Genomic DNA, 283,302 nt, shown 5'->3' with positions numbered 1-283,302 from the left:
TGAAGGATTCACCACATTCAGTCGTTTCCTCAAAGAACGCTGTTCTTTCAACAAGGAAAAAAGCCATAGTTAACATTCTAGAACTCTTTATGAGCTTACGGTGTCTGAAATAGTGCTCACTTGGCCGTGACGATAGATGCATTTTAATTTGAAGGGCTGTTTTACAGCACAATGCAGCTCACTAGCTTTTGTATTTTAGCTCCTTTACATATTAAAACTTACATTGGCACTTAATGAAGTATACATTTTTACACATACAAGTTAGCGCAATTCAAACTTCTCTCATGCTTTCCTCCCCTAGTAAACTAATCGTGACAAAGGCACACAACTTCTGACTTTTTTTCTGTTCTGCGGCTACTGTGATGCTTCCTCTTGTTCGATGCATTACTATATTCACGCAGACAAAAGTCACTTCATGTTTTTATAATACTTTTAGGCCCCGACTGAGCAGATGATTTATGGAGAAAAGTGCCAAAATGACTACAAAAGGAACTGTGGAAGTATTACCGCTGCTTCTGGACATAATGTAGCTACTACTTTTTACATTTATTATCTTTAAATCGTTATTTATGTTAGCACTTTTTATTTCTTGTAAAAAAAAAAAAAATCCATGAATAAAAGATTGCGGAAAACAGCATTTGAGCTCCATCACGCTTGCTTCTGCTTTCAGTTTCACCGTTTGTACCTCCACAGTTTCTTTTTTTGAACTAGTTCTGCAGTATTTTGTGAAGCAGGAAGTCACGTGTTAGTGGGCGTGGAGTGAAATTCTGATTATCAGTCATGCAGCATCTGTGTTTTTGCTGTGTTTTATTCAGTTGTTGATGTAACCATGTAGCTCTGTTCTCCGTAGTGTTCGTTTCAGTTTAACTCATCTGTTACTATAAGTGTTCATTTTTTCGGTGTGATTTCTACGGAAGGAGGAAGCGAGAGAAGGGGAGGAGGTTATGTGAGAAGACCGCAGCATATAAGTCTTTTGGAGGGTCTCTTTTTTATTATTATTTTTGTGAAAACACAGCACACAGGACTGAAGACTCCCCAGGAAACGTTCAATATTTGTCACTATATGAAGTTCAAACTGTCTTAGTTTCTTCCACTTTCTATTCTACCCACACACAAAACAAGATAGTTTGTATAGCTGTATCGTGTTTGAAAGATTGAAATTAATAAAGATAAACTATTATGCAAAAATTTGGTTACTGAGCTAAATAGCCGTAGCTGTACATAAGCAAAACATAAACTACCTTAAAGAAATAAAAACAAAAGTCTGAAAGTTCTAGGATTGTCAGCGGTGTGTTTCACAGCTCTAATGTTTGAAGTTACTGGAGAAAGTTATCTACCTCAAGTTGTTACTGAGGCTTGGATGAAGGTTTTAAAACACAGGACATCTCTCATTCAGGACTGATGTTACATTTGGAATAAAATAAAGCCTCTGCTATATGAGAGGACCAGCTGTGTGTGTGTGTGTAGCATTATCAGAAAGGGTGGTCCGCACACCATGCTATAGGGACCTGGCTGGTCCTCACAACTATGACAAAACACACATTATGTGTGAGTGTGCGTGTTCCTGTGTATACCATTGTGTTGTCCTCGCAGGATGGAACAGGAAGTCGCTTGTGGGCGCACATAGAGAAGCTATAGCCCTGTTAATTGTATGTGTGCCTCTGAGTAATTATTAAAAGTGCTGAAATAAAGCAAACATGTCTGTGTCGTGACAGTTACCACTGGTTGAAACCTTTTCTTTCTTTCTTTTTTGGATGGATGGATGTTGTGCACCACATACATTTTAGATGTTTTCTTTCTATCTAATGTGCAAATGTTGGTCAGATACCACTTTAAAGCAGCAGTTTATTGATATATATTTTATGATCACGGGTGGTTAGGGTGGACATATATGTAAATATTCATGAACGCAATAATTAACCTGTCCTCATCATTTTACAAAGAAATCGGTGAAGTAATGAATCAACAAAACCAAAAGGCAGTGGATGTGTTGCTATTTTATCCAACGCGTTGCTATTTTGAGGAAAATTTTGAAAAAAACAAAGCAACATTCCACTAATTTAAGAAGAACACTCTATAGCTCCACATACTGTGAACCATGCATTATTTTCATTACCTCTCATGCGCTGGAGTTTAGAGTTTTTGAATATTTAAGCAATTGTCCTGTATTTTTGAAATACTCATCAGACAACATAGATACATTTAATTGATCTTAGTGCTGCATTTGACACCATTGATCATGATATATATTCTACTGCAGAGACTGGAGCAGACTCTTGGGATCACAGGTACTGCCCTCTGCTTTCATTGTTATTCAACTTCAGGAATGTCTCAGAGACATTAAAGGGATACTTCACCGATTTGAATGTGGCTTTGTATTGCTAGAATAGCAGTAGTATTTTTTAGAAAATGTACTTCCCTCCCTCAGTTTTTACCTGATTTGTAAAAAAATCTGTTTTCCCTTATCCAAATTTGCCCTACTGTGAGTCAAATGACGCGTTTCGCACCACAGTAGGGCACATTCTGAAAATAGAAAACAGATTTTTTTAACAACTCAGTTAAAAACTGAGGGAGGAAAGCATAATTTTAAAAATACAATACATAATCTAGTGATACAAAGCCACATGCAAATCGGTGAAGTATCCCTTTAAGTCCTGGATGACCTGTAACTTTCTACCTTTAAACTCAGAAAAAACTGAGGTCATCATACTCGGCCCTAAACAGGAACCTTGCAGTTATTTGTGACTAGGACATGTCATTTGATTCACACACAAAACTAATTACCAGAACAGCCTTTTTCTACCTGTGGAACATTCTGTCCTTAGGACGCGGAAAAACTAGTTCATGCCTTTGTCACTATCTAGACTAGATTATTGTCACTCCTTATTATCAGGATGTTCCAACAAGTCTATTCGAAACCTTCAGTTAATTTAAAATGCTGCAGCACGAGTTCTGACAGGAAGTAGAAAGTGAGACCATATAACTCCAGCGCTAGCTTCTCTACACTGTCTCCCCCTATAGTTTAGAACACAATTTAAAATCCTCCTCCTCACGTACAAAGAACTTAATGTTCAGGCCCCTTCATACCTGAAAGACCTAGTCTTACATTATCACCCTAACAGATCACTTCAGTCCCAAAACTCAGGCTTACTTGTGGTTCCCAGAGTGTGTAAGAGCAGAATGGGAGGCAGAGCCTTCAGTTATCAGGCTCCTCTCCTGTGGAACCAGCTCCCAATGACAGTTCCGGAGATGGACACTCTCTCTGTATTTAAAGGTAGACTTAAAACTTTCCTTTTTGATAAAGCGCTAGATAATGGATGGATGTTTTGGGTAACATCTACTGCACGTCTGTCCGTGCAGGTAGTGGATCCCTCAGTCACCTGTGGTTCTCCCTAAGGTTTCTACCTCTTTCTTTTTCCCTGTTATAAGGTTTTTTTCCCTGGTAGTTTTTCCTTACCCTGGTCGAGGGTCTAAGGACAGAGGATGTTACCAACCCTTTGGAGCCACGTGAGACAAACTGTGTTTTGTAATTGTAACCCTCACCTAACACTCATTGTTTGCAGTGGTAATGGGAAAAAGTCGGGTGTATAAATGAAAAAAAACACCTAACCCTTAAACAATTCTAACAAAATGTTTCTCAGCTGTTTTTTTTTTATATAGTATTAGGTGTCCTTAATAACGTACTAAAAGTTTACCAAAGTTTGAAAGGTGTCATTTACAAGATGGTGTCCAAGATGAGCAGAAAGCCCCTAAAATAGCCCAACTCTTTCAGTATTTGTTCTAACCAAACAATAGAAGATCATTTAAAACAGGGGTCTCAAAGTCAATTTGCCTGGGGGCCGCATGAGTTAGAGTCTGGGTGAGGCTGGACATCAAGTAATTGCAGTAAGTATTGCAAGTAAATCTGCATATCCAACCCAGAATGGATCATTTCTCTATGTGCAGTTATATCTCCACATCCATACATGACACACACATAATGATCTTTATGACGAGGATCGAGTGCAGTCGTGATGAAATACAGGGGATCAGAGTAGATCTTAATAAAACGTGTTGACAGATTCTTAAGAGCCCACTTTTCATTGTTTTTACTCCATGGTCTCATTCTTTCTGTAGAAATGCTTTAGCGCTGTAATTAAGGGAATAACAGATGCATCAGATGAGTTGATCTCTTTAGTTAACTGCTCAAAGGGAGAGAGAAGAGAGTTCTGTCGCGGGGAGTTCATAATCTGCGCTGCAGCCGAGTTTCGCTTTTGCACAAAGAGACTTTCCAGCATTTAATAGGTGCGGTTCCACCGTGTACTCACATCTTGTTGCAATCGTTTTATTGGTGTTCCAAACTGATCTTGCACAGACTCTAAGCGGGTATAGACAGGCGCATGCTGGCCGCAGTTTTTGCGTCATAACATCGTTTCTGTGGTTACCAGGGGAAACGGGAGGAAATAATAGTAATTTAAATAAAAAAATAGTAATAAAAGCCTTAAAGTAGGGCGTATACTTTCTTATTATTTTATTGCAGCGGATTTTGACTGATATCTTCTCCCTGGCACCTGCGCAGCTCTACGGGTGTGGTGGGCCAGTGCAGCCGCTGAGGACGCACGTACAGTTAGGACCATAAATATTTGGACATCGACACAGTTCTCTTTATTTTGGCTCTATACACCACTAATGAATTGAAATGAAACGAACAAGATGTGCTCTAACGGTACACTTTCAGCTTTAATTTGAGGGTATTTACATCCAAATCAAGTGAACGGTGTAGGAATTACAACACTTTCTATATGTGCCTCCCACTTTTTAGGGGACCAAAAGTAATTAGACAAACTAAACAATCATAAATCAAACTTTCATTGTTTAATACTTGGTTACAAATCCTTTGCAGTCAATTACAGCCTGAAGTCTGGAAGACATAGACATCACCAGACACTGGGTTTCATCCCTGGTGATGCTCTGTGAGGCCTTTACTGACACGGTCTTCAGTTTCTGCTTGTTCTTGAGGCATTTTCCCTTCAGTTTGGTCTTCAACAAGTGAAATGCATGCTCAATCAGATTCAGGTCAGGTGATTGACTGATAGCATTCCATATTTGCCTTAAAAAAACTCTTTGGTTGCTTTTGCAGTTTGCTTTGGGTCATTGTCCATGTGCACTGTGAAGCTCCGTCCAATGAGTTCTGAAGCATTTGGCTGAATATGAGCAGATAATATTGCTGGAAACACTTCAGAATTCATCCTGCTGCTTTTGTCAGCAGTTACATCATCAATAAATACAAGGGAACCAGTTCCATTGGCAGCCATACATGCTCACACCATGACACTACCACCATCATGCTTCACTGATGAGGTGGTATGTTGTGGATCATGAGCAGTTCCTTTCCTTCTCCACACTCTTCTCTTCCCATCACTGTGGTACAAGTTGATCTTGGTCTCATCTGTCCAGAGGATGTTCTTCCAGAATTGTAACAGCTTTTTTAGGTGTTGTTTGGCAAATTCCAATCTTGTCTTCCTGTTTTTGAGGCTCACCAATGGTTTGCATCTTGTGGTGAACCCTCTATATTCACTCTGGTGAAGTCTTCTTTTGATTGTTGACTTTGAAACACTTACACCTGCCTCCTGGAGAGTGTTTTTGATCTGGACAACTGTTGTGAAGGGCTTTTTCTTCACCAGAGAAATAATTCTTCTGTCGTCCACCACAGTGGTTTTCTGTGGTCTTCTAGGTCCTTTGGTGTTGCTGAGCTCACCGGTGAATTATTTCTTTTTAAGAATATTCCAAACAGTTGATTTGGCCACACCTAATGTTTTTGCTATTTCTCTGATGGGTTTGTTTTGATTTTTCAGCCCTAATGATGGCTTGCTTCACTGACAGTGACAGCTCCTTGGATCTCATATAGAAAGTTAACAGCAACAGATTCCAAATGCAAATGTCACTCCTGGAATCAACTCCAGAACTTTTACCTGTGTCATTGAAGATGAAATAATGAGTGAATAGCCCACAATTGTCCATGAAATAGCTTTTCAGTCAATTGTCCAATTACTTTTGGTCCCCTAAAAAGTGGGAGGCACATATAGAAAGTGTTGTAATTCCTACACCGTTCACTTGATGTAAATACCCTCAAATTAAAGCTGAAAGTGTGCAGTTAAAGCACATCTTGTTCGTTTCATTTCAAATCCATTGTAGTGGTGTATAGAGCCAAAATAAAGAGAACTGAGACTGAGACTACTGATTTAAAACCAATGGTTTATTTGTAGTGGTGCTGTTTTTACAGTGTATGATACAGTAATCTGCATTCACTCCTCATCAGTGATGAAGTCAAACAGCTGATGAAAGGTCATCATGTGAGGCGGTCAGCTCTAGTCTGTGATCACATGATCGCCAGCAGCTCGTGGCTCGTCTGATTGGCCGACTTCTGTGTGACAGGCTTCATGTCCAATCATGAAGCCTGTCGCTATTCTGCTCTCACAGCTGCACTGAGGAAACACTGGGATCTTTGCTCTGACTGTGATTAGTACAACACTGATCAAAGTGAACACTCTACTCCCTTCAGAGTCTCCAGTCTGTAGTCTGGGTTCTGCACGAGATCAGTCAGCGGCTTCAGTATTGAATCTGGAAATTCGTAGGTCTCACTCCGGCCCAGACACAGTTTTCTCAGGTGGGAGGGGTTGGACTTCAGAGCTGAGACCAGAGAAGAACAGCTGATCTCTGACAAATGGCAGAACCTCAACCTGATTAAAGCACAATAAAACACAAAGATAAAGTGTTTTGTTCAGCAGGTGAACTTAAATGTATGAGTCAAATATCAGCTGTGATGAAAATGTATTTTAACATCTAACACTGGACATTTTCTACAGTGTATTTAGAAAGCATTAGTCATGTGACTGTGAGAAACACAAGTGTGTGAACGTTGACTTCAAATAAAGACGTTTGCACATCAACAATGACGCAAAGAAACATCAGCAAAATGACAAATAAGTCACAGGTGAATTTCAACACAGCCTCATTTTTCACTTCACGTTCAACTCAATGAAATGAATAAATGATAAGAAGCAGAAAAATAATGACATCACATGAAGAAACAGGTGGAGTCAGTGTTCAGTGATCATCCTAAACTCCAGCAGGCTGAAACTGAGAGGTTAAATACTGCCCTCTACAGTTCAAAATTCTGAATCACAGTTCTTCTGCCCCTCAAAGTCTGAACATCTTTAGAATTATGTATATGTAATTATATTATAATCACATCTTGTTCTTCTATTGTTATTATTGTTGTTATTTATTTGTGTTTAGTAAAGCAGCTGAAGACATTGTGAGACATTGAATCCACACTTGGAGGATCCAGCCTTATGAATTGAGACACTGCTGTTTGGAAGATCAGAGGAAGCTCCTGTTTGTTTGTAAACAGTCACAGATGTGACATCATCAACAACACTCATTCTGATTGGCTACACGTGAACGTGTCAGAGAAGACTTCAGTCAGAAAAAAGTCAAAGCTGCTCAGTGAAATTCAGTGACTGATGTGAAAACTACAGCTTTGATACGGATTTGAAAACTAATGAATGAATGAATGATTTGTTTATTTCGGGCATGACAGTTAATCAACATCTGCACACATCAACATTTAAATTCATACACATGACCGAAAGGGAAAGAGGGAGAAGCTATTCCAAAGCTGTTGAACAATTATTGGAATGTGTGACAATTGAAATTTGTGTGACAAAAGGCAAAAAGTATTGTGGTAAGCTGTGTTTACAGAGCACCAGACTCAAAAATAGAAGATTTCAATGAGTATATGGGAAAAAGTTATCTTAGCCAAAAGAGGGTTTAATAGAATTAACGTGAAAATAAATGTGGTGAAAAAAGACGTCAGGTGTGAAAAAATCGGTTCAACTCCTCTATGAACATTAATGACGTTCAGTTGTGGATTAAACATCTGAGATTTACAACACTAACAGAGAGTCAGTGAACTCACTTCAGAATCTCCAGTCTACAGTGTGGACTCTCCAGTCCAGAACACAGCTGCTTCACTCCTGCATCAGTCAGCCCGTTCTCACTCAGGTCCAGTTTTCTCAGGAGGGAGGGGTTGGACTTCAGAACTGAGGCCAAGAACAGCTTTTCGCTCCCAAACTGCTGTAAGACAACCTGAATAAAGAATAAAAGATGAGACTTCAGACAACTGTGTGTGTGTGTGTGTGTGTGTGTGTGTGTGTGTGTGTGTGTGTGTGCGTGCGTGCGTGCGTGCGTGCGTGCGTGCGTGCGTGCGTGCGTGCGTGCGTGTGTGTGTGTGTCCCAGATAAAAGTCAATGTTGCTGCTAATACTTCAGTACTTGAGATTACTGAGATCAGCCAAGTTACATCTAATTTGAAAATAAACTTTTTTTATTATTATTAGACACTTTCACTGTAACAGTGGGAGGTCCCCTATTTGATAGGTAGACGTCGCTCAAGGATCTCAGTCCCCTCTTTGCTATTTCTTCAAAAAAAATTGTGTGTGTGTGTGCGTGTGTGATCAGTGAATGAAATGAGTTTAATGTTAACAAAATGAAAGTTTAAAAAAACAGTAGCAGCTTCAGTCAGTGAACTCACCACAGAGACTCCAGTCTACAGTGTGGACTCTCCAGTCCAGAACACAGCAGCTTCACTCCTGTATCCTGCAGATAGCTGCAGTCCAGGTCCAGTTCTCTCAGGTGGGAGGGGTTGGACTTAAGAACTGAGGCCAGATAAGAACAGCTGATCTTTGACAAACTGTTGTAAGACAGGTGCATGCGTGATCAGTGAATGAAATGAGTTTAATGTTAACAAAAGGAAAGTTTAAAAAAAACAACAGCAGCTTCAGTCAGTGAACTCACCACAGAGACTCCAGTCTACAGTGTGGACTCTCCAGTCCAGAACACAGCAGCTTCACTCCTGCATCAGTCAGCCTGTTTATACTCAGGTCCAGTTTTCTCAGGTGGGAGGGGTTGGACTTCAGAACTGAGGCCAGATAAGAACAGCTGAGCTCTGTCAAATCACAGTCAGTCAACCTGAATAAAGAATTAAACATGAGACTTGAGATGACAAAGTTGCTGCTTGAAACCAATCTTTTAAGCTAAAAACGGTTGATTTGGGAATAAATACAAATGAAAATGGTGTTCTTTGCAGGATCACATGATGATAATGTGAATGTCTTTCACTTCCTTATATGGTATTGACATGTTTTGAAATGCATTAGCCATGAATAGAGTGAGACGTCAGACAACACAAGTAATGGAGAGCAACACAGATGTTTTTTTGTTTGTTTTTTTTGATAAATGTTTTTATTTATTTTCTTACCATCATTATTTACCTCTTTACAACCGGAGACAAAAAAAAACAAAAAAACCATTGGGCTAATTACAGCGTCATTGAAAATATAGCAGAGGCTCAATGAGGTGTTGCATATTCTGATGCCTGCTTCCCCTCTTCACCCCATATCCTCCCTCCAACCCTCACAACCCATCCCCACCATCCAACCCCTAACATGATTCACTCAAGATGATGAGCAATTAACAACACAAAAAAATCTACAAAAAAATACAACACACACACACACACACACACACACACACACACACACACAACACTCAACTCTTTCCCCTTGCCACCCCGGAATCTCCTGTCCGATGTAATCAAGAGAAATGTTAAGTTCTACCACTATGATATCCATTGAGATCTGCACAACATTACAGACCTAAAACTGGATGCTAGACATTAAGTACATTAAATAAATATCTTCCATACATGATAGTATTGAATAAGAGCTGATTTCCTTCATTATTCTAATATCCACAGAGATCCACATAACATCACAAAACACAAAGCTGGACATTGGACATTGTGTATATTAAATGAATATTTCATACTCTCTCATACCTGATTTCACAAAAAAAAACTGGGTGGCATATATGTAAAACATAAATCACATGTAAACAATAGTAGAGAGAAAGAGTCTGACCTTATTTACATCATTTCATTTCATTTCTGCTTTGACCAGCAATCAATATTAGACGTTTTGGCATAATGGACACGTGCTGTAGAGAGCTCTAGCTGAGCAATATCCCGGTAAGAAGAAAGCCATTCCCTCATTGACAGTGCATGCGGTGGTTTCCAACGACAGGCTATCATTCTTTTGGCAGCTGTCAGACCAGCCAGAAGAAGACGCCTACTGTTTATGGTTAGCTTTAGGGACGGTGTGTCATTGAGTAGAAACAAATATGGTGAAAGAGGGATGGGTCCTTTGATAATACTAGACATGATAGATGAAACACTATGCCAAAATCTATTGACCTCTGGACACTGCCAAACCATATGATAACAAGTAGCAATGGTATCGTCTGGACAGAAGTCACAGTATGGGTTGTCTCTGAGTTTCATTTGTTGTAATCTTCGTGGAGTTAAGTAAGACCTATGGATTAATCTGAAATGTATCATTTGATGGTCAGGGTTTTCTAGACGATTGAGATATATTTGACCATATAGCACGCCAGTCTGGGTCCTGGGAGGTGTTAATATCTGTCTTCCAGAGTCTGTTGAGTGATAAGGGTTTATATGAGGCTTTAGTTATAGACTTGTATACATCTGAGACAATACCATTGATTTTACCTTTGGTGCCAAAGAATACATGAAGTGGGTGGTTACCCAACTCAGTACCCCAAGGAACGCCCTGAGCGCGCATTGCCGAACGCAACTGTAAATAAAAATAAACAGTGCCCGGTAAATTATAGGATCTCTCTAGGTCATGGAATGCACGAAGGCCCTCTCCCCCTATAATGTCCTTGAGGACACAGACCCCTCTATTGCTCCATTGAGGAAACAGAATTGGTTTCTTCTCAATTAAGAGAGAATAATTATTGAAGATAGGGGATTGAGCAAAGAATGTGTTAGGGATTTTGGCAAATCGGTGGACTTTATGCCACACTGTGAAAAAATATGAAATTATTGGCCCAAAAACGCATTGACTGTACTATAGGGTATATTAGAATATACCAGATTAGACTGGATTGACACCAAAATCTCTGGATTCAGCCATGCAATAAGAGGACGCAAAACAAAGCACCAAGAATACCACTCAAACACGTCCTGATGATTTATGCCTTTGTAGAGTAGATGCTTTGATTCTGGGGGGTTTTCTGTTCCATAAATAAGAGCTGATGATTGAGTGTAGCTTCTTCCAGTAACCACTTGGTGGAGCTAGGGGGATCATACTGCTCACAAAATAAATGCGAGGCAGTATGTTCATTTTGATGACTGAAAGTCTGGACTGGTAAGAGGTGGGTAGCATGCCCCATCTATTCAGGTCGGTATCCACATTTTTTAGAACTTTATTATAGTTGTCAACAGTTAGTAAGTTAAAGTGGACCTAGACCGGAAGTTCCTATTAACGCTGTTTTTTAGTGTGTATCTGCGTCATTACCTTGTTTATGAAGCCCTGAAGTTTAAAACAAACAGTTCAGCCACTGCTGAGATTGCTGTGTTTTATTGTAATCTCGGGGCTCAACGAGATCTCTGAAAATCCCGTAATAGTTACGTAAACAGCGGTTCTCCTGAACAGCAGATCGTCCTGCTCCGGGCACTAGTCCGGGCACATTCGGTTGCGTACATTGAACCGCAGAAGTAGAATAATGTCTGTTGTGGAGGTGTTTCACGAGCAACAGTGTCTTCTGACTCTGGGTCTGACTCCGGGTCAAAGTCATAAAAGGGACTGCGGCGGGGAGTCGTGAAGAAGCTATTTTTAAACACTGTTAAAACAATGTTTTGATAATGAGGAGCAGTGCATCCACCGTTCCAGAGGGGGGAGCTGTGCTTCTGAGAGCGGATGTGCTGGATAGTACTGGCCAATCACAAGACTCTGTCTTCTGGGGGTGAGAGTTCACTCTGACACATCGCGGCTGACGAACAGCGTCAGAAAAGAGGATTTCTATCGGCTCGTTTACAGCAACTAGGAGGTTTTTGACCATAAAAACAAGTTAATGAATGTAAGTAGACCTCCATAACTAACATATGTGCAACAGGACCACTCTATGTGAGCTTTAAGGGAGGGATGGATGGACACTCCTAGGTATTTAAAAATGCTAACAACTGGAATATTGAGAAGAGGTATCTGATCATCCAGTCCCCCCATTAACATTAAAGTCGATTTTGTCCAGTTTATTTTATAACCTGAAATACTGCTGAAGTTCTCAAAGATGTGGGAGGGATTTAGAGAGATTTTTTATAAAAATTAGGATGTCATCTGCATACAGAGAGATTTAACGTGGTGAGTCATGAATAATGATGTTAAAGAATGTTTGAGTCAAATTGAATGTGCTGCTCCAACGATGGACCACAGCGTCATTATTATATTTAGATCGATGGATACCTGAGCCAGGTCAGGTTCAGTCACGTCAGAGTTTACTAATTATGAGTGAACACAACACACTGAGTATTAAGGTGGTCTGTGGTAGATGGTCATCCTTTTCAAGGTTAAGACCTGGTTTTAGAATTATGTTTAGGTTAAAGTTACTGTTAGGTACTAGTTTAGTTTAGTTTAGTTTGGTTTTCTGATGTAACTGGCAACCCGTGGTTGCTCGGCAGCTGAGACTCTACTGACTGCAATGCTTGGTAGACGGCGGTAGGTGGTGCCACATGCCAAAACATGATTTCAAAACATAAACATGATTTGCAGTCTGCAAAAGATTTTTTTTAATGCAAATATTTTGTCTGTACTGTTGTTGTTGGTGAGTTCAGTTTGTTATATGAACATTATTCCTGAGTCTCTGTGACATATTAGGAGGATTTATTGCATAATCGAAGGTCTAAGGACAGAGGATGTTACCAACCCTGTGAAGTCCCGTGAGACAAACTGTGTTTTGTAAATTGTGGGCTATACAAACAAAGATTGATTGATTGATTGATTGATTGATTGATTGATAATGCACCAAGTGTAAGGAGCTAGTGTGCGTGTAGGAGTTAATTTTTTTTTTTATTAGTCATCAGTGCAGAAAATTAGTTTAATGTGAATGAAATGAAAGTTTAAAAAAACAACAGGAGCTTCAGTCGGTGAACTCACTTCAGAATCTCCAGTCTACAGTGTGGACTCTTCAGTCTAGAACACAGCAGCTTCACTCCTGAATCCTGCACATAGCTGCTCTGCAGGTACAGTTCTCTCGGGTGGAAGGGGCTGATCTCTGACGAACTGCAGCTCCTCAACTTGAATAAAGAATAAAAGATGAGTGTTTGATCATGTGATCAGAGCTGAGAGCACGACTTCACACTGAGTCTCTCAAACATAAAGTCTGTGATTATAGAAAATATCAAATGTGACTCACAGAAAAACATTTCCATCAACATCTTCTCTTGTTGTGTTTGACATGAAACATCTTGGTTGGACTTTGATGTTCTACATGAACATGGAGTCACAGTGTCTCAGTCTGAGTGTGTGGAACACACCTGAGACCTGGACTCATGTTGGTCTGACCCGGCCAAGAGACACAGACCCGATCAGCACTGACTTCACAGCTGATGGTTATTAACAAACTGACATCACTTTAAAGAGCCCATATTATACCCTATTACCCCAAGTTAAACTAGTTCCTGATGCCCTAATGAACATGTCTGTGTCATGCTTTAGTCAAAATATCATAAGGATGAAGCACAATAGCAGTTCAATAACTCTGCCAAAACAGCCCTTTTCAGAACACTCGGTTTTGTGCCTGGTCATTTACATGTGAATGAGACCCAGGTAAACACACGTCCACTGCTTCCAGGGGAGTGTTGATCTAACTTACTATCCACAGCCATACTGTCGCCACTTATCACCTATTGTCATGCACCGTCGTCACAACCCCCGCTCCATATACCCCATTGTAATGTCCGTTTACCCGTTGCTTCTGCGTTTCACCGTAATGCATAGAGTGACCACGATTTTGGCTTCTCGCGATCATAAAAACATTAGAATCGAAGAAAAACGATTAATGCGCCGTGTGGCGTGTATGTAAATTCCTATGCTAGAAAAACACCTTGAATGCAACAGCTGCAAGTGACGTGTGTGGATCAATAATGAGGAGAGAACGTGGAAACACGACAGAAAGGTTGCCTTTGGTTAAGAAGAAATGTAGGACAACATCTACATCTTTCTGCAGTGCTTTCAAACGCGTGCTCTTCATATAATGGATCCACACATGTCACTCGCTAACTGGTGCGTTCAAGGTGTTTTTCTAGCATAGAAATTTACATACAAGATCAACAACAAAGGGCTTGTGAAGCTTGTGAACATTTTTTCATAAATAAGATATATCCACTGGTCACACAAGTCCTCTGAGGCTAGAAGTTTGTGTAAAACACTGTGCTCCGCTGTGCAGCCACTCTTCCTCCCTCGCCTGCACTCTCGTATTTCACAGGGACAAGGGGGAGCTACGGTGGAGCCGTGAAGTACTCTGCCTGGCGGGGTGCCAACAATTACGGTGAAATGCTTGCTATGTCGTCATTCCGAGGGAGGTTTAAACATCGCGTGTTTTATCACCTATACTTACACAAAGTGGAACCACTAAAACATGACTGAGTCTTGTTTTTTCACATTTTGGGGACTGGTATGGCCCCCTGAGTCCCAAATATCAGTACTAAAATGATTAAAAAGTTGATTTTGCACAATATGGGCCCTTTAATGTTTGTCAGACTTGGGTCAGTTTTGGTCACTTTGGTTGACTTTAGTGAAACAAAGAGTAAAATATGGTGATTTTAAATTACTTTAGTGAAAAAACTGTGTATTAATGTCATAAATAGATGTAAAACATGTAAAAATCTGTGAAAACTGGTGAATAATTGACCTAGTTTTTTTGGTTTAGAACAAGGGTTTTACACTTCACGATCAGGTCAATGAACAGAACACACAAGAGTATTAAGGTGGTCCATGGTGGAAGTTTATCCTTTCCCTACACAACAACTTAACATTTATTTGTTTGTTTCTTTGGAAAACTTTATTTACAACTACACGAGAACGGGCTTGGTGGAGCCTGGATAATTATCAACCAAACACAAGAATAAATCAATCAAATAAAGTCTCAAACAATAACAATACAACAAGAAGATATCATGATATAATGAGATATCATTTTGAAGCTTTTTATCATTTAATATTAACAGGGACTTACTGGATCATTTCCACTCATTATTATTTCAACGAAGTTTATTTCTGAAGAATTTACATTTGTGGACTAGAGAAGAGTTAAGAATTTAAAGTTTATTCGACCTTTGACCTGGTCAAAGCTGTGTTTGTCCTAATGCTGCATGCTGTGAAGTTGAATAGTTGACTTACATACTATATGATGTTGTTGTCCATGTTGGTCTCTCAGTCTGAGACACGTCACACACCAGCGTCATCTCCATTTACTCCAGTAATAACATAAAATAAAAAGGGAGCACTTTTATGGTACGCTCACATTACCCCTAGGCCCGGATGTAGGGGTAACCTGAGCGTATTGGAGGCTCGTCAAGGATTTCTTAGTCACTCTGGTTTTTGTATACCTGTTTTGTTGGATTCCACATTATAATTAGAGGTTAGAGGTGCAAGCAATGCACCTGAGGGTGATGAGTGCATGGGAGCTACAGTAGAACCCCAGCCCAGTGCCACCAGTCAGTCTCAGTCCAGTAAGCATACACCAGTTGCCAAATGAAATAAAAATTAAATAAAACTCACGTCAATGATTTAAGTATTTATTCAGGCTATTTATTTAAAGAGAGAGAGAGAGGGTGCTGTTTTCATAATATTAAAAACTTAAAAACTCAAATTTGGGCAAAAGCAGCCTGCCTTAACAAAAGTAGCCCAATCTAGCAAGCTAATTAGCTTGTCCTTGCTTCATCTAACGATAGATATTTGTCATATATATATTAGAGCAGCCTTTGTTAATTTGGAGGCTTTGAAAGGCCTTAGCCGGGATTGTAATATATTCGGGTTTGTCTCTAAGTTTACTCGTGTAGTGAGGGACACGGGACACCAGCGTGGATGTTACTCGGATACTTTATTAACAACACACGTACAAAACAACGTAGGTAAAGTACGTAACCTTTGCGTGCTTCCGTAAACACACGCACATAATATGACGACATAACCTTGTCAGAACTCCCTGCAGTATAATAAGTGGTAAACCCACAACTCAGTAATAATATATATCAATATATTACAGGGATGACCTTAGGGATCTTTTTGCTGGCCCTGAAAACTTTCTCACAAGAAAGAAACTTTGGGATTTCATCAGTCAAAATGTAAATACAAATTGGTATAAGTAATAATTATTGATTGTACCATATTCTTAATGGTCCTAATGCATTTGGTCTTCATCCTACATAATCCTAATAGTGTGAAAATACCGTGGATTAAAACACCAGCACTTAAGTAGTGGAAGCGAGATCATGCCCTCAACTAGTGCCATGCCACCAACCACAACTGCAAAGGATGATGTTGCTGAGCCTACATCAGCACACCTCTCAGCCTGTTATCCATGATCATGGCTTAAGGAGTGGCAAATCAGAGTCTAAACCGTTGGAGATTCAATCGAAATTGTTTAGCAATTATTTCCTAAGATTGTAGATGTCGATGAACACACTTTTTTCCAGACACAAATCAATCAACTCACATTTTTCATTGTAGTGGCGAGCGTACACTTAATTCCAAGGCCACTGAACGTCGTTAGCTGTAGGCAGGTTCCTATGGGCTTAGGAATCACAGAGGCAGAAAGAGTCATGTGAAAGTATTGCACATTTATTTCCACATATTTCCAGTACATATCTCCTAGCCCCTTTATCTATCATAGCCGTCAAAGAAATCAAGGTGTCCAACGTACCTTTGATCTAAAATCAAAGGTCCACAAAGCCACGTTCCTCTCCTTGCAGTTTTTCATCAAAGGCAATAGATCTAAAGCAACTGGCCATAAAATCCTCCTAATATGTCACAGAGACTCAGGAATAATGTTCATATAACAAACTGAACTCGCCAACAACAACAGTACAGCAAAAATATTTGCATTAAAAAATATATTTTGCAGACTGCAAATCATGTTTATGTTTTGAAATCATGTTTTGGCATGTGGCGCCACCTACCACCGTCTACCAATCATTGCAGTCAGTAGAGTCTCAGCTGCCGAGCAACCACGGGTTGTCAGTTACATCAGAAAACAGAACCTAAAAGACATCGGTATTTTGAATTTGAATGTATGGCCACATTCTTACATATGGCACCTTATACTTTAACTGTCCACAAATTACGTTGTAACAAGTAATCCTGCATTAATCTAATAATTTAAAGTAGACATATAATACCCTATTTCTACAAGTTAACCTTGTTCCCATGTGTCTGATGTGGCTGATGCTGCACCTCTGGCTGTGACGTCACTCTGGGAAATAAGATGTTATTGGGATTTTTATGGCCTTTAGGAAGGTTTTACAAATATGAAACTCCATGAATTAAAAATATAGAATATAAAGATATATAAGCCTATGTCAGTGTCTCAACACTTTTACAGGCGTCTCTTTTACTATTGTGGTCAATGGCAAAATTGCTTTTTGGGCCTCATGAGTATTTTTAACTGTAAAAACAGTCTTCAGGGCAGAGGGGGTGGAGCTCTATCCAGTTCTTATAATACATCCATGGTTTCTATTGGGAATCTGTGGATTAACACATTTCCTGAAACAATGTATTGTTTACAGAAAACCTTTTTAAAATAACAAAGAAAAAGATCCTTTATATTTTTGTTGGATTTCTGTGTGGATTGGGCTTTACAATACATTTAAAGGCTATTGTGGCAATAATGCCACAAACCTCTTCCTACTGTATCTTAAATCTGTGTCTTTTTCCAATAAAATCCTGTAGTTGCCTACTTATGTGGAAGAATTAGGTGTTAGAAACAATTCAGAGAGGAAATCAGCTTTTGTTTGTCCATGAATGTACCTACAACATACTACATGGCAAGAGGTCACAGCTTAATATCACAGGGTCACAAGATAAATGGTTGTTTTAAAGAAAAAGAAATGAAACCTTGAAGAAAAGTTGAAGGTATAGCATTCAGCCCCTAGAGGGCGACCTTGTATTCTCCATGTTTCACATGCTTGATGGCAGATGTTCAGTTAGAGAGGATTTCAGAACCAAATCTCACAGTAACATGATTACTGGCCTGCACTCTTCCACCCACATCATCATCCCTCCCATCACAGCCAGGCTGTCAGGTTATCATCCTGCTCCATCTGCACTGCCCCCAACTGAACATTAAACTATCCTGCACCAACATGCCTGGCCCCCACTGGTCACATGGTAACTGTCTCACACAAACAAACCATACCAACCAATTACAGGGGGGAAGAGGGGAAGACTGCTTTTGAGTGTGTGAATAGTCACTGATTCTTGTTTTTCTTTCAGCCTGTCACTGTAACTTCAGGAGGAAATGATAACCATCTTCTTGGGGGGAAATGAGAAAATTCAGTATTTCAGTTTGAGGAGAATTCACGGAGCTTGGGCCATAAATGACCTTACAGTGACAGACCAAAGCAAGCACAGTGTGCCAGTCCAAAGTGCTGTTTACTGTGTACATTGTTGACCAAATCAATAGGAGAGGCTTGACGTTCACACTGTGAAATACATGACAGTTTTATAATAGTGTAACATGAGTATGCCTGCATACATATATATATATATATTTATATGTATATATCTCAATGATATATCAATGATATATATATATATATATATATATATATATATATATATATGTTCATTAATGGCTGCAAACAGGAAGCGTTTGTAGCTATGGAGGAGATGACACTTAACAAACATTATAGATCAGGGATAACCCAAACAACCCTCTCCTCTACACCTTTGCAAACGTCTATCTATCTATCTATCTATCTATCTATCTATCTATCTATCTATCTATCTATCTATCTATCTATCTATCTATCTATCTATCTATCTATCTATCTATCTATCTATCTATCCATCCATCCATCCATCCATCCATCCATCCATCCATCCATCCATCCATCCATCCATCCATCCATCCATCCATCCATCCATCCATCCATGGCTGCTTTATCCTGTACAGTTGTGTGTGTGTGCGTGTGTGTGTGTTGGGGGGGGGGGATGTCCACTGAGGAGAAACCGGAAATCGTCAAGGGTTCATAGTATAAGATGTGACATCATACATACAACTATTGACAAAATGTTTTAAAATGGATAAGCTTTTACGTCTCTTATTATTTATTTAAGTACACACTTTTTTTTTTTTACTACGGACACGGCTACGTATAAGCAATGCTTTTGTTTTGAAAGCCTCATGCTGCCAGTGCCGTTTCCGGTGGCGGTGTTAAACTTGACGAAACGTCGAACTGCCGCTGGTGGTAATGGATAACCCCGGGGAGCAGGCGGGACGCAGCGGCGGTGTTTTTCGTGTCAGCCTGCCGACACACGAAGCTCGTCTGTGGATGTAGTTTGTTCGGCTCTTTGTGAGAATATATATATACAGAGGAATATAAATACAGTGGAGGAGGAGGAGGGGGTGGTGACATGCGCTTCATTGCTTGGCGCAATCGCTGCGCTGACCACTGTCACACTTGCGTCGACCGGTACGGTGCATTTCAATTTCTATTTTTAATGCTGTTACGGTTTCCCGTCTATTTGTGGATTATATTCAGCGGAGGAAAACAACAATAAATGACCGTTGCTGGAGTCAGAGCGACGGGAGAATGCAGCAGCGCTGCGGGTGTTTGGCTGCAGGTGAATGGCCAACCTGACGTTTCCCAGCTGCCGCTTCACCGCTACCGCCGCTGCAGTAGCTCTGGCTTCACCATACCGACTGATTACGAGCAGAAACACTGAGAATCCCGAGTCATGCTTCCCGGGGTCGGTGTCTTCGGCACGAGCCTGACTGCCAGAGTCATCATACCGCTGCTGAAGAACGAGGGCTTCGCCGTCAAAGCTCTATGGGGCCGCACGCAGGAGGAGGCGGAGGAACTGGCCAAGGAAATGAACGTTCCCTTCTACACCAACCGCATCGACGACGTGCTGCTGCATCAGGACGTGGATCTGGTCTGCATCAACCTGCCGCCGCCGCTTACCAGACAGATCGCTGTCAAAACACTGGGTGAGTGAGTGAGTGAGAGTGAGTTCAGGATGGATGGATGATTGGAGCAGGGATGACAAGTGTAGGGGCTTATTGTCCTGAGAGAAGCACGTGATCACGGTGTGTAGCTGGATGAGGATGAAGGCCAGAAGCACCGTGTTATCAGAGGCGATTCTAGAGTCTGTGGGGGCCCTAAGCAAACATTCCCAGGGGGCCCTTCCAACCAAACTAGTGTCCATCACCATTACAAATAATCTGACACAAACGAAAAATGTATGAGTTCAAAATATATATTTTTTTCAAAATGAATGAAATAACATGGAAAAAGCTTGTAATTAAAATGTATGTGAACATATAAATGTAAAGAACAATAAAATACTTTAAATAGCTTTTTAAAAACTATAATAACTTTGTAAAAAAAAAAAAAATACATTACACTGTAAAGAACCCACATTATAAAACAATATAAATATATAGAACAATAAAATACTGTAAATAACTGAAACAAACATATAAACTGAGTAAAAAAAGATATGCATTACACTGTAAATAATCCTCTTAATTTTCCAACTTGCAGAAGATAAGTTCACAGAGGTTAAAGTGAGGTGGGGCCCCTTTTTTAATACTGAGATATTGCAAATCGCCCATTGTTGTTTAAGGGGGACAGGGAGGCGGCTGGTCACTGCACATTTCAGTAAAAACAGCCCTCAGGCTCCGAGTGTCGGGGGCCCCCTATCGGCCCCAAGCAGTTGCCTGCCTTGCCTGTTCACAAGCTGCGCCTCTGTGTGTTATACACTCACCCGCCACTTTATTACTTACGCCTAGAACTACTGCTTGTTAACGCAAATTATTCAATCAGCCAATCATATAGCAGCAACTCAAACATGGTGAATATGACCTGCTGAAGGTCAGGTAAGGTAGTTTAAGGAAATATGAACGTGGTGTGGTTGGAAGCTGTTTACAGTCAATGGTCTGAACTAGTGATGTAAGATAACAGAGGGCATGTATGTTAATTTATTTTTTCATACTCATGTCACAGCAAATGTTTGTCATTGTGCAAAATAAATAAACACACAACACAATGAAAGTTGGTGAGGACACAAGAAGTCAAGGTTTTAGTCTTATTGGGGGTTTGTGGTGTGTTCGCAGATATCCTATAATACTTTTTCAATGTTGAGTATTCCTAGTCTGGAAAACAGAACATATCCAGTGAATAGCAGTTCTCTGGGCAAAAATGATTTGCGTTTATACCAGAGGTCAGAAAATAACGACCTGACTGGTTCTGAAATGACTGACAAAGCAGCAGTAATTCAAATACTCACTCTTTTGTCTGTCACCTTGACACAGATGGACTACAGCAGTAGAATACTGGGTTCCATTGCTGCCACTCATAATAAATCCATTTCTCACTTCTCCATATCTGTCTTGTCATCATCCCTCTGACATTGATGCAGCCTCCCTCTTGTTTCACTGATAAGAGTCTTTTTCTGCCTCTGAGCTGGAGTCAGGTGCTCTCTAACAGGGTGTATACATTGGTTCATGAGCATGGATTGTGAAAGTTGACCTTATGATCTTACCTGACAGCATATATTATCACTGGCGTCATACATTAAAGTCATAGTTCAGTCTGGTTGTATGAGGTTAAGGCTGGGGGATATGGCCTCAAACCATTATTTTGATATGTTCAGGTTATATCAAGGTATTGTGTATTATGTAACCTACAAGAATCACAAAAGTCTCCTGTACATCACTATATAAATGTTAACTTCAACTCTGCGGGGCAGTGACCCTTCTATTTGATTTTCTCCATAATATGCATTCAGAAATGGGAAAATCACAATCAGATTAAATCAAGCAAGCTCTTTATTTTAAAGCAAGCGTAACCATTAAGCTTTCAACAAATGGAAATAAATACCTGCATGGTAGACCTTCCCACTGTGCCATAGCTCCAGGTTGTGTCTGAAAACTATTCTGAACAATAATTAAAATCAGAATCAGAATTGGAATGCACCAACCGGGCCTAGGCAGCCATCCAGCCATGGTGCCATCTTGATAGCGCTTGATAGGGACGTTACATCACAGGAGGACTGGGAACACATGTGCATGTCTTTCAGCTGGAAGGTTGTGGGTTTGATTCCTGGCACTGCTAGTCTACATGCCGATGTGTTCTTGGGCAAGACACTTAAAGCCACATTGCTCCTGACTAGTGATGTCACGATCGTGATTGCAAATTGAATATTGATCGAAACAACGTCACAGTCTCGACTGCTGCCAACTTATAGTAACTGTGAATCACTTTGATATTCTATAATATGGAATATCAAAGTGATATATGTGAAAGGTGCTAAAACTTACTTATTTACACTAAAGTGATAACTAACGCTTTGGTGGGGGAAAACCCTGGCTTTAAGCATTTAATTAGCGTACTGGAACCACGCTACGACATGCCAAGCGGACCGTAAAAAATTGAGAATCTAATTGAATTGTGACCTTAAATTCTAAAATTTGCATAATTGAATAATTTAACATTTAGTTATGTTATAAACAAAAATTGTTTTATAAGTATTCTACAGGTTTCACACATTCTACAACCGGAACCAGCCCATTTAACCAAATATTTCTAGAGCAATGTATGCTTCACATATCATATCATATTCTTAATAAATGTTAATAAAACACACTACAATATTACATACAATGTTACTACAATATTAGATGTGGGGGCATCAGGGTCATCAAGAATAAAATATGCTTTCACAATAGTTTTTATTATTTTGAATAAAATGACCAGCCATGCCTGCCATTGATTTGCGTTCACTCTGCTAACTCATACTCGATCTCAAATGAGATTTACTGTAGCTAACTGGTGGAGGCACCAGTTGATCAACAACTATCCTGTGTGCTGTGATGTAAAATCACCTATATACATGGCAAAATGTGCACTGATATTGGTATTATATGCAGCCTCACGTCATAATACTTGAACTACAAGTCATAAGATATCATGTGAAAGCTCTATTTTCTCTTTAAGCACTATATGCTCTGGATGTTTCCTCTTTACACAATTTTCATGCACTGGCTGTCAGGCCTGATAGTCACATGTTACATGTGCTGGATGTGGGTTAGATGTAATTTGTAAAGACTCTCCCTCTAACAAACAACAATCTTGACCTGTGTCAAGGAAATTCATAGGAGCCAGAGAGGATAGAAGAGCATAGAATGCAGACAAAGATAGACAAAAGGAAGGTTGTTCGAGTTTGAAATCTGGAGCAGTGTGGCTTTTTTCGGCGATCGCATTTGGGAGGTGTGGAGCTGCTGTGAAAGAACAGTGGTGAGAGGGACCGCTGAGCTCTACTCCACACAGGCTTTATTTACACCACAGTCTGGCAGCAGAACTCAGCTGGCACTGAGCTCTAATAGGTCAGGACTGTGACTACAAAACTGAAGACACTAAACAAAAGCACCAGGAAGTAAATGGCTTTTATCTCGAACCACATATTTCAGCTTAGTTCCAAAACTTTAGGTAGTATGACTACAGAGGAATTGTGATTAGATTTAGATTTCTTTTACAACGTAGGAGAACAGCGCACCAACAACTTCCATGGTCACACCGTAAAAATCAGATTAAAGCTCACATAGAGTGGTCCTGTTGCACATATATGTTAGTTATGGAGGTCTACTTACATACATTAACTTGTTTTTATGGTCAAAAACCTCCTAGTTGCTGTAAACGAGCCGATAGAAATCCTATTTTCTGATGCTGTTCCCCAGCCGTGATATTTCAGACTGAAATCTCACCCCCAGAAGACAGAGTGTGTTGTGATTGGCCAGCCAGCGTAGAGCCTTCCCAACTGTCTTGTGATTGGCCAATACCCGGAAGTGACATATTCAGCACACCAACTCTCAGAAGCGCAGCTCCCCTCTCTGGAACGGTGGATGCACTGCTACTCATTATCAAAACATTGTATTAACAATGTTTAAAAATAGCTTTGTCACGACTCCCCGCACGACTACAGTCCCTTTTATGACTTTTTTTATGACTCCACAACGGACGTTATTCTTCTTCTGCGGTTCAATGTACGCAACCGGATGTGACCGGACTAGTGCCCGGAGCAGGAGGATCTGCTGTTCAGGAGAACTGGTGTTTACGTAACCAGACCGGGTTTTTTCAGAGATCTCGCTGAGCCTGAGATTACAATAAAACATAGCGTTCTCAGCAATGGCTGAACTGTTTGTTTCGAAACTTCTGGGCAAAACAAAGGTAAACAAGGTAATGATGCAGATACACACTAAACAACAGCGTTAATTGGAACTTCCGGTCTAGGGCCTCTTTAAATTTTATTTACTATATAGGAAAGGAAATGATCACAAGATATGCTGGACCACTGACCATGTTGTATAATTTCTTGGTATATGACTTGGATGATTAATCAGTAATCAGCATTTATTCAGCATGTAGAGAAGATTTATTATTCTGTCATCTGAGTAATAAGAATCTGCACGCCTAATGTCAGCACAAGAAAAGAGAACTGTTTAGGTATGTGTCTGGTTCAGTGATTTTCACGATTCTCATTTATTGCCTGTGTAAACAGCCACACGGTGCATTCTGGTAGTGAAGTGTTGTGTTTTGAGGTGCGGGGCGTCCCGTTGGCTTCTACTTCTTTCCTACAATTTGAAGCCTCTGCAGTGACTTGTTGCCTCTGATTTCTAATCAAGAATCTATTCAGAAATACAGTTCACTGAACCAAAGGCTTTGATGAGGAACTTAGGGCGTGTTCACACCAGGATAGTCCGGGGGACTCGGTTTGATTGGGGCGGGGAACTGTGAAAAATTTCACACCTTCATTTGGTTTGGCTCATCTTCACACTACACTTTTGTAAGCGGACCAAACCACCTGTACAGCGCCACACAGTTACAACAGCTGCTCGTTTTGTACAATCACCATGAAGTTTAAGAAACATGAGAATGAAGAACACCTGGCTCAACAATTGGCCAGGACCTAAAACAGAAATCCATTACCCAGCTTGTACAAATCTAATTAGTTTTAGATTGCCCAGTATGAGCAGCAGAAGAGGCAGCAAGCTATCCTCACTTCCTCCCTTTTGCTCACTTCCTCTCTTTAGTTCACTGGATAGTAGGGATGCACCGGAATGAACATTTTGCCCGAAACCGAAAAACGATAATCAGGAAACACTTGACCGAAAACTGAACAAAGAAATAAATTGTTATGCCAATTCTGTACCATTGTTTTTTTGTGTTTTTTTTTTAAATCTAATTGTGTTGTTATAGCTGGGACTGCGTGTATTTACCTCACTAAAGTCAAGGCATTGCAATTGTATGCATTCATATTCAGGCTTCAAAGAATAAATAAATTAAAGGTCCCATATTATGCAAAATCAGCTTTTTAATCATTTTAATCCTTATATTTGGGACTCTGGAGGTCCTACCAGTCGCCAAAGTGTGAAAAAAGATGACTCACTCATGTTTTTGTGGTTCTCCTAAGTCTAAGTACAGAAGATAAAACACGCGATGTTGACTTCCGCGCTCATTGGTACATTCCGCTTTGTCCTTAAAACACAGGATTGGATACATGCTATATATGACGGCAATGTGCCTGCTAGAGCCTGCGAATGATCACTTTTCCAAATGCTAACTGCTGTTAACTCCCAGTAGCCTCTGTCGCTAATGTCATTTCCTGTCCCTTAAGTTTCGTTTTACTTTTTATTAAGGTGGACCTTAAAGGTGGACCTAAAGAGAAACCACTAAACGGCGCGTTCTGAACAGGGCTGTTTTGGCAGGGTGATTGAACTGCTGTGGTGCTTCATCCTTATGGTATTTTGACCAAAGCATGTTCATTAAGACACCAGGGAACTAGGTTAACTTGGAGAAATAGGATATAATATGGGACCTTTAAGAAACAATTGAACTATTTAGGAGGATCTCATTGAACATATCAGACAACAAGGGTGCAGACAGATGGGCCTTTTTTTCCTGTGCGCTTCTCCGTATCCAACGCAGCCTGGATAATTTCTCTACGTGCTGCTTTATCCCCACATCCAAGTAATGATCTTTATGACAAGGAACGAGTACAGTAGCGATGAAGTGCAGGGGATCCGAGTAGATCTTGGTTAAACGTGTTCACAGACCTTTAAGAAGGCACTTTTCATTGTTTTCACTCCGTAGTCTCAACCTTTGTGTAGAAGACGCTTTAGTGCTAGAAGCTCATGGGCGAGAAGATAGAGAAAGAAAATGTACTCTGGTGTGAAATGAATGTCGCGGGGAGCTCATAATCTGCGCTGTATGCAGGCAAGTTTTGCGTTTGTTTTCCAGCATTTAATAGCTCACATCTTGTTGGAACGTTTTATTGGTGTTCCAAACTGATTGGACAGACACCAAACGGGAACAGACAGGTGCGTGAAAATGCCTTTTTTTGGCTGAAATGTTTAGGTGGGCGAATTTTCTCTACTGGATAATCCATATGCATTTCCCACTGTAAGTGAACCGCACCAGGGTGCACTTGCAACTGAACCGAGACCCTCGTTTTCAGGCGGAGTTCACTTGTTTGGTCCAAACCAGAGTTTGGATGAGCTTTCACACCTGCCCAAATGCAGTGGACTATTCAAGAAAACAAAGAACCCTTAGACACAACTGCAAAAATGAGGAAGACTTCCAGATGAGAGTTGGAAAAGCTTCAAGAATCTCAAGCAAATATGTGAAGCACTGGTTAACGACCTGGTTAAAGATGATTAAATAACTAAAACATTTTCAATAACTTAATAATCAGGTTATTGTTCAGGCTGTCTTTACTGTGACACCAGCATAGCCATTTCTTATCCATGTGCGTGTGTATTTGGTAATAGAAAAGGAAAGGAAACACACATGGACCCTGTTCAGACCTGGTCTTAACATCCGTCCTGAGTGAGCCGATCACATTTGTTCACCTCTAACAAGATTTGTGAACAATGCACTGGGACATTGACGCCCTCAGATGTGATCACGAAAAAAAACATTTGGAGGTGGTTTGAGGACACGTGGGCACATTCCTGAGCATGTGTGGATGCAAACAGAAAATGCTCACAATTAATACTGATTGATCTGGAGTGATTGGAAATTCGAGGCAAACTCATACAGAAGAGGAAAGATGATTAGATTACAATTCAGGGACCACGATTTGATTATGAAACGGTTAGCGATACATCTTATATTGCCCATTTTTAACAACAGTGCATTTGTAATGAGAGACAAGAGTTTAATTCTAAATAAAACTAAATAAAATTTGCAAACTGGAAAGTTACAACTGCATTGTAAAGAAGTAACAGAGCTTCACCCAAACAATGCGTGGAAGTAAGCCATTCATCATCATTGGCCAACAGATCTTACTGGTCCCTGAAAATTCTCTTCTTCCAAAAGGCTTCCATTGGCCACATCCTCTAGCAGTGCCAAATAAGCCATTTTGCATCATTATGCATTGTGATTACATTTCCTTTTTATACCCTCCCCATGTGATTGAATTATCTTCACCATCAGGTGTGGCAGTTAAACCGACAGGCACAATAATAATGATACTACAATTATAATATATTGCATTTGCACTCCAACCTTCTCAGCTGAAGCACAATAATGTGGATCAGTGCATACCATAAAAGTACTGTTTAATAATTACAGCATATATTTTAAAAGGTTATGTTTTAGTAACAGATATTTGGTATTTATTTTCAGTGCTTTTTTTTGGTGTGTATACAGGTAGGTGCACATTTCAGGGAGTATCAAGCTGTGAGGGCACTCAAACTTCTGGCTCTGTGAGAATCAACTAACTGCAATCAGGTGTGTGAGGCACTGATTGGTGTCGGTGTGGGGAGTGTTCATATACCCTGAGTCTCCAGTGCTCTGCTGACTCATTGTCTCACCTTCAGAGGCAGTGAGAGGTTCTCCCTGTGACTTGTTGTCGGTCTATCTATAAACTTCTGCCTTTTGGGTTATCAAAGGTCTCCCAGGCAGCCTTTGCCTTTTCGTCCAGGGTCTCCTGGACAATTCTGTTTTTGTTTTAACGCATTAATGGTGGTTGAAGGTGTTAATGGCGTCAACGTTAATGCATGACGTTCCTATGATGACTGACTGGAAAAAGACCTGTGTGATGTCATGTTTACGTGCCACGGCACTGGACTCCAGGCACCGTTTACCAGTTAGCTCCTTTCGCGCCGTTCGTGCGCCCACAGTCGAAACTGGAATGGTCTGTTTATTAAACGAAAAGAGCAGCGTTACAAATAATCAGCGTACCTGTGTACTGCGTATGTGTGCCTCTGTTTTTAAGGTTTAGCGTTACTTAGAGACTCATTTTAACGATTGGGAGTCATAAAAACATGATGCTTTGTGAGTGGGCGTGTGCACTGCATGTAAAATGTTTCATTAATGTGTTTCAATCACTGAATGAAGCCTGTCATATTTGGGACAAGAGTCGGGACCTTAAATTACTTGCAGAAAACTTATGATCAGCATTCATTGTTTGTTGTTCATTTAAACCTGTGTGCGTAGAGAGCGCGGGCGGGCGGGAGAGAGAGAGAGTGAGCGAGTATGGTCTGCGGTCTTGGTCATTAGTTAATTTACTTATTTACTGGAAAAGACACGCATTAAAGCGTCATGCACTATTTAAAACACATCCCGGCTGTTTGTACAAGCAAAGTCTTGTGAGCAGTGATAATTTGAATTAACCAACCCTAACCCCTAAACAATTTCTCGTAATTTGTCCTCCTGCCATCGAAATTGCAGTTTCTTCCAGCTCCCATATATGCACATACTCATGCATTCAAGTTTTCACATAAGACCGTCCCTTCAAGTTTTGTTTTTATAAATAACACATTTTGCATAGTGGCGTATACTCTGTGAAAATGCAAGCTTTATAAGTGTCTACATTAACACCAATAATCAGACAAAGGTAGAGGATGAATTGCGTGTGTGTTCATGCATGTGTGCATGGAACTCATTGGTGTGGACCTTATATGGATGACATTATTTCACAGGTGTGATTGTCACATTCTATTTGACCATTTCACATGGAGCATGTGATGCTTTTGATCCATATAGGTGAATCAGTTTGGAATTATCAGGGTCACATGCCATGTGCATGTTGGTAATGACCGTGGTGAAATGGGCATAAGGTGGCTCTGTGACTCCATTTACACAGAGAGATAAAGCCTCTGTGATTCCATTCGTTCTCACGCTGCTCTGTTTGCTCTTTGGCTTCATAAACTCTGAGGTCCCTGAGGTAACAAGAGGGACAGACATGAAGTTCCAAGACTGTGTTTTTTTACACATCACAATAAAGTTACTGTCCATTCACAAGTGCAATCACAGGCTACACTGACATGTACACAAACAACCATTGACTAATGTCCACACTTGGACATGGAGCAATATTTTGTCCACAAGAAACTGTGTAAAAGGAGGTTGCACAAGCCAACTGATCTCAAGCCAGCTTCGCTGATTGTGATCCAGTAAGCCTGACTCAACCGGTGTGACTGCCACTGCAAACATCTCAGCAGCCATTCTTCCTCTCTTTCCTCTTGGCTCATTTCCTCACAGTGTCATTGTGTGAGTGAGTGAGCGTGAGCCGCCTGTTCCTTCCCACTCACCCCTCTTCCTCAGCCAAAGTCTCGGCCCAGGTCTGTCTGTTTGCATGCTGCAGGATGACAAACATAAAACAATACTTGCATAATAATTGAACTCAATAATTAGATAAAGCCCTAATATGTTTATTTTATTTTTTAGATTCACTGTTTGTCCATTTATATACTGCATAATATACACCAAGGCTATTCAACTTAAGGCCCGCGGGCCAGAACCGACCCTTCGAGCAATTTGGACTGGCCTGTGGCCCATTAACCCATAAAACCGTAGCTTCACCTATTTCTGGCACTTTGCTGCACTTTGCTGCACTTTGTTAAACTTTGCGTCCCTTTTCGGCAAATTCTAGTACAGCTGTAATTGTAGGCAGCCTATGTACTGTATGTACCAGGATAGTATATTCAAATATGTGTTTTTTGAGAGGGAATATATAAATATAATTTTTTAGCAATTTTGACAGCCCAAGTAAGCATGTCTTGGAATATCAAGAATGCATGACGTTAGGGTCGGCACCCTCCACATCAGCAGGTAACACGGGGAATTTTTATAAAAGATGTTGATTTGCACAGTAAAAGTTCTGTATTTTGACTGCAATTGTCTTTGCATTCCGATTTCTCACTTCATTAGAATCATGAGTAGCTGTTCTTTGTAAACAGCATCATTTACGGGGCCATGTGAACCTGTACTAGTGTGGAGTTATAGTTATAGTAAAATAGACCATCCTAAGTTAATCTACTGCAGTAATTCTGTTCTCAACCAGTAGAAAATGCTCGATTATGCATGAAAAAAAAAATACCGTCCTATACCGTGAAATGGATAGAATCTTGAAATATACAGTATATATCACTATATGTAATATAGTGATATATACTATATGTAATATAGTGATATATATATTTTAGGTCATACCGCTCAGCACTATACCAGAATATTTTGCACTATATGCCAACTGTAGCTCTATCTGTATCCTGTTGGAACTGTAAATTTTATTGTTTGAGCCAACTGTGGCAATTGTACATGAATATTATTGTACTGTTACTTATATTTCTGCAAAAGTAGTCTATTGTGACCATTGCACCTTAATGTTGTTTATCTTGTTACTTTTAATTTTGTGAGAGCCAATTGTGATGCACGACTCCTTTCAGGAAATCCATTCCACAGTTTACAGCCAGCTAGCAGGCGAGCATGATTGACCAGGAGTTAACCAGGTAGTTCAGCTCCGCAACCGGCAGCCGAGCCGACATAATCCCAGCCGTCACCGTTTCAAACGCCTGCTCGCTGAGGAGAACAGCTCTGACATCGGCATAAAAACAATGAAAATCACACTCCTCCAAGCCAGGGTTCACGTTAGCCGGTATATATGCCGTTGTCACATGAATTTAGCAGCCGAAAAAAATCCCCAGCCAAAATGTCCGGTGAAATCAATGATTAACACGGAGACGCTATTTATTTATTTAAAACGGCGGCATCGCGTTGTGTTTGGAGATTGAACATTCACGGCTTGTCTGTGACTCCGTTTATGTGTGTGTCTGTTACTACGTTTGTGTGTGCGCTGCTATGCGTTCGTGTGTGTGTGTGTGTGTGTGTGTGGGGGGGGGGGGGGGGGGGGGGGTGGGTGGGGAATATGTGTGAGTGTCGCCAGGGGTCTGTAAAGTCGCTGTAAACGTTGTAAAAGTGGTACATATCACACTTGGCTGTATAAAGGAGTTTATTAAAGCCTTATAATCAAAATGATGACAAAAACAATGATAATAATATTAAAGCAAACAAAGCATCCATATCGGAATAGTATCGGAGTATCGGCAGTTATCTAAAATCAGATATCGGGATCGGATCGGAAGTGAAAAAAGGTGGATCGGTGTATCCCTAATTGTGACTGTTATACCCAAATGTTGGTGGTACTGTAACTGTAACCGTTTTGCACTATAAGCAAATTGTACCTGAATGATGGTGGTTTTTTACCTTTGTTGCACAAAACTGGCAGCCATTTCAATAAATAAGTGCTAAATAGTAGTACAGGGGTTGACTGGCCCACTGGCTGGACAGCCTTCCGAAAAGCTGGCCCTCCGGAAATGTTATTTGTATAGCCCTGATACACATTCATACGTACATGTACTTAGATGTGAAGATGTCCAGGTCAGTTGAATAAAACCCACAGTGATAACTAGTTTGTACAATGGCAACGTCATTCACTGAGGTGGTTTAATGTCCACCTTCTGCCAGGATATATGTAAACTTTCATGTATAGAAAACAAACCTGTGCTTAGTAAAATTGATACACCACAATAACATCTAATGAACTATGCATTTAATTTTTAATTCCCATTTTTCGTCTACATGGTGTCATGAGGGATCTAATGTCCCAATGTACCACATTGGGGCTTTATCATCACATTTGTCAATTTATATATGAATATGAATGTAAAAATTACCAGTAAATGCTTCAAACTATGGTTTTCCACCATCGAATGATGTTGCATCAACCATTCATTGATAAGCTTTTTATCAATGAATGTCACTAAACACAGGCACCATTTATTATTGCCAATCTGCAAAACAAAGTCCCTGAACCTGATTAGATAAAAAATGGAAAAACACTGTTACAAGTGAACAAAACACATCACGTGTCGTTCAGGTTTGACTCGAGTAAGCTCGTCCCCTCCAGTCCATCACACTCACTCTCATTACAATAAACCAGTCGGTCTTGTTAAGCAGCCTCTCTCTGTTCATGAGAATGTCACTTTCTTCTCTCCTCCTTTCTCTTTCTTACTACCATGACATTCCTGAGGCATCTGATGTCGCGCAGGCTTTGTGGAGGCTGTGGCAAACTCATACAGGGAAACATGAACACAGCCAGCTGCATTCAAAGACAGATGTGTGAACCAGAAGTATTTCTTTGGCCACCAGCGTGTTAAAGTGCAATTTCTTAGGCTGAAGCTTCTTTTATTTATTTTTTCCAGATCCAATTAAATACATTTGCATTTCTAATATACTGCAGCCTGAGGTATTCACACTAGCTATGTGTTTGTGTGTGAGACAGATGTGAAATACAGCACATAATATGCTGGTTTCTTAGTAAGAAACTGTAAACAGAGATGCAGTTTCTTCCTGACATAAAGGAGTACATATGAAAAAGAAGGCTGGTGCCCTCGTTTATTTTTCAGCCTATAAGTTTACAGTATTGTTCTACTTTTGGGGAGTTCAAATGGCAGGGAAAATGAGTCTCAAGTGTCAAAGACAAGAAAATGTATTCAGTGTCAGAACACGAGAAGCAATAACTGCATTAGATTTGAGCTGTTTGAAACGGCAGCTTGATAAATAAAGGACTCAATTCATTTATTAGGTTAAAAAAACATTTCAGATAGTGAAGAGAAGGGTGTATTTTGAGTGGTCAAACTATCCTGCTGGATGTCAGGAGGTACTTTCCAGGACCCTTACCATAAGTAATAGGTAAATAAGTAAGTAACTAAGTAATATTAAACATACATCAATTCAACATTTGATCAAGTAAAATACTGGAATTTGTAGCACAAGACATGATACTCATTTGGTTGAATTCATTGATTTGTTCAACTAACTCTCCCTATATACACACATATATATATATATATATATATATATATATATACACACACCTATATATGTATGTATGTATATATATGTATATATATATATGTGTGTGCGTATATATACCACAGCCCCATGTGATCCATACACGTCTCTGATGAGCAACAGGCGTGGAAGTTGAATGTGCAGGTGGTAAAGTCACCCTTCACACTTTGTTCCCACAACATAAATTCAGTTTTTACGCAGAGTAACGATTTAACACAGGCCTTTATGGGATTTGAAAACTGCAGTGACAACTCAACCCACAAGACTGTGTCGTCCTGCATCAACATTATCACTCATGTTGATCTAATTACACACAAACACACACTGAGTCAAAGGGCCATCAAAGTCAAATCAAAGTAGCTGTTGAAACGGTTTCTCGGGCCCTTTTTAAAGGAGAGATCAGAAATAAATCTAATAACTGCCTCTGGTCCGTGATAGAGACAGATCAGATGTCAGCCGCGCAGTCAGACGCTTGCTCATCCCTGCAGACTGGACCAGACTGTGCTTGTCTAATAATAGCCTCTAATTCTCATCATACACCAGTCATGTTGGGAAGCAAAGAAGATAGGCAGTCTGGATGATTAGTCATTGCCCATTGCTTGTTTTTCCACATATACTTTAAAAGCTGCACTAGCTGTAGTTGTTTGTTATATTTAAAATTGTCAGTCTTACTGTGATGAATGTCTAAAAAGTACCTGGCTAGGGATGTGAGTGTATAGTGCTGTGAAGCAATTTGTCGGAAACGCACGATGTTGAAAACGCGAGAGTGCTGGCGAGAGCAACGGCCCACGAAAAGTTCTATTCTTGGCTCCACAGTGCAGCACAGAGTCCTACACAAACTTAACAGCCCCAGAGGATTTAGCTATCCAGTGGATACATGACGGCAATGTTCCTGCTAGAGCCTGCAAATGATCACTTTTCCAAATGCTAACTGCTGTTAGCTCCCAGTAGCCTCTGTAGCTGATACTACTAAACCGAGCGTTCTGAACAGGCCTGTTTTGGCAGGGTGATTGAACTGTTATGGTGATTCATTCTTATGGTATTTTGACCAAAGCATGTCACAGACATGTTCATTAGGACACCAGGGAATTAGTTTACCTTGGACAAATAGGGTAGTCTACTTTAAGTTGTAATGCCAAGTAGGTACAAAAGCTCAGATTGTGTTGAATTAATTTATAAATAAATAAAGAGAAACATATAAAAATAAAATAAGGAAATAATAGTATTTTGTGGCCTTTGCGATTTGCTTATTGCCTTGTTTCATATTGGAGTTTGAAAATGATTAACTGTTACCAAGCCTTACCAAGCGGCGAGCAGGGTGATTTAGTCAACCTGTCAAAACCATTTGACAGGTTTTAAACCATTTGTTGGTGATTTATTAAGCTTTCATGTCATCCACCTACAGCTTATCACAGTAACAGTAAACAGCATGACATCTAAATCAGACTTTTTTTTTTTAATTATTGTTATTGATGTCCACAAAACAGTTTTTCAGCACAGTTTGTCACACACCTGCTGTGAATGGCCACCCAAAGGTAATGTGCTATTTATAACCTGCCTGCAAAGGGCAAGCAGGCAACATCATAAATACATGTTCCCACCACTGATGCTGTTACACAATACTCCGGCCTGTGATGAGCTCTTTGGCGTCCAACTCGACTTTTATTAAGGGCTAAGCTACAGCTACAGATGAGAACATTACCATGTCGTCAGATGTTTTGTTTTTTTCAGTAAATGTTAGAATGTAAAATAAGGAATTTGAACAGATGTAGCAACAGCTAAGTGTGTAACTTTTAAATATAAATAAGTGTTTGTCACATTCAAATTGGCAGATGAGTTCACGCAATGATTAAGTCCATCAGCTCCACAGCTCTCTGTGTTTCTCAGTGTAGTATTAATGTGAAGATAGATGAAAAAGTTGTAAAAACACAACAGTTAATCTTGTCTTTAATGACATTTCAAAAACAAATGGACACACTATATACATTTCAGCCTGAAGTATTAGGGTCTTCAGAGAATGCTTCAGGCAGAGATATGTGCTGCTATTCCCAGGCCTTTCTTTCCCAGTGTCTGCTTGTTTTTTATCATTTTCACCAGTTTCTCACTAGTTTACATTCAAGTTCTCCTGCCCCTCCATTGACATGCTAATGAGCGTGTGTGTGAATGAACATTGCAGACGGAGACATGGCAGAGAGCAGTGTGTAAGAATGGCTAAGAGAATGCTTGTCTTCCTGTGAAATTGCTTTTGTGTGTGATGAATGGCTGGATGGCGACGTCCTAAGCAGCCCAATGCTATGCTGCACTGACAAGTGAGCATTCCAGAGGAAAACAGGAAAGTAGAATTCCTCCTTATCCCCGGCTTCTTGAAGTTCTCTTTTTCTTCTCTTAAGACCAATAAGGAACCTTTGTGTGATGGTGTAGGCTTGGATTAGGAGCCACATTTGTATTATGAGATCCAATCGCTGGAGAGAGGGCAAGATTTGTGTTTATTTTGTTATTAATGAAGAAAAAATATTATTATTATTTTCTTTTTTTTCTAGCACCATGTTTTATATCAGAGCTAACAATATTTGGAAAGGACAACAGTCTGATGATGAAAAATGAAGAAGTTTTGGCAGAGCATCATGATGGCATCATGTTTTTTACTCCTTTTGACAGGAGCATTTTACCATGTAAATCACACTAATATGTCATGCATATACTGTACATACAGCCTGAGAGATCAAAAGGGAACTCCTTTGTGGCAAAAGGAGCTGGTTGAGGTGGTTTGGCCATCTCTACAGGATACCTCCTGGGCTCATGGGGGCAGACTCCTGGAGAGAAATCACTGCTCCTGAAATGGAATGGCACAGTGAATACACGTGTTGAATGCTGCACTGATGCTGCACTGATGCAGACGCTGATTTCGAGGCACATATTTTACAAGCACAAATGTGTCAAAAACAGAATCTGGAGAGTATGTATGACGTGTCAATCCAAACTGTGTGGAGATGCCACAATAATAGACCCAGAACTTGTTGGAAGGGTTGCATTTTCCATCTGGCCTGCTGGGAACACCTCCCAAGCTGGTTCTCCCGCTGAAACACCTAGAACAACCTGTTGTATCACTATGACCTGCCCTTAAATGAGCAGAAATGGCTGGATTTAATGTTCCTCATTAGACATGATACTGCTGAACACGTATGTATTCACGAATGACCTATTATACTAATTTCAGTCAAGCTTGTCAGTGTAAAACATTGTTCCAGTAGTGGTCTTTGTGGGTGTCGTTGCTGTTTTTCGTCAGTGTAGCCATTACATTCACATGTTATTACATGTTGGAATATTGTCTTATGTAATTAAAGAATTTCCACCCTCAAATACCTCAAAAATACACACCCATCTGATGTTTGTCTGTCTCTTTCTGTGTGTCTGAGTGTGCTAACTGTGGCATGCTAAAACAAAGATACCTGTGTCGTCAGCTGGGTTGTTGGGAAATCACTGGTGCAATCGTTTCATCTTGCACAAACACATAACCAGTGCCCAAAACACATGCTTGTCTTTTCCTTCACGGACACACGTTGCATGGCCCTCTGTAATGGTTTTCAGATTGCTGCATTGCCTCCCGCTTATCGTGTTTATTACCAAGGTGATGCCGTTTCTTTATAGGTGCTGTGTTTGGTGGTCATCAGGGACTGAGGACAAGAGGCAGATACTGAACACAGTCAGTGACTGGAGTTGACTCTGTCACTGCAACATGTTTTGGGGCTTGATTTTAAGGTATTTGTGCCGTTTCAGGTTAGATTTAAAGGGGACATTATGCTAAATAAACTTTTTATTATTAAAATCCTTATATTTGGGACTCTGGAGGTCCTACCAGTAGCCAAAGTGTGAAAAAAGATGACTCACTCATGTTTTTGTGGTCCTCCTCAGTCTAAGTACAGGAGATAAAACACGCGATGTTGACTGCCGCACTCATTGGGACGTCACAATGCGCTAAATTCCTGGAATTGTTATCTCGTGAAGCTCCGCTTTGTCCGTAAAATAACATGAGAGTACTGGCGAGGGCAAGTCTGCGAATAGTTCTATTCTTGGCTGCACAGTGCAGCACAGAGTCCTACACAAACTTAACAGCCTCAGAGGATTTATCTATCCAGTGGAAACATGACGGCAATGTGCTTGCTAGAGCCTGCAAATTATCACTTTTCGAAATGCTAACTGTTGTTAGCTCCCAATAGCCTCTGTGCCTGATGTCATTTCCTGTCCATTAAGTTTTGAAAACTTTTTTTTTTTTTTTTTTTTTTTTTAAGGTGGACCTTAAAGCGGACCTAGAGTGGTCCTGTTGCACATAACTGTTAGTTATGGAGGTCTACTTACATACATTAACTTGTTTTTTATGCTCAAAAACCTCCTAGTTGCTGTAAACGAGCTGAAATCGCTGTTCCTGAGTCGCGATATTTCAGAGTGAACTCTCACCCCCAGAAGACAGACAGAAGAGTCTTGTGATTGGCCAATACTGTTCAGCACATCTGCTCTCAGAAGCACAGCTCCCCCCTCTGGAACGGTGGATGCACTGCTACTCATTATCAAAACATTGTTTTAACAATGTTTAAAAATAGCTTCTTCACGACTCCCCGCCGCAGTCCCTTTTATGACTTTGACCCGGAGTCAGACCCAGAGTCAGAAGACACTGTCGCTCGTGAAACACCTCCACAACGGACGTTATTCTTCTTCTGTGGTTCAATGTACGCAACCGGGTGTGCCCGGACTAGTGCCCGGACCAGGACAATCTGCTGATCCGGAGAACCGGTGTTTACGTAACCGGACCAGGTTTTTTCAGAGATCTCACTGAGCCCGAGATTACAATAAAACTCAGCGTTCTCAGCAGTGGCTGAAATGTTTGTTTAGAACCCACCAGGGCTTCTTAAACAAGGTAATGACGCAGATACACACTAAAAAACAGCGTTAATTGGAACTTCCGGTCTAGGTCCGCTTTAAGAGATACTATTAAACAGAGCGTTCCGAACAGGGCTGTTTTGGCAAGGTGATTGAACTGCTGTGATGCTTCATCCTTATGGTATTTTGACCAAAGCATGTCACCGACCTGTTCATTAGGACACCAGGGAACGAGGTTAACTTGGAGAAATAGGGTATAATATGATTCCTTTAAATATAAATGTAGTGTTCACTGACAGCCTCTCAAACGACAGATGCACATGCAGCTTTATAGTGGAGTAGCTGCAACAGGAAGTGATATTTTGGTATACCACATTCTTGCTTCCTGTTGTGTGTTGGGTAGGTGGAAATAGTGAGAATGCTTCTTTATCATTAATCTTCTTTAATCCATTTCCATTATCGTTTTGTCTGAGCTTCACATGAGCGATATAATGTAATGTCCCATCAAGGATGGAAATTTAGAGTAATGTAAAGAGAGCTACACCCTTCTAAATAGCATCTTTCCATTTTTATAATGTTTAACAGACCTGCATGTAAAATAATGACTCAGACTCATGCTACTAATTGTTTTCCTTTTTCATTGTCATTTTTTTTTCACAAATTCTATCACATGTCCCAATTATCCTAATCAAAATATTTGCAATTTACAACTCTACTGTGATAATGGTAAAAATCTACTCTAAACGTAAAATGACCCTACTTTACCTTTCATCTTTTAAGAAACAAATATTTATTTTGCATTGCAAATAGGATAAATGTACATTAGTGAACAGCGTATATTAAAAAGAGAAAAATAACACTCAAAAAAACTATTATCATGAGATCCTTCAATGATTAGAAAGATTTAGGCTCCCCCTTGTGGTACTGAGCATTTTCAGGTCATGCACATGATTTTCCCAATTTACTATTATCCTGATCTTGGAAATTCACCACAATTTACTTATAGTGAGGCCCAAGTTATTAATGACAAACTCAAGGATAAGGGAAAATATGTGCTGTAACTCTTTTTGTTAGACACTACCAGAGTAGTGTATAATAATAAAAGTATCTGAGTATCTTCAATAGTTTCTCAAATGAAGGTCCACAGGTCTGGCTTACTAAATTGTGCACTCTACAGTAGTCCTGCAACAACTAATCAATTAAAACAGTTGCCAACTAATTTAATGATCGATTAGTTAGGTCTACTTTATTACGCGTACAGTTGCTACCCCCTAATGTGGGTCAGTAAATCAACCAAAGCCGTGGCAGTTGTACTGTTTTGGACATGGGTGGATGACAACATTTGGGTCACATGGACCTCAGTGCAGTGGTGGAAGTGCTGTGCCATTGACCCTCAGCTGAGTTCTGTTAAAATTATGTTCTCACCAAACTGCATCCCAAAAAAACAACTGCCCAGAATGACTGATAATCAATTGTAGTTCCAGCAGAATTGTATTACTTAGTCTTCCTGTGTAAATACCATTTAATACAAATAGAAAATATTTACTAGTGATGGCTTGGCACTACTTTGTTTATGTCCCATACCAATACTGACATCACAATGTTTGAATATCTACCAATATCAGTCTGAGATAGTCTTTGTATCCCTTTAAAACAAAACAACTTAGCTTTGTTCCATTTCTGCTGATTCATTTATCACTTTTCCATGACCAGCCATTTAGGGCGCTTTCACACCTATAGTGGAAATTCGTATTTCTTCTCATTTTACCCATAATGCATTAAACTAGACCATTTTTGTCCAATTTTTTTGTGGTTGCATTCACACCAGAGGAACCGTACCAAAGTAGGTCAGATAAAGTGGTCTGAGACCACTACTTCAGGCAGGTCTCGGACCAGTTGATTTGATGCGCACCAAAGTATCGAGATTACATTCACACCTACGCAAACAAACCAAACCAAAGGACCAAACATGTTTGGTGCGCACCAAATGCTATTAGCTCTCCTCACATGCAGGGTATTTCCAAAATAAAATTTTTACTCTATGTGCTCATCCATGTCCACACAGGCCACACTGGGTTTGTAAAGAGGACTCCATGTCTGTGAAGAGATCTCAGTGTTTTCTCCAAACTGTCACACCTCTCTGATGCTCACTGCATACTTACTGGCTGTTTTATTTCCCTGGTACGTTCGTTTGGTTGCACAGTCATTGCAACAACAACAACAACAACTCACTTATCTTGCGCTGCAGAAGAGCTGCACATACATTAATCAGTTAGAAAGAATGTCAGTAATTCATACTCTGCTGTCGAGAGCGTGAAGGGCAGTTTGTTGACTTGTCTCACCGTCTCAAAGGGCAGGAATGTGTCAATTGTTGATGTTGGACTCACGTCAGTGACTGAGGGCATCAGACTGCTGTATCACCAGACTATTACGTGTCATAACTCTCATATCTCGCAGTCACATGGTAATCGGGAGATGTATTCAGCAAAACATCAACCATATAGTGGTACGAAGCACCCTTAGCTATGATATCAATGACCACAAAGAAGACAAGCCAATTCTACAGGTTCATTGCAAGTTTCAACTGATGTTTACTGAGTGCACATTAAGACAAACAAAACATATACATCAGAATAAAAGCAGGCAAAATGACCAAATTCATTACACCATTGTCTTTCACTATTCAGTCACTAAATTCTGCTTTCCTTTTCTTTTTTTCTCTTGACCTTGGTAACACACAGAGGGCAAGGGAGGGCTGTCAGGAGAAGATCATTGTCATTACAACAGTCCAGATTTACTCAAGCACGACTCACTTTTCTCTCCTCCTCTCCTCACTGAACTGGAGTAAGCTGTTCATCTGTTGTGGCACTGAGCGATAATAGCAGAGCCTCCGCAGCACACAGCTGTTCACGAGGAGCATCTTCACCCTGTGGTGAATCGCTGATCTCCAATCCATCCATTAGTTTGTGTCTGAAGTCTTTCTGCTCCCTGTGTGCCTCAGGGCATTCATTTTTATTAATGAGCATTTGCTGTCTATTTTTCCACAATGACACAGTGAAAGTAACACTTACCTCGAAATAGCAGTGTAAAACCATGCATTTAATTCCTCTATTTTTGATTGTTTTGTGTTCTACGGCAAAAGAAAAAGCTGTAACTATGTTCGAAACAATTTGTATCTTTTGTTTTTTTTCCTTGCATTACAGACAGTAAAGACTTAAAGGGACACTGTGTAGTATTTATGGGTTTATATAACCCAAAATCCACTTTTGTATACATATTATGTGCTCCTGCATTGTCTAGTAGCTGTATAATATTCTTTGTTTCATTTTAGTAGTGTTTCAAAAAGTCATGTAAAATAACATGGTCGCGGGCCGCTACTGCATTGCCACGACGCCATGTTTCTACGGGAGCCTGTAAAGACAAACGCGAGAGAACAAATCAAGCGTCGCTTTACTTGTAGCAGAAGTCCCGCCTCCTCTCTCTCCGCTTCGTCTGCTACGGCCGTGGTAGCTCGCCCTCTCCCTCGCCTCACAAACCTCATATGCTGACAAGGAGAAAGACAACGAGGACGACATTTGACCCGCTGAGGATACCGTAGCGCTCAGGGAAGGGAGGGGGTGAGCAGAGGAGCAGTTCTTTGTTGTAAATTTCAGCCTCTCCTCTAGATGGCACTATAATCTACTTACTTCACCTTTAAGGTAGACGTCTTGTGGTAATGATCATGTTTTTAGTTTATTGCACAGTGAATATTGAATTGAAGTTTAACTTTAAATGTAATATTGCTAATTTAATTGCAATATCTGTCATGAAAATGACAATTAGCTATTTTCCCCAAATTGAAGATCTCTAACATTTTCTGAAACTCAATTTGTCTTATGCATTTCAAACAGTGGAATTTATCTTGATTCCTCTCCTTCATGTTGTCTATGCCAGCAGCACACAGTATGGAGTTAATAAGCTTAAGAGTCTACTGAATAATGATCACATGCCATGAGTCATGTGCTCCTTACAAAAGCAACGTGCTTACTGATGTGTATTAGTGCACATAGCTGTGTTGTTGTTTGTTACCTCTTTAGGACATTTTCTGACATAAAGACTAACCTTGTCACGACCAGTAGTTGTCATAGAGACCAAAACATGTCCTTATTTCATGACCTTATAGGAACTGGTTAAGAGACGGGCTTAGAATTGTGGTTAGGATAAGGATAAGCATTAACTGTTTAATGTTAGGTATAGAGTTGTCACGATACCAAAATTAGTAACCACGGTACGATACCAGACAAAGTATCACGGTTCCGGGTAGTATCGCGATACTATGGCCTTTTTTATTATTATTATTTTTATGAACTGCAATGTATTTGTACAAGTTATAAATACTTATTAATTCTTTATAATATTATTTGGTGAATGATAAACATAATACTGGTGAAGTAAGAATTAGACTGAATGGTTGTAGTTCATAACTGGGTCAACAAGAGAACATAAAAAAAGCATATAAGCAATAAAAACAAATAAATGAAGTTACTGTGTAACTTTAGCTAATTAAATAATCATTCAGTTTCCTTTGCACATTAATGTATCTTTAACTAATATAAATAATCAACTTAGGATAACAAATCCACTATGTTTAAAAAAAAATAAAAAAATCTATTTGACAATAATACGTCTTCTCCAACATAATAAACCAGAGAGGACAAAATACAACAAACAGGAACTGATTCCCTGTCTGTCTGTGCCTTGTTTAAAGCCAAAGTAGTTCCAAATGTGTCTTTTTTGGAGTTTGGTTTTTATAGCAAAGTTAGCGGAGCCACTGATGACGCTGTCGCCGAGTTAGACTCGCCGCTCGGGCCCGGTGCTTCTGCCATGGTGAGTGTGTTGTAAACCGTGCGCGCCTGAGGTTTCTGTCCAGAGTTGGATTATTTCTTAATTGGACTCACCAACCTCTTTGGAGTGGCTGTAGTTCTGGATGCTGAGCTGGTCATCTTATAATGAAAAGGTTGGCTGTTCAGTCCCTGCTCCTCTGGTCTGTGTGCGGACAGCTGTGTCATTATGGAACACATTGAGCTTTAAAATTCACCCAGCAGTTTGTGAATAACATTTGTTTGGTATGGAAAAATTGTAAAGTGTAAAGCACTTTCAGTGAGTAAGGTAAATACAGACTACTTTTTTTCTCCAGAAACATACAAATAATCACTAAATAATTATAATAATAATAAATTCATCAATTGGAGGTTCATCTCATTAAATGTGGATCTATTTTTTTCCTCCTCGTCAGTGACCTGAACATTCTGTATTTGGCTCGTGGACAACACATTTGAGGACATTGTTATTTTTATGATTCAGGAAACACCATTTCATTTACTGAACACATTGTTGTTACCCATTAGTTGTCGCCCGAGATATAACATACTCATAACTGCTAGTGGTACTATAATAACCAGCCTCCCACATTGTTGTGGCCATGGTCTATCACCATTTCCGTGGATAATGAAAAAGTTAACTTCAATATTATTGAAGATCTCTGGCAGTTGGTATTCTGCTCTGAGAACAGAGAGCGATCGTGTGGTGAATTGCTCATTATTCATTTTCTCCTCTGTGAAGCAGACGATAATTGTGCCACATTCATTATCAAATGCTGATGTCATTAATGAACACGTACAGTACACAGGAGTGATTCTGTGTAATGTTTGTTCCAGAGCAACACGAGCCCATCCCAAACATAAATTAGTATGTAAACAAACTAAAGGCTGTCTAAATTACTTGACCTACACCTTACAAATGCCAGTGGAATCAGTGCTCATAGTAAAATGCAAATTACATTAACACATTAACCTCTTCTTCTTTGATGGCCCGGTACCGGGTCCCTCATCGCACACAGCAACAAACATGTTATAAAGCCATGTCTAACTTTAATAAACACATACATGCTACATGCTGCAGTGCCAAACTGTGCCACACTAGAGGACGTTGAGGCATCGCTTTACTAAAACCTCTGTAATTTTACTTTGCTTCACTTCAGCAGCATCAGACTGTCCACAAGACTTTTTTGAGTTTTTAAGCTACTACTGAACGTTTTAAAGGCTTTAAAATTCAATATTTATTATAAATCCTTTATTTATGCTGGGTTCCATCTGCATTTACTCTAACACAGTGACATCTACAGTGAAACTTACACTTCTGGCGGAATCTCACAAGTGTTATCTTTACTCTGATATCATGATCATTCACATTGAGTTTGTAATCCCAGAGATGTACTTTATTTAGTTTGGCCATGTCATATGAGTCTTTGTGAGGTGGCAGACAGCAGCTCTGTCTGTGGTCACCAAGTTTCATTTGTCTCTGTGTTTGTTAGACTACGGGGTCTGTGAGTGAGGGGGAAGTGTGTTGACTGGGATGCTCCATGCATGCATGTGTGTCAGTGTGATTAGAAGGGAGGGGCGGCAGTGCAACCCAGCAGCCAATTCGACTCTAAGGACCACAGAGGGGTGCAGGTGGAGGACAGATCAAACACACGTGTGCACATTTGCCTTTGCATGAGATGACTTTAATATCAGCAGGTGTGTTGTGGTTATTTTAATTTTAGAAAAGCTATCACCAGGGATTAAGGCTCCGTCCCAATACCTCCCCCTTAAAATTTCCATTTGGTTTTGAGTGCCCTCAACCGTAAATTCCCCTCGTTGAGGGAAGTGGTATTGGGACACTACTACATGCAAATTAGCGTAGTGAATGCAACAAACGTGCTAACCTATGTCACATGTTGACAATTCTACTGGTGGAGCGTGCTACTATTTGCATTCAGGAAAAATGCTGGCGGATCCAGCTGTTGTGTTGCCTGTTGCGTTGGCTGTGTTTGTTTTTCTCCATCCTCGTAAACGAATGTGATTGAAATCTGAAGTCTAGGGTATTCGTGTTCAAGTGAACGCCGTTACACACATCCAAAACACTGACAAAACTACCCAGATGTAGCAGAGTTAGCTAGCTGCTTTCATAAATCGTCAGTTATTTTCTGACATTAGTGTTCAACGATCAACGGTCCTTTGGATGTATATCAACTATTCCAACACATATCGATGTTGTAACTTAGCTTATTTGCGAAAATATATTTCAACGAAACAGTTCCTCGGCAGATGTGGCCGCCATCTTGATTGAAAAATATCAGCCGGCTCACTGAATTCTCAAAGCATCATCTAAATTTAAAAGTAATTTCATCTTTCACTTCGTTTTAAGCCTGCATCAGAGCTCACTACATTTTAAGGGTTGATTATAAGGGGAAAAATCGCACTTTGTTTGCTCCCCCCCTACACGTGAACACACAAAATTTAGGGTTAGTGAATACCTCAGCTGGGAAGCATGGAGCATTCAGTTTACTTGATCAGAAACAGACAGGGGTCAAAAATAACAAAGCAAACAAATCCAAATAACGGCAGGCAAGAATCCAGAGGTCGAAAAGCAAACAGGTCAGATCAGGTACACCACAAAACTAGAAATGCGGAATAAACATAAGGCAATAAATACAGGTGAACTAGGAGCTGCAGGTGAGGGGAATGAGCTGATTGGAGGGTAGGATCTGAAATGACAGTAGAGTAAGTATTGTGAACTGTTACAACCAACATATCTTAGTCTTTCAAACCCTTTTTTTCCCACAAATCCAATCTGCATTCCTGGACTGTTCTTTTTTTGATCATTTAAAGAATCTGGAATATTGTGTATTACAGGGAGGAAAAGGAGGAAATGTATTTGTGAATGATTGTGGTGAACTGGCCCATGAAAGACTAGCATGTCAATAACAATGTCGCTAATAATAGAAGACTCAGTGAGTTCATGTCCAGGAAGATGCACCATGGATAAAACTGATCACTTACTAAACTCTCATCTTTTTCTGCAGCTGACGAAAATGTTTAGCATGTCCTTGCTGGTGTAGGAGCCTTTTAAGCCCATGTCCACCATTAACATGTACTGTCAGTGCATGCATCAGGAACCTTGTGGCCAGAAGCCACTCCTTTGGCTACTCCTCACTGACAGCAGCCAGTGGCTCTGGTGCAGGGGGGTTAATGGCAGCACTTTAACACATTTAGGAATGCTCAAATCCTTAGAAGTGAGGGGCATTAGCTTAATAGTTGTGCTGTGCACTAATGGACCAGCTCCACTACACACACACTAAAATGCAACCTGCTAGTGTTTTATCACTCTCATCAGAATGCATGATGTTATCCAGCTGGTAGCTAGCAACACTCTTTGTACATCAGTGTCAGTATTTGAGATTTTAATTGTGCATTATATACTTTAAGCATACATTGAAAAAACATTGAAAGCTAGGAATAATTTTTGTTGAAAGCCAGTTCGCGTCCTAATGGCATTTACGCCTTAATTATCCAAAGGGCAGTTAAAATATGCAGCTTTTCATGAAACAATGACGTATTACTTCGATAAAAGAAAAAAAAACATGAGGGAGCGGAATGTCGGGCTAAACAGTTGATTTTTCTGTATCAAAATAATTTGAAACAGCACTTTTGCAAATCGAAACGGCTGCAATGTCATTGTTCCACACATGTAACCAATCCTAGCTTTAAAGATATACACAGATGATGGAATGCTCTCGTTCCTATCTTACAATGTTTTCCTAATGGCCTGACCCGACTTCTGCTAGCATTAATGACTCTATAGGCAGTTCCTTTTCTCGTCTCACAAAGATATAATTAATTCATCAGCATCAGCAGATAAGGTCAGCCTTTATCACACCTTACGTTACCGCACTTAAAACTGTCGATGATGTCAAATAAAAGCAACATGTTGTCGAAATAGAACATTCTCCCAATCGTTAAAGGTGCATTATGTAATAAATCTAAAGCAACTGGCCATAAAATCCTCCTAATATGTCACAGAGACTCAGGAATAATGTTCATATAACAAACTGAACTCACCAACAACAACAGCCAAAATATTTGCATTGAAAGAAATATTTTGTAGACTGCAAATCATGTTTATGTTTTGAAATCATGTTTTGGCATGTGGCGCCACCTACCGCCGTCTAGCAATCTTTGCAGTCAGTAGAGTCTCAGCTGCTGAGTGACCACGGGTTGCCAGTTACGTCAGAAAACGAAACCTAAAATACCTCGGTATTTTGAATTTGAATGTAGTAACCGTTTTTGGCCACATTCTTACATATGGCACCTTTAAGTTTGACTTCCGTGACAGACTTACAGTAGCGAGGTTGTCTTGATTCCGAAAAGATTTCCGAGATAGTTCACATTGATGCAAAATCAAATGATCCGATTGTGGTGTCTAATTCTCTGGAAGAAATGTGCAGCCATCAGCCTCAACTGGCTGAGGTGAAAGGAAAAATGGGGGACAGAGGAGACCTGGCGGGAGAAAATTGGATTTTTAGAGACCACCCTCTCCTTATGACAACTGTGTCAATGTGGCAGTGGATCGTGGCTACAAGTGTCTTGGGTCATCAGGTCTGCAGCATCACAGCAACACTGGACCTCTGTAGTTGTGGATGTAGCTGGACATTTTCTTCTCCAACTCTGTGACACGACAACCATCAGATCTCTTGTTGAAGTACCTTTGGTGTCCTGAACAGAAATGTCATTTTTATTAGGGTACTATTCACAGACGTTCAAACAAACTTTTTCAGGTAAGCAAACAGTTTGTTTAGTGCAGTCAAACCTTTATTGCCTGTTTATTTGATGGTGGTAACATTCCCCTTGCTAAAACAGCTTCTAACGTACAGTAACATAGTCATGAAATTAGTTAAAACAAATATTCAGAATATTCTGATAATATATCATATCAATCATGTGCTGCACTCAGAAAGTCTTTACCAAAACCCAAGTTAGGCTTTCTTGCATAAACCAAACCAGAGCGCCATATCGACCAGGCTCAATTCTGATGGCCAGCTCTGATACCAGGAGGAAGAAGCCAAAATCTGTGACTGTCTTGACGTCATCGACTGAAAACCTTCCCAAAGTTAACTCTTATTTTGTCTGTTGTTCGATCAGACTCTCTATTTCTGCCGAAGGCATCCTTGTTTACATGCTGTGTGCCGCAAAACGTTGGACCTAGGGCAGGACGATATGGCCTCAAATCAATATCACGATTTATTGAGCAGCTCACCTCGATAATGGTAAATGAACGATAAGTTGGAAGTTGCTAAATGACGCATCGCCTAATTTGCCTGATATAAGTGTCCGAGTGTCTTAAAGGGACATGAACATACAGGTAGCCTGCCTACCTAAACACGCAGCTAAAAACAACTTTTTTTTTTTTTTTTTTTTTTAAATTATCGAATGTATTGATAACGGCAAAATGACGTCGATTATTGTAGGAAATTTCGATAATGATAAATTTTCGATATATCGCCCAGCCCTAGTTGGACCCATGGTCCGTCCCGGATTAGCGGCTGAAGAACCAGCTGAAGGAGGAGAAATGCTTACATTGTGGGAATTATAGAGTTAATATAACAGTAAAATAATTGTGATGGATTTTTGTAAAGGGTAAAAATGTTGCCGTGTTACATTAAGATTATAATAAAACAAATAATACAAAAAAAAAAAAGTAATTTACCTGTAACTGATTATTTTCTGTGTTTCTGGTCATTTCTCAGATTCAATTTGGGGATGTCCAGAGATATTATATTATTGTGTTAAAGATATAACGTTTGACATTAAAAATACTTTAAAAATACTTTTCTAACACTTAAACATTTAAATCTATGGAAATCCCTAATTCTAACCAGTCCATTGTTTGGGCTCAATGTGAAGATATGTCCTGTGTGTTCCTACAATATTATACTCACAAAAACTTTCAATCTATCTGTTGATCAGTAGAAGAAATAATTATATTCTAGATTCCGTAATTGTCCTCACATTTGAAAGCAAGAATATCAGTTTATTAAAACTTTGCTCTCTGTAAGTGTATTTTAAGACAATATAAAGCTTGATACTGCTATAGGTTCTATAAATGATGTTCATCAGTATGTGGAAAAGTAAAAAGCTGATCTTCGGCTGCAGGAGCAGAGACACGGCACAGTGTGACAGATGGCTGCCACCCCTGACTGGTTTCCTCGGCTTTTCTATTTCAGGATCCTCACATGGTGAACCTTTTGTCTTGACTGCCCCACTGAAAGTGTTTAGCATCCTGCTTAATCCACACGCATTTCAAATGTGGTGGCTTCCAGCTGTTGCCAGTGCCACTGGGCTACGTTTAAGATTGATTTCTACATGGAAACATGCGGACTTATATAGAGCTGTGAATATATGCAATTTGTTTCCCAAAGAGAAAAAGAGCATAAGAGAAGTCTTCATGTACTGGTACAGGTACTTGTCATGAATGTGTACTTTTACACGTCAAATGAAATACATCACACACCATGGCATGTTTCCATCCAAGTTTAAAAATGTACAATAAGTAATTATACAATAGTGGCTACAATCTAGGCTACACTCATACTGCTCCAGTTTTATTTAAAAGTGCATAAATTCTGCAATACACCTGCCATACACATTACCCTGGGATTTTAAAGCACCCAGAATGGAGAAGTTTAAAAACGCCGTCTCTGTCTTCACTTGCCCACACTCTGGGGCTGTGTGTCTAGTCTGGACAGTCAAAAACAAAAGACCTTTGGAACGATTTCGCCTTCCGTTACTCGCCTTTACTATCTGAGTGGTTCTTATCAGCCTTGACTTGACGATCGACTGTAAAAGAAAAGCTCAGTAAAGACAGTACTTTCAGTTTCAGTTCCACCGTGTCATCATCTTGATAAAAGAAATCCATGTTTTCCTTCTTTTTTTTTTTCATTAGATATTAAATATTAACTTTGGTTGTTTCTGAAACTAACTGCAGATGCACATAATATACGTTTTTAGATGAGATCAGATCACTTTTGTCTGTAAATGAAAGCATTATTATTTGTTACGCACAAATCTCCAGCGCTGACAGTGTTTCCTTCAAGAAAAAAATGCACATAAAGGCATGTGTGCGTGAATTGCAGTGAATATCAGTGCTCAGTAGAACGTACAGGAAACATGCAGAGAGACGCAGATCATGTGGAAGTGAGCCAAGGAGAGAAAGCTTGTTCACACTTGAAATGGAACAGCAGCTTTCTCTTCTGGTCTGTGTGTGTCACTGCATGTCTCTTGTTTTCATATATATATGTATGACATATATGATCACAAGTAAGAGTCTTAAGGGAAGTGCAAGGAGTATTAATTCGCCGATGCATTCTTTATGCATGGCCAAAAATGTTTTCTGTGATGTCACCTTGACTTTTGATCTTTAACCACCAAAGTTGAATACATTCATTTTAGTATTTTTCTTTTCTGTTTCTGTAAATATACGTGTAGTATATGTGAGTGGCTGAGAGTGTAAATAGTGTATGAGAATTTTCCATAACTTGGAAACTGTAACAGTATCAGTGCAACACAAGACATAGACATTCATGGTTTAATGTCTAAGGAAGTCAGTAACATTATCATGTAAAATGATGGAAAAAATGTGTCAGTGTTTGGTCTGTGAAGGACAGGATGTGATTTCAGTCTGTGAGTGGAGCTGAGCCGCTCTGACAGGATGTCTGTCCTCTGCATTTGGATGACACCTGAAGGCGAACTGGCTGCTGAGGGAACCCCCTCTTTACTCGAGAAAAATGTGACACACAACTCGTTCTTTAAAGCCAAAATAGACAATTGTTTGGCTTCAACTTGACATTATGATGTTCGAACTACTTTGCACAGGGTAATTGTGATAGAAAAATACCATCATCCACATTTACACTGATCCCTTTTAAGCCTTGCTTCTTATTTTCTTGGCTATTTAGGTGAGGGCTTTGGGGTCGAAACAAAGAAGAAAACAACACAACAAATGCCCCCAAAACAGTGAAAAAAACTACCTGTGGCTTTACTGTTGCTGCTTCTTTATTACAATGACCAACCAGGAACCATTAGGATACAAACAATGTCTGTTGCCTCAACATGATGTCTAAAGGCCACAGTATACTTCTCCGACTGCGTAATGATAAAAAAGGCAATAGATGAAAAAGGCCAATAGAGAAAAGGAAAACTATTCAAAACCACATGAATCCAGTCAACTGTAGAATAACTATAAAAAGAAAAGCAATAGTCATCCTTGAATTATCATACATGGCAGACAACACCTTTGCAGTACGATGTGACCTGCTTGGCTTTGTTGTGGAAATGCATTATCCGACTGCGTAACCGCGGTGACCCCTCGAGCCTTCATAGTTCATTGCAATTTTCCGCCTGATCAGCAGGGGTCGGTTGCGATTGTTGGTTGTTTGTGCTTCTTGCTACAGTGAGCAATGGTGTCCGAGAGAGAAAGACTGTCTCACATGAAATAAATATTTTCTGTGTCCCGGAACGCAGTTTTAAGATCATTTGAGGCAAGAAATTGGCCATTTAGAGTCTAAACATGTGGTTTGTGTATTAAGATATGACGTATTTGTAGTTTGGCAGCGACGTTTTCGGCGGTGATCAGCTCCGCCTCTGTGGACGCGCGGTGCACACTGTGAGCCGGCACAGAGCAGCGTTATCTCAGCCTGTCCTGAGGACCAATCTCAGCCTTTTCCGTCTCCGTTGTCCCTTGACGGAGTGACAGACACTTATTTTGTGCAGCCGGAGACGACGCAGAGGCTCTCCGACAGGCTCTCCGGCGTAGAGCACTTTACGCAGATGTATACATTGGGCTTTACTCCTCTGCAGTCAGGGAAATGCTTGAAAAGTTTGAAAATCAAGGACAAAACAAGATTTTTTTTACCACCTTTGCACTCTCCATCTCTGGTGGTTTGCATTCTCTTGAGTGCTTAAATTAAAGTAAGAATTTAATAGCATGTGTTGACCCACTTGGTGCAGAATTTCCCTCTTTTAACCTATGAAATCAGCTGTGGTACTTGATAGTAAATGATTCATGACTGTCTTCTCTCTCTCTCTCTAAAGTCCCCTGGTTAGAGATTAGATATGTCCTGGACATGAATTATTCATGTTGAGGGATTGAGCTGCACTGCTGGAAATCTTTTCTGCTCCGTTGCTGCTCTCCCAGTGGGCCTGCAACTTTACCTGTGAGATGAGACTCAGCCATCACTGTAGCTGTGTCACGAAGCCAAGGCCCTATTGTGTACAGCACAGATAAAGCTATACACTGTAAGTGTAAACACTGGTCTGAATAACATGTGCTGTACTACTATAGTTGTTGTATGTCAAGTTATGCTTTTGTCTTGTTTATCAGTGTTGTCAGCGATCTGGGACTTTCCCTGTATCTCCATACACACACAAACACACAGTTTTGCACAGGACATTGCAATTTCACTCATTTGGGATATTATTATAACTTGGTAATGCTTAACCTTAACCGAATCACAATTCAAATCTTACCCCTAATGTAACCAGTTCTTCAGAATTGAGGACTACTTGTCCTGACAACGTCTGTATTTATGCCAGAAAAAGTCTAAAAAATACAAGCACACTCACCCACACACAGTCTCTCTGTTGCACAGCATTTCCCAAGTGTAAACATATTGATATGTTCTTGCTTGTTTGCCTCACAATGCCTGGTGACCTTCTTTCCATTCTTGTGAACACCATATCTCACTTTAAGGGAATTTCTTCAAATTTTGTAAAAAAAAAAAAAGAGGATTATTAAAAAAAAGGATTAATGGTTCTCAGACATAGACTGTATATAAAAATAGACGTATTCTTCCAGTTGTAAAACCTGTGGAATCCTCATGGTTTGGATTTGACCAGCAACTTGTCGGTTTTTGCAGTTCACAGATATCACCTGCATGTATTTAAAATACAGATCACAACTGACAAAATAATATTTTGTCATTTGTGACATGTAATCTGTTGAGATTATGAAAATGCCTTCATGTTTTGTATCAAAATACCTCAGTTTTGTATATTTTTGTATTTTTAAAATACTCTAAAATACTTTCTTTTAAACAACATGATGACATCATAAGAACAGCAAATGCAACGTGATGCTGCTACTTTAATTTGCCTATACTTGTGAAGATCGCTCGTGTTAACACACTGACTTTGTTATTATTACTATTATTGTTGGCGTTATACTAATTAATATTTTCTAGACTTTGCATTTGTGTATTTTCTCATTCCTTTCAAAAGGTATTGTGCTATGCTGTGAACAATTTTTGACAAGGTCACTTCCTTCCTTAAAGTGTTTCTTGCACATTTAAAATTAGAACTTACTGATCGTGTCACAATTATTGGCTTCTAAGTAGCTTAAATGATGAGGAAAGTATTGTATTGGATGGTAAAAAAGATGGTAGATTTAACTATGAGGTATGAAATATGAGCGTTTCAGCTGTAGAATAAGTAACGTAATTGTGATGAAACACACCATTATGATTTAGAAAGTAAATAAAGATAGGAAGAGTTCCTTGCACCTGTACTTGCCTTAACTTTTATATGATGGATTATGTATGTTGCATTCAGACATTGTCCTATAGTCAGGCAGTGATGGGATAGATGAAAAAGGCCAATAGAGAAAAGAAAAACCATTCAAAACCACATGAATCCAGTCATCTGTAGACTAACTATAAAAAGAAAAGCAATAATCATCCTTGAATTATCATACATGGAAGGCAACACCTTTGCAGTATGATGCACCTGCTTGGCATTGTTGTGGAAATGGAAGGAAGGACCTGGTATTCTGTGTTTGGCAGGTATGGGGTGATGGGCAGTTCTAGCTCTGAGACCAAGAAATTTAATTTACCATTACAGCATTTTGTAGAGTGGGTCCAGCACACTATGTTTAAATGCTTAAATCCAGGGTTTTCCACCACTGAATAAGATCGCATGTCTGATGCTACAAAGAGTGGCCTGTGTTAACGGATTTGTTTTCATAGTTACATCTACATCCTTATGATGCATGTGTAGATGTCCTGTGCTTTGCTACAGGCTCATAACATGTTCTTACACACCTTGGTTTTCTTGTCAGCAACATAAACTTGCGGGGAACGCAAAGTATTTCCACACCGGTTATTTCAGAGAAGTGGGAGGGGGTTCAAGTTGGGTCAGTGTGTCACCCCAAATCAGTTATCAGCTAAATAAATCTTAGTTGGTCAAGAGCATTTAGCATTTACCCACAAGGGTTGACTCATGGCTATGCATCTCTCAGTATCTGTATAGGGAGTTCACTGTGATGGCTTGGCTTTGAGTGTCTGGAAGGAGGTTAGATTGTGAGTGGGGATTACTGACCACAGTCCTTCTCAGAATTAGGTCAGAGGGATTCATTTCCTAGTCTGGTCAATTGAAGCTAATGCCACTTCCAAAATGGTCGCTTCTACCCAAAAAACACTCAACCAGGACTAGAAGAGAAGCCACATACTGTTTTTCACACTCAGGGGCTCCTGAGAAATGTACATGTGTGTAGTGTGATGCCCCTATAATCTGTCTACATACATTTTCTGACCTTCTCTTAGATGATGATGTGTGACCATAGAGGACATTATGAGCTAAATCTAGCAGATTTGGCCACAAAAACATGTCAATGCTAAATGGGCTTGATATAAAATTGCATCTGGATCACAAGTCTTTCATATCCATTCATACATTTTATGATTGTGAATAATAATGACCAGACTGTGTATTTTAGAAACCTTTATTAAAAAACCTTTATTAAAATGTATATACAGAGTATGTGTGTGAGAGAGAAAGAGATAGATTAGGTTAGGTTAGGTCGGTCACTGCCTCTGATGGGAGGAGATTAGCAGAGAGGGTTCTCTTGCTGCTGGGAGCTTGTTCAGCTCTGTACTGAAGGATCTTCAGTTGAAGAGCTGGTGTCTGTGTCCTCCAGTGAGATGGAGAAGAGAGTGATCAGGCGGCAAGGAAACCTAGTTTTTTAATTGTTGTGACACACGGGGTCACGTGTCAATGACCACTGAGGTGGGTTTTCAGGCTGTTATGTGAAAGATAAAGGATCTTTAGAGACTTATGGCCCTCTTTGTCTTTGAACAAACGGCCATGTGGTCTTCATTGAAGACGCATGTGACTCCATCTTGAATGAGCTGATCCCCAACAACAACCATCCTCCTCTTCTTATCAGCTTGCAGTCATACCAGTGCTCTCCAAGCTTTGCATTCAGTGTTACACCATACACTTATCTCACTACTTATCTCAGATCTTATATCTGCCAAAATGAATGCTCCTCTAATTTACATTCACAGACTCAGGATTGGCAACAAATAGGGTTAGGGTTAGGGTTCCAGTTGGGGTTAGGGTTAGGGCATGAGACAAAACAATCTGGATTATAGATCAGATAGTTTAGGAATTTGTGACTCAGCTATTGTGGGAGTTGCCACAATTTGCAAAACTGCATTGTTTGTTGAGGGGATGTTTCAGGGGAGCTCCAGAGGATATTATGTCTCCATGTGTTGCTCAGGCTGACCACACTACGTCTTTCTCTCTTTCTCCTCTCCTGTTCCCTATTTGCTTTCTTTATGTTACCTTTGACATGAGAGAAGGACATTTCTGTCAACACAATGACATTCTCCAGCTGTTTGGTGAAGTTCATGTGGCTCATTCTCAACTGTCCATTCCTTCTCTCCTAAGGTATTGGAAAGAATGTCATATGTGACAGAACCGCCACACCTCTGGATGCCTTCCGGATGATGTCAGCAGCCCAGTACTACCCCAAGTTGCTGAGCATTATGGGAAATGTGCTACGTTTTTTACCGGCCTTTGTTCGAATGAAGGAGCTGTTAGAGGAAGGGTACATCGGGGAGCTTCTGGTCTGCGAGGCCCAGGTGAGACAAAAATGATCAAACGTTACTTTAATGTGAGACTGTGGGAGCAGGTTTAAGTCACGGTTTGGGATGTACCTCGATATTGAGAAGTTTAAATGACTATAAAGACTCAACTGTAAGCACAACAGTGGCTAATTGCCCATAATAACAGAACAGAATAGAGTCATCCAAATTCTTAATAAAGACTGCTTAATTGTCAGGTCTATTTGCATTTGCACAGATTTGCACGGTTCCTTGTACCTGCGGATAATTCAATTTAGATGACGCCGCTTCAAATGAGTTATCATGTTCACGTATTAGTGGTATGACCAGATTTAGCTGAACAGTGACATTTTAACTTGCCTTTCTCCGTTACTGCTGTAGTTCACTGGGAAACCATAGTTTGCCCAAAGAACCGACCTAAAGGAGCTCAGTGGTTCCTCCCTTTACGCCAGTTCCACTATGCTATAGCGTGGCTACCACTGGACATATTTTGAAGATATATATATATTTATGTGTACTGAAAGTTTTTTTGGTACACGTACCGTTCCACCCCTATTAGGTCCTAAAATAATCCAACAATTTCTATTCTCCTCCCTGAAGGTCCACAGTGGAAGTCTCCTGGGGAAGAAATACAACTGGAGCTGTGATGATCTGATGGGAGGCGGGGGCCTGCACTCAGTTGGAAGTTACATCATTGACCTGCTTACATTTCTGACGGGACAGCGTGCAGCAAAGGTCCATGGGTTCTTGAAGACCTTTGTCAAGCAGACGGACCACATCCGGGGCATCCGTCAGATCACCAGTGATGACTTTTGCACATTCCAGATGGTACTGGAGGGAGGGGCTTGCTGCACAGTGACGCTCAACTTCAATGTTCCTGGAGAGTTTCGTCAGGAGGTAATCGTTGTGGGGACTGTTGGGCGGTTAATGGTCACAGGGACGGACCTGTACGGACAGAAGAACAGTGGGGGTGGAGGAAGCGGTGGTGGCCCTGAATTGCTGCTCAAAGACACCACACCTCTTGAGAAGGCGTCTTTACCAGAGAAGGCCTTCAGTGACATTCCGGCCCCTTATCTCACTGGGACGATCCGCATGATCCAAGCCGTGCGGCAGGCCTTTCAGGACCAAGATGACCGGCGGACTTGGGATGGGAGGCCTCTGACAATGGCTGCCACCTTTGAGGACTGCCTCTATGCTCTCTGTGTGGTGGACACCATCAAGAAATCCAACCAGTGTGGAGAATGGCAGAACATTGTGGTGATGACAGAGGAACCAGAGGTCAGCCCGGCATATTTAATCAGTGAGGCCATGCGGCGGAGTAGGATGTCCCTTTACTGTTAGCATTTGGCTGATGTGCTAATCTCAATACAGTGGATGAGTTCCATGTAAAACTGCAGGTGCTGCTGAAAAAGCCTCAGTATGGTTGGATCTTTCTTCCTTTTTTTGTTCATACCGCGACAGAGTTCAATTCTTGAATTAATCACTGGTTTATTTTGAGACTGTCAAGTCTATATTGTTACAGTTTACTTTATGAGTTCTGGTTTCTTGTCACCCTGGAAGAAGCAGTGTGGGTAATAATAAAACCATTATTTATGAGGAAGTCCTTCCCCTTTTTTTCCCCTCTTTGACAGAAGACTCGAGCCGTTCTGAGGAGACACATTTGTAAAGGAAACTGATACTTGCAGATTTTTGAAAGACAAGACACAGTCCTTCAGCGGAGTCAGATGTGGGAGAGTAGAATGAATGTGTCGGTATTGTTTTCACCTCTGCTCCTCCTGTTCATGACTGGGTCTGGAAGTCAACACCTTACACTGTGGGTCCAAACAAGGACAGCCAAGGAAGAACGATAGTACTCTCTTAACTGTGCCGCTTTATTGTTGCTATAATCTGAAATACTTGCTAGGATTACCAAGTGAATGTTTAAAAAAGAAAATCAGTGTGCTTGATCGCTTCTGCTCTGTGTGCTTCTTTTGTTTGTGTGAAACAAGGGACAGAAAAAAATCCATTGTTTGGCTGGTGCGATGTTGCAGAGGTTTACCCTCTGCTTTATGTATGCAATATAACCAGACTGTTGTACAAGTCTGCAGAACAGATTTTGTGATTAATCTTCCATGCCAGGAGTCCAGGGTAAAATTCCCATTCAGAACTGGTATTAACATCCATCCTAAGTGATCAAATCACATCCAGATCACGCTAAGTGATCACAGTTTTTTTTTACACTAATTAGTCATACTTTGCTTTATCTGCATCCATGGCCACAATATTAACACTTTTATTCTAATACTTAAGACTTTCATGTTATTGCAGCGTGAGAAGTTCTTTGACTCACTCATCTCCTTCAGTCGAACGCACAGATAATTTGGTACAGTCAGACATCCTAAAAACTTCATTCTATCATTATTCTTTCATATTTGAATAAAGGGAAGGAACACCATGTATGAATTCATGTGGTCACAGGAGGCACATCCAGGACACATTTAAATGCCAGGTGTGAACAGTTCCACTTAAGGCTATCTACATTATCAGATCACAATAGAGGACAGATGTTAATGCGTTAACCAGGTCTGAACTATGCCTATAGCATGTGTGCACTGTGTTGTGTCATGTCTTTATGCAGTTACAGCAGACTGTGAATCAGTTAGTGATGCATCTGTTTGAGTGTGTCATGCTTTGGATAACTTCTACAAGTAAATACTAAAACACATGGCAGTTTGATCCTCATATTGCAATACAGCAGTGTGCTGCTGCTGGAAGCTGGTATCATTTAGTGTGTGGCATGCATTCTAAATACACTTAAACATGCAAAGTGACATGCAGACGTATCAATGTGTAGTGCATGTGAGTTCTGCCTGGGCACAGGCAGTAACACTGGAGATTTGCAGCCAATTAACAGTGGTTGTTAAAGGAATGGTTAAACATTTCTTTTGCTCACAGACACAGGTGGTAAGTGTTGTAGCTGGTGTAATTCTTAATATCATAAAATCCTGTTAAAAGTAAACTAATGTTTCCCAGGACTTTCTGACTTTAATCAAAGTTTAATATGAGTGTTTTCACTGCCACGACTGTGCAGAATGCCCTTATTTTCATTATACATGCAGTGCGTTTGCAGCCTTCTAGGATTCTGGTACACAAGCGTGGGTTTTAGGACAGTGTAGAATTTATTCAAACAGTACAGATTAATGGCATACATTATGAGCCTGCAACACACTTCCTCGATAAATGTATTAGTAATGTGCTACTAAATGAGTCTCTGAGTTTTTATTTAAACAACTTCTGTGTTTTCAGCTTCTTAAATGTTATTTAGTTTAGTAAATTGAGTATGTTTGTTTCGTGTGGACAAAACACAATGTTTAAGGAGATTTTAAGACATTTTCTGGTTCGACAAACACAGATTTAGTTTTTTTACCCACCTACATATATGCATGTATATATATGTATATATGTATATATATATATATACATATATACATATATATATGTATATACGTATATATATACACGTATATATATATATATATATACACTTATATATATATATATATGGATATATATGTATATATATATATTTATATACATATATATATATATATTAATATATATACACGTAAATATACATATATATATATATATACATATATATATATATCTTACCAAACACATAATAGGTCAATTAAAATATAATTGATTATTAAAAAATATAATAATTTTAAGCTGCCACACTAATAAATGTATATCAGCTTTTGGCTTCATAGAGAGTACTACTGACTGTAGTTTCAATAGTTTTTTTTGGTTTTGTCTTTTCATGGGATTTTATTTTTGCATCCAACAAAAAGAAAAATATGGAAAATCACCAGCCTTCTCATTGAAGGCTTCATTCGCATGTGTCCTGAGTGAAGCTGTACACAACAGACAGCATTCATCAAGAAGAGAGAAGGAAGAGAAGCAATGCAATGACAAATATGGGTGTTATTTTTTGAACTATGATGAAGAGTGTAGTAATACATCTGCTGTCGTAATCTATCGTATTAGATGGCTGAAACACACTCACTACCACCAGAAGTATTTTAAAGATAGTTTGACTGAAGGTTTGGTATTACTCTAATGATGCAGGTAAAATAACACACCACCTACAAGCCAAAAAATATTTTTTGGTTTTTTAAAAATGCATCTCTGTCCCTCTGTGTGCTGTCAAGCTCTGAAGCTGTGCTGAAAATAACTATCTACCTGTATGTAATGACTACTAAAAATGAACCTGTGAAAATACTATAAGACAATATGTGTGTGTCTAAAGAAATAAACAAGTAATGTATTGTATTTTATTGTGAAACACCAAGGAACTGGTCAATGTTTTTGATACGCTTAAAGGTATTTATTATTATTTGTTGGGTTTTGTTTTGCTGTTGAGGTTTTGTGAGTGTATTTTAATTTAGAGAGATTAAGAGCAGGCTGAGGCTTTGGTGCATGCAGCTACTTAAAGTGCCATCATTTCTGAAATATTTACCAAAAATATTCTTTGAATTTTAGTGAATTTTGGAAAAAACTTGAACTTTGACCTGGACATCAGTGAGGTGTCATAAATCTTCATAATTCAATGATGGGATGCCATTCAGGCTCGATGTAGAGTAGAGGTCTTATGACAGATTTCTGGGTGTCTTACCAGGAAATGACAATGGGGGCTGTATGCAAAATCAAGTCTATAAAGCATGTTGAGTCCAAAGTCACATTTTCATGGTTTTTGGGTTTTGATAGATCTTTACATATACTGTACAGACATGCTTTTTGTTTTGTGGCTTACAGCAAAGTTACAAAATAAAAATATTAAAACAAGTTACGCAGCGAAAAACGGGAGGATGAGGATTTTCAAGCGGAATAAACAGGAAGGATTATAAGATGTGCTTGCTCCGCAATGCATTTAGGCCTGAACTCTAGTTCTACTAGCGTTGAGGCCCTAAATGCATGCGGTGCAGGCGCCTAATAATAAATACTGATATTTAAAGGTGCATTATGTAATAAATCTAAAGCAACTGGCCATAAAATCCTCCTAATATGTCACAGAGACTCAGGAATAATGTTCATATAACAAACTGAACTCACCAACAACAACAGTACAGCCAAAGCATTTGCATTAAAAAAAATATTTTGCAGATTGCAAATCATGTTTATGTTTTGAAATCATGTTTTGGCATGTGGCGCCACCTGCCGCCATCTACCAATCATTGCAGTCAGTAGAGTCTCAGCTCCCCACGTCAGAAAACGAAACCTAAAAGACCTCGGTATTTTGAATTTGAATGTAGTAACCGTTTTTGGCCACATTCTTACATATGGCACCTTTAAAATTAACAATACAGTAATAAGAAACGGCTGCATAGAGGTGGAGCACAGGTAACACCTTAAGAATACTGAGCCTGCCCATGCACACTGCAAAGATACCAAACCCTCCCTCCGACGCCAATCCAACTTCTGCTATGGGAGCAGACTTTATGCTAGCGTATTAGCATAAAAGTTAGTCGCAAACTTTCTCCAGACCTTATATACAACAAACGGATGGATTATTTAGTGGCCGAAAGATAGCAGAACATAAGAATAAGTGGACACTTTGAGGCGAACAGACACAGTAGTTACTTCTGAGATGATGACATGATGCCAACTAAACCGCTTATTAACCTCTTATTAACCTCTTCTTATGGGGTGAGTTTTCATTAATGTTGTCAAACTATGTTACATTAGTGTTCATTTGAAGTCACATACAGGGATTTAAAAAATATATATATTTTAATAATCCACTGTGCGTTTCGGAACGTTATGTGGCTACATTGTTATTAGCTAGCTCCAGGGCAGGCACAAACTTTTATGGGGCCCTAAGCTGTAACGGGAGCATGTGAGCATCTGCTATTAATATGAATAACAAACCAACATGATGTGTTTGAATAATGTGTGAATGACACAGCTTTGTGTATGACTGTGATGCTAATGATTTAGCAACTAGCTAAGAGTTAGCACATCATCATCATTCAGCTCATTCAGTAACAGACTGATCCATCCACACTACACCACAGAGCCACTTAAATGTATTTAAGTGGTTCTCAAGTTTTGAAATCAGTTCAGAGTGAGATTTAGAAGAGGAGGAGGTTGTGCTATATGCAAATGTTATAAATCTGTCTCTTGGCTCCCAGAAGGTGTAAATATTTGAGGCTAAAATTCTCACTAAAGCAGTTTGAGGAGCGCCTACATTCAAATGGCCACATCTCCTTCAAATAATAATAATTTCAGATTCTGTAACTCAAAATGTCCCTCGGGAGACTTGTTCCTTTAATTTTCCATGGCTGGTCACATATATTTTACAGTAAATAGTGCTGTATCTGACCGCGCAATGAAAGCAGCACATTATTTGAACATCTGCTGACCCCTGCCTGCTTTTGAACATACTGCATTCAAATACTTTTCCATTTTCAAAATCTATTTTGGATTACAGCAATTTGACAAGCTTTTGACCCAGACTAAATAATGTTTTGTATCCTCAGGGTTCATGTGATGTTCTTTGCTCATCCTCAACCAACTGATAATGCTCTGGTAAATTTATTGTCATCTGCCTTATATAAAGAACATAACAAGAGGGTTTGATATTCCAACCAGAGCAGGTGCTTGGCAAAAACATTTCATCAGAAAATCATCAGGAATTTCATTTTATCAAGGTTACTTTCGAAACTGCTTTTCACAGCAGATGTTCAGATCAACCCAGGGTCAGCCCAAGGGGTGCAGACGGCAATAAAACCACAGACAAAGGCCTGCATAATATTAATAATTTAAATGGTAATAAATGGTAATAATCATAAAATGTTGATATGGTAGGCCTCCATATTATTATTTACCCTTCAGGTAGATCTCGGTCTCAAAAAGGTTGGTGACCCCTGCCCTACACCACAATGTATGTGCAGGTGTGCATAGCCATATAGCATGCATGTAACCGTCTGCTGTGTTTTCGTTGCAGTTTGAGCAGATGTTAGATTGTGAGAACCCCATTGGGATCATCCTTTGTCCTGTGTAGTGTATTCTGTGTACGAGTTTGTATTGTATTAATTGTAGATCTGGATTTTTGATTAGATTTGATTATTAGATATATATATTTGTAATTAGAATTTTTCATCAGGGCTGATAAATAGTGTTACTGTTGGTGCCATTATTGTTCCATCAAGTTCTGAAATGGAATGAATTTGTTATCTTGGATAATTTGTTCCAGGTGCCTTATTCCTTTTTCTTGCCATGATGTTAGTTTTAACATTGTTTTATTCTGCAGGATCTCTGGATTATTCCAGATTGGGGTTTGGTTGACATGATGATATATGAGGACACGGTGAGTTTAATAAATTCCATCAGAATGGGCGTTTTAAAATAATTTGTATATTGATTTAATTATACAATTGGTTCAGAGTAATTCACTAGAAAAGATGTTGTTAAATCATAATAAATTCAAGAGACGTGCTTAAATAAGTATTTCAGATCCATGATCAGAAAGGCTGAGGCGCGTAGCGTAACAAGAAGGCAGCACCTGTCACGGATCAGTCCGTGATTTAACCAATCATCACATTCATGAACCGAAGGATCAGACGTAACAATGGTGCTCAAACACTTTGTATGAGCTCCACATCTCAGTGAGTGACGGTGACTAAACTTCATAAATATCATCAAACACGCGCTATATTTAGTGACGTCAAACGCAAGTAAAACTACACAACTAAACCAAATAACCACACTTTCAGAATGTGTTCGTTTAAGTGAAACAGTAACGCAGTTTGAAATTCCGTTCAGAAGGAAAGAGGTGCATCATGGGAGTGTCTGCTGTGAACACAAAGGAAACGAGACCATCTGGTGGTCCGGAGGGGAACTGCACTACTACCGCCAGTGTTTGACAACCAAAGCAAAACAAAGGGGGGAATAATAACAATGAGAATTTGATTACGGAGAAATCGTTTTGATTTATTGAGAGGAGATAGATCTGTTTTTGTGTGTGCTTAATAGAGCCAGGGGGTTAAATACAGATATTGCAATATACCCTGTTACCACTAGATGGCACTAAATCCTACATGATCAACATTTTAAATCATTAATTTTATGGAAGGCCTGATGGAATTCGCCAGCTTCTGATTCGCTGTTGTATTTTGTGAAACTCTTATTTTATTTGTGAAAATGCTAAAAGGGCGATTTCACCATTTTTGTTTTGTACCTAGACCTCATTAGACTGGGTCAAAACCTCGAGTTCTCAAATCTGGATTAGATTATCCTACAGAGGCTAAACAGTCATTCAGACACAGTTTTTGATTTGTGAAACCTTTACTCTATTTGGGAAAATGCAATAAAGGCACATTTCAAAGTTTTTTTCCCAGCATATAGACCACTTTGGACCTGGTTCTGATCCAAAACCACTGTACCTAGACTTCTCAAATCTGGACTGGATTAATCTACAGTTCTGAAGATTCATAAAAACACAGTCTCTGATCTGTGAAACCACAATCCTATTTGTGAAAATGCAATAAAGGCACATTTCACTGTTTTTTTCCAGCATATCGACCACTTTGGACCAGGTCCTGATCTAAAACCACTGTACCTAGACTTCTCAAATCTGGACTAGATTATCCTACAGTCTCTGAAGATTGATAAAAACATTTTTTTGATTGACAGCCCTAATGTTCAGCCTATGATAAGCACAAACATAAACATGAATAGTGATGCACCATTTATTTTTCAGTCATTAAAGCCAAATAGATATGGAGAATAACGGAACCTACAACACATTCAGGCATTAAAGGTGCCATATGTAAGAATGTGGCCAAAAACGGTTACTACATTCAAATTCAAAATACCGACGTCTTTGAGGTTTTCGTTTTCTGACATAACTGGCAACCCGTGGTTGCTCGGCAGCTGAGACTCTACTGACTGCAATGATTGGTAGATCATAAATATATTTTGCAAAATATTTTTTTTAATGCAAATATTTTGTCTGTACTGTTGTTGTTGTTGGTGAGTTCAGTTTGTTATATGAACATTATTCCTGAGTCTCTGTGACAACATGAAATCAGTGACTGGTTTCAAAGTTACAGCTGATCATTAACTAAACGATCATAAGATTACAACCTGACTACAGTATAAATAGTCCCGATTTCTTCAGCAGATTCTATCAGTGTGATCAGACAAAGGAATCATGTGCTGCATGTCCTTTCCTTTTACAGACACTAAAACCAGTGTTTCTCTCTGGGCCAAGTCATTCCTCGCTATAATTCACCAGTATATTATTGTAGCCTGTAAACGTGACTGTTCCGCTGTCTATTACACAGTGTAAGTAAATGATCGAACACTGTTATAGATATGTATCGGTGTGAGTTCCTTTTGAGAACTTAACTGTAAAGAGCAGCAGCATCAGTGTGAGTGAGTGAGTGAGGGGCGCGTCCTGCCTGTGGCTGCTGCCTGTTCCACTCTGTGTGACTGCAGTGCTCCATCCATTACGCGGCTGCGGAGATGGCGGACCCGGCGTCGGAGTGTAGCATCAAGGTGGTGTGTCGTTTCAGGCCGCTTAACAGCTCGGAGGTGACCCGAGGAGACAAGTACATCCCGAAGTTTAATGGGCATGACTGTGTTCACATCGCGGTGAGTGTGTGGCGCCTGCCAACAGGTAGCCTATTAGAGGACAGGGGTATGCGTAGCGGCCCACTCACAGCACTTGTTATTTGGTGAATGCTACAACGCGTATGTGTACTTTTCTTTCTGAATTATTATGGATATTTGTGGATTTAAATACTGTTGTATGCAGAAAAGCCACTGTCAGACTTCATGCAGAGTTTTGTTGGCGGTTTCTCATCAACTTTTTTTTTTTTTTTCAAAATAAGGTTGCGTTAAAAATGTAAAATTGTGCGCAAAAGTGGTGAAGAGGCGCACTCCTTCTCCTCTCCCTCTCCTGTGTATTATTCTGTACTGGTAAATCTTCATTGAGCTGTAGCTCATGATACTGATGTCTTTTGGGGGTTGGTAAAACCGTGCGTAATGAAGCTTGTCAATTTTACGCACCGATTTCTTTTGTCAAGTCAAATAAATTGTATTAATATAGCCCAACATCACAAACACGATTTGCCTCTTAGGGCTTTACAGACTGCACAGCACGTGACACCATCTGTCCTTAGACTCCAAAAACGAAATGCTCCTTACAGTAGGTGTCACGTGCACAGAAACAAGTTCAGCAGATTACAAACAAATGAGGAAACAGCAGACAATAGAGACAATGAGTATTTCAAAAACATTTTTGTGCTCTGGAATGTTAGCAGCATCTTGGTGTCCATTAAAGCACAAGCAAGTATGAGCTTAGACAATAACGGCGTTGGTTTGTTACATCTGTTCCATGCGTAATCCAATGAAGGCAGATTAAAATGGCACAGCAGATATTTTGACATGTCAAAGATGGCAATGGCAGATATTAATAATAAAATGGATGATGGCTGCGTCCTTAGTTTCAGGGTGTAGACTGGGCTTCTCATGGCCTAGTCGAAAGGGAACATGGCTGGTTGCTGGTTTGAATCATAAGGTGCCCAATCCGATAGTGCCAGTCCCAAGCCTAGATGAATGTGAGGTTTGGGTCAAACTCTTTGTCAAATCAAATATGCGGTGACCCCAAAAGAGACAATAGGCAATATGTCACATTGTATTCTGTTCTTATTGCATCATAGTTTGACTCTTACCTGTATGATGTGGCCCTGGAAAGCAAGACACATTCAATCATTGTTTTGTTTTCACCAAGACGGTCCAACACCAGCTGATCACACTGATGTTGAACTAGACAGAAATATCATCGAGATATAATATATATATGTGTGTGTATATATATATATAATATATAATAATAAATTAGTGAGCATAATAATAAGTGATTTTTTTTTCAGATTTCTCAGGATAAATTAGGCCATGTTCTATAAGACAGTAAGGGTCTCATTTTACATGTTGCATAACGATCTGTTTTCATGTTGCAAAATCCATCAAAATGCACAAACAGCTTCAAATATTTTATTTATTTTTATTTCTTTAAAAAGGAGATGTGATCGACTATGCTTTTGGTGGTGATAGGCCCACTGTTTCACCAGGGACACTCCAGCTAGAGAGCTGCACGACTGAGAACAGCCCCGTGGACTAAAATAAAAAGGAGGATGCTCCTGACCTATAAACTCTTGAGGAACATTTTGTATAGAAGGGTCTGATGGGACTGGCTCTGCTTACTAAAATAATGACTGAGAAGCTTGTGGAAGAAGTGCTAATCAAGAGAGAAAGAAATACAGGAGAGCTTATCACTTCAGTATTTATCTTTAAAGAAAATTCTAAATCACCAGTCTTTCCCAGAAAATTGTATATGAATGAGGTCACTCAGGCCTTCTTATAGGACATAAGGGACATTATGATATGCATTTCCTTGGTGATAATAGGATTATGGATACAGCTGAAGATAAGTGGAGACATCTAAGTCTTGGGAAACTAAAACCTCTGATGTTTGTGACCATTGAAAATGAGGAGGATGAAAGGCTGCGTTGTTAAAGCCACTGAGTCCAAATCATGATGTTCAGTTGCTTCACATGTATTAATGTGACCTGATCTCTGCTGTGCCAGTGCAAATCAGATCTAATACAGCACTAGATTGAGATCACGCAATAATGTAAGTCAATGAACATCATATGTATTTTGGTAGTTAAAACTTGAGTTGTTCATTAGTTAGTTGATGAAATGTTTGTGCTTTGCTCCGTTGTCATACAGACACCATGTGATTCAGATGTAGGGAAAGAGAGCTCAGAATATATTTATATATAAAGAGAGTGATCTACAGACCACTGACCGCTATGGCTGACAGCAGGAGTTGGAGAAACATTTGGTATTAAGTAGCCTAATAAAAAAGTCAATAGATATACAGTAATTAAGGGGGGCAACTGTTCATTCTAAAAAGTATATAAAAGGTAATAATGATGATCACACAGCTGACAACTCTCATGTGTGGTTCCACATGTATCGCAGTAGAAGCCAGATGTCAGAGAGTACTTCAGTGTACTGTGCATGTAAATCTTGCGTATGATTAACCTTTTGTTCTCATTAACCTGTCATGTTGCCATGCCGAAATGAGAACACCAAGTGGAGTTTTGTTTGTTGCAGGATAGAAATTCTTATTTTTGCTTCATCTATGTCCACAGGGTAAACCTTACTACTTTGATCACGTGTTCCAGTCCAACACGACTCAGGTTGAATTCTATGAAGCTGTGGCTCAGAAAATTGTCAGAGGTAAGTTTTTTAGAATGGAATATATGGCTTAAGGGCCTATTTTAGAGCAGGCACCAACTATTACTCAGCTGTCATTTTACCAGCCAGCCACACAAATGTTGTTTAAATTGCACTTGCTCTCATCTGAGTGTGTTTTTCTGGCAGGTTTCACATTTCGAGTCAAAGGCACCTTTCTCTCTTCCATTTTGCAGAGGAACATGTGTCACTTTTAATTTTTCAGTAAAACAAACTCTTTAAAAAAGCAGCAAATATTGCACGTTACATACCAAAAAGAGGGATTTGACTGAAAGATATATATATTTTTTAACATCTTTGACACCTCTACACTTCGTTAGAGGCTTGTATGCAATGATAACTGTCTCATATGCAGTGTATCACGGATGTAGTGCCTTTAAGAGATGGGTTTACTGGAACTTAAGTATCTATAGGCTGTCTTTAGGGATAGCAGAAAAAGAAACCGTAAGATTATGGACCCAATCATTTACCTGCATACATCGAAGGTAAAATGCTCAGAAGATCATATTTAAACTGGAGCTGATCAAATGAAACTTATGCTAAAATCATTAAATAACACAATGTCAAGTGGAGTATTAGGGCCACATTGAGGAAAAAAATTACTTCACATACTTCAACAATAAAGTCTTAATTTATGAGAATAAAGTTGCACTGTACTTGCTTGCCTGACCTCTACTCCTTCTGGATCAAAAATCTTAATTATCAGTCGGATTGTTTCTTGAGAAACCACAAAAGCCCTCTGAATGGCTCACTGATGCATCCACTGATAACCCTGCAGTCTACCAGTTCCAGCTATTTGCCCCTCCACAAAAGCAGCAATTTCCTCCAAGTTTGCCTAGTACTTTCTGGGGAAAAGCTGCATTTTCTTGCATATTCTTTTTAAAGTCCTGATACTTATGACAATGTGATGCTGATGTGCCAAAAGATTCAGTATCTCCTTGTTTGTACAATTCCACGAAAATCTCCCACAGCCCTCATTTGAACAACTCTCCTCTTCAAAAACAACAGGTTAGAATATTACGTAACCGTACAACTTTATTCTCGAAGTCTGTGATGTGGCCCCAATACTCCGTTTGCCCCACCAAAAAAATGTAAATACTTTGAAGTCAGTGGTTCATTTACTTTAACAGCTCATGGGTGCACATCTCCATGCTAAAAGGTGTGATAGAAGAAAAGCACTGCACATAGTAGCACTTTAGTAATGTGTGAGTGAAAGGGCAAACATTTGAACCCAACAGTTCAGGTGTCAGTATTAGTATCACAATGTCATTTATATTAGCATTGACTGCAGAACCACTGGGAGCTGGTTCTGCAGGAGAGGAGGAGCCTGGTAACTGAAGGTTCTGCATCCCATTCTGTGAACCACAAGTAAACCTGAATTTTGGGACCAAAGCAATCGGTAAAAGGTAAAACATATTCTTTAAGGTATGATGGAGCCTGATCATTAAGTGCTTTGTATGTGAGGAGGATTGCTTACACTTTCACAGTGAAGCTTTCAAACATAATTCTCAATCCACTTAGCTGTTGAACACCTGGCTTTAGACGACACCCAGATTAGCTAAGATAGTACAACCCCTTGAGCCATGTACAGTAGCTGCTGCTGTAAGGTTTTTCCCACTTAAAGGCGACATATTATGCTAAATCAACTTTTTAATATTTAATAATTTGAATCCTTATATTTGGAACTCTGGAGGTCCTATGAGTAGGCAAAGTGTGAAAAAGTTGACTCACTCATGTTTTTGTCTAAGTACAGGAGATAAAACACACGATGTTGACCTCTGCACTCATAAGTGATCCTGGAATTTTTGTGCGGACCCTAACCTTTGTCCCTAAAAAAACGTGAGAGTGCAGGCGAGGGCAATAGTATCCAGAAGAGTGGTTCTATTCTTGGCTGCACAGTGCAGCACAGAGTTCTACACAAACTTCCAGCTTCAGAGGATTTACTTGTCCAGTGGAAACCTTTTATATATGACAGCAATGTGTCAGCTAGAGTCTGCAAATGATGACTTTTCCAAATGCTAACTGCTGTTAGCTGCCGGAGCTCCAGTGACGCTGACGTAGTTTCCTGTGTCTCATTTGCATTTAAAGAGACAGGCACTCAAAAGTGAGCGTTCTGAACAGGGCAGTTTGCCACAGACATGTTCATTAGGACACCAGGGAACTAGATTAACTTGGAGAAATAGGATATGATATGAGTCCTTTAACTGACAAAATAGGTTTGGATATGCTCTTAATGCATAGGACCATGCTTTACCGTGCTTTAGAGCATACAGAACCTGTCAGAAGTGGGTAGAGCCTGTAGTCTCTTCTGCTAACACTCTAAAACCCTGCAGCTACTGCAAATACTGGATTTGTCTTGATCTCTACAGATGTTCTGGAAGGATACAATGGGACAATATTTGCCTATGGGCAGACATCTTCAGGAAAAACACACACAATGGAGGTAACATAGACGTGTTTACCACTATTAAAATACCCAGTACTTCAGATTCGTTGTCGTTCTATCTGTAAGTTTTTTCTCGAAATTGCCTCCTACAGGGCAAACTCCATGACCCAGACATGATGGGAATCATTCCCAGAATTGTTGAAGACATTTTCAACCACATTTATTCCATGGATGAGAACCTGGAGTTTCATATCAAGGTATGTTTTTCTTTCTGGCACTCAGATGCTTTGGTGAGACAACAAATGTTGGTTAAGTCTCATTAGGGGCTTTTGCTTTACAGGTTTCATATTTTGAAATTTATCTCGACAAAATACGGGACCTATTGGATGGTATGTAAACATTTATTTTATTATTCAGATCCCCAATACGAGCGTGATTGATTGCAGTAATTATGCTTTTCTTTTTGCCCACAGTAAAAAAGACCAACCTCTCTGTACATGAGGATAAAAACCGAGTGCCGTTTGTCAAGGTCAGGCATGTGGAGATCTACTGTTCAAAAGTTTGGGGTCACCTATACATTTTTTTGGTGTTTTCCATTAAAAGTCACACTTTTATCCATCAAAAGAGTTGCAAAATAAATAGAAAATATAGTCAAGACATTGACGAGATTAGAAATAATGATTTTTATTCCAAATAATCATTTTGCCCTTCAAACTTTGCTTTCGTCAAAGAACCAGCACAACTGTTTTCAGCTGTGCTAACATCATTGCACAAGGGTTTTCAAGGGTTTTCTAATCATCCAATAGCCTTCTAACGTGATTAGCAAACACAATGTACTATTATTGTTATTACATGTATTAGAACACCGGAAATGGGCCTCTATACACCTATGTACATATTCCATTAAAAACCAGACATTTGCAGGTAGAATAGTCGTTTACCACATTAACAATGTTAAGAGTGTATTTCTGTTATATTCATTGAAAAAAAGTGTTTTTCCTTCGAAAATAAGGACATTTCTAAGTTACCCCAAACTTGTGAATGGTAGTGTAGGTGCAACATTGTTTTGGTTCCATGGTACCACGGTCACAGGCTAGTCCCTGCTGCGTGTTATGCGTTAGCTATGGATGACATCAGGGAGGACACATCTGTGATCTGTGGGATGAGATGAAAGTGCACAGTCCTTATCTGTCTCTGTGTTACAGCCCCCTCAGTCCAAACTGTATAATAAAATAAAATAAACAATAATGAGAGCATCCCACTTTTCCTCTGATAAAGTATGTCAAGTCTCCTCTTTTAATAACTCCTCTGTGAAGCCATCCGCCCGCCGGCCCCCGTTTAACACAACGTTTCCTTGTGATGTGTCCTCAGGGGTGTACTGAGCGCTTTGTGTGCAGTCCTGAGGAGGTCATGGATGCCATAGATGAAGGCAAAAACAACAGACACGTGGCTGTCACAAGTGAGTTCACACACTGAGTGCCTTCAGTGCCGCCGCCCCTCATGGGTTCAGTCCCGCTGTGTCTCCTGACTGCAACCAGAGATAACTGTGCTCAACACATAACCAGATATGAGATTAAATGCAAGTGAAATCAGGCACAGTATATACATTTTCATTTTATTGATTTCAATACCTTTAGCACTAATTATTGGACTCAAAATTGGTTTGGTAACCGCCAATTGTAAGTGTTTCTCCTCTTTGCATCTTCTCTTAAGAGTGGCAACATGGGAGCCTCAAAACAACTCTCAAATGACCTGGAAACAATAATTGTTCAACATCATGGTTTAGGGGAAGAATACAGAAAGCTATCTCAGAGATTTAAGCTCTCAGTTTTAACTGTGAGGAACAATGTGAGGAATGTGAAGACCACAGGCACAGTTCTAGTTAAGTGGCAGACCAAGACAAATCTCAAATAAGCAGAGGGTAAGGATGGTGAGAACAGTCACAGTCAACCGACAGACCAGCTCCAAAGACCTACAACATCATCTTGCTGCAGATGGTGTCACTGTGCATCGTTCAACTATTCAGTGCACTTTACACAACGAGATGCTGTATGGAAGAGTAATGCAGAAAAAGCCTTTTCTCTGCACCTGCCACAAACAGAGTCACTTGAGGTATGCTAAAGCGCATTTGGACAAGCCAGCTTCATTTTGGAATAAGGTGCTGTGGACTGGTGAAAGTAAAATAGAGTTATTTGGGCAAAATAAGGGGCGTTATGCATGGTGGAAAAAGAACACAGCATCCAAGAAAAACACTTGCTACCTACAGTAAAATTTGGTGGAGGATCCATCATGCTGTGGGGCTGTGTGGCCAGTGCAGGGACTGGAAATCTTGTTAAAGTTGAGGGTCGCATGGATTCCACTCAATATCAGCAGATTTTTGAGAACAATGTCCAGGAATCAGTGACAAAGATCTTTCAACAAGACAACGACCCTAAACAGTGCTCAAAATCTATTACGGCATTCATGCAGAGGAACAAATACAATGTTCTTGAATGGCCATCTCAGTCCCCAGACCTGAATATTATTGAAAATTTGTGGCGTGATTTAAAGTGGACTGTCCATGCTCGGAAACCATCAAACCTGACTGAACTGGAGATGTTTTGTAAAGAAAAATGGTCCAAATACCTTCAGCCAGAATCCAGACTCTAATTATAATATTATACTAATAATACTAATAATTTTTAACTGAAATATCTTATGCAAACAATAAATGATTTATAAAGGAAAATCATGAACATTTACAGGGATGCCCAAACTTTTGCATACCACTAACAACTACCTGGGTATCAAGGCACAATTTATCGAGAATGACTGGAAGTTGCGACCCTTTGCGTTGACTGTCAAAAAAAACCAGATGCGCGACTAGTTGCTGAGACCTGAGCAGAGGAATTTCTCGACTCTGCTGCTGTATTTCAGTCCAGTGACCGTGACGGTATCTGAGACAAGACTCTGTCACACAGACTGAGTCTGTGCTCCGGTCATGCAGGAAGTACTGAACTAATCTTTTTAATTAACTGATTCCAATGATTCAGTTACACTGAAAACAACTGCTTTACAAGTCACTAGTCACCAGAGTATTCCATTACTACATTGTAATGGAAACACAGCCAAACTGCCGTGTAGAGGCGAGCCAAGTCTGGGAGCTTGGACCATGTAGGCTATAGTTCTATATGTAGTTCTGTGAACGAAACAATGGTGTCTGAAATGCACTCATTAATCTGAATACTCATTAATTTAGTCATTAGAAGAAAAGCAAACTTTTTAAATCTATTGACAGCCCTAATATATACTGTATGTATATGTGTATATATTAAATATACATATACACATATACATACTGTATAATAATAATAATAATAAGTATGTGATTAAAAAACAGAAAGACACAATAAAAAAATTAAATACAGGTGATAAAAATACAGATATCAAAGCAAAAACGTTGAGAACTTGAAACAATAAGAAAGGCAACATAGAAAGGGTGGGGGGTCATGGGAGAAGGAAGTTCTAAAAGGGTGTGACTTAAGTCTGGATTTGATGGTGTGGAGAGAGTCAATATTGGCGATGTCATGTGGGAGAGAGTTCCAGAGGCGGGGGCAGAGTGGCTGAAAGCCCTGGACCCAATGGTGAATGGGAGGGCAGCTGATAATCTGAGGGAAAGAGAGGGAGTGTGGGGATGAAGGAGGTCACAAAGGACAGGAGTGATGTGTTCTATGGAGCAGGTTCTACTGATGATGCGGGCTGCTGCGTTTTGGGCCGGTTGGAGCTTTCGGAGGGATTTGTGTGGGAGACCAAAGAGGAGGGAGTTGCATATACTTTATATACATATACGTTTATACATACTGTATATATCACCTTCCTCTACAAAGCATTTAGAAAAAGTGATGACAAAGCTAAAACATAAAATAAAAACCCCAAATAAACATGAAACGTAAAATATCAACAAACTGACTTCTCATCAAACTTCTCATCTCCCAGCCGTTCTCTAAATCAGTGTTTTTCAACCAGTGTGCCGTGAGAGATCGTCAGGTGTGCTGTTGGAAATCATTCAATTTCACCTAATTGGTCTAAAAAAATTTTTTGAAAACAAATAATTAATTATCTGCAAATAATATGCCATTGTTGAGTGTCTGCGCTGTAGTAGTGACTGGCAGCGTTATCATGTTATACTATTGAAGTTTTCTACTACCTTTAACACCACATGTTCAAGCTGTATTTTTAAGTGGACATGTTAAGTGCACTTTTTGTTTGAAAGAAGATATATAAAAGATGATTAATTATTTTTTTCTTTCTATTTATTTGATTCATATTCAAGACACTTCGATAAGAATGACTAAATTGTTAATATAGGCTACAGGGTATCATTTTTGAAACATTTTTGTTTTGGTGGTGGTTGCCTTGTGATTTTTTCAATGAAAAAAATGTACCTTGGCTCAAAAAAGGTTGAAAAACACTGCTGTAAATAACTGGCTCCTTTATGTTTCATATGTGAACAGCCAACCCTGTCCTTCTGCATCATCTAGACAAAATACTTCTTTAGTTTTAGTTTAGAAGCTCACGTCATCTTAGATGTGTCACACTGCACAATTTACAGAAAAAAAGATGAATTTAAAACAAATTTTGGTAACGCTTTCTTTTACAGTCCCCTAATTACCAGGTATTTACCTGGTAAATTCATGGTAACACCAAAGTGTTACTAGGTAATTACCAATGGTAATAAGAAAGTAAATACAGTGAAACTGTTGCCAAAATACTGGGCATTTACCTGGTAACTATATAGTTAATTATAGCGTGTTATTACTGCTGTTAATAAGAAGGTATGTACAGCTAAACTATGGCAAAACTATGGTAAATGTAAGTGTATTATTGGGTTATAAACTGGTAATAAGCAGGTACCTAATTACTAGCTATTTACCCAAGGGGTAATCTAACAAACCTAACCCTAAAAATGTGTGTAATTACATGGAAACAAGCTTGGCTTTCTTTTACAGTACAGTTTTACTTTACTTACCGAGTACATTACCGTGCATTACCTAGTATTTTGGCAACGGTTTCACTGTATTTACTTATCTTATTACCCTTGGTAATTACCTAGCAACACTTTAGTGTTACCATGAATTTACCAGCTAAATACCAGGTAATTAGGGGACTGTAAAAGAAAGCGTTACCCAAATTTTTTCCCCACACCATTTAACAGCATAGTGGACAAATTTAGTTGTCATCATGGAGCTAAAATAGATTTGAGAATTAAGAATGATTTTCATTTGTTCAGCAGTTAGATCAAAAGAGTTTGCATATTAATTAATTGATCTTATACCTAAAAGCCATCTGGAATTTGTAACATATGTAATATATTATACATACTCAAAGAGGCATATCCTACATCCTATATTCACATCACACAATAGTGTCATAATACTCGGTTATTAAAACACAATTATTAATGCACAAGTAAAATGTGTGTGTGTTTTGTGTGTCCATTTGTGTATCGCAGACATGAATGAGCACAGTTCCAGGAGTCACAGCATCTTCCTCATCAACATCAAGCAGGAAAACACTCAAACTGAGCAGAAAATGACTGGAAAACTCTACCTGGTCGATCTGGCTGGCAGTGAAAAAGTATGTCTCTCAGTTGTATTAGTTGTACAATAATCCTGTGATTGTCTGGTTCCAGCAATTATTATGAAATCTGGGCCCCTTACCTTGTGTTTGTGTTTTCAAAGGTGGGTAAAACCGGAGCAGAAGGCTCAGTGCTGGAGGAAGCGAAGATGATAAACAAGTCTCTGTCCTCACTGGGAATCGTCATCTCAGCTCTGGCAGAGGGTTTGGTGAGACAGTCATCACCTCCTGGGCAATGTTATCTGTATTTTCCAATGTTTAATGGATCATGGATCATGAAAACAAACTAAAAAATAGTTTTAATTTCTTAAACCAGAAAAGACTACACATAGGAAATGATTAATCATCAAGCAAGATAGCTGCAAACAGGTTGTAGTATGTTCGAAAACACAAAGAAGTGCCCACAAAACGTAAATTAAACTGCTCAAAACACTTGGAGGTTCAGTTGTTTGACATGATACATGCTTTTTGCCCCACCCGCCCCTGCCCTGCACTGCTTGCGTATTATGCGTGTGCAATAAGAAAAAGGACAAAAATGAATATATATTCAAGGCTGTAAACACAATGTGGTTCCTTTGTTTTCTCTGTCAGTCTCATATACCGTACAGAGACAGTAAAATGACCAGGATCCTGCAGGACTCGTTAGGAGGGAACTGTCGGACCACCATGGTCATCTGCTGCTCACCTTCCTCCTTCAACGATGCAGAGACCAAGTCTACGCTTCAGTTTGGACAAAGGTTCACACACACACACACACACACACACACACACACACACACACACACACACATTCTTGTACTTGCCACATACTGAGGACCAGCATTTCCACTTTATAAATCAACACAATTACAAATATCTACTTCATGAATGACATCGATAAAGAATTACTGGGTGCAGTACCATAAAAATGTCTGCAGGTGGAGCCAGGTTTTTGTACCAAATTGAGGAAAAAAAAGTATAGCATTTACAATCTAAGGAAGTGATTTCAATGAAAAGAAAGTGAAGACCGGCCAAAATGTCCTCACTTCGTAAAAACGGCCTCACTTTGTTGGTTAAAAACCTTCACTGGTCCTCAGTATGGTGCAAGTACAAACACACACACACACACACACATTGGCTGGGGTTTGGGGACAAAAATCTGATTGGTGCATTTTCCTCACTTATCTGTGTCATCAGGGCAAAGACCATAAAGAACACAGTGACTCTGAACGTGGAGCTGACTGCAGAGCAGTGGAAGAACAAGTGGTCGAGAGAGAAGGAGAAGAACAAGACGCTGAGATGCACCGTCACCTTGCTGGAAAATGAGCTCAACCGCTGGAGGAACGGTGATGACGAGGCACTCACCGCAGTTTAGCTGCAGCACATAATGTCTACAACCTGATAGATGCTTACTGAGACTGTGTGTATAATTAGCATAACTGGAGATAATATGACCTATTAATATATAGCTTTTTTTCTGCCCCAGTTTCCTCCAAACAGGGCAGAAAAATGTCCTGAAATTCAGATTTTTTTATTGAAAATAATGTAGGGACCTCCAATATGTTAATGTATATTAATAACCTTTAACACAGAGCGTATCACATACAAAACATTCAAAAGCACTTTGCATTAAACGCAATTACGCAATGGTTTGAGCTATCGGAAATATTCCAGCAGTTTCTGAAGGCTGAGCAGTTGCACAGCAAAGCCATCATGTGGTTATTACGGTAATTTCACTCAGGAAGCCAGCGATTCAGCGTCTTTGTCGCCAGAGAGGGAAAAGGTGGGAAAAAAAACAACTGCACATAGTTACCATTTTTTGGCCAGTTTTTAAACAGACACAAAACATGTTTTATATTGTTAAAATTTCAAATTTAACATGCAATGTTCGTGCACAACTACACTGGTTTTTGTTTGTTTTTTTTATTTTCATTTTAAATTGTTAATACACTTTTTTAGCATAAAGTAAATTGACAATAACTGCCAGATATTGAAAGTTATTCTGAAAAAAATGGGCAAAAGCACTTACTCAAAGGACATGTTCCAGCAATTTTATGGTTAAAACAAGCAAAAAACATTTTGAAGCTTAGGTCTTAAAGGGTTAAGAGGGTATGAATAGATTCGATTATATTAAATTGAGCACATGATCATGCCTGCATTAGACATATTCATTAACATGGTTATTTTTTATGGGGATTATATAAAGAGTTGGCCTACAGACATTAATCAAATCACCTTTATTTGTATTGCTCCAAGTCACCACATACATTATCTCAAGGTTCTTTACATGGTAAGCCTGATAACACTCAAACTCAACAGTTCACACAATCATCAGACACTTAAGAACGGGCAGAGAAGGAGGGGTTATCTTCTCTTTTTTCGTGCCACCCCTCACAGGAGACAGTGTGCCAGCAGAGGAGCAGTTTGATAAGGAGAAGGCCAAAGCAGAGGTGCAGGCTTTGGAGAGTGTACTCAACAATGACAAGACAGCAGCTACAGCAGCCCCCAGCAGTCTGCCCGGGGTCAAACTCACAGATGCTGAGAAAGGGAAGTGTGCAGGAGAAATGGCCAAACTGTACAAAGAAATGGATGACAAGGTGAGGAAGTGCATGTTGGTAAATGCACGTCATGTTTGCCTGTGGCCGTGTACAGACACGTTGATGTTCGCTGTGTCGTTTAGTTGCTCAGATAGTGTCGGTGATCTCAGGTGACAGGAAATAATTAAAAAGGAAAATGAAAGTCGGTTTAGTTGACGATACATTACTACATATTACAGTATGTATCGTAAATATAATACAATATTAAATAATATGTTTCACATTTACAATTCAGGGCAACGGTGTGAGAATATTGCACATGAAATACATTGATCCACTTCTTTCTCTTATGCGTGAACATAGCAGTACATTTGAATAAATTGAATAGACATACTAATAATAATAATATTGATGATGATGATGATGGTGATGATGATGATGAAAAAAACAAGTATTATTTGCCCACTCCATCATCCTGTATATATACAGTACAATATATACTGAATAACTGAAGTTGTGGCACTGTATCTGACAATATAACATAACACACTTATAACAATTTAGTATACTATAGTGTATAATATATCAAAAAGGTGTGTGGCTCTTCCTGCTGTTTTTCTTTCAGCCAGCAGATGGCATCAGTGCGCGTTGGTTGCAGTAACAGTATTTGTCTTTCCCTCTCTCCTCCCCCCCTCCAGGATGATGAGATCAACCAGCAGTCTCAGTTGCTGGAGGAGCTGAAGCAGCAGATGTTGGACCAGGAGGAGGTGACACTGCACTTCCTCTCTACTTTCCTCTTCCCTTCCCTCCCCTGCCAACTCTCCCTATGTGGCTCAGCTCTGAATCCATCCATGCTACCATAGATCCCAGGCTAACTGCTGAAAATGGACCGTTAGTAGCCCTACAGGAGAGGTCAGACTATAACTCACCCACAGCAAGCACAGGAACCATAACATTTAATACATTTAGAAAAAACGTTTGGATATTTAAAAAAGGGGGAAAGGATTTGTATGATGCTCTTATCACAAATTTCAGCATCGGCCTTTTATTTAATAAACTAAACTGAACATGACTTATCTTGGTTCTGACCCACAGCTCTTAAATTCCTCCCAGCGTGACCATGGCACCCTTCAGACAGAGCTAAACAGGCTTCTAGCAGAGAATGAAGCTTCCAAGGAGGAGGTGAAGATGGTGCTGCAGGCCCTGGAGGAGCTGGCCGTCAACTACGATCAGAAAAGTCAAGAAGTAGAGGACAAAACCAAAGAGTTTGAAGCCCTCAGTGAAGAGCTGAACCAGAAATCGGTAACCATTGAAGTCATCTGAACACAGTGAAAGTGATTACACTTAACACACATAGTCACTCTGTAAAGTTTCTGTTACCCCCCAACAACAGAGCTCCTTGGCCTCCATTGACTCGGAACTGCAGAAGCTGAAGGAAATGACCAACCACCAGAAGAAGAGGGTCACTGAGATGATGTCATCGTTACTCAAAGACCTGGCAGAGATCGGCATCGCAGTTGGAAGCAACGACATTAAGGTTAGCGGTCTTGAGATGGATTTCACTCTATGATTCCGGCTTTTTTGCCAAAGTAGTTAAAACACCTGCATGTCTTTTCACTTCACTGTGGTTTGTGTCATGGTCCAAAACTCTTACATCCTTTGGTCTGGTTATTTGTTATCTGAAGTTTTTTATTCTGGCCCATTGTTGAACATTTTATTAGAACATTGAGGATATATATTATACCTCAGTCTCTTTATTCTTTATTTTCTTAATGACAATGTGAACAACACGTCATCTTGACTTTTTAAATTTTGATTCGGGCCACTTTCCAACATAACTCTAATCCGAAATGAGAGATTAGATTCTACGTGACTTGTGCTGTTCACGGTAATAAAAAAACAAGACACATTTGAATTCAATTCATATAGTGCCAAATCATAACATACATCATCTCAAGGCTCTGTACATAGAGCAGAGCAGAGAAACCCAACAATTCCCACAATGAGCAAACACTAAGCATCAGTGGAGAAAAAAAAACTAAATTTTAACAGAAGAAGAAATCTGTGACAGAACCAGACTCAAAGATGTGCAGCCATCTGCCTCGACCGGTTGGGGTGAAAGAAAAAATGGGGGACAGAGGAGAGGAGGGGGAGAGAGAGGGAGATGAGGTAGAGACAGAAGAAAGAGACCAGGAGCAGATATACAATTGTTTCATGTTATAAATGTATACAGGACAGTTAGAGTCAGTCATGACATGTTTATAGAACTACAGTCATTTATATAATCAGCAGCAGAGATTGTTGATAACGGTTATACTGATACTGACTTTTAATTATAGCATAATAATAATGGTGATGATATGTATGATAATAATAATAATAATAACCTCGAAACTGGATCTGGAGCCTGCAACCTGGAAGATGAGGACACAGGGAGAGAGAGAGAGGTAAAAGAAATCAGATGTGGCCGTTTGGAGGCATAGAGCTCAGATATTGACTGCTTTCGCATTACCAGCGAGCTTCATTATTCAATTCCTATTCAGTGTATCTGACTTTCATGTGAACGTGACTGTTTTAACTCATGTTGCATGGCCATGTATCAGATATTTATCCTATCTAATGCTATATGTGGTCAAAGAGTTTAGCGTCTAGGGCCTAGCAAGTGTGTTTTTCTCACCCCTCAGCACCAAGATAGCGGTGGTCTTATTGATGAAGAGTTCACTGTGGCCCGGCTCTACATCAGTAAGATGAAGTCTGAGGTGAAGGCGATGGTGAAGCGCAGCAAACACCTGGAGAGTTCCCAGACCGAGAGCATCCAGAAGATGACTGAGACAGAGAGGGAGCTGGCAGCTTGCAGACTCCGCATCTCCCAGGTAACGGCTGCCCACTGCTGCCTCTGCCAACATCGATACTGTCACCATGGTGACAAATGTGGCATTTCACTGAAGTATTAATTCACTTGTTAACAAGCTGTCTGGTTTCTGCAGGTGCAACAGTTTTCACTGTGGGTTTAAAACGAAGCGTGAGTTCTGTGTTCTCAATGATTATTTTGACAGCTTTTCTCTTTCACATGTTGGTGTCCAGCATGAAGCCAAAATCAAGTCCCTGACTGACTGTGTCCTGAATGTGGAGCAGAAGAAAAGACAGCTGGAAGAAAACGTGGACTCTCTCAGTGATGAAATAGTCAGGATCAAAGCCCAAGGTGAGCCCAGCTCACTGTGGTTTATATATCATATCATATCCATCTGCTACAGTTATACATGTATAACTGTGGAACCTGAGTATGAATTGCCTGTTCTTTACTTGAATAGTTGTCATTTATTGCATATGCACAATATGTATATTATGCCGTTAATAATGATCCACTTTTACTTGTGGTAAAGTAATTTCACACATGATTTTTTACACAAAGTAAACTTACAGGAATTTATAAAAATAACTGTGCATCTGTCAACCCCCTGTTCGCTGAGGAACAAGAAGCACAGGTGCAAACATTTACATGTTTTTAATGTCCTATACATATTGCTTTTCCTGGAGTTTCCTTATCATCAGTTGCAAAAGAGCCAGATGCCAGATGTGGTATTTGTGTCTGCAAAAACTCTGTCAGAGGAGATGTCTGGTGTATCACAGTGGCTCAAAAACAATCATTTGACTTTAAATCATAAAAAAAAGAAGGTGTCAACGTCAATGTGCTTTTCAAGTAAAGAGTATAAGTAAAGATGGATGAGATAGAGAGAGATCAAGTAGACACGTTCACATTTTTAGGTGTTATTTTAGATTCTCAGCTCAAATTTAATAGACATGTTAATGTATTTTTTGTAACTTTTTCATCATTAGAGTTCCAATTTTCAAACTGGATATTGTGTTTGTCTTCTTACAGAGAAAGTAAACACAATGGAGAAGGAGAATGAGGTTGAGTCTACCAATGAAGTCAAGGTACATCTAAGCTGAAAAGGTGTGGAAGTGGAAGTTAGTATCTAGTTGATAGGGCCCCTTTCCATGAAGAATGTAAAACTGGTTGAAGATGTGTGGGGGGAAAGTCTGAAGTGTTTTTAACCAAGGCTCTTGCTGTTTGTTACTAAGCAACCGACACCTGGGAGTAGCAGAAATGCTGCAGCCTTATTGAATTAACGTGTTTAACTAGATTACCAGCACTGGAATAAGAGCTCCGACATTCAGAGGAAGCTCAAAGTTGAGCCACTGCCCCTTTGCTTTAAAACGACCCAGGTAAGGTGCTTCAGGAATCTGATTTAGTTGCCTCCTGTAGGGAGACCACGAGATATAACCAGAACCTGCTGAGGGAATTTTAAATCCCATGTGTCCTTGGAAAACCTCAGGATCCCTCATCCCTGACTGGGGGATATGAACACTTGGGATACCCTGCTTAGTTCCTCCATAACCTGATCCAAGATGAGCAGAGACATTTGGCTGGATCATAGGGTTAGGGTTAAAGTGTGTTTTCAAATGCAAACTCATACTTGTAATTAATTATGTGCTAATGTTTCTTCAGGAAGCTGTGGAGAAGCAGATCCAGTCCCAGAGAGAGACTCATCAGCGGCAGCTCAGCAGCCTGAGAGATGAGCTCGACAACAAGGAGAAAGTGATCACAGAGCTGCAGGAGTAAGACACCACATATAAGACACACATAGCTGCGCTGTATGAAAGGGTGAGTGAGTCGGTGTGAATGGGTGAATGGCAAAACTGTAGTGTAAAGCAGCTTTGAGTGGTCATCAAGAGTTAGAAAAGTGCAATATAACCATTTAACTTAGGGTGTAACTTTGTGCAGTCTGAACCAGGAGATCATGTTGGAGCAGGAGAGGCTGAGAGTGGAGCACGAGAAGCTCAAAGCTGCCGACCAGGACAAGAACCGGCAGCTGCAGGAGCTCACGTAATACCTCGAAACTAAATTTATGTAAAAAGAAAATTTGTTTACCTCATTATATTCTGCATGAAGTAACATCTTGTACCATCTGTGCTGCAGGATGTTAGTGGACAAACAGGAGCAGGCCAGACAGGACCTGAAGGGACTAGAGGAGACTTTGGTCAGTTATTTGCATTTTCATTTATAAGTGAAAGGGAAAATTTACACACGAAAAGAGAAAGAAAGTACGTTAATGGAATATAAATGGAATAAGTAAATTTACATTTTCCAATGTGTAATATTTATTTCAGTATACAGGACTAAGCAGCACAATGTTACAGTGTTCACCCTGACAGGTGAAAAAGTAAAGTGCCCTATGTATCACACGTTGTCACAGCTGGAAAAATAAAAAAAACAGGGGCGTAGGACATTCGTATAACATACATAATGCATGTCCTACTGGATAGTCCCTTGGGTTGAACCATCTCATCTTAGAGGGGGTCCAACACTAAAACACACAATGCTTCAATTGCTTCTTACTCATAACATTAACTTTAACAATGAGAACTAAATGCCTAACCCAGCCCTAAACTGAAGTTAATTCTAACTCAGTTCTAAAACTGTTCCAATGATGATTAATACCAACTTACAATGAGCCACTTACTACGGCTCATTGTGCAATTAAAAAGTACAGAATAACTGTAGGAACTCTAGGATTATAGATGATTTCATTCTTTTTTATTATTATTATTTGTGGACTACATAAGAGCATTGCCAGTGAAATGTTATTCATCACCATTGTGGCTTTATTTTTCCACACAGACTCGGGAGCTGCAGACACTCCACAACCTGAGGAGGCTTTTTGTCCACGACTTATCTACTAGAGTCAAAAAGGTCCTCAAAGCTTTGCCCTCAATGTCTAGAAGTTACCATGACACATGATGAATGCGGTCATCAGCCTTTGTTCTGTCACATTTAATCTGTTATATCACATGTGCTTTGTTTGCTCCAGTCACAACTTTTACCTAGAATGAGACTAGGCCCATATTTCATTTGCACATTATGAATTTTTAATGAATCCAGGGAACACAACAGAAAGTGACAGCAATAAGTAGGCCATCTGATTTTTCAAAGGTAGCTGCTGTAAATTAGGGACCTGGATCCCTGGAGTGGTACATTAATCCAGTCCTCGGGCTGAAGCTTGATGAGATGATCAAACGCCCAGATTTTACTGGAAGGCAGATAATGTTTTGTTGTGTTTTCAAATCCAAAATCTACAGCCTCGCTCTCATTTACACATAAATGAGGTTCATAGGGTTCAGGGCTTTTTGGTAACTTTCTTTTTAGACACTGTGCTGCCTTTATTAGCAGTTGCAATATTCAAACTCCTATTTATTATTCAAATATCTATGTTTTATTTTGTATCGTTTTCATTCCATGTGATCTACAAAGTGAAAAAATGCTAAAGACAAAGTTTTTCGTTCTATTTGATCAGAAGAGAGATTCAGAAGAATTGGAGATTACCACTGCCCAGAAACAGAAGATATGTTTCCTGGAGAACAACCTCCAGCAGCTAACTAAAGTCCACAAGCAGGTGAACATGTGTGCAAGCACAGAGTTAAACACAGAGTCGATTAGTTTCATGCTCATCCTGAGGTCTTCCCTCTCACTCTGAAGCTGGTGCAGGACAACGCTGACCTTCGCTGTGAGATTCCAAAGATGGAGAAACGTCTGCGGGCCACCGCTGAACGGGTCAAAGCCCTGGAGGCTGCTCTGAAGGAGGCCAAAGAGAACGCAGCCCGTGAGCAAAAACGCTACCAACAGGAGGTAGAGCGCATTAAGGACACTGTCAAGCCCAAAAACATGGGCAGGAGAGGCTCAGCACTGATAGGTTAGTCCACACACACACACATAAAATGGTTTTATATAATAGTGAGGACACATCATTGACGTAATGCCTTACCCTAAACCTAAAACTAGTTCTTCACCCTGAAAAAGCACTTTAAAGAGAGGTTTTTACATTTTTGTACACAAACAGTCTGGTTTCCATGACATTACACTGACATACTTTAATCTCCTGGAGACTTACTCTAACCTCCACCATAACCACTACTGGCCTAACCCTAATCTTAAAGGTGCCATAAGAATGTGGCCAAAAACGGTTACTACATTCAAATTCAAAATACCGAGGTCTTTAAAGTTTTGTTTTTCTGACGTAACTGGCAACCCGTGGTTGCTCGGCAGTTGAGACTCTACTGATGATTGGTAGACGGTAGAAGGTGGCGCCACATGCCAAAACATGATTTCAAAACATAAACATAAACATGATTTGCAGTCTGAAAAAGATTTTTTGTTGTTGCAGTCTGTCAACTGTTGTTGTTGGTGAGTTCAGTTTGTTATATGAACATTATTCCTGAGTCTCTGTGACATATTAGGAGGATTTTATGGCCAGTTCCTTTAGATGTATTACATAATGCACCTTTAACCTGTCTTCATCCTAACCATGCAATATGTCTTCACCTTAAAATATAATCATTTGCAACACTAGTGCAGTGCACGTGCAAAATCTGTTCAGTGACAGTTAGCAGCCCGCTCACCCTCTCAGGTAGCCCACAGTGCTGTGTGAGTGAGAGGGGGAGTGGCTACAGTAGAGCGGCGAAAGCCAATGTGAGCTTCTTTTACCGATATATTTAACGATATCTTTTGCATTACTTACTCGTGCCCGTAGCAAGACACCTGTCAAGTTTGAAATCAGTTGGACCATCGGGTCCGTGTAATGTGCTTAATTACATTCTTGCCGAGAAAGAAGCAATTTCTGCACGATTTCTCTAACCTGTATAATCTTTACATGGCAGTTTGTGTTTTCACAGTGACTGATGTCAGCCAGTGTAAACATTGCAAAAATACTTTCCACGGTCAACATTATAGTTAAGTCAATTTGTTACCCTGTCTACCCTTATGCAGCTGTTGTCATGGTGGCTAATTGTTTTCTCACTGCTCACTCCAAAAAATAGAAAAACAATTGCAAGGTAACTAAAAAAAATATATATATATTTTTTTTTTTTTTCAATGAAGCCAACATTCTAAAAGAGAGATTAAAACTGTACCTTGTAACATTTAAATATAAACAAACAGCCATTGTCAAATGACTTCTGTGAGCTTCACATGCCTCTCTCTGTGTTAGTACAGCAGTGTTGCCTGGCAACATTCCCACGCAGGCAGTCATTTGTTTTTGGTCAAGACAGATGGAGGCGACAGAGACATTGTAAGACTGTAAAACACATGGACGTGCCCATAGAAAGTGTCAGAAGCTTACATACACAGCACTGATAGTATTGCTTGACAGGGCCTGTTGTCAATTGAGTATAACAGAGGTACTATTTGGAACATCAATAAACCCCACATAAATAATCCTGAAAAAAATAAACATTTAATACAAAAAAACATGTTTGTGTGACCAGAATACTTTTTCTCTTTCCCCTGTTTCTGACACAGCCAAGCCCATCAGACCAGGCCAGCTGCCGGGTGCTCCACTCATCCCCAGTGTCAATAGGTCCAACTTCAACAGGTTCAACTCATACATCATGTTCCACAATCAATTGTTTCTTATCACAGATCTATGAGAGTTGTCATTTTCCTCAGACGACGTCTTTAACTGTCTGCATACGTCATACAAACATCTCCTTCTGTTTTCCCTGCAGCTCCTGAGAAAGTTGAAGAGTCAGAATACTGCCATTCTGGACGGATAACGTACGCTCCTGCTGGAAAGCATGGGCGTTATAAGGGTCACTTATTTTCAGTCTGTCATGTTCTGCGATATAATGCGCAATCTTCATGTATTAAAAGTGCGTAAGGAACCCTGACAGCTTGAAACCGGAAATTAATTGTTTACCAAGGCTTTTCCTGCTGACATGGCAGTCTAAACAAAGTGAGTCAGGTGACGTTTGGAGCTCTCTGTTTTCTCTGGGATTCTGTTTTTTTTTAGCACAGCTGCAGATGAACAAGTATCTCTTAGTGACACTGTTCTGCCTAAGCATCGTTCTTATTATGCACACACCATTTCCACCAGTAATAGTATTATAAGTCACATTTTGGTGCTGTACAGTACACCTGCAGATCAAAAACAAGCTTTTTTCATTATACAGCATTCTCTGCATTAATTCTGCCCCGTCTTGTTTTTACCATTTCAAAAAGCCACAGCTCGTCAGCTTTTAGCAGAGTAACAGCACTCACAGAGCAGGTCGATACATTATGTCATTTTTGCCCGATGGCCACAAGCAACAGTTATTATGTTGACTTTGTAAACATATTACAAATAAACATTTTACAAATCACAATTTGTAATATGAGTGATTTTGCCCTTTAACAGTGAAAAACTGAAAAAGGTATTTCTCGACTCAAATTCTACCCCTGTTCTAGTAATACAAAATGATTTCCTTTATTTATTTTGTTTATTTAATTTATGTTTGTTGTAAATGGGATGGTTAGTTTTTGTTTGAAGCACAGTTACATGTGTTGTGCTGAGTCACTGAGGCTCACTCTCATCTGAAAACACACAGAGAATAAACTATTTTAGTGACTAAACAACAGGCTCACCTAATGTCTACAGTATCTTGAGGGTCTATCCACCACATATTCATGTATTGCTGTTAGTTAGCTGAAGCTTCAGGCTGATCATTAGCACTGGGGGTACAGCCAGTGTATAACCACACTTCCTGAACCCAAACAATCAATTTAACGTTTTGCATTGGCTTAAAATACTTTTAATTAGCAAATAAATACTTTTCTGTTGAATAGAAATGAATGAACTCTAAAGATTCCTATTGAAAATAATCAAAATACACTCAATATATGGAAGCATAAGTAATGAGCAGAGTGGGGGTGTTGATTTAGCATTTTCACTTTCCAAAACATTGAATAAAAACAAGACTGAAAGTCCTGGAACTCATGAGTGCTCACGTCTGTCACTTCCCTCCTCACACCAGCAGGGTGCGCACTTTTACGCAGACATTCTGGTCCAGTGATCTCATTCAACTGCAGTACAGAAATCACACATTGCTTTGATATAATGTAAACATGTAGCCTTATTGCTTGGCACAACTGTCGGTGTCTCTTATATGGTATGAGCTGTCCTGCTGTGCTCCTGGATAATCCGAGTACTAAATCATGCATGATGCTGTTAGGATGGAGGGGGACTCCCTACGGTAGGAGTCCCCTTGGCAGAGGAGAGGAGGATGATTACCCTGCAGATTATTATTATTTTTTTGTTTTGAAATCAAACTACATATATAAGTATATAATATATATATATATATAAATAAAAGTATATATTATAATATAATATAATATATACAAATATAATAATATATATATATATATATATATATATATATGTAAATAAATAATATTATAAAAATATGATATGGTATGACAACATGAAAATATTTTTTTTTTATCCTGTCAAATAATGAGAAATGATGGCATACTATGTAATAAAGAATATGTAATCAAGGTCTTTCCAGGTGATTCCCTGAACTCCCCCCAAGAACCCAGTGTGTTCGGCTCAGACTGCGGCTCAGGACAAAGCCTACAAGAGGGAATGCTGCGTCCTTTCTCACTGGGTTGACTCAGTGCGACAAGCTGAACGGAAACACGACGCGTAATCGGAAAAGAGTATAGTTTTTCTTTCAAAATAAGAGTATAGACAGAGATAGCGATATGTGTAATTTAAAGGAATCGATACACATTCTTTAAAACTGTACATGAATTAAAATAAATTAATCGCAAAAATAATGACAATAAAGAGTGCCTAGAGATTTTTATTTAGGTAAAGTTTAGTTAGAAACATTATTATATATAATCTATCTATCTATCTATCTATCTATCTATCTATCTATCTATCTATCTATCTATCTATCTATCTATCTATCTATCTATCTATCTATCTATCTATGGGCAAACCTGTGGCAGGTTTGTGGCATGCTTTTACTTTGAAAGTCATGAGCGAGAAGTGCCTCATGTTACCGCTACAGTGGACTTGACAGCGCTCAGAGAGGAGGACAGGCAGCAGGTCTGCTGCTGCTGCTGCTGCTACTGCAGACCCTGAAACACAGAGACAAAGTTGTCGTCCTCCTCATCCTTCTCTCTGCTCTGTCTGTGGTCACAGAAGACAGCGACGCGCAGTTCCTTCCCAGGTGGGTGTGTTTCATTTCAGCGCGGTGCTTTTCTGTCTCGTGCCCGCTCACAGAGACACTATTGGCTTGTGTCGGAGTTACTTTGTTGCTAGGCACGCTGTTGCAGATATAGGACGGTTCGTATCCGAGTGAACCTGCAGGGTGTTTTTGTGTCTCACTCCTCTGGAAATGTGTCTGTATACATTTGTTAGAAAAAACAACAACAACATGTATGTGTTTTAATAGTCTTACCACTTTGAGACATGTTAACAGTTGGTTAATTAGACATTCCACGTGATAGCATCAGATTTGTGGGGGCTCATTTGCGCCCCACGTCGCCGTTCGGAGGAGGTCTTCCCGGGCCTGCCCTTCCCACGCTCCCTGGATGTTGCTGGAGTCCGAGCAGCTTTGAATGCATATGGATTTAAGTCCTTTGTGTTCTCTCTCTATTTGTGTGTGTGTGTGTGTGGGGGGGGGGGGGCTTGACGGGACCCTGCCCCCCACCTATGCCCTCCCTCTCACCGCCGCAACCCTGCCCCAGGCATGCTGTCTTTGGCCAGACACACACACACCACAATTTGTGCACTTAAGCTGCTTGTTTTGGGGGCTTTCACACTGCGCTTCTTCTTTTATGTCAAAATCAAAATGAGTCCATGCTGCAGCTCGTCCGTCCGCACATGCAGCAGCAGAAGCAGCAGCAGCACATGTTGGAGGGGCTGCTGCTGCTGCTGCTGCTGCTGCTTCTGCTCAGATGGCCACATCTGTTTTGAATGTAGCAGCAGGGACAAAGGCAGCCCTGGTCCTCCTCTGCAGATGTGCACACGGACAGAAAGCACAGGTCGTGATGTGTGTGGATCTTGGTTTTCACCAGGTTGAGTCATGAGTGCTATAGTGTACATCCTTTTGCCATAATGCCTGTTATACAGGTATGCATTTTCTACCTTTATGGCATTGATTCTACATGTTGCAGCCTGCTGGTGGTGCAACAGCAGCATTCCTCTTCTGACGTTCTCAAATTCATTCTCAGCCAAAGAGCTCCTACAGGACGAACAAATCCAGGGTTGTCCTTCTTTATTTCCTTTGAGATCATTTTAAGAGAAAGGGAAACTTGATGAAGGATTATTAGTGGGTGCTTAATCTAATGCTTGTTGAATTCTGCTTCGCAGTGATAGGAAGAGTTAACAATGCAGTAAAACATCGAAGAAGAATTTGACTACAAATTGTTTGATGAGAAAATAATCAAGGCACACTTTCACATTAGAGGCACTGTCACTTAGTTTTAAAGAAATATCTTGTATCATGATAAAGCCATGTTATTATTATTGCAATATTCATTTTAGACCATGTTGCTCAGCCTTAGTTTTTTTGAGCTGTTAGGAAAATACCCCCCTTTTTTGGCACTACATAGGAACTCGGAATTCCCATAGTTCTAGGACATCTGTCATACGGAACATTTAACTCCTACTGAAAAGTAGCTTGTTAGGAACCACAAATGGACATTGATTGTATAAACACATAAGCATTGTTTTATATAAAAAAAATGGATCTCACTTTGAGAACCACTGATCCATTCACAGAAAAGCAAATGATCAGTTTCATTCTACATGGTCACAGACATATCATTTGTTGTTTAGTCACTACTGAGCTGAGCTTTTATTGAGCTCAGATTGTAGTCTGACTAAGACAGGCCATGTGATAACTTGCAGAGCTTGAGTATACATGAGGAGGAGAACATTTATTTATTGGTACGTCCGACTCTGCCTCCGTAGGTGGAGCTGTATCTCGCCATGAGCTAGTGCCTGTTGTATCAGCTTCCTGTTTGACATTTACGTCACAGAAAAACAAATAGCAAATGGCGAGATTGGACCGTGCTGTAGTTCTGCATGTTTTGTACCTGCTGTACATGTTAATTGTGATATCAATGAGATCAATAGATTTTGGTGCATGCTCACTATCTGCAGATAGTGAGTCCTCATTAGCTGTGTTTCCATTATGGTACAGTTTGGTGTGGTACAGTATGGTACGGTTTAGAAAGGTAAAGATAGGGTTGGGTATCGTTCATAATTATCGTACCGTTATTGGTATCTGGAATTCGGTACCGGTACCAAACAGTAAATATTTTTCAGCTGTAAAACAAAGTTTCTCAGTTTCAATTTTGTATCAACTTTTAGGACCAACAACAACAACAAGACCTCTCGCTTCCACAACCAAGGCTTTTTCTTTTTCTTTCACAAAACAAGTGTTTACACAATCAGCTGTGGCTGGAAGCTAGCCACACAGCTAACGCTAGCCACAGACTGCAGGCTAACGAAAAGCAAATACGCGAGGAGTCGCGAGTCAGAGGCTGACCCTGTTGGACTAGAACGCAACATGTACACGGCTCTCTCCACGACTACACGGGGCAACAGAAAAAAGACACGCAAATGTTGGTAGCATCAGCTACCAACACTAGCAGTGCTTGGGTTAGGGTTAGTGTAGTAGTAGTAGTAGCACCGCTAGTGTTGGTAGCTGATGCAGCAGTCGTCATTTTCCATCAGTCAAAAAACGGTTATTCATTCTCTCTGTCTGATGGCCATGTCTGCGGGATACTTAGCATGATGTTGTACCTGTGCGCCAACAATGAATATGACACAACAACACAACGGACAACAGCGGAGGACTTCCAGCAGCTCGTTTTTCCCTTTGCTAGGTTTGTGGCCGTTTGTCTCAACAAGATGTCAAACTTCATGTGAGGATAGACTGCAGGCGTTGAAGAAACACTGGTCATAAGCGAGTGAAACTTTTCGGTAGCCCGATCAGCTGACGATCGTGCGTGTAGTTCCACTCGTACCATATCATACATTACTCTGGTACGTACATGCTGGAAACACGCCAGAAACAGAGAGGCTTTTCATTCATAAAGGCTGGTACATGTGCTTTGTTGACATCATGGCGGACACTCGTCCTGGGACAGGACCAGACTGGGATGTCATCACCCATCAGACACAAACAACACACACTGCCATGATGTGTGTGTGTGTGTGTGCGTGCTTCATGGTGATGGAGGAAAAAACAGAAACAATTGAAGCTCATTCTGAACCTGCAGCCCATCTCTTATGTGGGCTTCCACTTTAGCACAGACGGCTCTCACTACCGTAAATCTATTCTGAGCGTGTAGCTGCCAGTCTGAGCTTCACTCTTTGTGTGTGCGTATGTGTGTGTGTGTGTGTGTGTGCGTGTGTACATATTCCTTTACATAAGCATGGCCTGCTTATAGATTGAGATGCTGTCATGCCTCACTGAGAGCACCTGCTTCTACCGCGTGCACTTCCAAGATGTAATTCCATGGTGGCTGCTATTTCAGGGAGGGAGGGAGGAGGAGAATTTGATATGAAGGAAGTCACGGCTCTGTAGCAGCCCCTCTGCTGTGAGATTTAACCTGGTATTTATTTAGGTTAACCCATAAAGGGATTCTCTCCGTCAGATAGATCAATGACTCATGCCTCATCCCAAAACAAACCCTGCACTATGGGGAGGGGCTCAGCTGTTGTGCGACTCAAACTCTAACCCTGTGTTTTTAAACCATTTTAGACTGTGTCTCATTATTGCATCAATGTGCAATGATCTCAAACAGCCAAACTGGGTTCTATGAAACAACAGACACGTTATTTTTGGATGCAGTCTGTGAAGGGGTGATAGCTTTGAGGAGTCATTGTAGCCACTGGATCACATGGTGGATCAACGTGTGGGGTCATGTTGTCATCACCTTTAGCTCAGCAGAGTGTCATCAGGTTACCAGGCTGGATATCCTTAGCAATGGTGGTGTAGGCTTTCAGAACAATCAGTGTTGACTGCAGTATGTGTTGTGGTTTTCATGTTGTTCAGAGGCAGGACTTGCCCTGTGGTGTTCTTCAGCTGATTCACTGATCGAGTATGTCTGTAGGATCGTGTCATAATGTGTGCGTGTTTAACAGCAGGAGCACTCTGCGGTTGTGTTAATTGGATGAGAAATAAGGTTGAGGTGTGACAGGCTGAGAGGTTTGGGAGCTGTTTGATGGGTGTATGTGCATGTTGGAGTTTAGATCAGGCCCAAAAAAACAGCCTGACCTGAGCCCATGCATGATGTGTCAGAGACCGGGCCATTAACTGTAATTATGAGCCAGAGCCTGATTTAAACCTGTGGGCTGTTGCAAGGGCTTAGGTTTGTGTATGGATGTGGTCCCCACCAATTAGGGATGGACCGATTATCAGCGCCGATATTCAGCCTTTTTTTTTTTAATCCGACAGCCAATAAGAGATCAATTTATTAATTTAATTAATTAAAATGTCAGTTAACTTCATAAGAGATGCTGCTTACCCTGGGAACTCCATTCACGTTTAGTTTTAACTTGAACTAAACAAAGTGAAAGTGAAAGATAAAATAACATTTCAGTTATATTGAAATTTAAGAAAACTTTATTTACTGTAGAAAACTTTAGCGAGCTATTTATTTCTTTAAGTTTTCATTTAACTTTATAAGACATGCTGCTGAGCCTGGGAACTTCCTGCACCTTTTGTTAGAATTTTAAAACAAAGAAGTTTATTGTCTAAGATAAAAAATCTGAAAAGCTGTTTAAGAATATGTGTAAAGGCATTTAAACAAAGTTAAGTGTTGTTGTGGTGTATGTTTTATTAAAAATCTTGACGCCAATATTTTCACTTTTACTGCAAATGAATATCGGCTACAAATTTATCGGGTTATCTGCCTCCTTGACTGCTAATAATCGGTATCGGCCCTGAAGAAACCATATCGGTCTATCTCTACCACCAATAACCAGATTGTCCCTACCAATATAATACCAATATGGAAGAAACCCCTACAGCCGCACTCTACTCTGCCAAATTTATTTCAGATGAAGTTCATAGCCTATTCGGACTGGGCTCAAAAAATAACATTGGGGTTTCCTTGTGGCACTGGATATGTGCCCATTTTCAGTGGTCGAGAATGAGGGGTTCAAGTATTTGCTTAGTGTGCTCAAGCCCCGACAGCCATCTGTTCCTAGTGAGAGCGTTTTTTTCCACTGCACAGGACATTGTCACAGCACAGAGAGCAAGCCTCTCACCAGACAATGTGGACATGATGGTGTGTCTGAAGAAGAATGTTCTGCTTGTTATTTTTTAAACAGTATGTTGTTAGAAATAGGACAAATGTTTCTTTTCATTTTTTTACAACACGGACACAAATTTTGTGGTTTACAATCATGCATGTAATTGACTTTGTTACAGAATAACATAAATTTATTCCCCTTATATTTTTATATATTCATTTTTTCTCTGTTCATATTCATGTCAGTGCTCATTTAAATGCATCTGATTGGCTGTAACTGTTCAATTAGTTGATTATGAATTAAATTGCTAAATGAATGTTAACGTTGATACAATGGAAATAGGTTCTCTGATTTCAGCTAAATTTTATAGTACAAACAACTCAATTGAGAAAATAACAGACAGATTAATCAAAAATGAAAATAATAATTAACTGCAGCCCTGAATCTTGCACCTTGTTCTGTGTGTTAAAAGTTGTTATCTTTATTGTTGTGTTTTGAGGGAAATTTTACACACTAACAATATCATTGTTAAGAAATTGAATTGCCAGCAATAACACAATATGGTAGCATTTTTATGACCCTGCCAAGAAATTCTAACGCACCCACTGGTCTTGTCTCCTGCAGCCCGGCAGACATGAGGAGCTCTCCAGGCCTGCGTCGCTGAGCAGTTGAATTCAGAGTTCAATTCTGACCGCCATGGCTGACAGAGAGGGACTGCCTATCCCCCCAGGCCAGGTCTACATTGAGGTGGAGTATGACTATGAGTACAAGGTCAAAGACAAGATGGTGGCTATCCACCAGGGAGAGTGTTACCTGCTGGTGAAGAAGACGAATGAGGACTGGTGGCAGGTGAAACGGGAAGAGGGCACAAAGGCCTTTTATGTGCCGGCACAGTACGTCAGGGAGGTACGCCGGGCACTCATGCCACCTCAGAAGCCCACGTTACGGGCCAAACCCACTGTTTTGGATATTTGCCGGGCATCCGATGAAAACCTCAACAGGCCTCTGCTGGAAATGTCCAGCTTTGGTCGTCCATCGCCTTCCTCTACCCCGTCGCCGTCCTATGATCGTGTCACACCACCAGTTCTACCAAAGGACGGTAACCAGAACATGGGGAGTCCCCATCACTGCAAAGTGGTAGCTGAGCTGGTGCTGCTTCACAACAACAACAATCACCACCATGCCAACCACGCCACACTCCCACAAACACGGGCAGATTCCCCTCCCCTCAAAGTGGGGAACAATCATAACAGAAGTCCAGACAGTGACAAGACCCCATCACCATGTGATCCATCAGGAGACGGTGGATCACATGAACTCAACAAACTCCGCAATGATTCAGAGTCTGGGGACGAGCTGAGCAGCAGCTCGACAGAACACATACAGGTAAGATGCCACTTTACTCTGTTTCAAAATGGTGTCATTCCAGATCGGGTGTATTTGATACCTTTTTTTCCCCATGGAGTGGGAGTGAAGTATTGTTTTTTTCGTGGCTCTGTCTGTTTGTGCTTCCACGCTTGCATTTTCCAATATGACCAATAGAGGCTGACAGAGGCTTGTTTCTTGAATGGGGTGAAGTCTGCCATCTCTGATTGCCTCTTTTGCTCTTCTTTAATAGTTTAGAAGATCGCAAAAATTAGTAATGTCTGAGTTTTTAAGGGCAAAATATAAGCAAGGTAGCTCCTGTGCTTCTGTTGAATTACTGACTCTCATCAGCACCTCTAGCTTTGTCCTTCTGTGTAATCTCCATTGTGATTGTGGTTCCCTTTTACCTTTCTTTCATCATCCCCAGTTTATTTTCCACCCTCCTCTCATTCAGCTCTTTTCTCGTGGGCCAGGTGCTGATTACTGCTTGCCCATGTCCCAGTCAGATTCTGGTGTGTAGGGTTTTCAGAGACTGCATGTTCTTCACTCACACTTTCTCGCAGATCTCAATCCATTCATCAGCTGCTACGGATATCTGCTTCCAACAATTTTGCGCCTCATTTGCCAGAGTTGACAAATGCAGCAGCAGTGTCAGGTGCTTATTAAAATCTTCTTCTCTTGCCTTCAAAGTATAATTTGTCTGCCTTGTACGGATGTGCAGTTTTTTGGGAGGTCAGCTGTTGCTGTTGGGTCATTAAAGACTAAATGGTCTGTTCGCAGCTCCATCATTAAAGAGTCTTCAGGTACTTTTAGTATAAGGAAATGTCAAACACATCTGCTTGATTGTTTGGGTATGTATGTTTTGGGTCACTTGTCTTTTTTTTAAACTTGCTGGTGGTCTTGTACTTCAGCAATTGTGTAGAGGCTGTTCTACAGGATTCAACTGACCTCGTCGTCCTGTTGTCATCTCGGTCAAACTTTAAAATCCCTCCTTTATTTAACACGGCAGTTGCATCAAATCCATGCATTATCAACACAAAGTAGCCCAAATTTGTACTATATGTATAAACAAGGTGACACAATGATAAACTGATCAAGATCATATAATGTTAGGACAGTGTGTGGTCTCTGCAGGACCCTGGAGCATTTATTTAAAGTGTCTTAAACTCAAAGTTATGTCAGTCTGAGTGACAAAAGTTGTTGAGTGAGTATAAATCAGGCTTTAGCTGTTACATGCATACACGGTGCCATGTTGCTGAAGCGTAGTGATTCAGGTTTTGTCTCAACAGCGTTGCTAAGAGTGGTACAGCCATAGATCTGTTATTTCATATGCTAAAATGAAATTGACGATGCCCCTCTGTCAAACACAGTAAAATTGTCTTTAAGTGCCATTCTAACAGCCATTTATAATGCTTGGAGACAGATTATACCATTGTTATTTGTATAAAGGAATGGACCCCACAAAGGGTTATAGATTCCTGATTTAGTGATCTGAATTTCCTTATACTTCCTTTGTCACCTGATCCTTTTTTTGCCCAGACTGATAAATCATACCCCTCTCTCTTCCTTGATGTTTGTCTCAGACTAAAAGAGAGAGTGAAGAGAATGGGTCAAGACTGCATGATCTGTGAATTATCCATCCTCATCTGCAGTGCAGTTAGTTCAAAGTAGAAATGGACAGTTTACTGGCAGTCAGAGTCCAAGTAGCTTTTCCTCAATGAGCCATTTTTAGGGTGGATATACTCAATCCACCCTAAAAGAGGCAGGGTCTCCTGTGGAACTCTTTGTTCCACAGGCTGCAACAGCCTCCTCCACTGTGGAGTGAACAAAGAGAGATGGGCTTGAATAGAAACTAGGTCATATCTGCTGAGGATAAGACTGCAGCCCCCATTTGGCCCACTGTGGGGACCACTGTGTCTGAGAGTGTGCACAAGTGTGATTCTATGTGTGATGCACCATGAGAAAGAGAACGGGAGTGAGAATGAAAGCTAACACACTTTACAATTTCAGCTTCACACATGTATGACCAAATGGTTTTTGGGTCAGAACTGCCATACCCTAAAAGGCTGCATTTAGTAAGAGCTGATGTGTTGCTTTCACTCTCATTTGCATGGGACACTCTTTGGAGTGCTGCTTTTTTGTCAGGCTACAGTAGCACTGACAGGGCGGATGAAGAACAGACAGTGGACAGGATTCAGCCAAGACTCCCTGGGAAGTTCAGTGCTCAGTCTGTGGTCACTGGGGCAGGTGGAACACACTCCCTCACTTTTTTTCCGTCTTTGTGGTGTGCTTGTTGGCCTGTTGCCAGGCGAGTGAATGACCCTGCAGGAAAACCCAATTCTTTCAACCCCCTGCTTCCGCTGTTTCCTGTCATTGCTTGTGTGCAGGCAAACTTGGTCTGTGAGAGAGAGAGGATTACTTTTCTGACAATTCTGCAGTGAGTTAAAGAAAAGTTTAAAAAAAAAAAAAAACGATAAATTTGATAAATTTTGTAAGATAAGTTTTGAAAGAGTTGTGACATATTAGACCATATACAGTATAAAATTATATGAATATGAAAAATTACAAGAAATGTCAACAAAGGACAACTTAAAGCAGGGGTGTCAAACATGCGGCCCGTGGGCCAGAACTGGCCAACCAGAGGTTCCAATCAGGCCCACAGGATGAGTTTGTGAAAATTTCACATTATGATTAGAATCTAATTATAATGAGAAAATACTAAATTTTTCTGTCCCAGATACCTGTGACTAGGCCTGTCGCGATATTCAATAAATCAATTAATCGCACGATAATTAAAATTAGCTCGCTCATTTTTCTGGCCGCGATAAATGCCATTTGCATGCTTTTTAGTTTTCCCCGTCTCCCTCTCTCTCCCTCTCTCTCCCGGGTCCTAAAGTGTGTGAAATTTAATGTAGTATGCATGCCAGGTGGCTAGGTGGCGCTGTGAAGCACTGCCATACAACAACACCAGGAGCGCGTGCATGCGCTGAAACTTCCTTCTACTTCTCTCTAGTAGCGCCGAGTAGCCCACAGTCGAAAACCAAAACATTGACTCGGCGTAATTGCTGAAATGACTCCTGGATAGGTATAAGAGCAGCTAAAGGCGACTTGAATGTGCGACTGATGGATTCTAATCCACATGTTTGTTGTTGTTTGTCTGTACTGCACATGGCAGCGTACAGGAGGATAGCCAGCGTGACGACGCTGAAGTTGGCACCACATTCGCCAACTAATTTATTGTGTTCTACTGTTAAATATTCTTTAAAATAAAAGTTTATTTCTCTTTGAAAAGGTGTACCTGCATTATTATACCATTATCATTGTATTAGATGAAAATTATCTCAGAACAACAATATTATCGATTATCGCAATAATTTCTGATACAATTTATCGTCCAGCAAAATTTGTTATCGTGACAGGCCTACCTGTGACTACGTGTATTTTCCCTTTGTAGATCCAATGTGATCTGTAAGTTGTAATGCACATCTGTATGCGGTAAACTTATGTGTAATACTGTTAAAATTGCACTTTTTTGTCAATTTTCTCAAGGAATTTCAAGTTGTTCATAATGTTTTGTAAAAAGAAACTTCATAGAATGTAAAACAAAGGAAACAATTTGGTGTCCTTGTTGTTTACAGGGTATTATGCTAATATTTTACTGTATGGCCCACTTGAGATCAAATTTCCCTGTATGTGGCCCCTGAACTAAAATGAGTTTGACACCCCGACTTAAAGAGTAACTAAACCCCTAAACCATGGCTTGGCATGGCTCAACTCTACTCTTGTTTTGCTTTTCCATTAGCGATACTACCTGGTACTTTTTTATTACCTGTTCTGGAGAGGCTCCAAGTGAGTTGAGCAATACTAAGGGTGAATTACAATTCCTTGCTTAACCCTCAATCTCAAAAATGCACGCTCCCTCTAGTGCAAGTGCTGTCCCGATTCTCAGAAAAAATTAAGTTGAGAGGCAAGTTTAAGGGCTGTATCGCCCTCAATATTGAGATTTTCCGAGACCACACTTGGGAGCAAGGGCTACCCAGAATGCATTACGTGTTTTCACATAAGAAAGATGGCGTCGAAAGCAGCGAAGCGAGTGCGATACAAATTAAGTATTTTCTCTGTTAATACAGATATAAAAATGATGAAAACCATTGTATTATCTTAGTTTAGACCCATATTATGGATTACTGACGTCATTGTTGCCTAACATTTATTTTTATTTTACGAGCCGGCCGGTGCGCACACGCGATCGTTTGCTATGGTTTACCCTTCAATAAGCCTTGGTGTGTGGTAACTGTCAGCTGAATATGTCCGTGGTTGTGGTATTTGTATGAGTATCATCTTATAACTAACTGACAACCTAATAACTTGACTGAAATAAAATAATAAATAAATAATCGTGACGTAAATGTATCCTTCTTCTCATGTTATTCTGCCCCCCACAGTCTGAAGACGTATCTGCATTTAAGGGGTGTCCCATTTCTAAGTGACAAAATAACCCTCAACACTTGGTTTTGAGGGCCAGTTAAGATAAGGGTTGAGCTTGAGGGTTAAGATTGAGGGTTAAGATAGGAATTGGAATTGGCCCTAAATGCTGCAGACTGCCGGCCACAGATTGAGTGTAATCTGTGGAAGATTCAGGAGTGTGGTGTCGACTCAGGAATGAAACTGAACCATGCTGAACTGTAGATCAGTTAAAGAGACTGAAAAATACCAGATTAACACGTTTATCTCCAAAATGTAGTAAGGGAAAGGGAATATCAATAATCTTAATATTTAACAGAGGAGTGTGGTGTATTTAGTGACAGCACTGCCGAATTCAGTGACTGTGTCAGATGGAGTCTGTGCTCTCGTCATGCAGGAAGTACCGAACTAATCTTTTTAATGTATGTAATTTTTTTGTAGTATATAAAAGCACTACTTGAACATAATTTTGATGATGTGAATGGAAAGAAAACTTCAGTATGTTGTGAAGGTCTTTCTACAAGTTATGTGGTGTAATTATTGTGACCCTATAGAATAATTCATGTGCAACTTGAGTGCGTCAGCTTGCTTCAGGATTGGACACCAGGGGAGTGATTTTGAATGACAGCCTTGACAGTGTCGTTTGATTGGCCGAACCTAATGAGAGAGTAGCTCCAGGTTGCCACTGCTACTAACCCCAACTCTCTGGTGCCCAGCTTCTCATGCTACATACACCCACTCAAGTGCACCTCTCCCTCGCCTTCTTGACCACACACTCAAAGTGGTCCCTAAAGCCCAATGTATACTTCTGCATAAAGTGCTCTACGTAGGTTACGACGACCACTCTACATCGCCGGAGAGGCTGTCGGAGAGTCTCTCCATTGTCTCCGGGTGCACAAAATATATTTTAAGTGTCCGTCACTCCGTTAAGGGACAACCGAGACGGCAAGGGCTGCGATTGGTCCTCAGGACAGGCCGAGATAACGCTGCTCTGTGCCGGCCACTGTGCGAACCGAGCGTCCACAGATAAATATGTCATATCTTAATACACAAACCACATGTTTAAACTCTAAATGGCTAATTTCTTGCCTCAAATGATCTTAAAGCTGTGTTCCGGGACACAGAAAAGTGAGAAACGGCCACTGTTTTAATGTTATTCAGCTGCAACAACAACAATAGTCTTTCTCTCTCGGACGCAATGTTCACTGTAGCCAACCTTGCGTAGCTACCCCTATTGATAGGGCGGGGAATTGCAGTGTGTATCCAGTACCACGACGGAGAACTATGAAGGCTCGAGTGGTCTCCGTGGTTACGCAGTTGGATAACGCATTATGCAGTCGTAGAAGTATAATGTGGCCTTTAGTCAGAACTGAAGCAACAAGTCGGCCCAGCACAAATCGAGTAAACAAAGAAAATCTTTAAAAAAGGCTTAGGGTTTTCATTTACGTTGTTAATCTAGGTTACGTTAGTGCTCATTTAAAGTCCCATATATGGGAGCATCTGAGCATCTGCTATTAATATGAATAACAAACCAACCTGATGTGCTTGAATCATGTGTGAATGATACAGCTTTGTGTATGAAGTATTGACTGTGATGCTAATGGTTTAGCAATTAGCTGAGAGCACATCATCAGCTCGTTCAGCAACAGACTGAACCATCGGCACTACACCACAGAGCCACTTAAATGTATTTGGTTGTATTTGATACTAGAAATATGTATTTATATTTGATCCTTCTAACTCTTAAGTATAATACCTTTCTTATTTTTCATTGTTATGAAATGCATATTCATATTCCATTTTATTTTTCTCTGGGAACCGCCTGGGACCTCTTCAAAGAACCCTTGGGTTCCCTAGACCTGTTATTGATAATCGTTGTTCAAACAACTACAATAGTTTCTGTCCTGTGGGCTAACAGATATCAGAACACAGAACACGTTAAACACGGACATGCATGCTCATGCTCACTGGTTTTACTTCTAATACAGAGCTGAAAATGTTGTTTTCAAATGAAAACTAACTAATAATTTTCAATAAAAGATTGCAAAGGCTGCATTTTAATCATTCTAATTTTTATAGTTCTACGCTCTGGCATAGATCAGTAGAAATAAATAAATTAGAAAATGTAATACTTAGATGATGAAAACGGTTCATATCTTAAAGTATTATATTACTATTTTGATGGTATTGTGGTAAAGAACACAGTACATATTCAACTGAAGATTGACTTCACAGTTCTGTGCTTCCATGCTCTGTTGGTATTCGAGACATAAACCTATTTTCCTCACGTCTCAAGAAGTTTGAAAATGTTGTTTATTTTGATTTAGAAGAATGTGGCAAACCATTTGATCCAGAGCCTGCTTCTTGCGTAAACATATCAGGTTTCTTCAAGGCTGCATTGCCTGTTTTAAAATGTGAAAAAAAAAACATGACCACACAGTCTTTATTGCCACAAAGAAAGTTATTTTGAGTTGGTTTATTCTGGAATCCTTTTACTCATATCTCTTCAGAATAGTTGTTTGTTGAGACTAATCTGTTTGATGGGAAGCTGCTCTTTTCTTTTTTTTTTTGGCCGAAGCACAGTGACTTAATGAGTGAATGAACTCTGCTCTGTGGGTTGTGTGTGAGGCCAGATTGCTGTTTTTCTTCTTTGAGATGTGTCAGTGAGGGGGAAGATGTAATGGCCTAGGAGGTGTTTGTGTCTGTGGCTTTGTATTTTGGAACCAGCGCGATGCTGAGAGCCCCACCCCCTCCGTAACCCAGCCTTTATTTATTTCACACTATCGCACTGCAAAAACAAGGTATTAGCCATGGCTGAACTCTCTCTTCGTGCATTTTTGTCACATTCAGCTGTCAAGTAGTTCCTGGTACTTTGGTACTAACATAGGCTCCCTCTTTACCTGGCATTATAATGTGCTTTCTGTGATCAGAAAGCAATCGGATAGCGCTAGGGCTGAAGGATGAATCAAAATATATCGAAATCACAATACGGCCTACTGCAATTTTCAAATCGCAGGAGGAACGATATTTGTCCAAGCCAAACTATAATTTTGGATTAATTATTGCCTTGATCTAAACACTGACTGAAGAGAACATGTTTGTTTCTTACAGATCCACACAAATATCACACATGTTTTTTTGAATGAAAATGAGTAAAAAAAAAATCACCATTCCCTCGGATATCGCAAATCATATCGCAATCGCGATTCCTGTCGCTCAGCCTTAGATATCGCTTCACCACATGCATTTACACTGGGTATTATGTGTTGGCGGTGTCCACATTGAGATCCGATTTGCTATCCGATCCCAGTCATCCCCCTTACATCAACTGTGCCATATCAACATTAGCTGAATGTGAATTCACGCTACTCTATGGAAGCCTCTTTGCTTTTCGAAGCGGGGGAAGACAAACGCCTTTTGACAAACGGAAAACCCACAAAAGCAGAAGAGACTGTGCAGTTTTGTTGCTGCTGTCATTTTAGCATGTTCTCTGAGCCACATAGTTGTTGAGGCTAATGCAGATTTACACTTCCGTTTAAGCCGGTCATCTAGTTTTTGCAGATCGGATAACAATCCGTCCTGGGTTGTAGTTACACCTGCACTTACAAGTGGTCAGGCGTTATCCAATCGTAATCCGATCACGGAAAATGCATTTTAATGCCAGCTGTAAAGGAGTGGATTGGTCTCTGCTTAAATAAACCATCTTCAAACATCACAGAAATGTCCTGAAATCCCTACTTCAAGTTTTCATATTTAACCGGTTGACATAACCGGCACGTAAATGTATCTGGACAGATTCTTAAGGGTTTAATAACAAAAGGAAGCAGCCGAGTCCAGGCCTGTCTGCCTTCAACCTGTTGTGTGGTCCTCCCACTAGCTGTCAGTGACTGAAGATGGAAAGGGGGGAAGGAGAGAGGATGGGGGAGGTGTGGACAAAGTACCAGGGACATGGCCTCTTATGGAGCCGGCCTGTGGGACAACGGCCATGTGGCTGGACAGATGTGTTTTCATGTTTGGGTGAATTTTTTTAGATTGGTTGTAGCCTGTGAGCTGTGAACCTCAGAGCGGTTGCCACGGCGAGGTGATTGATTTGAAAGAGTCACAAAGTCACCATTAAAGATGGAGAAGAGCATTAAAACTGGGTGTCATGAATGTCTACCAAGCATCTACCAAGAGGTGAATGGATAGTGGCTGTTGTTTTCCTTCCCCTCTGTGAAGCCTCTGGCTTGGCTCTGTTGATTTGATTTCTTGGTTTGCTGACTTGTGTAACAGAGCAAATGCTGTAAATGTGTATTACTGGCTATATTTAAATTGACTGCTGTGTGGGGGAGGCTGGGAATCCCATATGCATTTTGAAATAGTGTCTGGTAGTAGCCTGGTAGTTTGAAGCCAGTGAATTAGATCATTACTTTCCAGTGACGTGAGTTTAATCCCACGTGGAGCATAATGTGTGTATTGTTCATTTATGATACAGCCCAGTGGCTGGTGAGGAAGCCGGTCCGTCCCACTTGAGGGTCCTAGGACGTTCTCCAGTTAAAGTGATCATTTCTGTTTTCTGAAGTGTGGTTGTGTGTGGTACTGACACTTGATCAACTCTGACTGTAAAGTTTGTAAACTGGTCACTCGCACACGCATCTAAGTCCATTGAGAAAATCAGAGTTTTGCCTGCTGTGATGCACACGTTTTAGACACTGAAGTAAATCAAAATGAAGGATTTTAAACACTGAAGTCACAGAATAAAACATTTGAACTTCACGAAGGCAGCAGTGGAGTACGGGAGTGCACTGCATTCATTTGAAAAAAAAAAAAAAAACCCACAGCTTTAATATATTTTTTTCCCCATTTTTCGGAGTAAATTTATTTCTGAATTATAGAGATACTTTGAACTCTCACGAGAACCTCCAACCTGCAAGTGACTCCCATGGACCTAGGGTGACTCTGCTGCGTAAAGTCGACAAACTAATGGTTACACCGTCTATGTGACTTAAAGACAGGACTATCTCCCGGTGTCTTAAACCCAGGTCAAAGTAAAACTTGATTAAACGAAACAAGCCATCCATGACCATTAAATCAAGCTCTCAATAAAGGAATGAATGCGTTTATTTTTTCAAATGCTTTCTAAACTCAGAAACTCTCTGTGAACTTTGGTGCGGGGAATGAGCAGGTTACAACAATTCACTTTCCAGCTTTAAAAGGCTCTCAAAGGCTGTGAGATGTGGATATATTCTCAACATATCATAGTTAAGCATGCATACTGTATATCTTATGAAGTGAGCATTTTGTTGCTGTGATTACAATATTTTATTTCATGCGTCTCTTTTGCAATGACACCTATGACCTAAAACCTTGTCGTACAGAAACAACCTGCTTTCCCTAAAATTCACAAAACACGTGTGCAAACAATTCTTTGAAGATTCTGCATCAGAGTCCTCTTTACAGGCGTTTTTTCTGTTCTTTCCATTTTCTTGGAACTGCATGGTTGTATTACATAATGGCACACGAGTGCAGCCAGTGCTGTTGAAGTGTAGCCATCTCCTGTATGTTGTGCCCTGTAATCTGTTGCTATGCCTCTGCTAAGAGTCTTACTCCAAAACCAGCTGCAAAAGAGGCCCCTGCTTGTTTTCCAGTGCATACTTGACATTCCTGCCACAGTGCCTACACACACTCATCGAGTCAGGCAACAGGCAAAGTCCAAAAATGTCTGCTTAACCCTCTTAAAAGTCAGTGTTTTCAGTTATCTAATAATAACCATGAGCTAATGTCTAATATGAAACATGAGATAATAAAACAAGGTAAACAAAAGGCTCAGCCTTTTGTCCCCACTGGCAGCCATGTTTTGATTTAGAGCAAGCCTCCGTGTCCATGCTGGTTCCCATCTCCAGACGCTGAGGGCATGCACGGGTGACTAAATCACAGATGCCAGTGCACATAAATAAAAACCGTTTAACTTACCCTTTGATTTACAATAACACAGATAATAACACAGCACCCATGTTTGGATGTTTCCCTACAGATCTGAGTTTTGCACATTTAAACAGGAGTCCTTAGTAATTAGTAATTTGTGCAAAAAGATAAGTTAAAAGACGGGCTGAAAATGTGCTATATGCTATGGATGTGACAGGTGAAGCCTCTGTGAAGCCAGTGTCGGTCTTGATTTAGGTTTGAAAAACAATCTATTACGAGCAGTCATTCCTGTAAGTGATTTGAATGAAACCACAAAAGCTGCATCAACATTTCTGAAAATAAAGAATGCTGCTGAAAAGTCATTTCTCTCTGTGTCTGCCATGTGGGCTATAGTTATCTCTGGTCCAGCATCTGTGAGGTGTCTGAACTTGTGCAGGAGTGCAGGGTTTATCAACATCTTGGATGACAGGTCTTCTTCTCCCCTCTTAACTGCTCACTGCTTTATTCCGTCTATCCCATGTCATTCACTAGTGTCCCTCTGTTTCTCTCTTTGTCTGGGCCCGGCTCACTGCTGTAGCTTGGTGGACTGGGACAGCATGTATCCAGAAGAACACAGAGCTCTTATGCTTTTGAAAGCACAGTGATTTATTTTATTGTCCTTCCTCTCTCTGCTTTTCCCTCCAACGCCTGGCTAGAACATTTTTTTCTTTCCAGTGTTCCCGTGTCTCTTTTGCCTTGAAAACATTAAGACTGATAGTACTAAACACCATTATGTGTTTGATAAGGTGTAGGGCACATGTGGGTGCTCTTGTGTGGGATTTATTTTCAAGTAACTTGACTGCCCCCCCTGCTGTGTTATCCACATAGGTCTGCGTTTGCATACACGTAATGATGCTCATTGCATGGTTACATAACTGATGCTGGTTGTGTCTAGAGCCTTTGAAACAGCTGCTAGTCATTTTCCCTGCAGCGGCCTCTTGCTTTGGTGAAATGGACAGGTCAGGCTCAATCCTAGGAGAACAACAGACACCAGCCTGGGGCACAATATCCGTTTGTATCGTTTACACAATGTGTGTGTTAGATTTACAGTACGTGGAAATTGGCATGATGATGTTATAGTAAATAGATTACAGTGTCTGTGTATAAATGTTTTTTTTCCAGCCCATATCGATCAGGCAGTTTTCTTTGTCCAGATGAACTTAGATGTGATTCATAGATGGGTTTCATAGTCAGCAGAGCATTGCAATGGATTACCACAGCTCTCCACAGTAGTCCACATGTATTTTGACTGCATAGGGTCCTGAAAGATAAGGCCATTTGTATATTTCAAGGTTAAAGGAATACTTCACCGATTTGCATTTAGCTTTTTATCACTAGAATAGGGGAAGTATTTTTGAAAAATTGTGCTTCCCAACCTCAGTTTCACCTGAGTCGAGAAATATCTTAATTCTTTGTTTTGTTATGTGCCATCCAGTGACACTTGGTCCCTTGGTCCTAGCCTAGGTCCAAGGCTTGAAACTGCAACGCTAAATCCACACTTTTTAGACCCACCCATAGGGGGACAGGACCTCATTCCCAGAATGTAAACCGTGTCCGCCGTCTTTGCTAACAGTTATGCTAACAGGACCAAGTGTCACACAAGTATTCCGGTCACCGAGCTGATCGCTGCCACTCTAATCAATGTGAACATTTCCACCGGGAATGCCGCGGCTTCTTGTGGATTATGGTTGGCTCGCAAGGCTGCGCAGCGCCAGCTGTAACGCGCTCGGTGGGGATTGAAGCTGGGCAGAGAATGGCGCAAAACTGTGACGCTGACGTTTTGAGGCACTGAAGTGCCCGGTGGAAGTCCGGGGTTATCTCGTATCTCATACCCATAATGCATTAAACTATCCATCAAAAAACCTTGGAAACCCCCTCATAAGAATGATAAAAAAAAGCATGTCTGTATTGTTACAGGTTATTGAATAATTTATTGCAAACAGCAGTTATAGTATGAAATTCAAGAAATAGAACGTCCAACCCTTAGGGAGATTCAAAAGAGAGTCAAAAGAATACATTTACCCATTACAATTAATGTAACATAGCCAAACGGTAACAATGACAGGATTATATTTTAGAGTACTTGGAAGACCAAAACAACTTGTGTTTTCACTCTGAGCTGTGAATAGCGCTAGAAGCAGCCACACTTCTCTTCGTTTCAACACCGACGGCTGCTGGCGCCGGTGTTTACCAAAACCAAAGATTTAATTTTCTTGCCTAAACCAAACCACATCGCTTTATCAACCGGGCGGAATTCTGATGTCAGCTTTGATGCAATATCGGCTAGTAAAGTAAGTTAGCATGTACTTACAGGAAGGAGGCAAGCAGGAAGAAGCCAAACCGGGTGTCTATTTTGCAGCACATGCCGCCATCGACTGACAACCTTCCCAACATTAAATCTTGTTTTGTTTCTTGCTCGATCAGACTCTCTTTTTGGCGTCTTGGCCTCCTCTGAAAGTGTCTGCTTTGATTTCGTTGGCTCTGCCATGATCTCCGCCTTAAGCGCCCTTTACATGCTGTGTACCATATGCACTTGGACCTAGTGCTCTGTCCTGGATGAGAGGCATTCTAAAAATAAAATAATTATGATAGATTTTTGGTAAGGTAAAAATGTTGCCTTGTGTTACTTTAAACCAAGAAAGTGGTCAAATAAATCCATATTTGCTCCAGGACTGGGTTATCAGAACTCAAATTTGACCCAGAATCATTTAGAATGTGAACCACTAGAAGTGGAGGTAAGTGGATAAACCTAGTGAATAAAGTGTGACATTATTAGTCTGGTTTTGTGCATTATTTATGGAGTAGTTGAAGATGTGGTGCTCCTAGAGTCCAAGAACAGCACTATCCTTTTCACTGAATTGACTTTCCAGAAAGTCTGTTTTTGTCCTCAGAACTTTCCACCAGCAGCTGTCACTGAACAGAGATGCTACACAAAAACAAACGGGGCACAAAGAGAGAATCCACTGTCCCACTGTGGATCAGTCTGGATTCCTCTGCCAGCTTTACAGCTCTGTACCCAAACAGTCAGTTCAATTTTAACACAGCGCCAGCAGGCATCCTATAATTGCACTCAGATGGGTCACTTGCCTTTTGGGGATAGAGTACATGCCTCTTTACATTTCTGCAAAGCTGACCAGAAATAGCACCCCAGTATAACAGAGACAGCAGGAGGCTGATCAGTGTTCTTCCAAGACCAGCAGCCTTTCACTGTCCTTGTGTCTGAGAAGGGCACTCCCAGTGTCTATTAATGAAATGGATATGGCAGCCGTGTTAATGATCTGGTGCCTCTGTAACCTCATTGGCTGGTCGATCACCGATATATATGTATATACACTGTGTGAAAGACAATTTTTTAAATTGGACCTTGAGCTGGTCAGCGTTATCTAGACCAAAAAGAAGCAAAACAAACGTTTGTTTGGGATTGTCAGTGTTGCCCTTCAGCCTTGTGCACGACTGTTAATTCAACTCACTCCTCGAGAACCACAAATGTCACAGAAATATGAATTGGAAATCTTTCATTTATATTATTATTATTGTTATTATTTATCTGTCATTACTATATGATAGTTTTATATGTAATATTTCAATTTGTAAGTTATTTGCTTAAGTTTCCTTTTATTGTCCATCAAAATGAATTGAATTCATGAAATAATTTTTAATTTAACAGTTATCACTGTTACACTTCCCCCACTTTGTGATCGTGATTAAATGATATTGTTTTACTTGTCCTGCTCTGTTTTGTCTTTGTTGGAGACCAGACACTGCGGAGGTTGCACAAACTAAATGTGTTCTGTATGTTTTCACAATAAAGGCATATTTGACCCCAGTCCTATAAACCATCAGCTCAGACAGTCTGTACTCATTCCACTGTCAACATGCAGATTAATCTGGTCAGAAATGTTACTTTTAAAATGTTATGTCTATTATATATATTATTTCCTAGTTATAGATAAAACAAAAAGTTTAATGCAATTGTTTATTTTGACCTTTATCAATGATAAAGTTTCCTCCTGTTTAACTTTTTGTATGAGAGTCTATTGGTCCAATTGGTATGGTTCGCTTAAAGTGTGCATCTGCCATCAAAGGGCCATGACAAGAACATTGTTAAGGGTGGATTTACTTCATAGACAAATCAGGCCAGCGTACGATTATCATTTAAAAAGTGTTAAAGGCTCCACTGGATAAGCTTCATGCACAAGCAACTATGGGATAGAGGGGCTTTGCAGTCAGACCGGGCATGAACAGACTGCAACCCCCAACCTCCACACACTACTAGAATTCAATCGTCTTACTTTCTATATTATGGGGTTGCATAGAGTACATTTCTGCATTAAACCCCATCAACACTCAGGTTCATCCAACACCAACAACTCCCAATATTTTTCACATTGAACTATGAGCCAAGTCTTTACTGTTGTTCAGCACCAACCCTCTGCCATTTGGGAGGGATCGAGGAGCATTTTCTGTTTAGCTTCTTGCATAATTCACATAGTTATTTCTACTTTTTTTTGTCTCAGAGCCTGTGGTGGTAATTGAAAGGCGAGTAATCTGTCTTTTTAAGAGATTCAGGGTTAGATAGCTGCTCTGTGGCCCTGGTTAGGACCCCCTTCCAGGAGTTAGTGGACATGGTTGTTATTGATCTGCCAGCCAGTCCCCCAGCCTCTTTAGCCACTATTGTGTAGGCATTTGAAACCATGGTGACATATCCTAACTAGACTGCAGCCACTAATGGGTAGAGGTGCTTCAAATGTCAAATGTTCTACTCTCTCATAAAGGAAGAAAAAAACAGCCTACAACATAACTCAGTCTCTCTTACACACAGACTGTGTACTTCGTGAAGCATCACGTCATTTACAATTTACAGATCATATTGTTTTTATTCATTTCTTTTTCAATATCAGATTCAGTGTTTTTGAGCATTATCAGACCAGTATTCATACTGATAATCTTTTAGCCTCTTGCCTAATATTTATGGAGAAAATAAGCAGATCATTAAGTGAAATGATGACTGAGCTCATTAACTGGTTATAGATCTTTGTCCTGAATGTTTCATGGGATCACTTCTCATTCCTCTCCCCTCAACTGTGTCCATGGCCATTTGGACACTGACCCAATGTCACTTTGTTACCCCAATATTTTGGATGTTTTGTATATTACGGTGTGTGTTTTAGTGCCAGTCTTCAGATTTCTTCTTAAAGTCTTCACTTTCAACTCACTGGCGGGGTTTTGGCATAGAGAGAAGGGTTTGAGGGGCTGCCCGCTGTTATTTGTTGTTCTGCTTACCCTATTAAAGGAATACTTCTACTTTGCATTTAGCTTTGTATTACTAGAATAGAGGAAGTATTTTTGAAAAATTGTGCTTCCCAACTCGGTTTCCCCTGAGTCATTAAATATCTTCATTCTTCTTTTGTCGTGTGCCCACCAGTGGCACTTGGTCCGAGCTTTGGTCCAAGGTTTGAAACCGCAACGTAATTCCGTACTTCTGAGCGGGACCTCATTCCCTGAATGTAAACCATGTCCGCCATCTTTGCAAACAGTTACGCTAACAGGACCAAGTGTCACTGGTGGGCATGTAGCAAAAAAAAATAAGATTGAAGATATTTCTCAATTAAGGGGAAACTGAGGTTGGGAAGCACAATTTTTCAAAAATACTAACCCTATTTTAGGATTACAAAGCGAAATGCAATTCGGTGAAGTTTTCCTTTAATGATGGATGCAAGTTCACCTGTCTCTGGAACAAGCGCTAATGTTAGCTAAGCTAAGCTAATAAGGAAGGGGGTCCTCCATCACCTTGCAGGTTATTGCACGACGACTTGATAAAGAAATGTGTAATTTCACACAAAACATTTATTAAAAACTATTGTACTGGACTTGGTCCCATGGATTAACTGCAGTCATCCTCCTCATCGGAACAGTCTGCCAATAAGTTGAAACTGAAAACCAAGAAACTGAAAACCAGTAACCCTGATTAAAAAAACAAAAATAAAACATGTAAAAACACTGTCACTGAAAAAGATGGACATGAAGAAGACATCTGAAGACTGACACTGACATTTTTTTATTTTTCAATGCCAATAGCTGTCAATACAACTTTTTCTACCAAAGCCAAATTTTATTTACAATGCCAAGACTAAATGTCATTGTTCCGTCTCCATACTTGGCACCATTGCTTCAGATGGCTGTGTTAGAGGATCACTTTGCAGGAGAGGCCTACCTCATGGCCCAAGGTTGCCGAGTATCCTGTGTTACTGTTCTGTGTGATTCTGTCCGCTATACATTCTAGCACTGGACAGTGGACGATTTGGCAGACGTGAGTTGCCGGTTCGTGCCATCACTGGCTCGACAAAACAAAGGCGCTATTCTTACAAATGTGACAAGTCGAGCCCAGTGGAAATTGAATTGCTTTCTACAGAAGCAGCTCTGTGACAATCAATTACCCAAGACTCTTTTATGGGTCATCCAGAGGACGGAAGAGAAAAAGGCTTTCCACTTGGTGATACTACAGCCCGGGAAAGTGCATCTGCAGTTGACAGTTGGTTTGGTGACATGCCTACCTGGATCTTTTATTATTGTTAATAATTAATCCATTTTACTTTGTCATGCCATGAGAGGTGGCTGGCAGTTATGAGTTCAATATGTGGGAATGTTTTCAGTGTGCCATACAGACCAGGGGCCAGCTGATGATGCAGTTCAGTTCAAGCATGTGACAGTGACAGTATAGATGACGAGGCTGGGGACTGAACAATGGGTTTACAGTGGTGGTTCTGTTGCTGGCACTTTTCTGTGGGTGAATACTGTAGTAAAAGATGGGTCACAGAGAAGGACTGGCCCTGCTGGCTATGGATAGTAGGACAAGTGAACCATTACTCCCATGAACAGGACAGTGCATTTTTCTGTCACTTTCCACCCTCAACAAGCACACAGGCATGGCCTGATTCATGGCCTGTGAACCAATAGGAACATTTTGACTGGATATTTAATGTGTATGTATGTGTGGAGGGGCCCAGCTATTAAACTCAGTAGTTCCACTTTTAGATCCATTGTGCGATTCGGGTGAAATACTACTTTAAGCACCTCGATAATCACTTTCCAAAATGTACTGGATTTGATTCAAGTCCAGAATATATGGGTATGGTCGCCAATTGTGTACTGCATTTTCTCCAGTATAGGTTGGAGCATGTGGGCTCATCTTGGCCATTATTACAGGGGTCCGGAAAATTATCATACTACTGAGGGTTTTAGCTGTGCTGCCCAGAAATAATATTTCATATTTGGAAGTTTTAGGTCTGTGTGTGTTTTAGAAAGCTGTAGTGTTTTCATTCTGATTGTTGGTCTACCTTGCCATATCTAATTTGTCAAATGTAGATTTAGAGATCTCAACAGGAAGCATGTGTATATTCATACGACCACTTTCGTTACAGCTGTGTAAAGACAGGGGTAGTGCTAACCAAGTCCCTGGTGATATTTTGGATTATGTTTTTGTAATTTGCATCACATAGTTTAACGAATGATGTAGGGATTTGGATGCCGAGATATTTGATGGGTTAGGGTTAGGGTTATCTTTTGGCCATTTAAACCCACTCTGTAGTTTGAGCGTATGTGGACTTTTAAGACCTTCTTTCATCTCCATTAGAGAAGTTGTGAGATTGTTATGGGGTCAGCCAAGTACAGGAGTGTGTCAACATTTGTAAAAGGTATTACCATGATACTCGACATTATCATTGTTTCCTCCTCTTTCACTTTTGGATGAAACATTAAATTTAGTAGTCTTCTGACATTGTCTCCATAATATCTACTTGTGATGACCCACTCTGAATGGAATGGATTATATTTGTAATGCGTTTTTTCTCGTCTTGCTAAGATGGCTGTCAATATTTAGATATGTGAGCCATTGTGATATAGGTCTGTGTGATTGACAGTGGTGTCTTTGCCTTCTTTATGTATCATGACTATTGTTGCCTCCTTCCAAGTAAGTGGGTGCCTTGTTCCAGACTGTAAACACATTGTGTTACACCCTTAAGAGTAGAGATGATATGTTATCCTTAAACTCGACAAAATTCATTTAATTTAAGATTGGCATGAATCAAAATATGTAATGTACATATTTTGATTCTATTCAGGCTTTTATTCTGATTATTTGTCTCCACATAAGCATAGCTACTGACTCACACCTCAGATTTCCATTCTGGTCCTTATTTTGTAACTGTACTTTAAGCTGAAATGGCATTGCAAGATAAAAACACTCCTTGCTGAGTGTTTGATTTTCAATTAACCTGATTCACTGGGGTTAATTCCCTGTTGTGTAGTGTAGAGTGCTCGGAGGCTCCAAGGTGCTGCAGCTCTGTTATTACGGGTAATAAATCATCATCCATATGAGCACAAACAAGGGGTGCAAAACCAAACTGTAAAATACTGAACCATTCAATACACAAGTACCATTGGGGGATGGGACACCCCCTAATATAATGGTAGGGGAAACGCTGTTGTGCTATTTATGTAGCATATACTTATTACGCATATAGGAATGACAACTGGGAAGCTGCACATCTGGTTGCAATCTTTTTTTCACAATATGAAGTGATCAAGCAGAATCCATCGTCCGTGGGTTCCCATCATGCCTTCTTCTACCCTTGCTTTGAGGGTGTTTGATAGCAGTGATCCACCACTGCCATCGTCTGTATTCTATTGTATTAAGGTAAAGTGCTCTCCCATTAGCCCATCCCTGAGAGGTTTGGCATTCTGGTACCTCACTTGGTTAAGAGTTGAGTTGCCTGACATATTGTCTGATATATATGCTGTAGCTTATATACGTCTATGGATGTGAACAGCTCAGTTTCCTGCCAAAATGGCTTTCGTTTCGTGTCTGTATTTATGTGTGTGTGTGTTGGCATTGTTTTTTTGCCACATTAGACAGAACACACTTTCACCTTTCTCATCACAACAAAAGTGAGCCACCAATCTGCCATCTGGCTAACGAGGTAGATAATGCCTCTAATCTATTACCATGCTCATCTCTTTTGGCTGACCTTTGTGTTGACAGACTTGGATGAAGCATTGCCAGTGGGCACCAAGAGCAGCTGTGATCACCATGCTTTTGCTTCCAGCTGGTCACAGATTTAACAGAAACTCCAAAATCTAATCTAGATAATCTTCTTCCGATACGAGCAAAATACTGTGGATTTTGGCAATTTGATGATTGAGGCTTGTTGTGTAAAACAACTTTTTAAATGGATTTTTTTGTCTGTGTTGCTCACACACTGCTAGGGATCAGGCCGTCACCGTTGTTTGCGTCTTACTTCTCGGCTTCACTGATACAGTTCTCAGTGCAGGTTTCACTGCTCGGTGTAACTGGAGCGTGTGAACCACAGTCTGTATAACCCTGGGATCATGAACTCTGACTTTTTATGGCACCATGGGTGAATTTTGGCCATGTCCACCCATCAGGCAATCCACTCCGTCTCTTTCTCATTTGCATGCCTTCCCTCTCCTTCATTTGGCTCTGTATTTTCTGTCGCTCTCCTCCCTCCATCTCTCTCTTCCTCTCCCTGTGTTTGTGAGAGGCTCAGGTCATTCAGCTAATGAGTGCTCCTATTTAAGGAGAGCACTATGGCTCAAAATAGATCTCTTAAGATGCTTTAATCAACCGCTGAGGCCTCTGCTCTTCTGTTTGACGACAGTCTGGATGCAGTGAGGCTTTTACTGTTGCCACCATTGTTACCACATCCACATAGCTGCTCAAGACCCGATCCCTCTCAGCCCCAGCCAGATTCATCTTTAGATTTCGGACCATGTTTTCATACCTGAGGAGCCCACATTACATTGTAAGTAGCTGTCTTTCTGCTCTGTCCAAAGGTGGACTTTGTGAATATGGACGTGTTGAGACTTTGCTGAGGGGAAAAGTGGAACAGGTGTTAATAGATCGTGGATCTTGTATTCATCTCCAGTCACGAATACAGTCTGGACTTGGAGGCAGTTTTAAAATTATGTTTAAAAGCAACATTTATGCTCATCCATGCTTATATTTTATGACTGTTTAGAGGGATATTTAAGTTTTACACCATTGTTTGTATTGAACAGTTGCATTTTAGATATGCCTTCTATAAACTTAATAAAATACTAAAACAGTAAATAACTATTCACATTAAATTGCACTGTTGTTGGGCTTATTTATATTTGCACTATTATATTTGTACTAGCTCTAAATAGTATACACTGTACTTTGCCTATATGCAGTCTAAATACAGTAGTTTCTGTTCTAAAATGTTCATAGCATGACCAGTCAAACAAAATGGTTCTGAATTTTGGGCGTGTTTTTGACCATAAATTCTACAGTGGTGTATATATAGATAGAGAATACTTTTAGATAAATGATCTATAAATATTTCTACTGTCCAGGAGTTGTAAACGTTATACAATTAATAATGCTGGTCTGTTGAGTTTGACTACTGTGTTATTTTAAGTAGTCCTGGTTGTGTAAACTGCTTGCAGTGCTGCTGTTAAGGTTTTGTGTTGCGTAAGAAAAAAGAGGTTGATGATTGTTTTCAGTGTCCTCTTTCAGCATCAAAAGGAGTCTGTAACTGATTCAGAGTGAGAGTAGAAAGAGGGATGTGACCTTCACTTAACTGCAGGGCACATTCACTTGAACCTGAATGGCCTGGCCTGAATAGGTTGTGTTTGTGAACAGAGAGCTTTGGCGGCGATTTCATGTTGCGTGTTTGTATCCTCATGTCTGTGCAAACTGGTGACTGTGACTTTGTGATTGAACCTTTCTTCTACATTGAATAGTTTTTTTTCTTTTGCAGTTATGTCACCTGTCTTTCAGAGCAGACCCCCCCCCCCCCCCACCACCACCACCACCACCTCTCCACAGTAACCACAGCTGTGAAGTCTACCTACATTGTACTCTATTGTCCTGTATGTCTCCCTGTGTCACAGTGTTCCTCCTTACTCCCTCCTTGAGGAGCTAAAGCCCTGTGACACATATCACACCTCTCTTAAACCTGCCATCCCTTCCTTTCTTCCTCCTCCTCCTCTCTTGTTCCATAGACAGCTGCACTGCTGTATTGATTGATGCCTGACTGACCATTGTTTTACTCTGTACCAAGAGCCCCAGTGTCTCCGCATTTTATATGGCACTATTGCAGTGCCTGTGCAAAATCAGTTTTTTGTGTGTGTTTTTAGTAATTGTTGGTTTGGGGTGTTTTGAGTGCTCTGCTCACAGTGCTGTGTGAGTGACAGGGGGAGTGGCTACAGTAGAATGGTGAAAGCAGATGTGTGCTTACCGATGTATTTAACGATATCTTTTGCATTACTTATCCAAACAACATCAAACTTGGTGAAATCAATCGGACCAATCAGTTTGAGAGATATGCAAATATCAGACAGAGGGAGACACAGACATACATTCGTTGAATTTAAGGATAGATAACATCATTAACATCAGGCCTGCCATCACTGACCCTGTGGTTCTGTCCAGTCATGACCATCAAACCCCCCTCAGTCTGCAGGCCAGAATGGGATGATTAAAAATGTTGAAGGGTTTAAAGAATTATTATGGGGATAATTGTGAATGGAGACATTGTTTAACACAAAGGCAGCCTGCATCTTTCTATGTGTCATTCCAGCACCATGCCTTTAAAATAGTAATGGCTTTCATTAAGTACATACAACTGACTCACTTTCAGTCTCAAACACCTACAGTATCAAGAGATAAGGTGTATTGTTTTTATTGATAACTGCAATATCTTAGCTTTAAAAAGTCAAGGAATTAGCATGAAATAACATCAATAAAGGATAACATTTTTGGCCTAGTTTCGTAAGTGGCTGTGGTCACCGAGTTTGAACCCAATTGTTTTCTAATCACTTGAATTTTCAATCATAGACCAAGCACTGTTTCTATGCAGAAAATGCAGAAACACTGGACATTGAAATATTTTTAAAATACCAAACTCCCAATAAACATATTGGATGTGATTATTTTAGTCTTGCTGATAATAAAAAAAATACCAGCAGATGGTGCTCTGTGCAATACTGTGCAATTATACTATATACTGTATAATAGTATCATTGACGTAAGCGGTGCTGTTAACGGTATTAGACACATTAGACATAATCAGATTGTGTGTAACGGATGTTCCCTGAGGAAATAAATGCACTTAGATGTTGGCCATCTTTGTAGTTCTTTCCCATATAGTTTGCCTCTGGCAAAACACTGTGGCAACATCTAGGTCTGTTTGACATGATTTTTGCATATGTGGTAAATGCTGAGAGGTCAATGGTTTTGAGGGTCTTATGGTGAGCAGTCTGGTTATTTTCTAAGATAGACCTACTAGACCTAAAAAGGTCTATTACGACAGGTTTACGTGAGACAAGCTTGAGCATTACATGTTGCATAACTCATTGAAAGCTTGCTAGTGTATAATAACAACTTTCAGTTGCACTTGCTGGACCGATTAGCAACAGAAAAACAGATATTGGTCAACTTTTATTTCTTTCATAATAATGTTTGTTTGATTTAGTTAAGTATGCAACAAAATATTCACAATGTACATCACAGTTTCTCAGGTCAAAACAGTGAATCAGTTTTCTTTTCTTTCACACCATTTTCCATCAACACGCTACAGGTCTTTTTTTCTCTGCCCCGCCCCCTCCAACCACCTTTGCAAGACACAGGAAAGGGAGCTTGTGTAATTTGCTCGAACCAATCACGCTGAAGGTATTAAAGCAGGATTAGTCATTAGCTGGGGGGGTTTAGCTGTCAGCTGCCAGCCACAGAAGAATTCTGCTAAGTCTCTGCATCAGCTCTCAGTGCACCATGTCTCCAAGAAACCTACACTATGCTGCAATATGCAATCATGAATAATCCTGTAGGGTATTTGTTTTTGATTATCTTTTGATTAATTAACAGAAAAACTACAGTGGCTACAGTAGAGCGGCGAAAGCCAATGTGTGCTTCTTTTACCGATCTCTTTAAAGATATCGTTTTCATTACTTATCCAAATAACGTCAAACACTGCACTGCACTTACTCGTGCCTGTAGCAAGACACCTGTCAAGTTTGAAATCAATCGGACCATCGGTTCGAAAGATATGCGAATAACAGACAGACACAGATGTTCCTGGAATTGATAGATAGATACATAGATATACATTTAGTATAAAGTATATACATTTAAATTTGCAAATTGGACAGCCCTTTGTTATAGGGATATCCTGGTGTAGACATGTAAATCAGTAACGTAATTTTCTTCCGTAAAGGTGAGCTCATGTGTTGTCTGTGATTTGCAGAAACTTAAAAAGCTAACATGTATGATCCTATCATCTGGGTTGGTCTGCAATGGTACCATGTTTTTATCATCCCAGGTATAAGAATGTAATCATTACAGAACAGACCCCATATTTGTTTTGGCTGTACAGTTGGAGAAAAGAGAAAACCCTCACCCTGTATTAACAGAAAAACTCTTTGTATGACAATGACTTGTGTCCATAACTAGTAGGAGATCGATTTAGCACCCATGTCCTATGAATCATCATTTTCTGATGAAGAGTCATCTGTATTTTCTTCCTTTCAAACCTGTCAGCAACTGAACAAAACAAATCCATGCTGTCAGAGCGCTGGCAGGTCATTTGACATTTAGAGCCAGATTTCATTTATTGGGCACCTTCCATCTCTGTATTCTGTCGGAGGATTGTGCACACAAAATCCATCACATCCTGTTCTGCCTTGTTATTGGATGGTTGTGTTGGTAACAGATTGCAGCGTCGCTCTGTCATCCTCATCCCACTGGCTCGACTGTCGTCTCACACTTTGATCGTGGAACACAGAAGCAGGCTGTCGGCAGTGCAGGCTACAGAGAAAGTTGTGTATCTGAGTCCAGTTTTGGCACCGAATGAAAGGGTGGAGGAGAGGGAGAGGGGTGGGAACACAGTGCCCAGGCTGGACACACTGTTAGGGGGTGGGGAGTCTCTCAATTTGGATCTTTGGCCTTTGACCAGAGGGGAAGCAAATGAGTTTTCTGGGGGGGGGGTTTTCTTTCACATACAATCTCATTTACCCTCAGGCTACATCCATACTATTCTGCATCCATGCTAAAGACCTGAAGATGTATCACATGACCATTTATGTACAATGGGAATGCATGTGTTAGTGTAATCAGGAAGCTATTTCCTTAGTTGCAGCAAATACTACTAACAATAGTGAAGCACCGTGAGCATGTTTCTGTTTTGAGACAGACAGAGTGAAAGTGAAAGTTAGTGTTGACAGGAGCTTTTTATTCACAGCTGAAAATAAGTATTCAGGAAGGAAGTACGGGTAATTGCATCATCATTTTCTTTATCAAGGTGTTTGTTTCTAACTTTACACACTAAAATGCAAAATTCATCCAGGAGACTATAGCTAAAATTTGTTTTTATTTCTTGACTTAATTGTTATTATGTAATAAAAGTTATACATATATATATATATATATATATTTCAACAACAAAAAAATATGTATATGGTTGGTATCTGGGCTGTCATTTTCAGAGGAAACAAGCATTTTTCACATGTTCACACCCTGAAATTGTGTCCCACTAGCAAGTTAGCAGTCACTACGAGCATGATCACCAAGCTTCTGCAGTCAGCTTTTTTCCCAGAGTATAAGCTTTGTGAGGACACAAAGTGCTGGACACACCTGATGGAGAATAATGACAAAGTGAAGGAGCATAGCCCAGGCAGCAGGTGCTGCAGGGATGCAGATGGTGGTCACCACAAACAGCATACCAGGCATGCAACAGCATATGCAGAAACACTATCTTCAATTTCCGATTCCTGATATTTGAGACACACACACTCTTAAACACTAAAGGAATGTGTCCATAGACTTTGAAGAGATGAACCTGGTCACCTATAAAACAAAACATGAGCATGTCCCAGATATGAACCGTGTGATTCCCTCACTCTAGTTGGGCTCACTTTCTGGAACACTTGCAATGCAGACACTGTTGTTGACCAACAGCATCATCTGTTCTCAAATCCCTCCCTCTGTATCTCGCTCATGAACATAACGAGCAAAATCTGATTGAGGAGGAGGCATTGTATGACAAGGTGACAACCGGCTGTGAAGTGCCATGTTATGTTGAGGTTTTGCAACTGGACGTTCACAGATGTGACCTGCACCTATTGGATGATAATAGCTGTCAATCACACTGGTGTCCACCCATGTGTAGTACTTTATTGTGTATTTTCCTCTAAATGGGAACATTCAGTACAGTTGATACATGTTGTATGAGTTCAAGTCATTTTGTTCATTATAAGACCAAATTTCAGTAAAAAATTACATTTTCTGATATCAATAAGATCGCTATATTCAGTTGTTTTTTTCATTGCCATTGCATTTACAGACCCTTGTAACTCTCTGAAACTACATAATTAATGCACTAATTTGCTTGTAGACCCATAGAAACACCACTGTGGACGTACAGTTCTCATGTGTCTGTGAAGGTTGCTTGTGGACCCTGCTCGATGTGACAGCTTAATCTTGCAAAATTTGCGTTCTGCTTTTCCCCCCAGTTAATATTTTACCACGGTACCAGCAGTTTATCAGAAACAGGGTTGTATTTCCACAGACACAAGCTGACATTTTAGCTCAGCACTATCAGCTCAGGACCAAAAGGTTAATTGCTTGGGCCTCGTTCAGGTTTGTGAGCCTTTCCAAATCCTCTAATCCATGAAATGAAAGTAGCTGTTGTCATCCCAGTGCAGTGAGTAAAAAAGATGCTGACTCACTATTCATTGCAAGGTTTCCAGGGTTTGTGCTTCCCCTAAAAGTCTTTTTTACTGACTCATGTATGTGCCTGCATCTGCATGTAATGTTGGGGAAGTCAGTGTTTTGTCATTTTTCTACCCACATTTACTGTTTGGTCCCTATATTTCCATTTTTACGATGATGCTTATGTGAACTGCAGTGTAAGGTTGGTGCTTGTTGCTAAGGGAAAGTGAGGAGCAGTGTGTGTGTGTGTGTGTGTGTGTGTGTGTGTGTGTGTGTGTGTGTGTGTGTGTGTGTGTGTGTGTGTGTGTGTGTGTGTGTGTGTGTGTGTGTGTGTGTGTGTGTGTGTGTGTGTGTGTGTGTGTGTGTGTGTGTGTGTGTGTGTGTGTGTGTGTGTGTGTGTGTGTGTGTGTGTGTGTGTGTGTGTGTGTGTGTGTGTGTGTGTGTGTGTGTGTGTGTGTGTGTGTGTGTGTGAAATGTTTTCTGCTATGTGTCAGTCTCTGCAGAGAGTGGGCGGTGTTTGGCTTGTGAAAATGCCTCAAATGTGATAATGGGGGAGTGGGCAAAATGCTGTCTGATTGACACCCAGCGGGGTGGAAATGTAGCCTAATCTGATCGTATGGATGCAACCACTATTAGCATCATACTTTCAGGAGTAGACAGAGTGGGTGATGGAAGGGGGTAGAGGGGTTTTGGCTGAAGGACAGGAAGGAAGGACAGTAGACTGGCTCAGCACATGAGTATTGGATGCAGTGGAGGAAAAGGGCAGGGTGTGTGTGAGTTTGTTCAGAAAACAGAGAGTTGGTGTGGGGAAACAGAGATGAAGGAGGACTTGCGACAAAAGAACAGAGAGGGCAGCAGCGGATTCTTTTGGAAATGCCCCTCCCCTGCAACCTAAATGCTTCTGTACATGACCACCTGATTGGCTGAGTGTCACCATGGTCACAGATGCGGCTCCCTCCATCAGTCAACATGCCTCCTCTTTCCCCCCCGCCATCACCACCACACTTTGTTTTTTAATTAAATTTCATAATCACATTATGTGATGTTGTTAGTTCCAGGTGAAAAGCACACTGGTGTTTGACACTGATGCAGTCACCAGCTGCGATGGATGATCCATGGACCATTTCAACTGAACACTGAATAAATAGTGTTCCCAGAGCAGTCAACCATTTCTCCCCAATTTTATTTATTCATGTTTGTAACCTTTAACTAGGGATGGGAATCGGTACCAGTCAGCATCGGGCCGATATTGGTCAAAATGACTGTATCGGATATCGGACAGTGCTCCAGAGCAGCTGTGGCTACAGACGTAGCTTACCACCACCAGTGAAAATGTGTGTTATGAATAATGGGTATAATATTTAATGGGAATAATAACAATAATAATAATAATAGTAATAAAAATGTAAAATCCGATACAATCCAAAAATCCTATATGGCATGCTTCACAATGCACAGACTGTAAAAATGTAAATAAAAAAAGAGCAAAAGCATTTACAGCTGAGTCATGTTTATTCCTTCTTTTTGTTACACAATTGGAGAATGATGTTTTTGAAATTACTCAGCACAAATGTGTCGTTATAGTTCATAAATGTCTAAAATGACTGTATCGGAATAATATCGGTATCGGTAGGTACTCGAGTTTGTGATATTGGTATCGGACACAAAAAAATGTTATCGGGACATACCTCCCTTTAACATCAAATGTTTCTCCTCTAGATTAGTTCTTTAGATGAAACTCAAGTGTTAATAGTCAACTGATAAAAATAAATAGTAACATTTAATTCATTTAAAGTAGACCTATTAATCTGTCAGGTGGATCAACCATGTGGATTTTTGCCATGATTTTAAGGTCCCATATTATGCAAAATCAACTTTTTAATAATTTTAATATGTATATTTGGTACTCTGGAGGCTCTACCAGTGTTGTTGACAAAATGTTTTTGTGGTCCTCCTCAGTCTAAGTATAGATGATAAAACACAATGTTGACTTCTGCACTCATTGGGACGTCACAATGTGCTAAATTCCTGGAATTGTTGTCTCGTGGAGCTCCGCTTTGTCCATAAAACACGAAAACCGTACGTCTGTGAAAAGTTCTATTCTTGGCTCCACAGTGCAGCACAGAGTCCTACACAAACTTCCAGCCTCAGAGGATTTATCTGTCCAGTGGATACATGTTATATATGACAGCAATGTGCCTGCAAGAGCCTGCAAATGATCACTTTTCCAAATGCTAACTGCTGCTAGCTCCCAGTAGCCTCTGTGGCTGGTGTCATTTCCTGTCCCTTAAGTTTTAAGAGATACTAATAAATCGAGCACTCTAAACAGGGCTGTTTTGGCAGGGTGATGGAACTGCTGTGATGCTTCATCCTTATGGTATTTTGACCAAAGCATGTCACAGACATGTTCATTGGGACACCAGGGAACTAGGTTACCTTGGAGATATAGGATATAATATGGGACCTTTACATAATCAGCATCAGCTGGTTATTGTTTAATGAAGTGGTGGTCTAACCTATTTATGTAAATGTACAAATGTATCTTTTCAAAATTTGCATCACATATCAGCCATTGTCTGCATTGATTTCTAAAGATCAACTATAGAAAATCAGGTTCTCTGGCAAGGGTGGCAGTGGCACAGAGGTTCAATTAAATGTCTGCGGCCACATTTGGGCACATGGAATGTTTCTGGACTTCAGTGTATGTCTGGAAGCTTATTCAAATCACTGTGTTGGCTGTGTTTAGAGCTGTAATTCCAGCATTGGAATCATGAACCACATTTCCAGTCATATTATTTGTGCATTAGGTTTCCAGGTTGTTGGAAGTGTGTCAGTTGACAGGGTTTACACTCTTGCTCAGACTCCTCTCAGTCTCTTTCCATGTGAGAATGTGTGTGCACTGTGCACCACCATTAACTCCTTCAGGGAGAGACCTACAGGTAAATTCCTATTTTAACATGTCTATTTTAACATATCTATCTGTGTGTCTTTGTGCTTAGTTAAGTTTGGATAAAAAGAAAGTGAATTTTCTGACAGTACGATCATGATTTGATTTATGATATAACTTTTGATGTCAAGCAGCTATGTGTTATAGATTTAGAACACAATGTGATGTATTCAATGATACACCGGTAGTGTAAGGTCTGAAATACTGAGGTAATGTGCTCATCCAGCACACAGCAGCACCTGCAAAGTCGTTGTGAATCATCTGCAGTTTCTCAGCGAGCTGCTGCAAGGTGACTGTGCTCCAGCTCTGAGTGAGATAACACCAAACTAATGACGTATTTGAGCTGCTCCTGTGTGGACTCATGCTGACCAGACACTGGTAATGTGTTCAAATGCAGCATGGAGAGATGCTGCAGAGTGTGTTGCCATGTGTGCACCAGCTGCAACCCCTCCCCCCCTCACACTACTTTCCTCATGGTGAGATGCATTCAATGGAGACTCCCACCCACTCACCAGCACCCCCTGTCCATGATTCCTCCCTCCCAGTCCAAAGGGGACACCTAGTGGATTTAGAGCCAAACTACAGTCCCCCTCTACTTTTGCTGCCCTCACCCTGACCTGCACTTCTTTACAGAAGCAGAATAATGTATGGTTTAATTTACAGCAAGGCACAGGTATAGAGGGGGGTAGAGGGATGGTGTTCCATTCCCAAGCTGATAAATGCAAGGGCTGCAGTACTGCAGTAGAACTGTGCTCCATGTAGCAGAGCATATTCACACTGGGCTCCATGAGCAAGCCACTTGCCATCAATTCCATTGCTTCTTGCTTCTTTCATTGCCTTCATTGTCTGCCTGACATTCTCCATAAAACCAGTGAGATTAATTCATCTCTCATTTCTAAGCCGGCCGACCCCGCCTTGCACAGTGTTGTTGCTGCATCATGCGCTGTGTGTTCTACTGGCCTGCACTCTCTGAAAGTCATTTATCATGGTAGTGCAGAAAGGCTGCTGGTGATGCTGCTGCAGCACTGTGGCTGTCCGTTTGTCCATCACCTACTGTGTACTGTTGGAGACTCTATGAGTGATAGCTCCCACCCCCTCAGGTTTTTTTTGTATTTTTAATTACCTGTTGGAGACCACTAGTTCTGGATGCCCAGCCCCCAACCCTTGGTCACATTTCATTACATTCACACTAGCCAGGAATCAGCCCTTGAGTCCCAATATCAAGTTTGTGATTTTTTTTTACAAATATTGCATTATGATCTTGTGCTGTGTTCAATTGCTGTTATTGCGACCCTCAAATTTAACAAGATTCCCAGTCCCTGCACTGGCCACACAGCCCCACAGCATGATGGAAACGCCACCAAATTTTACTGTAGGTAGCAAGTGTTTTTCTTGGAATGCTGTGTTCTTTTTCCACCATGCATAACGCCCCTTGTTTTGCCCAAATAACTCTATTTTAGTTTCACCAGTCCACAGCACCTTATTCCAAAATGAAGCTGGCTTGTCCAAATTTGCTTTAGCATAGCTCAAGCGATTCTGTTTGTGGCGGGTGCAGAGAAAAGGCTTTTTCTGCATTACTCTTCCATACAGCATCTCCTTGTGTAAAGTGCGCTGAATAGTTGAACGATGCACAGTGACACCATCTGCAGCAAGATGATGTTGTAGGTCTTTGGAGCTGGTCTGTGGGTTGACTGTGACTGTTCTCACCATCCTTACCCTCTGCTTATCTGAGATTTGTCTTGGTCTGCCACTTCAGGTCTTAAGTAGAACTGTGTCTGTGGTCTTCACATTCCTCACAATGTTCCTCACAGTTGAAACTGAGAGTTTAAATCTCGGAGATAGCTTTCTGTATCCTTCCTCTAAACCATGATGTTGAACAATCATTGTTTTCAGGTCATTCGAGAGTTGTTTTGAGGCTCCCATGTTGCCACTCTTCAGAGAAGATGCAAAGAGGAGAAACACTTAAATACACTTTCTCATGATTGGATTCACCTGTGTATGGAGGTCAAGGGTCACTGAGGTTACCAAACCAATTTTGAGTTCTAATAATTAGTGCTAAAGGTATTGAAATCAATAAAATGACTTATGCACATGCCTAATTTTGCTTAAATAAGTCTTGCACACTTTCTGTAAATCATATAAACTGTATTTCACTTCTCAAATATCACTGTGTTTGTCTCCTATATGATATATTTAACTGAAATTTCTTATCCAAACAACCAATGATTTATAAAGGAAAATTTACAGGGGTGCCCAAACCTTTGCATACCACTGTAATATAGTCACTCCTTTATCTGGATATCACAATGATTGACAGTAGTTCAGTGGTAGATCGAGTCATCCTTCAGCTTGTAGGTTTTGAGTTTAATTCCCGGCTCCCCTAGTCTATATGCCAATGCACTTAGCCCCATTTTGTTCCTGATGGTTTAACCTAAAATATATACCAATGTCAGACTTAGAAAGGCATAAACTATTCAGAAATGCCTTGGGCAACATACAAAGGCTTCTATTTGCAAAACTGTCTCTAAAACGTCTTAGACTTTTGCTCCTCATTGAACATTCTTGGGCAAACAGATCGGGATCATTGAGGAAAATAATACAATCATATTGACATAATAATTGTGGTTAAAATATTGCACATCACTACTTCCCCTTGGTGAATATAGTTGGTTTTCAAAACCCAGACCGTGTTGAAAGATGAATTAGATTACAACAATTGTTCCAGGAAGTAGGTGATGTAAAAATATGTAACTCACATCAGTAGTTTTAAAATTCTGTGGTAGTTGAGGGTTAGTTTTTTTTTTGTTGTTTTTCTATTCCACCACATCTCTTCTTCCCTTTTTCCTGCAGCTCAGGGTTGTTGAATTTTCTTTGTCCAACTTAAATGGCAACTGTCCTCATTGCTCATTTGCTCAGGTGAAAGAAGAGTGCAGAATGGGGCAGTTGCACATCAGTGATCAGTGGTATCATCTTTCCTGGACACACTGAGTTAAACTTGCATGTGGTGAAACAGCCCGAGCTGCTGCTTTGTCTGTTAATGTCTGTCAATATGTGAATTGCTTCTCAAACACACACCAACAGAGGAAGCTGGCTGCTTTTTTAACATTTCCTATTGTGTCATATGTGTGTGTGTGTGTGTGTGTGTGTGTGTGTGTGTGTGTGTGTGTGTGTGTGTGTGATTGTGAGGTAGAAATATCCTGTTCCCCCTTGCCTCTGTCTCACATTACTTCCTACCGTCAACTGGACTGTTACACGCCACTAAGGTCAGAGAGAGAAAAGGGAGTTAATGTGTGTGTGTGTGTGTTTTGGAAGTGAATAGTGTCCTGTCACACTGGATGGTCGCGGTGCATCGTCATGCATCGTAGATTCAGCATATTCAGAGGTTACAGGAGACCCGGGGAGGATGATAACGAGGTGTTTGTGTGCAGCCATGGAAACAAGGTGACACACGCACACAACAGATAGGGAGCTGAAATGAAACGGGATGAATCTGAAAATATGTGGCTCTCTTTGCCCCTTCTATGCTTTGCCAACACAGATGGATTTCATGTCCTGTAACTGTTCTTTTCCCTCAACAGACCATTTTTAGCTATGAGAACCTGTGAGCTGCAGCCATCGGTAGCTTTGGCCTCTCCAATCTGTTCAATTAGATTCCAGATAGCACAAGTAAAGTCCAAACAAAAGAAACCTGCTATTTCAGGCATGTGTTAGTAAAGTCTTGCTTCTCTATGTATGGTGCACACACACACACACACATATGCTGGTTTTGCATTCTTTGTGCAGACACTCATAGACATAATGCATTCCCTAGCTCTTTATCCTAACCTTAACCATCACATGTAAATGCCTAACACTTACACCAACACACGCACACAAACTGTCACTTCTCTTAATGTCACTTCTGTTCCGAGTTGTTTGCTTAGTTAATAGGAGCAGTAAGTGTTTTCCTCTTTTTTCTCTTCTGAAAACAGTTTTTTGTTTCTGTATAATGGTTAGGGCTGCAACTACAAATGCCATTTTTAACAATCTGTTGATTAATTTCTCATTTTGAATGAAATTGAATTGTTTCGGCGATACAATGTCAGAATAAAGAAAAAACAAAAACTTTTGTTTACCAAACCTCAAAATGACTCTGTCCACAGATTTCCTGTTTTGTCTTTTCTATTTTAAAGCCAAGTAATGAAAAACATCGACATTTAAGAAGCTGATATCAAAGAACTTGTTTTCATAAAAAAAAAAAAAACTCAAACGGACTAATTGATCATCAAATATTCAATTAAAAATATATGAAACAATTAATTGGTGCAGCCCTAATAGTAGTAGAGCCAACCTGGTCACTGATTTGTCATTATTATACAATTTGTTTCACTAAAATGTCAAATTTTATCATAGTTTCCCAACAGAGGATCACAGGTGTGATACATCAGTTTGTCACTTCACAAAGGCAGGAAGAAGTGATTTGTAAAATGGCTGCTGATCTTGACAGAGTTATAAAGACAAATGTAAGAGAGAGAGAAGGGGGAAGTAATGCAACATTGCCAAATTAATTCAGTTCAATGTTATTTGTATACAGTGCCACATCACAATGAGCAAACACTAGGCATCAGTGAAGAGAAAACACTCCCTTTTAACAGAAGAAGAAATCTCTGACAGAACCAGACTCAAAGATGTGCAGCCATCTGCCTCGACCGGTTGGGGTGAAAGGAAAAATGGGGGAGAGAGGAGAGGAGGGGGAGATAAATTGAAAGAGGGATGCAAGTTAGAGACAGAAGAGAGAGACCAGGAGCAGATATACAACAGTTGTGTCAGGTTATAGGTCATATTCATACCCTGAGTGTGAGAGAGTGAGTCAGTGTGCTCCACAGGAATTCCCCCAGCAGTCTAGGTCTATAGCAGCATAACTAAGAGATGGTCCAACAATAAGTCTTAAAACTTTAAAATCCTCCTCACGTTCAAAGCACTTAAAGGGACACTGTGTAGTATTTATGGGTTTATATAACCCAAAATCCACTTTTTTATACATATTATGTGCTCCTGCATTGTCTAGTCGCTGTATAATGTTTTTGTTTCATTTTCGTAGTGTTTCAAAAAGTCATGTAAAATAACATGGTCACAGGCCGCGGTTGCATAGCCACTGTTAGCAGTGAGACGCCATGTTTCTACCGGAGCCTGTATAGACAAACGCGAGAGAACAAAACAAGCGTCTCTTTACTTGTAGCAGAAGTCCCGCCTCCTCTCTCTCCACTTCGTCTGCTAAGGCCGCGGTAGCTCGCCCTCTCCCTCGCCTCACGAACCTCATCTGCTGACACGGAGAAAGACGACAAGGACGACATTTGACCGGCTGAGGATACCGTAGCGCTCAGGGAAGGGAGGGGGTGAGCAGAGGAGCAGTTCTTTGTTGTAAATTTCAGCCTCTCCTCTAGATGGCACTATTAACTACTTACTTCACCTTTAATGATCAGGCCCCTTCATACTTTGAGGACCTGGTTTTATCATTCCAACACATCACTTCGGTCCCAAAACTCAGGCTTACTTGTGGTTCCCAGTTTCTGAAAGTGCAGAATGGGAGGCAGAGCCTTCAGTAACCAGGCTCCAGTTCAGAATGCAGACGCCCTCTCTGTATTTAAATTGAATTCTAAACTGTACGGGGAGCCAGTGTAGAGAAGCTAACACTGGAGGGATATGGTCCCTCTTTCTAGTTCCTGTCAGAACTCATGCTGCTGCATCTGAAGTGTTTTAACAGACTTATTGGAACATCATGATAATAAGGAGTTAAAGAGATCTAATCTAGGGATAACAAAAGCATGAACTAGTTTTTCAGCATCCTTTAAAGACAAAATGTCTCTAATTTTCATTAGGTCCCCTGTACCTCTGATCGTAATGGATATACTGAATTTTGTTTTATTATGGGGGCTGTACTGGCTCAGGCATTTGGGCCTTGATCTGAAAAGCTGTCCCCTGTCGTCTTAAGAGTGGTACGACTTAAAATACATGACATCATATCACATGCACTATAAAGCAATGGTTAAATGATTGCTATGTCCTGTTCGTGAGTGATGAATTCAAACTCAAGTTCAGCAAACCGTTGTCTGTCAGTGGTTCCACTCAGTGAAAATAAGTGGAAAGAGCAGCTGGATCTTTTCTAAAAAGCAGTCAGGACAGTGTTAAATGCTTTTCAGCCGTAGTCGTGGAAACAACTTTCTGGCTTTTGTGAAGTGACCTTCAAATACTGCCAATTTTATTTTTTATTTTTTTTAAGAAATGGACATATTTGCACTGTAGGGACACATTTAAGATTAATGCACTGACTGTGTTACTTTTTATTAAGAAAATGACATCAGTGAGTGAGTATATTAAGAAATTAACACATTGACATTATGCTGAGTGATTATGAACACTTGACATTTTGTCCTTTGCTTTACTTTTAGGTTTGCTCTGCATCTTTCATATCGTTTTTACTTCTCTCTTTGTTCCATCTTGTTTCACTTACCAAACCTTTTTTTTAATGTGTATGACAACATAGTTGCTAATGAAACGGCTTCAGTCCATATACTGTACATGCATTTTGTCCTTGATATTTGTCGTCTCTGTATCACTATGTTGTGATTGGTCCCAGTTTATTATTATTAATGCCAAGCGATGTACTCCTGTTAGCAGCAGGATTACGCAAAATCTGTTGGATTAGGATTGACACTGAAATATTCTTCTACACTATTTGATATAATTTTCTTTAATTTCCTCAAAATAATACAGAAATCATTGGGGGAAAATAGGCACATATAGTTCCATCTGACTGCTCCATCTGGTTTCAGGATGTCAATAGAATATTTGATTCCAAGCCACATGGCTATCTGATTTAACGACAAGCAGACCACGGAACCTTTATCACGCTCAGGAGAAGTCTGCTTTATGTTTTTCCAGCTGACTATACATGTTTGTGATTTGTGTGTGTGTTGTAACAACAGCAGCTCAGCCTGTTTCAGTCCACAGTAACTGGATATCTCCGAGTGTGAGATGTTTTTCTGGCTCCTTCTGGATCTTGTATTCCACTAATATCTTGGAAAAAATGCCAGGATTGTTGGCTTAAAAAAAAAATCAAATAAATATTATGGCCACGTTAATCTGTCTTAATAAAATCTTTAAAAGATTGAATAATATCATCAGAGTTGCTAATCTGACCACCTCTCTCCCGCTCTCTCCTCCTCCTCCTCCTCCTCCTCCTCCTCCAGACAACATCGCCTTCAGGTCAGGGCCGGTCCGATTCACCAGTCTACACAAACCTCCAAGAGCTGAAAATCTCACAGTCCAGTCTACCGCCCGTCCCTTCCGGCTCGCCGCTCCACATCCTGGGTGACTGGGAGACCCACAAAGACCTGAGCGGCAGACATTTCTACTACAACCGCGCCACTGGAGAACGCACCTGGAAACCGCCGCGCACCAGGGACGCCAGTGGTAGCACCAGCAGTTTCAGAGGAGACAGTCAGACTACAGTGGAGAACGAGGTGAGGGATGTTATTTATCTCTGAGGTCTTTCTGCAGGTAATGAATAAGAAGTTTGGTATTTAGATGTTTAGTGAGGAATAGTTTGAGTGAAAATTCCACTTCCTAAAGACGTAAAGAACTTCGACATGAACTCTGGCTGTCAGTGTTCAATAACTATGAAGACTATGGTGAATGTGTGGTGTTGTGGTTAATGAACGTCAAATCAGAGGAATTAATTTCCTTTGATATGGGGAAGTTCTTTACTGTCAGCTTGTCATTTCCTATCTAACGATCCAACACTGCCCCCGTGTGGTGGTTTAGCTTGTTGCAGTGTCACATGCTCAAAAAAATATAAATCAATCTATCAATCATTTCAATCCTGTTGTTGCACTGGATGGATTCAGCACAGTTATGTAATTATAATTTCCCTGGTGATGTGTAGTATACTAATACACAATAACGACTTATGAATATTCAATTATAAAGGCATAAATTATCACTTAAATTCAGTAGTTGTTATTTAAATTTTTGTGCATGTATATATGTCTATATATGTATATGTCTATATATGTCTATATATATATATATATATATCTATATATATATAGATATATATATATATCTATATATATAACATCACAAGAAATACAACAAAAGGCAGTGTTCAGAACAATGAAAGTAAAAATATGAAAATCTACCTGAGATCAAATCAGACCACGACATTATCACAAATACAGAATAATTATATGTAAATATAAAATATATATATATATATATATATATATATATATATATATATATATATATATATATATATATATATATATATATACATATATTAGTTTGAAAAATGAATGAAGGATTTTAAAACCATTTATTTACATAATAAGCAATGGTATAGGTATTCAGTATTCAGATAGGTATTCAGATGTTTAATATTGACTAAGTATGGAATTTTAAAAATGGAAAATGTGTAGGAACTCTGTTTCAACCTTCTGTCTCTGCTCCTTGTCCCCGTCTGTCCTCCACAGCTGCTGTCCTCGGAGGAAAATTGTCACAGCACACACTCCAGTCAGTCTGACAGCCAATACGGGTCGCCCCCTAGAGGCTGGTCTGAGGAGCTGGATGAACATGGACACACCCTCTACGTATCTGAACACACACAGGAGAAGGTGCGAAAGATTTTGACGGTACTTTTGAGAGTGAGTGCTGATTACAGTCTCTATAGCTCCATGTTATGCTGACTTGTATTAATGTTTGCAGTGGATAAAGCATCTGGACGAACAGGGCCGGCCTTACTACTACAGTGCTGATGGGTCTAGGTCAGAATGGGAACTGCCCAAGGTAAGATTGAGCTATGAAAACTACCTGCTAACTTAAATTATCCTTATGTGTAAAATCGCCTGTAAAGTAGGCTTCTCTTTTCATATTACATCACCTATAACCCCAACACCTAATAGCACATTTAAATGGCTCCTCCTCCTCTTGTCCCCGGTGTATTGTACAACTTTGATCCTGCAAAGTGAATGATCTGAGGAGCTTACACAGCAGCCAACTTTTACTTTCTACAGTAATCTTTAACAACCACATTGAGAGAGGGTGTGCTGACTTACAACAGCTATATCAGTTTATATTTATCTTATAATGTATTGGGATGTATGTGTGTGTGTGTGTGTGTCTGTGACCTCTAAACTCTCCTCTCTTCCTCTGCAGTACAATATCTCTCCTCAGTCCGGCGAGGTTCCTAAGAGTCGCAGTCTGGAGAGGAAGCAGCAGGAGCCCATTGTCCTTACTAAGTGGAGACACAGCACTTATGTGTTAGACCTCAATGACAAGGTAAGATACCACGATGAGCTCCTCCTATTGTACATGTTATTGAAGAAGTTAAATGGTGAACACACTTTTGGGGTACGAGGGTTCTGGAAAGAGGGGCTTGTGTTCTGCATGTTGTTGTTTTTTTTTTATAAAAGAGTTTAAACCCTGAGCCCTGATTTAAGATCAACAAAGGGAAATCTTATGTTTAACTCTGCCTTTTTTTCAAAGTTTTATTATGGCATCACTGACAGCAGTGACAATCTCTGTGCTATTTCTGTGCTGTTTCTTTACAAATGTAGGCAGATTTAAAAAAAAAAAAAAAAAATAGACATGTGCAACTTGTAAATATATATACCCACACATAATGTGACTGTGTGACTGTGAGGCAGTTCCTTTCTCAACACGGGCGTCTCGCTTGCTGAATAAAGCAAAAGAAAATGTAACATCACACGATCCATTCTTTCAATTCGCGACCCCCCGCCTTTCACCCTGTGTCAGCTGGGATTGGCTCCAGCTCCCCATGACCCTCATGTGGAGGATAAAGCATTAGACAATGAATGAATGAACAGGTTCAGGATGGTTTGAATGTAATGACAGTGCTGAACGATGAATGGACCTGTGCAATACAATGTGGAAGTAATCCAATATTCAGAATATTTTACTCAGATTGAGTAATCTAAAAGGAAATAATTACACTCGGTCATATACTCAGTATTCTATAGTGGAATACATTTAAAAAGTAAAAGTAACACAGCACTCACATGTACACATGTACATGCTTGACACTTGTCACTGGACGTAGCTACCAGAGGTTAGCAGAGCAGTGTCTATCATTAGCAGGAGTTGCTAATGTTGCTACACTCTAAGTATAACCATATAAGGTTCTTCGGCTTGTCCTCATAGGAGAACCCTTTTTGGCTCCAGGTATATCCAGCTGGAACCCTTTCTGAGGGTCCCCCCAAGAACCCTTTTAAAACCATTTATTCAGGAAAGGTGTTGTGAAAGAAATTTCATTGGAGTCATCGGTGTTGGTTAAATCGTGTCTTTACTTCATGCATGAAGGAGAGAATCTGTCACCAAAGCTGGTCTTAATGTTCTCTGAAGTTGCTTCAGAAAGCTCAAACATATATACAGTCACATCAAAGCAAGTTACAACAAGACAACCCACTTTCTTTATGACCCACACATGTCATCCTGTGCCCCTCATGCCGACCCCTGCTTTTACAATCCATCATTTGTTCACAGCTTGACTTTTGGTTAATTGTTATCTTTAACAACATGGAGAAAGCCTTACACTAAAACCATCCACGAGAACAGGAACACAATTTATTTCCCACATTCCTCTCTTTTGACACACAGTGTCAACATCATTTAGTTGGGAAATCACATGGTTTTATCAACTAATTATGTACTGCAAACATATTGGTATAAGTTAACTTTTTTCCAAGTCTGAGAATACAGAATACAAGAAAAGCAAAATAAAAAAAAACAACATAAAAACAAAACATTTCTTCCAATCAGTTTGTTCAAAAAGTTGTGTCTTTTTCTGACAAATTTCTCTGTGAATTGTTTATCCACGCCTTCTGGGATCTCCTGGTCCTGCATGAGTGACACACCCATACCACTTCTGTGTCTTTGTTCTCCCTCAATGTTAACAGTCTTTCTTCATTCCTCGGTGGAGGAATAGGTGTCAAAGTATCAGTTGAGCAGTCTGAAGTGTTTGTGTTTGTTTAGAGTCCAAATCTATCTGATTTCGTTCAGCGTGCAGAACATGTGTCCAGACATTCGCTATGGTCCCAGTTTCCCATCTGACACATGTAACCATGACACGAACGAGCAGGTCATCATATGCCTCATTGTCTGCGTCAATGTCAGAATGAGCTGCGAAAACAGAGTCCGTTATGTGTACAGTAGTCAGCTGCTAACTCACCCTCCTGTTGTATTGTGTTGTGGATCTCAGCCAACACACTCTTAAGGTGAAAACATCAAACACAGCTTCAGCCAGGCTGGCCACCATGTTGTTGAACCGCACTGATCCAACAGCTGGGGATGTCGACCAGTTGGCTGGTCAGATGTTGGCCCATCTGAGTTTGAAACACCTACAACACACAGCTTCTACCTCCTGTAGAGTTGGATTGTCATTTAGCTGTAGGTGTCCAGCTGTGTGTGTCTCTGAGGGAGGAGGGGGTGCAGTGCAGACTTGGGGACAGCACATGGAGGAGGCAGATTCAAACCTAAACACACTTTGGATAACTTTCAGCACAAACACATGGTCTTCAAGACACTCTTCAAATTACTCACACAGACACTCAAAGTTATTTTTTCAGAATTGTTTCCTTGTTCGTCAGTCAGGTCTGTTAGTGGAGTCAGTGATTGGATCAGGGTCGTCAGTCACCTAGATTATGTGTTCAGATGTTTCTTCACACAGTTAACTTCACTTATTCTAGATTACCTTATTTTTAATTAATTATTTTAACCCTATAGTGACTGGAATATATTTCAGATTTATATGTTAGTTTATAACCATTTGAATAATGTTCACATCACAACAACATCCTTCAGCACACTTCCTTTCTTATAATGAGACAAAACCATTTGTTTTTACACAAAATCATGTCACATTCATCTTAAAAATTAATATTATCATTTATCAACTGGGCCTCTCAAAGCACTCTTGAACAGCTTCAAGTCTCCCATTCACCCATTCACATTCATGCTCTACATATCACACTCTCATCAGGAGCTGTTAATGACTCAGTGTCTTGATCAGGGACACTTCGTCATAAACAATTATCCTTTCATTAATCATCACATGCATCATTTAAAACACAGGAACAAATTAAGCTGAGCTAACTCAGCCCCAGCCACACATCATCATCTTCATGGTGACAAGAAATATATAGTTCTTATAACAAAATACAGAGTTCCTATCATTTATTTATTTAATTAATTAATTTATTGTTACTGTTGTTTTTATTGTTTATTTTTTAAATATATATATATTTCAAACATTTTAAACAAACCTCAATTTCAACACATTTCCCTTTTTACTACTTTCCTCAAACTTTCATTACCTTACTTTTCTTATTCTGAAACCCCCCTTCTTTCTGTCTCTCTGTCACTGAGTCCAGCCTGTAGACTCTCCTCACAGAAGCAGCTCTTCTTGTTCAGCACAAGAAATCAGCACTTAGAAACAGTTCATTCACCATTTTACTTCAACACCATCAACTTCTATCATTTAATACCAGTCTTTTCAACATACAAAAACCTTCAAAACACTTGATTACCATCCTCAATCCAAAACAAACTAACATCTCCTTTACTCCTGTAACTTCACACACCTTCACACTTATCCTATCTGCCCTTTTTTTTTTTTTTTTTTTTTTTTTTTTTAAACATATCATCTGCCTGCAGCAGATCAAACATTGATTAAACTAATGCTCTTGACATGGTCTATCTTTTTGTTATAGAGGCATTTCCTCTCTCTTTTTCCCCAAACAGTTTACAGTCATTCTGGCTCCACAGCCTGCAATGACCCCATGCAAAAAACACAACTTGACTTTTCACACAAGCTCTGCAGACTGAGCTCAGGTCAACACAAAACAACACAAGCCAGCCACAGACATGAAAACATCATAGAACAAAACAGAACAAACACAAAACAACACAAAACAACACTTAGGGCAAATTTGAAATGGTTTCCAATCTCAATTAAAAAATTTTTTTTTTTTTAAAGTCGACTTCCAAAAACAATATACCTGCTCGGCCTTGAAGCCAAACGAGGTGGTATTTTGCAACCCCCCAAAACTAATTCTCCGATGATTCGGCCCTCACGAGACAGTCATTGCCTTCAGTTAATTTAGGATTGATCCATTTATATACCCTTTTGTTTTCTACTAAATTTATTATTTCTTTTTTTTTTTTCCTTCAGAGCTTCAAAACTACAAAGCAATTATAGAATATCTTGACAGCAACCACACAGGAATTACCACTGTCTACCTAGGTTTCACTCATGTGCACGAGTCTCCAACACCACACAGGAATTACATGAGACGGTCCCGATTACCACAAAGGAATTACACCGGACCAAATATTCATACCACAAAGGAATTATAGAATATATCGACATTCAAACCACAAAGGAATTATAGAATATCGGGACAGCTACCACAAAGGAATTACAACTGTCCACCTATAGGTTTTATCCAAGATTTAAAAAACACCGTACTCACTTTTAAATAGATGGAGCGTCCACTGGTCAGTACCTGTTTCTGACGTCAGGCGGAATTCCTCCTCCTTGGTGGAGTGGAAATTTTCCTTACCGGTAATAACCTTCAGTCAGAACTCAGAACCTGAGCAGTGGAACGTCCATCCCATCCTCGTCGCCAAAATGTGAAAGAAATTTCATTGGAGTCATCGGTGTTGGTTAAATCGTGTCTTTACTTCATGCATGAAGGAGAGAATCTGTCACCAAAGCTGGTCTAAATGTTCTCTGAAGTTGCTTCAGAAAGCTCAAACATATATACAGTCACATCAAAGCAAGTTACAACAAGACAACCCACTTTCTTTATGACCCACACATGTCATCCTGTGCCCCTCATGCCGACCCCTGCTTTTACAATCCATCATTTGTTCACAGCTTGACTTTTGGTTAATTGTTATCTTTAACAACATGGAGAAAGCCTTACACTAAAACCATCCACGAGAACAGGAACACAATTTATTTCCCACAGTGTTTTAAAGGATTCTCTGAAAATGGTTCTTACTGGAACCATTAGTGTTATCAAGAACCCTTTAAAAACCCTTTCTTTGGGAAAGGTTTCAGAAGCAAATGGTTCCAGGTAGAACCTCAGCCCTTGTAGAAGGACAATTTTGGAACCCTTATTTCTAAGAGAGTAGAGTTGGTGATGTGACGCCCACTATATCTGCTGCTGTTGTGTCTACTTATGTCAAGTTACGCCTAGTTATATGTCAAGACAACACTTTATATACAGTTTATAATATTCACATTGTCCTGAATCCTAACACTACTAATATGACATTATGATGCTCTTTGCATGAGGAGATTGTCTCTATCTCATTCTCTCCTAATTTTAATTGGATTTCTTTGATATCTATCAAAGAATACAGTGGAGGTTAACTGTGCGCTGGTTTTGTTGCAGTTCTCATTCAAACTGAGGCGGATCTCCTCCAATTCGCACAAGAGGAGATTTCGTCTCTCTTTTTACCGAGATAAAGTTGGTAACAACAGTCTTCAGCCACTTTTCCAATCAGCAGACAATCCATGTTGATTCATTGTCAGCATGTTTTAAGCTTCACTTGGTTAAAATGTCAAACCGATCTATTGACCCAATCACAGATGTGTGATTTGTTTGTGTTGTGGATGGATTGTGTTTACTGATAACCTGCAGATAAACAGGAAGAACGCAGCATCTTTGGATGAATCTCTTTCACTAAATTAACCATTTTCTCTCAGAAGATCAAAAGCATGTTGTAACTCTACAAATCTTTGCCTGACCTGAATTAACATCATGATCTGTGTGACTGTCTTTGTGTGTCTAGTTGTTAGCTGGTAGCGTTGGGCAACTCTTCATGTTGTGTCTCTTATTAATAGGAGTGTTCTCCAGTGCCCAGGATGAGCTCTCCAGATTCTGACTCCTGCCCCTCATCTCCTAAGCACCCCTTGACCGTTAGTATCCCAGCATGCACTGCACTTACCATCAACATGCATCCTCCTGCATCCAAATACAGCTTTAAGATTTCATATTTCATCTTCTTAACCTTCCCCTGCTCCTAACTGCATCACATCTAACTCCTCTGAAGCTACACAATCTTTCACCCAGCACAAGCCCAACAATGTCTCTGCTGCAGGTGAAGAGCACCCTCTGCTGACATAAACTCAATCTGCACCTGCAAAGCCTCAGCCTCCAACAATGCCCATTAGCTTCTCAAGCATTAGCATGTGTGGCTGTATGTGTGTGTGTTTTGATTCAAGCTACTATGTTTTATCAGCTTCTGTATTTTTCCTCCTCAGCCTTCAGAGAAGTGTGGAGTCCTCAATGTGACCAAAATCACTGAAAATGGAAAGAAAGTCAGGTAGGAATGAGCTTTTTCAAGGCTGCACTGACGGTAAAGATGATGTATAACCTGAGACTCAATGTTTGTTTTTTATTGTGATCGACAGGAAGAATTGGACCTCGTCATGGACAGTGCTGCAGGGTTCCTCTCTGCTCTTTGCCAAGGGTCAGGGAGCCAGCACCAGCTGGGTAGGTGTCCCATCAGCCCCCGGAAATGCTTTTCTTTTTTTCAGCATTCCATTCATCTGTTATTTCTCCCTTCCATTGTGCTGTTAAGATTATCACCCTGTTTTTTATTTTTATTTTCTACCTGTCCTCTCCTTCTTTCATTCCTGAAGTCTTACTACCACAGTGGCTCCATCCCAGAGCTGCTCCTCACTCTTCTTAGCAACTGGAAGCTCTCAGTCAAGCCCCGTCCTGCTGTCTCCTTTGTGAACTGTAGGCCTGTGCAGGCTGCTGCTGTATGTCCCCTTTTCTCTGCATGTGTTGCTGCTCCTGCCTGACTCAGACACTGATGTGTTTTTGTGCGTTTGTTACACTGATCCCACTGGAAAAAAAGAACCCTAATGCTGCACTAATCAATATTTTGGAAGTGTTAAAATATGCAAAACTATGTCCAGTTGCACCTAAAACAAAGATAATACAGACAGATAATATAAGTTTTCAGTAAGCTTCAATGCAGTATTCACTGTGTAGAGATTTTCCCAACAAAATATGAATGACTCTATATGTTCATCCTTGCAATACAACACAAATCTCTTATGAATATCAATTATCATTTATAGTACAGCACATATGGTTGAGATATGCTGCATAACATGCATTCTAAATTGGAGCCTTTGGAGTTTGCTAACTGCTTTGTTTCAAATTGCGATTTCCATTTGAAAATGATGAACTGTTCGGATGGATGGTGAGAGATCAGCGACAAGACAACAGACTGTAACTGGTGTATCCACCAACGATGTACGAGAGAGAGAGGGAGTGAAATCTGAACTTTGGATAAAGCTCAATTACTTCCTGGTCTGGGAAAAAAATATCCACGCATCATCATTTGTCTTCAGCTTCTTCTCCACTTTCAGCTGTGACCTATGAGTGAGGTCTTTTAGGTTCACAGCTATGCATTTCCCAAACATGAAATGCAAATTTTAATTGTGAATATACTAGTTGTACATCGTTAATCAGTGAAATCAGCATTACATTTGAACATATTTCCCTAATTTGTGATGACGACATCTTATTACTTAATAATTATTGCATAATGTATCTTTAATTAGCCATGTATAACACACAGCAGACCAGAAATTGACTAAAATTTAACAAAAAGAGAGTGATTATAGAATACTTAAAGGAAGGAGCACTGCTCTGCTAAGAAATGATCATTAAACCATTTAAATGCCCAGGAAACGAGGAGGTTCACAGTAGACCAACTGTTAGTGGTTAATCTACATGAGGGAGATAATCATTGAATATTCGAAATTTATTAACTTGCACGTGACAATAACAACCAGAACTAACTGTATTTTGTAACACAGTAAAGATGAGTTTGTTGCTGTAGATTCAACGTGTGTGCGTGTGTGCATTGTAATTTCAATAACTTTTAATTACAGATGGGTTTGAGATTAAACTTTTAATAATTTATGAAAACGTGTTCTTGTCATATCAAGTCAGTGTCAGAAGCAGAACCTCATACTGTTTGATTTCAGAAGTTCGGCAGCAACCAATCGAAGCCCGAGTTCACGGTGGATCTACGAGGAGGATCTGTGGATTGGGCATCCAAGGACAAGTCCAGCAAGAAACATGTCATTGAGGTATCTGCTCTCAGGAGACTTCACTAGAGACTTTTAGAAGTGACCTTTTTCAGCATCAATGGTAAAGTAAATGTTCCTCGTGCAGCTGAAGACGCGCCAGGGAACAGAGCTGCTGATCCAGTCAGAGATCGACAGCGTGATACACGACTGGTACCGGGCTCTTACAGAGACCATCAACACGCATGTGAGGAGACGTCGTCATATTCATTTATTTAAATGTTTCTATCCAGACATGAGACAACAACAGTTATGTTACAGTCCATGTATTGAATACCCAACACACTGAGCCTAAATTTTAGTATACATAACTCTCTGCATACATGGATCATGTTAAGGGCCAATTCCAATTCTTATCTTAACCCTCTATCTTAACCCTCAAGCTCAACCCTTTTCTTAACTGGCCCTCAAAACCAAGTGTTGAGGGTTATTTTGTCACTTAGAAATGGGACACCCCTTAAATGCAGATACGTCTTCAGACTGCGGGGGGCAGAATAACGGGAAAGCTGCGTCCAGTCTGTCAACTCCAAAAAAGAAGAAGAAGAATACATTTACATCACGATTATTTATTTATTATTTTTTTTCAGTCAAGTTATTAGGTTGTCAGTTAGTTATAAGATGATACTCATACAAATACTCATACTCATACAAAAACCACGGACATATTCAGCACACACACCACGGCTTATTGAAGGGTAAACGATAGCAAACCATCGCTTGTCCGCACGGGCCGGCTATTGACAAAAGATCGTAAAATAAAAATAAATGTTACGCGACAATGACATCAGTAATCCATAATATGGGCCTAAACTAAGATAATACAATGGTTTTCATAATTTTTATATCATTATTAACAAAGAAAATACTTAATTTGTATCGCACTCGCTTCGCTGCTTTGGACGCCATCTTTCTTATGTGAAAACACGCAATGCATTCTGGGTAGCCTGCGCTCCCAAGGGTGGTTTGGGAGATTGAGGGTTAAGCAAGGAATTGGAATTCACCCTTTGTATGGCATGGCCATTAAGTGTCACTTTCTGTACTTTTCATCTTGTCCTGTTCAGGTCTGGGAGTCAGATGAGGCCATTGAAGAGGACATGCCTGAGTCTCCTGGGACTGAGAAACAAGACAAGGAGAAAGAACACAGGGACTCCAAGAAGAACAGAGGTGTGATGATCTGACACTGAAGAATGTGAAAACAATTTCCGAATGACAAACTCTAATTGCTTGGACCCAATTTTCCACCATTTAACATTAAATGTCTGAAAACAGCATGTGTCATAATGCTTTTGCTCATAATCTGCCTGTCCTGTTCTCCAGTGATGAAGACATCTCTGAGCATGGACTCATCTGACCAGAAGAAAACCAGGCTGAAACTCAAGAAGTTCCTCACACGTAGACCCACGTATCAGGCCGTCAGAGATAAAGGCTACATCAAAGGTATTTGGACTGAACACTTTTCTACGCCATCATTTTTCATCACTGGTGGAATATTTAACAGAAGTGATTTTTTTTTTTTTGTCGATTCACAGATCAAGTGTTCGGGTGCAGTCTCACCAGTCTGTGCCAGCGGGAAAACACATGGGTGCCTAACTTCGTCAAAATGTGTATCGATCATGTGGAGAATACAGGTGAGAACCTCGTTGTCACTTCAAACTCTGTGAATGATGATCATATGATGATCATATGATGATGATGATGATGATGAATTTTAACATAATACTATGGAATATATCAATTTGAATTCACAAACATAATGACTGTAGCTTATAGTGTTTAGCTCCACAAAGCCATTTCTAAAATATAACTTAATGTCATGGTATTAATGTAGCATCATCTCCTTATTACCACACTGTGACTGTTGTTATTACCAAGCTGGTGATAGCTCGAGAAATCTTAAAGGGATAGTTCGGATTTTTGGACACAATACTTACACTTACTGACACTTTTTGAATCTTGTACTTGACAAAAGTCTATATTTCAAAAAAACTAGACTAAAACCCTGACACACACGGCCTCTTGCTGTGGCCAGTATCGTGTTGTTTCAAACCTGTTTGACATGCACAAAATGTGTCATCACCTGCTGATGTTGCCAGATCTACTGGAGTAAGATGACCCCAGGTAAACCGACTGGGGCTGATCAGACCCCTTGTATCCAGACAGTAGCCAAGCTACCATCACTCCATGATTCCTGTCTTTCCAACTGTAGCCATCTTGAGGCCCTCTCTGCTGCTTTGGTTGAACTGTGGAAGGCTCTCCTCCTTCTCTTTCCTTCTCCCTCAATGCCCAGCTTACTTTGGGCTCTTGTCAGAGACTGCGCTACAAAGCCCCTACATCCCACCTCCACTGGGAGACACCCTGCTCTCCATCCTGCCTTCTGGCATCTGCTGGCCAGCTCTGAGTACTTTCCAAGCTTTCTTTCATATGCCTCTTCCAGGCAGTCTTCACATGGTACTGTCAGCTCATGCAGCACCACCAACTTCAGGGACTCAGAGACTACACTAGAACTAGAACACTAGAACCGCTCTATGTCTGGACACAAGGTGGTAGCGGCGATGTGGGTGGGGAATTTCAATTGCAGAGGTCAAAATGCCTGTTTTTGGCTCAGTTTTGGCTGTCCTCTTGCCTTTAATCATTTTCATACTTATATTTGGGACTCTGGAGGCCCTATGAGTAGGCAAAGTGTGAAAAAAGATGACTCACTCGTGTTTTTGTGGTCGGCCTGAGTCTAAGTATAGGAGATAGAATATGCGATGTTGACTTCCGCACTCATTGTTACGTCACATTGAGACATTCCTGGAATTATTGTCTCGCAGAGCTCTGCTTTGTCCATAAAAAAACTTGAGATTGCTGGCGAGGGCAATAGTATCCGGAAGATCGGGAGTCCGTGAAGTGTTCTATTCTTGGCTCCACAGTGCAGCACAGAGTTCTACACAAACTTCCAGCCTCAGATGATTTACGTGTCCAGTGGATACATTTTATATATGACAGTAATGTGCCTGCTAGAGTCTGCAAATGATCACTTTTCCAAATGCTAACTGCTGTTAGCTGCCAGAGCCTCAGTGACACTGACGTAGTTTCCTGTGTCTCATTTGCATTTAAAGAGACAGACGCTCATAACCGACCGTTCTGAACAGGGCTGTTTTGGCAGGGTGAGTGAACTGCTGTGGTGGTGCTTCACCATGGTGCTTTGACTGAAGCATGTCACAGACATGTTCATTTGGACACCAGGGAACTAGGCTAACTTGGAGAAATGGGGTATAATATGAGTCCTTTGATCTTCTGCCTGGACAGACTGACACCCTCCCTGATGGCTTCAGCGATGGCCTTGAGAACTCGGTCGTGCCTCCAGCGGTACTGCCCCTCACTGAGTGCCTTTGAGCAGCTGCTCTGAACTGGTGTCTCTGCTATACCCCATGTGTGCAGGTTTGATGGGGTTGGCAGCACATCATACGCTGCCTTGAAAGATCAAGAAACTGGATGCGCTGTCAGTCTGCTCTTCATAGATCATCCCAGGTCCTTAGTTTCAAGACAGCTGGCCAGGGACACTTCTTCCAGTTTATTTTGAATGTTGAAAAAAAGAACAGCCCGGGTGTGCGTGGGTTTCTTCCCACAGTCCAAAAACATGCAGATTTGGGGATTCGGCAAATTGGGCACTCCTCCGCAATTGACTGTAGGTGTGAGTGTGAGAGTGGATGGTTGTCTGTCTGTGTGGCCCTGTGATGGACTGGTGTACCCAGGGCCGTTTGAAGGAATTTGGGGGCCCCAAGCAAAATGGACATGTTGGTTTGCCTGCCTTGTTGCAATGGGCCTCGGTGTACCCACATCCCTCATGTGGAGGATAAAGCGGTAGAAATGAGTGTATTACTTCTCTGTCTCTCTCTCTCTGATGAAGTTCCTCGTATGTGTAATCTGGTTCATAAACATATCTCATTGGGTCTTCTCTAAACGGTTCCTCTTTATCCGTTTCATAGTCAGACCTGGTTGTTTGTTCATTTCCTTCACATGCTCTGATTAACACAGGTGACGTTGCGCACAACCTGTGACTTGCGCGACTGCCCGGCATAGTGATAAATTGATAACGTGTTCTTCTGACAGACACGGTTTTATTATTCAAATGTGTTACCATAACATATGAATGCTTCTTTGTGGTGCAAAATGTGTTAGTTTTGTGACACTGGCTCTCTCAGAGTACTACTTTTCCACTTGGGACCAGGGCGAGATCTCCCCTCTACGACTGGTGTCTATGTCATGTTGACATAGACAAAATATATCCCTTTAAACAGATTTGTTGTGGTTTTGTGCTCTCTCTAATTGTATACAACGTATTTTGCAGTGTTTAAGATAAATTAGCTCATGTTAGCATTTATCAGTGGCTTTTTTAGTTATTCACCCTGTTAAATAACAGCAAAGACGGTTAAATGTATCCTTGTAGTCAGTGATTTACTGAGATTTTTCCTTTGTTTTGATTAAATTTCTACAGTTTTGAGCTATACAGTATATTTAGTTTATAAACTGTGCTGAGGTCAACCAATTAATTGGTGTGGTTGATTAATTGGGACAGTTTTTGACATTGCATCGGCTGATTATGACTGATTCATCTAAGTTTTCACATGTTTTCTATCAGCACATAAATAGCAAGAAATGCTATGTTGTGTGATCAAGCGCAAACTTTTTATCAAACGGCATGAGGTGATGCAGAATCTTTGATCAGTCAGCCTTTGTCGGTGCTGTTTCTTTCACCAGATTGATGTTTTCCTCTCATTCAAGCATCCGTCTTTTCTTTCTCGTCCTGCAGGTCTCAGTGTTGACGGTTTGTACAGAGTGAGTGGGAACCTGGCGGTGATACAGAAGCTCCGCTTCGCTGTGAATCATGGTAAAGAATTGTCATACAGTACAATGTGGTGCAACGGATCGCAGTTGCTTTAATGATGTGAAAAGATAATGAGAAGCGTGCTCCAGAGCCACAGAACTCTACGTGACCATCACTGTTCACTTCATAAAAGCAGAGTGGGAAATGGCGAGTGCAAGAAAGTTTAATTTTAAGTTTGATTTTAGCTGATTCCGATTTCAATGTTAAACCACTTTACAGCATACAGAAAGATATATATTTTAGCATATTTTCTTTAATAGAACATTTTAACATAGAAATACAATCAGTTCACATCCAATATCCAACTAAAAATACAAAAACGAATCACTACATGTATGTGTAGTTTATTTAAGTATAAACATATTTCAGAACATATTACCTACACACAAATAAGTAAATGAACTAAAGACCAAGAGCTCAGAGCTCACTCTCTCTCGCTCTGTCTCTCTCTCTCTCTCTCTCCCGCCCCGTGCCAACAATGCCTCTCTCTCTCTGCTCACACAGGTTTAAATGACAAACAAACAAATGCTGATCAAAAGTTTTGTGCAAGTGATTTAAGGTCCTGACTCTTGTCTTAAATATGACAGGCTTCGTTCAGTGATTGAAACAAATATATAAACATTAATGAAACGTTTACATGCAGAGCGCTCACTCGCTAAGCAGACAGCAGCGCCGGGGCTGCACGGATGTTGTGTAATCAAATACACCGGTATGGCGGTATATTAAAAATTCATATCATATGGAAAAAAAACGGCATTCGGTGTGAACCAGTATACCGCCCAGCCCTAACACTCTACTACATGTGCGTGTAGTCGCGTGCACGTGTGTTGCTGATGCTGCGTGATGCGGGTGCATTTTGATCGGCTTATTAAAATCGGAATATTTTTGTCTGACCGGCCGGTCGCCGATTGCGGCCGATCACGAGAAAATCGGCCGGTTCTGATCACTGGCCGATTAATCGGTGCATCCCTAGTTTTAACAATGTTTGAAAATAGCTTCTTCACGACTCCCCGCCGCAGTCCCTTTTGTGACTTTGACCCGGAGTCAGACCCAGAGTAAGAAGACACTGTCGCTAGTGAAACACCTCCACAACGGACGTTATTCTTCTTCTGCGGTTCAATGTACGCAACCGGATGTGCCCGGACTAGTGCCTGGAGCAGGAGGATCTGCTGTTCAGGAGAAATGTTGTTTACCAGACCGGGTTTTTTCAGAGATCTTGCTGAGCCTGAGATTACAATACAACACAGTGTTCTCAGCAGTGGCTGAACTGTTTGTTAAACAAGGTAATGATGCAGATACACACTAAAAAACAGAGTTAATTGGTACATCCGTTCTATGGGAGCTTTAAACTGACATGATACGGACACAGTGGGCAAAAGTTCTATAATTGTTGACTAAATAAGTCGAAAAAGCAAGTTTTTCTTGATACTATCTTTGACTCAAAAACCATTATCTGATCCAAACCATGAGTTATGTGATCCGTTGCACCACTAATGAGAAGTAAAACCTGTCAGGAGTTGAATTTGATGAAAACTAAACTATAAAATGACCTCCCTCTAACAGATGAGAAGGTGGATCTGAATGACAGTAAGTGGGAGGACATCCATGTCACCACTGGAGCTCTGAAGATGTTTTTCAGAGAACTTCCTGAGCCTCTCTTTACATACGGATCCTTCAATGACTTTGTCAACGCCATCAGTGAGTAACCTCTCTTTTCTCATACACTGTGATAAAGCTATGATATATCATGATAGAAATAAAATGTTGAACTCTCAAGAAGTTCAAATCTGTTTTCTCATGGTTTGTGATGTTTGGCCACAAGATGGTGCTGTGAACTTGTGCGATCACTGACTTGCCCTGTGTGTGTGCGTGCGTGTGTGTGTGTGTATTGCCGCTGCCTCAGAATGCTCTGACTACAAGCAGCGAGTAAATTCAATCAAAGACCTGATCAAGAAGTTGCCAAAACCCAACCACGACACAATGCAGAGCCTATTCAACCACCTGCGCAGGTAAGACTACACTACACACACATATATGTACCTCAAAGAGTGACCTGACATGATTGTGCCCCAGTTCATTAATAGCCAAATCATCTGATACCTTTTTTTAGAGGTGTTTTGTTTTTTATTTACCAAAAAACAGAATTATCTGAAGTTTGTTAATTTCTTATCCTAAATTAAATATTTAAAAAATTAAAAAGAAACTTGTCCACTACCTTGAGATACGATACCAGGAGCATATGAAAGGGAATCTATGCAGCTCAAACTTAGTTATCTCTAATGCACTCATTAATAACATGCCACAGCAAGAATGGGTCATCCCATAATCATGGGGGTGTAAACAGTGAACCTTACCTAACAATGAACACTACTCATTAAATAAGAACAAATTATCACACTATTTACCTACTCTTATTGAATCAACGCATTCAATAAGAAAGGCAGTACTTGTCGTTGTATGGGCTTTCCCAACTTGCTGATTTTCATATATTTTTTTAAATATGTATTTTTCCTGTTCAGCCCATTTTAAAAAGCTGTACAGTCAAGCAAATAATTAGTAATGATTTAAAATCAAACTGCCTGAACAATAGCAAAACTTAACACCGTGACGGCCTGCGCCTGTACAAACATTTATCTTATTTTATCCTCAGGAAAAAAAAGACTCCGGGAGCTAACACTAGCCACTGTTGACGTAACATTTTAAAATGACAAATTTAATTGATGTAGATTTAGATGTAGATGTTACACTTAAAGATGACACAAGACCTGTGCTTTCAGGCCTTTATATATATATATATATATATATATATATATGTGTGTATATATATGTATTGTATATGTATGTGTGTGTGTATATATATATGTGTGTACATTAATTTGTATGTGTATATATGTATATATATGTGTATATATGTATATATATATGTATACACACACAATAAAATAAGGGAGTTCAGATTTTTTTCCAACCTTTTAAAATGCATGTATCTAATTGTATCTCTTGGAAATGGTTCTTTTTGCTCTTGTCACGCTGTATATTGGTGAATTGGTGCAGCAGTGGTTTTTCAAAGTGGGTTTTGCTTTCCATGATTGTAACAAACAACTGTTTGGTCTCAAACTAGAAGAGAAAGGACTGGATTTATCTCTCAGTTGTGAGAGCGAGAGCTCCTCAGGCTGAAATGGTATCCCCCACGAGTGCTATGATACGATGAGCTGCACATTAAATGTGTTCTGCTGCAGCCTGATCGTCTTTAGTATCAATGTCTGATTGCTGAGATAAAGTCTTTTACCTTGACAGTGACTTAAATGATCTTTTCCTGCTTGCATCATAAACATCGGTGAGGATTTTCGTCATCCTGCTCTTTGACTCTCACGCACTCACACAGTCTTTCCTTTCAGTGTTTACCCTTTTCCACAGAGTGGATCGGCCTGTGGGCAAACATAAAGCCGGGTTTTAATAATGTGCCTTCTTAGCTCTGTGGAGTCATATGTTCACAATGACATTTCTCTAGGTTTCCAATTTGCATTTATATGGCGCTGTGTTTGTTGTAATTCAGCGCCTAAGAAGTGGTGTTTCTCGAGAGAATTTATAGCATGACATTCAGCGTATGGAAGTGTACGTACACCAGCAGGCGGATTTAATCTTCTTTTGCCCCCCTCCATTCTATGAGTATGTTGTTGTTTTTTTGCATCTACATGCAAGGGATGTAGATTCTATTTAAAAAGGCTATTATGCCTTTGGCTGCGTAGTGTTTGTGTTGTGCGGCTCGCCTCTGTAAAAAAAACAACATAATGTTGTTTTGTTTGTTTGCTACACTCACACAAATACACTAGAAACAGATCTAATCCAAATTTTAATCTCCTCTTGTGTTCACACAGGGTGATCGACCACGGCGAGGCCAACCGCATGACCACTCAGAGCGTGGCCATCGTGTTCGGACCTACGCTGCTGCGACCTGAGACCGAGACGGGCAACATCGCGGTCCACATGGTCTACCAGAACCAGATAGTGGAAGTTATACTGCTCGAGTATGAGAGCATCTTCGGGAGGTAGAGGCTCACAGGACGATGCATTATTGACTTCTTCTCCTTTAAATCCATTCTTTTCTTTGGCTTAATTGAGCGACGTCGTGGACCAAGCAGTGTTGGACAAAAACGAAGTCAGATTTACACTCAGTGATGGGACAGTTTATGCAGGTGTTGCACTTACAGAAGTTTTGAAGATAGTTTAAAAAGAAAAAGAAAGAAAAAAAAAAGATGTACAGATTTCTCTTGCTTTTTGCAGTCACAGACCGGAGCAGCTTGGATGGTGGACAATGTCTTCTAGTGATGCTGTGATCAATTGTTCACACTGGATTCCTGTGGCCAGTAAAGTTAAACTCCGAAGTGGAACCAGTGGTGCTCTTTTTGTCCAGGCGGAACTGGTCGGCAGGTTGTGACGACAACACGCTGCTTTCTTTGGCTTCGACTTCCTCACCTCTCTGGAGAAACGATGGGAATATGAGCTGGATGCGTTTCGTGTGTCTTTGTGGATATTTTGTCTGTGATGTTTCTGCCCTTTGTGATTTTGAATCAGGCAGAAAAGAAAATAATCAGTGTTAAGTCATCGGACTGTCTTTTGGTACTTGGATGAACTGGAACTGCAGATCTCGACCGCACAATCCCATTTATTTAAGTGACACCACCTCACCTCACTCACCTCTACTTCCCCTACTGAACCAGTGTTCACCATTAACCCTGTGACACGAGTGTCCCATGACTTGAATGATGGGAAGACAGAGCCTCTGTTTGTTTGTGTGTGTGACTGAATTATCCCAAATGGAATAAAACCTTGAGCAGAAGCATCCTCGTCTCGCCACTTTGTACAAACTCTGTGTTGTTTCGTCTTCACGTGCTTTGGTTTCAGCTGAACTGCTGGAGGTGATCTTCATCGTCTGTTGTTCTGAACCTCAGTCTTTAAAGTGTCTGTAGTAACAGGAAGTGTAACATAACTCAGTGTTACAGACAAACAAGTGCTATGTTAGCATTTCACATGAATTGTGTCTGATGACTCCCTCAGGCTGGGCATTGGTTTAATATTGTGATATGGTAAATATTTGTTTACACATTAAGATAAAATGCTTCTCAATAAATTTGTCACTTAATATCTTATCAAGATACTATAAATGTGAATATTTTCTTTGTTTCTTCGCTCCACGTAACAAAGAAATCATTAAAACCGAATCATTTTGGTTTGTGAACAAATCAAAGTCATTCGAGAACATCGTCATTTACAGGTTTGACAAACACTGAAGTGGTTTTTTTAACGTTTTCTCTCATTTTATGGACCAAGCAAATAATCGAGATTAATCAATTAAGAAAATAATTGTTAGTTGCAGCTCTAGTGAAAAGGTCTTTTAGTTTGTTAGGTTCGTTGGAGCCTGGATAATTGTAAACCAAACACACACAAAAATATAAAAAAATCTACTATTAGTTCTACAACTATTTTTGAAAAATGAAATATATTTAAGATATATGTATTCAAATATATTCAAATATATCTTATGTTTAGGATGTTTTGCTGATCAAGGTTAACAGTTCCTCTTCTCACATCAGCAATGAGCGCCATCTCTGGTCGTAATTTTTTTCTGATTTACTGAATAATATTTTTCTCAGTTTTGAGACCATTTGTACGACAGCGTATTAGGGGAGGGGGTTTAGATTAAAAGTAGCAACTCTACAAGCAAAAAGTAGCATACTACTTTTAATCTCATCAATCTGCAACTTTATTTTCTCAGAGATTTGCTGCTTTTAATCTCATAAATCTGCAAATTTTTCTCATAGATTTTCTACATTTAATCTCATAAATTTGCTACTTTGTTTTCTCATAATTTGCCACTTTAAATTTCATAAATCTGCAACTTTTTTATTGTAGATTTGCTACATTTACGCTCATAAATCTACATTTTTTTCTTGTAGATTTGCTACTTTTAATCTCATAAATCTGCAACTTTTTTCTTGAAATATTGCCCCCTCCCTCGGGTCTGTAATTTATTTATTTTTTCATACGCTCTAATACGCTGTCGTACATTTGAAACAATAAAGCCATTCATTCTCCTAGTGAGAGCTCGATTTAATGATAACAACATGGACGGCTTGTTTAGTTTAATAAAGTTTTACTTTGATCTGGGTTTAAGACACTGTCTTTAAGTATTACAATTTGTTTATCGACTTTACGCAGCGTCCAAAAAATAAATAAAACTGAGTTGTTTTTTTTCTCTTTTTGAAAAGAAAGTGCAATGCGCTTCTGTATTTGTGAAGGTCAGCTGCACATCCTGAATATAATTTTCAGGCTAACTGCTATTTGTGAAATTGCCACATCTAATAATAATTTTTAAAAAAGGACAAACTAAATGTTCTCAGCGTGGATGGAGGCGACACGTTTAACCTTCAATCTGCTGAAAAGCCTCCCCTCTGCTTCAGCTTTAATTACATAATTGAATGAATCTACTCAACACTGATGTCCCACTCATTGAGTTGAGTGATCAAGCTTTCACAGCTCACTCAATTATATTCCTACCTGTTAACTGCACTAATTAATTGCAGTATATTTTGGGCGATTTTTCTCAAATGTGGCACAACCTCTGCTGCTCTCCACTTCCATTAATGTGATGCCTTGTTCTTCGAAGGCGTGACCACACACAGGTCAAACGTGGCTGCAGACCTGCAGGCTGTGGATTCATTGATGTGTAATTAGGTAATTGCCACACTGTCAGTTTGACTGTATATATATATATATATATATGTATATAAAATCACAAATGCAAAAGTTAAAAATGAAAAGACATTTTTATATTGAGTCATGTTTCATGTTGTATTTTTTGATTTTTGCATTTTAAGTGTCATAACTGATTTACCAAATTTGTTCACACTTTACAACAAGGGTCCCTTATTTATCATTAGTTAGCACATTATTAAGCATTCATTAACTTTTTAATAATATATTAACAACCATTATGATGTATTGCTTAGCATTAGTCAATGCGTTATTAATACATTAATGAGGAGTTAATTAATATTTACTACACAAAGTTAGTTAATAAACTCTTAAAGGGACACTGTGTAGTATTTATGGGTTTATATAACCCAAAATCCACTTTTTTATACATATAATGTGCTCCTGCATTATCTAGTCGCTGTGTAATAGTTTTTGTTTCATTTCCGTAGTGTTTCAAAAAGTCATGTAAAATAACATGGTCGCGGGCCGCGGTTGCATAGCCACTGTTAGCATCAAGACGCCATGTTTCTACCGGAGCCTGTAAGGACAAACGCGAGAGAACAAATCAAGCGTCTCTTTACTTGTAGCTGAAGTCCCGCCTCCTCTCTCTCCGCTTCGTCTGCTACGACCGCGGTAACTCGCCCTCTCTCTCACCTCACGAACCTCATCTGCTGACACGGAGAAAGACGACGAGGACGACATTTGACCAGCTGCGGATACCGTAGCGCTCAGGGAAGGGAGGGGGTGAGCAGAGCAGCAGTTCTTTGTTGTAAATTTCAGCCTCTCCTCTAGATGGCACTATAAACTACTTACTTCACCTTTAAGCATTAATACAAATTTAATATTGTAATTGGTTATCATTATGTATGCGTTACTCAGCATTACTTTACGAATTATATAATATATTTGTAAGCCTTTAATAATGTCTCTAGTAATCATTTACTAATGGTGTTTATTTGGAGTGAATAAGCATTAAATAACAGCTAAAATAATGAATCTACTAATCATTTATATAATATACATGTTACCTGGATGAGCATTAATAAACAATTAATTTAGGTCTTAAAGCTCACATAGAGTGGTCCTGTTGCACATATATGTTAGTTATGGAGGTCTACTTACATACATTAACTTGTTTTTATGCTCAAAAACCTCCTAGTTGCCGTAAACGAGCCGATAGAAATCCTCTTTTCTGACGCTGTTCCTCAGTCGTGATATTTCAGACATAAATCTCACACCCAGAAGACAGAGTCTTGTGATTGGCCAGCCAGCGTAAAGGCTTCCCAACTGTATTGTGATTGGCCAATACCCGGATGTGACATATTCAGCACACCCGCTCTGGGTGCTGACCCGGAGTCAGACCCAGAGTCATAAGACACTGTCGCTCGTGAAACACCTCCACAACGGACGTTATTCTTCTTCTGCGGTTCAATGTACGCAACCGGATGTGCCCGGACTAGTGCCCGGAGCAGGACGATCTGCTGTTCAGGAGAACCGGTGTTTACGTAACCGGACCGGATTTTTTCCCGAGATTACAATAAAACACAGCGTTCTCAGCAGTGGCTGAACTGTTTGTTTAGAACCTTCAGGGCTTCATAAACAAGGTGATGATGCAGATACACACTAAAAAAACAGCGTTAATTGGAACTTCCGGTCTAGGTCCGCTTTAATTAATCATTTACTAATGCTGTGCTGTGTATGTCATCAGGTAGCCCTTACCTAACCTTAGTAAGGTTTTACTTAACATTAGTGCCTCATAAGCATGAATTACCCATAGTTAACCATTACTGAATGCTTTTTGGACCTTTATTGTAAAGTGTAAACATGAATCACCTTTAGTTGAAATGTAGCTGAAGAAATCACATAGAGCATTTTACACATTTTATTTAAAACACATTAAAGCAGATATTGACAGATAACATCTCAACTTGCACAGAGGAGAACTTTGAGCAAACATGAACTGATCTCTTATTTAGTTAAAGGTGAAGTAAGTAGTTTATAGTGCCATCTAGAGGAGAGGCTGAAATTTACAACAAAGACCTGCTCCTCTGCTCACCCCCTCCCTTCCCTGAGCGCTACGGTATCCGCAGCCGGTCAAATGTCGTCCTCGTCGTCTTTCTCCGTGTCAGCAGATGAGGTTTGTGAGGAGAGGGAGAGGGCGAGCTACCGCGGCCGTAGCAGACGAAGCGGAGAGAGAGGAGGCGGGACTTCCGCTACAAGTAAAGAGACGCTTGATTTGTTCTCTCGCGTTTGTCCTTACAGGCTACGGTAGAAACATGGCGTCTCGCTGCTAACAGTGGCTATGCAACCGCGGCCCGCGACCATGTTATTTTACATGACTTTTTGAAACACTACGAAAATGAAACAAAAACCATTATACATCGACTAGACAATGCAGGAGCACATAATATGTATAAAAAAGTGGATTTTGGGTTATATAAACCCATAAATACTACATATTGTCCCTTTAAGAACATGGAACAAAAACAACAATACAGTGAGGGGGCCTCTATCTACCCAGTCTGTGATTGGAGCATTTCCACTAGTAGTCCAGGCTCGCCTTGGCACGGCACAGCTCAGCATGATTTAGGTTGCATTCCCACTACAATTAATGCTTAATAACGTACTAACTCAGGTTAATGAAGGGACCGTTATTGTAAAGTGTCACCAAATGTTTCTCTGTTGAACAAACCGTTGGCGTTTTCTGTTCATAAATAACCACAGTTTACTGGTGTCCTCAACTCTCACTCAGGAGCAAAAATCAATCATTAATTATGTATTCCCATTTCTCGCTCATCTGTCCATGAACACTTAGAAGACGTCATCTAAATCCTGACTTACTGTATCATACTCTGGCGTAGTCATGTTTCACGATCACACGCTGTTTTCCTTGTATGTTTTTTTTAGTAGAATATCAGAGACGCCCAGATGGGATTTAATGACCTTTTCTAATCATAACTGCTGCTCTTTGAGGTCCAGCTGAACCCCCTCCTGTTGTGCCTACTTAATATTTTACTGCAACAGGTTTGACTTATACCTCTGCTCTGTCTGTGTTTTGATTGGACGGACCACCTACGATTCAACAAATGTGTTGGAGGTAGGTAGCACTGAATCACAAGCCCTGTTGGAAACCACAGGCCGTTAAAAGTGAGACGCTGAGGGGAGGGCCCCCAGAATTTCCAAATGAGAAAACAATTAGATCATTTCTATAATTCATAGGTGCAACCACAGCTCAGGGCCGGCGAGGCTCTGAGTGTTTGAAGTGCTCCATATGCTCACAGTTCTTTTCAGGCCTGATCTGCTCCACGCTGGCCTGGGCTGTTCCGTGGAGACTGAGGTGTGGGCAGGTAATGTGAACGAGCCATTATGGAACATAAAAGATTAATGGATCTTCTGTGCTTCTCCCACACACACACACACACTTCGTTTGCAGGTGGGCTGTCAGCAAAGTGGCTGGAACAAAATGGCGGCGAGGTTTTTTTGCCACAAACCACTGCTTTTTACTCGTAGTTCAGTGAGCAAATGGATGATAAGCCAAAGATTATTAGCGCTGGTTTGACATTATCGAACAGAGTTGATGGCAGCAGTGTGAGTGCATCGTTTCCATTTTATGCATCTTGCAACATTCGCCTCACTCTTACACCACAATATACTTCATGTTTAGCAACCAGCTTTGTAGTGAACATATTTGACCAAATAATGTTAATACATGTACATGTACTTTGACAATGACGCAGTTTTTGTATTTTTGCAGTGTGACATTGCTAGCAATGTGGCCCACAGCTTAAACTCACGTTATCATGAAAACATGACCCAGACCCTCCTCTATTTTAGTAACAATTAGATAGAATTATTTGGTTGTTATTTTACATGAAGCATTATAAAATGCATTACATTCAACACAAAGTATATATATATATATGTGTGTGTGTGTATTATATGTGTCAGCGTTATTATTTACATCATTTTAGATTTATTTCTCTGTTTTTGGCAGTGATATATTTATTTTGCATCATAAATATGCTTTTATTTTGAAAGCGCACGTCAGTCCATATCAAAATAAGCACTTCCATGAAATATCATGCAGAAATACTGTGATCATTTTAACCTCATATTGCCAAACCGACTATGAAACAGTCGTTTTTCGTTGGCCCAGGTCATTTGAGTTTGACACCCCTGCTCTAAAGTAAGTGAAACCAAGCTGCTGGAAGTAAAAAATGTCTTCTCCTGCTTCTCTAACCCTTTTTCTAACCCTGAAAAGGCACTTTAAAGTTGTGAGGATTGACCAAAACACACACACACACACACAGAGTGAGAGAGAGAGAGAGAGAGTTAGGATTATGAGGATTAGTTTCAGCCAAGGACGTGGGCAGTGACATCAAACTTTCCTCCTTCCTCAGGTGAGTTTGCAGAGCTTTCTGTTGTACTTTCACTTTACCTCCATCAGTCATGAAGGGAAATGCATCTCTGTGTGTGTGCAGAGCACAAATCTCACCACAGACACTAAGACAAAACACAGAGAGTTATTGATCAGTATTGTGTGAATTCATTCGGTTTGGTTCAATGGCTTCAACGGTTTGAATGTGACATACTTTTATTTACATGAATCATTTAGGAATTCCAACAGTTTCTCAAATCAAAGAAAACGGCATGTTCTTCAGTGGAGAAACCAGTCACATGATCTCAACCCAACACTGTTACTGAAGAAAGAAAGAAAGCCACCACAGTATCTCGCAAAACATCTCTTGGGATGAAACCCATGTGATGATTTCCATGGGTTCAAGACTTCAAGAACAGTTATTGACTGCAAAGGATTCAAATATTCTCCCATTCATCTTAAATGGTGCAATAATTCTGTTAAACTTTTTGAATTCAACCTGAAAGTCTATATTTTGATCACATATTAATGGCTCTCTAATAAATCTGTTGTGGCTGTGAATGGAAAATAATTTGTCACCATGAAAACATGACATTTCTGGGGGGTTTTCTCCACACCTTTCACAAATGCACTTGGACATTTTACCTTCAATATGAATATATTACATAATCTGAATCAAATTTAACATGGTTTGATTATGAACAAGAGGGTTTACATGATGATACTAGACTGCATGCAGGTGTTAAAACAAGGCAATAAAAACTAATTAGGCCATAAGATTAAATGAGAAAACCCAGGCAAAATGCAGACAACATACAAGGATCCAAAACACTTCAAAAGACACAAGTACTGTGTAAACAGGTGGGTCCTCTGTTGAAGCTTCTGTGCCACTGCCTTAAAACCATAAACCTGATTAAACAATGGGATATAAATATGAGGAATGTATGGTTTCACATTGGGTAATTATACAGCGCTTTGTAAGTAGTGGTGAGTATTTTAAATGGATTAAACATTTTGTCATGGATATAAGGGTAACTTCAAAAACTGAGGGAACTGCCCCTTTAAATTTGCCTAAAAAGCAGCTGAATGATGCAGATTCCTGCTCTGTCTGCGTGATCAAAGACTTGAGCACTTACAAGACATCATCGCGTAAGAAGAAGAAGAAGAAAACAAACTGGTTCCTGTTGCAGAAACTATACCCATTTACCCCCTCGTGTTCTAATCCAAAGCCATCCCTTTTCCAAATGTGCTGTCATAGCTGCAGTGCATGGCTGACGGCGCTGTGTTCTCACACGCGTGGCGATGCTAACTAAGCGTGTAAGTATTCAGAATGTCAGCGCAGCTCGCCGTTGTTATTAATGAGCTTCAGGCAGCGGGAGTGGATCATTTTCCATGGAAATTCAATGCATTTTAAATAGCAGTGGATCAACATTCCAGGCAAGGATTTACATAAGGTAATTGCAGGATGCTGAAATACCTTCTAGCTGGCAATGGATTTTCTCCCTCTTTACCTTCAGCAATACAATCAAGTCCATTAAGTAGGCAATAAATACAAGGCAAGACTGTATCAGCACTCCATGACAGGTAGAGGCCTCTCTCCAGAGGAGCTATGGCTCACGGAGCGATCCATTTAAGGACTCTCACTCACTTCATTCATTTACATTTAGCCAGAGCATCATCCAAGACCAGAGAATGCCTAACTGTTACTGTAAAGTCACGGTTTTTATGCCAAAAAGTCTTCTTTAAGAAGAAACACATACAAGAACATGTACACACCTCTCTTGTCGGACTCTCCCCCTACACTTCACTTACTACATGAGAATTGACAACCTCACGCTGTATTTCCTGAGGCTGTGATTGAGTGCTGAAAGGAGCTGGCATTTGGAGAGGCAGGAGTGAGTGTGCTGCACCTCTCCGAGGTCTACCTGCAGCAGCTGTGATGGCGGTCTGGGGAAATTAAGTTCAGATAGAAGAGTGAGAACACCAAGACAATAGCACTGTGCTGTATGTATGCAGAGGTGCAGGGAGACTTCAATCACCTGCAAACCCCTGTTCTGTTGCTTGAAGAAATAAATAAAAGAAATAAAAAAAAATTAAAAAAAACAGAAACTTCTCTGGCTTTGTTAACTGTATTGAATGTAACATCTTCTCCTTGGTCGAAATATTAACTCCAAATAAATTGCCTTCTCCATGGAGTGTGGTGACACAGTATATACGTATGGGCATTAGGTGGTACAGCAGTGTTTCTCTGTAGGGCCCTGACTTGGCCTCTCCAGCAGCTCATTAGATAAATGGGCTGAGCTGGCTGACGGCCCCTCCTTCCTTCCTTCCTTCCTTCCTCTGCACTCACACACCTTTCCTCCAGAGACACTGCAATCATGTCATAGTGGCTCATGTGGACTTTTGGGGCCATTAAGTGATGATTACACTGAGGAAGTGAAGTGAGACAAAGCAAAAAGACACAATCCTTAAGCAGCAGGGAAGGGATTAGGGAGAATATATAATATGACCATGCATCATTATAACGTGTTTAGAAATCGGGAAAATTGGGAATGGAGACATAAATGCCGTGTATTATGAGGCGCCGTTTGTAACGTGGCTCAAGCTAACATCAACATTTTGCCACATTTAGCTCCAAATAATGATTAATAAAGTGTTTTTTTAACGTTCACTTTTTCCACATTTACACCAATAAAGGGCTCATATTATGCAACAATCAACTATTTAATCATTTAAATACTTAAAGTTGGGACTCTATGAGTCGGCAAAGTGTGAAAAAAGATGACTCACTCATGCTTTTGTGGTACGCCTCAGTCTAAGTACAGGAGATAAATGTGATGTTGACTTCCGTGCTCATTGCTACGTCACAATGACACATTCCTGGAATTGTTGTCTCACAGCGCTCTGCATTGTCCCTAAGAAACGCGAGAGTGCAGACAAGGGCAATAGTATCCGGAAGAGCGGTTCTATTCTTGGCTGCACAGTGCAGCGCAGAGTTCTACACAAACTTCCAGCCTCAGAGGATTTACGTGTCTAGTGGATACATTTTATATATAAAGTATATAGAGTCGGCAAATGATGACTTTTCCAAATGCTAACTGTTAGCTGCCGGAGCCTCAGAGAAGCTGACACAATGTCCTGTGTCTCATTTGCATTTAAAGAGACAGGCACTCAAAAGTTTGCAGGGCAATAGACTGGCAACCTGCAGAAAACCCACGCACATGGTGAGAACAATCAACTCCATGAAGAAAGACCCTTGGACTTGTGTCCACCTCATGTTATAATTATTATATGTAGTTTTTCTCTTCATAATGTTTACAGCACATATCTCTAATAACATGTTTTAGTAACTGTAACATTTTTGGTTACATAAGTTTATATTTATATCATGTTTTTTTTTTGTTTTTTTAGCAGCATGTGTTTGTAACATTGTGGCATTTGTAACAATCTTTGGTAATCTTTCATAAGTAGTGCTTTTGTAGATTTAGTAACATGGTTTTGTAACTTTATAATCATGCTTTTATAAAATTGCAGCTTTTTAACGATTTTTTTATTAAAAAAAGAAAAAGAAAGAAAAAATGCAATGTTTCTGGAATTTTACTAACATGGTTTTCCAATATCAGCAACATGTTTTTAGTAATTATATCCGCGAGAAATGCGGATATTATGGAATCGATCTCGCGCGTCCGCGTCCGCAGATTTTAGCCGTTAACGCGATAACTGGAAAGCGATTGAGATTAAATTTTCTTATTTTTTTTATGGGTCACATACCCCCTGTAGATGATCCCTATTGATTTTGAGCTGTCTACCATTATTATTCATTAGTTAATTAATTAATGATATAAAAACCATATTTTCGCCTGTATCTTCCAAAGTATTGCAGGTATTGGCTTCAAATTTTGCATGGGCATCACATACCACCTGAGAATTATCCCTATCTTTGTAGCTTTATTATTAATTAGCAAATTCATTAATTTATTATGCTAAGAACACATTTTCGGCTTTATCTTCCAGACTGATGGAGATATTGCCTTCAAATTTTGTACAATGATTCATGTAACAACTATCTACAAGTACAATCATTATTACTTTGGCTATGATTGGTAATAGTTACATAATAAGTTAACTGGTTAACTTATTAGTGAACACAGAAAAAATAATTAAGGCATTTTTTCTTTATTATTGAGCTCATTTGGACACATTGAGGATATCATGGGTTTATTTAGCACTTATTCATAATATTTATTACATTATAATATAAATTTATTAATTATCATATAAAAAATAGTTAAGCCTCCATTTCTTTATTAATGCATTGAATGGAAAGTTTGAACATATTGTATGCTTTTTCATGAAATTAAATAAACATAGTGTATGCTTTTTCATGACATTTGGACACTTTGAAGATATGGCAGGTGTGGTAAGCATTATAATATTCATAATATTTAACAAGGTATAATAGGTTTATTAAAAACTAGAGAGAAATTTATGAGTTCAGGTATTCTGTGTTCAATATCAACTTTATATGGATACTTTGAACATGTATAAAGTGTAGTCAGCATTATATCATAATATTTAACAGTTATTTTGTTGAATTTATTAATAATTAATTAAAACAGTTAGTGACAGGTGCGAGTGCGTATACTTATATTATATATAAGTATACTGGAAAGTTGAGGATTGGACAAGTTTGCGGATATACCCCTTGCTGTCGGCCCCCGACAGCGTAGGCTAGTTGTATTATTGGTAACATAAGTCATTTTTTTTTATCATTTTAATTCACAGTTTTATGAACACACACACACACACACACACACACACACACACACACACACACGCATGAACATGTTTTTGTGACACAATATTTTAAACACTTTTTTGGAATGTTATCAACATGTTTCTAATGCTTCTGTAACCTTAATATGTTTTTATTACATGATTCTTGGTGAACATCAGTTATGTCTTTGAAGTATTGCTAACATTAGTTTATCTGTTTGTTTGTATCATTTGTCATAAAATCATGAATAGTACTATATTTTTTACAGTTAGCACAAAAATATTTTGGTCAGACCTAGAAAGGATCTTTCATCCTGCATGGAGATATAAGGATGAGGTTGGCCATGATGAGAACTGACAGTGAGACGGGAGGAACTAGGTCTGATTAATCAGAAAAAAAGGGGGGGGGGTGTCTGTTTTTCTCTCCCTGTCTCATTAACACCGTTGGCTTCTGTTTCTGTTAGCTGACAGTGCATGTATTCCCCCGGTGAAGTCTTTCTCCACTGAGGCTGTAATTAGGACATTTCATCCACCGCCTTTTCACAGCTGTCTGATTGGGGGAAAAGACCTCGCGTAATTACAGAAGCCCTGGGCCCGGTGTTGCCCGGGGAGGGACTCTAAACAAATCACAAATAAGAATTTAATTAAAGGATCAACAAGCCTCACATGTGGAAGTCTACATTTGATCAGGAAAAACTCTTGATCATGAGCGCTGCTGTGTCTGATGTGAAAAGAAGCTGAAGTTTTCTTCCTTGTGGCGCAGGTGAACTGTGGAGGGAGGGAGGGGGGGCCACGCTGCTCTGCCAGCTCTCTCATAAGCTCATTTGATTTGCTCCCGTGCCAACGTCTTACTTAATTAGCCTGCACATTTTTACGGGCATAAATCGCTTTTACATCAATGCCAAAGGAGCACACCGCAAAGTGGGTCGATCATATATTATGTTGATCCTCCTTGGCGCAGTTAAAGCCATACATTACATTTGAATTTGTCGAAGAGCCGAGGGCCCCTGGCATAACTCTTCTTTGTTGTGCTGTCAGCGCTAATCTCTCCCCAGGGGCCTCGGCATCAGCTCGCACTTTCTCTCTTGTTGCTGCCCCCGGATTGGATGAGTAAAGGGACGCAGGAAACGGAGCTGAACCAGGAGGGCACCCACACAGCTCTCAATCATGCCACTGTCCCTCCCCAACATGTAAACCTGCCTCCCACCTTCTTCATCAGTGAGCTCAAGGCCTCAACACAGTGTTTGTGATGCACTGTCACAATACAAATTCACTTCATGTGACTAAAAGTGGCTGCACAGTTGCTCTAGCGGTTAGCACTCTGCAGCAAGAAGACCCAGGTTTACAACAGGGTGCATGTTCTCTCTGTGTGTGGAACGTTCATGTTCCAGGGTATATGCACGAATCCTGAGGTTGATTTCAATACATTTTTAAGACTTTTTCAAGACCTTTCCAAAAGGGTCCTTCTACAAGGGCTGAGGTTCTACCTGGAACCATTTGCTTCTGAAAAACGGTTCTTGGTAACACTAATAGTTCCAGTAAGAACCATTTTGATCCAGAGAACCCTTTTAAAACCCCTTTCCTGAATAAATGGTTTTAAAAGGGTTTTTGGTGGAACCTTTATAAAAAGGTTCTACCTGGAAAAGCCAAAAAGGGTTCTCCTATGAGTGACACTTTGACTCAAGTATTCACAATTTTGGAGTTTATTTCGTGCTATTTCGGATATAATTTTATGCCAGGAGAAGCACATTCGCTGTAGCAAGATGCACAACGCCACGTGTACGCGCGCAGCCGATCTTGCAGGGCGAGCGTGCCTGTGCGTCTGTGTTTTTAACAAACGTGAGGAGGAAACTAAATGCATTCACGCATACTTTTTGCGTTCAAACTCTATGGACAAAATTGAATACCTCACGATATCGCGATTAAGACTTTTTAATTCATTGTGTTCGTTTAGGGATGAGGCAAACTGGGCACTCTAAAATTTACCATAGCTGTGAGAGTGAATAATTGTTTGTCTCGAGTGACCTATCCACGTTTTTGTTTTTTTTTAAATCCATGTCAGCTGGAATTGGCACCAGCCCCCCCCCCCCCCCCCCCCACGATAAAGCGGTAGACAATGAATGAATGTGGCTCAAAGCATCAATTCTCAATAAAAATTGTATTAAAGGCCAACAATTGCATTCTACTTGCAATTTCTGTAGTCCAGTAATTGTACAAAAGAACATGTAGAGCAGGGCTATTAAAGCAACTGTACATGTGGATGATTCACAGTGAGCGAGTATCCTGTGTGTTAAAGCTATGTTTTACACCCAGGAAAACTCCACTGCACTGTAAACTATAAACTATAAACAATAAACTATAAACTATAAACTATAAACTATAAACTATAAACTATAAACTATGCATACTAAATACATGCTCATGTCATTCTTGATGGATGTCATCAATACAATGTACAGTAAGACTTGATTATCTAAGACTAAGATTATCTAAGGTACACATTATTTACATTATATTCTTTGCTATACTATGACATTATGCAAGTATGTATTATGAAGTACATTATAAATACTTCACTTTCATTTGCCTGGAGCTGGGTTTCATGTTTTTTGGTTTTTTTTGGTCATTGCATCACAATTAGAGCTGAACGATTTTGAATATTTTATTTAGACAGGAAATGGGATTGCGATATGATTCGTGATATCAGAGGGCGTGGCCATTTTTACATCATTATTCTCATTTTCATTAAAAAAAAACACATTTATAAGGATTATTGTGTGACAGCTCTGTGAGAAACAAAGATATTCTCTTCATAAGACGTGCATAGACACATTTTGGCTTGGAACAAATTTTGCGCCTCCTGTGATTTGAAAATTGCAAACTGTAAACTGTATTGCGATTTCGATGAATTGTTCAGCCCTATAATTAAAATAAAAACAAAGTTCAGTCTCCACACCACATGGGTGAACCTTAGATCTGCCGTTAGGGTAAGAGGACTCATCTTTTCTCTTGGATTCTGAATTTCTCTCACTCATCTTCTACCGCTTTATCCTCCACATGAGGGTCATGGTATGTCCTGGAGAGATTGCCAGTCCATCACAGGGACACATAAAGAGACAAACCCACACACACACACACACACACACACACACACACACACACACACACACACACACACACACACACACACACACACACACACACACACACACACACACACACACACACACACACACACACACACACACACACACACACTATTGATGGTATACAGCAGTTTCTCTCTGTAGGCTCTTTAGTCATTAGTATAGTATTACAGGGATTTATATTATTTATATTATTCAGTAAAGTTACTCCTGGTTAGATAACAAAGCAAATCCTGTCCAAAAATCAGCACGAGCCTCTGTCCATCCTTCTCTGTGCACTGTCTCGTCACTCCCACTAGGGTGTAGTGAAGAACATGAATTCCACATCTCAGCTGCGACCTAGATGCATATACCTGCTCCAGGCTGTACTGTTTATCCTCCTTCGAGTAGTTTTTGCCAAAAAAGTCCACCCTGCCTCCTCCTCTTCCTCCTGCTCTCTCTCTCTTTCTCACACACACACATGCACACGATCAACCTTTTCCTCTCCTCCTCAGAGGACCCCTCTGCATTTGCATGGAAGTCATCCATATTGATGTTAGGTGATTCATGTGCTGCCAGTCACTTTGTTTTTGTGTCTCTTTGCCCTCTTTACCCAAACGAAGCTTTCTGGGGATCAGCGTGGTGATTAAGGCGAGGAAAGACGGAGGAGTGGTCGATAGAGGACCCCTGGGTGGTGGGGGTGGAAGCGGCTCAGTTTGTTGCCCCAGTTCACCCCCGGTGATGAGGTGGGGCCTAATTGATTTGTCAATGTGGAGCCATCTGGCACAGAAAAATGAGCCTCCAACCTGTTCTCCCTGGGATGGAGAGAGGGAGGAAGCATCAGGAGAGACTCATTTGACTCCACAAGGAAAAACATAGTTTAGCCACTTTAGCCACAAAAGGCTCACCTAATAAAACAAGCTCATTTAAGCCAACAATATCCTTAGAATATGTTTACGACCACGTTATCGCACTGAATTGGTTTGGACCGAGGGAGTTTGCAGTTTACAAACTTCAGTTTCCAAACAAACAATGAGATAAAGTGGTCGTGAACATATTCTTATAGGACACTGTGTAGTATTTATCGGTTTATATGACCCCAAATCCACTTTTTTATACATATTATGTGCTCCTGCATTGTCTAGTCGCTGTATAAGAGTTTTTGTTTCATTTTCTTAGTGTTTCAAAAAGTCATGTAAAATAACATGGTCATTGCATTTCCACTGTTAGCACCGAGACGCCATGTTTCTACCGGAGCCTGTAAGGACAAACCCGAGAGAACAAATCAAGCGTCGCTTTACTTGTAGCGGAAGTCCCGCCTCCACTGACGGAGCAGATACGATATACAAAAGACACACGTATACATCTGAATAAATATTAGAACCTCATCTGCTGACACGGAGAAAGACGACGAGGACGACATTTGACCGGCTGAGGATACCGTAGCGCTCAGGGAAGGGAGGGGGTGAGCAGAGGAGCAGTTCTTTGTTGTAAATTTCAGCCTCTCCTCTAGATGGCACTATAAACTACTTACTTCACCTTTAATATAGCATCGACTTAAATAAGTGTAAAGAAGTATTCTTATGGTGATGCAACAATGTGTTATTTCTAACCTTAACCATGAGCCTCAACTTTACCAATTTTGAACCAGTGTTGTAATGTAAAAAGTAAAAATACTTGGTTACTGTACTTAAGTAGAATTTTCATATATCTGTACTTTACGTCGTTATTCATATTTCTGACAACTTTTACTTTTACTCCACTATACATTTCCTACATAAAATGTGTACTTTTACTCCGATACATTTCCCTTAACCATCTTCGTTACCTGTTACTACAAAATAAAAGTTGAGTTGGTGATGTAATGTCTGTTTGTGGTCACTAATTGTTTTTAGCGGCACCAGCTGTTAGCCGCTCAGCTGTTAGCCGCAGATTTCGGCTAGCTGAGCGGCCAACCAATACATTTACTCCTAATACTTAACTACATTTTATATCAGAAAATTACTTTTGATACTTAAGTACGGTAAATGTCAGGTACTTTAAGACTTTTAAAAGGGGATTTTAACGTCTACCAAAGTCATTTTCTGTTAAGATACTCGCTTTAAACAAGACTGTTTCTAACAAATGAGGTCCTGCCTTATTATGACCAGGTTTTGGTCCCCAGTTCTTATGTCAGAAAAGGTCCTAAAGAGGAAACAAATACAAGCGCACACACACACACATCTCAGTGGTCACATAGGTTAGAGGTCCTGATGGACACCAGGAGGCCTCCAGTGTCTTAATGAAAAGAGCTTGAGGAAATGGCGGCAGACAGAGACAGAGGGAGGGGATGGATGCTGCCTGCCCGTGCTGATTAGGATCCTTCCTCATCATCGAGCTTTATTCTCTCCCCTCCTCCTCCCCTACATTTCCCTCTAACACCCCCTCTTCTTACTGGATGCCTCATTTCAAGGGTCATTTTAAAGGTTATGATAAGCAAAATGAAAGTGTGTCTGCATGATTGATAATGGGAATTAGCATCAATGGAGTTTCAACATAAAGACTTGTTAGAGACTGAGCATATCTCCACTGACATAATTGTCACTTTTTCACCTCGGCTTCAGGAACAAATGTGAGACAAGTGACTTTGGCAGCCCTGCAGCGAAAAAGAGGATATCTCCAAGAAAGACGAAAGCATTTTAGGATGTACTGCATCACCAGAAATCTAATTTTTTTTCAATTTTATTTATATATCGCCCAACATCACAAACAAAAAAAAAGCTCTCTCAGCACGGACAGATGTGCAGTAGATGTCACATGTACAGACACAAGTTCAGCAGATTACAGACAAAACATCATCTTTACAAAGAGAGGAAAGAGAAGAAAAACAGAGACCAAGAGCATTTCTTATGAACATTAAAGCTCCCATAGACCAGATTTTCCTAATAACGCTGTTTTTTTGGTGTGTATCTGCGCCATTACCTCGTTTATGAAGCCCTAAAGTTTTGACACAAACAGTTCAGCCACTGCTGAGAACACTGGGATTTATTGTATTCTCGGGCTCTGCAAGTGCTCTAGAAAAAACCTGGAATCATTACGTAAGGATCACTTCTCCTGAACAGCAGATCCTCCTGCTCCAGGCACATCCGGTTGCATACATTGAACTGCAGAAGAAGAAGAAGAAGAACATCCGTTGTGAAGTTGTTTCACTGTGACAGTGTCTTCTGACTCTGGGCCCATTTATAAACTGTTCCAGAGGGGGGAGCTGTGCTTCTGAGAGCTGACGTGCTAAATACGTCACCTCCAGATATTGGCCAATCACAAGCCAGTTGAGAAAGCTCTCGTAGGCTGGCCAATCACCACACAGTCTGTCTTCTGGGGTTGAGATTTCAGTCTGAAACAGCACGGCTGACGAGAGCTTCAGTGAGGAGAGATTTAGATCGGCTCATTTACAGCAACTAGGAGGTTTTTGACCATAAAAACAAGTTAATGTATGTAAGTAGACCTCCATAACTAACATATATGTGCAACAGGACCACTCTATGTGAGCTTTAATAACAATTATCATCATCACTATTAGTTTCATCTCATCCAGGGAGTGACAAGCGGTATCGCCATCTGTGATTGGTGGCAGCTCCTTTTTTCTTGTGACCCTCCATTTTCCATTTTTTCGGAACGCTCTCTTTGGGTGGTAAGGAATAATTGAAGTCTATGTCTTTGAGATGTGACGGAGCCTGATCACTAAGTGCTTTATATGTGAGTAGGAGGATTTAAAATTGTATTCTATTTTACAGGGAGCCAGTATAAAGAGCTCAGCACTGGAGTGATGTGATCCCTTTTCCTGGTTCCCATCAGTACCCACGCTGCTGCATTCTGAACCAACTGAAGAAGCCTCAGAGACTTTTTAGACCATCCTGATAATAATGACTTACAGTAATCTAGTCTCGATGTAATAAAGGCATGGACAAGCTTTCAAATCTGGGTCAATTCCAATTCCAAGAATGCCTTGGTGATGTCATCCAGGGTGATTAGGTGTTTGGGTCAGGCTTTCCTGGGCCGAGGATAAAAAAAACTGTAATGTTTATCAAGTAAAAGGAAAGGTGTCAAATTGCCCAAGAGAAGGAGAGAAACTTAAGATTATGTTAAAACTGATTCCAGGGTTGTGTCATTGTGTTCCACTGTGACAGGGTTATCCCGTGTTATTCCATATCTGAAACAATGAAGAGAATACTGGTCACATATCTATTGTGCTGATGCAGAAATGGTTATTATGACAGATCGGCGAAGAGGAAAAGTGTCCGTGTTTTTACATCCTGCTGCTAAGTCTTTACAACTGTGAGCAAACAGATGGCAATGGTGTTAGGCCTCTTTGGGCCTGTCCACACAGAAGCAAGTGTAGGTAAATCCACATTTACATACATACAGTTTTTCATTTGCGTTTCATCCACATGGAAACATTGTTTTAGGAGCCCTACAACAGTTATTTTTTGATAATGGGAAAATGTCATTGTATTTTTGTGTATAGGCAACACATATGCTGCTCTGGGAAAACAATGATGTCATAGTCCCACCTCTCGCTCTGGCATAGCTTCATCATTGTTGTCATCATCTCTCTCTTTGTGTTTGGAGTTTGACTGTGTCGTCAACTACTTTCAATGACAAGTAATTAAAAGCAGCCTGAAAAGGCACTTGATATCACTAGGATACGTCCTGTCCTCATAGAGTTCAGACACGGGAGTGAAGAAATAATTGATTAACAGGGAAACTCAGTTGTTAAATAAGGGGAGGAGAAAACAAAATCTATTTCTATAGACACTATTTGTATTTGAATTAACAATACAGGGTTTCTCTCTCTCTCTCTCTCTCAGCAGTCTACAGTCAGATCAGCTCTCTGCTCATAACTACAGACAGGCACAGAAACAACAAAACTAGATGAAGTCTGGGTCTGAAAAGTCTCAAAAAATAGCAACAAAGTCACTTAATAAGCAGCAGTGTTGTTTGGTCTGTTTATGTTATGATAACTTTGATTTTCTTTCTTGTATTTCCCTTCTCCTGGCTTGGTTCAGTGTGTCTCTGTTTCTGTGATTGTATACCTCGTACAATGTCTCAGAGTTTGGTGTAGGTGGAGACATTTTCACTGACGTGGGTAAAGGGGAGAACTTTTTTTTCAGGCCATCATGTGGTGATGTCCTGTCTCAAAGCTCTGTCATTAAATCCATGAGAAACTGTTCCAATATCCCACAACACTGAACCTATTCAGGAGCCAGAACTCCAGAAAAAGGTGATCCTCTGCTCAAGCGGTGGGAGGAAAAATCGATTCACATTGGAATCATCCACGATTCTGAATCGATTCATAAACTTCAAAAATCGATTTTTGAAAAAAAAAAAAAAAAAAAAAAAAAGTGATTTATTTTAACTATTTTGAAAAACCACACAAAACACCAGTTTGTGTTATTTGTGTACAGTTTATTTTTGTAACTTCTGGGAGAAAAAGGCAGCTCGCCTAAGCTTTTATTTATGCAAGTTAATTTTTGTACAGTAAGTAAGTTTTTATTTGTTTTGAATGAATAAATGTTAATGTTTGTCTTAAGTTTGCCTTTGTGTGATCACATTATCACATTATCTTATACAAACTCTATTGTTTTGATATCATTTGCCACACTATGCATTGTATACATTTTAGAATTGAGAATCAATTTTGAATCGAATTGTCACCCTAAGAATTGAATGAGGCACTCATTAGAGAAATGAACTTAAGTGTTTAGGTTGAGGCCTATTATTAAAAATGAAGTTGAAGCTTAAGCTCACTTTCATTAGGAAGTTTGGGTTTAAAGGAAACAGAATCAGTTAACCTTGCAAACACATATTTTTGTCTTTTCTGGAGACTTTCTTTCCCGTCTCATTTTATTACCTCATGTAAAACACTCCAGAGCCTCTGGAGCTTGTGTGAATCGGTCGTTTATTGCTGTATTCAAAACAACAGGTGCAGTCTGAACCTCTCAGGAGCAAAAACAGCGAAACCATGTATCTGTGGGTGTGAGACACGAGGAATGAGGATGTGAGGGAGTGATCTGTGTGTTTGAGAGCAGGTAAACAGAGGAGAGACAGGTAGTGCAGGGAGGGAGGTACCGTGATCAAAGTCGCTGAGCACCTCCTTTAACCTCGCGTTCACTCGTTCCTGAAACACGTATGCGTACACCGCGACATCTCCCACTGGAGTCCAACAAAGGCCAAGGTTGAAGGTCACCTCCAGTGAGACATGTACGGGTCGGAGCCAAAGGTTGAGTATGAGGATGAAGTGGAGAACAGACAGACACAAAGGAAACCTGAACACGAGGAGCCTCAGCAGTGGTTTTATCACAGTTCAGCTATCAAGTGCAGAATGATTCACAGATCTGTTCCACGTCCATTATGTTTGCTCTGGGACTTCTTTTTCCCTCCTGCTACAACAACAGAACACCTACAGTCAATCTACAGACACACAGTGACCAGGATTTTACAAACACAGAGCGTTTACATGACCTTAGAGGAAATGGAATTATTGTGTTTGAAAATACATTTAACATGTAAGTCTGACTGAAATGGTACTAAATGGAATTCTCAATGTTGGACAGTTCATACATGTAGGAGCTGAATTACTATTATATGTATTATGTTAAACTGATCTGACTGAGGTGCTGCCCAGGGGCTTTGACCCAGGAATAAAAGAAGAACCTGGTACAAAGAAGAAGAAAACAGCAGGAAAAGCATGGCAAAATCCACACGGTTGCATTTATGGACTGAGAAATTTGTAGTTAATTCATGTTTTGAAGTTAATGGATGGTAGAAAGACACAGAATGGTGTTTGACATGCTAATGACTAGTGCCAGCTGAAGTTATGTAATAGGTTAATGGGGAAATGCCTAATATACTTAAAGGTTGAATAAAATCGATTCCCTGCTCGACCTTGTATCGCGGGACAAGCACAGTAGTCCAATTAAATGGCAACGTATGGAAACACACATGGACTGACATTCTATGATTTCCATTTATTCTTATCGTGTCCTGGTTTACACCTTGGTTTGTGTTATCTTATGCTGTATAATTAGATTTCCAAGCGTGTTCTCGTTCTCTTATTAGAGGACGCGGTGGTTAGAATCTGTGCCTTCCTTGGTTCAAATTTTTTGCCGTTTTCAGACGTGACGTCGGGATCACCGCGGCTGTTATGGACAAATGGAAATTGTCTTGGTGAGATGCTCTTAAAACTGCAGGAGAACGGACACTGGACCATTCACTCACTGTGGATTCTCCTGCTACAACCTCAAATGAGCTCACTTGGCCCAATTCAGGAGATTAGACTAAGGAACAGGCAATAAAGGTCGGGTTAATTGGAGACTGTATGTGTGAGTGATTGTTTGTCTCTGGATTGTGACTCTGTGGTAGTTTGGTGAGGTATTCACTGTGAATCCTTGCCTCCCAGGCCAAGGATTGGCTCCATCTTACCCCACAGCCCTGAAAAGATAAGTAGTGGAGAGTATATTAATAATTAAGCATTTCATAATGCATGTGTCTTTTCAATAGTGAATATATTTAGTTTGAATGAAGGTGGTGGACCAAGCAATGCAGCACTGAGAGCCTTTCTAGAGTCGTTCTACTGATTTGTTGCTAGACACTTTAAAAAAAAAAAAGAAAAGAAAAGAAAAAGGCTGGTTTGTACTCGCTCGCTGTACTATACTCTAAATATATCGAAGTCGCTAAGTTGACAGCACTGCAATGCTTTTCTGCATTCACCACGCCCACTTCAAATGTCTGACCAATCACACAATAGTAGACCAATCACCACAACGAGAACAAAGTTGCGAGAGCTCCCAAACCTGGGCTGAGAGTAAAGAATGATGTCATTCTATTCTCGCAACCCTGGGAGAGAGAGAGAGAGAACTCATTTGTGTGTTCCTGCAGAGCACGTACAGGCCTTTAAGGGGTGGAAAGACATGTCGCACCTTTTCATGCGCTAATCCACTGACCTCGAGCAGCCAATCTGGGGGCTACTCTGAGCACAGGACAATGGGATTACACAACACACACACATTCTTGCTCAGCATTCTCAGTGAGAACACTCCCATAGACCCTTACCCTAACCTTAACCACTACAACTAAATGGTCACCCTGAACTCTGAACCTAAACCCAATTTCAACCTCACCCTCAACACTCAAAAACCCTCTAAAGTTGTGCAGACCAGTCAAAATGTCCTCACAAACTAGGTTTTGCCCTCACAGCCTACTACAGACATGTAGAGACACACACACACACACATGCACAGGGGAGAGAGAAGAAATTGATATTTGCATGAGTGTGTGTTTCACGCATGCTTTCTTGTGTGTGTGTGGGAGGACCAAAAGCACACAAGAGTGAGTAGTTGGGTGGAGGTGTGTGTTACTTACAGCAGCCTTTGTGTGTGTGTGTCTCTCTATGTGTGTGTGTGTGTGTGTGTGTGTGTGTAGGCAGGTGGGCGGTAGTTTTCCAAAGAGCAGACCATTTAATTGAATTCTGTGCAGCTCCTTGTTATTCTAGTCATGACTGAGAGCTGCTCCATATTGTCCCAACAGTGTGGGAGGCCATACCTGCAAACACAGGCTAGTTGGCGCTGGGTGTGTGTGTGTGTGTGTGTGTGTGTGTGTGTGTGTGTGTGTGTGTGTGTGTGTGTGTGTGTGTGTGTGTGTGTGTGTGTGTGTGTGTGTGTGTGTGTGTGTGTGTGTAAAGGCTGTGCTAGGTTGTGAAGTTATTGTGGTTGTGCTGGTGTTTTTGTAGCACAACTGGAGTCCTGATGTGGTAACAAGGAGGGGAAGTGGTGAAAGTCAGCCTCGAACCTCACCCTGAAAAGAAAGCATGTAACTGCCAGAACACTAATACTAAATATATGTGAGCGTGTGTGTGTGTGTGTGTGTGAGAGAGAGAGGAGAAAACATGAGAAAATTGGTTTGTGTAAAGCTATCAACTCATTGTCATTACAAGACTAAATAACACATTTGGTTAAACAATAGAGAAGATATGCTGTCTAATAACAGGAATAGAGTAGTATCTAAGCATTTACAAGCTTAAATGGTGATGCATACATTTCAATTTATAGATAGATGTCACTGGGGCTTATCTCTCAGGTATTAGGATTCAAAAGAGAGATGTGTGTTTCTGTGTGAGCATGTGTGTGTCGTGAAAAAAAGAAGCTTCATTTACGATGGGGCCGTGATCGGTAAGAGGTGACCAGGTTTCAAGATAACGACTCCTTGCCGATCGAGAACACCTGAAACCTTGGTGAGTGTAACACGTTTAACGATTAGTTTCATATCACAGTGGCTGAAGGGTCATTCTCCAGGGAGATGCTGCAGCTATGAGCTAAACACAGCTCAGTGATAATCCAAACAACCCCCCGACACACACACACACACACACACACAGATGTTCTCCCCTGCCATCTGCTATTGGTGACCTCATAGTCTTTAGACCAGTCCTTTTGGACAAACACGTGTCTTCTGTGTGTATTTGTTGTTGGATGTCTCTCAGACTCAAAGGGAACACGGCGACCAGAGGAGACAGAGTCATACCTTGCTGAAGCCTGAAGTCCATTATCTCACTGCTAGATGTTAAAGCTCACATATATGTTAGTTATGGAGGTCTACTTTCATACATTAACTTGTTTTTATGGTCAAAAACCTCCTAGTTGCTGTAAACGAGCCAATAGAAATCTCTCTTTTCTAATGCTGTTCCCCAGTCGCGATATTTCAGACTGAAATCTCACACCCAGAAGACAGAGTGTGTTGTGATTGGCCAGCCAGCGTAGAGACTTCCCGACTGTCTTGTGATTGGCCAATACCCGGAAGTTACATATTCAGCACACCCGCTCTCAGAAGCACAGCTCCCCCCTCTGGAAAGGTGGATGCACTTCTACTCATTATCAAAACATTGTTTTAACAGTGTTTAAAAATAGCTTCTTCACGACTCCCCGCCGCAGTCCCTTTGACGACCTTTGACCCGGAGTCAGACCCAGAGTCAGAAGACACTGTTGCTCGTGAAACACCTCCACAACGGACGTTATTCTTCTTCTGCGGTTCAATGTACGTAACCGGATGTGCCCGGACTAGTGCCCGGAGCAGGACGATCGGCTGTTCAGGAGAACCGCTGTTTACGCTGTTTTCAGAGATCTCGCTGAGCCTGAGATTACAATAAAACACAGCGTTCTCAGCAGTGGCTGAACTGTTTGTTTCGAAATGTCAGGGCTTCATAAACGAAGTAATGACGCAGACACACACTAAAAAACAGCGTTAATTGGAACTTCCGGTCTCGGTCTGCTTTAAATGATAATCATTGATCACTCTGTTCCATAATGTTTGCAACCAATATTAGCTGAGATTGGCGCCAGCGCCTCCTGCAACCCTCATGTGGAGGATAAAGCATGGCAAACAATTGACGTACCACTAATATCCTTTGTTTTGATTCTCGCATTCTTATAAAATGCTGTAAGTGAAGGTAACGTCCTACAGTGCATAGTGGTGTGTGTACTGTGTGACATTACCCGATTTATTGTAGGTGAGGTCATGTTGTGACCATTAATCGTTTGTTTGACAGCTGTGTTGGTGTGAACAACACTGCAAATACGAGTGGTTCTCAAACAATAGTTCTCTGTGCGTAAAAACACATACTGTTATGTATGAGCCGATGCTGACGGTGTAAAAATGGAGCTCTGAAGCAGCAATTTGTCACATGAAGTGGCATATTAACACACACACACAAACACGCATGCACACACACAACCTCCATGTTCATTCTGCTATTTAGTGGTTGAGTAAATGAACATGATATTTAAGTGACTGCTATTTTCTGAGCACTACCTTTTCTTTCCTCCTCCTCCTCCTGGCTTTTCTCTAAATTTCCCCTGGGAACTTCTGCCCCTTGCGTTTGGTTTGGTGTCAGAGTCCTCGGCAACCATGATACTTCATCAGGCTTTTGCACCATTATTGGCATGAGCGCTCCATATCCTCTTAGCAGTTCTGGCTTTTAAATTTCCCCTTTGAAATGCTGCGTCGAGCAGAACATACGGCAATATCTTGGCTTTGAGTCCTGACTTGGACTGAGAGTCTGTAAAAGGGCCATGAGTCTTGAGCACACTGTTCTCACCCTGAGTCACTGTTTCACCGTGGGCTTCAGCTCTGCCGTGACCACAGCGAAAGACTTTTACTGTAGACACAATTACAAGATGCTCGTGGGCGTTTTGGCTTTATTCCAACGCCCTCCACCCATTTCCCACCCAACAGGATGCAGAGAGAGTATTAGAAGAAGACACTAAAAAAGAGAGAGCTGGGGAGAACTATCAAATGTGTTCACGAGCTATTGTATCATTTTCAACTCCTCAACTTGCTATGGATTTTTAGTCCATTCTATTATTAATTCATGTCAGTGGAGGAGATGGTGGTGGGGAGAATGGAGGAGGGTCGACCCTTCTTGAAACCTAATCTAGATCGATATGGCTGACCTTGGGCCGGCCTGCTACTAGCACTGGAAGGATGGTGTGTGAGTTCTGACTGATAACTGTTTTTTTTATTATAAAGATAGATATTTATTCCTTTAGCTCGTCATTCAACATCTACAGTACAGCTGCACACTATTAGAAAAAAAGTGTGTTGTGTCTTTCCTGTGATATTGTGAGAGATGAGAAGAGATGAAAAGGAGATTGAACCATCCTTTTTTTAACTTAGAGGGGGGAGAAGAGCAAATGAATAAGCTTTATTATCACCTTAGGTAATTAAAATTAGCATTTTAAACATTACCACAACATTTTCCTTTTCAGTGTTTTTCTCCTGTTCCGTAACCATCATCAACATCAAGTTGTAGTCATCTGCTCGTGGAGTTGGGAGCTATAGTTATAGTTTCTAGCAAAAATAACTTAATTTAATCATTAAATCTGCGTTAAATAGGACCCTCTTATCTTATTCAGAGCAAAATTGGAATTTGAAACAGTGCAACTTGAAAAGTGCAAAGGTTCTAATTAGTTTTTTCTATGCCAATTACAAGTATAATTATGTATTGCACAAACTATTCATATTTTTTAAGTTCTCATGCTTGCACATGGTAGTGATTATTTTGTTGGTATTTCACATCAGGTTCTAATTACATATTGAATAAATATTGAACTGGACCTTGAATTAAAAATTCATTTAACAATTTTGATTACAGTGTCTGAAAAAAAACTCCCCACATGTAGATATTTTGTCCAAATCACAACCTATGTTAGTGACGATGGTAGAGCAAATCGTCTGTCAACTTGAAGGTTGTGGGTTTGATTCCCGCCTCTGCTACATGCCAATTGAACAAGACACTTAACCCCATGTACAAGATGAGTGTACCTATAAAAATACTGTTTGCCATCTAATGAGAGGAATCCAACTAAATTAACATCACAAGCAATTTAATTTAAAGGTGCATTATATAATAAATCTAAAGCAACTGGCCGTAAAATCCTCCTAATATGTCACAGAGACTCAGGAATAATGTTCATATAACAAACTGAACTCACCAACAACAACAGTACAGCCAAAATATTTGCATTAAAAAAATATTTTGCAGACTGCAAATCATGTTTATGTTTTGAAATCATGTTTTGGCGTCATGTGGCGCCACCTACCGCCTTCTACCAATCATTGCAGTCAGTAGAGTCTCAGCTGCTGAGCAACCACGGGTTGCCAGTTACGTCAGAAAACCAAACCTAAAAGAAATTTTGAATTTGAATGTAGTAACTGTTTTTGGCCACATTCTTACATATGGCACCTTTAAAATGAGAAAAGATATTGAGCAGATTAAACCTATTTTCATTGTCATTTTTACATGCACATTACAGTGCGAATAACAACTGTAATATTGTGTGATTTAAATGTTGTTAATGACAGTATGACAGCAGACTGAGCAGCTTGTAATTGATGTATTTTTATTGTGAGATGGGGAGTCATAAAAATAAAGAAAAATAACCCAAAAACAATCACGATAAAAAATATATACGGGTATTGAAATGGGGGGGGGAGGGGTTATATAAAAGTGGGCATGGTCTTGAGACGTACATATAAAGTAACAAATTGGCACAAAAGAAAAAAAAGGACATACGTCAATATTATTTTGGCTTGGCAAAAAGGGGACAGTTTGTGTGGTTAAGCATCATCATCCTTCAATACAACAGCACACACTCATGCTATTAGACATACAATTAGTTTTTCTTTCTTCAAAAGTTCAGTAGCTTTATATTAGAGAGGGGATAGAAAAGGAAACTAATAAGAGAAATGGATGTAGAGAGGTCACAGGTGGCTCGCAGGTTGCCACTTTCTTCATATTTCGTTCATGTGCCGGAGTCCCATCTTGCAGGCTTGCAGGTCTTTTGCCTTTGAATGTGTTTTTTTCTCTCTCCATACTAAAATATATTATCGTATTAATACAAACTACAGTATTGTACACTACATAGTGAAATAAATAACCATGAAGAAATATAAAAAAATAAGACATAAATATAAAAGTTCTCTATAACTAAACAGACATATCTATCTCGTTGGGGGATGGGGCATAATACTGCTGAACAGGTACAGTACAGAACATAGAACATAACACAACATAAGAGACAAAAAAATAATACTGACAGGTAAAAACTTTGATGGAGTTGACTCCCGGGATTACGATCTGCCTACATTTTTGTTACCTGAAGAGATGTCTGAGCATTTCATGGTGCATAAAACAAGTGCACTGACGAAGCTTTGAAAAGGCAGGACACACATGACATTTAGCAATCATTCTTCATTGCCATCCAATGGGGGGGGAAAAAAACATGTGCATTAAGATTCATAGGAAGTAGAAAATAACAACACATCATGGGAAATCTATAATACATGAACATGTGGAGGGTGTAAATTCTGATCTCTCAGGTGTGATCATACCATTTTCAACAGCAAGATTTTGTGGCACTTTTGACATGCATTTCTATTGACTTGTCTTCTTTTTTGCATAAGCCTCAGCTGTGTGTGTGTGTGTGTGTGTGTGTGTGTGTGTGTGTGTGCAGGAAGGATTATACACTTTTCTGCAGGGGTCACCAACCTTTTTGAGACAGAGAGCTACCTTAAGGGTAAAAAATAATATGGAGGGCTACCATATAATATTTTTTTGCTTGTTTACCATTTAAATGATTAATATTATGCATTCAACTGCATACACATTCATTCCAGTGCTTACTCCTAACGATTATCAGTTTTTATAAACAATATCAAACATATTTTACTGAGCGATCATACGGAGACATGCAAGTGAGGTGAAGTAAAGTGAGCCCGCGGGCACCGTATTGGCTGCCTGCGGGCTACCAGGTGCCCGCGGGCACCACGTTGGTGACCCCTGCTTTTCTGCATCTCCTTTCTGCTCACAGTGTGACATTTTAGTTTTTTTTTTTGCTCGTTTGCTTTCGTGCAATGACGTCGACGAAAAGACAAACTCTCAGACTGCTCTCGTATCTGCACGATAATATGACGCTCCGGCCAAGAGATGTTTACTTTACATTAGCATAAAAACTACAGAACAGGGGAAACAGTGAACATGTTGACTCTTGACTCTGAATCCCCCTTAACAAACCTCAACTTCATGGTGTCTTTACAATTTTTTGTAAGTTTTGCATATGTATTAAACAAACACACTGTAACATGCTTTTGTTAACTGAAGCTGGCGTTTTCTTCTTCTTTGTCTTTGGCTTTCATTTGAGATTATGGCAAACCAGCTTAAATTACCACCACCCATTGGACTGAAGTGTGGCAGGAATATCGATCGTATATAAATAATGGACACGGTCTCTTGGTCTTCAAAGTTAAGCCAGTGCTGAAGTGCCTGAAACATGTATTCTCTTGAATGGCCAACAGGGGGCAACTCCACTGGTTTGTATGCAATTTTAAAATATTTTTTTTTTTTTTTTACTAAATGAATAATGTCAGTAAACAATTTCCTGAGGAGTTTATGGTCTCAATCACTAGTTTCAGGTCTTTTTCAATACATCATCACCTCCGTTTAGTTACACCATAAACACAAACACACCATAAACATGGTATGATTTATAGTATTTTGTATGACTGACAGCTGACATTCAGCTCCACCCCTTACGTCTTGCCAGCTCTACCTTGTCCTCCAAATAATGGTCTCTTCTGGTGCGAAAAACCAACATGGTGCTGGCCAAACTCACAAACGTGGAAAATTCAAAATGGCATATACCTTTCTCGTAGGAAATCCTGTGTTTACTTGTGTTGTAATGCAAAACCAACAGCTTGTTATGTATCATGCGTCTCATCTTACTCTCACAAAGAAAACAAAATAGCATATTTCCCAACATGTCAAATTATTCCTGTAAACCACGGCTTTGTAAAAAATACTTTGATGATAATGTATCTAAACGTCTAAAATGAAAGTACCCATCCTTTTTCTCTTTAAGGCTCAAAATCCACTCTCAACACAAAAAGTGATGCTAACACCTGCTAACATGATGACATGGTATATCTAGTGCAGTAATACTGAAGGGTAGACAACACAACTCAACTGCTTATTCCATAGGTAAACCAAGCCACTTGTAGTGCACAGGAGTTTTCTTATTTTTCTTCCAACTTAATAAAATACTGATTTTTTTTTTGTTCATTGGCAATAAAAACGTATAGAAATATCTTCCAACTGTACAGCTTTTAAAGGTTAAAATAAGAGTGATAAAATTAGTAACACTGATAAAAAGAAATGACCCAATGTGTTTAAGTAATAAAACATTATCTAAACATGTTGGCTCTAGCTTCCAAAGTCTGTATAATGCATTTCCTTTGTTAAAATGTGTGTTTTCAGCCATTCTTTTTCTTTACAAATGGATTCTTTTCTAACAGAGAGAAACTGTTCTCCCGCGGAAAAGTCACTAGTATTTTTTTCAGGCACACCTGGATTTCTACACAGTAGTGAACTGAAACAAACTCTCAGAGTGACCAGACATCATCTTCTGCATTCTACCTCTGTACAAGGAGAGGAGAAATCTGATTGGGTTTCAAGGAGGAGTCTGGGTCCTCTTTTAGTCAGTATCTCCTTTCTCCTGCAGCGTCTGGTTCTCTTCTTCAGAAACCATCTTCCTGCTTGTTTCGCCTCTTCCCTCCTCCATGACCTCCGCCTCTTCCTCCATTTGGACTTCCTTCTCTTCTTGAACGCTCGTGAGCACCTCATCCTGCCTCGTGTCATCCTCCTCTTCCTCCAGATTCATTTCTATCTCTGTCTTCTCCTCCTCCTCTCCTTCCTGTTCCACCATAATTCTCTCCACCTCCTCCTCCACATTCCTGTCCTCTTGCTCCAACTCCTCGTCCCCAATCTGCACCACCTGGATGTCATCCATGTCCACCACTCCTTCCTCCTCGTCCTCCTCCTCACTTTCCTCATCCTCTCTTGTGCTGCTTCCTCGCTCGTCTAAATCCAGCTGGGAGGGGACCATCTGCACCTGGCTCAGGGCCTCCATTTCAGTCTGGACCTCGCTGTACGCCTCGGGACTCTCCCCTCCGCCTTGGTTCTGCGTTTCCTTCTTGCAGTACGAGTAGCGGTGGTTCATGTGCTGGGAGTAGGAGCCCGAGTGGGAGAAGCGCTTGCCGCACTTGTCACACTGGTATGGCTTCTCCCCTGAGTGGAGTCGCATGTGTTCGATCAAGTGGTGTTTGTGTTTGAAGGCTTTGCTGCAGATACCGCACTCGTGAGGTCGCTTCCCTGCACAGAGAGAACAAGACGGTGCATTTAAGAAAAATGAAAGTACTGTTGAGTTAAAAAGCACGGACATGGGAGGGATAAAAACTAGATGTAGTGCAATTAAAGTGAATTCCCCACACTGCTGCTTTAAAGGTGCTAAAGCTTGAGAGGGCCATAACAGAGTGGAACATCAACATATCCAAGGAGAACAGGTCAAAACAATGCAACCAAATCACAAGTGTGTTTGAAAAACCTACAAGGAAATGTTATCCAGGCAGCGAGTTGCTAGTTTCAACTGGCATGAGGTCATTTGGAGCTGAAAACACTGTTTCAAGATTAAGATTAAGATTAAGAACCCTTTAAGTCCCACAAGGGGAAATTCAATTCTGCAGTGAGTTAGTGAACACACACAGCACACAGTGAGGTGTAGAACATGTAACCCAGCGCAGTGAGCTGCCATGCCAGTGAGAGGCACTCGGGGAGCAGTGAGGGGGTTAGGTGCCTTGCTCAACAGCACTTCAGCTGCGGACTGGTCGGGGATTGAACCGGCTACCTTCCGGTCTCGAGCTCGAAGCCCCAACCACTAGGCCACAGCTGCCCAAGCCAGGTATCACAACAAAGGAGAAAATAGCTGAAACGCCTCTGAGTATGTTGACCTGAGCTTGGCCACGGAATCACCATCTTAGAGCGATCCAAATCACTACCAGAGCTCGCCTCTTGCAACACTCTGTGCTTCACATGAGACGCTGGCAGGGCAGAGGTGGGGAGTTGGCGGAAAGAAGTTCTCAGACCACTTCTAAGCGTGTTGAGTAATACCTGCTGTAGTGGAGTTGTCCTACACTGTAGCATGAAATCCCCCTTTGCTTTGCTTGCACTCTGACTCATCTTTACCAGGATCCAAAGTGAGTGATGGTGAGACCAGTTCGGGGTTTTTCTTCTTCTTTTTATTCAAGCTCCATATGTGACCAGCAGTGGTGTTTGTGTGTTGGGGGGGGGGGGGGGGGGGACTGTTTGTGTTGTTGACGTTACCTGTGTGTTCATATTTGTGTCTCAGCAGCGAGCTGCTCTTCTGGAAGATCTTGTCGCACAAGTCGCAGGCATACATGCCGTTGTCCGTCTTCTTCATCTTCTTCCTTGAAGGGCCGGAGTCGGAGTCATTCTGCTCCTCCACGGTAGATAATCCCTCTGAGCCTGTGTCTTGCTTTTCCTCCTACAGAATATGACAAAGCGTGTTAGAAATGACTCAAAAAAACAAAATACCAGTGAAGTGTATGTGTGCTTGTGCTTTGGAACAAGTGATGTTGCATCATACGTTACTCATTGCTCTCTCTCTCTCTCGAGACACTTAACTAATCTTTTCCTTTGCCTGAAACAAACTGTGCCGTTATGAGCTGTGTACCTGCAGTTTCCTCCTTCTGTCCCTGGGCTGCTCATGCTCACGCACTGATACAGTGAACGATGATGTGAGCCATCATGAAGCAGCAGATATATATACAAGAGGCTCTTCTTTTACAAGGCGGGCCTATGCCAATCCACTTAACATGAAAGTATAATACAACAACAATAAATCAATGAGGCAGGCGGAGGTGTGGCGTTTAAACAGATTCCAGCAGATCAATAGGGGCTCTGCAGCAAAGTGCAGCCTCATGTCCTCTGGGCGACAGCCCAGGAAGATCACTCACACACACACCAAGTGAGACCCACATCTATCTTTAGGGCCTCATTAGGTGTCTGTGCAATGAAGAACTATTAAGGGCTATTATTTTTACAAAGAGCTGAATTCTGACATTTCTGTATATGAGTTATTGATTAGACTTTGGCTGCTTGCGCACTATTTATAATGCTGTAGTGGTTTTGAACGATGAGAAGTAATCATTTGGACTTCAGAGTTTGATTCTGCTCCACTTGCTTCTCAAAACAGCTCCTGATGCAGCTTACCTGTTCCTATGAAAGGTAACAAAATCTGCCAACCAGCACTCCTTTTATAAAAGAGCACGTAACATCTTCTTAAACAACCATGAACAATGTATTATTCAGCTTTACGTTAGGTAACTAAACGTTAGGTCACAATCTGTCAAAGCCATGTCTTCTGTTTCAAGTCTTGAAACACTTGTTGTTCGTTGTTATTGATGTTCTAATTCTGCCTGTGGTCTTTCTTTGTGAACAGAAATGATCGACTGTAACATGACGTGTATCCTGTGCCCTTGATCTGAAAATAAACTCAGGCAATACTATACTCTGTGAGTATACACCTGTGGCACAGAGGCAGGTAGGGCCAAGAAGCGTTCATCTGCTTAACAACAACTGCTTAACAAATCATTTTCTCCTGAATGCAATTGTCTTGCTTTATTAGTGCATTGTTGCTGTTGCCTCTGTGTGTCTCTACATAAAGCTCACTGTGTGCAGCATGGGAATGACGCTGGCCTAACACACAGAGAGTTGTCTCAAGCTTAATTATAAGAATGTTATGGACTTTTAAGATGCTGAAAGTATAGACCACATGTGTCAAACTCAAGGCCCGGGGGCCAGATGTGGATCATTTTATGTGGCCCACGAGCGATTAAATATAGTCTTAAAAATATGTCTTAAAATAAGTCTATGCTGCTTTAAGGCATTCGTCGCTCATAAACTACATTTCCGACAGATCGCTGTGTATCCTTGCATATGCATCATGCGACGAGTGAAATTGAGATTGAGACTGTGATCGCAGCAGAATTTGTTCACAAAAGCCACAACCAAAAACAATGTGGCAGTGAATGCTAGCTTTATTGTGGCTAAAGAAATCACCGTTACCTTTTTTTTACATTATATTTGTTTACATATAGTTACATTTATTCTATAAGACAGTTACATCTGGCCCTTTGAGGGTAACCATTATGCTGATGTGGCCCTCAATGAAAATGAGTTTGACACCCCTGGTATAGACGAATCTGGTGAAGTACAGGAAGAAGACAAGCAGCCATTGCTGCGTTGGCGTCTCCCTCCAGTATGCGCAAGATTGAGTGGGAGTTCTTATAAGAAGAGTACATTTTCTACTTTTACCTGCACATTTTATGCAGCATTACTTTTGACAATGATGTCTACGAAGCCTGGAAGAACCTGTGCAATTATCGGCTGCTCCAACAGCAATGGGAAACTTCAGCTTCGGTAAAAAAACTGAATTTACCTCATGAAGAGAAGGAATTGTTTGTGAGGACCATGATGTTCGCCAGAAGTGGATGAAGAATATTAACAGAGGGGACTTTGTTCCCAATATCAACAGCACGGTAACTTTTGGATAACACGCGTCAATCTCACAATGAATAGCATGCGGCTGCCTAGCTTAACACAGTGAAAACGGGACCGTATCTATGTTCCCCGGGTCCTATGGTTCCCTCTTTGTATGTGACCAGGGAACATAGGACCCTTTCTCTAACCCTATTCCTAACCCTACCCTTTTTCAAAAAAAAGGGTCCTATGTTCCCCTGTCACATACAAAGTGGACCTTTTTTGGGAAAAACGGGGGAACATAGGACCCGGGGAACATAGGTACGACCCCGTGAAAACATAATGTCAGCTAAGCTAACACTGCTTAGCTAGCTCTCGTTAGACGCCTCTATCAAGGCTGCCGTGGTCGCACAGAGTAAATTAACCCAATGTGGTGTTATTGTGAAATGTGACGTAAGTTGCTCTAACTAGGGCAACAAAATGACCACAATGTAAAAGTCAAGTAGCTGAGTTAATCAGTGGTGGAGGTAAATAATTACAACTACTCACGCTACTGTAATGTGAGTAACAGACGGCGTACCACCGCAGTCATGGCGGCCCCGCTAGATGGATTGGTCTATAACAATATAACACTTTTATATCATTCTATGTTAGAGTTATGTCAATATTCTCATTCAACTCTAGGCAAGAAAGAAACTGCAAGCCTAATCCCCCCCCCCAAAAAAAATCAAAGCTCTAAATAATAATAAGTGAAACTCAGGTCAGATGTTAACAATTGCGTACCTTTATTCTGTTGAGATTGATGTGTTCATGCATCTCGGTTCCAGCTGGACTGCTTGCTGTAGTGGTATAAGTGTAAGCCAGCTGAGGAATCAGGATAGTCTGTTTGTTACTGGTGGCTAGAGCCCTTAGGCAATGCATGGTGGTCACAATGTCAAGGGGATTGACACTTGGCTGGCTGGCATACAGTGCAGCAGGACTGGTGCCCATGCCTAAGAGTGGCAAAACCTCTTTCTTTGTGCAAGTTAAATTTAGGGGTTCATCCTCATTGTTCGGGTGAGCGGAGGAAGATGGGTAAATGCTGGATTTAGCCACCACTTGCTCCACTTCCTCTCTAGTGGGCTTTGGCAGCGATAGGTCAAGTGGTCCCTCTGAGCTCACAAGGGGCTGGGCTGATACCAGACCAGCAGCTCTAGGACTCGGAGGCGAGGATGAGGCTGGCAAGCCATGAGCACCGTTGACCTCGGCCGGGGTGGCTTCTGTAGGGCTTTCCTGGGTCCCGGAAGAGATCATAGTGGACACGTCTTTCCCTGGTACCAGAGAAACCACACTCTTGTCTTCACAAGTGTCCTCTTCCTCTGAGGGAGGTGTTGGAGCACCCAGTGATATTTGACCCTCCTGCATTTTGTCAAACCACTTCTTGACCACATGGAGTGGCAGGCTTACTGAGTCAGAGATCTTGGTCAGCTCATCCTTGGTTGGCTCTGCATTTAAGGCAAAATAGGCCTTGAGCAGGGACAGGAGGTTCTTGGGCTGGTTGCAGAGTCCTCCTTCTGACAGCAGGGTGGCCACAGCAGACTCAGACTTACCCAGGCCTGCGCCGTTCAGCCTGAAACCATCCTTCTTGCAGTGCTTGAGGGCATGGAGTGCTTCTAGCCCACCTGGACAGTTATCACACAGGAGACAAGTTTTAGTGGTCATTTCCTCTTTTTCTTTAGTCTCGTTGGACCTGGGGCCTCCAGTAGTAAGGTCTTCTGCGAGTTTCTCTGACTTGACGGTGTTAGTGGTAGTCTGACCTGGTGAACCTGGCTCTTTTTTCAGGTTTTGAGCTGTGAGCTGGCCCTGGTCCAAGCTGTAGTTTATGATGATTTTTGCATTTCCATCCTGACCCACTATAGGAAGACTGATGGCTGAGATGAGCTGCTGCTGTGGGGAGTGGAGCATTCCAGTGGTTAACCCCGAGTTCAACTGCCCCTGGCCTTTGGCATTATTTTCTAGTACCTGACGAATGACGTTGCCATCCACTGCGACTTTCAGAGCGTTCTGCAGGTCTGCCAGGTTGATGCTGATTGGCGACACCAAGCCAACAGTGGGCAGGACCACGGCTTGCACTGTGCCCTGCAGAGGAGCGGTGGCACATCCTTTAAAAACTACACCGTTCATGGCAGTGACAGCCGGAGATGTGATCCCCGTTGGCTTGTATTCATAGTCCACAGGCTCTGTCTTGATCTGGTTGAAGGGAAGCTGCTCCTGCAGGGGTTTGCTGTGCTCCAGCTTCTCTCTAATCTGGGTGCGGAGGACTGAGGGCAGTGTGGGCGGCACTGGTGATGGAGCCTGGGTCTGCGCCTTGGTGTTCCCCACACGCGGTCTGCCATTCACTGAGATGACGCTGATGCACTTCTTACTGCTGATGTGGGAGCTATATGAACCTGAGTGGGAGAACCTCTTCTTGCAGTTGGAGCACTCATAGGGTTTCTCTCCTGAATAAAACCACAGTGTGTATCACAGAGAGAGTAATAAAGAGGTGGGGGAAAGAAACAGATTTCCATTAGTGAATGAAGCCAAATTAGCAAGCTCTGTCATGAGCAGTGTCAGGAAAAAGCTCTAATGCCTTTCAATGATGCTTAAAGTGATGTAATGGCACCATTGGGAACCCTTCTCTAATTGCTGTCCCATAATACAAAAGAAACACAATTATGGCCCATAACAGAAAGGTACACAGTGGACTAAAACACAATAAAACATCTCTAAATACTTGAGATAGGCTAAAACCCAAATAAAACAGAAATAGTAGAGTGGAGACAGAAACATCTGCGGTGATGGCAAAGATGCACACCAGACTAGACATGTACACTACACAACTACACAAGTGCATGCATACATCCATTTATACACACAAAATGCTGCCAGGGTGACAAAGGTTGTCCACTCACCGCTGTGGATGCGAAGGTGCTCCTTCAGATGGTGCTTGTATTTAAATGCTTTGCCACATTCAGTGCACTTGAATTTTCGATTGCCCCCTGACTGTGAGATGTGTCTCTATCAAACGAGAGGGGAGAGGGGTCATTCAGTGAGATACACAATGAAAACACAACCTTTGAACCACCACTACTTCATGTCACAATATCATTAATCAGTCAAGGGTAAAAGTTCATGTTTATTTATGGCATTTGGTGATGAGCTGCTACAGACACAGACCAAACGTCTGTGTAGGGTTGCATAACTTAGTATCACTTTGTCACTACATAATAAGTCAGTAGGACACAAGTATTAGTAGTTTCCATTTTGTCAGTTTTTACCTGTCCGCCCTTGTGGACTGTCATATGCCTGTCCAGTTGAGCGCGGTAGGCAAAGCTGTAGGTGCATTCAGGGCAGCTGAAGCTGTCTTCGGTCCTTTCGTGGCGGTATTTGATGTGCTCCTTCAGGGAGCTGTAACGCTTGTAACCACGAGTGCAGTACGGGCAGGTGAGCAGCTGAGAGAATGAATCAGGAGTTCCTGTATAAAAAAAACAAGAAAACACAGATACAATGAGTGAAGTGGGGAGCACAGTAAAGGGTTAAAAACACATGGTCAACAGGCAGGGCTTTTTTTTTGATATTCCACATGACCTGCTGCAGTAACACTCTACATCAATCACTGACTGATCCTCCCCCAAAGGTAAACAGCACCCAGGTACCAACGAGATGAAAGCTGATTGCTGATCTGTGGTAACACCTTCCTGTCTGGAAAAAAATTAACTGCCAAAGCAGGACTACATTTTATTTACAGGACTGTACTTTTAGCAGACACAAATCCCAGCCCTTACAGCGAACACGCCTGAAGCCTGATCGCCTGTTGTGTGTTTCAAAATGAATGCCCACGTGTAGTCAGAGAAATTAGCTCGGTAAACAGCACACACCTGCCTCGGTCTGAGCTGAGTCTCAGTTGCCTTTCTCCCACACAGGTAAAGCATTAATTCATTAAAAGGTGATGTATTAAGTTCTAGTGTGGGACAGGTGAGGGCCTTGGGATGAGAATGCACACACATTATTACCCAGGTAGGTGTGAGTCAGAGCTCACACAAATGTGACAAATTTACCCAGGTGTTGCCATTTCTCTCTCTCTCTCCCCCTCCCCTTTCTCTCTCCCTCTCGTTTGTCTTGCTCTGCAGAAGACGGTTAAATGCCGGGAGCCGTGAAGGGCCCAATGAGCTGCAGTTAACAAATTGCTGAGTGTGTAATGAAGTTGGAGAGTGGTGTTTACAGGGTGGGGTTAACACCTGAGATGAAAAGGGGAGCAAGCAGAGCTATCTCCTGGGGCAAGTAATTCCTAAGTAGGTGCAATAACAGCGTGATAACTCATTGACTGTGAGCTTGTGACCGTGTATTTTAGTGTGACAATGAATTTGGAACACTGCAGCTATATTACTACTATTTTTTTCATTTTTAAAATGGTGTTTTAAAGGGACACTGTGTAGTATTTATGGGTTTATATGACCCAAAATTCACTTTTTTATACATATTATGTGCTCCTGCATTGTTTAGTCGCTGTATAATAGTTTTTGTCTCATTTTCGTAGTGTTTCAAAAAGTCATGTAAAATAACATGGTCGCAGGCCGCAGTTGCATAGCCACTGTTAGCAGCGAGACGCCATGTTTCTACGGGAGCCTGTAAGGACAAACGCGAGAGAACAAATCAAGCGTCTCTTTACTTGTAGCGGAAGTCCCGCCTCCACTCTCTCCGCTTCGTCTGCTACGGCCACAGTAGCTCGCCCTCTCCCTCGCCTCATCTGCTGACACGGAGAAAGACGACGAGGACGACATTTGACCGCCTGAGGATACCGTAGCGCTCAGGGAAGGGAGGGGGTGAGCAGAGGAGCAGTTCTTTGTTGTAAATTTCAGCCTCTCCTCTAGATGGCACTATAAACTATTTACTTCACCTTTAATATGAAAATGATCGTCCAGCTTGACGAGCGTAATGAAAATCTGCTGAAAGAGTATACGTGATCATTCATGTACTTTGGGCACGTCTATGTTGGTATAAACAGGAAGTATATTTCATTAGCTGTTCTTCCGAATCTCCTAAAAAATGTCACGATTGTGACAGAGTATCGACATCTCGCAGCTTTTGTATCGAAAGACAGCGGCTGTTTGGTGGCTGCCATGTTGAACATGGCAGCCACCAAACAGCCGCTGTCTTTCGATCAACTGTTAAAAAATGGTAAAAGTCTCATTACTCAATAGCCATCATTCCTGTCATCCGGATCATTGGTCTGACTGGCTGTTGGCTAACCAATTGCCTTTTCACCATATCCAAAAAATAGTGGAAATGAAGAGTGGGGATTTATGTTCAGAGATATTGAACGAGGTGAAATTGAAAGTAAGTGGAGATAGAAGCTGATGGTGGAGAATTGACTAATAACAGCTAATCAGAAAGAGACTTTAGGTAATTCCTCATAGTTTTCAAAAGTTCCAACGTTATTGCCCATCCAGACTTAAATTCATCTCTTCAAATTTCAAACTAAAACAAAACCAACAAAAATCTTGGATAGTGTGGACAGTAGGCGTACCCACAACAGGGTTGTCTTTATTTATAACATGAACTATGCCTGAATGGGGCCACACACCACTTTAGCCTTTGCAGAAAGAAGACCCCGGGTTCAAGACCCAGTTGAAACAAGGGCCTTTCTGCATGGAGGTTGCATGTTCTCCCTGTGTGTGTGTGTGTGTGTGTGTGTTTTCTCTGGGTTCTCAGGTTTCCTCACAGTCCAAAAACATGCAACATTAGATAAATTGGACACTCTAAATTGACCGTGAGTGTGATAGTGAATGGCTGTTTGTCTCTATGTGGCCCTGAGATGGACTGGCAGGACTGTTTAGGGTGTGACCCCACCTATTGCCCTTATGTCAGCTTAGATTGGCAAAGCAACCCCCGCAACCCTCATGTGGAGGACAAAGTGGTAGAAAATGGATGGATGGATGATGCCTGAATGCTTTTCGTTGACGTCTATTACCGTTCTCGTCATGGATGCTGGCATCAGGCGTGCCCTGCCGTTGCAGCTCATCCTCTGGAGCCTCTGGGTAGATGACGGCTGTGTCTCCTTGCTGGAGCATCTCCTCCACCAAAGCATCTGTGCTCACATTGTCCTCACCATCTGACACACAATCTTCCTTCACTGTGATGGACCAAAGAGCACACACACAAACTGATTAGAGTCATGTCTGCAACAAAAAGGCATTACTGATGTTATTTCAAGGCATACATACTATCCTGTCATCAAAGGCTGTGTATGTGAAAATGTAACCTTTCTATATGAAATGTGATAATCCAGTAATGTCACCCTAAGTGTCATTATAGCTGAGCTGGATCTTACAGTCCCAAGCCCTGGATCATGACATGTTCAGCAGCATGATGGATGAGACAACTGATTAGCATCAAAGGCCACAGGCTACAGTATGAGCATTAAGCCTTTTGTAAGAATTGAATGGCAAGCCATTATTCACAGTGTTAGGTAAGGTATTTGTTAAAACTGGGACTGATAATTAGGTGATGAATGTTATCCTGACGTATTGTGGCAGATAGATATACGCACAAACACACATGCAGATGGTGCGCTCCTCTCAGGAGAGGCTTGGCCTTCAGACTGTGCTTAATATCCAGGCAAATGAGAACCTGCATGTGAGACCTGAGCACGTTCTTCCTCTACATCACATGAGGCCAACTAGCTGGTATAACGAGCACTAATTACCAATCAGCAGGCTTGTGGGAAGTGTAACCTGATGATACATGAAAGCTTCCTTTCCTCCTATCGTCCCTGCTCAGCCAGCACTTCCTGACGTGGATCCCAGAACCAAGAATAGTGTGTCTTCAATGAAAACAGCAGACATCATTCCTCTCCAGATATGTTAGTGTCTGTGCGTTATCATTACTGAGAATAAACACAAGGGTGACCTATCAGCTAAAAGGTAACCTAGGCTACCAAAGATCCTGTGATAATGTTTACAAGGCAGATGTTTTATGGACCGATTTGAGAGCGCTCCCTTCTGAGTGGAGATTTGAGAATTGTGTTTTGTGAATTGTGGGCGTTGAAAGACGGGGCCAGCTGCATTCTCCATGGAGATGGGAACAGGTGTAGCGCTTCATGACTCACGGATACACAGCGAATTCCAGTACTGCTCAGGCTTCCTCTGGTGCACCTTAATAAAGCTACAAAACAATATGTGCAGCCATTTGTTGCTATGGTTATTAAAGACCATTCATAGAAACCTCCAGCCCCTGAAACAAACCAACAGCAGGTGCTGAGAATGTCAGATTGACAAATTCTCATTCCACAGTGGAGGGTCAGCAACACATAATAGACTTTTTCCCACAGCCTGAACAGCAATTCAAAATGGAGCAGCACACTGGACATGTTCACCTGATGTTTAGCATCTTCATTAGTTAAAGAGGTAGATTATAAAAACAAAACCACTCCCATGCCAGTCCCTTGACCATGAAGCTTTGGTTAATGGCCAGTTATCTTAGCTTGAAGTTTAGAAACGCTTTGTTTCCTGTCCTTAGGCTAAGCTAGATGGACCTATCGGAATTTTTTATTCAATTCAACTCTATATTTGTCTCAATTATGATGGCTCTTGATCAAGGGTGAATTCCTATTCCTTGCTTAATCCTCAATCTTTACCCTCAACTCTCAAAAATGTGCGCTCCCTCTAGTGCAAGTGCTGTCCCGATTCTCAGAAAAATTAAGTTGAGGGGAAAGTTTAAGGGCTGTATCGCCCTCAATATTGAGATTTTCTGACACCACCCTTGGGAGCAAGGGCTACCCAGAATGCATTGCATGTTTTCACATAAGAAAGATGGCGTCGAAAGCAGCGAAGCGAGTGCGATACAAATTAAGTATTTTCTTCTTTAATAGAGATATAAAAATGATGAAAACCATTGTATTATCTTAGTTTAGGCCCATATTATGGATTACTGACGTCATTGTTGCGTAACATTTATTTTTATTTTACGATCTTTTGTCAATAGCCGGCCGGTGCGCACAAGCGATCGTTTGCTATCGTTTACCCTTCAATAAGTCGTGGTGTGTGGTAACTGTCAGCTGAATATGTCCGTGGTTGTGGTATTTGTATGAGTATCATCTTATAACTAACTGACAACCTAATAACTTGACTGAAATAAAATAATAAATAAAAAATCGTGACGTAAATGTGATCTTCTTCTCATGTTATTCTGCCCCCCACAGTCTGAAGACATATCTGCATTTAAGGGGTGTCCCATTTCTAAGTGACAAAATAACCCTCAACACTTGGTTTTGAGGGCCAGTTAAAATAAGGGTTGAGCTTGAAGGTTAAGATTGAGGGTTAAGATAGGAATTGGAATTGGCCCCAAGTATAGTAAAATATGTAGCATCCATGCAAGAAAGTGCTCACATGGCTGAGTTTCATCTCCAAAACACACAAACACACCTCCAGACTACTAAAAGTTGACCATGTGTGTTAAGTGTGGGTCCCAGTCAAGGGTCTGTGGTGTAAAATTATGACAAGCTGTTGTTTTCTCAGCTTATCTCTATGTGTGTGTGTGTGTGTGTGTGGCTACCATATCCTTTGTAAGAAAGGTTCACAGCCTCTTGGAGGTAACTCTGTGTTATCAGAATGTTCCCATGAAACATCATACAGTGTGCTGACTCGACGATGCGAATTCACCGCTGCACGAGATAAAATCTGCCCCAGAACTCTGCCCCTGTGTGGTTGTAGCAGAACCCTGCAGTGCTGGTGTAAAAAAAAAACGTAGCATAACCTTACTAGCGTACCTCTTAGAATAAAATCGGTCGACCACCTCGCCTCTCCTCTTCTCTTTCCCACACTCCTCTCTCATCGCTCGCTGCCTACATTTCTGCAACATGATACAACACTCTCCCAAGATGCATTTCCTGGCCTGGCCAACCTCTGCCCCCACTGCTTCCTGTGGTCGTGCATCCAGACCATATTCGTAGATTTTGTCACATCACAGATAAGGATTTTCACAAACACAATCACTAGTAAAGAGGCTGTGGAATAGATAGCAGATGTGTGGCAATTCAAAATGTAGGATGAGTTCCTTCCTTCTTGATTTATGCTATTTGACATTTGTGCTGTCTCGAGAGATTCTCCCCTTTCCTGTGCAGAGGGTGGCTCACTTTTAACATCACATCATGACATAGAGCACACAGGAATGTAGGTGTTCCAGTGTCCACAGAGTCCCTGCAGCACATATGATCAAGGGACCATCACATCAGTGCTAGTAGTGATCATGTAGTGTCCATCAAACGTACAACATTCATTCTCTTGTATCCTCAGGCTCTATTTCCATGCAATTATATCTTTGTGTGACACTGCCTCGTGATTCCAAAGCTTTCCAGCTCCACCCTGCCGATTCTCTCAGACGTAGTCATGCTCTTAAAACTCAGCTTTCTCTCCTGTACCTTTTATCTCCTGGAGTAAGTCATCGGGTTAGAGGAGAGAGAGAGCAGGCTGCAGTTTACTGCCTCAATGCTGGGCTGCTAAGCTACTACATAATCATTTAGGTGTGAATGAGTAATGACAGCGACCAGGGGGCCCATGATACCATATAATCAAGAGGAATGATTCAGAACAAGAGACACAGTAGAGTCGTGTAAAAAAAAAAAAAAAAAAAAAGAGAAAGGATTTGTGGAAAAGATCTCGCACAAGATGGCAAAGTGATGAAAAACCACTGTTTGGTTTTGGAGTGCAGCAGTCTCAAGAGAAGGGGGGTGGGGTCAGGGCTTTAATTTGAAGCAAACTAGGCTGCGCCGAGGAGAAGATTAGTGGGTGGTGGTCATTTCTCAAGGCTGCACCAGAGACTTCTCTCTTCTCAGAAGTGAAACCAACAGAGGGAGGGATGAAGGGATGAGAGACGAGAGAAGTGTGTTTGTTTAAACGACTGTGGCTTTCTCCGCGTTTCATCAGTCCGAGCCAGTGTGGCAGCAGAGATGTTGTTTGATGTATGAGATGAGGAGCTCAAGAAAGTATAAAGACAGGTGTGTGTGTGTGTGTGTGTGTGTGTGTGTGTGTGTGCGCACGCTCATGCATATGAGTGAAGGCAAATATGCCTGATCAGGCATAACTGTGAAGCACAGCCAGCTTGCTGTTTTAAAGTGTTTAATGTACGTGGGCCCCGGCCAAAACCAATGACATTATTCTTCCTCCAAGTTTCCTTTTATGCACAGAGGTGCAGCTGCAGAGTGGTGGGGAGGATGACAGCATAGTCTGGGGAATAGGTGGCTACACTCACCACAGGTCTACATGCACAACTGAAACTGACGGAGGTGAAACTGTAAGTAAAATCACCAGAGAGGAATTTTCTAAAACAAAAAGTCCCTCCCTAAATTAGATTGATAGTTTGTTAACTTGACCACTGGTTCCCTCCTCACATCTCTGAGCAAGAGTCAGCCAAAATCTGCGGGACAATGTCAAAGCATTTAATAATATGGGCTAGTTAGTGTTGCACATACTACAGTGTCAGTGTGGAAGCATTAGTCCCAGCCTGAAACATCTTTCAGCACCTGCGATTGTTGTTATGGAGAAGTGTGTGTGTGATATCAGCCTTTCCTGTGGAAGTGAGCTGCCTCTGATGTCACTTCCACATGGCTTGAGGTAAAAAGAAGTTCACTGAGGCCCCTCTAATGCCCACCAGTGCCATATACGCCTCACTGGGGCTCTGAGGTTGTAAGGCTGTTTTCTGCACTTGAAGGTCTCTCCCCCTGTTGGCATTGTCTTTGTTTAATATCACGCTTCCTGCCTTAGTTACAAATCCACGCCGTGTAGTACCTGTTTCCTTACACACTGTGCTTCACAATGAGACAAAGACTGCAGACTGTGCACACACGTCGTCAAAAACCTTCCTTAACTCAGTCTGCATCACATGAGCTGATGATAAAATGGGACAGCAGCAGTTGAGCAAGTGATGTCAGAAAAAGTAAAAACAGAAGGTGAATGACAGATAGCTGTGGGCAGCTATCGATCATATTCTGAGCAAAGAGGTTTAAAGATGCTGTCAGTGAAAAACTTGTCCAATACATCAGATTTAGTGAAATCTAAAGGGCAGAATGCAATACATGGATGAAAGGATGTCATCATCAACAAGTATCATTTATTTAGTTAGTAAAACTTAAGGTAGTATTATGATGTGGGTGGAGCAATATTCATCTCAAGATGGAAGACTTCCTTAAAGCACAATACATGCCTAAACTGAAATACTTATTCAAAGGTTATGCAGAGCAAACAACTCAATCTTTTTTAGGAAACTTAACACTTCATTTCAACTGTCAATAAAAAGACAATTATTTTGTGAAGCCATTGCTGTAATCCCTCACTGGTTTATTTTCCTCATTCTTTTCTCATGAAAGTAAAATTTTAAAGGTCCCATATTATACACTATTTCTCCAAGTTAAACTAGTTCCCTGGTGTCCTAATGAACATGTCTGGGACATCAAAACACCATAAGGATGAAGCACCACAGCAGTTCAATCACCCTGCCAAAACAGCCCTGTTCAGAACGCTCTGTTTAGTAGTATCTAAACAGAAAAAAAAAGTCAAACGCAACTTAAGGGACAGGAAATGACATCAGCCACAGAGGCTACGGGGAGCTATCAGCAGTTAAAATTTAGCTCTAGCAGGCACATTGCCATCATATACTACATGTATCCACTGGACAGATAAATCCTCTGAGGCTGGAAGTTTGTGTAGGACTCTGTGCTGCACTGTGGAGCCAAGAAGAGAACTTTTCGCAGACTTTGCGGACTCCTTTAGGGACACAGCGGCGCTCCGCGAGACAACAATTCCAGGAATTTAGCGCAGTGTGACGTCCCAATGAGCGCGGAAGTCAACATTGCGTGTTTTATCTCCTGTATTTAGACTGAGGAGGACCACAAAAACATGAGTGAGTCATCTTTTTTCACACTTTGCCGACTGATAGGACCTCCAGAGTCCCAAATAAAAGGATTTAAATTATTAAAAAGTTGATTTTAAATGTAATTTAAATGACATTTACCTCATGGAACAGATTACCTTCTCCCTTCGCCTTAAGAAAAACATATTTATTCAACTGTGGGCCAAATGGATAAGATATATTGAACAGACAGAAGTACTGAATGGTTAACCCTGTAATGTTGTTTTTATGCTTTATTTTTTAATGTTTTATTTGGATTAATGACTAGTTTGTATTGTCTATTTTATTTCAAGGTACGTTGTATGTTTTCTGAGTGAAAGTAAGCTCTGTATAATTATGCTCTCACAAAAAAATAAAAAAAATAATGCAACGCAAGAGTGTGTTTCTCTGGACTCACCTGGATCCCAGCAGTGATCCCCGGGGTGCTCGTCATCTGGCAGGGTGCTGTCGCACTCGGCTCCGTCTGCCACAGGGCCCTCCTCCTCCACAATGTGCAGCTTGTCCTCGTCATCTGACTCTGAGCCAGCCTCCACCACGTTATTGTAGTTAGTCACTGTGCGCAGACATGGAAGACAGAGGTTAGAATGACTGTGTCAACTCTTTGATTAGTCTTACAAGTAGAGCGGCTACACACTTTAAGTATTTCTATCCTTAATAAAGATAATAGGAAGTATAATGCGTATACTCCTTCATTGTGAGTGAAAGGCCATGAGAGTTTAAATATACAGTAAATGTCAAAACGATTAAAGGTTGAAGTAGGAGGGTGCACATAAATGGAAACACCAATTAAATAGAGATGAGCCAACTTCAGGAGATTAGATAAATCTTACATGATCCCCAAAGTACATTGTGTTAGTGGGTGAAAACTGGACAGCAAAGGCACTAACAGAGTAGACAGAGTGAACATGGGTTATTAAAATATAAACGCCTTAATGTAAATAAATGATGTAGATGAAAGATTTCCGATATGTCCAATATGTTGGACAGAAAACAGACAAGATTCACGCACACAGGTCATTAGATTGTAGCCAGAGGTGGTTTATGTGCGTGGGAGTTAGTGTGACCTGGTCAGTTGTGTTTAAGGGCTGAAGGAGCAAGGAGACACAGAGACAGCCAACCTACAGGGAGGGTTATTATGGGGAGTGTATTTTCCTGACTGACTACAGATCTGTGTGTGTGTGTCTCATCTCCAACCTGTTCCTCTGTCTCTCAATCCCACCTGTGTTACGTCCACATACAGCCCTTCCTTTCCTCTGCACCTCCCTCCCTATCCCTCTGTTCCACTGAGAGTGCCACAGATCCTCTCAGAGGCCAAATCAATTCTCCGCTGAGAGCAGCCCAGTCAGCAGAGGGCCCCCCTTGCTGCAGCACTGAAACTCCCTCTCCAGCTATTTTATCTCACATAACACACAGCATTCGCACACAAACACACCAGCTGCATTCATTTGCAGAACATCAGTGCCATCATCTATCTTTCTCTCACCCCAACCCCACTCAGCCTCATCTTTCTGAAGTGGCTGATAATACTTTTTGTCGTGAGAAGGTATAATCGGCAGGCCCGTGATTTTCTGTTTGAATCATTGAGAATAGTTTCTCCCTTTATCGCGTGTTTATTGTGTGGGTCATTACAACTAACTGGTGTTTTTTACAGACACCGTGAGACGTACAAGGTTCAGGCTGAGGGGGAGGTGGTAGGAAGGAGGTGTGGGGGCAGAGGGATGAAAGGTGGTGGTGGAGGAGGAGGGAATCGCAGTGTTATTTGATGAGTCGTTTACAGGGTCAACGTTGCTGTGCTGCAGCTGCAAAATCCTATTGGGGGTTCAGCTCGTTCATTCTCAACCTTTTTCCCTCTCACTTTGTCCATGGATTGCTCTCCGTGGTCATTCAGAGAGATGGATCATTGATATCTGTAACTTCCCTCTTTCTCTCTCTCATCTCACCACCTATTTCTTCCGTTTGCACCTCTTTTTTTTTGTCAGAGCAACTGCACCAGATGATATATTGTCCACTCAGCAGGGCAAAAGGGTGCAACTCTTCATTCTGTCACAGAAGGTACTGTAGTATGTGTCAGAGAAGCTGTTTGGGCGCCACAGAGTTGAGGTCAGCAGTTGCAAACGCAATCAGCAGTGCCAAAAAAATTTAAAACTATAAAGCTGTAGAGGCAACATCAATGTGCTGGTATGTGCAGACAGGAGATGGCAACGGCAACTGGGATAATATATAAAGAAGAGCTGCAAAATACAGTACACGGAGGTGAGAGGAGGAGCAGAGGGTGGTGTGGGGAGGAGAGAGATGGTACTTCCTGTGCCAAATGGTTGGCGCTGATGGAACAAAAGTGTGTGTTTCAACAGGAGATGTAACACCTAGCATCAACAAAGCCTGTCGTCCCCATTGGCTGACCAGCTGAGTGTTTGGACAGCTGGCCTCATTAGCGCTAGCATGCTAGCACACAACAGGAGTTGTGACTCCGACTCAAGCATTAGAAGGTGCAGACAGTGAAGAGCGATTGTTTGCGAGTTCGCTTTGCTACAGAGTGTAGGTTGAAGTTTGTGGAGCACCTGAGAAAATAATGGATCACATGGTTGTACACAGAAATATTCAGTGGATCGGGTTAATACTGCTACTAATGCTAGCTCAATAGCCTAATAGCCTAGTCAGCTGGTGTTCCAGCTAAATAACATACTGTAAATCACCATGGTACCTATTCAACACTTTTTATTCCTGACAGGAAAAAGGGAAAGCCTCTAAATATGCAGTTTGCTACGGATTCAAGCTGTATTCCACAGTTACAACATGCTAATAAATAGCTGGAGCCAAAGTTGCGTTTACTACCACCATCACCTCTGTCCCTCTTGCAGAGTTCCCTCTTGAAAGCCAGTGCCAGACAGTCAATGTCAGCTATGTTTAAACATGTCTGCTGTGGACAGCCTTGTGTTGTTATGACACCTGCCACGCTGTATCAATTACAAGCAAATGCATGGGCCCAACATTATCCTGTTGGTAAGGATCACCCAACAGACGTGTGTTGTCACTGCTCTGCACATGAAGCCAAATGTCCCTTTTAAAATCGCTATGGTAATTGTTGAAACTTAATTAAGACACGTATTTAGACTAATGCTATTTGACTCTTGCCAGACTGATCTGATTGAATAATCGTGAATTTGTACAACACCAGATTGCTTGGAGTGTGTTTCCATGCAGCGAGGCATGCCATACAAGAATGGTAATATCTCAAGCTCTGTGGGAGTGAGCTATTTCTGTGCTTGGAGACCCTCAGCGTGAGTGATTTCTTTAATAAATGAGTGTCAGAAGGGGACAACAACTAAATAAATATATATGTTCTGTTCTGCAGTAAGTTTTTATCTTCTTTCATTACACATGAAGACATAATGTTAAGGCACATGTGTCAAATTCAAGGCCCGGGGTCAAATGTGGCCCGCCACGTCATTTTATGTGGCCCACGAGTGATTAATTGGTCTTAAAAATATGTGTTAAAATAGGTCTATGCTACTAACTAACTACATTTCCCACAATGCATGGCGATTGCGTTACCCGCAAAGTGACGGTATCGCCACTAGATCACAGTGTATCATGGTATATGCATCATGTGACAAGTTATTACAAAGTAATAAATACAGAAATTTATTTAGCAATATGTTAAGGAGTAGTTACCTTCATTTTACATTATATTTGGTTACATTTAGTTACATTTATTCTGTATGACAGTATCATCTGGCCTTTTGAGGGTAAAGCCCAATTTATACTCCTGCGGAAAGTGCTCTGCGTCGACGCAGAACCTGTTGTAGAGTCTCTGCGTCGTCTCCGGCTGCACGGAATATTTTTTAAGTGTCCGTCACTCCGTCAAGGGACAACGGAGACGGCAAGAGCTGCGATTGGTCCTCAGGACAGGCCGAGCGAAGCTGCTCTGTGCCGGCTCACAGTGAGCACCGAGCGTCCACAGAGGGCGGAGCTGAACACCGCCGACTTCGTCGCTGCCGAACTATAAATATGTCATGTCTTAATACACACAGCACATGTGTAGACTCTAAATGGCCAATTTCTCACCTCAAATTATCTTAAAACTGCGTTCCGGGACACAGAAAGGTGACAAACGGCCACTGTTTCAACAACAACAGTCTTTCTCCCTCGGACGCCATTGCTCACTGTAGCCAAAAGCACAACAACCTTGCGCAGCGACCCCTACTGATCGGGCGGGAAATTGCAGCGCCTATCCGTCACCACGACGAAGAAGTATAAAGGCTCGAGTGGTCTACGTGGTGAAGCAGACGGATAACGCATTACGCAGTCGGAGAAGTATAATGTGGCCTTAAGCATTATGCTGATGTGGCCCTCAGTGAAAGTGAGTTTGACAAATGTAAATTACATTTAAACAAAACATTTTAACACTGTACATCTTACTTTCCGGTAACAGTTCCTCAAGCCTAACATAAGCCTAATGTTAAAACACTAAAAACCATACCAAAACCAGGTATTTACACAGGTGTGTAAAAAAACATCCAATCATTTTGAATGGCCCAAATGAAATCATTTGATTGTGGTGTGTATGCTCAGAAGACAACGCCAGAGTTTATGCTAAACATTCAATGAGAAACGAGACAGTTGTGGCGTTAACGTTATGGTAGAAAAGGTGTTGGTCGCAAATGAAAGACGCTACTGCCAAGAAAAAGACTTGAATGACCAGAATGATCTGTTCCGGTTCCATGGTGGCGACAACTGAAAGCCCAGAAAGGGCTGCAAAGTGATGCCATGGTGTTGATCTTTTTGAGAGTATTAGTTATTTTTCAGCGTCACGTTTGACGCATTTGAACAAGTATCAAAAAAAGATACCGTCACTGAAAAAGTACCAAAAGTGCTCGTTAATCTGTATTTGATGGCCGCTCTTGTGCTCTGGATGCTTTGGGAGGGAAGTCTGAAGAAAGGGGCTCGGACTTTTGAATTCAAAATGTAGCCTGCTCAAACACTTCTTCCAGGATCACCAACCCTACCTTTAAACGATCTGGCAAAGCGCGAGTCGATGCAAAATTTACTCACACTGTCTCAAATTTGGTTGCAGTCTGGAGCCCTGAGGTGGTATGTCTGGAATGTCCAAATACATTTTTTTCCCAAAGTTTGTCTCCTAAAGAGACAGATGAAAGGATGAGCTTTCCCTTTGCTACTAATTTTAGTCAAACCGAGCACATATTCTGAGGTCTGCTGTTATTCAGCTTGATAGATTGACTCATCGCGAGCAGCAGCAAGACAGTCTCTCACTTTTTTCTGTGCATCACATATCTCATTGGGACCTCAGATCCAGGCAGGCAGCGTGAAGCTGCCACAGGCATTCTCAAAGAGTGCAGCCCTGCCGTCACAGAGTCTGCCCTTGTGGCTCCGCGATGCCATTTTCTCAGGGAGGCCAACCACTACAAAACAACCCCAGCCCGAACCAAAGTAAAACAAAGCTGTGCCATTCAAAACCTCAAGTATGCTGTCTCAAGGTGAGGCGCCTCATTCAGCTCTGAGGTAAACGCCACTGGTTTTGTTAAAACAACAGCCGTCCTCCCACAGAGTCAGGAAGGCCAACTCAAGTGCCTATAACAAAAAAAGAAGAAAAAGAAACAGGGAATGTTCATGGTTAGCTTGTTCGAAGCCGCCTCAATCTTGTATTTAAGTCAGGTAAAAGTTGTTTGATTCTGGCAGTCACAACCACAAACACATAATAATAATGTGTCTTCACGTGCTTAGTTAGCTGTTTCGATCATTAGGGCTACTGCCAAGTCTGGACCCTCAAGAGTCTACCAACCAAACCATAGCAGGTCAGTCACATCGAGAGCCAACTCTTATCTTGGATTGTCTCCATAGATACACAACACAACACTCAACTCCTCAAACAACAACTTTTATTCATTGAGCGTTTTAATTGTTCGTAATGTGTTTTTACTTTTTAATACATATCATGGATCCCCAGGAAAGCGCTCGCTCTTCTTGTCTGTACAACTGTTGCTGTGCTGCTGTGTTTATGACTTTAAGTCCACATAATTCAGTCCCGAATAGTCTATAAACTTCAAATATACTGTACACCCTTTGGGGCCATTCAAATGAAGTCTGAACATTACTTTCAATAGAGACGAGTAAGCCTTCGTGCACACAAGTGAGAGCAACTACAACGACTACATGGATCCATTTCAGTGCGCCTGTTTTTCTGCACACCAAGATGAAAATATCTCACCTTTTTGGAATGCAGCAAGTGTTTTCAGTGCATCATTTGATACTTGGGCCAAAGGAGTAGGTCAATCTCTGACTCTGACATACACACTCAGTTGGACGTATTAATCTTTACATAACGATTTCCTGTGCTCCACAACAACCTGTGGAGCACAGCTCTTTACAGAAATCATTTCAGCTGCAAGACAATGCTCTTGTCTTCTTAATGATGCTGATCAAGGCTTTAGCACAAGAGCACATAGGCCCTGTGGGTCCCTCATCTCCCATCTGATGAGCACTTTCCATGATAACACTAATGCTAATGGAGCTGTTGTTCTCTTAATCTGCTTGATGATACTTTTTAGTGTAAAGGAAGTCACTGTGTAACACTCATCAGTGTTGATGAGTGTTAAGAAAAGACTGACTCCTTTACAAAAAGGAAATTACTAAACCTTTCCTGTTAAATTATGTTTTTATTAGGATTTAATAACTCATGGTTTGTGTTGATAGTGCTGCCATGCAACTAAATGACAGCCAGATAATTGACTGTATTTCTTAGGTTGTTCTAGGTACGACTCAAAGTGGCAGACAGTGGAATTCCTCTGAGCACAGTGATCAGCCACATACATTCTATTACACTGGGTGTCCTCGGCGTGCTGCTGCTTCAGGCCCCGTTCAGCTCTTCTAAATAAGGCCAGGTGGGCTGGTGGCAGGGACTGGAGGGTGTGATCACACCACACACAGACACACACAGACACACACACTTCACTTTCACTTAGGTGTACCAGAGTTATTATCTTGGATTGGGCTGTCTCACCTCCAGTATAAACATGGGTTACTACTGTAAACTTGGTGGCTATGGTATTGGCCTGTGGCGTGTGTGTGTGTGTGTGTGTGTGTGTGTGTGTATGTGTGTGTGTGTGTGTGGGGGGGTGTGTGTGTGTGTGTGTGTGTGTGTGTGTGCGTGTTTGTTACCTCTTTATGACCTTTTCTGGCATAAACACTGATCTTGTCAGAACAGCAGTCCTCATGGAGACCAAAACCATGTCCCAATGAGGCATAATTTCTGAGTTCTGAGGCATAACTTAAGTTCTGAAGAACTTTTTAAGTTCAGGGATAAGATCTAAATTGGATCGAAATTTAGCATTTCGCTGAAAAATACTCAAATATTGACTTTGTCTTTGATAATTTAGATGTGCAAAATAAGGGTTGAAACAAACAAAAAAATACTTTTAAAAAATAAATAAATAAAAAATGTGGCTGCGGTAGTAATTTACAGTTTAAATAATATATATTTTCAGCCTGATTTTTGAAAATCTTTGGATCCTATTGTAAAATCCAAAATAATCAATACTGAAAAATGGAATCCAATGTCCAATGCCTGTGTGTGTTCCTCTATGTTCACCTCATTAAGGCCTTTTCTGGACTACATGTAGTCCTCATGGAGACCAAAACCTGGTCCTAACAAGGTAGAACCTCATTCCTGAGAAACTGGAGAAAATTTAGGGCTAAGATTTGTAACATAACTGGTTATGGTTAAGATTAGGGATTCTTAGCCATGTCTAAGAAGAACATCTGTGCAAACCTGTGTGTGTGTGTGTGTGTGTGTGTGTGTGTGTGTGTGTGTGTGTGTGTGTGTGTGTGTGTGTGTGTGTGTGTGTGTGTGTGTGTGTGTGTGTGTGTGTGTGTGTGAGAGAGTGCGTGTGTTCTGAATACTAAGCCATTATGAGCATGCATGCTTGGCATTATGAGGGCTTTCAGTCCGTATGAGAGGTCACATGATCTAGGCTCCGTATCCATCAGAGAGGGTCATGATGGACTAACACATTCACACAAAAACAGATACAAAAAAAGCACAGAAGATGTTAAACCTACAATACAAGACTCAGTCTCATCAGTCTCCCTGATACAGCTCTCATGCACTCAGCAGGCCAATAGTGAGAGAATGCCCACCTAGCAGACTGTGTACAGTATAGGCAGGCAACAGAAGGTGGGATAAGAGGTTGGTGAGTAGGAGAGGGAAAACACAAAGGTGAGGAGAGGAAACATCTGCTGGCTGTTGGATCTGTTATGCTCAGAAAATCTGTAGTCACCCTTCTTGCATCACCTTCCTTCTGCTCTCTTGTTTTACCCCTCTCCTCCATTTTTATGTTTTTCATTGTTGTTGTCAAGTGCTGTGTTGTTTTAGTCAGCGGACTTTAAACAGCTATTCGACCCATATACAAAAGCCATTTTCACATGCTGATGTTCACAGATGCGGTGCATGTGTGAAAGCAGCTCAAACAATAACAAACTATGTTACCTGAGCTCAGGCTGGAAATCACTTTGTGCACAGAAACAACCCCAAAACAGCAACACAAATATTTATGCAGCACAGGAAAGCTCCAGCACACACCTGGGTATACAGTTGTTTGTTTAGGTCTGTTTTGAGTTAAGAGAAATCCGTTTGGATCACTAAACACAAACCTGGCTAATGTTACATTAACCTGCTCCCAGTCTCATAGGAGTGTTGCAGGCAAAATTAAATGTATGTGCCTCTGCTGCCAGGCTCCATTCAGGCTGTAGCTGGGGACTGATGGCTTTTGAAAGCTGCACAGTTGGGACTGACTTTTCTCCATCAGTCTCATCAAATGTCACTACATTGTTCTGTTTCCTTTTTAACCAACCAGCACTAATGACAGCAGCATGACTGGGTCAGCACATACTGACCAGCACAATGGACAAATGCATGTGGTATGCAAGTGATATAATCATTTAACATTTATCGTCAATAAACAAGAGTGGGGCCACACTGTTGACTGTGTGTTGTCCGCCAGGAGAATATAATTTCACAGCTTGATCCAAACTCTGTCACAGATACACATGAGTGAGACAGCTGAGCACTTGAGAGCGCCGCTGCCAAATCTCACGTAATCGCCGTGAGAGTCACTCACGCCACACCTCCCATTCCTCAAGCATTTGTAGTGTTATTACAGCATACTTCTTCTTCTGCGTCTTTTTTTCTATATAATAATATAAGCATTACGAGTATTAAAGGTGCATTATGTAATAAATCTAAAGCAACTGGCCATAAAACCCTCCTAATATGTCACAGAGACTCATGAATAATGTTCATACAACAAACTGAACTCACCAACAACAACAGTACAGCAAAAATATTTACATTACAAAAAATATTTTGCAGACTGCAAATCATGTTTATGTCTTGAAATCATGTTTTGGCATGTGGCGCCACCTACCGCCGTCTACCAATCATTGCAGTCAGTAGAGTCTCAGCTGCCGAGCTACCACGGGTTGCCAGTTATGTCAGAAAACAAAACCTAAAAGACCCTGGTATTTTGAATTTGAATGTCGTAACTGTTTTTGGCCACATTCTTACATATGGCACCTTTAAGCATTAAATAAAGCATATTGTGTAAAAAGCATTAATGAATGCTTACAACTAATTATAGTGTTATAAGTAGATTATAATGCATTATAAGCTTGGGATGCATACAATATTGCTATATATAAATATATTGGGTGTGTGGTAGTAACCTCGACTTTTTGCCCGCAAGCCACCAAGGTTTTCTCACAAGTTGGCAGCCGTCTTAAGAGGTTATGGCTAACATGTACGTACTGCATGATATTTGCATCACAGAGTCATGCTTTCTTTTAATATCAAATCTATCTACAGAGTCTTTCGGCCTCCTAGTCACAGCCTAAACAGCCCCCCCACCCCCCTAAAACACTGAAAGTTGTCATATCCTGCAGAACTGTGAATTTTAGCTCCACTTTCAATGTAGCTAGGTTTTGGCTTATCATATCTGCTTCAGCAGTGAATAAAAATGATTGCTCATGTTTATTAAGTATTGGGCAGGACACAGACACCAGGTTTGTCGCAGAAACAAATCATACTGATAATGTTTTTTGCACATTATATATTATATATATATATATATATATATATATATATATATATTTGTACATTACATACAGTTTTGTTTCGAGTTATCATGTCAAATAATTACAAAGATTGATACTAGTTTCCATGGTGTAGGACTGTGGCCTAACAGCTGAGCGCAGGCACACTGAGGTGTGTGTTTAAATATATGCAATGAGCAATAATAGTGTTATCCAACCTGCTGGTGTTGTGCAGGTCTATATTAGGTTAGTGTAGCACAGGGCTGTTGCATTTTAGGAGCAGGTGACTGGACATTCCTGCCTGTATTAGGCTTGACAGTTTACTGTGGGGGAGTGCAGAGCAGGGAGAATTACACTGGCCTATGAAGAGGGAGGTAAACTGCCAAACAAATCTCCAACTGGAAAATCTTATTAAACCCTGCCTACCTGTAAGTGTACCACAGCACAGACTGATTACAAGTACCTGTAAATACAACATCAGTTCATGTAGGAGGCTGAACACGAACGCCATCAGCGCTGTCACATATTTACACTTATCAATTCTTCATTCTGGACGATTTTCAGATGTAAACTGATACACACTCCATTACGGCAGCATGAGACGTGGACACACTAACACACAAATGCTGCATACAAGGTGAACAGAGAGGAATGATGGCGGTGTGGGAGGAGAGGGACTGCTAATGGCTTAAAAAGACAAAGCTGGTCTGTCACATATGATGCTCATCTGAACTGATGGCTGCCCCAGGGAGGGAGTGTCACAAACTCTCAGAGAGGATGTGGGAGGGAGCAATGGAGAGGATGTAGAGGAGAGGCGGAGGCTGGGAAAGACTACATACATGTATGAGGTTTGAGGGGGGGGAAAGCCAGGCAAATAAAATGATAAAGATGCAATAAGAAAATGAGGAGGACAGAAATACTGATAGCAAAAGAGTGAGAGACGTGTTCCAATATGTTTTATATTGTGTGTTTATGTGTGTATTATGAGTGTGAGTGCATTATGTGGTTGGCTGAACTTCAGTAACGGTCGACACTGTGCCTCTGCTTGACAGATGTCCCACTGAGTGGACAGGCCACAGGGTGGCAGGCATCACACAACACACACACACACACACACACACGGACACACATTTGAATGACCCAGAAGTAACTTTTTGATTACTTCTAATTTTGCCGTTTTAATTGCATTTATAATAAAACAATAAGCAGGTCAGCCCGACTCAGTGCAGCTGTGGCAAAGATCCATGTTGACAGCCTACTGTAGCTTCACTAATTCTGACACTAACATGGAAAAAGTGCAACGAGGGCGGCTCCTTCTTCCTTTTTCTACAAAATCCTCTTCTATGTGGCATTCTGACAACAGCTGACCACTCTCTCATTTCTCCAGAATGTCAGCTCTGTCACAAGACACACACACACACACACACTGCATAATCAAACACACTGCCTCAGGCTATTGCTCAGTTGTCACACTGATTTCTTGTTATTCGTGTGAAGTGGGGAGGAGAAAGGGGTTAATGCCGTAAACTTACATCTACAAAAGCTCTTTTGTCACCCCGCAGTGCAAACCCCTCCCCACTATAACGTCCTTTCCTTTCTCCCCAGGCAAAGTGGCCTTTTCCCCTCCGTGTGATCAGGAAGGGTTAGCCCTCGCTCCCCACAACAGCAGCCTCCAGGGCAACAGCGTCGAAGAGCAGTGAACCAGCACAGCTCACACCATTACCCTGCTGTTAAATGACCATGAGAGTGGACTATAGACAGCCTGTCAGTTGGACAGTTACAGACATGTGTCTTGCTAAACCAGACGAGAAATACTTGGTCCATGCGTGTGTGACCAATCAGAGCATTTAAACCAGTAACCGACATTTTAAAGCTGTTGCTGATAAGTCCATGTTGCAGCATTTCTCAGCTTAATACTAAGTACAGCGACTAATGTATTTTGTTGAATGGGGGGATGGTTGGGTTTGATTCCACTAGTCTATATGCTGATGTGTCCCTGGCCAAGACACCATATTGTTCCTGATGGCTGTGAAGCAGCATGTTGTATTGGCATGAAAGTGACTGTGTATGTTTGATGGAGTGCTGTACATGGTGTCGCCGTATGAATATGTGAGTAAATGGGTGAATGGCAAAACTGTAATGTAAAGCAACTTTGAGGGATCGTCGAGACTAGAGACATGCTATGTAGGCCATTGACCGTTTGTCATGAACGGGGCGGACATGTGAAAAATCATAGGCTGAGTGAGCAGCATCATTGTTAATGCATGCTCTCAGTGTGGTGGTGCTGATTGGTGAAATGGCTGAGGCAGCAGGTAAATGCAGGTCGTCATGTATTGATGTATCGATGGGGCCTCTTTTTTGTCCATTACACCCATAGGTGCTGGGATGGTGAGTGGGTGTGTGTCTGGCTGCCACTAACCCCGGAGACCATTAGTTTGCCGTGTCAGAATTCGAAGGGGAGTATTGACAGTCCAGCTCAGGGAATCGATAGGCACAGATCTCTCACTCTCATTTTCTATAGTAATGGTCCTCCAGCGCTGCTGTGGGACTCTGACGTGCTCTGTTGTATCACCTTACTAAGTAAATTCAACACTGGAACAGGGCTGAAAAACGATTAAATGATTACAATCGATCTTCTATTTAATAATGTGATATCGATTCATAAAACCCATCGATCTTTTAATGCAAACCTTTTACTTTCAGAATTCTACTGTCTTTCTCAGGACTGGACAGCTGTCCAGATTTATTTAGTTACATGTATTTTGTTCAATACAGGTTATGGCCTTTATGATGATCGGTACTAAATGTAGCGCAATAAGAGAGGTATTGTAACTGAAATATTTCTAATTTAATAAGAATTGAATCGAATCGAATTGTGGATCGAATCGAATCGAGACCTGGAATACATTAATTGGATGAACTCAAATTATTTGATTTTATTGTAATTTTCTTCTGTATTTTCTCTGTCATCTGTCTTGCTTTACGTGTTAATCGTATCACATACGATATTGTTTGTGTATACGTGCATGGAATATTACATGTGTATGAATTTAAATGCTGATGTGTGCAGATGTTGAGTACTTGTCATGCCCGAAATAAACGTTTCATTCATTCATTCATTCATTCAATATGTTTATGAGAGGCAATATCTTCAAATACCATGCAGAGCTCCAGATTTTACCCTCTTACCTTATTTGTGTACAACTGTGAATATTGCTGTAACCAAGCATGCTGGTTTTGACCAAGTGAGTTTTTATATAATATAATAATAAACTGGACTCAAGGTGCCATGAACCGACACAGCTTCAATGTACCCTCTTCCACTCATGGACACCACACTAAAACATCTCTTTACATCAGCCCAGAGGGACTCTCCTTTACATCAACCAACATGTTTACACTTACACAGACTAAGTGTGTTGTAATAATGGGACTGACATCCAAAGCGTGCTGTTACTGACAGAGGGCATGCTTACATGACATCTGTCTTACCATTCATTCAGCTGAGTCATGTTCTTCCCCTCTTTGGTCAGATGTTGGTCGCCCCACCCCCCCGAGGCAGAAGGATGGAGCCAGACCAGGGTTTCTTGTATGCGAGGGTGGGACCTCAATTACCCAAGCACACCGCAATCACTGGAATGGACTCTCGGGACTATCCCATGTGATGTCAGCCATAATGTGAAGTCATTTAATGGGGAAGAGCCAGATGTTTTCTGGGCTAGATCCGCCTCTCTTTTTCATGTCAACTCAACTACTCCCAAGTAGAAAAACACTTAAAATTCTGTCCTAAAGACAAAGCCTATATCTGAATGTGACCTTTATTTGTGACTACAGCTGGTACGTTATACTACTCCCTTTGGTTGCCGCATTCATAGGCATTTGATGATTTGCTAAATGGCACATGGGCATAGTTTTACCAAGAACATGTAAGAACACAACCTCCTACTTTAGGGCAGCAAACACCTGAGCTGAACTGTCCATGTTAACAGTTCACCAGCGATAACAGAGGTAAAGACATTCTGCTCGGGGATATGACTCAGGCTCAGAGGAGTTTGCGCTTTGTTTTTCCTATCACTCCATTATCTGAACTGGGTCAAACAGAGACAAGTTTTGCCCTTGTGAGCTCCCTGCAGTTCAGGGGGAATTCCACTGGGCAGCGCGTGACCCTGCACACTGGCCTTCCTGTTCAACTGTGGAGATGTTCTCAAAAGCCAAGGGGAAGAGGAAAGAAAGACAGTTCTGTCCAAGGACTTGCTCTTCTTGTCACACCACCGACATGAGTGTGGCTTGTGCTACAGCTGACTGTGTGTGTGTGTGTGTGTGTGTGTGTGTGTGTGTGTGTGTGTGTGTGTGCATGGATGTGTAAACTGCTGCTGTCAGACAGATCAGTGATCACTGGCTTTTAATAAACCCAGTGTATGTATTAGCGTGTTTGCGTGTGTATGTGTGTCTTGCTGAAATGTTCTGGGCGTGTGATTGATTGGAGCTTTAGTAAACACACACACACGCACACACACACACACACACACTAGATGTGGGTGGAGAGAGGGGAGGTCATATTCCGGAATGCTCAGTTAATATTGTTCATCCTGTTCATGTGTTTTGAGCTGAGCCCACCTTTGCTCATATTGATGAGCCAGGCAATGTGTACTAGTCACTTTATTTACATGGCTACGAACATGCAAACACACACACACACACACACACACACACAAAACAATACTCATTAATGAAGTCCATCTGAGACTAACAGCACAAAATCTTGGTCATTTAGAGCAGTTTGGCTCCCTTTCTTCTGACTTTCCTTTCGTTTGGCTTAAATCGGTACTTATTACTGTTGTTATGTGGATGATTGTGATTTAGAGAAAAGAAGGTCAGAAGAGGGTGGCTGAGGAGGAGAGAACTGAGGGAGAGTGCAGAGCTGGGAGGAGGAGAGGTTATTTTGGAGTCTGAACTGTAATCACCACCTACAGCTGCTTCCTCCCAGGTGCCTCAACTGGACATCAGCAAGGAGAGGAAGGGGTGAAAGTAGAGGGAGAACACAGAGAATAACTGGCTCTATACGAGAACATGAAATAAAATCATGGCTGGCTTTTGTCCTGTTTATTGTTAGCTTGAATTTTAATTTATACCACATTCATCTTTTCCACAGTGGGCAGACAGCAGTGTGTTTCCACATATGCTCTATTACTGAGGCCCCTGCAGACATGGGGAAGTTTTATCTTAGGAGTAGGAGGAAGTTGAAGCGGCCAAAACAGAGCTGACACATTTCCAGTACCTGCCAGAGGAGACAGGATATGGTGACTCTTACTGGGGACATTCTACTGGTTTGTGTGTGTGTTACGCCACAAACCATGTGACTAGCACACAAAGGAAACAAAAAGCTGATAACCAACAGGTGAGACCAAGTGGCCAGTGGAGTTTGATCTGTGGTCCCCTACTTTACACATGACGTGTCATTTACCCTCACTACATTTGTTGAACCTAAAACACAAGAAGATATGCTATGATGAGGTCTATTTAAAACATGACGCTCACTTAAAGGGGACATATAATACCCTATTTCTCAAAGTTAACCTAGTTCCCTGGTGTCCTAATGAACTGTGACATGCTTTGGTCAAAATACCGTAAGGATGAAGCACCACAGCAGATCACCCTGCTAAAACAGCCCTGTTCAGAACGCTCTGTTTAGTAGTATCTCTTGAGGTCCACCTTAAAGTCCACCTAAAAAAAAGTAAAACGAACTTAAGGGACAGAAAATGACATCAGCCACAGAGGCTACTGGGAGCTAACGGCAGTTAGCATTTGGAAAAGTGATCATTTGCAGGCTCTAGCAGGCACATTGCCGTCATATATAGCATGTATCCACTGGACAGATAAATCCTCTGAGGCTGGACGTTTGTGTAGAACTCTGTGCTGCACTGTGGAGCCAAGAATAGAACTTTTCACGGACTTTGTGGACTTCTGGTTTTGGGATACTGTTGCCCTCACCAGCACTCTCGCGTGTTTTACGGACAAAGCAGAGCTCCGCGAGACAACAATTCCAGGAATTTAGCGTATTGTGACGTCCCAGTGAGTGCGGAAGTCAACATCGCGTGTTTTATCTCCCGAGTCTTCTTTTTTCACACTTTGCCGACTGATAGGGCCTCCAGAGTACCAAAGGATACCAAAGGATAAGGATTTAAATGATTAAAAAATTGATTTTGCATAATATAGGACCTTTAAATTAATACTGCCTGAGTCTGACTCAGGCTAGCCTGGGTGCTTTGCACACATGCCAGACTTTCCACCCCTGGCTTGAACCTGGAATAATAGCAGAATCCAGTACGTAGAATACGAATAAGAAGAATAAGAAGTCATCTTAAAGAATTTAATATTTTTAAGTCTGGATGTTAGTAACAATGGTGCTCCACATGCTAACAACTAGCCACCAGCTAAACCAGAAACCGCCAATGGCCTGGTTCACACTGGATGCAACCTGCATGTGTGGCTGTGTGTCACTCTCTCACATTCTACCCAAACCAATAATATACATGACTTAATCAACAGAAGATGTCACATGTTTTTGATTTGTTGTATCAGACAGAGAGAGAGAATCTGCACAGCTGCTAAAATAGCAAGATTTATGTTTTCCATGAATACAGATCGCCTCTCTGTCTATACTACTAAATACAGTTAACTCATCTTGTAACTTGTGGTCTATTTTAATCTGATAAACCAACATTAATTCACTAGCTGGCTCATTTAGTTGTGATTACATTATGAGCTGATGAGAGCGGATAACCTTTGATAGTGCCTTCTTGTCCAACATGAAGCATGCAGTAGTAACCATGACATCCTGTACTGACACAGTGGAGCGAAAAATCATCAGTTCATACATCACATGAGATCTATAAGTCAACACAGTTTACACAAGTGACCTGGGATATTGCACATGAAATAGTAGAACTTCATTAGGACTAATGTCTCACAGTGGTTCACATCATCGGTAATGCATGTTTAAAAACCTTGAGGGAAAAGTAATCATTCATCCACATCTTGAGCCGCACCCACACACTGTTATAGGTGTTTCTGTCTGATGCCTTCAATGCCAGAAAATAAATCATGATTTACATGTGTTATACAGCAAACTGTTCCACACCTAACATCTTGTCTTCAATAAAAACCCCCCTCCATAAGGAAGGCTGTGCCTGCGTCCCTCTAAGTTATCCATGGCAGCCTCCCATTATTGTCCAATAAAAGCAGCTGGCGCCATTGTGAGTTGTACATGTCACCACCAACAGCTCCACTGTCTGCTGCATTTCCAGCATGCACACAGTGACACAGTGAAATGAGCAGTAAATTTGGATTAATAATACCAACACAGAGAGCAGACCGCTTCTCCAGCACAGAGCAGATTACAGAGCAGATAAAGACAGATAAAAGAGATGGGGGGGTGGGGGATAACTAAAAGACAAATGAAATCAACAATGCACTCTCATGTATAATGTATGTAGGCCTTTTGCCTTAGTGTTTAACACTGAAACACCAGCACATTATTGTGCACTAAATAAAAAGCAGGAACAATTGTAACCTCAAGTTGAGCCTTTAACATTATACCTTAATAGTGTGACAACGTTGTCCATTCTAGTGGGGAAAAAAAACACACACCCAATGAAACCATCAGTCACTTATGTATGAATACAAACAGCAATAATTTAAAACAACAACAAAACCAGCAAAGGTTAATCATGCTGTGTTGTCATCCTGTTAGAATCAGGTCAGTCTGACCAAACAAATGTGGATGATAACCACAGCCCTGGCATCAAACACCTTATAGATTATAGATTACCATCAAATAGTTTATGTGCTGCTGTGCTGGATAGGCGCCTGCCACTTTACTGTAATCTCACCCTCTCATCCATGTCGCTGATGTGAACCTGTACACACAACACTCTTTCATTAGTGAGAAAGGTCTCCATTTAACAATGGGATGGAGGGTGATGTTTTGTAAGCCATCTTATATTCATATGGCTGTGTACCAGCATGTTTCTACACAGTTGTTTATAGATCATCAGAGATTTAATATTCTTCCATCTAAACACATCTACTAAAGGTACACATTACATTTCAGTGCTAAATGTGTGCTAGAACGCAATAAGAACGTGTTACCAGTTCGTTTTAGAAACAGCTGGTGATCACATGATTTTGTAAATCCCGTAGCAGCATCCGCAGTAAAACCACTTTTCAAACCTCAGCTTCAACTGTTCTCTATGGGACAGTATACAGAATAGGTTTTTTCACTGTGGTGAGCTCGACGGTGCTTGGACAAATATGGTAAAAATGTAACTTCCACCGAAATCCAATGAAACGCGTGTTGAAATAGGTTTTTCACCAGTGGGAATGCTTCAGATCACAATTAGTTTGAATGTAATTCACAAATGAACAAGAACACTATGAGGAACATTCCTTTTCAGCCATTCGCCTGTAAAATAGTCAATAAAATCAGTTTCTTTTTAACAAACCTTATGTTTTACAACTTGTGACAGCACTAAGTGAATGAATGAATGAAACACAGGGCCAATTGAAAGATGGACTAAAAGAGAGTCACTGGGTATTGTTCATGTACAGTATGTGTTTCACTGTCTTGTTGGTCCACCATAGTGGGTAATTGGCTGGGGAGTAGTTCCAGGGAAGAGTTGGGTTAATCTAGGTTTATAGTCGGTGTAGTGTGCCGGGCGCGCGCCAGAAATGACGTCATATCCAGTGTTGCTAACTTTGCCGGCAAAGCAAGCGCCAACTCTTCATTTTCAATGGAAGGCTGGCCGAGCAGGTCCGCTTGTACACACATTTGTATGAGTCTTCTGTCCGAGAGCACCGAGACAGTCACATGACCTTAAATTCATGGAAGGAGATTGCTACAACGTTACAAAGAGATGATGGTTTTTGCCGTAGGACATGCTCATGGAAAGAGTGGTGGCCCAGGGGGAAAAGTGATTCGGTGGTGATTCTGGTGGAGCTGAGATGTTTGTACCAATACGCCCCCTGCCGTTGTGTCGAATACTGCAATGAACAACGCGCTGAACACAATGAGCATAATCGCCTCCTGACATACTTTTATGGTCTCATGCCGCCTGCGGAGCCCCGTACCACGGCGTTGCGCGTAAGTATAAACAAGTCCTTAGCCCCCCTGTTTTGTTCTCCTGGGGACACCTCAACCTCGGGGTTAGCTGTTTCTGCATCAAGGAAATAAATCTGGGCTCCATTGAGCGATCAAATACATTTCTGCTCATCTACATTATTCTCCACCGTCTCTTTTGTGATGTCCCAATTCATGCACCAGCGTGAACATGAGAATGGTTAGCTTAACCCTGGTATACCTGCTAACTTTAGCGTGAAAGAGACTAAAGAACGTTACAGTCTCCCCCTTCCCAATCAAAGTTTGCTGCCTCTATGCCCCATCTCTCTGCTGTGCCATGAGTAGTGTGAGGATTAAAAGTAAAGCCTGACCTTCTCATCCACCTATCGTTAATGCCTCTGCTCATTTTAAATGTTTTAAGCTTCTAGACCAATTGGCTAGACGACTGCTCAAGTGCTCATATAATAACCCACCCGTCGCTGCGTGACTCAAACACATCATCGCGCACACTGTCAGGCACAATGCTATGCTCAAACACCAAGTTAGTGCCAAAATAATCTAAAATAGAACATGTTAATTTAAGGCACCAATTACTTTTGTTTCTGAGGTCGCAGATCAGTCTTACTGCAGTGACGGTTGATAGAGAGGGAGAGAGAGAGAGAGAGAGAGAGAGAGTAGATGAGAGTCCACAATCAATGCTGATACTCCATGGACCTGCTTAGGCCAGCACAACACACACCCCTCCCCACACCTTTAAAAATTCAACCAGTGAGCAGAAATGCTCACTCCTGTCCTTCTCCCTGCCGGAGTCGCTGGCGTAGCACATTTCTTCATTTTCATCGCTATTCCTAACCTTTATCTAGCTCCCTCCTCTCCTCCCGTCATCTGTCGCCCTCCACTCTTTAGCTGTCCTTTTTGAAACAAAGCTGGCACTCCTCCTCTCTGTGAAACAAGGTTGAAAAGGTGGGAGATGCCGATATTGTTTGGCCTGTGTGTATGAGAGTTTGCGTCTATACTACATGGGAGCTGGGATCCTGGGTTATATTTTGGCACACTGCCTGCTAAATGGCACAGCTGTGAGCATTTGTGCACACTGTGTGTGTGTGTGAGTGTAGTATGTTTGGTTGTTTTGAATACAACAACGTCTAGAATGTATGTCCTGATATAGCGTCACCATATTGTCTTTCTGATTATGTATTAGACAGAGAAAAAGAGACATGCATATTTCATTCATGTTCCTCCATTAGTTATGTATGGAGGACTAGGTACACTCGCACTGCAGCCGTTTGTCTTTCTAATAGAGGAGGAAACAGCAGCAACTACAGGAGGAGAACAACTCTCATGCTCCTTTAATGGGAATGAATAAAGGATGAGTCAAAGCTCAGACACCAGGTTAAGATGCTGTTTAGGACCTCACAATGTATTATTGGTGTAAAGCTGCAGTGCATAACGTTTGGTGTTTTCATGTTATTATTCTGTCTCTGTTTGGGCTTCATGAACTGAAAGGATCTAACATTATTTGTGTGCTGTGTCCTTCATCTGAAATAAGGCTGTCGAGCAATATTATCAGACCTGACTAAAAGGAGTGTTTGTGTGTATACAGCTGCAGCACAAGGGCAGGCGGGGACAAGAGGCATTTATCATGTCATGTTTTTTTTTCTTCTCCCTTTACTTGCGCAATGATGCCACCATCTATCTTTAAACAAATCACTTCCTGTGTGCAGCAAGGGAAGTGACTCAAGATCTGAACATAACTATACTTAGAGAGTGTCCCTTGTGTGGTGCTGACAGGCTTTGAGAGCATTTGGTAAACTAATTTGACAATGGTTTGAATGTAACAGACATTTTTTTTTACAAAGTGAACTCGAGCAAACTAAGAAGCAGAGACTGAAAGAACACAGAGAAAGCAACTTGTTGACATTGAGTCTGGCTCCATATGCCTCTGCAGAGGCTTTGATCCACCTTGAAAAAAATGAAAGAGAGAAAAAAAAAAAGCAAAGCAGAAGAGAAGATGAGAAACCAGGGAGGAGGGATATAAAAAAAAAAATATCTGGTACTTCAGTGGACATGGTTGGAAGGGATAGGTGATAGCATGACACTGTTCCTGGGTCACTCATCTACGACTATGCTATTGCCAGGTATCCATGCATAGTCGATGTATAATGACAGAGCAAGACACAGTGTGGGATGGCAATGGTGCCAGTCTGCTACTCCAGACAGAGCTGTAATGGCTGCCACCTGTCATGGGTTAAAGAAACCAGAAAGACCTCATGACAGCAGCCAGCAGCACCTGTGTTCAACAGTCAGATCACCACATCAAAACAACCCCGGAGGATTACATGCCTACTCTGGGTTGAGCTGAAGAAGAACAGATGGAAAGAGGTGCTTTTTGAGTTGATTTTGTGCCTACATTGGGACCAGTGGAAAGACGACTGTAGGTGCAGCAGTGAGCCAAACCGTGAGGCCTACAGACCAATGAATGATCCTCAACAGTGTGCTGTGATCAGCCTGGACTGCAGTTCGAGTTTTAACAAAGTCACATTTAAGATGAGACACCCCTGGCACTTGAAAAAAGAGACACATTCCAGTAGAATAAAATGTTTTCTGCAGGTAAGACCTTCAGTCACAGGCACAACACTGCACCTGCAACTTTCAAGCTTTCAAAGTCTATGGAGTATTTGTGGAGCTGTGGATGATGGCTGGTGCCATGTGACAGGGTGTGAGTGCATCTTATTTTAGAGCGAGAGGTTGAGATAAGGTGTTAAAAGGAGCGGAGGGAGAGGAATGCTGAGCTGTCCTTGTAAGCCTCGGTGCAGGGTAGATATCATCCTTCCCTCCCAGGTTAAATTCTTTGATTACAGCCTCTGCCAGCTAATGGACAAAGAAGATCGACTTTACTGCGTTTGTGCTGCTTCAAACCGTTTACTCAGAGATATATTCCGCTTCAAACCGCACAGATCTCGCTTCTAATAGTCTGTCCTTCTCTTTAAGTGATCCTGACACCTCTAAAGGCACTCTCGTTCGCTGTCCTCCGTGTGTTCTCTCTCTCTCTCTGTGCCCCACGCAGCAGTTTATTTAGCTGCCATGTTTACATTCCTGTTCAGTCAGTCTCTCCCAGGGGAGGATGACTGTGGCTGAATCCCCTCCACCACCACCTCTCTCTCTCTTTCTCTGGACTGGGGTGAATAATACAATATTTACAGATAGTGAATGACATATACCTGTATATTGGTAATACCTGAAGAAAAAAAAAACTATTAAATAAAGGTGTATTGCTATGCAAAGAAAATTCACATATAAATGTTAAATGTTTTAATAAAGTGCAAGCATACAAGAGCATAAACTCACCAGTGCAACATCAATCAGAAACCTGTCGCTCTGACACCACAAAGAGAAATGCTCTATTAATAATGAGAGAAAGGATAAATGGCTTGTCCGCCCTCAGCTGTCCTGCATGGTCTAAGAAACTGTGACAATGGGCGGGGCCAGAAAAAGGCTAATTGGATGGAGCTATAGGACATCCTGAGCACTCTGGTCCCTGGCACTTCACTGGCCTCATCATTAGACTGACTGGCTCCTGTGGCCTCTGGCAGAGTGCTGTCTGCACACCATAATGACCGCTGACTCATTCAGTGCGCAGCATCGCCGGGACATTAGTCCAGCCCAGAATAGCCCCAAATAAAGAGAGATGGGAGGGGAGGGGGGGGATGTTAGGCGCCCCTACTGTCTTGTAAGACATCACTCCAGGCTACATGCATTTGTTGTGTTCATTTCCACTTTATTTCAATCTCTCGCTTCATTGCATCTATACTGTGGTCGCTGTAGTGTAGTGTGTAGCGCATGTTTTTGCTACTTAAAACTACAGATTGATTCTGGAGAAATGTGTGAATCTAAATGAATGTATGTACATTTTGCCGACATTAAATGTATTTGTTTCCGGAACATTCAAAACCATCAAACTAAGAGTTAGTGTGTTCGTGAACCGTGGCATTTTTCCACATGAATTACACACGGACAATTATTCAGAGTTGGAAAGTGCTGCTGACTATTGATTTGTTTTGATTTGGTCATAATTTAGTCTGGTGGCCAGTTTAGTCGCAATTATGAAAACCTAAAATTACAAAGTTGTGATAATGGCTTTAAATAAATTGTATGACATTCTGACTGGATGGAAATATTGATATTTATCTTGTGTTTTTATATTGTAACCTATGAATATACAGCAGCCTGTTAGCTTTGCTTACTATTGCTTAGCTTAGCATCAGTTAGCTTAGTTTAAGGACTATGAATCCTAATCAGAGTCGGACTCTAATTACAGACAATTTAGTAATCCCCAGAGGAAAATTGTCGTTCACTACAGCTACTCCACCTAAATGAAAAGTAATATATTAAGCACAAAAGTGAGGGACAATAATGATTTACAACATAAATATTTACATATTAGATTATGTTAGAAACTGAAGAAAATCAAATAGCAAAGAAGATAGGGGATGATGCTGCTGCTGGCTGTTTCTTCATATTTTGCATGCTGCCATGATCAAAACCTTCCAAAATGTGACAATGAACATGCTAAATGAAACCCTGTGTGACACACTGAGCATGGCTCACTAGCAGGCTATGGGTTAACAAGGCAGTAAAACTCCAATGTTGACAGGACAGAGGACCGCTCTGTGTTCAACTGACGATGAATGGAGGGAGGAAGCGAGAGGGATGGACGGTAACAGGGCGAGGTTTGTATTGCCACTAAAGAAGATTGAAGCAAATCTCACAATCGCACGAGCATCAACGTTAAACTAATGGTGGGAAAATACAGATCATTTGGACAGTGGATGAGACCGTCTTGTCAGACAAAGTGACATGAAGAGGTAAAAAATGAAAAACAAGTGACAGTTGTGTATATAGAGAGATTATCTGTATCCACATGAGAAACTATGGTCAGAAAATGTGCTAAAACGTTTGCTTGGGCAGTGCTCACTCGAAGGGCCTGTGGGTGGATAACAGCTACTTAGTATGGTCATAGTTGTGGTGTATCTGGTGGACAGGTGAAGGGTGCGTTTACTGTTTACAGTGTTGTGAAAGAGCAGAAAAAATGGTGATTTAAAAAAGCAAACCTCCCCTAATGTCACTAGTGCCTAGTGTACTGGTACCTTATCTTGGCCTACTTGTCAGTTTCAGTCTTTTATTAAGAAGATTTAAGAACATAAATAAATAAACCTAAATAAACGTTAGTTAGAAATAAATATTGAACATTTAGGACCAGGTCAATAACAACAAGACTTCATAAGCAAGTGTCTACAATCAGCCGTGGATTGTGAGCTTACCAGTTAGCCAAACGGCCAATGCTAGACACAGACGGCAGGCTAATGACAAGCACTTTTTGAGGAGTCCCAAGTCAGAGGCTGACCCCGTTCGACTAGAACGCGACGTGTCACGGCTCTCTCCGCGACTACGCTGGGCAACACAAAAAAGACACGCAAATGTTGGGTAGCATCAGCTACCAACTGCTAGCGCTGGTAACTGATGCACCAATGGTGACTTTCCATGAGTCAAAAACGGTACGCGAATCGGTACCAAGTGACGACAAACATCTTGGCTGTTCTTGACTAGCGTAAAGTTAAAAGAGCGAGACACAGAAAACAGAGACTTCAGCATAAGGGAATGAGTGGGAATGACATGGCTTGTCTAAAATACACCAACAGCATGCACTGTCAGCTAAAAATACTTCACCTTTCAAGTCTATATTGTGTATTGATTACTTGCGTGCAGGGCTATGCAACATCACCACCTCGGTGTAAAACAATGGTGAAATCACTGTGTAAAGGCCAGCTTTGCACAGCACCCTGCTTGCCCCGCAGAGATAGAAAAGTAAAGTCCTCATGTGTACAACTGGGCCATTAAATCAAACTGCAAAATGTGAACTAATGCCCTTGAGATACTAAAAGAACAGTGTTCGCATAGACCCGTACAGCATATAGAGACAGATGCAGCGAGAGAGGACAAAGGAAGCCGGAGGACATGAAGGAACACAGGCGTGTTAAATGTTTTCAGCCTCAGTAATGGTCATGACTTGGGGGTGAGAAGTGATTTTGCATTCATAAATCTAGACAAGAAATCTCAACGGGACTCTAGAAGAGAACATGCAGCTGAGGTGGAAGTTGAGTTGGGGAGGGAAAAGCACCGGAGTGGAGCAAATTGTTGGTGAGACACTTCATAGCAGGATGCAATCACCAGCACTCAGTGCTGTCCGACCGTCCTCTTCTTTCTTCATTTGCTACTTCTTTGCTCTCCCGCTCTTTGTCCACCATCCGCTCTTCCCCCTCGTTCCTCTTCCTCTCCTGAAACCTGAGGCAGCATCATTTCCAGTGGGACTCTGATGTGAGCCCGGAGACGGCCATGCTTAATCGATAGTGCCAGGTTGCCAAGACAACCTTGATTTCCTGTCCCTGTTTTTGCCGAGCACTGGTGATTGTGCCGGGTGTCCGTTGCACCTGCCGCCCCTCTCCTCCGTCTTCTCTTCTACCGTCTTCTACTTCTACCAAGCACTCCACATCCCTCGTCTCCCTCCCCTCCTCCTCCTCCTCGCATCATGTAGCCACCACGGACAAAAAAAAAGGGGGCGACAGATATACAAAAGCAAAACAAATTAGACCCAAGAGGTTTGGTTTAAACAATGGAGCACGATGTTGAATGTAAGGCCACTTGTATACTCACACTTGTGCACACTTTAAACACACACACACACACACACACACACACACACACACACACACACACACACACCATCATCGCTGAACAAAAGCAAGTTGTGACAGATATCATATCTACCTTGGTGGGTGATGTCATTGCACCTGGGGAGCATTCACCCACCTCACTCTTTCTCTCTTACAAGAGGGGTTGGCACCTCCTGTTTTTTTGTTTTTTTTTTCATTAATGGAGAGCTCATTAATCGTGGCTGATAACGAAGACATGGGACAGGAGCATGATTAAGAGGCTGTCTCTCCTTTAGCCGGGCGCCCTTGGGGATAAACAGCCCAGGGTATCTGTGTTTCTTGTGTGGGCCGCATGTTTAAACAGGTAAAAGATATATCCCCTTTGCTATCTCTAGGACATCTCCTGTGCGACAGGATACTACACTCTTTTTTTATTTTATTTTGTAGTGATTATTGGTCACAGTCGATAATCACTTGTGTCCCACTTACGACTTTCACCTTCAATATGTTGAGGATTTAACCCATTTTGACGGAACCAGATAGTGTTTTCATCAAGGATTCCCTCGCAGTTTAATCCCGCGTCAGATGGAGCGGGGATTCAGAGATGAAGATGAGACTTAAAACAAATCTCTGGATTTTCTCTTTACTTTTGCAGCGCACAAGGAAAGAAGGCGACTCCTGAGTACGTCGTTTGGAAGGATCAGAATACAAATATATGTTCAACAATATGTGTTTTTGAACGAGCTATATTGTGTGTGTTATCTCATAATTTAAGTCAATTCAGCAGTGTGTCAGACTGAAATGGTGTCACATTGCTCGAGTGATCAATATAGATATGCCAGACTGGGACTAATTTCTCAGTGTCATGCATGCTGTGAATTATGAAATAGTTAATTGTAAGTTATAAGAGTAAAGCAAATTCCTGTTTCTTAGCATGAGCTTTGTGTTTGTGTATTTGCCTGAATTCTCCTGTTTAAAATTGACCTCTTTTACGATTAAATGTTGCAGTGATGCCAATGTACCGTCTTTCTTAGAAAGAACACTAGTGCTATCTGGAATAGTAGAGCACTAAATCGTTTTCATTCAGGTGTTTTCATTAAGGCCATATCCATGAACATTATATTATAAAGAGTTAGTGTTGAAAACATGTTTATGACCAAACTCAAAAAGCCATTGTTATTCATTATTTGTAATGATCATTTGGATTTTAAAATTTAAAAAGTGTTACTGTATCATCATAAAAAAAATATAATACCATTATTTAAAAAAAAAAATAAATGACAGAAAATAAGGTCTGGCACAGAGATGTTGAATTATATATATTAACTTGTCACACCTGACCCACATCTGTAATGAATGATCCATAAACATAAGAGATTGTTACATCTCAGCTAAAGAGCAGAGATCACTCTGTGCATACACAAGGGATTTGTAATTTAGTCTTACACACACATATATTAAATCCAATCTGTCTGGACCAGGACCCTAATCCCCTCTCCACGACCATGGAGACAAGCAGACAGTAATCCCCTACATTTGTATATTAATAGCTTGAGTCTCAGAGGGGGCCTCTCTATATATCGTGATGTATGTTTTATTAGTATGGTAATCTGCTTGTCCATCAGAGGACCTGCTCCATTTAAACCTGTTTTTTAATAAAACCACAGTCAGTGCTGCCTGAGGGATAATCTCCCCAAGGACAAAAGAAAGAGCAGGCTTGGGTTCAATAGCGTCATCATAAACAATTAACAGCTTTACATCAGTGTTATCTCTCAGGGGCCAATATCATTATTATTGGGTAGAATTCCACCTTAGGCTTCTGCCCATTCGCAGGAAGAGGGCCAGATAAAGCCTGACCCAATTGTAAGGCCGCTGGCTTGTTGCCACAATGCACTCAATCAACTGTAATGTTATTTCTGGGTGCACTTCAGAATCATCACACGTGTCTATAATCATCCAAGTTGCCCGAAGAGTTTCTCCCTGTCCAACTGAGCAGTTTAACTCTCAGGGTGCTTTCAAGCCAGAGGTGTTCGGTCCACTTTAAATGGGCAGGTGTGAAAGCTCATCCCAACTCTGGTGCGGACCAAAGACGCGAACTCTGGTCCTCCTGAAAAGGTGGGCCTCGGTTCGCTTGCAGAGGGAAATGAAAATGGACGACAGTGAGCCAAAGAGAGGAAGTGAACCAAAGAGAGGAAGTGAGGATAGCTCGCTGCCTCGCCTGCTGCTCATACTGGGTCAGTAAAAAAAAGAAACCCCAAGATTACATACATTTGGTTTTGCTCCATTGTTTGTTTATGTGGTGAACAAGTCGGCTAAAGAACTGAGCCGATACGGCCAAAACAAGCAGCTGTCGTAACTACGTGACGTTGTCCTGGTGGTTTGGTCCGCGTACAACAGTGCAGTGTGAGCGTAAACCACACCAAATGAAGGTGTGAAATGTCCCCGCCCAATCCAGTCGTGTCCCACGCACTATCCTGATAGGAGAGCGACCTCAGACACTGAGCAGGAGAATATTTTGTTTCAATGGCATTCCATATCAGTGGACAGTACCACTCCAGTGAAGGAGGGCAAAAAGGTAGATGCCTTTGGACCTGAATCATATTCAGAGTCGTCTGCTCACATCTCCGCCCGTCTAGACACTGAGTCACTACCACACCACAGTGGACATCTGTCCTGATTCAATAGATTTATCAGACAGCCATTTTATTAGAAGGGCACTGCTTTAAATTAGCTGGCTGGCCAGGGAATGATGGAGGTACGAGGGACATGAGGAGCATAACAGCCTACAGGACAATGTCCTTGTTGCTCTACCAGTGGTCTTCATGATCACTACGACAACTGTAACAATTTGTGCTACAATGGCTACAGACAAGAAGTGATGCAATTTAACTGGATGATTTGCATGATTCTCACAAATTGCAGTGGGCAGGACTGAGAGAATAATAGCAGATTTCATCATTTCTCTTTCTAGTTTTATTAGTTTCTTTGCAGTGTAGGCACTGCTGGAATGACACTCATGAAGGGACCTGTATGCAGAGAAGGTGTAGTGGACCAGCCAATACAATGTCATGACCTAAGGACAGTGTTTGGTGTAACTGATGTAGATATCTTTTATTATGTGCAGTTCAAATCTAACAAAATCCCACAAATATACTTTGAAAAACATACCCATTGTAATAGAAAGATATGGATATTCAGCTAAGAAATTAAGCCATTGGCATGGGGTGCTGTCTCCAGACTGTACAGATTATTATCTCATTACAGTGCATCCATAACAAAGCAATGAGAGAAGAATATGAGCATCCTTCCACAGCAGATCAGTGCGAGGCAATATTGAGCCATTCACATTGTGTTTTAAACTGTATGAGGTATAAAATAATAAAAAAATACTTTTTTTGTTGTTGTTTTCAGTCATATCTCACTCATACAAACTGAGGGAAATTAACTTCTAAGCTTCTGGTGTGTGTTGGAGGGCTGTGAGATGGTTGGAACCTATTTCAACTGAAACGCTGCCAAGAGGTCAGAATATTCTTAATAAATGTGAGTTTCTGCATAAAAAAAATGTAATAAAAAAAAAAAATATATATTATATTTGAAGGTAGATATTATAAGGTACAATAAGGTAGATTAACGTCAAATAAAACTCTTTTTTATTGAATTGTTTCAACATAGAGAGATGGGTTAAGGATTATCTTGATTTGGTATACAGGGTCTATGCAGCGGTTACACAGATTACACAGTCTATTTTTGTTCGTCTTTGTTAAAAATAACAAAACAAAAAAAAATTGGATTATTGACAATAACGCCATTGCCTACTGCAGCTTTAAATGACTGCGTGTCACCAGTGTGCACGTAGTTTTATGGCAGACATCAATCACAGAGACTTCCATTGTATAAACAAACACACATCTTTTAAACATCTAGTTAGAAGAGACAGAGGGAGACGCAGAGAGGAACCCTAGATGTGTGGCTCTCCACTAAGATAATATGTTGAAGGAAGGATGAAGGGAAGGGAGAAAAAAAATGCAGAGGAAGCATTTCAGAGACAGTTCATACTCAGGTCAGATTTCAGGTGGAGGTTTAGGAATGCACTCACTGACCATACTTAACACATGGAGCCGCACAAACACAGAGAGACACAAATAACAGGGCCTTTCAGTGCATTGCAGTTAGGCCATGTGACTCTCATGGGGTAATCTCATGGGAGCATCCCCCACCCTGATCTCCCTGATGGACTATAACAACAGGAAGTCAGCCTGGCCTGTACATCACACCACACCACACCTACAGATAAATGCTCCCCTCTCGCTCACATGCAGCATGGAATTACACAGAAACATTCTCACAAACAGTCTGTGCCACTTCCTCGTAACCAATTAAGCTTTCCTCCCTTTTCATGCCGAACACCGATGGCAGCCATTTATCAGACATCACAGTTAAGTCTAAGTTTAATCACTTAAAAGTGTGCTGTGTGTTGCTGAAGAATCGGTGGCACAGTGCCCGCTGGTGCTGGCGTTGGTGGTGAGCGAGATTGCAGCCTGGCACTGAAACAAGGACAGCCCAAGGCTGGCAGGGGGCAAGCTTTTCACTGACTGAATAGCCCTTGTTTATCTAGGTCCCTCTGGGAAGTCAGGACACTGCAGTGAATAGGGGCCAGTTAACAGTGATGGCATAATAAGACGAGGAGGGGAGATGGGTGTGTGTGTGTGTGTGTGTGTGTGTGTGTGTGTGTGTGTCTGTGTGTGAGAGTGGGGGAGGGGGGTGTCATTGAAATTCAACGCAGACCACTGTCAAGACAAACCACATTTGCCAGCTGTGGCGGCAACTCAAAGGAGCAGCGAGGGATTTCTATGGCCTTATCCACGCAGGAACACATATTTCCCTCTACCGTATTTTTCTTAATTGTACATAAAAAAGTTTTCAGTAAACACAGTATTTTTTCAAGAACTGAAACCACAAAATCCACAAAACGACTCTAAAGGCTGTAGTACATCTGCCAGGCCTGTACGAGCCTAGGGTTGGATACCGTCCATAACTGAACCGCAACGGTACCAGTATCGGTATCTAGAATTCTGTACCAGTACCAAACAGTACCTTATTTTGTAACTTTTAAAAAGTTTTACAATTATAAAACAAAGTTTCTCAGTTTCAGTTTTTTTATTAAACAAGATTTAAAGGTGCATTATGTAATAAATCTAAAGCAACTGGCCATAAAATCCTCCTAATATGTCACAGAGACTCAGGAATAATGTTGATATAACAAACTGAACTCACCAACAACAACAGTACAGACAAGATATTTGCATTAAAAAAAAAAAAAAAATTTGCCAGTTACATCAGAAAACAAAAACTAAAAGACCTCGGTATTTTGAATTTGAATGTAGTAACCGTTTTTGGCCACATTCTTACATATGGCAACTTTAAGATCAGTACATAAATAAACATAAGTAGATATTAGTTAGAAATAAATATAGGACAAGACCGCTCTCTCTTCAACAACCAACGCTTCTTTTCTTTTTTGTCCGCCCTTTGTCTCTTGTCACAAACAAGTGGTTACACAATCAGCTGTGGACTGTGAGCTAACCGGCAGAGTTAGCCACATGGCTAACGCTAGCCACAGACAAGCAAACACTTTTTGAGGAGTCGCGTGTTGACGAGAACACAACATGTCACGGCTCTCTCCGCGACTACACGGGGGGAAGGACACACAAATGTTGGTAGCACCCGCTAGCAGTGCTAGTAGCAGCAGTGCTACTAGCGAACTTTGGAACCGAAATTAACCAATACTCTGTATTACCGCTGCAAAAAGTACCGGCCTTCGATACCCAACCCTATACGCGGCACTTTATATAAGTAACGATATAATATATGCAGTCACAGAAACAGAGACTGAATCAACCATGCCAGGGGGACTAAGGAAGGAAGACACTAGCGGTTGTATCCACTGAAACGCAAGGACGGCATTGTGAGATTTCCTCACTGTGGGACCCTTTTTCAAAAAATAGTCGTTCAGTGCTGACAAAACGCCAGTTCCATGTGGATAAAAAGCTGATAAGATAAAAAAAAAAATAACTTAACCCGATTCTCCTGAAGTTGTTTAGGGGTGTACATTCCCAAAGGCTGGAGTTAGGGGTTAACAACAGACAAGTTTCAGTGCACCATTGATTGAGTGATCGATTATACTAGATCTGTTGCAATGAAAAGGAGAGGAGTTAAGCTCCATTTATACACCATTGTGTGACACTTTTGAAAGTGCCAGAAATTATGCATTTTGGAGAAATACATTTGTTTTCCTCTCAAGTTATACACCTCAAATATTCTTACATCATAGAGATTCTCATACGATAATGAGATTGGTATCAAAACTAAGAAAAAGTGCCACGAATATGATGTCTGGTGTTTGATGGCTTTTTCATATAAGATTAGATAAATAGATCTACCATTGATCTGAATGATGTGATGTCAGTAAAAAAAAGGAGTCAGCTGGAGGTGTGTGATTACCATGGAAATAACTGGACACCTTTGCAAAAGCATAAATTGAAAATAGTGTTAAGTTTTGTCGAAAGCCACTTCAAAAGAGTCAAGTAATCAGACTGTATCTTTCAGAGGATCAGCTTACATTTTTGCTTAAGCTGAACAAAACATTGAGGCGCACCGCAGACAAAATAGGAGATCTTTTTAAATGTGTGTGAAAAGAAACATTTCTTTCTTTGCCCCTCTAAGCAGTGTAAAACTGCCATGTCTACAGCTTGGCAATAACACTCTCATGTTTTCTGGCCCGGTTTATGGCCTCCACAACCACGATGAGGAGCCTTAAAAATAGGCTGCCACAGGTGCTAGGGGTAGATGGAGGGGAGGTATAGGCTGGATAGGAGCAGGGCCGCAGGAAGCCTCTTGTTTTCACAGAGATAAAGGGCTTTCAGGTTGCATCCTGGGCCGTAATCTCTTACACACTTCCTGGTTTTGTTCACGGTGAGGCAAGAGAAAATTACAAAACTAACCTTCGCCCTGTGAGGCTGATCGATCGCTTCTGATGTGTGCCTGGTACTGGTGAGTTAGAAGAGCATAAAATGACCAAAAAAAACAGGCTAGGTTTTATTTGAGCTGTATTCATTAATAGGCCTTGATTTATGGGTTCATTTATTCCGAGTGCTGGGTCATTACTGATGATGATTATAAAAGTGTGCATATAATTTCTCTCCTGACCTCTTAATTTGCTTTTAGAGCACAATTAACAGTGTTCCAAGCTCTTACATCATAATTGATATAAGAAAAGATAACACTCTCCCTTCCTTCAAATCCAAGTTCCTCCCTAACCAGTCACTTAGTGCTGGCCTTTAAAAAGATCCATTAACCAGACATTTGCATGAAAGGGGTTTATTGAAAAGTTGGCACTGAAGAAAGTCTGTGTGGGGAAAAAGCCCACGTTCTTCTCCTCCTTTCTGCTCTCACATTGTCTCTTCCTATTCTGAACATCTCTCTGAGCGTCTTTCTTGACTGTGAGCCACACCCTGTTCTCCTGCCAGAGGAAACTTTCAATCTCTGCTTCCCTCGCTCGCTATGGCTGTAGCTCCAGCGTGCTCATACTTTTGTCAGGTGTTACTTGTGAGTGCTGTATAGCTGAGTTGCTGCATGCCTACAGCACCTGCTGGTGAGAATCAGAGCCAAAGCAGCTGCCAGAGAGAGAAAAAGAAAGACAGAGCAGAAAGGAAAGAATACACGTGACTTGGGGAGGAAGCAGCTGAAGTGTGAGAAACTATGGAGGGGGTGGGGGGGGGGGGGCTGTCCAGTTACCAACACAAACGTGATTAGTTAAAGGCCATGCTTCACTGACTTGTTCCAGCGACAGTCGTTTACATGCATGCAGCTCATCCTCGCCGAAAACGCCGCTGCCAAACCATAAATACGTCATATCTTAACACACACAGCACATGTTTAGACTCTAAATGGCTAATTTCTCGCCTCAAATTATCTTAAAACTGCGTTCCGTGACACAGAAAAGTGAGAAACTGCCACTGTTTCAACAACAGTCTTTCTCTCTCTTTCTTTCTCGGACGCCATTGCTCACTGTAGCCAGAAGCACAACAACATTGCGCATCGACCCCTACTGATCGGGCGGGAAATTGCAGCGCGTATCCGTCACCACGACGCAGAAGTATGAAGGCTCGTGGTGTCTCCGTGGTGACGCAGTCGGATAACGCATACGCAGTCGAAGAAGTATAATGTGGCCTTTAGTCGGACTGAAGTCGTGTTTTGACGTTTGACCACAAAGTAGAAGGAGAGGACGTACAAGCTGCAGTACTGTTGCCGGAAATCATCGATGTTCCTCTGTGACATAAAAGTCAATAGCAAAATAGCTTATAGAGAGATACAGCGCCGCCTACAGAGGTGGAGTCAGAATTGATTTTCTACGATTAAACTGTGCATGAAACAAGTTTTCTGAGGGTATCAGGGCCCAATACACACACACTCATTACACCCACACTGTTCGTGGAACATGCTCACTGAGGCCTCCGATGTGTTTGAACGGCAAACACCTGAACATTGGCAGGACAGGTGGGCTGAGGCAGGTCAAAAGGCACTGGCTGAATTCCAGTTCCCTGATTCAGAGAGAACAAAACTGCAACTACTGTGTACTTTGCCCGAGAATATCCTCCACTGTGCATTACAGGCAGTTTGATTTAGAACGCCTGAATCCATACGTCGGTCAGATTCCGCGAGAGCCAAGAGCAAAGTCATACCACTAACTCTTCCAATGGGGTTAATGAAGCACCTACTGTGTGTGAAAATAGAGAAACTTTGGGAGTGATGTAATTTGGTGCTGGACTGTTAAAGGAGGAGGACTGTGCCGGACTGTTAAAGGAGGAAGCTGTGACATGGGGACAACGGGAATCAGTCTGTAAATATGAGTGTGTACCCCCTCATGTGGGCCATTATCAGTTATGTGTGCTATAGAGAGGAAAATCAATAAGATCACCATAACACGCTGGCAAAACGCCAGCCGCTTCAAAGCACAATACGTGGCAGCGGATGACTTCTCATCATAATTTTAGACCTGCAGACAGAAACACTGAAAAGAGACTATGATGATATTTATAGTACGTCAGTCAGATGAAAAATGATGGTGACAAAACTGATGCTGTGAGCCCCTCTACTTATTGTGTCAGTCCACAACCGTCAGTCCAGTTAACCGCTCCACTCAGGACCACAACTGAACAACCTGAAGGGCAGCAGCTTACCAAATACATTAAAACACAGCACGGAGGCAACCACAGACAATATTTAGCAGCAGCAGCACAGCATTTTAGAGAGGTTCTCTCTCTCTCTCTCTCTCTCTCTCTCTCTCAAGTGTACAGATTAACAAAGACGAGCATCTGTCAACCCCCACACCTGTGGGAAGCAGCTGAAGACTAAAGCCCAATATACTCTCCTGTGTAAAGTGCTCTACGTAGGTTACGCAGAGCCTCTGCGTCTTCTCTGGCTACACAAAATATTTTTAAGTGTCCGTCACTCCGTCAAGGGACAACAGAGACGGCAAGGGCTGCGATTGGTCCTCAGGACAGGCCAAGCTAAGCTGCTCTGTGCCAGCCACTGTGCGCACCGAGTGTCCACAGAGGCGGAGCTGATCACTGCCAAACTATAAATACGTCATATCTTAACACACACAGCACATGTTTAGACTCTAAATGGCTAATTTCTCGCCTCAAATGATCTTAAAACTGCGTTCCGTGACACAGAAAAGTGAGAAACTGCCACTGTTTCAACAACAACAACAGTCTTTCTCTCTCGGACGCCATTGCTCACTGTAGCCAAAAGCACAACAACCTTGAGTAGCGACCCCTACTGATCGGGCGGGAAATTGCAGTGCGTATCCGTTACCATGACGGAGAAGTATGAAGGCTCGAGGGGTCTCCGTGGTTATACAGTCGGATAACGCATTACGTAGTCTGAGAAGTATAATGTGGCCTTAAGAGCAAAGGAAATAAGTTGGAAAGTTCATGAGGTTGAAGTCATCTTGGTAACTAACCTGTCTTGCCTGTGATTCAGTGCTTTGGAGTACATGATACATGGAACTGAGCTCTCCTCCCAACCCTGCACTACGCAACAAATATCAGCCTACACCACTGTGTGCATCAACGGGGGGGTGTGACACTCTGGATGCTCTTCCACATGCTGTGTCACGTGACAGCAGCAGCACTCACCACAGCACATAAATGAGCCTTCATGGCGCACATGATGCTACTCTAGGGGGCCACATTCAGTAGGAAACACTTATGTTTTTGTTCAGTTCACTGAGCTGACATGTTCAAGCACCTCAGCCCTGTATTCCCCTCTTTTATCCCACCCCCTGCAAACAGCGACTACAGATATTTGTGTCCTTCCAGGGTGATCTGTGGATGGCAGCGTCATCATTGTCATGATCACTTGCGGAGGTCCCCTAAGTGTGCAGCCCCCATCACATTGTCATGTCATGCAGACGGACCCCTCCATGCTGGGGATTCAGGGAAACTCCTGTCTGCTGAGTTAAATTAAGCCTTCGCTCTATAGACAGCAGGCGATTAGCAGATGTTACCACTTTAAAATACACTGAACAGAATATGCCATGATGATGCATGGGTATTATCATAGTGGCGAGCAGGCAGCGTGATGCATATGTAAGCTATATTTCCAAGACAAAAATGTCACACAGAGAACGCTGCGACGCAGACCCTCAAGAGCCTGAGGGCCAAGTGAGAGAGGGATTTGATGAATTCTGTGAACGTTCCACGGATTCCTCCCTCACGGGGACCTTTTGGAAAAGAATGGGTCATATGCAAATGGCATGCACAGTATGGAGGAGAAGTTTCCCACAAGCCAAGTGTGAAAAGGGCTCTCCCTCCCCATGCCGGGCCTGCTGAATGGGCCTTTTCTTCTGCCGCTGAAAGTGTATGAGGTAGAGCAGGCAAACTGCAAAGGTAACTAGGCTCTTTCTCCTCAGGCTTTCTCACTAAAGCCTGAACACACAATGGTTTATTTAAGCATTCAGCCACACAAACCCCAATAAAGCACATCCAAGCACAGTTAAGGGGGTTACTGAAACTGACTCTAGGTTTAAAACCCCTTCTTTACCTTTTTATAGGCTAATGCTCTGAACCTCCATGGGAGCGGCTAATCATTAAGCTGCCTGAACAGAGGTGGGAGTGTGGTGGTACATCACATAATTTCACATGAGGACAGATGAGGACAGGCCTTTTCCCATCCTGGTGGACATGTGGAGGAATAAAGCTTCATCAAGGGGGGGAATTTTTTTTTACACACATGGTTTATAAAAAGCACAGGTTGTAAAGTTCACCTGTACAGGGCCTAACATTCTTTACAGGCTATTTGTATTTGCTGATGTGTGTCCAAAGAGCAATACCTTTGTTTACCCCAAAAATCTATACAGCTCTGTGAGATAGCTGCCATATGTGTCATGCTTTTCATCAGATAGCACCAGTCCCACAATTGTCACCTGTTGTAAAACTCTTTAGTCACCTCAGCCATTTCACATGGGCCCTCTCACCCCCCCCCCCCCCCCCCCCCCCCTCAACTCCACGGGGAATATGGAGCCCGTGGTTTTAGGGGTCAGGGAGGAAAGGGTGGAGAGAAGGAGGGAGCAGAGGAAAAGAAACACCCCTGTCACCACCACCACCACCACACAGCTCCTCTCTCCCACTCGTATTGAACAGGCTTAAACACAAACACAATTGGACATGGCAGAAGCCTCACAATGGCACGGGGGGGAGGAGGAGGGGGGGGAGTGAAGTCATACTTCAGGCATGCATGGGTGCCTAGGTCAGAGGGCGATCAACAGCACCCCTGGCTACTGTGTCTTAACCCCCCCCAAAATAAAGGACTGGAGAGACAAGTGAGAAAGAGAGGGAGAGAGAAGAGGTGGGGGATTTTCTTCTTGGCACTTTCAAATTAAGCTGCTAAGGAGGATCGTGAAGAGCAGTGAGGTAAATGAAAAATTTCCTCCTCCGCTGAACTCTTCACACAAGAAGGGTGGAACTTTTAAACGTAAACAGATGTCTTTAAAAGGACCGAGGTGGCATATGGACCTAACCGAGCCAATCCCCACCTCCTCCGCTGCCTTCACTTGTCCACCCCAAAACAAGAAACCCCCCAAAAACACCAAACAACATGCAACTTAAGCTAAACCATATTTATTTGTTCTTACTGTTCTTACAATAAACTAACAGCATGTGGTTCTATTTGTTAATTTCCACACAGGGTGAGCGAGGCCCGGGCACTAAGTTTAGATTAAGTATAGCTTTACCCAGCCAATAAACATACTCTTGAACATTACATGAGGTGACGCTAAGTGCCAAGCCCACAACCTCACGTTGCTCACTTGATGCATGATTCAGTAAGGTGCAACTGTGAACGTCAGTGGGTTTATTAAGGAGAGACGAGGGCAAACAGACATACTAACTACCCTGTACGTACACTTTTCGAAAAAAAAGTGTCTGCAAAAAACTGTTTGGAAAACAGTGACTGCAGCTCCAGAGCATGGGTACAGCGCTGTCCCACCATAGCCCTGTGTATTTTTGCAAAGAATGTTAATACCGGGTGCATTCCACTATTGCCAAATTGCTGTGTTAAATTACTGCTGCAAGGAACGGCTGCTATTCCTAAGGGGATCTGCCTGGGTAGAAGTGACAAAAGAAGCTGGAGTATTCCACCGATTACAAACACCTGTCATCCTGTGGGCTGTTAACACCTCTCTGTTTAAAGCAGGGAATGGAACTCACCTTGATCTCAGCTTCCCCCCTTCCCTCTAGAGAACTGGCAAAGCCACAGACCATAATACACTGGGCACAACTTAAGGTTCTTAAGGATTTGCTTAATTATAAGAGGTATATCAATGGCTCATCAATTTCTAAAGTCAAGCGAGAGTAGGTTGCTTAAAAGGCCAACTCAATATTAAATTGTAACAGAAGCGAGGGGATGCAGCACCAAACTCCAACTCCACAAATCATTTCCACTGTGGTTAATATCTCAGGTCAAATGACTCTGCAATGCACAAGGGTTTGGCTCCAAATCAATGGGAACATAAGACCTGGATGAACGCACAGGTTTCTTGTTCATCTGCTCTAACTTTACCAGACACGGACCATATCGCTGTCTTCTGACTGCGAAGCTTGACATCAGCATTATCGTTAAGTGATTGTTACTATTCTATATCATTTTATTTCATCAATCCGATCATCTAAATGACTGAAGTGAAGAGAGAACAGTGTAAGATGCAAAAAAGTAACAACAACCTCATTAGTGAGGGCTAAGGTGTTGTTTTCTGTGTCATTTTCTTTTTTCCTGGAATATACAAATAAATAAATACATTTGTCTGAAATAAAACAGAAAACCATGGTTTGTTTTGTCTGGTTTTCCGTCAAAGCTCTGCCCTCAAAATGCGGAGAGAAAGCTGTGAGTTCAACATCTTTGATAATGATAACATCACGTCTGATTCACCTGTTAGAATAGACATTATGACAATAGACTGCACATATAGGCAGGCTGATGAGTGACGGGAGGATTTCAACAAATAAGATAAATAATGTTTTAGAATCAATTTAGTGAATATAGCTGTCAGGGGGGTGTGTGTGTGTGTGTGTGTGGGGGGGGGGGGGTGATTATCCCATAATGCAAAGGGCATGTGATTTACATGACAGATCAGCTGGCTTGTCAGGAGTGAGGACTTCAAAGGACACACACCTTGATGACCCTTTGAAACAAATGGGGCTGAAGCAACAGGGAAAACATCTGCTAGTTTACGGATGACACTTTAAATATCAATAGAGCCTAAAGTTCAGCAAAAAAAACAAAAAAAAACGAAAAGAAGCAACAGCGCAGCAAAGAACACTCCCTGTGTCTCCAAAATGTCCTCTCCTTGACAGCAGGACTGTTCACTGAGGTGTGCGCGCAGGCCGGACATGTCATTGCAACAAGCTCCAGAGAAGAGACGACATACTTCGGATTAGAAACAAAAAGTGGAAATGAGAGACAGAAAAAAAAATAATAAAGTGGACAAAAGTAACGTTTTGGTCTCTGTGCAGACGGAAACTCCCTGTTTATTCAAGCTACAGGCTTGTTTTGTTGACATTGAATTTTCCAGTATTGACCCTGTTCATTTACACTCAGCACCGAGGGAGACACAACACTTACCGACTTATCTGCTGCACAACACGTGATAAAATACAGGGGTGAAAATGGCGTGAACAACTTCGAAAGTCCTTTTAAAATTCACTCCAAGATTAAACCAAATAGACAGTGAATAAAAAGGAGAATGCAACAGAGTATCCGGCCATGATAAGTGCTACTTATGTGTAACCATACGAACAATGACAACCCGACGCGGCAAAAACAGCCAAACACAGAAACAAATGCCGACTGTGTGAATGATAATAGTGATTATTATGATAAAGAACAAGAAAAGTGGAAATAAAACAAGGTTCGAGGTTCGCTCGTGTCCACGCTCCAACACAAATCAGGAATCCCAGCGCGCGGCTGCATGGAGAGCATCCGCTGTCCTTATATGGGCTGCGCTCGCGCTGCTGCCTGCTCACACAAACAGCGCGTGAGATGTATCTCGTTCCCCGGAACCCCAGTTATGACCCATCCATGGTCCCGGTTAACCCCCTCTCCTCTTTATCTCTCTCTATCTCTGTGTATAACTTTAAGTTGTTCTTAACTACAACAATAAACTAAAACAAGTGAGAGTTGCACGCAGCTGACACAACGAGTGGAGCAAGTTGTATAAAGGGCGAAGAAACGAGAAGTGCCGAAGACGCGTTTCAACACAACAACCATTTGTGTTTTCCCCTGAACACAACACAACACAACACAACACAACACACACCGCCGTCGCACTTCAGATACATCAGATATTAAAGAGTCGATATGAGGAGGGGAAAAGGCGTTTAATCAGCTCTTTCAGCGCAGCAACCGAGTCCTCGTTCCGAGTGAGCGAAACAACAAACCAAACTGCTGTTTACATTATAACAACATATATCCGTGACATTTACGCCACTAAAAACAGTGATGGCTAATTTTTTTTCTCTGACTCTGTCCGTTAAAAAAAACAAGCGGTCTGAGCGAGCACCGCAATAACCGCACAAAACAGGTCCGAGTTTACGGGAGGGTTTCAAACTCGCCTCACTGTGACTACATCACTGAACAACAGAGTCTGTGAAGAAGCTCAAAGTGTGTTCAAATTAACGAAGAAACAAATGACGCGGGGACAAAAAGCCGCTCCGCGTATAACGAGGCTGAGGTGCGTGTAACGGTCCCCGGAGCAGCGGACCGCTAGGCGGACAGAGAGAGAGAGAGACGCGACCCAGGTATAACGGTGCACCACATACGCGCTGCCGCTCAGCGCTCACTCTCCACTTCCACACACACTTTGTGCAACTGAGGAAAAAAAAAACTGCAAACAACTTTCAGTCGGAATAAACTCGGAGAAAGAAGGAGCCCCTGGAACGGCGTCGGAAGTAGTTTTTTTTTTACTCACCGCTGTTCCTCCTTGGGTTAGCCTGCTTTCTGCGCTTACACCTGGGGCCATCCGCCATGATCGTTTCGTTGTATCTAAATGCTTGCCGGAGAGTCACCTCCTCTCTCGTTGCCCCCCTCCCGCCCCCCCGCACACACACACACACACACACACACACACACACATACACACCTCCCCTCTCATTCACCTCCCCTTCTCCGCACCTGGTTTACGACACTCAGCTTTACGACATCACCTCCCAGACCCACGCAGCAGCAGCAGCAGCAGCAGCAGCATTCAGACAGTCCGGTTACACAGTAGACGTAGAGAGGGAGGACTGCCTGAACTGTACATGTGATGTACACAGGTGACACTGGCGTGTGTGTTCATTTATTTACATAGAAGTTTAACCTGGAAGAAAGAAGAAGTGGTCCCAACACACACATTATAACAAAAAAAAAACGAAATACTGTTCGCAAGAACAAGCACTGCTCTCAGGTAGACCACTCGTCATCAGGATCCTCATCCCATGTGCAATATACTGCTATTTTACACAAGTGCAATATACTGTCTATAACAGGGGTCTCAAATTGAAATGATCTGGGGGCCACTGAGTGTTTAGTTTGGTCAGTAAGGGGCCAGTGAATCACAAAAAAAGGCCAACTTTCTGAGAAAAAGATGATGATATTTCACATTAAAAGTGATTGTTTTGATATGGAACGGAAAGAAGTTGACAATATAAACAACATAGTTATCTTAGTAATCTTGAATCTTGAATACATATATATGATAAAAACATGCAGAAACAACTCAACTCAACAGCTGCAACGAATGATGTTTGTCAAACATGGAAATTATGATGTTCTCTAATGTTTTGTTTTGTCCACAAACCAAAAGGATTCAGTTTTAGTGATTTCTTTGTTTTTATGGAGCAAAGAAACAAAGAAAATATTCACATTTGATGAGTTAAAACTATCAGAAATCTTGTTTTAATCATAAAAAGAGCAGATGAATCGATTATCAAAATAGTTGACGATTAAATTAATAATCTATTAATCGTTTCAGCTCTAAACTCATCATAAGTTGATAATTGGTGGGCCACATGCAATTGATTTGGGGGCCGCATGTGGCCCCCAGGCCGCCAGTTTGAGACCCCTGGTCTATAATGTAAATATCTAGACTGCATATACTGTATATATTCCGGAAATTGTTAATGCATGTTTATTATTTATTATATTTACTGTCTTGCTGCTGTAACACTGTAAATTTCCCCACTGCGGGACAAATAAAGGACTATCTTATCTTATCTTATCTTAAGAATCTAAAAAATATCCAAAAATAACCTTTTCCCCTCTAATGCCTCCTATGGACTGTGCCATTTCAGCAGTCTTAGACGATCATTACAATGCATCTAATATACGTGTATGTCATCAAAACAGACATAACTGCCCTAAAATGGATTTGTCTGTACCAAACTGTGCCACATTTTTAATTTTGTGCATTCAAAAAAATGAATGGAAACAGGGGAAAAAAATTGTTATACTGCATAACTGGTGTATGAATATGCAAATCTCTGATGTAGAATCTGATTTAGAAATCACATGAGAGTGACAGGAGGAAACCACAATATTTCTTGACTTGGTACAAGAAGCAAATGTTTCTACAAGAATAGATGGAAGCAGCAAGTAAATACGCTTTGGTGAAATACTTTATTTCATCACTTATTTTACTTCATCAACGTGCTACATGTTAACCCTAACCCTAACCCTAACCCCACCTATACTGCCCTATGTCAGCTGAGATTGACACAGCATCCCCCGCGACCCTCATGTGGAGGATAAAGTGGTAGAAGATGGATGGGTTTTATCTCTCAGTAGCATGGGAGTGACTGTGGTGAATGTTGGACCAACATTATTTAATTTATAGATGCATCGAGTACATTTAAACCCAGTATTTTTTAAGACAGGTTGAAGAGTACTGACTCATGCAGAGACAAACAATTCACACCATCAAAACATAATTACGCATGCCACTCAAAACAGATTTCTTGTATTGCGTATTATGCAGAGGTGTACAAGACAGAACACTTACATCTTGCAGCACTAAATATCATCATCATCATTTGTCATTTTATCAGTAATGAAATAGTGATTAGTGAATCAGCTACTTATTTAAATCAACATTAAACATTAAAAAGATGAAGACATTGATTTTTTTTAGGATTTTAAATTGTACAAAGTTAAGTGAAATTATAACGTTAACCCTCCGGCACATGTGTGCGTATAATTGGTTGGTTATTATTTTGTGACACCACGAGTCCCACGGTGATATAATAAGCGCCTTCCAGTGTGACATTTTGTTACCTCTGTATGACCTGCAAACCTGTTGTTTACACGTTTACTTGTGTTGTGCTCTGGTGTGCATGTGCACGAAACACAGTAGGGCAGCTGATGAAGAGCGTGCGTGTGCGTGTCTGTGTGTGTGTTAGAAAGCGAAAGAGGAAGAGGTCATGAGACTGTCATCACTGATTCAATCCCTCACCTAAAGAAAGACCCCGCTGTTCTCCTAAGTAGAGCTCACTGCTGCGGTGATGAAGAGAGGACACGGACATGCCAGCACAATCAGCAGGTTCAGACTGCATCCAATCAAGCCTCAACTTCAGTATACACACACACTTACAAACACATATAACACACACACACACACACATACACACCTTATCACAGTGGGATCTGTGTGAGGAGGAGAAAATAGAAATCAGAGATCACATGTTTGAGGTGAACTCTTCTGACAGTAAAGATTAAGTTTATAAACTCAGTGCAGAAAGGAATAACGCTTCAGGTCCCATGACATGCAATTATAGGTCAGAGGAGCAGCAGTTGCTACGAGACTGTGGCTATTCTCAAAGCAGATGAATATAAGGTTTCTGGTGCCTGGACCTCTGGTATGTGAGATGTTGTCATCATTCTGTCCATTTTGGTAGATGCACTGTGCGTAACCTAGTTTTGCTGCACGTCGGGTGTCCTGTAGTGTCAAGCATGGCAATTTAATGGGACCATGACATGTTGCAATCAAAGTGATTTAAAAAGCAAGCAGAAGTGAACTCTTTATATAGATTTCACATATTTGTTTTACACGCCAAGATTTCACAATCTAACCAAAGACACGGTTGTATGTCACACACTTTGTACACTGGATATACATTTGCCTGTGACGTATTTACAAACTCCTCATCGCTTGACAATCAGCTTATCATTCCGCCACATGTGACAGCTTGTATATACAGAATGGCAGATCTCTGGGGTGAATAATTCAGTAGCAGCAGAGCAGGCCAGCTCGGGGCAGACTGCCCAGACAGAGAGTAATAGCTTTAGCATAAACAACATCTCCAAACTTGCTCCAGGTGGCCGCAAGAAACAGTCAGCATTGGCAAAGATCAATGAAAAGACGCTCGTCTAACTGTGCGGTTGTAACGACGATCCCTGCACACACCACACCGAGCCCTGGAAAAATAGGATGCGTGTCATCCAATGGAAAGCCCAATCTTTCCCATTTTCCTTGGATGATCACGCCGCTATTAGCATGAAGTCATTTTCAGCGTCTGTGGAAAGAAAAGAAAAAGAAGAATAACCATTGTATAACTACTGTTAATACAACATAGCCCAAAAAGACATCACTGATGTGTAGTGGAGCAAATTCAAATTCACATGCCAGTAAACGTGAAATAAACAGAGTGGCTTGAGTTGTTTGATAGGCTTCATCTGACTACAAGTGGACAAATGGTTGCGAAAGAAACTTGCAAATTTTCACGGTTTTTGCAACCAAAAGTTTCCATTCGTCAATTGCTTGTGTCCACTCATATGTGCCACAATTTATCATCTATTATTCTTTAAATGTTCTTTAAAATCATTTTAAAAAAATTATGTGTGCTGTTTAAAAAGACACAGATTTCTCTGCAAACTATAATATCCCCATAGTCGCCCCCTAGTGGCTAACTGCTACTTCCACCCTACCTCCTTGCCTTTACTTTTCAAACCGGAAGCCTGCGTCCATCTTGACATAATAGTCTATGAGGTGGAGGCAGAGTCAGAGCTCAACTGCAAGCCATTAATCTAATTTGATTTAAAAAAATATATATTTACCTCATACTAAACAGAATACTGTAACTAATAAAGACAGATCCACTTTTTCTAAATCATAAAGGCTCCCTGGAGACAACGTACAGGTGCAAGTTACATGAATAATGACATCAGCAATAAAACTCAGATATTGCCTTAACTAAAGTGGGCCATAAAACGAAAGCCTGACTCCTGCTCCTCCTATGGGGAGTTAAAACTGAGGATTGGATGGATGGAGGGTGGGTGAGGAGTGAGGATCAGCAGCCATCCTGCACTACATTAAGGGATCATGCTGCTCCCTGAAAATGAGTATTGATCCTCTTAGGTCCAGGATCGTTTAGGAGATTAAAGGTTGAGCTTCATGGTGCTCCATGCAGGACCAGGGAATCAGCTCAGTGGGATGGCCGAACCAAAGCAGCCTATCGGTGGGTGACTGGGGAGAGCAGGGCTGTTGTTAGGGAAGGGGTGGGCTACGGTGGTGGTGGTGGTGAGGGGGGGGGGGGGGGGCATCTGGGCTGACAGCTAAGAGAATCAGCTGAATGTCTGTGGGTCAGACAAGAGAGAAAGAAAAGGACCAAAGGTCATAAAACTGAAACTGAATGGGGGAATGTTAAAAAAAAAAAAAAAAAGTATGTCAGCAGGGTGGATGGATGGCAAGAAAACAGGCAATCGGGCAATTTTTCAAACAGAAGGGAAATGAGAGAGCAGAGGAGAGGAACAGAAAGTCTAGCGAAAGGAGGGCGACGAAAAAAGGTATCATACAGCCTGCCCTGCTCCAAACAGAGAGGCAGAAAAGAGGCCGCGGCAGTGATAGAGAGAGAGACACAGCAAAGACTAAACTGCTTAATCTCTCCCAAGAGACAGCAGCTAAATGTGAGGTCCACCTCCTCCCACACCCCCCACACCACCCCCCCCCCCCCTCCACAGACCACCAACCCCCACACAGCACTATCACCAGCACTGCACACTGTTCAGCTGCAGTCAGGGCTGTTATGAATACACACACACTATAAGTGCTCAGGTGGAGCCCACAGTGCAACTGATACAAGAAGAGAAAAGATCAATTTCAGCCAGGAGGGGAAGCATCACACACACACACACACGCACGCACACACACAAACACATACACACACGCACACACACACACACACACACAACCTGTGAGATGTTGAAGGAGAAAAAGGTTTTCATTTATAAATTCTGCTTCCTACAACACTAGTTGGCTTGTAGCAAATAGATATTTCTTAATGGAAGTCTGAGAATGTTCCCATGCCTGTCTTTCAGGGTCATGTTGGCTCCATGTGGAAAATATGTGCAAAAAAACAAATACAAGCTCACATATTCCATATTAGTCGAATGCATGTCAGGAACTTTGGGGACGGTGTTCTCCACTCACTTCCTTCTTCCTCTATGGATTTTTTTCTTGCGACAGGAAGTAGCTGACATGCTAGACAACACTGAGCCACACCCCAAAAATAATAAATAAATAAATACAATTCAGTTTATTTTAGTCCGAAAAATCAGGATTACAGAATTTTTTTTCTAATGCCATATAAACATACTGAGAGACAGTTCATGTGACGATGGGAAGGAATGTGATGGACAGTAATGGACAGGACGTCAACACCTCAGATATGGTATTAACATCCCTTCTGAGTGAGTCAATCACATGCAGTACATCACATCATAAACACACACACAGATCTGTACACATCTGTATAGTCAAAATATAATTTGTCAGTGTGTATTATGTGCATTTAATTCCACAAATATTCCAATTTGTGTTTCCACTTATCTACATTTCAGAGAGAAATATATGCTTTTCTTTACTCACTTTATTTAACAGTTGCTAGATTACAAATTAATAAATAATGTGATAAGATATGATGATGATCTAACAATCAGTAAGTTTACATGACGATAGAAAATAATGAATTATTGTGTTATTTTGTCTAACATCTGACTTTAAAAAGATTCAGAATGGCATTGACATGCTGACAACTAGCAAGCTGAGAGGGGGTTAGCGGTGGACACAATTAATTCAATAATGTGATTTTATTTCCATGTACAGTTAAGTGATACTTCAACCGTGGCTTGGAAACATACTGATTAATGACATGCATTATTTTTGTTTCTTGAACTAATACTACTACTATCACTACTTTAACTTTTGTTTGTTTTGTTTTTTATTTTTTGTTTGTTTTATGTTTTCTTATATTTTTTATTTATTATTTTTTTCAAATGTTTTTATAATTATTTTTTATTTTTAAATTGTTTATTTTAAATGTATTTTATTGTATTATTTTATTTTATTTTTAGAAACCAATAGTACTGTATTACAGTAGCTTTGTCAATGCAGACCAGCATAATAATAAAATCTTACTGTTACTTGTTTATTCAGAACAAACACAAAACATAACATAAAAGCAGTCAGCAGGGGGCAGTTTAACGCTTTCTTAATTGAACACATGTCAAATTACTGTAATGTTATACAACACTTATGGCTTCATCCAACACTGTAATCACCAGGCAGACTGCAATGTTTCAATGTTTGGATGTTCAACAAATACATACTCGCACTCACAGACTCAGGATCAGAGTTTGCGCAAGAAAATATTTTTGACGGACCATGTGGCAGTTAATATTTCCAAATTCCGGCCATACGCATTTAATGCCAGACATACAGTATTCTAAAATAACGTAATAAGAAACATTCACACATACAACATGCACAAAAGCGACTTTACAGACCCCTGGCAACTTTTTTTAATTAATTTTTAAAAACAGTGACTAGCGACAAATCTAGCGACTTTCTGTCACAAAATTAAATAATTAAATAATTGATTAAATTATTTTAATTATAATTTTTTCCACCGGACATTTTGGCTGGTGACAATTTAATATTTGCCGGCCAGATTCACGTGACAACGGCTAACGTAAACCCTGTTCAGGATCTTTCAAACATAGCTTATATAATGGTTTTATCTTGACTATCATTATGGTGGGCGTGAGATATGTAATATAGTTTATTCTTTCATTTTATCTTTTAAGGTGCAGTTTGTAAAATTTAGCAAGATTTATTGCATGTTGCAGCTGAAAATCACGTAACTTTACCCCATTCATGCAACAAGCCTCTGGCGGCCTCTGTTGGTCATATTGGCAAGTGCAAGTGTGGAAGCACAGACAGACAGACGCCCTAAAAAACAATACTTCACTCCCACTCCGTTGGGTGAAGTAATTACTGTACGTATCATCACTTTCAAAACAAAAGTCAGCAGGAGGCAGAAGGGCTCAGGGAGGATTTTGGGGGAGATGATACAGAGGGAGTGAGGCAGAGTTACACAAACAAACACAAACTCCCCCCACGATCCCCCATGATTCCACAGGGCCGGGTGGCCATGGGGCTGAGCTCTCCTGACCTGTGAGTGAACGTAACTTTGCCTGTCTACACTGCTGGCCAAGATATATACTTGTTTTGGCGGAGAAGATTTGTGTATGTGGACCTACCCTCACACATGCATGCACACAGAAATGAATACACCCACAAGACCTCAGCTTGCTCCACTCTTCTCCCTGTACTTGTGACTGTCAAAAGGAGACAGGCATCCTCTGCATAGCCCAGTTTAAATTTATACTGTATTTATTGGAGCGCCTGTTGCATTTTACTGTGCGTTTTTCCGACATTTAAATTCGGGGCTATCAAGGCATTATTTTTGGAGCCATCTTTTTTCACAGCTGAAAACAGTCTGTGGTAAAATAAAATAACATAATAATAATAATACTAACTGAAGTTATTTGAAAAAGCATTTTTTCCACTTCTTACCTGTTACCTTTTTATCTCTTCATTGTTTAAGAGAGTAATTCATATTTGATCACTGTCATAATGAAGTAATACTTTTTCTTCAGAGCCAGTGCTGTGCTGTAAGCATCCTTGCGTAAAACTCTAGATTTTCCAAGAAAAAGTCAGCATCAGCATTTTCCAATGGATATTGCATCTCGTTGACCAAGAGAATAACAGAGTTAAAGCAAGGCTTATAGACCCCTTGGCAGTCTACGTCAAGCGTGCGCCACCTTCTCTCTACCGCGCATGTCGGTTGCAGAAGCCTTGCACCCCTTTCAAGGCTAACCGGAGACGTCTTTGGTTGCAAGACATCAGGAGGAGCAACTGGAACGAGCAAAGGATAACTTCATATCAGGTAACGTTACTTTAATTTTTGGCCTCAGGTAACAAGCTAACATGAATGAAGTAATTATTACTACGCATAACAATATTAAAAAAAAAACAACGTTAGAGAGCAACAGCGTAATTAAACTCAGGTTTAAGTCAAACTACCGTAGCTTAGAAGCTAACTAAAGTTTTTTTTCTAGTTGTATAGAACTTTCCAGCAGGTATGGAGCATGTACACTATATTGCTAATCTTTTATTTTCCTGTTTTTCATCTGTAACTGATCATCAGAACCTGTATGCTTTGTCGGTTTACAACCTGTTAAGTAGTGTATTAAGTAGTGTGTAGAATAAAACCTCTTAAAGACACTCGAGTTGTCCACCATACTTGTTCTGCTCGCCCTTCCCAGAGGGTAGTTTATTGAGCTGTAGGAAGCAGCCGGTAAAAATCTGGACAGGTTGTGTTGCTAATACTGTAACCGCTCTCTTTCGTAAGCATGAGTCGTGTAGGACTATGAAGCCCAATTTATACTCCTGCGTAAAGTGCTCTACGTAGGTTATGCAGAGCCCTCTGCATTGACAGAGAGCCTGTCAGAGAGCCTCTGCGTCGTCTCCAGCCGCACAAAATATTTTTTAAGTGTCCGTCACTCCGTCAAAGGACAATGGAGACGGCAAGAGCTGCGATTGGTCCTCAGGACAGGCCGAGTTAAGCTGCTCTGTACCGGCCACTGTGCACACCGAGCGTCCACAGAGGCGGAGCTGATCACCGCCGACAGCGTCGCCGCCAAACTATAAATACGTCATATCTTAATACACAAACCACATGTTTAGACTCTAAATGGCCAATTTCTTGCCTCAAATTATCTTAAAACTGCGTTCCCAGGACACAGAAAAGTGAGAAACGGCCAATGTTATTCCGCTGCAACAACAACAATAGTCTTTCTCTCTCGGACGCCATTGCTCAATGTTGCCAGAAGCACAACAACCTTGTGTAGCGACCCCTACTGATCGGGCGGGAAATTGCAGTGCGTATCCGTCACCACAACGGAGAACTATGACGGCTCGAGGGGTCTCCGTGGTTACGCAGTCGGAGAAGTATAATGTGGCCTTAAGTTCTCCTTGGAATAAAGACTCGGAGTGTCGATCAGGTACGAGTTTGGGCACTCATGTACATATTCATGGTTTTCCTTTATAAATCATTGGTTGTTTGAATAAGAAATTTCAGTTAAATATATCATGTAGGAGACAAACACAGTGATATTTGAGAAGTGAAATAAAGTTTATATGATTTACAGAAAGTGTGCAAGAATTATTTAAACAAAATATGCATACCACTGTATATCCCGTCTTTATCGCTCTGTTTTAGTCTCCACCTTTAGCAATCACCACTGCTAAATGCTTTCACTAGCTGTCTATCTATAAACACATGAACATCTGTCTGTCTGACTTTAATCTCATAACATGTTGACATGTTGCTCGACATTCTTTAAACTTGGCATGTGACTTGTGACTGGATTTTTATGTTGTTTGGATAAGAGAGATATCAGAGATAGGGTAGATGCTGAACTCAGCTGCAGCTTGTAAATCGAGCTAAAAGAAGTGGTAAAGCTCTGGAGTTCTGGTGGAAATTGCAGCGATGGTGAAACATTATCATCAAGAGTGACAGTTTGATCCTTAACACCAAGACATTTAAACACGTTCACAAATAGTGTACTTGATAGTGTAAACATTTCTTTTGGTATATCAGTACTTCACTCATGTATCAGAGAACCAGAGATAATTCCTTAATGTTAAGTTCAGTTGTGATGTAAAATTAATTATTATTTCATATATTTATTTTAATTTATTTTTATATTATTAATTAATTAATTGATTTCATTTTGAGCTTCATTTGAACTTCTTGGCATAAAGGTTTGTTTTGGGTGGGATGGGAGTTACAAAGGTGACTGTAAGTGAAGTGTAATATGCATGATATATACTGTACATGCACAAGTACCTTTGATAAAATACTAAAAATACATGTTAAAAAAAATGCATCACTGTCTGTCGACACAGAAACAAAACACTGCTATAATGATAGAGTTAGGCAGAGCTGATAGGGCTAATCAGCATAGAGTGAACTCTATTGACAGAGGTTAACATTTGTTTATGTAAAGTTACACACTACAGCTTTACCTTTCAGACAATATTGTAACACTAACAGTGCTAACTCTGGAGTTACTATATGGTCTCTCTCTCTCTAGTTCCTGTCATTATTCAAATCATTAATTTGATAATTTCATTATGGTGAAATCAGATTAGCTGCTCATTAGAATTTGAATTACTTTTATTTGCACACCCAACCAAAGAAGTGATAGTGAATTTGACCTCTGCATTTAATCCATCCATGAACACACAAACGGGGAGGTGCGGGAGCAGTGGGCACTAAATATCTGGAAGCAATGGGAGTTGGGTACCTAGCTCTCACTCACGGGCAGCATTAATTAAATCAATTAATATGCACCAATCCCCTGTTGGAGAATTGGAATCTATAAATATTATTTATATATAAATGAATGGTATGTGAGTGCTATATGCTCATGTATGTCCTTATCTTTAATTATGTGATAGGCTGCTGCTGTTTTCACTGGATGAATATGTATAACACACACCTACTCTTTTCCCACACACGACCGGAATTTCTTAACGTTACTCTCTGCACACGAATAGCAGGGGAGCTCTGGAAATGAACTTCCAGAACGCCAGCCAATTACTACAATGCCCCTTTACTCAACCTCTCCATATTGAGGCCTTGTTGTCAAACAGATTGTCTCCAGTGCTCCGAGCAGGAAGCGCAGTGAAACGGTTTTCATTAAGGAAGGACTTACATGGGCCTTAGGCTGGAGGTTTATTATAATTTCACAGCTCAGTGTCCATTTGGTCACTTCAGTGTCCAACCGTGGCCACACAGTCGTTGAAAGGATGATGAGGAGTTTAGGAGAAGGGAGCCCCAACATGACATTCCATCATAGGAAATGGCTGTAATAATAAAAAAAACAACAACCACAAGGCTCTGGAAATAAACATGCACAGAAAGAGTCCTCATTTAGTTTTTGTACAGAAATGTTCAGGAAGTGCAGAACCCACTCACTAGTTGGCACATTTAGTGGTCTAATGTAGAAAGGTTTTAAAAAAAAAAAAAAAAAAAAATTAAAAACAAGTGGGATTGCTGTATTTAGATGATGGAAATGAGCATCAATGCATTACAAGATTTGGTTAAATATAATTCTTCTAAAGCCTTTTCTGGCAGTATTTAAAAAGATGGTATCATGTTTATCACATGGAATAGATCTCATAACGTGGGCCTTGAAATTCATTCAGAACCTAGTTACCATGCCAGAACAGTCTGTAGGATCTAATCTGGCAGATAACATATGTTGTGGGCATAGTATGTGGGCATTTTCATTTCTTATCTGCAGGTGGGTGCAGTGTGGGCAATTGTCTTGGGGCCTGAGCTGAAGAAACCTGGATGAAACGATGGTTGAAATGCTGCTGCTCAGATACATTTTGCACATGTGCACTATGACCTACCAGTTTTCAACCTAAATCACCTCTTGAGTATTCTAGCTAATATGGGCAACCTCTAAATGTGGAGAGGTTGATTAAAGGACATCTGAACAAAATGTGAAAGGGGCACATACTGTAAATTAGTCCTTTGTCATTCCTGCATTATCTGCATTTAACCCATCTTCTACTATGGTAAGTGGTTTGTATTTATATGACCACTCAAAGCTGCTTTACAATACAGTTTTGCCAGTCACCAATTCACTCACACTTTCATACAGCACATCTATCTACACGTCTACACGTACACATCTAATGTCTTTGGCTTGTCCTCATAGGAGAACCCTTTTTGGTTCCAGGTAGAACCTTACTTCAAAAACACCAAGAGAAACCTGTTACCAAGAACCCTTTTAAACCCCTTTATTTAGGAAAGGTTTTAAAGAGTTCTCTGGATCAAAATGGGTCTTACTGGAACCATTAGTGTTACCAAGAACCCTTGAAAAACCCTTTCTTTGGGAAAGGGTTTCTCAAAAGCAAATGTTTCGAGGTAGAACCTCAGCCTTTGTAGAACTTTTGGAACCCTTGTTTCTAAGAGTGTATGTCTTCCATACCCATTCACACACTGCCGGCACAAGAGAAACATGGCTTGCCCAAGGACACATCAGCATGTAGACTAGCGAAGCTGGGAATCAAACCCACAGTTGGAGTTGGAAGACGACTTGCTGAGTTACAGTCACCCCCAAGAAATCTACTAGAAAATCTTCCTAGAATTAGTAGCAGGCAGCCGCTGAGGCTAGCTTTACATGACAACGATCTGAACACAAACCACAAAAGTGGCGTTGCGTTCCCACTTTTTATTTTGCGTTTAGATGAGCGTCTTTGGGTGCAAATTTGCATGCACACGGTGACGCAAAAGTGTGTTAAATTTGATGTAGTATGCATGCCAGGTGGCTAGGTGGCACTGTGAAGCACTGTCATACAACAACACCAGGAGCGCGCGCATGCGCTGAAACTTCCTTCTACTTCTCTCAAGTAGCGCTGAGTAGCCCACAGTCGAAAAACCACAACATTAACTTGGCGTAATTGCTGAAATGACTCCTGGATAGGTATAAGAGCAGCTAAGGCAACTTGAATGTCCGACTGATAGATAATAATTCGACATGTTTGTTGTTGTTTGTCTGTACTGCACATGGATCTGACGTCAGAAGGAAGCTAAGCTGTTTGAAATCATACATACTTAAAATATACATGTGTATATACATTCTGAGAGACACATACAAATAAAAACACCAACAGGAAACCCAACAAGATTAAAGTTTGCATATATTTCAGTCAGCTCTATTTTTCCACTTTCATCCCACATGTCAATTGGATTAGTTATTTAAAGGAATCTTTGAACATGTTTGGAAATATACCTGTTTGCTTACTTGCTGAGAGTTAGATAAGCAGACTGGGGGTGCCACAGCTGCTTTGATGAGGAAGGGAGAGCATGGATAGGTAAACTATGTTTTATGATTTTTTTTTCAGTATTTAAATCCTTTTGATTCATGTGTATTGATAGTTAAGTGTGAATTTTAAAATTCCTGAATTTCATTCATGGCTTTTGGCTTTAGTAAGCCAAACTTCAGTGGCCCCATTTGGCCACCCCTATGGAAAAGTCAGACAAACTCAAGAACAATTCCTTTTCACTACAGTTTCTATAGATATTTTAAGTATGAATGAAAGTGTGAGTGCAGCCTTTTCCAGCTGGAAACTAAAGTTTGTTCACTGCTCATATGCCTGCACCAAAGTCGAAAAGAAGAAAATCCGTCCTTTTAGCTTGCAGGAACATTCAATTCAATTTCAATTAAACTTGATTTGTATAGCACTGAACCATAACATACATTATCTCAAGGGACTGTATATAGACGACATCATGCAGAGCAGAGAAACCCAACAATTCACACACAAAAAAACTCCCCTTAAGCAGAAGAAGAAATCTCTGACAGAACCAGACTCAAAGATGAGCAGATGTTTGTACAACTGCAATGCCATTTATATAAGCAGCAGCAGAGATTGTTGACAAAAAATTATACCGATATCGACTTTTATTATAATAATGGTGATGATAATAATAATAATAGCCTTGAAACTGGATCTGGATCCTGCAACCTGCAAGATGAGGACACAGAGAGAGACAGTGACAGAGGAAAGGAAGGGAAAACACAAACTAGGAGAGAAAGAAGAAGGTTAATGACATATAATGAAGTCATATTCATACCCCGAGTGTGAGAGAGTGAGTGTACGTGCACCACAGGAATTCACCCAGCAGTCTCGGTCTATAGCAGCATAACTAAGAGATGGTCCAGGTTTCCCTGAGCCAGCTCTAACTATAAGCTTATAAGAAGAACCTTTAAATACAGAGAGAGTGTCCACCTCCTGAACTGTCAGTGAGAATCTGCAGGAAACAGTTGGAGTGGTTTCATAGAAGTTGTTCTCAAATGGTGGTATGCAAAGGCGCTCCAGGGGGTATGTGAGATTTAAAAATGTATATATATTTAAAAATAGCATAAATTCAAGTCCATTAAAATATAATTTAATAAATATAATATAATAATAATATTATAACAATTGAGTTCATAGATTCCATTTAAAAAGATTATTATAAACCTAAAAGAGGACACTTTAAGTTGAAGATTATTTTTATGTGCACAAAACTATAAGTTCATTATTTGTTTTTTTTAAAAACAAGTCTTTAGTTATTTGTTTATATTTTTATTTCCAAATAGTTAAAGAGAATGTACATCACTGAAAAAAGTTTGAGAACCAGTGCTCTACAGGATAGCATCAAAGTTCAGCCAGCATCATTTAATTTAAGGCTCACAAATATTTATTTATTTTAATTACCACAGAAACTGGCTTTATTTGGCTTCATATTTTCTGCACAGACATGGGCATTTAAATCTCAGTCATTTTGAACGTTTTCCATAATGGTGACCTATTCCTTTGACGTGCACCTTGAAAATACCACCCATATAATAACATGATCACAAGACGACGCACACCACACACTCACAATATTCCATGACTTAAGAGGACATTGCATTGACTTACATTCATTTCCTGGAGACTCACTCTAACCCTAATACATATTACTGGCCTATTACAGTAAAATAAAATCAATAGATTAACTGAAAGTCCCATGCCCTCAGAGCACTCATCACAGTGCTGTACCTGAACCTAACCCATCCTACCTCATCCTTAACCTAACAGTAACCCCATCATTAACCTAACACTAACTGTACATGTCTTCACCTTAAAGTGTAGTACAAAATGGGGACCTCATAATGTGACTCTGTAGAGGTTTAGGTGCCCACAACATGAGTAATACCTGGAACACAGAGTGACGTATGACTTTTATGATTAAGCGCATTAGACCTCAGGCAATCTGGGCATCTGCTGTCATATGCAGAGACTCATTGAATCTTTGTTGGAATATAGTTATTTTAAATCAAAGAATGTGTAGGTATGTCAACATGAAAATAGTTTAGCTCAAGCTGTAACAATGGGTCACGTCAACAATGAGTCAAAAAAAACAATCAGCCCAACCGTTGCATTTTGAATCACCAACAGCTTGCTCATGCTTATGCAGTGTGTCCAGTGAGGTGTGCAGCCTCTTCATTTAATATTTCCATAAGGTTGCATATGAGTGTATTCCAGGCAATCCCTCTAATAAGGAGGTAATGTATTCTATGCCAACGGCAAAAAGGTACGCTTGAAACATCTCTCACAGGAGCAGCAGTTTTCAACTTGACAGTGGAGATATATAGTATCTCAGAGTAGAGACTGAGGGCTTCATTTTATAAGTCATTCTTCTTTTATTGATCAATAATTCCATAATAACCTATTAGCAGAATATAATTGACCCAGGTGGTCCGTAAATGAGACCGCGGTCGTCAAGAGCGATGGGACTTTGAACAAGCCGTGATCGTGCACCTATCTCTGGGGAGAGAGGAGGGTGCTGCTGGATCTGGAGCAAATTTCTGTTGAATATCCAACTGAGACTGATTTCACCGCGGTTGTTGTCACATATGTGCATGTATGAGGAAGTGTGTAGCTTAAACCGCTTGGTGGCAGCACGTCCAATGAGCGAGGACCCTTGTCGATCGCAGATACCTACCTTTTCCATTTTGAGATAATGTTTTTGTGTTTGTGTTTTTTGATTTGCATTTGTTTTTTATTTGCATATGTTTTTTTGCGTTTATGTTTTTTGATTTGCGTTTTGTGAAATGCGCTTGTGTTTTGATTTGCGTTTGTTTTTGATTTGCATTTGTGCTTTTTGTTTTGCGTTTATGTTTTGTGATTTGCGTTTGTGTTTTTTGATTTGTGTTTGTTGATGTGTTTGTGTTGTTTTGCGTTTTGTTTTTTAATTTGTGTTTTGTGATTTGCGTTTGTCTTTTGATTTGCGTTTGTTTTACGTTCGTGATTTGCGTTTGTTGTTTTGCGTTTGTGTTCTTCCATTTGCGTTTGTGTTTTGCACCTCAGGGCCACCGTACCTATTGGACAATACTAGCTGTCAATCACACTGGTTTCCACTCATACGTACTATGCTTTCATAATTTACTAAATTGACCTGAAAATAGAGATTGAGACCATTAAGTGAGGATAGTGTTCACTAACATCACAAATCAAGTGAGAAATAGGCTAATTTCCCCATAGTCTCTAACTAAGTTCTTTTTTACAACCACAACAACAAATCACCCCCTAGTGGTTTCGTTCTACTTCCAAACTCCTTCCAAGGCTTCACTTTTCACACCAGAGGTGATCCTGGGTGCTGTCTGTTAACCTTTTCTATTATAATCTAATCTAACCTGTACCAAATCTGATGACCTATTGTCCCCAGAATTGGTTCTCCCTGTCTTCTCACACACACTAGCCACCAAGAGGAGGAAACGAGAGAAAGACTTGGAGAGGAAAAGAGAGTGGAGGAGAAAAGGAAACATGATGTCAGAGTCTTTGCCATCTGCTGAGGATGAACAAGAATCCATGCAAGGAAAAGATCACAATATTACAGAGGGAATGTAATAAACTCAGGCAGGAAAACCATAGAGCTAATTCAAGTATAAAAATCTGGAACATTTGTTAAACATACTTGAAAAGATGATGAAACGAGAAGGCAATGACTGTATCCCCAGATATTTCAAGCTGCACATAGTTTTAACATTTTTTATATAATTTCTTCAGAACAGTGTAAACCTTCCCCTTTCCAGCAAAAGTAATGCCATGTACAATTTGCTCATCATTTTCCCCCATAGATGGTTTGTAGCTCTCACAATAATGTCAAGGTAACAAGTATTTGTTGACAAGCCTGTGATACCGGTGAAGCAGGGCTTCTATACAAACAGCCATGTCTTCAGACCAGGATACAGTAGATTGTAGCATTTTATGCAAATACGATTACATTATTTTATTTTCTATATATAAGATACAATTTTGTAATTTTTTGTGTGGCATGGACCCAAAACCAGAAGTTGCATAGTGCCAATGCTCATATCAGGTGTTACAGAAATAACAGTGAACATTGTGATGAATGTTATATGGTGGGTTGGGTACCGAAAGCTGGTACTTTTTGTATCGCATCGGTACTACAGAGCATTGGTTCACTTTTAATGGATTGATGCTTTTTCTCGGTTCACAACTGAGTTTTTCTGTGCCTGTCAAGTACGGCGGTTACTTCGAATAAATGCAAGGAGTCAACTTCAATAGTGTTTCCAATACAGGTTACCATATTGTCATGGGTTTTTTTGCCCTGTGGAAGTCATCTGGGTGTGTTAGGGTGAATTCCAATTCCTTGCTTAACCATCAATCTGTCCCGATTCTCAGAGAAATTAAGTTGAGGGGCGAGTTTAAGGGCTGTATCGCCCTCAATATTGAGATTTTCCGAGACCACCCTTGGTTAAGATTGAGGATTAAGATAGGAATTGGAATTGGCCCTTTGTCTGACTTTGAGATATTCTATTCAGTAACATTTCAGGACTAATATATCTGCATGTATTTTGAAAGTCTACTGTTAGCTGGACTAACATAGTAGCCTAATAGATTTTTTTCTCATGTCATGTTCACATACTGCAGGGCTGCCAACTTTTGAGAAAACCTTGGAATGAGACACAATGTGGCAAGCTGGGCTAATGTATGGCTGGTTAACACCACACACCCAATATATTTATTTATAGTAATATTTTATGCATCCCAAGCTTAATTAATGTGTTATACAATATGATTTATGGATTATTAATGCTTAATACTCATAATGCTTTATACAATAATAATAATACAGTATATCAGTCGAGACCTGGATACAAGCCTACCCATGAAAGTCAAACAACTTAACCGCTAGACTATCACTGTTAACACATGGAGGTAGTGTCAATTTGTACCAGAAACTCGATCCATTCTGCGCATGTGCTTGGCTGAATTCCTAGAACCATTGACGCTCGGTATCGTAACCGAACTGTCTAGGTATCGCGGGTGCGAGCGGTTTCAACCTTTCAGAGGATGGATGATATTCGCACCATATGCTTATGCTATTCAGAATGGAGCTTAGATCGTTGTGTCCGAGCCCGACACGTTAACTGTAATTACGAGCACGAGCCCGATTTAAACCCGACATTTTTTTAATTCGTGAGCCGTAAATGTACACATACGTTCACTTCCTCCCCACAGCGGGAGCTTGTTGTACCTGCTGCCACAGTCTAATTTACAACAATGACAGAGCTGAGCTGAGATCCGCTTCCATTAACGCATATGTTGCTAATGACGATACACTTCCTGGTTTTTAAATGATGCGTTCATGGCCGCAGGTTTTTACAGTGCTATAACATATCGCGGGAACACGACGAGGGAGAAAAAACACAAATGCTTGATCAGGGGCAGAGAATCTAAACTCTAATTCAGAACCGTTTTTAATCGTGATGTGTACTTCAGCGTGAGAAATCGGAGGTGTGGCGTGAGAGCGTGAGAAGACAATTAAATGCGTGAGTCTCACAGCCAATGCGTGAGAGTTGGCAGCTATGATACTGAGTGTCAGGCATGTTGCCCTGTAGCCTGATCTTGCTGTAACTCACATTTGGGCATTTAGGCTCCTGTCAGTGGAGAAAATAATAATTCATTCTAAAGTTGTTAAATTTGACTTGTCAATGTATGCACAGCTTTTGCCAAGGTTTCTCAATTTCTTTGATGGCACAGAGACTCTCTAATGTCTTAGCTTCCAAAAGAGAGGACATAAATTATATTGCAGTAGCAATTGCCTGTGTGGTATGGAGAAAAGAAGTTGCATATACTGGAGAGAATTACTTTGACTCCAACTGGCTCCCTTTACACCTTCATAGATGGGAATTAACCTGGAACAGCCTGAAACGCTTTACTGAGTGTTGGTCGATACATCATTATCCTAAAGCAATTCTTAATTCTATTTGGCCCTGAGCTAAAGATCCCTGTATTGATCACAAAGTAGGGACATCACAACTATTTATGTCCTTAAGATCTCTATGTGTTGTAAGAGGGAAAAAAAGCACCCAGCTCATATGGTCCACAGCTGTAAATATATGTTTAACAGTCATACCTGAAGATCACTGAGTAGTGTTTCATCAAGGGTTTCAGGGGGAAAAAAAGCAGCTTTCTTTCATATCCTGTTTTGGGAGATGAGAAATATTGATAGTACCCACTAAGCACTATCAGCATGAAACAGCTTTTCAGAAAGGCAGCAGTGACAAACATCTGAACTGAAGATCCAGATAAAATGTCTTTGTTCTCAATTGGCTCCTGTCACTGCTGTTGGCTCTCAGTGTGTGTGTGTGTGTGTGTGTGTGTGTGTGGGACAGAGAAAATGATGGCCAATCTTTTTATGTCTGTCCATCTGTCTGTCATTCTCTCTCACACACACACAATACTCACTGAGAGCATGGCCACCTGCCACAAACTATACACCATAGTCTGTGACAGCGGTTAACAGAACAGGACATGTGTAGCCCCAGGTGACTCAAATCGCAAAGCTAACAACACCATGCTTCATTGCACCAAGAGCACAGTGTGAAACACCAGCCAGAAGGGTGTGTGTCAATTTACATGTGCTTCTTTAAGCAACCATGTGTGTTAATCGTAAATGGGGTTGCATTTTGTGTCCTTAAAGCAATGCAATTATTAATAAGTAGTTCATTATGATTCCTAAAGCTGCCTGAAGCATAAACAAAAAACCTTGCTTACAATTTCCAACAACAGTTTTTTTCTTATCAATAATTATCTCCCGTCAGTAGAGAGAGGCAATGGAAAAATCTATTTCTGAATCTTTGGCTACCGGCCTTATTAAACCCTCGTCCTCTCCTCTCAGGGCGGGACTTTGCGACCCTGCATTGACTATCGTGAACTTAATGAAGTTACTGTGAAAAGTGTGAAAGTACACTCTGCCATTCATTGACCCAAACGTACAAGAGCCTGTGCAAAGCCATTTTCTCCAAGCTGGACCTAAGAAATGTCACCACTTCATGATGGGGATGAATGGAAAATGGCCTGGAAAACACTCCACTCGGCAACTTCAAATACCTGGCGATGGCCTTTCGGACTGACCAATGCACCAGCATAATTAATGACGTACTCCGGGACATGCTTAACCAATTTATCTTAGTTTATCTGGATGACATTCTTATTTTTCACAGAACCTGGAAGAACACACCCATCATGTTTGTCTAGTTTTGTTAGTTTAATTAAATCGACTCTCAGTTAGCTTTCAGGGATACACTCTAGCTAAGGGCAAATTAAAACCTGACCCTAAAAAAATAAGCTGTGGTTAATTGGCTCCCGTAGGCAGTTGCAGCAGTTTTTTGGATTTGTGCATTTTTATTTTCATCATATTGAGCTGCCTTCAACACCCTCAAACTTCTCTTCACCTTTGCTCCAGTCCTGACCCATCCTGAGCCCTCACTCCAGTTGGTGGAGGTCGCAGAGGAACCCGTAAGTTGACATCCTGCAGAATTAACCGACGAAATAGGTAACCGTGAACTGTTTGCTGTCGTGCGTGCTTTTCAGCAGTGGAGGCATTGGTTGGAGAGAAGCTGAACAGCCATTTGTAGTTTGAACTGACCACAGGAACCTATCACACTGCAAAGAGACTCAACACCCCATCAACGCCCTGTTCCTGGGCCGCTTCACTTCAACTTGTCCTACCGCCCCGGCTCCGAGGACATCAAGCCCGATGCCCTCTCCCGTATGAATGACCCAGTCCACCAGGAGTTGGAACGACCAACCCATCTTGCCCACTTCCTGTCTCGTTGGGGGTGACTTCCTGGGACATGTAGAGAGGAGTTGTCATGAGACTCAACAGACAGGTTTCTGTCCTTTATTCTGTTAAAGTTTGCTTTAACTGCTTTTCGTGTCAGGAGGTTGACTTGTTGGGGGGGTGTGGAGCTTCTGAGCCACTCACCTGCAACTCATCTCCTTGTTCACTTCTGCTATTTAGACTGTTTTTGGATCCACAGTCACCAGTGCGTCATGACTACTCCGTGTGGTCACGACCCTATTTCCGTGATTCACTGAATCTTGTATTTTTGTTCCTTTGGCACTTCTAATTGCTGGTGTTTTCCCTCTTTTCCAGTTCCTTGGATTCAGTGCTCTGCCTGCAAACTGGCCAACCTCTGCTCCCTTAGTTGTGTTTTTTCCTTTAGCTTGATTTTGTTCTTTGTAAATAAATGAGTTCCTCCCTTTTTCTTAAAACAATCTGGATTTCCGTTCATTTTGGTTTCAGTCAGTTTATCCTTTATAAATAATCACAACATCCAGGACATTTCTGTCAGTGAAAAACAAATGTTCAAACTCTGAGCAGCAGAAGCGCGCATGAGTATGAGGTGTAGTATGAGGGTTCATCCATACGCCCCTGTTTCCATTTGAAAACAGCATTTACAGATTAAAACGCTCTGCATCCGGACCAGCAGTTCTTCGCTGTCAGAAGTAAAACATAATCAGAAGGAATCTGTATCAACACTAACACACCTTGAAAATTAAAATCATGTGACCATTTCATTGCTCTCACAAAGCTTAAAAATACCCCCAGGTGCTTTACACAAGTATGGAAAGAGCCAAAGCGGACATTATTCCATTCCTGCAGCATTACAACATCGTCATTCTACTCCGGAAAAAAGCTTCCATGTCACAATAAAAGCTAGAGAGAAAGCTCACACAGACCATCTGTACCCCTAAGTGACCCCTGTAACCAAATTGTGCAACTAACACTATGGGGACAATGGATTTGGGGAAATCAGGTCAGGTCAAGTCAAGTCAATTATAGCCCAACATCACAAACACAATTTGCCTCGAAGGGCTTTACAATCTCCACTGCAAGTGACACCCTTAGACCCTCACAGTGTGAGTGAGGAAAAACTACACAAAAAGCCTTGGGAGAAACCTAAGGAAGAGCCACAGAGGAGGGCTCTCCCTCTCCCAGGACAGACAGACTGAATATATCTGATACTAAAAATACCCCTGGGTGCCACAAGTTAAACGGGCCATAAACGCTGCTTTTGGGTGTGTATCTGCATCATTACCTCGTCTATGAAGCCCTACAGTTTCATATAAAGCTGTTCAAATTTACTCCAACACAAAAAAGAGAAATCAATCATCCCACTAATCAACAGGAACCATTAATCAAAACCCACAAGAAACAACATATCTTGAAGTGATCTATACTCCTCCCCTCACCTACCCACACTTCTAGAAATTGATTCTTTCTTTAATCATCTGAATTTACCTAAACTAAGTACAGAACAAGCACATTCTCTAGATGCCCCCCCTCACTTTCTTGGACATATTATCACCTCTATTCAACCACATTCCACAAATCTGGTTTTGGAGAGTTGGGGCCAATTCCAATTCCTATCTTAACCCTCAATCTTAACCCTAAAGCTCAACCCTTAATCTTAACTGGCTCTCAAAACCAAGTGTTGAGGGTTATTTTGTCACTTAGAAATGGGACACCCCTTAAATGCAGATACGTCTTCAGACTGTAGGGGGCAGAATAACGTGAAAGCTGCGTCCAGTCTGTCAACTCCAAAAAAGAAGAAGAAGAACACATTTACGTCACAATTATTTATTTATTTATTATTTTATTTCAGTCAAGTTATTAGGTTGTCAGTTAGTTATAAGATGATACTCATACAAATACCACAACCACGGACATATTCAGCTGACAGTTACCACACACCACAGAAGAAAGATGGTAAAATAAAAATAAATGTTAGGCAACAATGACGTCAGTAATCCATAATATGGGTCTAAACTAAGATAATACAATGGTTTTCATCATTTTTATATCTCTATTAACAACGAAAATACTTAATTTGTATCGCACTCGCTTCGCTGCTTTCGACGCCATCTTTCTTATGTGAAAACACGCAATGCATTCTGGGTAGCCGTTGCTCCCAAGGGTGGTGTCGGAAAATCTCAATATTGAGGGCAATACAGCCCTTAAACTTGCCCCTCAACTTAATTTTTCTGAGAATCGGGAGAGCACTTGCACTAGAGGGAGCGCACATTTTTGAGATTGAGGGTTAAGATTGAGGGGAAGCAAGGAATTGGAATTCACCCTTGTTCATCCACTGGATTAAAACACTGTATACATCACATAGAGCCAACATCAACACTAACGGAATCACTTCACCAAGTTTCACACTGCACCAGGGATGCCCACTATCGCCTTTCCTGTTTGTCATTTTCATCGAACCCCTCGCTGCAGCAATACAGCAAAACAAATCAAATACAAGTCAAATCCCGGGAATTCATGTTGCAGACATACAACACAAAATCAGTCTATATGCAAATTTTTACAGAACCCATATTTGTCATTCCAGGAAATTTTCAGTGTCATTAATAAATTCTCAGTAATCTATCATTACACTATAAACTGGAACAAATCAATCATACCACCTCTCTGAGAAGATGCCTGGGACTCTTCCCTCCCTCTTCACACTGGAAACCTCAAGTATCTAGGTGTTAACATTGAATGTTGCTCTGACAGAGCAGTTTAACCTTAATTACACACCCCTCTTCATGAAAATAGAAGATGACTGTAAACCTACTCACACTCATTGGAAGAAAAACCCGGAATTTCACTTTCAACTCTACAAAATAAAAAGTCACATGGGGGATTCAAGGCACCAAATGCCCTTCATTACTTCCTTGTAAATCAATTACAGTATTTAGTCAAATGGATACATAAGCATAACCACAATTACCCCTGGCTGGAATTGGAACAAAATCAATGGAAAAACACCTCCTCCCACAGTCAATCAATGCATTTAACATCTGTAAACTCATGACTATCTCTAGAGCTCTGACAGCCTGGTGGAAAATTAATCAAATCATTATTTGAACTGAATAAGTTCAACCCACATTGGCACAACCCAACTTTCACGTTGGAAAAACAAGGGAATTACACACCTTCACCACTTATTCCACCACCAAATTTCTCAAGGAAGTTCAAGGAAACGTGTTGGCCGGAGATGGACGTTTTTTTGTCAGAAACTGCCCTTTCCACCTTTAAAAACAACTCAGTGGGCTGGAAGAACAAAGACGCCACCAGAAACAAACCAAGCAAAGGTCACTGAAAAAAGGGAATTAGACCAAGAACGCAACAAAACAAGAGCATTGGGCATTGGAGAAGCTAACTCCGCTTTTCTACTCGACAGGAAAATACTTGTTATTATGTATGTATATCTTTATTTCTCTTCTTTTTTTTACCTCAAACCTACAGACCTGTTGGTAACAGTAGCATGAGCACCAGGCAGGATATGTTGTGTTTCTGTGGTGAAGGATTTGGGCTAACTTTAGCTCTTTAGTCATGATAATGCCCAATTTATACTCGTAAAGTGCTCTGCGTCGGTTACTGAGACCCCTCTACGTCGCCGGGGAGCCTCTGCGACGTCTCCTGCTGCACGAAATATTTTTTAAGTGTCCGTCATTCCGTCAAAGGACAACGGAAACAGCAAGGTCTACGATTGGTCCTCAGGACAGGCCGAAATAACGCTGCTCTGTGTGCACCGAGCGTCCACAGAGGCGGAGCTGATCACCGCCGACAACGTCGCTGCCAAACTATAAATATGTCATATCTTAATACACAAATACACATTTCAGGTGAGAAACGGCCACTGTTTTAATGTTATTCAGCTACAACAACAACAACAGTCTTTCTCTCTCGGACACCATTGTTCACTGTAGCCAGAAGCACAACAACCTTGCGTAGCGACCCCTACTGATCGGGCGAGAAATTGCAGTGCGTATCCGGCACCACGACGGAGAACTATGAATGCTCGAGGGGTCTCTGTGGTTACGCAGTCGGATAACGCATTACGCAGTTGTAGAAGTATACTGTGGCCTTTAGTCAAACCTCATTTGTTAGCCTTGTTTGGTTATACAGTTGTGAAATAGCCAAGCTGTTTTGTCGGTTTGGTGCTTCTCCTGATATTTATCTGTCCAGCACAAAGTGTGATGTGGTGGTTTATTGTTTAGCGACTTGGTGCTTGCTTATTTATTGACGTTGAAGTAGCAGCATTAGCTATGTGCTTGTTATCAGTTTGTCTGCTACGTAATGATAAGAACGGACTTTACTGAAGGTTTGAGGTTGCCAGACTGTGGTGACTGTTAACTGTCTGTAGTGATGATTTAAGCATGTGCTCTCAAAGTATAATGTCATGTATGTAAGTGCTGAAAACTATTTCACTGCCAGCAACACATTTGTCTTCTTTCAATTTATCTTATAGACTCATACTCGTATTTATTTCAAATTACATAACAGACTTATTAAATGTTAGACCTTTCAATTATATTTCTGGATTATTGTTAAAATGTAATGAAATGCTTGTAGTTTGCATTACACTTGCATTAAACTTGCTTTGCAGGTCCACTGCAGAGTTTCAGGGTTTCCATAACCACATCCTGTTTTTGTTAGGAAGCATTTTAGCTTCAGTCCCGCGGTGTATGAAGCTCCAATTGTACTGACTACAATGACCATGTCAACAGACAACCAAAAGGTCTGATGGAGCCACAGGGTAAGTTAAAATCAATATACATTACTCATTTGTTTTATTTGTTCTCTTTAATTTGGTTCAATTCTTCCCAAAAAATCCAGAAAATTTAGCTTGTATGCTATCAAAGAGGAGAAGGATTATGGCTACATCAAAGGGCATGGACGTGTCACCTCCATCCACCCTAGAGCTCCTGGAGTCAGCATGGTAAAACATTTAAAATGCATAAGTAAATGACTCTTATTAAAAGCCATCAGTGTTTGTTTTCAGCTTGCATTGGATGTACAGTATTTCAAGTGTTGAAGCCAGAGATTACCTATCAAATTATTAGTGAGGAAATGCACAGAAAAATCAAGCCGTGTCCCATCTGACAAGAATTTTTTTTTTTTTTGTTATTATTCAAGATGTAATGTCGAATTATATGCTCTCTTGACAGGTCTTTACACTTTCACACCTTTAAATCCAGACTCAAGACACACCTCTTCAGAATCACATTCTCTCTCCAGCTTTCTCATTGTTTTAAGTTCTTCATTTTAGCTGTGATATTTGTATTTTTATTGCCTGTAAATTAAGTTAAATTAAATGTATTATTATTAGTATTACTATTATTATTATGTGTGCTCCTGCTGCAGGTGAACTGATGCATGCAGAGATGAATGCAGGAGAGAAAGGAGGAGACAGGCGAAGCATACATGGACAGTCCATCCATCCATCCATCCATCCATTTTCTACCGTTTTTTAGGGTCGCGTTATGCTGTGCCAATCTCAGCTGACATAGGGCGATATGCGGGGTACACCCTGGACAGTTCATCAGACATGGAGAGTCCATAAAAACTAATTCAGAAAGACAACACTAATAAAACTGGTACACACAAAAAAAAAAAACCGAGAACTAACTGAAAAAAAACACTACTATTATTTCTACAGCTATGTTTAAAAATGAAATATTTTTAGATTCTATATTATATAACTATTTTTTAATATATTCATATATACGCATATCAGATCTATTATATGATTTTTTGGATGTTTTGGCAGATCAAGGGTAAAACCAACAGTTTCAAGGGGAGAAGAAAAAGGGGATCCCCTGATATGTGTGGGTTAGGCCGTTTAAGTTGTAGCCTTGACTTTAGAAACACAGCAATTGTTTTCAAAGCTCGACCCAGTCTTTAAGGCGCCATATGTAAGAATGTGGCCAAAAACGGTTACTACATTCAAATTCAAAATACCAAGGTCTTTTAGGTTTCGTTTTCTGACGTAACTGGCAACCTGTTGCCGGGCAACCACGGGTTGGAGACTCTACTGACTGCAATGATTGGTAGACTGTGGTAGGTGGCGCCACATGCCAAAACATGACTTCAAAACATAAAAATGATTTGCGGTCTGCAAAAGATTTTTTTAATGCAAATATTTTGGCTGTACTGTTGTTGTTGGTGAGTTCAGTTTGTTATATGAACATTATTCCTGAGTCTCTGTGCGAAATACAGGGGGGTCTGATTAACACTTGAGACCCCCTGAAAGCCTCAAAGGCAAAATTTGAGGGGGGTCTAAACTAGGGCTGGACGATAAATTGAATTTTATTCATGATTTTGATTTTGGCTTCTCACGATCATAAAAACATTATAGTCGAAGAAAAACGATGAATGCGCCGCATGTCGCGGCGTGTATGTAAATTCCTATGCTCGAAAAACACCTTGAATGCACCCGTGTTGCGTGCAGTTGCGGCAAGCGTGTGGGAAAAAAAATATTTTTCAAAAAAAATGTTTTTATATATGCTGAATTTTTTTCTTTCTTTTTTTTTGAAAAATTATGATTTTTTATTTTTTATTCCAATTTTTTTTCATATTTTTTTGGTAAAGTCGAGATCTCGACTTTGAAACTCAAGATCTCAAGTTTCCAAAAACCCGATTTTCTTTTCAAAATGTTTTTTTTTCCTTTTCTTTTGGAAACTCGAGATCTCGAATTTGAAACTCGAGATTTAAAGGGGAAATAAGTAGTTTATAGTGCCATCTAGAGGAGAGGCTGAAATTTACAACAAAGACCTGCTGCTCTGCTCACCCCCTCCCTTCCCTGAGCGCTACGGTATCCTCAGCCGGTCAAATGTCGTCCTCGTTGTCTTTCTCCGTGTCAGCAGATGAGGTTCGTGAGGTGAGGGAGAGGGCGAGCTACCGCGGCCGTAGCAGACGAAGCAGAGAGAGTGGAGGCGGGACTTCAGCTACAAGTAAAGAGACGCTTGTTTTGTTCTCTCGCGTTTGTCCTTACAGGCTCCGGTAGAAACATGGCGTCTCGCTGCTAACAGTGGCTATGCAACCGCGGCCCCGCGACCATGTTATTTTACATGACTTTTTGAAACACTACGAAAATGAAACAAAAACTATTATACAGCGACTAGACAATTCAGGAGCACATAATATGTATAAAAAGTGGATTTTGGGTTATATAAACCCATAAATACTATAGTGTCCCTTTAAAAAAAAAAAGTGTCTTTTTTTTTTTCCCCCTCATGTCACCTCGGGGCCTCCGTAATTTCTGGCTGTTCTTTAAAATTATATTTAAAGTTGAGTTTTGGTGGTTCAATAAATACACACGTTTTGAAATCAATGATTATCGTGTCTATTAATCATGATTTCAATATCAGTCAAAAATAATTGTGACTAATATTTTTGCCATAATCGTCCAGCCCTAGTTTAAACATGTTACAGTGTCATTGAAAAACATGTTTTCTTTCCTAAAAATCTTTGTCATTTCAGTTTTACATATATACAGGGAAAATAGCCAATACTGCAGCGTGGCACCTGGGGTGGTGAAACAGTATTGCACAACAAATGGGAGATGGGGACCCCCATGATTGTTAATGGGTATTTCGCACACTGTTCCTGAGTCTCTGTGACATTTTAGGAGGATTTAATGGCCAGTTGCTTTAGATTTATTACATAATGCACCTTTAAATGCAGCAGCGCTGGAGTTTTCAAATAAAAAATGAACTCAGCTTTGTTTTTTTTTTAAATGACTCTCTATATTATATATCTAATCCCTATATTCAAAATTCAACATTCTCAGTTTTTAATTCAGGTGAAATACTTGCCTTGGGTTATGGAGGGTCTCTGTAACTATGTGATTGTTCTTACACTTACTTGTTTGGGTTGTTGTGACAACAACTACAGTGTCTTGAAGTAATCTCTTGCCCTTTAATATTTCCACACATCTCAGCTGTCTGTGCTGCTGCTGTTGTTGTTACAGGTCACTCACAGCCGTTCTTCTCATTGGCTGCCACTCACACAACACAGGAGAGTCCCCGGAATGTGTTGAGCCATACCATTTCGTGCCAAACAGAGGTTTACAGGAAGTTAGCGACTGCGCGACATCACTTCACCACTGCTTTAAAAAAAACACATTGTTTAGAAAAAATAAAATAATAAGGCAACGCTGATGTATCCAATACACGTCGTACGCATAATGTCGACAAATGCGTAGCTTTGGCTGACTTATTTACAGTCGGTCGAAGCTATGCTCCCCCGCTGGATCAAAATGACGGTTTGGCTCAAAATGGCTGGAGAGAAGCAGTCATGAGGATCGATGGTTTTGCAGGGTATTAGCGAAAAGCGACCCTTTCCATAGAGTGAAGGCGCTCCCCCCACGTACCTGGGGACCCAGGTGAGACATGTTTACAATTCATTTAACATTTCCGCCCAGTCAACCGCTTTTATACCCAGAAAAACGTGCCCAAACGGTGCTCGTTTGCAGTGTTATTACGGTAGCATTTCCTGACTGCAGGAAGCTCGTCTGACTCAGTTCTGTATACAGCATGAATATCAGCGTCAAAGTCAAATGACAGTGTCCACAAATGAGCAAGAGTTGTGCACTCAGCGGATTCACACACGTAACTGGGTCTGAATGTCTCACAGCCTGAGTGTAGCCAATGCAGAGCAGGCCTGTTGCTAACCCCGCACTACGTTGTTACTGTAGGCTTTCCCGCTGTCTGTGTGTGCACTGTGCAGACATAAACAGGACCTCAAATGTACACGCACGCACGCACACTTAAAGGTGCATTATGTAATAAATCTAAAGCAACTGGCCATAACATCCTCCTATAATATGTCACAGAGACTCAGGAATAATGTTCATATAACAAACTGAACTCAACAACAACAACAGTACAGACAAAATATTTGCATTAAAAAAATATTTTGCAGACTGCAAATCCTGTTTATGTTTTGAAATCATGTTTTGGCATGTGGAGCCACCTACCGCCGTCTACCAATCATTGCAGTCAGTAGAGACTCAGCTGCCGAGCAACCACAGGTTGCCAGTTACGTCAGAAAACAAAACCTAAAAGACGCTGGTATTTTGAATTTGAATGTAGTAACTGTTTTTTGGCCACATTCTTACATGTGGCACCTTTAAGTCACTTTGTACTGTATGCAACATCTATCCTCAACTCTTCTGCTGAACATGTATACAGTGCTTGTTGTGCACGTTTGGAGTCTTGTGTGGGTCTGTTTAATTCACTTTTTCGTCATTGTGTGGCGTTGTCTTTGGTTGGAGCTAGGGCCATTTTCATAGCACCTACAGTGCAATTGTGTCTATGTTAACGATGGTATACAGCAGGGGTCACCAACCTTTTTGAGATGAGAGCTACCTTAAGGGTAAAAAATAATATGGAGGGCTACCACATTAACATTTTTTTTTTGTTTACCATTTAAATGATTAATATTATGCATTCAACTGCATACACATTCATTCCAGTGCTTACTCCTAACGATTATCAGTTTTTATAAACAATATCAAAGATATTTTACTGAGCCATCATATGGATACATGCAAGTGAGGTGAAGTGAAGTGAGCCCGCGGGCACCGTATTGGCTGCCTGCGGGCTACCAGGTGCCCGCGGGCACCACGTTGGTGACCCCTGGTATACAGTGATTCTGAGATACTCTATTCATTACAAGACTATTGAGTTTATGATATACCATATAGGGTATTACAACAAGTTTTTGAGATTTTTTAAGCTTTTTAAATGTGAATATTTTCTGCTTTGTTTGCTCCATATGACAAAGAAATCATTCAAACTGAATTTCATTGTCAATTTAAGTTGTGTGTTTACACAGTTGTTTTCGTAATCTATGCATGCAGAGATGTCATGTGCATATCATAGCTTTCACACCATGGTTTTCTTGTCAACAAGAAAATGCAAAAATATTTCCACACCAGTGATTTCAGAGAAGTGGGGATTGGAGTCGATTATGTCCCGAAACCCACAGTTACTTTGTTTACTATTAGTTGGCAGCAGTTCCAGGTTAGCGGGAGGAGGTAATGTGTAGTTGTGCTACAATGGCTACCGTAGTTCAGTGGTACATCGAGTCGTCTTTCAATTTGAAGGTTGTGGGTTTGATTTTACACTTTACCCCACATTGCTCCTGACAGCTGTGCAGTGTGTGGGTATGAAAGATAGTGACTTGACTGGTCATCAAGACTGGAAAAGTGCAAGGACCATTTACAACCATAGCACTGTTTTTTTTCTCCTCTGGCACAGCTGTAGGATGTCACACTTAGTATTTATTTATTTGTAATTTATTTGTTTATTTCGGGAATGTTGGTTAGATCAATCATCATCACACATCATCTTGGTTTAATTCATACACATGGCAGAAAGGGAAAGCGAGAGAAGCAAAAGCTTATCTAGTCCCACCCCCGTTGGACGGTATGTGATCGTACTTAGATCGAGCTTAGGAACCGAGTGCGTTAGGAACATCGTATTGCTTTGTCATAGTAAAATAATAGTCCGTTGGTTGTTTTTAGCAACATAGTCAGCCGCTCATGTCCCTAAAGCAAATATTTTTTCATTTCTTCACACTGTGGAGTCATCTGGGTTGTGTGGCACTACTGCAACGGAGTGCAATTAACAAGTTAACAATGAGTATGAGCTAAGTAGTGCTAACACTCTTAAGCTAAGTTATAGTCGCCGTACTGTGCCGGCGCACAAAAATGACGTCATATCCTGTGTCGTGTTGGGTGCGTGAGCTCCAAAAGGTGGCGCGGCGCTAGGGCTCTTCATTATCAATGGATGACTGGCCGAGCAGGTCCGCTTGTACAAGCATTTGTATGGCTCTTCTGTCCGAGAGCACCAAGACAGTCAAATGGCCTTATATTGATGGAAGGAGAGAGTTACCACGTAACAAAAGATGATGATTTTTACTGTAGGACATGGGAAAAAAGGGTGTCACGCGAGTATAAACAAGGCTTTATATATCAGCACATAAACCTTCCTACAGGATAAAATTGAGACCGACAGTGGTAGCAGAGCAGCGTGTGTTCATTAGGGTTCCAGCTAGCACAGTTTAGTTTAAATTAGCTTTTCCTTGCTGTAATGTGTGTTGTTCGTGGCTCCTGTGATCTAAACATGCCAATGTAACCGACCGTCCGGGGTCGTCTGAACTGTTCATAAAATCAACAACCAAACATCAATAAATGGGACGAGACACCAGTCTGCCGGTTCAGGTAGCCAGCGCTTCCCAATCATACTTTTTATTATCAGCATAGAACAAGAACAGCGTCCGCCAACAACAGCATTTCGTCATTTCAGAGAGATCAGACAATAGTCTGTTTACATCAGCATTTAAGCGCAAATGACAACAAACGCAACACCCTTCATAAGCTTAATGCACATGTGTGCGCACACACTAGGGATGCAACGGTATACGGTATTTTACCGAACCGTTCGGTACACCCTGTTCGGTTCATTACGCAACATCAAACAACGGTATTTCTGTATGTTTCAGTCCGTCAAAATGTATTAAAAAACACAATGCTGCGTGATTAGATCCACTCAGGAGCAGAGACATGAGCGCAGCTGCGCACTCAGCTGTTCTGCTGCTGAGTCTCTGAAAAAAGGAAATTTGAAGCAGCACCGTCTTCATATAAGTCCGCTGTGTGAGATCATTTAGGATTCAGCGTAGATTAAACGACGCTGATGACAAAATGAATGTCAACAAGCAAACCACAGTGTGCAAGCATCTGTTATGCAGCGCAGTGAAGTTGGTTTGAAATTGGATATTGGACAGACACTCGCGCTACAGCGCCACCCAGAGCAAGCGTCAATCACCCGTCTCTTTCACTTGGAGCAGCATGGTTTATTTGTAGTTGTAGTTTCTGTGGGTTAAAATTGTGTTTATTTTTGTTGGATAGCAGTAAACTTTATTTATTTTTAATTTGTGTGGTTTTCATTATTTGCTGTGTGATTATATCTGTGCTTTTAATTATTTTTGCAATGTAATATTGCCTTTGCTGGTCTGAGCAGTTTTATATTTAAGATATCGAAACTGTACCTATACCATGGCCCTAAAACCACGATACATACCGAACTGTGGAGAAACTGCATCCCTTGCACACACACACACACACACACACACACACACACACACACACACACACACACACACACACACAAAACTGGATCAGCATCAGTCTGGAAGTGGGGTCCTGTTAAAGACAGTAATGTTACATATCTATCTATAAAGCAAGTTGCGTCTGTGTGTCTGTGACAGGCATATCTCGCTGACCGTTAGTCAGCCTTCCCTAAGGCTTTGGATATGTGTTGAGCATTGCCCGATGGTGTGCATCCTTGATTTAAATATTTTTTGGAGCAATGTTAATTTTCACAGATTTATCATGCTGCACTTTCACTGATTTATCAGGCTACACCAACCAGGCAGCGGCTCATCAGCAGCAGCTGCGCTGTCTGGAGCAAGGAGGTGGGGGTGAAGAGGCTGTCCTCACTGTGGGTGAGACATTTTCACACGGTTCATCACAGAACATGGTGTTATACTGGAACAATACTGAAACGACGAGGTGTCCATTCACCAATACGCGAGCACATATTTATTTTGTATTAGCATGCTACTACTTTGCGGCTAACTTGGCAAACCTGTTTCCAAAGGTGAGCTATCGAGGCTATGAGTAGCATTAGCGTAGGGCTAACATAATACAAACACTGTGCAACCTCATTAGGCACAACGCAAATGTTTTCATTTTCGATTAGCATTAGCTTAGCTAGATGTTGTGACAGTCAGGGCACATGGACACAACATCTGACAGCCAGCTATGTAGAGCTGAAATGATTAATCGATTAATCGATTATTAATCGATTACTAATTAATCGTCAACTATTTTGATAATCGATAATCGGTTTGAAGCTTTTTTCATGATTAAAACAAGATTTCTGATTGTTTCAGCTTCTTAAATGTGAATATTTTCTTTGTTTCTTTGCTAAACATAACAAAGAAATCATTAAAACTGAATGATTTTGGTTTGTGGACAAAACAAGACATTCGAGAACATCATCATTTCCAGGTTTGACGAACATTAATCAACTTTTTTTAACATTTTATGAACTAAACGATTCATCGAATAACCGAGAAAATAATCGACCGATTAATCGATTACCAAAATAATTGTTAGTTGCAGCTCTACAGCTATGCTAATGCTAATGGAAAATGTGCCTAATGCCACAACGCAAAATGTGTGCCTAATGAGGTTGCACAGTGTTTGTATTATGTTAGCCTTTACGTTCCTTATCATGCATTACCATAACTGAAAAATCTTCTTCAGCTCCCACTATAGGAATACATCATTCCTACAGGCACTGCACTATTTAGAATCAACTCGGTGTATGATTTTTGTTGATATGTTGCAGTAAAGACAGTCAAATGTCTGTCACTTACATAGACCTCTCCTGACTTGTGTCTGCATCAATGCTGATGTGGACGGTGCAGGGCTGGGTTGAACTAAACCAGGTCCTCCGTGGTCACCTGGTCAAAGTCTCTGATGTTGACGTGTCCTCACTCCAGTGTTGAGTCCTCTGCAGTCTGCACGGTCCTTGCTTGTTGCTCAGGGATGAAGGTTTAAGGTCTTCTCTTCTTTCAGGACATACACGCTGTATCTGCTGGTGTTTTTCTTCTACAGCGTACATCGTTCTACAAGAGATAAGATGCTGATACTCGTGTCAACGAGTATCTCTTATGTACAAAGTGTGTTAGTGGAGCCAAAGATCAAATTCAACAAATCAGTAGCACTTTACAGCTAAGCACTAAAATTATTCTGTAGTATGCCGTTATTTTTCTTTGTGTTTGCAGTGGGTGTTAATTGCCTAAACGCATAAACTTGGGAGTTGTGTGAATATTCATCTCAAAAATATTGCACTATGCTTAATCAGTGCTGAAGATAACCTCAACGGGTGATTTGATGCTGTAGCTTCTGACTCTATTGAATGTCATTGTAGAGGCGAGTTAGTGCAAGTGTGTGTACATGGAGCGGTCTCCACTGCGACAGCAGGACCCTGTATGTGTGTGTGTACCGGAGTGCAGCTAAGAGAGATGTCTGCTCTGACACCTTTCTTTTTTTTTTTTTTAACATCACACTGGCCACCACAGTGAATTGCATGTTGGAGATCTTCAGCATGATGTATTGTGTTTCATGGGGAAAAAAGGTACATCAAGAACGCAGGAAGTCTTAATCTTTGTCCCCCCCCAATGTCATGGATTATGTGTGCTATAATCAGGCAGTGATACAGAGCATAAACTTTGGTAATTGCTTCAAACTTATATTTTTTTCTTTTTCCATTTTACATCTCTAATGTGTCTCAATCTTAACTATAGGGAGGTACAAAGTAAGGGTCAGCTTCAGGACATCAGTCAAGAAGTATTGCAAAAAAAACTTTTTTAGGCCTGAAGAAACCTTGCTTAGCTTGGTCAGCTCTGGCGTAGAAATCTACTGACTTGTAGAATTTGGGGTACTGCTCCTGTCTCAGTCAACAGGCTGTGTCCAATGTTATTGCCAATTTGAGACATTTCATTGGCTCTGAGGCATTTCATCTAAGTTTTGAGTGAAAATTTGGATTGATCACCTATGATGTTAACAACTACGGAATATGATCAGCTGTGGTTAAACAAAGATGTACTTTGAGGAGCGGTTAAAGAGAAAATTCCACTTCACTCAGAGCCATCTCACTGGAACTGGAACTCTCACTATGGTACAGAATGTATTCCAGAGAGTGTTCCTGGTTTTACTTTCCAGATACAACGGTTTATTATTTTCATGATCTGCAGCAGCCCAGTTTTTGTCATATGAAAGACGTTGTAAAGGTTAGCAAATCGTGCACATCTTAGGTTTTAATGTGGGGAAAGTTGACGGAAAAGTGTTATTGGCGCCTTATACTTAACAAAAAGATATTCTCTTTTGTGTATGTGTTTGTCTGACTTGTCAGTTCATTCAGAGGTCTGACTCATGTTAAGGCAACGCTATTCTTTTTGTAGAAAGAAAAAGCAGCTTCCCGTGGAAATCTCTTCATAAACATGCTCGCTTATGCCACATTTCCACTACATTGTCCCGGCAAGACTCGACTCGGCACGGCTTTTCTGCATTTCCATTAGCGGTAGTACTTGGTACCTGGTACTTTTTTAGTACCTGCTCTGGCGAGGTTTCAAGCGAGCTGAGCCGATACTATGCGCGAAATCGTCAGACTGCCGTCCACTGATTGGTTAAGTGTGCCATCACAGGAAGAGGTACGAGCAAGACAATCAACTGATTCTAATGATTCAGTACACTGAAACAACTGCTTTACAAGTCACTAGTCAATAGCTTGTGAATTGTCTCTTCATTTTCGCTCCATACACGCATGCTCCCGCTAATTTGCCTCTACAAGAAGGACCCTCAATTGTGTCAGTACAAAAAAAAATTATGTCGAAGCTTCAGTATTGGCATCTGTTCAAAAAAATGAGAAGCAATATTTTAAGCGCTGACTTCACAGAGCGCCACTGCCCCCCACCCCCCCAACCCCCATCACAGCAGCAGTGAAAAGGGTGCCCCCCTAATATGATGCTAGGGGAAACACTGGAATATGAGTAAGGGGCTAGTATGTCACTCTGGCATCTAGTGTAAACACATGCCACGCACACGAGTTGAGCATTGTCTCTGGCTGCTGCAGTTCCATTGTGGCTTCACATGTGGTGAGATGTGGAGGGTCAAAAGAGGCAGAGGAAACTTTGGTGCTTGTCTTAACATTTCCGCTCAATCATAACCAAGATCATGTTACCCACATGTTTAAAGCCCACATAGAGTGGTCCTGTTGCATATATATGTTAGTTATGGAGGTCTACTTACATACATTAACTTGTTTTTATGGTCAAAAACCTCCTAGTTGCTGTAAACAAGCCGATAGAAATCCCTTTTTTCTAATGCTGTTCCTCAGCCGCGATATTTCAGACATAAATCTAGAGCTGAAACGATTAATCGATTAATCGATTATTAATCGATTATTAATCGATTACTAAATTAATCGTCAACTATTTTGATAATCGATAATCGGTTTGAAGCTTTTTTCATGATTAAAACAAGATTTCTGATTGTTTCAGCTTGTTAAATGTGAATATTTTCTTTGTTTCTTTGCTAAACATAACAAAGAAATCATTAAAACTGAATGATTTTGGTTTGTGGACAAAACAAGAAATTCGAGAACATCGTCATTTCCAGGTTTGACAAACATTGATCAACTTTTTTTAACATTTTATGAACTAAACGATTCATTGATTAATCGAGAAAAAAATCGACCGATTAATCGAGTACCAAAATAATCGTTGCAGCTCTACATAAATCTCACACCCAGAAGACAGAGTGTGTTGTGATTGGCCAGCCAGCGTAGAGCCTTCCCAACTGTCTTGTGATTGGCCAATACCCGGAAGTGACATATTCAGCACACCCGCTCTCAGAAGCGCAGCTCCCCCTTCTGGAACGGTGGATGCACTGCTACTCATTATCAAAACATTGTTTTAACAGTGTTTAAAAATAGTTTTGTCACGACTTCCCGCCGCAGTCCCTTTGACGACCCAGAGTCAGAAGACACTGTCGCTCGTGAAACACCTCCACAATGGACGTTATTCTTCTTCTGCGGTTCAATGTACGCAACCGGATGAACCCGGACTAGTGCCCGGAGCAGGACGATCTGCTGTTCAGAAGAACTGGTGTTTACGTAACCGGACCGGGTTTTTTCAGAGATCTCGCTGAGCCCGAGATTACAATAAAACACAGCGTTCTCAGTAATGGCTGAACTGTTTGTTTTGAACCTTCAGGGCTTCTTAAACAAGGTAATGACGCAGATACACACTAAACAACAGCGTTAATTGGAACTTCCAGATTCTAAATTGCACATATTCTCAAGCTTTGCCTCATTAGTGGAATAACATATATATATATTAATAGATTAATTAGAAGAATTTTTTAAAAAAAATTTTCAAATAAATGTCCAACACACTAAGCAGTTTGAGTAGTTTTTTTTACTTCACCCCACAGAGTGTGAGTGAATTATTTCTTTTAGTGGCTCTTCGTTTGTGTAAGAAAAGAGAACAATGTCAATTATCGTCAAACTAGATGAAGATTATCATGATCAATATTGGATAAGGCAGATTGTAGAAGTCAAGAAACCAGTTCATTGTAGTTTTTAAACTCCATTATGGACAGAACGTAACATATTGCATGTTTTCCTAATATAAGACGACACTACCAAACACCAGTCTTTGTGCATTGATAGTGTTGGACACTTTGATGCTGCTACTGATGGTGTTTTTTTTTTTTAGTTTAATGCTTGGCCTACTTTTTCAATTATGGCTTCATTAGTTTCAAAATGTTGGCTTTACAAAACTGAATGGAATGACAGCTCTCTGCTAAAACATATACACACTGGCTAATTCAATGATGGATTTAAAGAGAGATGGAGAATCCTCTTTTGGATGTTCTGGTTGAAAACATAGTAACTCACCAATTCATTTAATTGATTAAAACCATTGGAAGTTTCTAATGTAGATTTTTTTTTCTTTAGTTGTATCAACATTTTAAGCAGCTGATACATATCCTGTAGTGGAGGTTTGAAGGACAAGGAAAATGCATCTCCAGTCTGAATAATGAATGGAGACCATATTGTGGATGGAAAAAGGAGGATGTGGTTCAGTAATAGTCTGGCCAATATTTCTTTCTCTGCTAAATTGTGGTTCTTGCTCGACTTTTGTTTCCAAGAAAAGTTAAGGAAAATTACATGTGAAGCCTAATGACAGAGCTTTACTGGATTTACAGGCGGCAAAGGCATATTATTATATAAGGCCGTTCCTTTGAGCGTGAGCATTGTTCCTGGCTATGTTCCATTTCCAGCTAACCATTTTGTTCATCAAAAAATATTTGTCTTCATGAGGTAACATCACAAGAGAATAGTGCAGCATTAGACTTGTGTGGTCACTGTTATTGACTGGTAGTTGTGAGATTTGTTATTTAACCTTATGTGCTCGTGCTTTTATACATAATACTTATCTCTTAAAAACAAAAAAATATCAGGGAATTCTTGATAAATAGTTGAGTTATAGTAGATAGTCAGGGTGTGGTAAGCAGTACTTGGTGGTAGTATGTTAAACTAGGTCAGGAGCTGCATGAATGGAGCTTGCAGGGCTGAAAAAAATACACTATATGGAAGTAAAAAGACTTTCATGACATATTCAGTACTTTAATGTGGAGGTGGTCCTCCGTTTGCATCTATAACAGCTTTCAAACTTTCCATACTTTCTTCAAAATGTTGAAGTGTTTTCAATGGGAATTTGTGCCCATTCATTCTATAGAGCATTTAAAAATCCAGGCACTGATGTTGAAAGAGAATATCTGTTCCAGGTCATCCCAAAGGTGCTTGATAGGGTTGAGATCAGGGCTCTGTGTGGGTCAATTATGTTCTTTCATAGCAATCTTGTCAAATCAAGTCTTCATAGTTCTTGCTTTGTGCACTGGGGCACAATCATGTTGGAACAGATGAGGTGCTTCCTCAAAGTGTTGCCTCAAACACTTCAAAATGTATTCAATAATTAACAGGTGTGGCCGAATGCTTTTGTCAAATATAATGTACTTGGCAGCTCCATTGTTTTAATTCAGATGAGTAATCTCAGCATCTTATCTCTAAGACCATGTTTATACGAGGATGTTTGCAGGTAAAAACATCAAAATAGTTTATCGGAAGTGCCTTTCGTTTAGACAGCGTTTTTGGGGCTTAAAAGCGCAAACATCTGAAACCACCCTCCAGAGTGGAAAACTTGAATACGCTCCACCGTAGCGTTTCCGTTTACTCTGCCAAAACGCAAAACTCTGCTCAGATCTGCTCACGTCGCGTACGCGCTTATGTCACATACATGCGCCAGTACAGGGAAATAAACAAACATGGGATTATTTCCATGCGTCGGACCTTCAAACTGCTCTGGCAGCTCTTACAGGAGTCTTTCCACGAAATGCACAGGATATTATTACCGGCGGTAGCCATGTTTTGGTTTTTCGTGGCGCAGATAAGAGAAGAAGGAAGATTCTACGCATGTGCGCAGACATGTCAGTGTTGTGTGTATCACAGCACCACCTAGCCACCTGGCATACATACCCAATCGAATTCTACATACTTTTGTGTCATGATAGATATATGCATGCAGATTTCATCCCGAAAAGGCTTGTCTAAACTCGGAATAAAAAGTGAAGATGCAACGCCACTTTTGCGTCTTCTCTTCAGACCGTCATCATGTAAACGTAGCCTTAAAACGTAAATTTGTATTTTCTAGTGGCGTCGAGAGGATAAGCTTGAGATTGCAACGCAGTAATGCTCCTCTGCTCACCCCTCCCTTCTCTGAGAACAATGGTGGCTTTCGCCGATCAAAATGCCCTTGTGTTCTTGTAGGACTGTGTCAACCGATGTGGTTCCTGTATAAAGACACATTTATAAGTTTTACTTGTGTATATTTTAATTGCATAGATCACAGACATGTATGATAGTGATAGTGAAGTGTTATTTTTCCTGTTTTAGCATTCGATTGCCAACCATGGGCTTGCTGTTATCAACGTGATCATTAAAAAAGTAGCCATAATTTAATTTTACTGTACATGAGAGACCAAGAAAGAGAGAGGGTTTCGCATGTTCGTTGTCATTGAGACGAGCAGCAGACGGGGGAGCGAACAGCTGCGAACAGTCTGTTCAGTAACAAGGGAAATACAATAGGTATTTATAAGTCTTTTGAAAATTTGAGGTAAAAATGGGGCATTCTGAGGCTTTTTGAAAGACCATTAAGGTGACTTATGGGGAAAGGCAAGTAACTCAAAATGGAAAAAAAAAACAGGAAAAAACAAAATTAACAAGGTCTGATGTTGTCCCGAAAATTCGTGAGGTTTCGGATACGTTTAGGCCTTCAAAAAGGCACTTTTTTTTGGTGAAGAATAATAATAATAACTCTTTCAATTACAATAGGGTTCTTGCACAGTCGTGCTCGAACCCTAATTATTTTGCTCATTCTGTAAAAAATTTTTTTTATCTAATTGTGTTGTTATGGCTGGGAGTGTGTGTACTTACAAAACGTAAGTCAAGGCATTGCAATTATAGAGCGTGCCCCTCATCTGGTGCGGGCTTTTTTTTTTCTCCACACCACCCCTGCTGACTCTGCTCCTCTCTCTCCTGCAAGCCTGCTCTGGTATCCAACGCGGAATGGATAATTTATCTTTGTTCAGTTGTATCCCCACATCCATATATGACACATACACAATGATCTTTAGGGTGGAGTACAGTCGCGATGAAATACAGATCTGAGTAGATCTTGTAAAACGTGTTGACAGATTCTCAAGAGCGCACTTTTCATTGTTTTCACCCCGATCTCAATCTAGAAGACGCTTTAGCGCTGTAATTAAGGGAATAACAGATGCATAAGATGAGCTGATCTCTTTAGTTAACTGCTCAAAGAGAGAGAGAAGAGAGTTCTGTCGCGGGGAGTTCATAATCTGCCCTGCAGCCAAGTTTCGCTGTTGCACAAAGAGACTTTCCAGCACAGGCGCGTGCTGGCCGCAGTTTTTGCGTGCATCATCACAACATCATTTCGGTGGTTACCAGGGAAAACGGGAGGAAAAAATAGGGCGTCTTTAGGGCGTCCTGCGCTTGACGCCTGCGCTTGGCTCCTGTCTTCATCACATTACAGCAATCCCACAGTCAGTCTGATCCTAGGCTGATATAGTAACTGGACAACAGCTGAGACTTTGTGATATAGACGTGTGTGTGTGTGTGTGTGTGTGTGTGTGTGTGTGCGTGTGTGTGTGTATAACTGCTGTTTTGAATCAGCAGCTGCTACATTCTGCAGCTTTATTTCTCTCCCTCTTGCGCCGCTCTTCCTTATCGTCACGGCGGGCCGCACTTACATTAAACTTTGATATCAAGTGGGGGGCCACAAAATATCGTCCCGCGTGTCTGTGACTACTGTCCTAGACCATGTTTACAGTAACATACACGGTGCACACAGGGCTGCACCCCGTCCCCACTTTGGACAGTCGGAGCACATAACCCTGTTCATGTATCTGGCTTACAGACTGAAACTATCAAACTCTGTAACCAAACATGATAAACCCTGGACCTCAGAGACTGGGAGCATCCTGCAGGACTGCAGACAGACTGGGATGTGTTTAAAGATGCAGCCACTCAGGAGGACTCTTCTGTCAGCATACAGGACTATGCTGAGTATGACTGGGTACATTAGCACTTGTGTTGACGGCATCGTGCCCACCAAACAAGTCAGAAAGTTCCCCAACCAGAAGCTCTTGACTAATAGTCGGGTACAACACATGCTGCGTACTCACTCTTTTGAATTCCTATCAAGCAATGAGACGGAGTACAAAGACGCGAAGCACAGACTGAGAAAAGCCATCACTGTGGCTGGAGGTCTCAAAGCGGCTGTAGAAGGTGTTGAGATCATCCAGCAGGCTGTCTGCGGAGCTGATGGTGGCCCTGTACTCTGTTCTGTGCTGCAGGCCTTGCCACATCCGCCTGGGGGTCAGCAGTAGAATACAAGCTGTCCACCCTGAGCTCTGAGACCTCTCAGAGGTGGCCGGTCTGGTGTCATGGTGTGAGGAAAACAACCTCACCTGCAACACGGACAATATGAAGGAGATGATAGTGGATACAAGGAAGGAGAGGCAGCCTCATCAGCCATCGTTCATCCGGAAACTTGAAGTGGAGAAGGTGAGCAGCTTTAAATACCTGGGCGTCCACATCTGTGAAGACCTAATCTGGACACTGAATACCACACAGCTTGTTAAGAAGGTTCAACAGCGGCTTTATTTCCTGAGGAGGCTGAGGAAGCTTGGTATGTCAACCAAGGTCCTCAGCAAATTCTACAGCTGCGTTGTTCAGAGCATCTTGACCAGCTGCATCACCGCGTGGTACGGCAGCCCTACTGCTATGGACTGTGCCTGCAGAGAGTGGTGAAGACTGTGGAGAACTCTGCTGCCCTCTCTGCAGAGCATCTACCACTGCAGAGGCCAAAGGAGAGCTGCCTTTATCTTCAAGACCCCACACACCCCCAACATGGACTGTTCACACCTCTGTCCTCAGGACATGGGTACAAAAGTGTGAAATGTAGAACTGATATATATAATATATAATAATGGACATGTATCACCTACCTCATGACCCTTACTATCATTTTGCACATTCAGTTTGCACGTCTGCTTCGGTTTGCACAGTTGTGCGCAACATGCACAGCTATACTTATGATTAATTTTATATAACCGATGTCTATTTCTATTGCGTTTCCAGTTATACTGCCCTTATTGTGTGTTATTTTATTACTTGAATCTACGTCTAATCTATTGAATCTAATCTAAAGTG

At 40.9% G+C, this 283,302-nt stretch overlaps 4 protein-coding genes across 4 annotated transcripts; 3 read left to right on the top strand and 1 right to left on the bottom strand.

Moving 5' to 3' along the window:
• The first annotated feature begins 19,404 nt into the window (after positions 1-19,404).
• Positions 19,405-58,719, top strand: gfod1 (glucose-fructose oxidoreductase domain containing 1). The gene is made up of 3 exons (XM_083902064.1): positions 19,405-20,111; positions 55,782-55,975; positions 56,558-58,719. The coding sequence occupies exons 1-3, from the start codon at positions 19,859-19,861 to the stop codon at positions 57,296-57,298; spliced, it is 1,188 nt and encodes a 395-aa protein (XP_083758190.1). The 5' UTR covers positions 19,405-19,858; the 3' UTR covers positions 57,299-58,719.
• Positions 58,720-65,467: 6,748 nt separating this feature from the next.
• Positions 65,468-87,480, top strand: LOC310937726 (kinesin-1 heavy chain-like; the record flags this gene model as incomplete). The annotated part of the gene is made up of 26 exons (XM_083902058.1): positions 65,468-65,596; positions 68,167-68,254; positions 70,639-70,712; positions 70,808-70,912; positions 70,996-71,044; positions 71,129-71,184; positions 72,027-72,114; positions 76,147-76,271; positions 76,376-76,480; positions 76,863-77,008; positions 77,448-77,596; positions 78,648-78,847; positions 79,486-79,554; positions 79,883-80,089; positions 80,181-80,324; positions 81,472-81,660; positions 81,872-81,989; positions 82,668-82,723; positions 83,298-83,407; positions 83,574-83,675; positions 83,769-83,829; positions 84,471-84,542; positions 85,144-85,242; positions 85,326-85,539; positions 87,144-87,216; positions 87,350-87,480. The coding sequence occupies 26 exons, from the start codon at positions 65,468-65,470 to the stop codon at positions 87,354-87,356; spliced, it is 2,835 nt and encodes a 944-aa protein (XP_083758184.1). The 3' UTR covers positions 87,357-87,480.
• Positions 87,481-89,702: 2,222 nt separating this feature from the next.
• On the top strand, positions 89,703-152,101 carry arhgap12b (Rho GTPase activating protein 12b). The gene is made up of 20 exons (XM_083902061.1): positions 89,703-89,842; positions 95,512-96,273; positions 132,584-132,856; positions 133,868-134,008; positions 134,100-134,180; positions 134,550-134,672; positions 139,814-139,888; positions 140,266-140,340; positions 140,686-140,747; positions 140,836-140,917; positions 141,067-141,189; positions 142,432-142,536; positions 142,622-142,720; positions 143,595-143,697; positions 143,851-143,970; positions 144,063-144,161; positions 147,329-147,406; positions 148,967-149,101; positions 149,307-149,412; positions 151,282-152,101. Exons 2-20 carry the CDS (start codon positions 95,584-95,586, stop codon positions 151,454-151,456), a joined length of 2,745 nt encoding a protein of 914 aa, XP_083758187.1. The 5' UTR covers positions 89,703-89,842; positions 95,512-95,583; the 3' UTR covers positions 151,457-152,101.
• A 27,248-nt stretch (positions 152,102-179,349) lies between these two features.
• On the bottom strand, positions 179,350-239,848 carry zeb1b (zinc finger E-box binding homeobox 1b). The gene is made up of 8 exons (XM_083902057.1): positions 239,749-239,848; positions 198,685-198,840; positions 192,355-192,516; positions 189,662-189,858; positions 189,296-189,401; positions 187,146-188,842; positions 184,185-184,365; positions 179,350-183,176 (listed from the first exon to the last, which is right to left on the bottom strand). The coding sequence occupies exons 1-8, from the start codon at positions 239,804-239,806 to the stop codon at positions 182,500-182,502; spliced, it is 3,234 nt and encodes a 1,077-aa protein (XP_083758183.1). The 5' UTR covers positions 239,807-239,848; the 3' UTR covers positions 179,350-182,499.
• Between the last annotated feature and the right edge of the window lie 43,454 nt (positions 239,849-283,302).

Source organism: Microchirus variegatus (assembly GCF_963457635.1).
Source record: "Microchirus variegatus genome assembly, chromosome: 15".
Classification (NCBI taxonomy): Eukaryota; Metazoa; Chordata; class Actinopteri; order Pleuronectiformes; family Soleidae; genus Microchirus; species Microchirus variegatus.
This window is presented reverse-complemented; position numbering and strand designations above follow the sequence as displayed.

Excerpts from the sequence above, each read along its gene's own strand:
- arhgap12b (XM_083902061.1), top strand. The coding sequence starts at position 95,584 with ATGGCTGACAGAGAGGGACTGCCTATCCCCCCAGGCCAGGTCTACATT. Across the intron at positions 140,918-141,066 it reads AGGGAGCCAGCACCAGCTGG|TCTTACTACCACAGTGGCTC; the intron begins GTAGGTGTCCCA and ends TCATTCCTGAAG. Across the intron at positions 143,698-143,850 it reads GGACTCCAAGAAGAACAGAG|TGATGAAGACATCTCTGAGC; the intron begins GTGTGATGATCT and ends CCTGTTCTCCAG.
- zeb1b (XM_083902057.1), bottom strand. The coding sequence starts at position 239,806 with ATGGCGGATGGCCCCAGGTGTAAGCGCAGAAAGCAGGCTAACCCAAGG. Across the intron at positions 188,843-189,295 it reads GCACCTTCGCATCCACAGCG|GAGAGAAACCCTATGAGTGC; the intron begins GTGAGTGGACAA and ends GGTTTTATTCAG. Across the intron at positions 184,366-187,145 it reads TCAATCTCAACAGAATAAAG|GAGGAAAAGCAAGACACAGG; the intron begins GTACGCAATTGT and ends CATATTCTGTAG.
- gfod1 (XM_083902064.1), top strand. The coding sequence starts at position 19,859 with ATGCTTCCCGGGGTCGGTGTCTTCGGCACGAGCCTGACTGCCAGAGTC. Across the intron at positions 20,112-55,781 it reads GATCGCTGTCAAAACACTGG|GTATTGGAAAGAATGTCATA; the intron begins GTGAGTGAGTGA and ends TTCTCTCCTAAG. Across the intron at positions 55,976-56,557 it reads TTCTGGTCTGCGAGGCCCAG|GTCCACAGTGGAAGTCTCCT; the intron begins GTGAGACAAAAA and ends TCCTCCCTGAAG.